The following is a 288,358-nucleotide window of genomic DNA, read 5'->3' as shown; positions in this document are numbered from 1 at the left end:
GTTACAGAGAAAATCAACAGATTTGGGTTCTAACCTGTAACACTATTAACATATTATATTGTTACAGGTTAGAACCCCATCCCTTGATTTTCTTTGTAACGATCCCCTGTCATCATGGGCAGTAAATTTGAAACATACTACTTCCGGGTCAATCTATTTTTAAGGTGCAATATATACTAGTACATGATGGGAGGTAACTCAAGTTGTGCTATTCAATTCAATTCATTAATGAAAAAATGGAAATAAATAGGTAAAAAGGCAATTATTTATTTTGCAGATGAATATTTATCGAATATTTAACATTCAGCAGCATAAATATGCATTTATTTTATTGATATTTGTGGCAAGAGTGCAGAAAAGGACGACGTGCTTCGTGGGCAGATGGAAATCTGCCCACGAACTTTTATCTGCCCACGAAACCGTCTGAGGACGACAAAACTGCCCACGACCCACCTTAAATAATAGTATATATATATATATATATATATATATATATATATATATATATATATATATATATATATATATATATATATATATCTATATATATATGTATATGTATGTATGTATCTGTATCTATGTATGTATATATATGTATGCATGTCTATGTATGTATGTATGTATGTATGTGTGTATGTATGTATGTATGTATGTATATGTATGCATGCATGTGTATGTATGTATGTATATGCATGCATGTATGTGTATGTATATGTATGCATGAGAATGTATGTATAAGTAAGTATGTATGTGTATGTATGTATATATATATGTATGTATGTATGTATGCATGCATGTATGTATGTATGTATGTATGTATGTATGAATGCATGCATGCATGAATGTATGTATGTATGTATGTATGTATGTATCTATGCATGCATGCATGCATGTATGCATGTATGTATGTATGTATGTATGTATGTATGTATGTATGTATGTCTATGTATGTAAGTATGTATGTGCATGCATGTATGTATATGTATGTATGTATGTATGTATGTCTATGTATATGTATGTATGTATGTATGTATGTATGTATGTATGTATGTATATGTATGCATGTATGTATATGTATGCATGTATAAATGTATATGCATGTATATATCTGTATGTTTGTATGTATGTCTATGTATGTATGCATGTATGTGTGTGTGTATGTATGTATGCATGTATGCATGTATGTATGTATGTGTATGTATGTATGTATGTATGTGTGTGTATATATGTATGTGTGGTTATGTATGTGTGTGTATGTATCTATGTATGTATGTATGTATGCATGTATGTATGTAGGTATGTAAGTATGTATGTATGTATGCATGTATGTATGTATGTATGTATGCATCTGTGTATGTATGTGTGTGTATGTATGTGTGTGTATGTATGTATGTATATATGTATGTATGTATGTGTATGTATGTATGTGTGTGTATGTCTGTGTGTATGTATGTAAGTGTGTGGATGTCTGTGTGTGTATGTATGTATGTGTGTGTATGTCTGTGTGCGTATGTATCTATGTGTGTGTATGTCTATGAGTGTAAATATGTATGTGTGTGTATGTCTGTGTGGGTATGCATGTATGTGTGTGCATGTCTGTGTGTGTATGTATGTATGTGTGTGTATGGCTGTGTGAGCAGCAGGGAAGTTCTACAGACCAGACGTTCCAGACCAAATAAACCTTCCTACGAGAACATTTCCCGTAGAAGCCTCAGAAAGCAGAAATAAAGCTTCCTACGAAAAACAATTTGCGTAAATTCAACCCCGAGTGCATTTTTTGTGTGCAAAATCAATGATTCTGGACAAGGAAAAAACAACGATTTTAGGGGGGGGGGGTGGAAATTTATTCTGGTTTCGTGTGTGCTGTCAAAGTTGGGCTGCGGATCCTAATTTTACCTCGCATTAAAACAATATAGTTGAAAATAATATGAGTCCGAAAGCTAGTACAGTTGGAGAGCCTCATTCTGCCAGATTAGCGCGAGAGCAATTAGCTGCACTAAAGAAACTTATCCCGACAAAACAATTATTTAAGAGAAATGTTCGTGGTTACGAAGATGTGCAACATGGAATTGCCGAGGTATCGTCGAAATGGTTGAAGCCAGTGACCGGAACAATCGAACAAGTTGTATTTGGTGACGAAAAAGATCCAGATACGAAGAAAAAGGGAATTTTTCCCATGTTGAAAGGTATTGAGGAACAATCACGAACATTACCCCAGCGATTAGCAATAGCAGCACAACAACAAAGGCAACAAGGGCAACCTGCAATTGCTTATAAAATAGGTAGTAAGGGAAAACCTAGAGTAGGAAAACCGGGAGTAAAAAAAGGGAAGTTTAATATCGATAATTTAAGAGAAAATTTTACCGATGAGGGATGGGAAATAATATCACAACCGCTATCTACGCTGTATAGTTTAGATCAATTTGGTCAATTTGCGGAGGATATGTTTAGTGTTCGAAATGAATATTTGACTGATATAGGAAGGGGAAGATATAAAACCCGTAATAGTTGGTATGGTATGTTATATAAAGTTTATGCGGAAAAAACACAAGCGAGTGAAAGGGATCCGTCTTTTAGAAGACTTTTAGAAGCAGCAGACAGTAGATATAATTATAATAAGCAACTAGCGGAAGAAAGAAAACAGCAAGAGAAAGAAAGAAAACAACAGGAAAGGGAAGAAAAAGCTAAAACACGAAGGAGAAAAGTAATACCACAAGAAGATATTCAACCACAGGAAGAAGTTTTTCAACCACAGGAACCGATAATTCAACCGCAGGAATTAGGAGCTAGACCAAAAGAAAAAATTCCACCTCAGAAAAAAGAGAGAAAATCAAGAAAGAAAAAAGATCAGAGTGACGAACCGATAGTTGTACCCGAATTCGAACCATCTGCGGACAATGGTTCGTCATTAATTAATACTAGAATATCCGCTGATAATTATTTGAACAAGAATATGTTGTATTTACTCAGAAACTATGATTCAAAAATTATGATGACTGCGGATAATTCTCTGGAAAATAAAAGAATATTTTTGAAAAAAGATATTGCTGATAAAGTCGAAGAAGTTGATTGGCGGGCGATAATTTATTTTGGTAGTTTAGGAAAACCAATAGATTATTCTGATGAAAATTTTATAAAATTTTTATCGGATGTTAGTAGATACAAATCACCAAAAAAGCCGACAAGTCCATCATCTACAATGGCGAGTGATACATTAATCCCCCAGTTTCCCCCCCCCCCTCCTTCCACACCCCTTCAGAACCATCACCTGAGGCAAAAAGAACGGTATTAGATGTAGGAACGGAATACTCTCCCCCCCCCCGGTACCAAGTACTTATGGTGATGAGGAAATGCTTCGCGAAGGTAGGCGGCGTCGTTGGAATCTGGGACCTCGTTATTTTCAAGGTGACGAAGGTAGGATGTTTCGCTCCTCCCCCCTCCATTGCCACCGAAATCTCCAGAACCAAAGTCAGGAAGCGGATATACCATTTGCCCTGACAGCGTTGTCAACGACGTATCTCGCCTCGAGGTATTAATCGGAGGAAAACGAGCCGGAAATAACTCCCGTGAAATAATCAACGAGGCCTCAGATATTTGTCAGCGATTATTCCGCGGTGGCGTCATCAACTCTAACATTTATAAGGAGTTCGTTGATGAACTCATCGATTAAAACAACATAATTGAAATAACATGATTGTTCACAAACATCAGCGCAGATCCAGACAGATCCGCGTAGTAAACTCTCGATTGCCCGTATATAAATATATCCACGGCAATGGATTCGGCGATATCATTGGAAGTCTCGTTACGCGAATAATACCTAAAATCGGACCCACGATCAAGCAATTCGCGTCAAAAGCAATAGGAAAGATCGGCGAGACTGCCATTTCTGGTATCGGTAATTTGGCCAGCAAAGGTTTCAATGTTGTCAAAAATAAAATATTAAATTTAACACGTAAAAAACAACCCGTCAAATTACCTAGCACCAGTGAAATGCCACCCGAGATCAGCAAAGCCATAAACGACGCAGCAAATAAAAAGATAAATGATCTCGCAAAGGAAGTTGCTAACGCAAATCTAGCAAATGAAGTTGCAAATACAAGCTTCATTTCAGGCAGCGGTCTTCGTTTTAGATAAGAATCTTATTAATAAATGTTCGCACAAGTGTCAAACGAAGTGTTCGACATGGACGAGCCTGTAGGCAGAGACACATCCGTGCGAGATTTCCAGTATTTCTCGTACGATGCAGTTGAACCAAATACACCTAATCGCTTGGAAATTCAAGTTCACGATACAACAAGATATTTTCTTCCATCTGAGGCATATATCGAAGTTACCGGGGAAATTATTAAAACAGATAATACCCTCTATGGAGCAGATTTTAGAGTCGGATTTGTTAACAACGGTATTATGGCGTTATTCAAGAGCGCAACTTACATGATTGATGGAAGAGAGATTGAGTCAATTACCAATGATGTTGACTTAGCAACGACGATAATAGGCCTAGCTAGATACTCGGATGATTTTACTAGATCAGCTGGTCCCGGCATGATGTTTGCCAAAGATAATTCTGATCGTCCCGATAGTAGGCCGTTTGACATCAGACAACCCAACGATCGCGCCGCTAATCCAGCCCCCTTTGCAAATATCCAAGATCTCCCTGTTGGCGCTAATAATGATTATAATCTTGGATTTGCCACGCGAAAATCTATGCTGCAAGGAGTTCGCAGAAGATTCTCTTGTGCTATTCCGTTATCCCATATATTCGGATTTTGCAGGCATTTCAGAAAAATTATCTACGGAGCGAAACATACCATAACACTTATCAGAAAAGGAAATAGCGATGATGCTATCTGGCGAGAAGGTGCTATCAATTACAATACTAACGTGATAGATGCCAATCTCGATCCCCCAAATGCCGGCCAGGTAAAATTACTCAAATTTACCTTGTGGATGCCAGCGATAACTCCATCAATAATCGAAGAAGAAAAATTATTGTCATTTATGAACCAAGGCGGTAAATCTGTCATGTCATGGCTAACAACAACAACAGATTCCATAACTACCGATATTGATGGTGATTTTACTTGGCGTATTGCATCGCAGCAAGGTACCTCTGCACCTAGGCATATCTTTATCGCTTTTTTGCACACGCGAAGATATCATCAATTATACAGCCATATGATATTCGATAGTATCCACGCAACAAACGTGTCACTGAGAGTAAATGGCCAACAAGAACCATCAGAGGAAATATCAATTAATTTTGAAAATTATTCGACAGCTCGCGCGTATCATCGATTGCTAAGTTTTATGGGTCGCGATCAAAATATCGATACCGGATTGCAAATATCAGAGCTAGATTTTAATACTCGCTATCCTATATACTACTTTTCCCTGGAGCATCTCGACCTGATAAAGCAATCCGTTGTTGATATTCATTTCAAAGCCAGAATTCGCACAGGAAATAATTTATATAGAGCAGTTGCGGTTATTCTCAGCGATAGAACAATGATCTTGGAGGGAATCAGCGGCAGAATGAGAGTCATCGATGCTCCTGTCGAGAAAATGTGACAAAATCGAATATTTCTAAATTTAGATTAAGCGATTATTAATATGCCATACGAACACGTCAGTGTAACTTTGACCCCGGGTCAGATAAAAAAGCTCCAATCAGCGATATCAAAGCGATGCGGTTTGAAATTAACCCTGAAAAACGATCAAATTCAGGGTGGGCCTAACAAACTATCGCTAACTAAAAATCAACATGGACATTTCACCAGAGCAAAATCAGCAAATTCCGGTGTTCATGTGAATCTTAGTATAGGCGCCATCAGAGACATGGTCAAAACGGGCGGCATTTTCCCTCTGTTAGCTGCTCTTCCAGGGCTATTAACTGGGATTCTTCCGGCAGTTGGAAAAGCAGTAGGATTAGGTGCGCTCGGAGGTATAGGTTCCAAATTAGCACAAAAAGTGATGGGAGGAAGATACGGTAAAAAAAAGGGAAACGGCCTTTACCTAAGACGACCCCCGTACGGATCCGGCCTTTACCTAAGACGACCCCCGTACGGATCCGGCCTAAGATTAGCACGGCCTATTCAAATTTAGATCTACTTAGCGAAGCAAAGAATAAAAAAATAAAATTTTTCAGAGGCGTATTTATGCGGGATCAACTACCAGAAAAACCAAACCCTACCGAGACAGGAATAATAAATCTCGACTTAAATACCGGCCCTGGCACACACTGGGTCGCCTACGCGATTAATCCACGCGAAGTCGTTTATTTCGACTCGTATGGATTAGCGCCACCAAACGAATTTATCAACTACGTGTCAAAACTGAAACTTCCGGTTTGGTATTCGACGCTTCCTACTCAGACATTAGCGGATCCACCGATATGCGGCCCTGAATCAATTAACGTCCTCGATGCAATTTCAAAATCATCCGGTCCGTATCATAAAATTATATTTGAATACGCCGTAGATAAATATCACGGTTGACATTTACGGTAGATCGCTCTTTAGGAAGGAAAAAGCAGAAGTGACTGACGTCGATCTATCAAAATTCGCAACCAAGAGCGATATTAACAATCTTCTATCGCTGTCAGAAGTAGATCCTGGCGAAGTTGCTGTTTTTCAGAGCCGCAAAGGAAGATTACAAACAAGCAACGTCAAAATAACTGATATAATCAAGCGAGACGAATATAACGATCGTATCAATCAATTTACTAGCCTGTCAGATTCGGTATCAAAATCCATCGCTGATATCGCCGATATTATAGCGAAGTTAGCCCTGAAGGCCAATATCGCGGATGTGGAAAAATCCGACAAAGAGCTATCAGCAACGTTGCTTCTAAAGGCCGATAGAGCATTACACGACGATCTTCAGGACAGAATGACAAAAAGATTTAACAGGCTAAATAACGATCTTAAAAAACTTGACGATGCCTTAGCTAAATTTAGCAAAAAATTTGACGAGGACATAAAAACATCCAGCGATACTTCCTCCACTACACACAACGATCTCAACGAGAGAATAAGAAAAATCAACGAGGAAATTACCAAAATAAATACCGCGATGGGTCAGAAAACATCAATCGACGATCTCAACAAAAAAAATCAGCGAGGAAATTAATAAACTCAGCGATGTTGTTGCTCCCGAATTTGCCAAGGGGGTTAACGCGATACGTGAATCGATAGATGAGAAAATAAAAAAAATCAACGAGGATATTACTAAAATCAACGATGAAATTAACGTGGTACGTGAATTAGCGCGTCAAAAATTCGATACATCAGTGTACGGCGGAGAAATTCGAGATTTAAACGCGAAACTTCTCGACGCAACTACAAAAATTAGCGATATTAACACAAAAATATCGTCAATGAACCTTGGAAGATTATCGCGTATTTCGATACCAGCGGAGGTAGAAACAAAAAATCTACAATGCCGTGTGCCATTTATGGTAGAGACACAAAAGGGCGCATGGACACCCGAGAATAACATATTTAAATTTACCCCGCCAATTACTGGAGTATATCGAATATTTCTTCAAGCTCCGATAAAATTTAAAATAAAAGCCTCACGTGGCACTTTCGATGAAAATTTTAATTACATTATGGCCGCAGGTTACGAGGTCACATTTGTGCTAGAACCACCAGATAGAACCAACATGGGACCAGTGTATTATGTTATATTTTTCGAATTTTTATCCGAATATACGCAGTAATCCGTAATTGTTATCGTAGATTAATAAATGACCGCATCCGATTACCGATACAATCAGGCGAGGTCATGGCAGGATTCGTTAAAAAAACTCCTCGACGAATATCAAACAAAAATAAAGAAATATCAACGCAGATTAATTGCCATCGATGTCGCCGTGTACGCGGTAAGTGCAATAGTCGCCGGTGCAGGTATAATCTTATCCGCGGTAACAACAATCGCGCCGATCGCAGCAACGATAATAATCTCATCGACAACATCAATCGCTGGTGTTCTCAATATCATCGCGAAAAAAATATCCTCGTGCACAAATGAAAAATTGTCTCTATACACGAGTAAATTATCCCAGGTCAACGGCGCGTATTCAAAATTATCGTCGTTTCTTTCTGAGAGTCTCAACGATGGCGTTATATCCGACCTAGAATTTTCTTCGATGATAAGTATCTACTCCGAGATTGAACAAATGAATATTAATAATGTCCGAACTAGCCCAAATCGTGACAAACACGACTCCGCTGACAACAACGCTGATATCGCTAAGCTCCACCAAGCCAGAATTTAGCATTAACTTTCCAACGCCAATTAGCATCAAGGAAATTGCATTAACGCAGCTGCGTGTCTATAACAGCTGGCCCAATGTTAGATCGACATCATTCGGTAAAATATCATCGAATAATTCGCTCGTTTTTGCCAATAAAAACCGCCCCGATGGAACTCCCGATTGGATCGTCGTTGGCATACCAACAGGCAGTTACGAAATTGAGCAACTAGGTAAGGAATTTACCAGTAGAATATCAAATATAACCGGCGATGCTACTCCAGGAATAAAAATATCCTCGCACGATCCAACGTTGTCGTCGATAATCGAAGTGAAATCACCGTATATCGTTGATATTTACCAGTCATCGATTAGGACAGTTCTAGGTTGGCCCGAAATCGCACCTCTGGCAAAACCAGAAAAATCTGATTTTATTATTCCAGGTTGGCACGAAGAAGCTCCTCCAGAGCAACCGGAACCAAAAAAATCAGATTTTACCACCGACGAAGGATGGTACGGAGATATCAAACACAAGCCTCGGATCGATAGCGCCATCAACCTCATGAATAACCACAAATTTAACCTGGTAATGTTCGCTTTTACTTTTATTAACGAAAGAATTCTCTCGTGGTTGCCTCTTCCTAAAATTCCCCCCGGTGTGAAAATCTTCGACGCTACCTACATTAACAGGATAATAGCCCCCATAGACGGTATCTTGGTAAGAAGAACCATCGACGAATTTATTCAAGAACATACAATACAATTAAATTTATTGCGGGAATCCTTTCATGAATGCATCCTAAATAAATCGGGCTCATGTAGCGAAATTATCAAACGCGTGAAGATTTTAAATCAACTTGCAAATGATGTTGAATATTATCACGACATGTTCATTCGGGCGATAATCGACGATATATCAATTGCCGATTATGTTCTTTCTATTAGCAAATTCGAGTTGATCAAAAATTCAGGAGAAAAACAAAAATTCATGAGAGTATTTGGATTAACCGAGGAAACGCTACTAAATTTCAAATTTCCCAATTCTGATGCTGATGAAATGAGAAAAATCGTCACTGATACCATCGATGAGTTATTTCCGAAATTACATGCCGCGTGGACTAAAAAAATACAATCAGAATCGATTCTCAAACACAATAACGATCCCGCCGGGCAGGGACGGCATATCTCGCCAGGTATCGTTAACATAACGGAAGTTATCGCGATTTATCTTCACGCGGATGTTGTCGAGGGCAGCTACAACGTGGATTCGTCTGTGTCAAATCAAGCACAGCAGGGATTTATCTTGTATTCGTTTTCACCTAGCGCATCTCCGGGTTATTTGATAATAAAAGAGCCAGTAAATCCGTTTTACCTGCGATGCCACAATCGATTATTGTCGAGGATAAATTTCAAACTGACGGATCAAAATGGACATTTGCTTGATATACGCGGAGAAACACTGAGTATCAATTTGTTGGTGAGATCGTGAAAATCGAAGATTCTAAAGATTCTTAAAGATTTTTAAAATCTTTCCGCCAAAGAAAAATGGCCAAAAAAATAAATAAAAACCAGAAAATTTTTCAAAATTAGTAAATTTCTTAATTTTGATGGGGTAAATACCCGTCAAATTGAGTAATTTATATAATTTCGTAAATCCGTTGGGGTAAATACCCGTCAAATTGAGTAATTTATATAATTTCGTGAATCTGCTGGGGTAAATACCCGTCAAAATTAAGAAAATTGCATAATTTCAGTAAAATAATAAAATTAGAATCGGAGATTCTTGAAATTTTTTTTTTTTTGGTGGCAAGAATCTTAAGAATCTTCAGAATCTTTGATTCTGCTTTCATCGACCAGCTTTTTTAGCTGCCTGACACGCGAGCTGGTAATTTTTCTCGACTCATACTCGTCGGATAATCTTAATCTAGCTTTCTCCACTAGCGTCGATAATTTAACAAAATCCTCGATTTGATCATCGCTGACTGTCGCAAGTGATTGATACATGGCGATTTGGATCTTTTTTATTAATTTGTATTCGGACGGCAGTGTGTATTTGTATTCGAGTTTCCCCTGAACAATCGTCTCGAATTCGGATCGAATTTTATTCGCGTCCAACTCCGATGGAAGATTTATTTTTTTCTTTCTCAGATCATCGATGGCTTCGATGATGTCGTTTATATTTTCTTCGTCCATATATAACAATCCTGTAATATTCAATTAATCTTCGATCTCACTTTCTGAGTCTGATATTATCGAAATATAATAAAACTCGATCCAAGCGTCAGAATTATATGAAAATGTCGCGTTGATTATTCTTTCTGCCGCACGATGCACCGATGCTAGACTAATATTATAATATTTTGCAGCGGCTCTCATTGACTCAAATACAAGCTCCTTTCCTGTTTCTTGATTTACCGATTTAACCGCTTTAGCTGGTCGCCGTACGCCACCGGTATTACCAAATCTTGAATTTTCACTCGGAGTCACCGCTCGGAGATTTGACAGTTTGTTGTTAAGCTTATCACCGTCGATATGATCGATGACAAGATCGACTTTGATAGGTCCGTGAAAACACTCGAAAACAAATCTGTGGCATAAATAACTTACTCCACTAAAGTTATGCAATAGATAACCCGAATTGCTAACCCTACCAACATTTTTTTTAATTCTTGCATTTCTGACGATACCATCCGATGACGCCTCGTAACCCTCGATGGTTAGATGTAATCTAAACTCGTGTGTGATTGTTTCAGGAATCGTCGATTTCAGATCCATATATGATATTCTATCTGTCTAAATCATAATTTGCCTTGAATCGATTAATATAATCTTCTTCGCATGTTATTACCGAGGAAGATTTCTTTTCGTAATATCTTCGTAATTCCCGATAATTTTTCCCTCCACAGGATAAACACAACCGTGTCTTTCCTCGGGTGCCAACTTGACAAACTAAACATCGCTGTAGTCCTTTGCTGCCACGTCGAATTGCATATATGTGAGCGCCACAATAATCGCCTCTGCAGGATTTGTCGCATGATTTTGTTGATCCGATTGGTATCCACGAACATTTATTCATTATAATTTAAACATTTGTCTAAAATATAATAATGGATGCATTTGATCTTGATGAGGCAGAATATATTATACCTGAGGTTGATCGAGCCAAGAAGGAATTCTTCGATGATGGAGCGGTTCATACTTGGTCAACTTGGAAAACAAATTCTATTGATGCCACGATGAACCTAGAGCGAGCGAAGAAAATAATCGAGCACATAAAAAACTCGCATAAAGAAGAGCGATTTATCTTCGGAATAAAATTTATCGCACAAATGCCGGACGACACTTGGATTATTCGCGATAAACGAGATCCAGTGCGTGGCGGTAAGAAAAACGTCGTTCTTGATAAAAACTCTAAGCATGGATTGTTATTGGGAATCGATGGTCCTTATTATGCCAGGGCGTATCCATCTAGCGCTGTTGTTTATGGTATTTATCGGCTGAATAATAATCCTGACATGAAAAATCTACCTGCGATGAAAGAATCTCCGATGATAAATTGCGTGGCTGAGCGCGTTATCGAGCATATGAAAAACGCTCGACGTGGATCTGGTCTGACCCAGTTGAGGTTGAGTAAAATTAACACGTGGGCGAAGACAGTTGCTGATGGTGCATCGATTGACGATGTGGCTGCGTTGAGTAAGAAACTTAAGTTTCCTATCACGGTGAAAACGCTATCGGGAGAAATATTATACTCGTCTCCGTACAGATCTCGAGGAGTACCAATCGAAATTGTTGATCATAATTCACATGCGTGGTCGCAGTCGGTAATGATATTCCCGCGGGATCGTGCTGTTAAATTTTATCCTGTAGATGCCGCAAAAGACAATTCCGATGCCATGTTCAGATATATCAAAATATTAGCCGCGTCTGATCCAATATCAGTTTGGTTATTCTCGAGTGAAGAAAAATATGATCAGTTTATATTGCCGCGCGGAGATATTTACCGTGATGAAAAATTACACGAGTCGATGAGAAATCTCGCCGTGAAATATTCGTCAAATCCTGATCAGTTATTAACGAATTGTTTTACGGTTCCGTCTGTTGCTGCTCACGCTGCCAGAGAGAGAAACTCGTGGAAACCTACGAGGAACGAATTTGTCGCTGATATTCAACTTAGCTGTATCGAATACGGCCATGGCGGATTGTGGAATACCAAGTATTATTTCGAAGATATGATATCCGTTGACATGAGCGCGTGCTATCCTGGAAGTTTCCTCGGATATGGCGATTGTGCAGATTATTTTGCTAAATTTGGCCATCCCACCAGCGAGATGACAAGAGTTGCAATTAACGGGCCGTTACCTGAATTTGTCATGACAGGATTCGCTTATGTAACTTCATTCGAGTTTGCTGAAAATTTACATAAGATTTGTTATATTTGGTTCGGTCGGCATTTATCGCAGCGCCGTTGGGTCCCTACGGTGTTGTTGAGATATATGCTGGATTCGTCGATGTTAGTATCGTTGACAGTGAGCGAGGCGATTATATCATACAGGAAACAAACTGAGGTGTGGCTACCGACGGATTGTGACAACGCGAAAGATATAGGAAGAAAAATAATTGGCAAATTTACTCAAGGAGGATCCGTTGATCATAAACATCGCCATGCTAGGTTATTTATCAACGACGCCGAAATGGACTTTATTATCGCCGATACGGTATCGCGTGGAATATTCTGCAACAGAGAGAATATTATCATTGATGGAGTAAAGTTAGGTACCGTAATTAGCTACCTTGATGGAGAATCAGCGCAGTATACGCATTTAAGATCGTCGATGCTCGCTTATGTTAGCATAAATTTACTGTCGATGATAAATAAATTTTCTGATATCGCGGTAAGGGTCGCAACGGATTCGTTTTATATCGATAAGAAATACCAGTGTAGGCTAGAAAATTTAATCACCGATGGCTCTTGGGGAACTTGGAGGATAAAAAACGAGGATATCCTAGATTATTGCGAGGACGCCGATGTCGAAGATTGCGATAAATTTCATCGAGATAAATGTGAAGAATCTTCGACGGCTGCATCTGCATTTGACCCAATTTCACGTAACAAATTTGTCTACATGAATGGTCCTGGTGGTAGCGGTAAAACAACGCGAGCGATAAATTTATTTTCAAACTCTGATATGATCGTGCTGACTCCGACTCACAGATTAGCGCGAGAAATAAGGCAACGTGGCGTTGGTTCTTGCACGTATCATAGTTATTTCAAGTACAGCGGTGGATTATGGGATTCGGCTCGCATGGGAAACAAATACATCAACAAGATTATAATATTTGATGAAATTTGCACAGTAGGTCTTGTCACGTTAAAATCATTCCTGACCTGGCTGGAGGAGAAAAATACCGCCGTGATAATGTGCGGCGATCATGGTCAGCCTGATCCTATTGATGGTGAATCTCCTCATGAGTGGCTCAGGAACTTCGTTGACTATTATGAGGAAATCGACGCCGATTACAGATCCGATGATATTTTACTGACCGAATTTAAGAAAATAATTCGATTACAACCGAATAAGATTCAATGCGATGTGATGAGAAGAATAATCGACGAGACTCCGATGGATATTTTTCTAAATTTGTGGCGTCCCGATCATCTGATTGTTGCTAGCAGGAAAATTGTTCGTGATATTATTCAGGAGATGTTATTCAAGTTGCATTGCGAGAAATTTCCAACGTTGCAGGTGCCGTTGTGTTACAGGCCCGCTGATACCAGGAAACAAAATATTAGTGTTACTTTACCCTGCGGAGAGGAAAAGATCTTGGTCTTGAACGATATTATTCTTGTTGATATTAATCTTGTTAATGACGCGATAAACGCAGAAAGATCGCCATGGAAACTAGGATATGCAACAACGATACATTCATCGCAGGGATTGACGGTTCACGGTCAGGTTTGGATTGTCGATGATAGAATTTCCTGGTCAAATTTAGTGTGTCTGGCCGTGTCAAGAGTAAGAAAATTATCTCAGTTAGGTAGAATTCGAGTAAATCACATTAATGACGCTGGCGGTAGTTGAGTATCTTTCGGTATTATTTGTAATTCTTCTTTGGTAAATCCGCGTTGTGGCGCTAGCGAATCTAGGAAATAAATTGCTGGTCTTCCCGATGATCTTGTTACGGCTGATATTTTGTGTGTTGTTACGCTCCAGTTTGGATCGGTTGCTCTTTTTCTGCCTCCCTCGGCCTCGCCTTCTTTATATAAATACCTGACCGTGACGCTACCTAGCACAGGCGGAATTGTGGAATCTCGCTTTAGGGGTATATTCGATTTTGTAATTGCAATTGCAGGCTTCATTGCTATTGTTCGAGTTACTTCGTTATTTAACGCGTTAATCACATGAGGCAATCTTGATACCCAATCATGAGATCGATTATCTTGAATAAATTCACGCGCGTATTGGTATCCGAATAATCGTTCTGCAAGAGTTTTGTTGAATCTCTCAACGATAGCTTGATTGTGATGAACACCTACAATACCGCGACGGATTTTAACATTATTCTTTTTCATCAGTGAAGTAACCGCGCCAAGAAATTCTCGACCTGGATCAACCTGGAGAAGCTTTGGCCAGGTCAACGGGGATCGTGAATAAATTTCGCTAAACGCCTTAGCGATCTCCGTTGCTGTTTTATTCGATAACGGCTCGGCTTCTTTATACCTGCTGGCGATATCAACGACTGTCAAGACATATTTATATGTGACTCCGTCGACGGTATCGTAAGGAAGAAACATTAAATCAGCCTGATGGACTTCATTAGGGACACTGACGGTGAAACTTGCATATGGTATTTTCTTAGGCGGAGGAAGATATATTTGCCAGACTGCCTGTTTCGATAACCACGATTCAGCGGTGGATTGTTTTACTTTAGCGGCTTTAGCGAGTTTGGCAATTGCTGATTTTCCTCGCCAGAATCCTCGCGGAGAATAATATATCTGCTCCATTATTATTTACCAGCACCGAATACTAATTTACCTTTCATCGCGCCCTTTACCAGCCAAGTTGCTAATTTCTCCTTGAAATTTTTATTAGGAATTGCGTCTATTGCGTGAATTAGCCTAATATCAGCGAGATGTCTTTGTTGTAAATCCCCACTACGATACGCAAGATCGTGGTAGTAACACGCGTTATCGATGGCGTTTATTGGATCTTCGCCGGGATTTGGTTGGTTATTATTGTTGAGTCTCATATCGAGCCTCGTGCCGGGTCCGCAGTAATTGTATCCTGGTAGATGCTTCTCTCCGGGATATTTCGCCCAGGGCAACCCGGGTAGATTTTTCATGGAGGCGGTAATGTCTCCTCCGGTTCTATTTTTTTTTTTACAAATTTAAACTTTCGTGTACTGCAAACTTCGCATTCACCCTTGATTGCGTTTCTGTTGTTGCGTGTGACGATTTCGATTGGATTTATCGTAGCTGTGTGAGTGCGACACTTAACACAATATAGATCCATGTATTCTAGTAACATGAATGTAATTGATTTTTCGGCCACGAAGAAACGCGAGCAAATAAAACACAACGCGGTGTTACCAAATTCGATAAGAATGATAATCATTGGCCCGTCAGGATCTGGAAAGACACAGTTGTTGATAAATTTGATAATGCGATGGCTGAAATGGGACAAATTATATTTGGTTGCACCGTCCGTTGATGATCAGCGTTGTTATCAGGTGCTAAAGGAATTTAGCGACAATACCGACGAAGGCACGATCGAATTTATCACAGACATCAACGAAGCTCCATCAGTGGAAAATTTAGATGGCGATGTTAATAATCTTGTCGTTTTCGATGATGTCATGCTGGATAAGCAGACCAATCCGGCTAGAATATTCTCGCGTGGCCGACACAAGAACACTGATGTGATTTACGTGACGCAGCGATATACGCAAATTCCAAAGGTAATTAGGGACAATTGCAATATCTTATCGGTATTCAACGGCGTCGATACTCACACGCTGAGAAATATTCACCAGACTTGGTGTAACGGCGATATGGACATAAACAAATTTAAAAATTTCTTCAGCCGCGCTCAGGCAACACCGCATGGTTTTATCACGATTAATCTTCATGATCCGCGTAGTAGGTATCGAATCGGTCTCGATCAAATTTATTCATGAAATTTGCAGCCAAATCCTTTGCGCAAAAAAAACACCAGAATAAATTTCCCCCCCCCCCGAAAAGATCTGTTTTTTCCTTGTCCAGAATCATTGATTTTGCATACAAAAATTGCACTCGGGGTCGAATTTACGCAAATTTGTTTTCGTAGGAAGCGTTATTTTTGAAATCTGAGGTTTCTACGGGAAATGTTCTCGTAGGAAGGTTTATTTGGTCTGGAACGTCTGGTCTGTAGAACTTCCCTGCTGCTCTGTGTGTGTCTCTATGTATGTGTGTGTATGTCTGTGTGTGTCTGCATGTATGTGTGTGTATGTCTGTGTGTGTCTGTATGTATGTGTGTGTATGTATGTGTGTGTATCTATGTATGTGTGTGCATGTACGTGTGTGTATGTGTGTGTGTATGTATGTATGTGTGTGCGTATGAATGTATGTGTGTGCATGTATGTGAATGTATGTATGTGTGTATATGTATGTGTGTGTATGTACGTATGCATGTGTGAATGTATGTATGTGTGTGTATGTATGTGTGTATGTATGAATGTGTATGTATGCATATGTATGTACGTATATATATGTATGTGCATGTATGTATATGTATGTATGTATGTATGTATGTGCATGTATGTATGTATATGTATGCATGTATGTGCATATATGTATGTACATGTATGTATGTATGTGCATGTATCTATGTATATGTATGTATGTGCATCTATGTATTTATATGTATGTAAGTATGTGCATGTATGTATGTATATGTATGTATGTGCATGTATGTATGTATGTATATGTATGTATGTGCATGCATGTATGTATGTATGTATATGTATGTATGTATGTATGTGCATGTATGTATGTATATGTATGTATGTCTGTATGTGCATGTATGCACGTATATGTATGTATGTATGTATGTGCATGTATGTATGTATCTGTAGGTATGTATGTGCATGTATGTATGTATCTGTATGTATGTATGTGTATGTTGTATGTATCTGTATGTATGTATGTATGTGTATGCATCTATGTATCTGTATTTATCTATGTGTATGTATGTATGTATGTATGCATGTACGTATGTATCTATGCATATGTATGTTTGCATGCATATGTATTTATGTATGTATGTGTATGTATGCATGTATATATATGTATGTATGTGTATGTTTCCATGTATATGTATGTATGTGTATGTATGCATGTATATGTATGTATGTGTATGTATGCATGTATATCTATGTATGTATGTGTATGTATGCATGTATATGTATGTATGTGTATGTATCCATGTATAGGTATGTATGTATGTGTATATGTATGTATGTATGTGTATGTATGCATGTATATGTATGTATGTGTATGTATGCATGTATATGTATGTATGCATGTATGTATGCATGTATGTATGTATGTATGTATGTGTATGTATGCATGTATATGTATGTATGTGTATGTATGCATGTATATCTATGAATGTAGATGTATGTATCCATGTATATGTATGTATATGTATGTATGCATGTATATGCATGTATGTATATGTATGTATGCAGGTATATGTATGTATGTATGTGTATGTATGCATGAATATGTATGTATATATATGTATGTCTATATATGTATGTATATATATGTATGTAGATATGTATCTGTATATATGTATATATATCTATGTACATATGTATCTGTATATATGTATATATATCGATGTATATATGCATCTTCATATATGTATATATCTCTACGTATATATGTATATATGTCTATGTATATATGTATCTGTGTATATGTATATATATCAATGTATATATGTATCTATCTATATATCTGTATGTGTCTATGTATATATGTATGTATCTATTTACCTGTATGTATCTATCTGTATATATCTATATATCTCTATGTATCTATCTCTATGTATCTATCTGTATGTATCTATACATCTGTATGTATCTATCTGTATGTATCTACATATCTGTATGTATCTGTCTGTATGTATCTATATACCTGTGTGTATCTATACGTATGAATCTATATATCTGTATGTATCTATACGTATATATCTATCTATATGTATATTGCTATTGATATGCATGTATCTATCTATATGTATGTATCTCTATACATGTATATATATATATATATATATATATATATATATATATATATATATATATATATATATATATATATATATATATATATATATATCAATATGTGTATGTATCTATGTTTATCTATGTCTATATGTGTATGTATCTATGTATATCTGTCTATGTCTGTATGTGTATATGTATCTAAATATATCTGTCTATGTATCTACGTATATCTGTCTATGTCAATATGTGTATCTCTATCTATGTATATCTGTCTATGTCATTATGTGTTTATGTATCTATGTATATCTCTCTATGTCTATATGTGTATATGCATCTACATATATCTGTCTATGTCTATATGTGTATATGTATCTATGCATATCTGTCTATGTCTATATGTGTAAATGTATCTATGTATATCTGTCTATGTCTATATGTGTAAATGTATCTATGTATATCAGTCTATGTCAATATGTGTATATGTATCTATGTATATCTGTCTATGTCTATATGTGTTTATGTATCTATGTATATCTGTCTATGTCTATATGTGTTTATGTATCTATGTATATATGTCTATATATAGATATATATATATATATATATATATATATATATATATATATATATATATATATATATATATATATATACATACATATATACATACATATATATACACAAATATGTACACACAGATATACAAAAGTATATACACACAGATAGATACACAGATATATACACAGATACATACACACATATAGATACACAGATAAATACACACACAGATAGATACACAGATATATACACAGATAGATAAACACAGATATATCCACAGATACATGCGCAGATATATACACAGATATAAACACACAGATAGATACACAGATATATACACATATATATACACACAGATAGATACACAGATACATACACAGATATATACAGTTATATACAAACAGATAGATACAGAGATAGATACACATATATATACACAGATATATACACACAGATAGATACACAGATACATACACAGATATATACAGTTATATACAAACAGATAGATACACAGATGTACACACAGATATATACACACAGTTATATACACATATATATGCACAGATATACACACAGATATATGCACACAGATATATACACATATATATGCGCAGATATACACACAGATATATACACACATATACACACAGATATACACACGGATATATACACACATATACACACAGATATATACACACTGATATATACACACAGATATATACACAGATATATACACACAGATAGACACACAGATATTCACACAGTTATACACACATATATATACACACAGATATATACACACAGATATACACACATATATACACACAGATATATACACACAGATATATACACATGTTTATGCACAGATATACACACAGATATATACACATTATGATATATACACATGTATATGCACATATATACACACAGATATACACACATATATTCACAGATATTCACACAGATATAGACACACAGATATATTCACATATATATGCACAGATATACACACAGATATATACACATATATATGCATAGATATACAGACAGATATATACACAGATATATATGCACAGATATACACACAGATATATACACATATATAGGCACAGATATACACAGATATATACACACAGATATATACACATATATATGCACAGATATACGCACAGATATATGCACACAGATATATACACATATATATGCACAGATATACACACAGATATTTACACACAGATATATACAGATATATATACACACATATATTTACACATATATATATATATACACAGATATACACACAGATATATACACATATATACACCGATATACACACACACACACATATATATATATATATATATATATATATATATATATATATATATATATATATATATATATATATATATATATATATATATATATATATATATATATATATATATATATATATATATATATATATATATATATATATAACAATTTTCTATTATGGGACGGAGGCCTCTATTTTTGAAATAAAGCAATTCGGTTTTGATTAATAAGTAAACAGATGGGTGCATATTCTGTAGATTTTTATGTCCTCCAGTAAATGTTAGGAAATTTACACGGAATCCTAAGTTATTACAAAACTTGTCAAGATTGATCCACGAACCATCTTCATTTACGAAGTCGTTTAATTAGAAGATTTCTTTTTCAATCCAGTGTTTATACATTACAGTAGAATTTCAAGTGTTGATATACGGATTCATCCGTATTTGTGTTTGAAGTTGTTCTTTGTATTCAAAAGTAAACTTTTTGTATGATTTTATGTAGGTTGAAAATATATATATCCTAAAATCATTCAAGCAGTAATTAGCTCTTTAAAAAATATCTTTTCCAAAATAGAAAAAAAAGTTTATGTTTGGGAGGGTGAACAGACCAATTGCAGCAGAGAGGGTGAACAGACCATTTGTGGGAAAGTCCATTTACGATAAATAAAGCTTTCTACGAAAATTAAAAATACGTAATAATGTCAAGCCGAATCCTCAAATTGACCTAGATGTTCTCCTACTGGGTTACCTCATTGTGTTACTTTATCTTTGTCATTTGTTTTCAAATTTGTATGTGTGTTTTGTTTACCCGCTGGACACTCATTTGTGGTCGCACCCTCTCTACTGCTGCCTTTTTATCCAAATATTGTAGCAAGACCTATGAGATATCGCGCCTGAGAATCATGATAAATCCATGTGGGTACCTTGCGCTTTCGAAAAGACGTTTTTCAACTTAGTCATATCCATGTGCTCACTACATCAAGTCTGATTATTGTTTCGCATAGTTTGTGTATCAACCCCATTAAACGCAACTAAAATGTTGCAGATACCTCTGATCACTTTTCGTATTTGTGCATATCACTGAGTAACATAAATTAATCTGTCCAGCATCACATCATCATACACTAAGAAATTATTAATAAATCCATCAAGATCTTCAACAGACGGAGCTTCATCAATAGTGATGATTATATCCATAATAACATTACTGTCCTCGTCCAACAATTTTGCATTTTCATTAAAATATTTAAGCACATCGTATCATCTCTGATCATCTACATATGGTGCCACTAAATATAATTTATCCATCTCATTATCAGATTAAGCAACAATTGCGTCTTACCAGACCCAGATGGACATATGATAATTGATCTGATAGAATTTGGTAGCGCTGGATGATACTTGACTAGCTCTTGCTTTTGTGTCGCTGATAAATCAATGATATCCATGTTGTAGAAATATAATGAATAATATGAATTTATATTGAGTTCGATGCATAACACATAATATTACAAATGGATTAACAACAATAGTAATAATTACAAAAAACGCATTCACTTACAGGTAAGTGTGTAAAATTTATCTCCGGAACAAAGTATCTGGTGGTGATATCGCTGCTTCACTGGGAAAATTACGAGGAGCTCCATGGTCTAAGTATCCAGGAGAAAACATCTTCCTGGATATAATTATTGTGGTCCTGGAACCCGACTTGATATCCGACTTGACGAGCTAGATCAACCAAGACCTGGAGAGTATCCAATAAATCCTATTGATCAAGCATGTCACGTTCATGATGTAAGGTATAAAATAAGGATTTACAACAAAGACATATTGCAAATTTGAAGTTGACTCACTCCTTCAATTCCATAAAAAAATCTCTCTGAGACAAATTTTCCGGCTTCCTGGTAAAATCTGCGATGAAAGGTAAACTATTACGAGGGACCGGTAATTAATCAACCGATTATTATTATTATTATTATTATTATTATTATTATTATTATGATGGAATCGATTTATTGTAGCCCAAGAGGATATTGGAAATGCAGTAAATGTCACACGTTCGTTTGATGCAAATTTGTTACCACCACTTAAACAAATTTAGTACTCACATTTTGATGTCAGCACTCCCAATGATGTTCATCAAGCAGATATTTTTACCACGTAGACGTCAATCGCGCACATACAAATACGCGTTGACTGTCGTTGACGTTGCAAGTAGATATAAAGAAGCATAACCGCTATAAAATAAAATAACAGATGAAGTTACGTCTGCGTTTGAATGTGTCTGTGAGGTATTTATATGAACCTGGTGAACTTGAAGAAGATAAAAAAGAGCAACTGATCCTATTTGGAGTATTACAACACATAAAAGTTCCAGCGTGGTAAGATCCACGGGTAGACCATCAATCGAAAGTCAATCTTCAACTGCTCCTCAACATGGATTTGTACGTAAACAATTACAAGTAATTCCTGAAGACACATAATTACACCGCATTCACTTTTGTGAACTAGCGCCTTGACGTCGATTACATTCAAGACAGGTCAACATCACATTTTCGCGTGTGTAACCAACGCTACTATTAATTTTATCTTCGGTAAACTGTCTTGGATTATTATTTGAATATTGTAACAACACTACTGTGTTATAACTTGCACGATAATTATTCTGTCGTTGCTTCAATGTCATGATAAATACAGCGTCGAGATCAAAATCGCGTTTATTTTTTTATCACATAGTTTGTAACTAACTAATTTTGTTTATTACATCATCGCCATTGCTAGCAGTTTGATTATTATTTTCTGTGAGGTCTACGATAACTCTCCGCAAACTAGATCCTCTTCTAATACGAGACACTGCAAGATAAACTAAGTCTTTCCACTTATGATCATCAGTTATTTCTTCGTAATAATCAACAACAAATTTCAGCCAGCCATCCGGAGACGGTCCAACAAAAGGTGGCGGTTGACCATAATCGCCACACATTATCACAGCAGAAATTTTTGTCAACAACCAATCAAGAAATATTTTAACATATCCAAGGATACCGTGCATATTTCATCCCAGATAATAATCTTTGGAATATATTCTCGCCCATTCGTTTAGGAGTCCATGTATCTCCCTTCCACCAAAAGAAACTGCGATAAGTATGAGATTTTACTTCTCGTTTGTTCATTTCTCTGGCGAGTCTATGTGTAGGTGTTAAAACAATCGTGTCAACAGTTCTTCAAACTCTGACGAAATAATTCAACTACACTTGTTGTCTTTCCTCATCCTGTTCATCCTGTTAGATAAACAGTCTTGTGTCTCGTCACAGGATAATATACCTATGGTGCAGATGACAATCCTAATATTTGATTATTTTTGTAATAAATATCATTAATTTCAACGTCGGCAGATTCAGAATAACTAGGTATCTTTTCTTGTTTTATTCTCCATTCGCCCAAGGATGAATCAGCGCCAATATGTAGATGTTCTAGAAATCCTGTATTTTTGTTGATACAAAATGACTCTGTGGCGACTCTAACTGTAGCATCATAAAATTTGTTTATCATCGATGATAAATTTATCGAAACGTACGCAAGCATTGAAGATCTTAAATGAGTAAACTGCGGTGACTCACCATCACTGTAACTCACAATTGTACTTAATTTAGTTCCGTCAGATAAATTAACATTACTTCAATTTATAAATATATTTCTGTTCGTTGTATCAGTAATTGTAAAATCTAGTTCAGCGTCATCTACAATAAATCTTGTATAATGTCGTTTATGATCATATGATCCTGCTTTGGTAAATTTACTAATTATTATTCTTCCAAAATCTTTTGCGATTTTATTTTCAAAATCAGTCGTATCAGGATTTTCATTATCAGAATTTCTTTTGTTGGGGTAATCAAAATTGTTTCTGCGAACTATATGATACAGTTGATTCGTCTATAGTTGCTGATTATAATATTTTTGAATCAAGTATATATCGTATTAATACTGTAGGTGCCCACATTTTTCAGAAAAGTGTTTGCCAAACCAAACATAACAAATCGGATGAAGATTTTTGGCAAACTTAAATGATTTAATTCAGGCAAATCCAGTCAAGTCAAAATCTAGTAATGGTCCGTTTATCGCTACTCTGGTCATCACGTGTGTTGGAAATCCAAATCGCTCAAAATACTTAAAACACTCTCTATTCCAAGAAAAGTTCCAGGATAACATGCAATCATATCAACCGAGATAACATCCTTATTATTGTATTCAGCATTCCATAATATATCGTGTCCGTATTCAACACAGCTGCGCTGGGCATCCAATCCTGTTGGTTTCCATGAATTTTCCTTCTGAACAAAATGAGCAGCAACCGACGGAACGGTAAAGCAATTACTCATTAATTGTTCAGTATCGTCATGGATATATTTCAACGCAATTTTTTTCATTTCTTCGTGAAGAGATTCTGTATGATAAATATCTCCATTAGGCCGTACAAACTGATCAAAGTTTCCATTATCTTAATATTGAAATAGCTACACTGATACAGGAGCGTTTTTACTGATATTTCTGGTAAAATCAAACATATCACCGTTATAGAACTTAACAGTTTTATTTCGTTGAAATATTGTAACCGTATATGTCTACGAATGCGCATTAAGATCAATAATATTTATCGGAGCTCCTTTCGATAAATATTTTGGCTCGTATAATACTTCTCATGTTATTGTTTTACCATTATTGGAAATTTTAGTTTCCTTCCCAGTTCAGCAATGTCGTTGATATACGCTCCGGTTTCCTTTACTGATTCCGCACATTTGTTTATTTTTCCACGTCGTAGATCGGTTAGTTTATTTCCACGTATCGCGTTTCTAAAATGTTCCATTCTTCGTTCGGCGAGACATTTTATTTTCGAAAATTTCATTGGTTTTAGATTATTAACGCTGGGTTTATCATGCATCGGTTATAGTTCATAAATAACTGCGGTCACAGGATACACTAGTTCATAATACGGTTTATCAACACCAGTCAACATTCCTGGTTTGGAATTTTTATTGACCGTAACAATTTTTCCATTGTGAATAACACGTCCTCGCTTGTCACGAATGATCCAGTCATTACATTGTTCAGTCTCTACAAGTGTAATAAATTTCACTCTGAAAAAATATGTTCGATCGTCGAGATAATTTATAAATTTTTCTGCACGTTGATCATTCATCGTGGCATCGATTACACCTTTGGTGTTGTGCATAATTATGAATTTTGACCATACATGAGATGTACCATCGGCGCGAAATTCTTTCTTGATGTCATGAATAAGTGAGTTTTCGTCGGATTAACCAGAGCTCTCGTCGGCAAGTCAGGGGTTCTTCTGTCAAGATCGAATATAGATTTAGAACGTTCGATTGTAGATAATCTCTCAAACTCATCCATATTATGATTAAGACAAATATATATTTAAATTGAATATAATTTAATACAAAATGATTCAAACAAAGAATAACTTTAGCTGGCTAATGATAGGTTCTACATCTCCCTGCGAAAAAGCCTGTGTAAATGAAGTATGTGGACTTCACTTAGAAAGTGTATGAAGAAGGAGTTTAGGACCGAAACCGTGTTTGAAGTGTGGTGTTCGTGTTAGAGGAGAAACGCAGCTGTGTGTGCAATGTGGTGGTAAAAATACAGAAAGCTGAAACGATATTATGATTTTAAAAAATAACATCCATAATAATGACGAGGTCATAAAAACGCTGAAGACTATCGCTCCAGATTTTCAAATCAATTATTTAGACAAACAATATTATTATATAAAATGGAGCGAAATGAGTTCGCAAAACATCCTGTCATCAAGAATTATGAAGCATCTCGTGATGGTATCATCAGGAACTGTCGAACTGTCGACTGAAAAACCCAGTCGGTATTGTTAGTAATACTGGTTATCTCTTATTCAGTACTGGAGGAAATAAAATATATCTTTGTCATAAATTTATCTACAAGTGTTTTCACGGATTAATAAAAATGGAGCCGTTATTGCTCATATCAACGGCAGAAAACTCGATAACTCCTTTGGTATTTTAGGAGCTGCTACACATAGTCAAAATAGCAAGGTCGATGGTACTGGTAAACACTGTAAATTTGCAAAAAGAGCGGTTAAATCCGCAAAGACAGAGACTGGTGAAGAAATAATATTTCAATCAATGAATTCAGCTGGAAAATAATTTGATATTTCAATGCGTTCTGTACAATGTGTTGCAGATAATATTACCAGATCTGCGTTTTCAAAGAAATATAAACAAAATATAACATTTTATTATTGCATATATCAATAAATCATGAAGGGAAATAACTCTGTCAATGACATGTTGTGCGGTTAAAGAGTAACCTCGCTTGTATTTTTACAATATTCTCTTATAAATAAAATATTTGGGGGGGTTCTCCTTCGGTACATCAAACCAAATCGGCGTTACAATCAATTAATATTTTCAGTATTTCACTCCTGAAGTCAAAAAAGGAAACACTCCTATCGTAAGACAGTTGTTGTTGTGATTTGGATTTGCAACGTAGCTTTAAAACATTTTCAGTCATATCGCTACAATGTCTGCAATGTGGCAGTTTCTAGTGATGTCTAGCACTGGGGCATCATGCCGCAAACATGTAGCATGATCTCCCACCCAGTCACATTATCCTGACACCAGGCCGACCAGTCCTAACACTAACCTTTGAATGCTGAGCGCCTAGCGAGGCAGCTGTTTGTACCATTTTTGTAAGTCTTTGGTATGACTCGGCCGGGGATCGAACCCAGGACCTCCCGCATCCGAGACGGACGTTCCAATCACTAGGCCACCGGAGCGATATATCGTAAGACAGATTCATTTAATGTTTTATGACTTCTTCGATGACAAAATCCTGATATGATCCTTGACTAAGTCTTTGATACAACCAGGGGATATAACTCTGTCAGATACGGTAGAACTTGTAATCTTATAAATAATTTTTATTTGCTGATTAATAATTTTAGGTTTTTTTTTAAAGAGACATTATCCCTATTTTTCTGAATATGTCTGGTTTCATCTAAATTTGGCAGCGATAATAATTCAGAAAAACAAACAGCTAATATGCCACGCCCATTGCGTGATGTACTTTTGGATTACTAAGTATTGGTTAGTTTATATAGCATAGAAACAACTGTTTAAATGTTTTTACTTTGGGTATGGATGAATTTGATATATTACAAATTGCAACGATCTGTTTATCAATAAACTCAAGGTCTGATGCAACCTGGTTTAGATGTTGTATCGACTCAATGATCTGTTGCTTTAAATCATCGTTGTAATGTTGTGTGACACTAGAAAACGAATTTTGTAGTTCATTACTTGCTTGTTTATGTTCAGACATTTTAATGACGTCGGAAAATGATTTGATTTTTTGGGTCGATGAAAAATTTATTTTCCTCGTCTATATCTTGTAAATCGTTTGTGTATAAGTATCTAGGATGTCTTGTGCCATCAGAATCAGTAATATAAGCCTATTGATTTGTTAGGTTCCATGGATGAGGTTTTCGATACTCTGGACGTTTTATACATATTTTTTTTTATCCGTCAGGAAATCATCTTGTTTTCGTTCCAACGGTCCTTGATAAACAGGTGATATCTCTGGCCAGCCAAGCACGCTTCGGATTGACGATTGATATATATGTACAGAATAATCTAGCGAATTTATTTCTATTGCCGATGATAATGTTGGTTCGTGAACAGTGATATATATATATATATATATATATATATATATATATATATATATATATATATATATATATATATATATATATATATATATATATATATATATATATATATATATATATATATATATATATATATATTAGATTCTTTTTCCATAATAGATTTAATTCTGCACTGCAATTCATCATTGATTTGTTCTATTTGATAACTATATGTGGAAATACCAACAACTTGCTAATCGTTAGTTCCACCTGGTTTATTTTTATTTGGAAATACCAGTGAATTATTTGCTGGCAATCCACCGAATGATTTTGATCTAATATTTGGCCAACTATGATACACTTGTAATTGTGCTACTGCTATTTCATTCGCGCGAATTGCAGTTGGAAAGTTAACTCAGAATTGGTTGAGCTTGCTGATTTCATTGTGGTTTTTGACGGAGTTGTATTACCGACGATTTGTTGCAGTAATTCTTGCGATGACGACATTATAGGTAGTCCAATGATTTTAAATCAGGATTTTAAATCCATATTTTCTAAATCGGACGTAGATTCTGATACAGTCATTGCTTCATTGATAGCAATACACCGGTTCCAGCAATAACAGCGGTTGCCGAATACACATTTATGTCAACAACAACTACACGTCTGCGATATATTTTTTCTTTTACTGTATACTCGTCAACGCTATTTTTCAGTTTGGATTTCGTTCTTGTGAATCTACTCTGGCATTTTCCTGAAATATGATGTATATGTTGTGATACTGACACTCCCTGATATGATGATATCTGCCATGTTAATAGCCCAGCAGCATTACTTTGAATACTATCTGTGGTCATTGTCAATCATGATAATGTTGATTTACCACCCTGACTCATAAAGTAAAGTAACCGTTGTTCTTCGTCGATCGATAGAGTCATACTGGCATCCACAGCAAAAAAATTTGTTAGTATTACTTTACCAGCATCAACTGCGTTACGTTGCCAGATTTCATCATTATCGGTGGATTTTCTGACCAATACCGCGGTTTATTTAGCTCCAAATATAACTTTTCTGACATTTTTACAGAATAGAAATATATATGATAGTGGAATCACACATGAGAAATTCTCCATTTAACATTGATCTGAGTGCGGCAAATTCTAAGTTGAAATCGTCATTCATCGATGCTAATCTTGGGTTGATCAATGGTATCCTTTGCAAACATCAGTGACGGACCAGCTGACCTCGAGTAATCAACGCTGCATCTTGCCAGACCCAGTATCGTCGTGGCAACGTCGAAGTTTTCCAGGCATGATTCAATATTTTTTCCGTCAATCATGTATATGGCGCTGTTAAATAATGCCATAACACCATTTTAAACAAAATCAGGTCGATCTAAAAGTCCGTACGTTGTATCATCTGCTTTCAAAAGTCTACCTTCGATCTCAATAAACGCCTCAGCGGGTAAGAACTATCTACTTGTATCCTGAACCTCTAATTCGATTCTTCCACGTGCGTCAGGTACACGAGCATCATAAGAACAATATTGATAATCACGCATAGATTCATCTTTGAGAATTGGTGCGTCCATGTCAAATGCTGGGTCAGATATACGTTTGAACATTTTTATTATAATTATTATCGTTTGACACGAATACCACTTCGAGAAATTCCATTTCCTGCTATCAGACTAGCATTTATATTTTTTTTTCTTTTTCTGAAAGCGGTACACCAGCTAACTCTGCTAATTTTTAATTTACAGCCTGATTTATTATTTTACTAACATTTGAAGGCACAGCTTCAGTGCTGGGCAATTGTATTGGCTGTGCTTTTCGTCGTATTAATCGTACTAGTCTGTCCTTGATTGCTGAGAATGCTTTAATAGCAACATCACCAACAGCACCAATACCTTTATCGCGAACATCGTCAATAGCTCTCATTCCCAGCTGCTTTGCAATCGGTATTGCTTTTGTAGCTATATTTCGGAATAAACCCTTAATAACATCACCGAGTCCATCTCCGTAGATCGCTTTGTATGTTGGCAATCGCGAATTTATCACCCTGACCATAATCGGTCCACGTTGAGCATTATGTATGATCATATTATTTTACTGATTGTATTCAATTGTATACACATAATCACTGTGATAATCATCGACGATTTCATCGATGAGAGACCGATAAACATTAATATGCATGATACCACCTGTGAATAATCTTTGAGAAATAGTCTTCCGAAAATCAGAATTTCTAATCGATCAACATCAGCAAGAAGACTGCTGGGACATGGAGTAATAAGACCACTTCCTCGTGTAACAAATCTACTCCCGTCTGCTCCTTTTGCTTCTTTTTTACTTGCTGGACGTAATTCCCTCTTTCGTCTATTTTCTTCAAATTGCAAATCTTCCTCGTCCTCAATAAGAGGTTGTCTGAATGGCGATGTTTTGTGGATTCAATTAATTCGTATCTTGCCCCATTTCAAACAAACGTATAAAACAGAGAGTCTCGTCCTTGGGTACACTATTGCGGTTATTTGGTAAATTCATTAGTAGATAGATACGTTGTGATAATGCAAGAATGTTAATATCTGTAATTTTACAAAAAGGGCTTAGTGATCTTTTTGACCAATGCAGAAGTAAATTTTTAATTTCCCTGATTTTGATATAGCTAAATTAAACATATTGTTTAGCTCGGTGGAGAATCGTATCCCAAGGTTATAAATTCAGATGAATCCCAATGATATTATGAGACTGCTTTAATTTTGTCGATACTTATAATAAGGCCTTAAAACATTAAGTATCGATGAATATGATTCAATGCTAATTTCAGGGACTTTTCATCAAGAGTGAATGCTGAGTCATCTGCATACTGTGAAACAAGACATTACTTAACATCTATTCGTATTCCTTTAATACTTGTTGTCTTTTTAACATGTGGGCTAATATCTCTGCACACAGAAGGAAACATATATGGGGTGAGGTGATCACCTTGTATGCAGCCCCACTTAATGTCTAACTACGATGAATATTGCCCTTACAACAATGCATGATTTAATATTTTGGTTTTTAAATAAAAACATTTATCAAACCTTTGATGTCTCCTCTAAAACGTAAAAAATGTCTTACACTTTACCAATGAAAGATCATGCAAGTTATTTAAGTTAGAAGTACTAGGTATCGGTGCTCTCAGTGGGAGTTCGTGAAGTTAGAAGTACTAGGTATCGGTGCTCTCAGTGGGAGTTCGTGAAGTTAGAAGTACTAGGTATCGGTGCTCTCAGTGGGAGTTCGTGAAGTTAGAAGTACTAGGAATCGGTGCTGTCAGTGGGAGTTCGTGAAGTTAGAAGTACTAGGTATCGGTACTCTCAGTGGGAGTTCGTGAAGTTAGAAGTACTAGGAATCGGTGTTGCCAATGAGAGTGCGTTATGGGAGGAAAGACCGACAGACACACTAACCTTCGGAGACAAGCTTTATCTATTTGTTCGTCCATCCGAGTTGTTGCAGAAGTGCTTTTAGAGGAAATTAGGAAAAACCTATCGCTAAGTGTAGTTGGTAAGGGATTGCGGTGGCAAGTGCGTTTTGTACAAATCTTTGTCTCAGTTTCTGCCAGTTCGAACAGGAGCGAATGTTGCACAGGCCATTGAGTTCTTTTAAGGAGGTATCCTCCGAAATTTGTTTCAACTGGTTTATAGACTTTTGTTGTGCTTTTTTATGGAATGCATACTAAACTCTATGATCTAAAAATGGTCCTAAAATATCACAAAGGCCAAAGATTTAGGAAAATGATGCAGTCAACGATAAAGAACTTGCAAGTAACCGAGATAATGAAATTTGAATAGTGCAATTCCGTTTCATTTATGATCCGTGACAGGTCGCACTGGATGTTGCTTTTCCGATATATGGATATCTGAACTAATGGATTCCAGATCTGGCTTGAAATGTCTTAATATTTGTCATTTTTGTATTTATATATTATAGGCAGGAAGTAGTCAAATAATCAAAAGAGAAATTTAACAGAGAATGCTTGGTCTGTAATGGATTCATAATCGATTAAATTCAGTTCGTGGATCAGTTATCACTATTATCGATCTTCATTCCTTTGAGCAATCCGATGCAGTTTCATTACTTTGTGTTCGCCTATGTCACTCTCACATTGCCGTCTGCTTAGTTTAAATGTCCTTTTTCCCACCAAATCAGATCAAGAAATTGTACTCCACTACAGGATTTGAAGTTAAGTCACTCAGACACGCGCAAGCATTAAAATCTATAATAAGTAATTTTCCCATTGAACAGAGTTCACTTTATAATAAGCCTCGATTTCGTACATAGTATAATCGATTGTGTATTTGAGGTGTTGGATACCTGCCTGTGATTTCTGGTTATTGTATTATCCAACACTGTATTATTATTCCCAAGCCAGTGAATTTTGGAAGGGGATATTTTAGTAAACCTGTTCGACCTCGTGCTCATTCACTGATGCATATGTTCATTTGGTTATCCATTTGTAACCTTCTCTATATTTCGTTACAACCTCAATATTTGAGACCCTGTTTCATATACGCTTATAATAATTTGTATTTCTATGCATCTCAGGAAGAGTAACTCATCCATACCAAAATATGATCATTGAGACCTGATGTGTAGGCTTCATTGACTTTTATTTTAGTCTGCTTGTTCTTTACACGTTCTATACCATAGATTTTATTTCACCTACACTCATGAAAACTGAAGTAGACACATCTGGAAAACAGTAACTGAACCATTCCAAATCTAGGTCATCGTGGCTTTATTGCACGCTTCCACCCATTTTATTTACACTCATTACAAATTGGTACATAGATACTTCTTGACGAAATTAACTGCACCATACCACAACTTGGTCATTGTAAATTTGAAGGCTTCAGTGGCTTTTATATTTTTAGCTTCTGTTTGTTACCTTTCCAACATCCTGGCCATTAGTCACATGCACTCATGAAAACGTTCCTTTGAATACATCTCGACGATTGTATCTCAACCATAAAAACTTGGGTCAAGTTGGGTCAATTTTTAGATGTTCTCGGTATTTTTTGCCCTATTTCAACTACTGTTATAAAAGCGTTTGTGTGAAAACATCTCCTGGAAGTCTAAGATATGCATACAATGTCTTTCTGTAAGCAAGTAAAATGCACCAAATGTTGCAATATATCATATACTTACATAAGACGTATATAAACATTTTAAGTATTCGTAATGGAACCATAACTAACTACTTTAAGTATTCGTAATGGAACCCTAACTATATGTATAAATGGGAAATGGAATATGTTTATTCCCTGAAACAACTCGTCAAATTTGAGGTGGGGTGATATTATTGCAGAAAGCAATGGCGGCCAAAAACATGAGCCCGACTGATGAATCGTGAACATTATAACAAGAAATATTTCATATATTGTAAATCTTATTGTTCAAAACAAGTTTACAGATGGCACTTTAATTAAGCTTTATTACTTTAGCTCTGTTTACAAAAGATCCGATTCATGCCCCTGTGGACCATAATAGGTACCCCTGTAGACCATAATAGGTACCCATGTGGACCATAATAGGTACCCCAGTAGACCATAATAGATACCCCTGTAGACCATAATAAAGTTGCAGAGGAATAATATTCCAAATCTGCAACAATGTCAGGAATTTCTAATAATGTACGGTATCATATCGTGGGCAGAATTTCTGCTGTGTGGGCGGCAGAAAATTGCCAGGGTTGATGCCATAGGCCAGCAGAAGGTGGTATATTCTGCTAATCTGGATGGGATGAAGTGCATACGGGCGCCGAGTCAGGATCCAGCAGAACTCTGAAAGTAAAAGGTCAAAATGATTGCTTCAACCGGAACATATTCAGTCCTTTCCGCTTATGATCGGATGAAACGATGTCTTAGAAAATCATTATAAAGATATGTCTGAATCTGACATATTGATATCAATATATACTGTACGCTCCACGCATTAAACTTCAAACAGCGTAAATTCAGATCTGTCATGATTCATAGTACACTATATAGACGCTGATCCCTCGTATTATTTATGGAAAATTATGACCTACGCGGTTTGCTGTTAATTGCTGTTTGCAAATTATTAATATTTTTTTCAAGAACATCAATAAACAATCGATGTCAACGTTATGAAAAATAAGTTGCCATTCATTTTTACTTGTAAGGGCAATCATTCATGTCACTCAAGCAAAATAAATATTATTGATAAAAAAATTCTATATGTAATTTTATTGTCCCTCGAAAATACTCAGTAGGATTATTATATTTTCATCAACAAAGACAAACTGATAAAAAGAAGTATCAAATGAGCCTTTGATTTGATATTACCGTTTTTAATCTTCTGTTGGGGAGAGTCGGTACAGGAGTAAACAACCGAGAAGGAGTCATAATCTGTGTCTAACACCCAGTAGTCCTGGTACGGGGAAACTGCAACAGATTTTTAAAAAGTATAAAATTTTGCAAGTCGCTTAATTTTGTCATCATTCAATCACATCTCCTTATCCTGCCCCACAGTGGGATAAGTCGTCATGGTTTAGAGTTCAACTTCAAAATAACTTTTAATTTATTTTCATCCAATCGCGAACGTACCAATAACGTTAAGCTTCCGTAGCAATTTAGTTCAGTTTAGTCATGGAAAAAGCACACCGCTCAGGTGGTCTGGTGGTTAGAGCTTCCGCCTCGGATGCGGGAGGTCATGGGTTCGATCCTCGGCCGAGTCATACCAAAGACTTACAAATATGGTACTAACAGGTGCTTCGCTTGGCCTTCAGCATTAAGAGGTTAGTGTAAGGACTGGTCGGCCTGGTGTCAGGATAATGTGACTGGGTTGGACTTCATGATACATGTCTGCGTCATGACTCCCCAGTGCTAAACATCACTATAAACTGCCACACTGCAGACATCGTAGCGATATGACTGAACAATTGTTAAAGCTAGGTTAAAAAAAATCCAGATCACACACACACACACACACACACACACACACACACATGTAAAAAGCATTTCAATTATAGTCTCTAAGAGGCATACAAAATTAGGCCAGTAAAAACGGAGTGGGCTACAGCAACAATGCTTTGAAACTAATATTGGCTATAAATATACAAATATGATGCAAAGCATATTGAAAAAGATTATGTGTGAGATTATGACATATACCATCCCTATAACACAGGTAAAGGGAGGTAATTCTCTGTGAAGGATTATGATGCTTGTCAACTTTAAATTGATTAATACTAATAACCAATTATGAAATTGATTAATACTACATAAATACATACATACACACATAGTATGTACGCTGTATGAATGATATACCACAAGATGTATAAATTTTTCATTTAAAGGAAACGAGGTTAGCCGAGTTCCCTTTGAATGAAACGTGTATGCAAAGAGTGGTATATCACTGATACAGCGTACATATCTTTTATTTATATCCGATACAAATACAGATATTTGCCCTTTGAACGGAGTTAACATATGCTCCGGGCAGCTGTGTATTGACCGAGTAAATGAACTCCTCACATCCCTGCCGAGTGTGTCCACTACAAAATGTAGTTCTATACTTTTCTTGGTGTTCACGATCACTATTGCAAATTGACAAGTTGATTGTTTCTTTTTAAGTTTCTATTTTTATTCACATTGATTAAATTAATATAAGACACACTTTTGATTTAAATATCAAAGATTGTTTTTAAGAAGAAAGTACAGCAGTACAAATACGTTAGCTTCTTGTACCCACTGAACGCTCAGGCATTCACGTACTGGCGTCTGGAAATTAGCGTAGAATGCACACTAAGCAAAATAACAACCCAACAAGAGGTAATTAAACTAATTTAATATATTTACAGTCATTATTTTGTTTTAATTAACATTAATACTGACCATAACGAGAGAGAGAGAGAGAGAGAGAGAGAGAGGTGGGGCGCCGTTTGAACATTTTCATACTTGATTAATAATAATGATTTTTTAAAATATATTCTGGGGATTTTCGCTTGTCATACGATGATGTATATGGACCTATGAATGAAATTAATCATCTCGAGGTATATCACTGATATAGCGTACGTATTATATATATATATATATATATATATATATATATATATATATATATATATATATATATATATATATATATATATATATATATATATAAACATCTGAACGGCTATCGAATGTTCTCGCATTAGGATGAACAAAATTATTTAACACATATAAAAAGCAACTTTTTCTAAATTCTAAACACGGAACCATTATCATAGTTCCATAGAGATTTCAAGATACATCACGTTTTGTCATAATTATTCATCTCTAAATGCATTATAACATAGGAACGTGTTAGAAGCAATGTTCCCTTTTTCAAGGTCTAATAGAAAAAGATTTTTTATATAATAATAACTATTTTTCTTAAAATAAAATAAAATAAAATTGATTTTCTCAAGAAGAAAAAAAAAGAGAAAAATAACAGAGGAAAGTGGACATATTGTGAATTAAGTTGGTGTTAAAGTCATTTTAATATAAATGGAACCACAAAAGTTAATTTCTAAAAATGATGGCATAATGGGAAAAATGTCTCATACATTTATTGGTCTGATTTTCAGAGGAAAAAAATCATATATTTAAATGAGAAATCAATCACATGACTGGCCAATCGATTACCAGTTCATATTGCAGTTATCAGTCAAAAGGCTGGCTAATCGATTACCAGTTGATATGGCAAGAATCACGGTCTGTTATGTATATTTTGTTTAATCATATCTGATTTAATATATATTTATTTCAATTTAATTTTTGTCAGTTTTAATTTTTTTATATTTTTCATTACATGATATTGTAATGTAAATTTATTCACTAGAGATGATACTTTTTTTTAGAAAATAGTTTGACCTTGACTGTTAGTTTATAAATACCAATTGTTGATCTAAAGCTTGACATTGTTTCAGAATTTGTAGCAACCTATGTAAACAAGTTCTATTTTATTTTAAAATGATTGGTTGTTTCCAAGGTCATGATGGGACTTTGTCTTTAAGATATAAACAATTCTTTTAATTTTTTTTATTTCTTTGAGTAAAAATGATTGGTTTTCTTCAGGATCACACTTGGTAAAACGCGATCTGTAACAAGTACTTGTTTCTATATACTTCCAGAAGATGATCACGTGACCCTTGTTTACGTTTTAGAACGCCCATATAACCCATGTTTTGGAGAATTAATCTCAGTAGAAGCTGGGCTGTTAAACTGTTAGTTGTATGCTGTGCTGTTTGGAGCTATTTCAAATCACTTGGTTTGGGGTTATTTCAAATTACTTGGATTCAAAAGGATTAAATCCATTATTGTTCTGGAAAATACGTGTGCTCATGTAATATTGTGGAAAAGGACAGTTTTATATAAAAAAAAAATTATTCAGCTATCAGAAACCGGAGTGATAATTTTTATTTCTACAAGGAACTATAGACTTCAACAATAAGATTTCAGCATACGTCATCGTCTTCCATCTTGAATTCTTCGTCAAGATTCGGACGCGAAATCAGAAGATTTTTTTCTTAAGACTACTAAAATTTTATTCTCGGATGGATTTGGATTATTTTTAATTTAATTATATAAAACCGTAAGTTCATATTTTTTTCATTTTTACAGAATTTTTCCAGGGAAATAAATTACTGCATTTTTAAAAGCTTGTTGTTTTCACTCTTTGTTGTGTTACTGTTTATTCGAGCCTAAACAAGGGAAATAAGAGGTCAAAAGACCGGCCAATCGATTACCAGCTGATATCACACGTATCACAGTCAAAACACCGACTAATCGATTACCAGCTGATATCACAAGCATCACGGTCAAAAGACTGGCCAATCGATTACCATCTCATATTACACGTGTCAGTCAAACAACCGTCTGATCGATTACCAGCTGATATCACTGTTATACCAGTCAGTTCAGTTTGATTAATTGCAATTGTTGCTTCTTACACTTTCCTTTTTAGAAAATGCCATAATCAGACTTGTTTGTTAGATCGGACCATCTTTGAGTTGTTTTTAGTTCTAGAAGTAAAAGAGTATATTCAAATTAGATTGTTTTCCATAACTTCACGCACAAACGGTTGACAATAATCGCGTGTGACGTATCCAGCATATTCGGTGTAAAGAGAAGAGTGTTCACAACAATACATAACTGTCTTTCTCAGATTCGGAAGCAGAAGAACGGTTGAATTAGGCGAGTTAATCGTGTACTCGCCACGTGTAAAGATAACATTTGAAACAGTGGAACTCTGATATCATCTTTGTTGTTGTTGTGGGGTTTAACGCCATTTTTCAGCACGATAGGCTATACATGGCGGCCAGTATTAATGGTGGAGGAAGAACCCGGAAAACCCCGGAAAGAACCACCGACCCACGAGAAGCTACTGGCAAGCTTTCTCACATGCCCACATTGGCTGAATCTTAGACTCGAACCGCCGCAGACAGAGGTGAGATGGCAGTGATCCGTAACGAAGAGCGCTTTAGACCACTCGGCCACTCGGGGCCCCCTGATATCATCTAACCTTCCCATTTCGTATGTATGAGTAGTTTCTTGAAGTGGGTGTAGGGTGGAATGACTGGCATAATCGTAGAAGCCAGTGATTACAAAACAAATCAAAGATTACAGTGACAGTAACTTCTTTTAAATAATTGATCTATCGGCACACTTGGACATCCCTGTCAAGTAAGACATGGATTTTATAGTGTCAGCAGAGAGAGAGAGAGAGAGAGAGAGAGAGAGAGAGAGAGAGTGTAGGGGAAGGGCACTTCAAACACGATTCATGAAACATTGATATGAATATCAATTAAGGGCGATATGTGAGCAACATGTATTTATCACACATATTGTTGATAGATTTGTCTAGCGAACATAACTGTTTTGGCACAGTATGCTAAAAAGTCTTGGGTGTACGTATGTATTTTGACCGTAATTACAGTAGTCGTTGTGTAGTTGTTGTTGTTGCTTTATGTTTAACGCCATTTCACAGCACAAGATTGGATATACATGACGGCCAGTATAACTGGTGGAAGAAGAACCCGAGAATACCCGGTAAGAATCACCGACCCATGACTGGCTAGTTTTCTTACTGGACGTGCCCGCGACTCGAACCAAGTCGGACAGAGTTGAGATGGCAGTGATCGATAAGCGCGAGCGCATTAGACCACTCGTCTATCAGGAGCCACTTAGTAAATGAATACCAAGGTATCATTTTCCTACTTTTGTACAAAAATATACATTAGGCTCGAATACTTCCACATTTTACCTCATTCAGTTAAGCAAAATCATGTATTCGTGTTGGAAAGGTCATGAACGCAGTAGTCAATAGATGTCTGCTTTTGCCATATCTGCTAACCTGTTTTGAACGTAGAATGTGTTGTGTAACCATCTTTCAGCTCCCTGTGATAGGCTGCTTCATTCGCCCTATATTCATCTCCATCTTTTGGAGCCAGGGGTGACTATTGAAGACCATATATTTTTCATAAGCATCTGCAATATCAAGACTATGCGTTCTCTTCTTTTTAGAAAAGAAATACGTTGGGTTTTCTGTGCATTCTAAACATTTCCAATTTTTTCCCCTTATGCTCCATTAGATCAGCAATCTAGTGTGTAAATGTATTGTGATACTCATTTCAATTTTCTACAACTATTAATCATTATAGTGTAAATTATGGAAAATAGTGTCATGGATTATTCAACCTTCAGTAGAAAACTATATTCATTATTGGTTTTGTTTTTATGGGTTTAACACTATTATTTTATAGCACAGATAGAGCTATAAATGGCGGGCAGTAACTTTGTCAGGAGAAAAACCCGACCCCGACCCCCCCCCCCCCCGGGAGAATCACCGACCAATGGGAATATATTTTTTCTGCTGGTTGACTCTTAGCACAGGCCTTTATAATTTTCTCATTGTACGTGCTTTAGGTACGTGTGTCTTTCTTGATGTACATTGTATCTAAACGCAGTAGGTCAATTTATCATATATAATCCTCATGTGTTTATCATTAGAAAGCATTCACACACTTCTGAAATATGCTCTTAAACTTCCACTTATGTCCGGAACATAGTATGTAATAACCATTTTTTCCTAGATAGATTTATGTGCGATAGAATTTGTTACCAGTGTCATAAGGTTTGATCAATAATATCCATCATAAGACAAATAAACTCCTTTGACTTACATGATGAAAACCGAACCTTGATTTTGGCTGCCTGATGTGGATCCGGACTGAAAGCATCACCCACAACAGAAACATACCTGCCTTGACTGAATGTAAAAACGAGAAAAAAATAGTGGTAACTTTATTTTTGGGAAGTATGATTAAACTAAAGCACATGTGTATCAGGCACCACGAATGGCTAGAGTGTGTTCTATTTTGTACTGCTCAAATACTCAATGTATTCTTTTAGGTAGAGTGTGTTCTATTTTGTACTGCTCCACACTCGATGTATTCTTATAGGCAAAGTGTGTTCTATTTTGTACTGCTCAAACACTCAATGTATAGGTAGAATGTGTTCTATTTTGTACAACTTAAACATTCATTGTATTCTTATAGGTAGAGTGTGTTCAATTTTGTACTGCTCACTCATTGCATACCTATAGCTAGAGTGTGTTCCACTTTGCACTGCTCAAACACTTAATACATACATATACCTAAGCGTCTTCTACTTTGTACTGCTCAAACACTTTATCCATACATATACCAAAGTGTGTTCTACTTTGACTGCTCAAACATTTATTGTATATTTATAGCTACAGTGGGTTCTTTTTGTACTGCTCACTCATTGTTTACTTGTAATTATGTATATCTATATTATGTTTGATATTTTCATAATAATAGTTTTTATCAGAGTCACTTAATGACATTTTTAATGCTAATATCCTATTATTGGTTTTGCACGGTAAGATGAATAGTATCAGATGCGTAAAGTGATTAATTCGTAAGTTTCAAAGCTGTGTCGAGCTATATGTACAAGTAAATATAAAGTAATACAAGAAAATAAGTTTCGGATACAAAGTTACCTTGACCTGATGTCTGATTAGCTAGAATTAATAAAAGCTGATCTGTTACTGATGGATTATCGAAATACATTGCGCATTCATTCAAAGCATTATATTGCAATCTCGCTATTGCGTATTATTCTATATAGGATAATTAAAACGTAGAATTAGGCATCCTTAGTAGTACTGTACTATTAGTCTTGTAAGAGTTATCCATTGAGAGAAATGTGTTATTTAATTTAATCATTCGTTGGAATTATAGTGCTCTAATATTCATTTCAAGACTATCTGGATATATGTCTGTACGGAATTACTGTGAAACATTCAAAATAGTTTGATTATAACTGTATTCGAATTGCTATGTGACAGCTTGAAATTATACCATAGTGATTTCTTCTATACTGCTGACATATCAGTACATTAATGATTATATTTCCGAGTACATTTGGAACTTATTTGGATCCTTGGCTTCTACAGTCTATCAATATTATGTATTTATTTTAAAATATTGCTGATGATAAAAAGTGTCATGCGTTTCATTAGATAAACCATGAGATAAATAAGTATAAAATACAGATAGTGAACGGCATCCGTAGCCACTCTAATATACTTTTCGCATGGGTTGCTTGATTGCTTATCCCTTAATCTAGTTGGTTGGTTGTTATGGATTTAACGCCATGTTTTTTTAGCACATAATGAGCTATACATAGCGGCCAGCATAACTGACGTAGGAAGAACCCGGGAATACACCGAGAAGACCCATCGACCCACAGAAGCTACTGGCAAGCTTTCTCACATTCCCCTGTTTGACAAACCAAAGACCCGAACTGAACCCAGGCGGATAGAAGAGATGTCAATGACCTGTCAAGGAAAGCGCCTTTGACTACACTGCCGCCCCATTCCTCACCCCCAAATCCGGAGATTTAGGGTTAGAACATCACGGTGTTGAAAACAAAATTATAACAACACTAAAAATGGAGTTACAAGATCCAGAAGAAAATGAATATTAGTTTTGAAATACCTGCGTGGCGGACGTAGACACGAAAATAATACTTACGATTAGAAGAAAAAAAGCAATAAAGCTAACAAAACTGATAACCAGTCCCATCTTGAGGATTTTCAAACTTCATCAAAATTTATTAAAACCGATACAGTGCAGTGAAGGTACAATCACTTTACTTAGACTTACTTTGGACTGTATCCGCGATTTTCCACTCTTACAGATCCACCCAAGTTCAGAGCGTAGTTTGCAGAAACACAGGTATTGTCGATTTGAAAGGCAGCAAAGAATCTCCTGTCTTCAAACCACGTGCCAAGGTACTGTTAAAATGCAATATTTCTTCAACATGCATGTCCTTTCAGTAAGCACATATGTATTTATATGTATCACAAATATACCCATTTGCCCTTAATCGAGCTGAGAAAGACTGAAAATTAGCTTTTTGATGCTACTAAACTGCCGAATTTTAAGAGGAATGAAATGCAAACATTATATATATATATATATATATATATATATATATATATATATATATATATATATATATATATATATATATATAATTACCGGTTAAAAGCTATGTTTTACTTGGTTGGGCTTGTCATTCACCACTTTGAAAACAACAAAAACTCCTTGAAATTATACATGTGCGTCATAAGTTGCATTATACAAAGAGTAACTAAGGTATATTTGTTGCTGATTTGGTCCTTTTGTGAGTCGAACATTTTACATTCATTATTTATTTTGTATTCTTACCCTATTCAACTGAAACCAAGGTTTGACCGGCACTTTTGGACATCTTCCGGGACTAGAGACTTGACTCCAGCACCCACCGAGCAAAACCAGCCCTACAATCAATACAACTGCTTCCAATGAAGCCATTTGCTGAATGGATAGACCGACATTTGTCTCGTTAGGTTATATATGTGATTTTTAGGTTATATAAGTACTGATAGACTGCTATTAATCAAAGTTTAACCTTAGGGGACACATACTGATCGTCAATCGTCAGTTATCAAACAAGAGAATGACAATGGCTTGAAGCACTTTTTCAGGTTTGATTCTATCATCAAAAAGAGTTCATCGAATTTGACGGGGCATGGAGGGGCATACAACAGATATTCAAATGGATAGCTGACCAGTTCCATCGCTAGGTGTGAATCGTTGCATAATCAGGTGGCTGAGAGGGAAAGAGAGAGGATTTATTGTATAGCATGTACAAGTACAGCTCATGACAACATATAGCATATTCAGTTTTTCAAAGAAGTCTGTTTAGATTTATTCAGTTTGGTGTGCTCATTTATCATAGAAAAAGCTCGCAGAACATGGCCAAGATCACAAAAAACAGGGACTATGACATAGAAACCAGCCAAAGACCTAATTTCGGCGAAAGGAACTGCCCAGGCCCCTTAAATAATGTCGATGAGGTATTCTGATATAGCATTAATGTTTTTCCATATAAATAGAGAGGGGTGTATGTAGGAAAGGGACTATTTCTTATAGTTTGTTTAGCGTATAAAATTACACTTTACTTAGTTAATGTGATATTATACATGTAGAATCTAGAAATCTTGCATATATATTCCATGTATTTTTTTAAAAATGTATCAATGTTTGTTTGTTTGTTGTTTTTTTTTGGCTTGTTGTATTTTTTTTTGTTGGTGTTTTTGATTTTTTTTTTTTGGTATTATGCATTAGTGATTTTATTACCCTTTTCTGATTCTGATGTGTAAATCGGTAACAAAGTTTAGAAAAGAGGAGAGAAAATTTATATGTTTATTTCAATGTCAGTTTAACAAACAAATCATAGATTTGAATGTCAGTTTAGAACATATAAGAATGCATTATGCCGATTAGAGTTATGGTGTTGAAAAGAGTAGATTATATTTATACTACATGCATAATACATTTCCTTAATTAAAAGAAATATACAATTACATTTTGTCAGGAAGTATAACTGTATGCAAGTATTGATGAAACAGTAATACAAAAACTGCTGTGCCTAATGACGACAGTCACCCTCAAAATGATATACATTTTACACACAAAATCTAGTTTTAATGGAAACAAAATAGATATAGAACCTAAATGAATATTATTGCTTCAAACTCTTTCATTTGGGACACACACACACACTACCACTATATATATATATATATATATATATATATATATATATATATATATATATATATATATATATATATTCACTCAACCTAGATATTTGAAAACAATACAACAGGATGACAAAGAAATCAAATGTACAAAATTATTACCGTGTATAATCATATATTATGGGTGATGGTATCAAAATATTACATTGTGCGGTAAGTGCAAATAAAAGCAACGTTATTTTTGCATATATGTTGTGAATTACTACGTGTTAGTAAGCGTCTTTCGGTACTTTGTCTGCAAACAATATGACGGCAGCCGTTCAGTGACATTATGGTCCATTTTTAGCACAAGGTTGATTTCAGTACAAGCGTCATAAGGGAACACCTCAAAGGTCAATATATCTACATAGCTAAATGACGGACAGGTGCCCACATACAATGTTTTACATGATTAAAAAATAGTTGCATTCATACGTGTTATCACAGATATATATGGATCTACAAAGGTTTACCTGGCCTCTCATAAATGAGGCTACATCCAGCCACGTAATGGAGCATGAAGTTTCTTGGCATTTTGATTTCAACAAATTTTATCGTGATTCTAAGTCTGATAATCTTTAAATAGATTAGCCTGACATGTTTTTCAATGAGCTTCTTAAAGAGATTTATTTATTAAAATCATCACCCAAGTCTAATTCGACCACTGCTCGTCCATTTTCGTAGGGCTCCCCAGAATAATATATCATTTTTATTTAGAAAAATGGAGGAGATAAGTAATGTTATTAATGCCATCTTTGGGTCTTGGTTCACGTATCTCCATAAAATATATGTGGTTATGCGGGGGGGGGGGGGGGGAGGTAACGTAGTGGGGGGAGAGGGATCGACAAGGTGACCACACATATTTATAGAAAAATATGTAATTGTATCCGGATTTACGGAAACCAGCCCACAAATGGAGTGAATCACGAAGGATATCAACATAAATATAGAAAGGATTGAGGTATGTATCATTTTGGCATGATTTCTCCATAACTCATTCCTGATTGTGGCAGTTTGTCAAATACCTGATACAGTTTGGTAAGAAAATGAGGCAGTTGTTACATAAATTCTAAAACAAATAGCCATTTTAAGAATATAAATTTTCATCCTTAAAAAAATCCGGTTTCATTATCCGTCTGTATATCTACAACTATGACGAAAAATCCGTTTAATGCAGCAAATAAAAAGTGTTAATCCTTTGTCAGCCTGGGTTTAATTGATTTGTTTTCTTTTCAGTATAATATATGGCTAAAAAAATAGAGTAGTCTTGGAAACACGTCTCACTGAAGTATATATATATATATATATATATATATATATATATATATATATATATATATATATATATATATATATATATAAAATTCCAAATCTAAAGTAATCGAAAGGAAGTTTTTTTTAAGTTGACTAAAAATGGACTGCAAGCCAATTATAACTGTTGAGTTGCAATGTACACTTTGAAAAGACTACGTCCTTGCTGCTTGTAGATACTTTACATAATACATGAAGAAAGAATGAGATGATTTTTTGGCGTGATTTATGTACCGACATACGAGATACGTGCAATTCTTTGATCTAGAGGTGGACAATGTATTCCTACATTCCCATTTTAACATGGTACTTTTTCATCAAATACAGATGTCACTCGGACATGCTTTAGATCATAGAAAAAAAGTCAGTGTGTAATGCCGTGCTTATTTAGTGTAAAGAATTAAGATAAATTACCTCAGGTAACACAGACAAATGTGTTTTCCTTTAAGATAATAATAGTTTGATGGCTCAGGCAGTAGTAAAAACAGTCAACACTGGAGATGTAATTGTAAACAAAAACAAGAAAACAAAAGCAGAAAAGCAGATACTGCTCATTCAAATGAAGGTCGATTGCAGAATGATTAACATGATTTTGTTTATGTATATATTACAAAACTCATAAACAAAGTATTACAAAATACTGGAACCTCATTTACGTGGCGCAGGTTTCTTTCGCAGGTTCGGGCATTTTCAGTCACATGTCATCGAGCTCAATAATTTTCACTACTAGGTAAATAGCCCATACACATGCATCAAGTGTAATAGCAAATCATAACGTCCAAATGATGTCATGCAAATGAAAGGTGTAACAATAGGCATTAGACTGTATTTCAGAGTTATTCGGGTTTGGTAAAATAAAACCAGTATATTCTGACATGCGATAAATATAGTCTAACATTGTTTTCATTAAAAAAAATTAAGAAAACTCGTAAATTATTTTCAATGTTTTGCTGGTCAAGGCAAGAGATAGCAATTATTCGACTAATTTCGTAAACTTAATTTGAAAGAGCCATCCTGCAAGATTCACTATGATATTTATGTTATTATACTTATTCTCATATATCTACACACACTACATATCTTTATTCTTCCAGTTAGTAGCCAGAGATGCTCTTAGCTTGCTTGAATCTAGTGTACATTTTTCAATAAACCTTTCATACAGATTAACGGGATACGATCACCAGAAACGGATGTTCAATGAATTATAAGCTGTTCTTTTTTGGTTATTTGAAATTCGTCTCTTGCGGCTGTTGAAAGTGACGCACGATGCAAGAAATGCTTCGGGAGAGGTTGCTATGATCTCAACCGCCATCCTATGTTAAATGATCATGCCCTTATCAGGAATACCAAAATACACAGTGTCGCTTGAGTACAATTATCATGCCCCTATCCAGAATGCCAACATACAGGATCGCTTAAGTACAATAATCATGTCTCTATCCAGAATGCCAACATACAGTGTCGCTTGACTACAATGATCATGCCTCTATCCGGAATGCTAACACACAGTGTCTCTTGAGTACAATGATCATGCCCCTATCCAGAATGTCAACATACAGTGTTCCTTGAGTACAATGATCATGCCCCCATCCGGAATGCCAACACACAGTGACTCTTGAGTACAATGATCATGCCCCTATCCAGAATGTCAACATACAGTGTCGCTTGACTACAATGATCATGCCCCTATCAGGAATGCCAACACACAGTGTCTCTTGAGTACAATGATCATGCCCCTATCCAGAATGTCAACATACAGTTTTCCTTGAGTACAGTGGTCATACCCCTATCCAGAATACCAACATAGTGTCACTTGAGTACAATGACGAGGCCTCTATCCAGAATACCAACATACATTGTCGCTTGAGTACAATGATCATGCCTCTATCCAGAATGCCAACATAGTGTCGCTTGAGTACAATAAACGTGCCCCGATCCAGATTGCTAACATAGTGTCGGTTGACTACAATGATCATGCCTCCTATCCAGAATACCAACATACAGTGTCCCTTGAGTACAATGAAAATGCCCCTGTCCAGAATTCAATATACAGTGTCGCTTGAATACAATGATCGTGCCCATATCCAAAATGCCAACATACAGTGCCGCTAGAGTACAAATATCATGACCCTATCCAGAATACCAACATACAGTGTCGCTTTATCACAATGATTATGCCCCTATCCAAAATACCAACATACAGTGTCGACTGAGCACAATGATCATGCCTCCTATCCAGAATGCCAACATACAGAGTCGCTTGAGTACAATGATCATGCCCCTATCAAGAATGCCAACAGTCAGTGTCGCTTGAGTACAAAGATTAGGCCCGGATCCAGAATGCCAACATACAGTGTCGCTTGAGTACAAAGATCGTGCCCCTATCCAGAATGTCAACATAAAGTGTCCCTTGAGTACAATGAAAATGCCCCCATCCAGAATGCATTGTACACAGTGTCATTTGAGTAGATCAGTACTTTCAGTATTTTATATTTTTTTCTGGTGGATGAAAGGCTTTTTTTTTTCTCTCAAAGGGTTTACATTGCATGAAATAAGGCCAGTTCTATAAAAGGCTTTTTGAAAGGGTTAACATTGCATAAAGTAAGACCGGGTTTCTTAAAAGACCTTTTATAAAGGGTGATATTGTATGAAATAAAACCCGGTTCTATAGGTTAACGTTGTATGAAATAAGACCTGGTTCTATAAAATGCCTCTTTCAAAGGTTAACATTGCATGAAATAAGACCCGTTCCCATCAAAGGCCTTTTTTAAAGGGTTAACGTTGCATGAAAAAAGACCCGGTACTTTCAAAGGTCTTTTACAAAGAATTAACATTGCATGAAATACGACCCGATTCTATCAAAGGCCTTTTCCTAAAGCTTAACATTGCATAAAATAAGACCTGGTTCTACAAAATGCCTTTTTCAAAGGGTTGACAATGTATGAAATAAGACCACTTGCAAACTAGCAACAGTATCAAAACGTGGATCAGACATATATGAATTTGAAAAACACTGGTAATGGCATTTTCTTTTAGTAGAATCACTTTTTGTAATTGCCACTTGGTACCATTAATGGCAGATACTCATGACGTTCACAGTCTTACCGAATAAAGTACAATTTGAGGTCAAAGGTTAAGTCGATGTGAATCAACAAGAAACTGTTCTGGTCTGAAACATTAAAGTATTTGATCTGATTTGACCTGATATTGCAGTAAATATAAACCTGCGTATAATATAATATTATAATGAAATTGTGCATATTGTCCAGACACACTGTCGTATATCCATACGATAAAGAAGTTAACTGTCACACCCTGGTCCTTTTTTTAAAAAAAAGGGGAAACACGAGTAGTGAATGGGGATACTAGAGCCTCAATGGGAATTAGCATTAAAAACACCCCTGGGAACATATAGCCTCAATGGAAATTTAACATGGAGAAAAATCGTGGGAACATATAGCCTCAATGGGAATTTAACATAGAGAAAAATTTTGGGACGATATAGCCTCAAGAGGAATTGAACATGGGAATTGGGACTGTATAGCGTCAAAGGAATTTAAACAGGGTGGGACTGTATAGCGTCAAGGGAAATGGAACATGGGATATTTTTTTAAAAATTTTTTTAAAAAAAGGGGTAGGCAATTGAAAGGCTATCTCTTTTCGAGAAATATGGCTGGCCCTGAAAAGGGCCTTTGGGTTTTTCTTCTTCTTTTAACTTCTTAACTTTTTCCACCATCCTCTTATTTTATCCATCATTCCTTTCTTCTTTTTCTTTTCTGTTTCTGGTATCCAGTCCGGGTGACCCATGGCTCGGAACTTGGCCTGTATTTTCATCCAGTTGTTATTCAGTTGGTCGAATTCTAATTTCTTCTTCTTATTCTGTTCTTCCTTTCTTTCTTTAGTCCACCTTTCCTTTATGTTCTCTACTTCTTGGGTCAGCACTCGTTTCATAAGTTCCTCGGCTTTTATAAGTTGGTCAACACCCCATTTCACAAAAGACCACTCACTCCAAACTAAGATATCTTGTAGGAAGCATCTTACTAATGTTGTATTATCTAGAGCTTCCTTCAAGCTACCTACTCTTACATAGGGAGGGTTAATTAATCCTCTTATTTTCTTCACTTCTTCTTGTAACATACCGTCAAGGAGATCCATAGCTAGTTTCAGACTCCTCACTTGTCTGGTCACAAAATCCCTTGTAACTGGATATTTCCATTCCTTTTCTACTCTTTCTACAACATATACTCCATCTACTATCCAGTAATAACAGTGTCTCAAGTTGTTGAACAGGTCAGATACAGCTACCATTTTCTTTCCGTTATTCCGTAGAATGGTGCGAACGACCAACACTGTGGGTTCTTATAGTGAAAGTGCGGACGTGATGGAAAACATCCCCTAAAAACATAAAATTGATCTTACCTAGATCATGACCGAACAACGCGCGGACGTGAAGGAAAACATCCCCCTACTTTTTCATTTCATATAATAAAACCCAAACTATACTCTTCACATACGCTTAGAAACAATAAAGAAACCCATAATCTACTATACACACAAACTTACTTCAACATTTACAAACACAAACACACAAACTTACTTCAGCATTTACAAACACAAACACACAAACACATACACTTCCACTATTAATAAAGAGTTAGTGTTTATATTCACACTACTCTACCTACACACATTGGCAAATCGATCGTTATTTCTTTTCTAGAGTATTGGGTAGCCCTGAAAAGGGCTTTTTTGTTTGGAACTTCATGGACACCTGGTTAATGGTGGCACCTTCCAGGCCTGGCGCCACATACACATCTTATCCCCCAGTTACTTTTTACCTTCTGGGGGGAGAGAGCAGAGGCAGGATATGTCGCTTCAGAATCCCAATTTTCGCTCTCTGGGATTCTGAAATTTCTTCTTCTCTCCTTTTCCTCCTCCTCCTCTTCTTTGTTTCTTCTCTCCTCTTTGTATCTTCTTTCCTCTTCTTCTTCTTTATATCTTCTCTCCTCCTCTTCTTTGTTTCTTCTTTCCTCCTCCTCTCTTATCCTTCCCTCCTCGACAATGGCTTCCGCGGCCAGTTCATTTAATATGCGCCTGGCATATTCCAGATGCACATAAAGTTCCAACAGTTTCTCCAGTCTCGTGTTCATTTTTGGTGTTGATCAATCAACAAGGGTAGCTGGACTGCCGAACGAGTTTCAATTTATACTGAAAGCGCGGACGTGATGGAAGACATCCCCTAATAACATAAAATTGATCTTACCTAGATCATGACCAAACAATAACGCGCGGACCTAAAAGAAACACTCACTCACTTTTTATGCTACCCATCACTATTTTAAAATTTTTATAAATCACTTCAATAGACTATCCACATACGCAAATCAATCCAATCTAACCCCAAATATACACCTCAAACACCAAAAAAAAAAGACATCATTTTAATTTACTATCCATACCAACTTACGTTAGCACTTACAAACACAAACACACAAACACATACCCTCACATTTTTTATAAAAGAGTTAGTGTTTATTTTCACACTACTCTACCTACACACATTGGCAAATTAATAGTTATTTTCTTTTCTAGAGTATTGGGTAGCCCTGAAAAGGGCTGTTTTTTGTTTGCTATGGCATTCTTTTTTTTAGTTTCTAAGAATGCGATGTCCTCTGAGGATAGACTTTCTGGCGATAGGTCTGCTTCTTCGGAAAGAGAAGAAGAACTCTTTAGTGTCGATACGGCAATCGACAAAGCCTCTGTCAGCTTCAGGTTGTTGCTGCTGCTGTTGCTGTTGTTGCTGCTGTTGCTGCTGTCTCTGAAGTCTGTACTTCTCTGTCCATTCTTCTTTCTCCCTGTTCATTTCTTCTCTGAAGAGCTCTTCTATCAGGTCTTCAGTGATTTTTAACATTCTCACATTTTCTATTTCTTCTGGCTTCGGTATCAGACTGTGTCTGACCCTATGTAAATTCACGTAGGCTTCGTCGAGCTTAGCTAGTTTGGAGCACATCTTCGTAGGAGGATGAGTCGACAATGGATGGTTAGACTGGAAACAACCCCCGGTTCTTAAAGTCAAAGCGCGGACGTGAAGGAAAACATCCCCCACACGGTTTTCTAGTCGCAACGTTCAGTGAGTGTCATGAGAGGGATAGTAAGAAATGAAAGAGCATCAATCCAACATTCTTATAGCTAAACAAACCACAAAGGCATTTTTTTCAAAAGACAACATTTTTTTATTCAAAAATCACTTAACACTAAACAACAACAACTCTAACATTTTTTAACAATAATCCAACAATATAACATCAAACAATTGTTTCCAAACACAAACATTTTTTCTCAAGTAACAATCTACTTTAAACAGGGCTGACAACGTTGTGAATGAAATTGTGATTTCCACTGTTGGAAATCATTAGGCCATTGATGGACACTACGTTTCCTAGCTTGAGACAAAAGCTAAGCATAATGGTCACAAAACCATCGATCTACTTTCACATCATTTCTTGAAGAAGAACGAGGATCAAAATGAGTCAATAAATGTTCTAAGGAATAGCCCAGGCTGCGATGATGCAGAAAATACACACAGTACTGTCCACACACCAAGGAATCTGTGCCTTGTAATTTCAGGTTATTGAATCGGGTGGTTTGAGCATTTCTTCTCATAAAGTCAATGATATCGTCTTCCAAAGGGGGTAATCCGTACGAATCGAAATATTCCACACATCCTTCTTGAGGAAAGTAGACGGCTACCCAGTGGGTTCCTGGGAGATGACTGTCGTCCGTGTTGATCACGTAAGCTTGATGGTCTTTAGGTTTGCGATGAGGGAGTTCATCTTTAGCACAGACGACAGGATTCCAAGAAGCCGTATACGAACTGTGGTTCAAAAGGTAATAAAGTTCCCAGGTATCCATTGATTTGTGTGTGCTTTTTTTCTTCTTCACAGGTAATAATACGTTGTCAATTCGATCCTGACTTTTTGCTTGAAAATGTCTGACGAATAAACGGTTATTCGTTCTGTTTCCTCACTCTGATTCAGGAGAGCTTCGATACGATGGATCTCTTGAGTGGTTAATGGTGGACAAGAATGTTCACGCAAGTCTTTATACCACTGGTGCAACACGTCTTTGTTCGAGATGAGACTCCAAGCTTCGTCCAGATACTCCTCCAATTTTTCTTCTTGACTCAACATCAGGCATTTATCGTGTTGAATTTGACTGGGATGATCGTTTTGACATCCATAGCAATTTTTCTTGATCATTTCCGTCATTTTATCAACCAAGTGTTTGGCAAAACAGGAGACTAAATGGGCTTCTTGTTCTGGCCATCTCGATTTCATCATGATCACTTCTTCTTTTTCCACGGTCTCCTCACATTCCATCTTTAAAGTTTCTCCACTAGGTAAAGAGGGATAACAGTCTTCCATGGCTTCTAATAATCTAGGATGACTTCTCTCAAACTGTTGATTTCTATCGTATTATCGAATTCTGCATACAGGATGACGTTCACCGTGTCTGGTAGAGCATTAGTAAACTGAAGTTCCACACGAATCTGGCCGGATTTTATAGGGTGGAAATGTCCCTCGTCGCTGCCTTGGTCAGGAGTGAAATCGAAAGCCCACAAAGCATAGCCTCCTGTATAATCCTCGTACGTAATACCGTGACTGGTGTTGGTTCCTAACTGGCCCGTGGCTTCGTACAGGGACAAGTACGATCTCAAGTAATTTTTGTCACCAAACTTAGGCTCAAAGGGTCGGGTACACAAAGTCTTGCCATCGCGACTGACTTCGATCCTGGACACATTGTAATGTTGAAACTCAAAAGGATTTTCATTGTAGGCTCCATTGAAAGCTGAATTCTTGACGATACCAACAATCAAACGTTTGGGTAACTGTCCTTGGAACAGATGATCTTCGATCATGGATCGCTGTCCAGCAGGAATGGTGAAGGTTTTCACTTCCACGCGACGTATCGGATACTTGGCGGTCGTTCTGCTCAACGTCTGACTGATTTCGTTACCTACTTTAGGCAACACTTCCACACGTCGCACGTAGAGTCTGGCTTCTTCGATTTTGGTTTTGTAAGTGGCATCATTAGCAGCCATCAAATGGAAAGCGGCACTGCTGCGATTCAGTCTCAAGCGGATATCCACCCCGTTCAACAAATACTTTTCTTGCAGCCACATGTCCAAATGCAAGCGATCCATCAGTTCTAAACTACGACTTAGATGAGTTTTCGCTCGTCGTTCTACAAATCCCGTTGGATTTGAAGCATCCCCAGCAAGTGTAATGCCGTTGAACTTAGTCGCTTTGTCAGGTTTCCATACGACGCAAGCATCCAGATGAGTGTTCTTGGCTTCTTTTCCGTACGTCAAGAGATTTTCCAGGTACGCTCGGTAAGGGTAAGTATCCATGCTGCTGCTGACCAGTTTGTTATTCAAGTACAAGTCCACTTCGCTAAACAAGGAATGCATGAAATTATTGACGGGAGCTACTACATCATCATTGTCTATGGAACCGTTGTTCGCTTCGGTTACTTTGACTTTCAAGTACAGGTAACTGCTATTCAGATCGATGTAATCTTCGGGTTGTCCTTTGATTTCGAACTCGATGGGAGCAGAATCGGTCAATGAGGAGACAGGATGAAATTCCACCCACTGCGATTCTTGCATCGTCATCATGGTGGAAGGCATGGCAAACATATCCAGTTCCGTCTTGGAACAAGCGCAAGACTCTCGGTGCATCATTTTTTTCTGTGTTTCAATAATCGAAAACGTCTAAGTCTCGAACGGTTCTTCTTTTCTTGGCCTTTCTAGCTTGAAGTCTGGTGAAATGGTGTTTTCTTCGTCGTCTCTTTCTGCCTTGTCCTTGCTGAATGCCTGACTCGGTAGCGTGCAGGGCATTTATAGGTGTGTCTCGTCGGCCCAAAATGTCTTTGCCCGTTTGCAGCAAGACATTTTTGCCTGCCCTCATGAAGGCTTCTTTAGGGTTTTGTTTGTCGATGATGACATTTTGGAGAAATTCTTTGCCTTGCGTCAGTGCCGCATCTTTCAAGGCGTGCAATCCGCGTGTCACCATCGGTTTCAACACCGGGGCCACCGAACGAAAGGCCGATTTTAGCATATCTCCTAAACCGTGTCCTCGCTGTCGAGCAACCCCTCGGTACACTGGATACATGACTTACTTACGAGTCGTGAGAGAACCGTTTTCGAAAATGGAGTTTCACCGTGACTTTTCCTTTGGTGAATGGAATATTTTGTCCCAAATCTCCTTTTATAGCAATGTTGACCGTGTCCAAATAAGACTTGCTGACAGGCAAATAATGAGGATGGACAAATTCGCGGTGAACGTGGTAAGTGTTTCCACCTTCTTCGTCAGCGTTCGTGGCAGAATCCACTTTGAAAGGAATGACACGCAGTAACGGTACGGAGGTGTGTCCCACCACGTTGTACTCCACCACATCGGAGTACACGAACATCAAATTCAGTCCTTGATTCAGTTCTACCGGGGCACGAAATAACTTGCTAAAAGACTCGTTGTCGTAAACGATGGGTAATTCCTTTTTCTTAAGTATGGTCATTCTCATGTCCATGTCTCCGCCCAACATGTCAAACAATTCAGAACAAAATAAAATGGACAGGATTTTACTCCCGTCAAATTTCATCAAGAAGCGACGAGCTGATTTGTGGTATACCATGGTGACACTTTTTTTGACACTCTCCAAAGCTTTCAGAAACACGACATTAAACCTGGAGGTTATGGTGCTGACCAAATGTTGACCACTAAAATAATAGCCTGGAGGAATGAACAAGTGATAGGTGGTGTACTTATGATTTTTTGTGCTAGGGGTTTTCTTGTCATATTTGCCATAGGTATCCAAGTACTGTTGCAATTGTTCGTCAAAAACTTCTACATCAAATGTATTTTGATTGGGAAGGACATTGAGGACTTGGGTCGGGTGAATGATTTCCACTAAAGCCACTTCCCAATGGGCTTCGTGATCTAAGAGGATGCCCTGAGGTAATTTGGCCGTGTAACAGGACAACGTGTTGTTGGGAAACACCTCCATGGAACTGTCACTGGGTAAGGTTAAGTAAAATTGGTTTTGGTGACTCATAATTCCAGAGTTCTGTGGCTGTCCGAGGGGTTACTGGACGTCAGAGGCGTGTCTCCGCCCAAAATGGGGTTCTGGTTGTGGTTGGAGTGGTGACTGGCACTGGCACTGGACACAAGGTTCCCGTGGTTCCCGTTCGAGGTGAATTTCAGGGAGGGATTGGGAAGCAGGTAACCGATGCAACTGCTCAATAAAATGGTCCACAATTGTTTGTCTTCTTGTTGCAAACTCAAATTGGCAATGGCTGCCCCGATGACACAATACACCACGAAGATTTGGCAGAAAAAGACGATTTGCGTTTTAGGCACACGTTCTCCACACCACACCCACAAGGGTTGTTTTTCTAAATCTTGCACAGAAGAACTAGGTGAAGGAGGAGTGGTCGACGTAGCTGCGTCTGCTGTGTGAAAGGGCATGATGGTCACTTCTTCTTTTTATAGTCGATGACTTGCGAAGCGTCGATCCAAGAATCGAAACTGGGTGGATATCCTTTCCAACGTACTTTGACTTCTTTGACACGCCGTTTGCCCACTTTACGGGTTCTGCGTTCGAGAATGCTTTCGATGTCGTACACGTCGTCTTCTTTTTTGGTGACACGTTGTAACTCGGGCAAATAAAACGTTCCTTTGAGCACTTCTCCGTTCATGTCTTCCAATTTATAGACGGCAGGATGACGGCCATGCACTCGTCCAGTGACACGAAACAATTCGGTCGTCCAGTTAGGTAAGTAACCTTTGTCGAAAGTGCGTTTGCTTTTGCCAAAGCGCACCCAATCTCCTACGGCCAACTCTCTACTTTTCTTGGGGACAGCCCTCGTCGGGGACGTACCAAACAGACGCTCAAACACCAGCACTTCGTTCTGGGGAGTCACGTCTTGCGGGGCATGTCCGATGCTTCGATGGTAAGATTGGTTGTACGCTTGTACCAGGTGCGGTAAGATGTCGATGTACTTCAGAGTGTGGTGATGCGTAAAATATTTCCACATGCGTTCTTTCAAAGTGCGTTGAAAACGTTCCACGATGCTGGCTTTGGTTTCGGGATTCTCGGTGGTAAAAAAATGAATGTCACGTTTCTTTAATTCTTTTTGGAAAGCTTGGTTCAGAAATTCGGTGCCTTTGTCCGTTTGCCATCGAAGAGGGTGACGACCGCTTTGTTTCAGCACTCGTTGCAGGGCTCGCACTAACTCGCTGCTCGATTTGGAAGTCAAGGGCACGACCCAGGCAAATTTGGAAAAGACGTCGATGACACAAAACAAATATTTGTAACCACGATTGTAGCTGGCCAAATGAGAGACATCGGCTAAATCGGCTTGCCATTGATGATCAATGCCTTCCACTCGGGTGCGACTTCTGGCAAACTTGCGTCGAATGGGTTTGTGTAAAGTGTAGGTAGCTTGTTCTTGGAACCATCGTTGCACTTGAGGTAAACGCAGACTTTTCAGTCGCGTTTTGGCAGCACGATACAATTTTTGAACTCCTGCGTAACCTGCAGGATGCGAGGGATCGTAGTAAATGCTGGCTAAGACTTTTTCCATTTTTTTTTTGCTGTGTTAATAAGGCACCCACTCTTCGGTGATGCTACTTTGGGTGGGTCGAAAGGGTGGTTTGGAAACGGATTTACGTGTCCGATGGGCTACGGGAGTAGAAGTCGAAGGTAGTGGTGGTGGTGGAGGTGGCAATGGAATGGCTTTGGTTTTCTTTTCTTTTTTCGCTTCTGGTTTCCCTTCTTTCTTTTTCACTTCTGTCGAAGGAGGCGTGGACATCATCTTTTTAACCCAAGCTTTCATTTCTTCTCGTTGGGGTGTGGGGGACGGGGTCAACAAGGATGCTGCAATCTTACTCGAAATGGGAGCTGCTGACGGTGTTTGAAACACTTCGCGCGTCTCTTCTTCCTCAGGTCTTTGTGGGGTAGCATCTCTGGTGACCCTTGGGGATGGTAGTGGTGGTGGTGGTAATGATGACGATGGTGCTGGACTTTTCATCAAGGTCTTAAAATCTTTCAGAGTGGGTAGAGCTGTTTCGTCTAAAGCTTTCTGGTGAAAGAGTTGCAGTCGTTGCAAGAGTTGACCGTACTTTTGCGATTTTTCTGTTTCGGACAAATCTTGGCGATCCATCAAGGACTGCAATTCGTGTTGTAACTGGGACATCTCGCTCAAATTGGGATTGGGAGGTAAATGCGGGGTGCGTTGTTCTTGCCACCGACGGTATTCCATCTATCGTTTGTAAGGCACTAAAGCTAGTTTTCGTCCTTCCATGGGGTTGTCAAGGGTCAATTCTGAGATCTTGGGACTTCCGAGGGCCTTTTTATCTTGCTCCCACCAGTCCTCCCAACATGGTTCCCAAGACTCCTTTCAGTATGGGGCCTAACAAGAGAGGTAAAATGCCTCCACGTTGGACCAACATCTTCTTTTTTTGACGAATGGGAATTTTCTTTTGAACCATTTGGCGAAGAACGTGACGATGTTTGCCTAAGCATTGTTTCTGGTGTTTGGAAAAAGGGATCGTGCCTTTCAAAACGTTCAAACAGCATTCGCACACGGTATCGATGACCTCTTTGGAGGCCGTTTGAATGAGTTTTTTTCGTAGGGGTGGAGAAGCTTTGGACAGGACAGATAACATGTCCCCATGTTTGGCTAAACGTGGTGGCAGTCCTTTCCTTTTCTTTCCTTGGGGTTTTCTGGAGGGTGACATTTTTGCTTGTGGGTTCCGGGACATTCACCGAACAGACACTAACGTCGATGACTTAACGCACACCCTTTTATCTTTTTTTGGGACTATCGCTTTGTCATAAAGGTGACAATGTTTTTCCCAAAATCGCCAAGGAATCCTCCCCTTTGTTGACGCCTCTTTTTCTTGGAACGACTGTGTCTTTTCTTAGGGTAACGTCGATACTTGGCTAAGCGCTTTGTCGGATGACGCGTCTGCCTTTGTCTTTCTTTTGTGGCTTCTTGGAGGTGACATCCTTTACAAGTTCACTGATACCCCGACTTGGTCACAGGTCTTTTTATACTGGAACGCGTCGCCACTGATTGTCTTTACGTCGTATCAGTTTGAGGACAGGCATGACACGTCGTGCAGGGGTACGCAACGGACTAAATCGAGCCAGTTCTTGCTTGGACAAATCCAGTAAACTTTGTAACATACCCGATCTTTCATGGACTTTGATTTTGGGAGAAGGTACTTTGTGAGCAGCAGCTACTGCCGCTAAATTGGAGGGTCCTGCCACTGGGGAAGTTCTTTTTGGGGTCATCAACGGAGAAGTTCTTGGTGTGATCAACGTCTCCAAGTACTCTTCAGTTCTGGGTGTCATTAACGGAGAAGTGGACAAACGTGAGGCTGCCGGAGACGCAGTCACCGCTGTGGCAGGTCGTGGTTTGCGAGTGTAAGGTTGCGTCCTGGCCGAAGTGCCTCTCTTGCGACTAGTTTTCTTCTGTGGACTTTTCTTTTTCTGAGGACTTTTTCTCTGTTTCTTTTTCTGGGGGCTTCTTTTCTTTTTCCGGGGTGGTGTCTGGTAAGAGGAGGGTCCTGCCACTGGAGAAGTTATTCTTCTTGGGGACCTGGTCTTTTTCTTTTTCTTCTTGGGGCTTCGTTGGACTTTTGTCTTGGGGATAACTTTGGGGGCATTAGGATCCCATCTTAAGAGTGAGCGAATGATGACCCCTCCTAGAGTACCGCTCCCTCCAGGTTTCAAAATGATTTGTTTTTTGGTTTGAGTATCGATGCGGGGATCAGCCAGTTGGACCAAAGCAACTTTGTTTCGATCGAAAAAGCGTTGGGTTTGATGAGGAATCTGAATGATTCCTTGGAGTATTTGACGTGCTGTCACCGTGAACCATCGTAAGACTTCTTTGAGACTAGCTTCTAAGACACGAGCTCGTGTTTGTGGATTTTTTTCTCGACTGATGCCATACAAGGCACGAATCAATTTGACGGGAAGATGCGACTGAAGGGACGTCATGTTCACACTGTGTGAGACAGACGAAAAAGGGTCTGAGGTTTTTATAGATTTTTTTATGGGGAGTGAAATGAAGTCGAGGACGGAGACGTGTACAGGACAGGCCCTCCGTCTTGGCACCAGTGGTGAAACAAGTGGGTACGAAATCGCAAATCCTCGGGGGTCGTAGGTTTCAAATCGACGAGTAAATAGGCGTGTGGAGTTTGAGTGGCATCGTCGTACGCCTGAGTCAGCCAAGGCGTTCTTAACTGTTTGGCTAAGACTTGCACTTGCGATTTATCTCGAGGGCTTTTAAACAAGACCACGTAATGCGCATTGAGACTGATGGTGCGATGGGCTTTACTTTGTTGAAACAAATTTTGGGTGATGTAAACGACACTGGCATTACGGTGATGCCCTTTGCGCGTGAACCACAGTTTAATTTCTTCTTCGTCTTCTCCTAACATGTCGTCAAAAATGACCAAATGGGTTTGACGGGAGTCAGAGACGATGCCGTCGTCTTCTTTAGGAATGCCTTCCACAAACACGATGGAATCGCCTTGACTTTCTCGCAAGAGGTTGTACGCCGATTGCCACTCTTTGTAACACCACACGATCCGTTGAGGTGGCCGATCGATCAAATGATGTTTATGTTCGATCAAACGTTTGACGAATTCGGTTTTGCCTGAACCGCTAGGTCCAGCAATGAGCATGTTAAAGGGATGGCGAAGATACAAAGCCTCCCAACTGGCACGATCTAAGTGTTCGTCGATGACTTTGACAGTAGAGGAAGAGGGAGCAGAGACAGTAGAGGTAGCCATAGTGTGAGAAATGTCACTTGTGACACGAAAACAAACAAGACAAGAGTTTATATACTTTTTCAGAACACGTTTATTGAATGTTTTTTTTTATCAAACATGAATACGAAAGACAAAAATACATAAAAGCCAAAGGCTTAAGTACAAGGATAAAAGGCACATGATAACGATGAACGTGGAATAAAAACAAGTGTCTGTACAACATGTTTTGGGTAATGTTCTAACCAGTTCTATAGTAGGGGGTAAGGTCACACAAGTGTCCTCCCGAAAGGGTCTTTCAGGCCTGTCCACGACAGTCCTGTCCTGGGTGACGGGTTCTTCTGGCACCGTCACTAACACGGGTTGAAAAGTAACTTTTTTCCTTGAACAATTCTCGTGCATACTGGGCCACTTCTTGGGTCCAAGCCTCAAAACCCCATTCTTTCCAGGCACGGACATCTGTCCAATGGGGATGTAAGTCACAAGCTACACACACATCGTCATACACGTCTTGGGTAGCTAAAAGTTGACGAATCTTTTTTTCCTGTTGAGGTCGAGAAGTATCCAGATGAAAACGCAAGGCTTTGAGCAAAAGGAGTTTTTCGTGACCATTTAAGGCCATGGGGGTATTGTAAGTACTGATCGTAAAGAGTCCACAAAGAATCGGCTGGTAAACGAAATCCTAGAAAACAAGTCACTAAGACACACACCACTTGTCGTCCAAAATTGAATGGATACAGTTCTTGTAATAATCGATGGTAATGATCCACGGTTTGAATGTGGTCATTGAGTTCCTTCCACGGAATCTGTTGGATGACATGTGACATAAACCGTGGCATGGCAACCTGTTTTTATATTCTCTTTTTTTTGGATGCAATACACGTACTTTCTAGTCAGAGATCTTCGGTCTCCAGTAGGGAATCTAAATCTTGCATACTGTAACCGAAACGTCAGAGTTCGTTTAGAAGTTTCCTCTTCCGCTAAGTTGATTCCACGTAACAAATGTTGGTAATCCTTTACCTTGTCTTCCTCAATGTATTGCTGTAGGTGAATCTCGAAGTAACCATAATTATGAACATGTCGATCATTAGCGACCTCAAAGTGTTGAACAATGTCTGACCACTGAAACAATTTCTGACGAATCAGTTCTCTTATACCATTCAGGTACCAGTGGTTAAAGATCTGGTGACGTAACGGATGCAATTGTTCTTTACGTTTCACTTGTATTTTCACCAGCTCTCGGTAAATCCTTTCTCTCAACTCCACAGGCAAGCCCAAAATGTTCTTTTGTAAAGTATTCATAAGTATATACACTGTTTTTGGAATCGTTGGGTGGTGACCAATAGCCTCGTTTAACTTTGTGCCTAATGTAATATCCACTCATAATCAGTCTTCTTGTACTTTGGAACAGAGCATAATTTAAAACCGGACGAATCACTTTGAGTTTGCGTTTCACTTGTATTTTGATCAGTTCTCGGTAAATGCGTTCTCTCAATTCCACAGGCAAAGCACGAATGTTCTCTTGTAAAGTATTCATGAATAAGTCAGTCCGTACAATTGACAAAAGTAATCCACATAGTGAGTAATTTCTGACCACTGCCATTCAGGGTAACGTCCAAGAATGTCACTGAACTCTTTTGATGTAAACGGCCTAAAGTAATATAATAGGATGAATGCAGCCTTGATCCAAAGAAATCTAACACACTGGTTGACTTTTTTCCCTTTCCTCTTGTGAATTTCTCGACACAAAAGTTCTACAGTGACCCATTGAGATTTCACTCTGGCAAACCCCTGCCAAACTTCCTTGTAAATCTTCTCTTGCAGTTCTTTAGGTAATGATTCAATATCGTTTTTGAAATGCAGTTTAAATACTGGTCTCGGTGATGTCCAACATTTGACTCCTAGCCAATCTGGTTTCTTCATCAACGACATGATAAATTCCTTCAATGTCTCGGTCCCACTAAGGGTAAGTAATGACAATTCGGTGACCATCGAGCATGTTCAACGTAGGCCGAATCTTGCGGTTCCCAGTGGTGAAGTGACACACCGCAACTGAAGCACTTGACTTTATCTCCTTCGCCCAAGTAGAAAAATCCGGCTCTGGCTAATTCTTCGGGGGTCGGTCCTCCCAGATACTTTGGCCATTTTCCTTTGAACGATTGAAGACGATTTTCAAAGTCGCAGTATTCCGACAAACGCACAGGAAACGAATATTCGTCTTTCACAGGTTCGTTTCGATGAGGGTTGAGTGACATAGGCAGGAGTTTGCTCAGGGCTGGATGACATCCGTAGGGAAGTAAACGTGAAGGTCGACATTCCCCTTTAAACCCGGTAAAATGTCTAAGAGGACGAGCGGCATCGCTTTCGCATCCCTCAGGTTTGACACGCACAGCATCACTTTCCATGATAGGGGCAGTGAGAACAAAGTTCCCATGATGCTTTACGCCATCGCTCAGGTCACAAGGTACAGCATCGTATCCATCGCAAGGCTCACAATCGCACTCGTCTGCAAACTCCGTTACGCAATTACAATGGTAACCACATGGACAATCGCAGTTTCCTTCCGGACATTTTCCGTCGCAATGCCTGGGTCTTATCCATCCAGTATTAGTCACACTAGAGGAAGATACAACTTTTTTACAATCCCCAAACTGGAACGATGTCTCTTTCAAAGTATTCATCTTGTTCGCTCGGTCTTGGTAGTCACAATGAACTATCGATCTTGACCATAGCCCCTTTTTTATACTAGTCTCAATGCAGTCTCCAGCTTGTACATCTTTCCTTTTTTACGTTTTTTATGTCTTGTTCTGGAAGGTACCGTCTCTAAGGTACCGTCAACATTGTACCGTAGTGTGATGGGTGGAAAAGCCATAGAAAGGTAAGGGCAGTGCGGAGACCATCGAGTATGTTCCAGAATAGCTGAATCTTTATAGATACATAGATCCATTCGTAACTTCAGTCCGCAAGCGAAACACTGTACCTCGTATCCCAATCCTGACTCAGGTTCCAAGTAGACAAATCCTGTTCTAGCTAAAACATGCGAAGAAGGTAATCCTTCCCTATCCGTAGGCCATTTCTGAAACGTGTCCAATCGACGGGCACAATCACAATAGTCAGGTAAGAAGACTGGAAAATGATAGGGTTTGAACTTGGAGTTCTCATCGGGTTTCTCACTCGATTCTTGCTGTAGCGAAGTCATCTTTCTGGTGGGTAACTATCTTCTTACAACCAATGTTTTATACCAACGTGTCCATACGGTAAGGTGAAATGATTGGGAAGTCTCACTCGCTTCTGGTACACGATTTGATAGACTTTTTCCAAGGGCCGACTGACGATGTGGTGAGTGGGTAAACGTACAATCTTGTTCGGTTGGTAAGTGGTCACTTTAAAGTTTGCATCCTCTCCCGATTGCAAGGCTTCTTTCAATACCCCAAAGTTGACCACTCGACTGGTACGATAATTCAGAGTCAGTCCTTTCACTTTGCACGTCGTGTGCACTTCTCCTTGTTTGTCACGGTATTCGTAGCCGTAATTTTTGGGACCACCACTGACGAAACTTAGAATCTTGTCGTCGGGATGCTCGTCTGTCCAGGCTCCTAAACGGTCTCCTTCGATGTTAGGGTGATGTTGAATCGGGTGATGGATGTAAATGCAACTGTCCGTGTCAAAGAACAGGACGCGTTCCCCTAACAGTTATAAAGCTTCGTACAATTTTAAGCGAGCATGAGCTGTCACGTAAGCCGCAATGATGACATTTCCAAAAGGGTCGTCTTGTACAAAGTCCAGATCTTCTTCGTAATTGACCAAGATTAAATTCTCTCGAACGACGTCCACGTGTTTCATGTATTTGGTTTTGTCGTGAATCATCTGGAAGTAGCGGGAAGGTTCTGTCAAATATTCCGTCTTGGGTAAACACGGTCGTTGTGCCATTTTACCCCACAAGCAATTTAACATCACTTTGGCAAACGATCGCCTGCCTTCGTTTTTCTCGATGTGGTCTAAAGTGATGCCTTCTTGTTCGTAGTATTTCTCTTTGAATTTTATTTGGTCTTCGGGAGTGTGACACCAGGAAGGATAGCCGCTGGCTTCTTGCTTCAGTTTCAAAAAGGCATCCACGTAGTCTGCGAAAATGCCTTTCTGAGTAGGGTCACCCTTGCGGTATTGTTGTGTCTTGGGAAAGTGGCAAATTTCATACACTTCTAACAGTTGGTATCCCATGTCCAGAGCTTTGAACAATTCTACGCTGACCCAGGTTCCCGTCAAGGCCCGTTCTTCCTGGCTGTGCTGACAAGGTTGGTCTTGGTTGCACGTTTCGGCACAAGTACGGCACAAGGGAAACATCAGTTTGCCTTGACAATGGTGAGGTAAGACGGGATGGTATAGGTTCGTGGGAGGCAAAACTTTACACTTGATCAAGCCTTCGTATTGTCGAATGTTGACCAGGTCGATGTGTTCCGTCAGCAATTGCGGGTGCCCTACAGGAAAGCGACAATATTTGCACACGTAGGGATACAGCGAACACACGTCCAAGTATTTGATTTCTTCTCCTTTCTCTTCGTCGGCTTGGTACAGCAAACAGGTGGCATTGGTCCTTCCTCCGTACAAACTATCCCTCGGGTTCAGCGGGTCCATGAACTGGTAACTTTCCACGAGGCGTTTAAACTCGGGATCGGTTTTCATACGGTGATCGTACTCGTCTTCCCACATTTCCACCACTTGGTATCCTTGCTGTTCTAACTTTAGGCGTCGCTGACAAGTGTCCTGGTACAGGTCTTCCATGGTCCGTTGCAAAAACTGATTTTTGGTGCCACGGTCAGGGTAACAGACGGGACATCTGTGAAATAAGCAACCGTTAAACTCGTACACGATCTTGGGGTTTTCTAAGTCCCAGCCATCGACCGAATACGTTCCGATGGTCTTTTCGCCTCCTCCGTTGCGGGCATGCTGAATCCACTTGTCTTCCTTGTCGCACAAGTAATGTAACCAACGTAGGGCTTTGACCGAGTATTGACGTTTGACATAGTGGGTCGTTTGAGGACTGATGACAGCCACGGTGTTTTCAGGCATGAATCGTTGTCGATACACTAAGGAACACGCTTTGGCAATGGTGCAAGCTTCTTTCAAAGGATCGACCCCTCCGTGTTCCATGAACAGTTCTCGAAATTTTCCACAGCAACGCCGTAAAATGTCCACGTCGGAACGACAATACTTTAACATTTCTTCCTGAAAGTCGAAAGGGTCCGAGGCGTGAGCCTGGTACCAAGCGTAGAAAGCTTCTCGTTGTTCGGTACGCATGTTGTCGGGGTCGTAATAGTGAGCCTCGGGTAAATGGGGTAGAATGGCGTGTTGATTGGCTTCCGTATTGAAAAAGTGTGGAAAGTACCCTTTAGCCATTTCTGTCATTCCAAACGTTTTAGGCATTCGACTCAAAGGCATGGCCAAATAGCTCATCGAATCTTTAAACTGTACTTGTCTCACTTGCATGAAAATGATTTTGGCTCCGTTCAAAGTGACTTTAGGACGCTCGGTGCCTTGTTCAGTATAGTATCTGAGAAGAAACTGTCCATCGTATCCGGAGAAATTGTGAGCCATCACCGTGGCATGACGATGACAATCTCCGTAACGTTCGATGTCCTCTTGGCTCCACGTCTTGTCGACGGGGTCTAAGACCCATTGGGCAAAATCGGCTAACGTGTTCGGCCCCCGAAAGATTTTTTCACGCCCTCCGGGAATTTTGCTGCAGTGAGGGCAATGACTGAAGATAGATTCTTGAATCACTTCTCGCACGCTCGATGAGCCACGCAAAAATTAGGAATGTGAATGCCAGTCTCTTGCATGCACTCGAAATCGAAAAAGATGAAATTGCCTTTCTTCTTGTGACCGTCCTCTTTCTCTGGTGGGGGTTGGTATTTTTGCACGTAACATTGGTGTTCCAAGTCCACGATGTGGTGACAAATGTGACATTTTTTCTTTCCTGAACATACGTGTGCCTTGACACTATTGGTACGTATGCCTTGTCCACAGGTAGGGCACAATCTCAGGAGTTGACAAGCACATTTCTGCTGTGAACCTTGCGTTTTCAGATGTTGTTGGTAACAGGTAGGGCTGACAAACGTGCGCAGACAAGTTGAACAAAGCACTGGTTCTTCGCTCAGACAGGGTGAAGAGGCCAAACATCCTGAGCATTTCAATCCACAATGCTTGTGTTGCTCTCGATTATTATAACCATGGTCACATTTCTCACAGTAATAACCGTATCCCAGGAATCCGGTGATACTGGTAATGGTATCGAAATAGTCATCGTGATGATAAACATGAATGTATTTTCCGTCCTTAAAATCTTGCCCTCGAAACAACAGAGGCCCGCGCACTTCTTGAGGGTGCACTTTCAAGGTGTATCGTGGAGCTAGGGCATCTTGCAATTTTTGCATCTCAGGAATGCCACAGGGTGTGTCTTTGGACAGGCCAGCTTGTTGCAACAGGAGTTCTGCTTCGTTTCGTTGTTTGGCTCGGCCCGATTGTCGAATAGTTTTCCAGGTTCTTTTCCATTCTACCGTGTCGTTCTTGTTGGCATAGGTTCGTCCCACCACGATGGCACGGGCTAAACACATCTGGTCATGAGGAATGTGAATTTGAACAAGGTTACGCTTAATGCTGCGAAGGTCGTTCACCAATAACATCTTTTTGCGTCCGGTCCCTTGAGGAAGAGAGACGTGGGTCATGTCCAATGTGGCTTTACCATCGGTGATGTCAAACTGGTCGTTGGATTGTTGCACGTGTTGAATCTTGTCCATGACTTTGGAAGCGGTCAATTCTGCAGGGGTGCTAAACTCGATCCAAACAGGGGATTTCAAACCGTCGTGTTGTATGGAAAGTCTCAAGCGATCGTCTTCTTTGGGTTGACATTGTCGCTTGAGTGAAGTGAGCAGAGAATCCCACACTCCGGTGATGAACCCTTCTGCTTTCTCTAACGGTACTTCGGACTTGAAATCTTTAAACTTCACAGTGTATTTGTAAGCCGTGGTTCTAAATTTTCTAGAGGAGCGCTTTTCCGTCTTTCGAATGGAATAGTATTTTTCAGGGTTGACTAAGGGTGGTGAACTTGGTTTAGAGGTTTCAAATTCTGGTTCACTCATGTCCTCTTCAAAATCACTGGCATGAATTTGTGCCAAGATTTCAGCCCTGGTACGAGGCGATAGATCACGTTTCTGCCTCTTACTTTCTTCTTCTTTCTTCTCGAATGAATGGGATCGTTTCATCTTGAGTGAAAAACGTCAAATGACTCAAGTGTAAACACCATAGACTAATTTATAGTCATGGCAGACCAGCGTATATAAAAGAGTGTGTGTCTTGTTCTTTCACTATTCATTTCACTCTCAAGCCGAGCACAACGATGGAAGAGACTAACCAGATGGAACGTTTCGTCAGAGCTTTGCGAGGGGTCATTAGAAAATTCTCTTCAGACCAGCCTACGGACTACTCTCCTTCCTTTAGAGATAAAAGTCAGGATGCTTGCTATATCTGTCAGAAGAAAGGGCATTGGTCTTCAGAGTGTCCAGACCGTCAAAAAAGAAAGAAAACAGGGGCTAAAAAGACAAAAGTCAAGATACCTGTTATTATTGTAAAGAAAAAGGACATTGGTCTCCAGATTGCCCAAAAAAGAAACAAGAGGAATCAGAAGAAAAGAGGAATTCTTCAGAAGAAGAGAGGGATTCTTCAGAGGAAGAGAGGGATTCTTCTGAGGAAGAAAGAAGACAGGTGAAGAAATAGAAACAGGAGAACAAAAGAAGAAGGGAAGAAAGCGAGGAGGAAGAAGAAGAGGAAAAGAGTGTGACGGTGAAGAAATTCAAAAAACAGAGAGACTAAACAAGGAGAAAAGAAGAAATCAATGAACTTTTAATTAAAGTGTTGTGTTATGAATTGGATTGTAAAAAATGGAGAAAAGAATAAATTAATGATATAAGGTAAGTGTCTTTGAGTTTTGATTTTAAAATAAGAACGTACACTCACGCACTCATACACAGACACGTACTATAAGGGTAAAATGGGCTGTTTAATATTTTCTTTGAGTTATTGGCAAATTGAAATGCTATCTCTTTTCGAGAAATGTCGCTGGCCCTGAAAAGGGCCTTTTTTCTTTATGGTGTAGGGGTGAGTTTAAGCAATCAACTTTAACTGCCTTATGCCTTTGCCACGGCCAAGGCCTACTTCTGAACTGCGTAATGTTGATGATGATTGGGTTGAAATCACTAAGGGTGGTACGGTAGGCTTAGTCACAGGGTTGACGTGTTTAGCTCGTGAAGGTCGTATTCTGTTCGGTCGTAATAAAGAAGTCTGATACATTTGTTTCAGACTTGTTAACTCCACTAAAATGTCCAACAGTACCGTGACCTTTTGATTTTCACCCTCTTGTTTCTTTGCTGCTGCTACATCTTCTTGCTGTTGTTGCTGTTGTTTTTTTCTTACCTCTTCTTCTTGCTGCTGTTGCTGTAGGAGAAAAGCTTGTTCCGCTTCCTTTTACTGTTCTATAAATTTCTCCAATTCTTCTTTCTGTCTCTGTCTAAAATTCTCCACTTGCGGTAATAAAGAAGTAGGTAACGAAGGTTCCGGAACAAATTCTTGCGAGGAGAGAAAATCCACAAAATCCCAATTCACCTCTTCTGAAAGTAAGTCCGGGTTCCCTTGGGCAGTCTCCCCTGTTGGTGCAGCCCAATGGATCGTTTTCTGAGTTTCCGTCATGTTGAATCACTGTCGCATAGATTGACTGCACACAAGCGCTAGCGAATCTATATAGACTACGTCACGTCACAGACTGCTCTCTTCGGATTGGATGCGGGCTGACTGAATTTTGTAACGCGTGTTCGGATTGGTGAATGAACTCAATCCGTTTCAATCCTACCTCTGCCTATAAATAAGCGCAGTTCACTGCATTGATTCACCTGTTCTCGTCGCTTCAAGATGTGGACCACAGTTGAGTCATCCACCCTTGTGTCTTCCATGATGTTCAGGACGGACATGCTCATGTATGTCCGATCCAAGTGGACCGTTGTCCACAGGACAAACACCAGCCTGTGGATATGTAGGATCTACGTTGAAAGACAAGGATGCCTGAAAAGAGTGCTAATTTACGGACCAACAGTAAGACGCAGCCTAAGGACAAGAAGAAGACCAATGCGGTGCCCTTTATGTTAATGAATACATTAACATAAACCCAAAGGCCGTTTTCAGGGCCCCCATATTTCTCGAAAAGAGATAGCCTTTCAATTGCCTACCCCTTTTTTTTTAAAAAAAATTTATAAAAAAAATCCCATGTTCCATTTCCCTTGACGCTATACAGTCCCACCCTGTTTAAATTCCTTTGACGCTATACAGTCCCAATTCCCATGTTCAATTCCTCTTGAGGCTATATCGTCCCACAATTTTTCTCTATGTTAAATTCCCATTGAGGCTATATGTTCCCAAGATTTTTCTCCATGTTAAATTTCCATTGAGGCTATATGTTCCCAGGGGTGTTTTTAATGCTAATTCCCATTGAGGCTCTAGTATCCCCATTCACTACTAACACGTTTAAATGTTTAAAAGAATTCTCTCACGAATGATCTGACCATAATCCGAGTGTATGTCAACTCATTCTTCTTCTTTATATGTTGAAAGGACCTGCATATAATGTCCAATACGGCAGGCCCTGAAAATCATAGAAGTAATTATTATTAGATATGCTTTGTCCAGTCAAGAATACCACTTGAAAACACGTGGTAGTATAACAAAATGGTGGTTAGTACATACAGACATAGTCAATGTACCTACATGCCGAAAAGCGTATCACCTGGTAGTGTTGCAAAAATATCGAACGGTTAATAATAAAAGAAAAACGAAAAACGATATTTTTTAAACATTTGGATTGACATCTGACCACACATATTACATGGATATATCAAAACTGGGTTGATTATTAGATGACTACACAAATTAGATGGGTAGATGAAAACTGGATTGATTACTAGATGACTATAATAATGATTGCCCTTTAAAGTTGAATATAATGATTATATTATATTTACACGGCCATTTCAAGGTCAAATCATGACCTAAAGAGAAGATAATTCAATATAAAGCAAGTACCAATATGTCATACACTGCCAAAACCGAAAGATATATATACAGTTAGGCTTAGAACTGATACTAATACACAGTTTTCATGTTTGACCAGCAATGATTGTCTAAATTTTACACTGAACTTGTCTGATACAAAATTCATCAAATGACTTTCAAGAAAAAAAGCATTATTTTTTCTTCGATTTGACGAGAAACTTTGAACAGTGGGACCCCGCTATAACACGGTAGTTGGGAGCCATAGAATCCGACCGTGTTATGAACCGAACCGTGTTATATGCAACCAAGTCAGTTAGCTGAAGAAAATGTACCCCCCCCCAACAAAAAAAAATTGGGGTGGGGGGATGGGGTAATAAATGCGGGTGGTAAAATACGTGCTTCGTCGGCACAGTTGCTATCTTGAATTAATGCATATTAAATGAGAAATACACCCGTAGTGAAAACAGAGAAGATATCATATAATAGTTTACTTTATTTAGAGAACCATGAATTGGTACATATACGTGAATACTGTTCATATATAAATGTCTAATGTACAGCATGATCAGAGTATCAACGCAGTGTACTCACCTGCGAACCTTTATCATATACATTGAATCCACAATACAAGTGATTCCATCGAAAATATGCATACACAGCTTTAAAATATTCATTAATTTTGTAACAGGTCATATTGGTCTGAATTCAGTGGAAAAACATAGCACAGTCACGTAACGAATGACGAAACACGTTTACTTTGAAGTACGTTCCAAGTCGGTAAAAGTTAGTTTGCGTTTTAAGCCGCCGTTGGCATAAACATTTTCCCTACAAAAAGTAAACTTTCACAGCACAGTTAAAGTGTTCCAGTCATTGTTGGAAAATTCAAAAATCCGTCAGATTCCATCAGTTTTATTTAAGTTTGGTACTGACTTTCTTTGAAGAAAAGTTCTTTGCTGTTATTGAAAGATTGTAGTCGGCTTTCTTTGATGAAGGGTGCATGCGCTTTTGAAGTCGCCGCTAAAGAACAGCTTTGGAGAACCAAACGAATGCCCATTTCTTATTGTGGCGGCAACATCAAATAATTGTATTGCATGACTGAGACGGCGATTTTTTCCATTTGCTGAGTACGTTTTCATAACAGTCGGTGCTTCAAAGGTAATCTGTTTCCTTTGAAATTTCAGCAAACCGTTTTATCTGGATACATTTTTAAAAGGAATTGGCCGTCGTTTAGACTATTCTAGATACTGTCCCTCCATACCTGCTGAATAAACCAATAAGATTATTTTTAATTTTTTTTTTTTTGTTTACATTTGTGGTAGCAACGTGATGCTGTCTTCTACGCATGCGTCTGAAAATTAACAAAGGGTCAACGGACGATAGAGACGCAGGTGTTCTGATGACATGAATTATTACAGAAACGTGAGTGTTCTGAAGGATATAATTCGAAGTGAAAAGAAGAAGAATTTTACTTACCATCCACACACAAATGCCAGTCTTTGTAAATATATTAATTACTAGCGAGCGGCCGAAAATCCGATGAAAGACAGATTACGATAGAATGCCTCGTCCAGTTGATCTCAGTTACCAGAAATGTCAACAACAGATAAGCGGATATTTCACAACATACAGAACTCATGCTTGATGTCAGGATAAGCGGATTATGATATAACAATGCACTGTTTAGACGGTTTGTCAGTATAGACAAAGAATTTGTTTATGTAACAATAGACAAATTTCAGTGCATTTTATATCCAGTTTGCGGGTTCCTTTCATGGGGCCTCTGAATTTCTGTACTCCAAACCAATGGTTGTATATAAAAGTTTAAACAGCCAACAATGTCGCCAACAAATAAAAAAGCCACATGGTATGTTTTGCAGCCAATAAGGAAAAACAATCCAAGTTTGGGACATTGGCGAAGACCTACGCGATCCTAGAATAAACTTTATATGGTTTTTTTTCTTCTTCTTACTTTTAAGAAGAAAAAAAGTACTTTTTCGTGTACGATAAAAATACATATAAAATTTCAGGAGCCAAGCCACGATCGTTTTGCATTTTTCATTCATACGCGATCTCTATCCCAAAATGATAAGCAGCTTTTTACGTTTTTTTTTCGTATTTTTTAAGATTTTTTTGTGCACAAGAAAAATACATGAATGTGAAATTTCGGGAGCCACGCCACGACCGTGTTATATGCGAATTTGCGTTATGCCGCGTCACACTGTACCAGGTAACAGGCGGTAAATCTTAGAAAGGAGCAAGAGTTAAAATATTTCATGATGAAAATTGTTTTCCAACTAATGGCTAATATATTAGTTCTCCCTGACTGAACTCAAAACCAAACACGGTGATAAAATAAGAAAGTAAGTGACTCAATCATTTTGTATCCTTGTTGCTTTTTAAAACGTTGGATAGCATTCTGTTTTATGACACTCAGTACAGTCTAAAGGTCAACAACAGTCTTGGAATCCCATAAATGAAAAAAAAATATACCAGAGATATCACATATAAACTAGCATCTATTATTGTTTAAGAGTTTGTATTTGAGATTCAAACTTTATTCAATGACAACAAACAAAAATGAAAGAAAGTATTGGAATGGATACATGTGTAGTAAAATAATCTAAAGATGTGTACGTACAGAGATTATTCTTTAAACCATAAGGTGAATTACCAGAAGAAAAAACTTTTTTCAGACAATAAAATCAACAGATGAATATCATTATTGTAGACATTGTTATTGTTGTCCTTCTATGACAACAAGCGGTGTGTGTGTGTGTGTGTGTGTGGTGACATCATATTGTCAATATTGTAGAGGGAATATTATCAATAACTCTAGCTTCTTATCTAGTTGATCTTTGGGACCTATGTCAGTTTTGAGTATCTATCGTACATTTAGGCAAATAGAAAAGCTGGACAGATGATAACATTGTAGTCAAAATGTTTTTGTTTTTTAAATTGCTGTTTTTTGTTTTGATTTTTAGAGTGAGAATATTTTCTTTTATAAATAAATTATTATGAGTTTACAAGTACTGTACAGCCAAATATGTGTAAAAAGTAATGTTAATTAGCAATTCAAATCATATACTCGCAACATAGTATAGCCAAATATGTAGTAAAAGTACTGTTGAAATTAACGAATATAGTCACCAATGTGTTAAAATTACTGTTGAAATTAGCAAATTTGATCATACATAATCAACATGATATAGTGAAATATGTGTTTAATGTGATGCTCAGAATAACATATAAAATCCCATGTACTCCGTATCATCTGGCCAAAATGTGTTAAAAGTACTTTTAAAATTACAAATCAAAGCATAAGTACTCGTTAAATCAAGCTAGATCCAATGATTGTCGGCGTAAACTTACTTTGAATAGCTACGTTACAATTTGCAATCTTGTTTGATCATAGAAGAAATACCTTACTACGTATCTTCTATACTCGTGAAGGCTGTTTTCTAATGAGCTGAAATTGTTTTAGATCATTTTCTTCACATTTGCTACACAGTGTCAAAACACTTCCAACACAATGTCAAAACACATTCTACACAGTGTCAAAACACTTTCTATACAGTGTCAAAACGCCTTCTACGCAGCGTCAAAATGCTCTTGAATCTCATTTCAGTAACATCTGACAATTGTTAAGGTTGCATCGACAGCCAAGTCCATTGTTTCTCTATTTTAGTGTAGTCATAACATAAAGCTGTTCATTTTATTTTGTTTTGCCAATTGACCTACTGAGTCAGAAGTAATCATGTCATAGTGCAGACACAAATTTTTAAGCTCTTGGCTACCAATCTTTAGAGTCTCAAAGGCTTTTGCAAGTGTTATGCTACGTATCAAATCATGCGGGAGGGAAGGAAGATGAAGTAGACATTGTTCTGTTTGCATTTGGCGTCAAGTGGTATTCTAGGCTTCTTGCCACACGCCGTAAACTATAACTCTACTGACAGTATTTGGTACATTTCTTGCCCGTTATTGAAACCGTCTTCAATCCTTTTTATTCTAACAGATGCTAGTGACCACGTGATGTTGTATCTGTTCATCTTAAAAAGATCCTTATATAACAGAATCTGGGTATATCGTTTACAAGCATTTTACTTGATCTGTTCCCCGCTGCATCAGTGGCACATTGTTTTGTCTTTTCATAAAATGATACAAAGAAACTAAGAGTACAATTAAGAAACTTTAATTTGGTATTGCTGTCTTTCCTGTTGGTTCTTGGTTCAGGTTGCCTGATGCTTATGCGATACAAAGTCGTGCACTGATGTATTTAACTCCTTGTGGTGTCCAGCTTGCAAAGAGTTGTGTATTTACGTACATTGATATTTATTGTGCTAGCGAGAAGGTCTGTGCTATATATATGCTACAAAAAAAAAAGAATCAATATACACTCCAGCACCCATCACAATAACGTTGATATATGTACTCGTATTTTACATGTTCATTAGAAGGCTGGTAAAAATGATATATTTAGGCTGTCTTGGTTTTTCACAGTTTGCCTTAGTTTCTGTATGAGTAAAGATATCGGGATACGTAAATGAATGAGTATATGCGTAAAGATTGACATACTGAAATACTGAGTTACCTATCCTTGTATTCCAAATCCTTCATTCAAGTAATCAGTTTTTTCTTTCTACTTTTTCTGACTTTATGATGTCTAATTCTACATTTTTCAGCTCAATCAGAATCAAATAAATTTAAGTACGTTAGCTTTTGCCTCATCAATACTTCCTCTGCTGTAAACATTCAAAATAAAGGATGTAGTTTGTAGATGTTTCTTTTGAAGTGTAAAGATTAGGTTCAGATTTTTCCAGTGTTCAATAAGTAAGATTAGATTATTGCCTCACATCAAATGTAAAAATCAGTATAATAGATTAGATTATTGCAGATTCGTTATTCAAGTTTGGTTGCAAAAATGCGTACAAACCTTTTTGTTTTTATTGTAATGACATGCAGATTTAAGCCATTCTGGGTTGTGTGTAAAATTTAATGACGAAAAAAGCGGGAGAGTGAAAAGTTAAAATCATAAGTTTCAACTAATCTTCAAGCTGTAATTTACTACAAAAACATGTCCTGCACCTAAATCTTAAAATTGAAATCAGTAACAGCCACCGACACGGCCATGCTTTTGCTTTAATAATCTAAGCTACGTATCGTATATTACACATTAACCTACTCCTAAACCGATGCCATATTTTCCAGAACATGGCAAAAATAGTAGCAATATGCATCCAGGCACTAGATTTATTTTTTCATCAAACATAATTTTGTAATGTTCCTTTCTAATTCCCAACGAAACATTCTTTATGTTCCGTGCTGTTTAATGAATATCTCTTTTCTGTGTATTTCTGTGTTACCTGTATCAATTCTACAAACGAATGCGAAGGTCATTTTATATATTTAAATTGCGATTGCATGTTTCCGATTTAAAATTTCCTCCAGACATGATACGTCTTTTCCCGCGCCTTCATAATTTGTCTGATTTGTTAATATTACATTGTTCCACGTCGATATTGTTTTTTTTTTAATAAAAAAAATTCTTTCTGTATTATTTCGTATAAATTTTCATTGTAAATCAGCTGTAACAAACGTGTAAAACCCGTAAAGGGGCATTTTTATCGCCTTCTCTTCTCATTTAAATCTGTAATAGATAAATTCTACGTTTTTTCATAGATCTAATAATGCTGCTGTTCACCGTCATTTTGTATTTGACGTTCTCGATCTTTGTGGTTATCTTATTAAATGATTCTTCTTCGGCATCTCTTACATAGTATTAGGGTAACCAGTTATCTAAAGTCTACATGGTGTTAAGGTAACCAGTTATGTAAATTCTACATGGTGTTAGGTTAACCAGTTATCTAAATTCTACATGGTGTGAGGGTAACCAGTCATCTAAATTCTACATAGCATTAGGGTAACCAGTTATCTAAATAAATTCTACACGGTGTTAGGGTAACCAGTTATCTAAATTCTACATGGCGTGAGGGTAACAAGTCATCTAAATTCTAAATAGTATTAGGGTAACCATTTATCTAAATTCTCAACATGGTGTTTGTGTAACCATTTATTAAAATTCTCAACATGGTGTGCGGGTAACCAGTTATCTAAATTCTACATGGTGTTAGGGTAACCAGTTATCTAAATTCTACATGGTGGTAAAGCAACCCGTTATCTAAATTCTACATGTTGTTAAGGTAACTAGTCATCTAAATTCTACATAGTATTAGTGTAACCAGTTATCTAAATTGTACATGGTGCTAGGGTAACAAGTTATCTAAATTCTGCATGGTGCGAGGGTAACCAGTTATCTAAATTTTCAACATGGTATTATTGTAACCAGTTATCTAAATTTTACATGGTGTGAGGGTGACCAGTCATTTAAATTCTACATGGTGTTAGGGTAACCACTTATCTAAATTCTACATGGTGTTAGAATAACCACTTATCTAAATTCTACATGGTGTTAGGGTAACCAGTTATCTAAATTCCACATAGTGTTAGGGTAACCAGTTATCTAAATTCTACATGGTGGTAGGGCAACCCGTTATCTAAATTCTAGATGGTGTTAGGGTAACTAGTCATCTAAATTCTACATAGTATTAGTGTAACCAGTTATCTAAATTGTACATGGTGCTAGGGTAACCAATTATCTAAATTCTGCATGGTGCGAGGGTAACCAGTTATCTAAATTTTCAACATGGTATTATTGTAACCAGTTATCTAAATTTTACATGGTGTGAGGGTGACCAGTCATCTTAATTCTACATAGTGTTAGGGTAACCAGTTATCTAAATTATCAACTTTTTCACTGCTTATCATCTGCTCTTTCCCCATCTGTGTAACATTAGATAAGGTAATGAGTCTCTGACTGAAACGTTATTATGCGTCTAATTTGCCATAAATTGTTGTTTGTTTTTGGTTTTTTTTGTAGATTTTTGTATTTATCTCTTCATAATATTTGGATATCCAAAAAATTGTTATTTCCAATGTCTTGTTTACTTTATTATTAACTTGCTTTTGTACTTAATTTATATAAACTGCATCAGCGTTTTGCACCAATCTGGCCGATTACCATTCAGTAATTGTTGAAGTCTAGAAGTCATTGCTTTTGTTTCACCTATTGATGTTATTATTAAAGTTTCTGAATTTGTCTCAGCGTTTAAGGGTCAAGCGTAGTCACTAGGAATTATTACATATATCACAATTATTTTACCACGATGTTTATCTAACGATTAAAGCTGTGTTTTGCACAAGTTGATAAGTTTGCATAAGAAAAATTTATCAGTCTTACCGTTAAAATCTTTCACACTTCAGTCTTAAACTCTGGTGATTTTTAATTTGTTAAGTTAACCCTCTATAACTTCAGCTGTAAAATAGAATATATAAGTTTGATATAAAGAAGAATTATATACGTTTTTTACCGTCTTCGATGTTACGGTTGAAATGATGTTTCTGTGGTATTGATTTGATTTACGTATTGCGAACCATGTTGACCAGCCACGAAGACCGCCGTGATATGCATAAACTGTCCTACTGCCACTGATAACTCCCAAAAGCCAATTACTTATATGAATTGTGTCACAGAATAAGGCAAGAAATAACCTGGTTTCGCCGCAGAACGATTTCATCATTTTCGTCGTTGATGCGTACAAGGTTACCTAGGGTGGATAATTGTTTGTCTAAGTGACTGAGCTAACAGGCATCACGTCATAAATCGGTGCGGAGAGAGAGACAAAACGCACGGTATGCATGGGTACTTCTACCCTTACTAATACTCATTTACCTGTAGATTTAACGCAAGTTTCTGTTCTAATTGACATATTGGTCTTTTGGGATCTTGTCAAGGAGTGTATGCTCTCCATTTCATTCTACAGCCATAGAGATAAATGTTACATTTTATTTGATTTGCAAATATGTGAAGCATATTCAGTTTTAATGACGGAGCGTGAAATGTTGCCTTTATCACTACGTGGATTTGAAATGTTATGAACTTTTGAACTGTTACAAGTTGCTATTTAGAGTTTAATTTAGTAACATGTGTTTATAGATTTTAATTCCGTTCCTGTTATTACGACTAGTTTGGTTTTGTTTTAGCTGTGTGCGGGTGTATCATGCTGTCGCTCTGGCTGTTTGTATGTCTGTCTGTATGGGGATGGAAACATGTGCGACCATCAAGGTCATACGAGGACGAAAGTGCTGATCTGTAAACTTATACGCTTGGTGGATCCATGAAGGGTGTGTGTGGTCAATAAAAGTGTGGGCTGACCTAAGAATTTAGGAGAAATTAAGTCTGACATTTCACATGTGAACCAGGTCAAAATTCTCGTTTACAAGGTTTACAAGTATTTAGAGACAGCCGTAAAGCTGAGAGGCTTTGGCTTTCCACCAGACTCACTATTCATAAGCAAATCTATGAAGCCGCTAAGAAGAATGTCACAATATATCATGCAGCAAAATCAGCCTACTACACTACTAAGATCATGGAAAGTTCCAGCTACAAAGAGCTCTTCGAGATTACTAACAAGCTAATGTCAAGGAACAAATCTACACCACTTCCAACTACCTTCTCTCCAGTCGACCTTCCAGACACGTTTGCAAATTTCTTCCGTGCCAAAGTACAAGCCATTAGAGATAAGCTTGACACCACAATTTCAACTGACTCGTCGTCACCATACAGTTGGGATACAGAATTTGAGCGGCAACCATTAGCAGCATTTGAACCGGTCTCTATGGATTTTGTACGTACAATCCTGACGAAGAGTGCACCAAAGTCATGTGAACTTGATCCAATTCCAACATCACTGTTGCTTGAGTGCTTAGATCCAGTATTGCCTTCACTAACTGATGTTATTAATACCTCTCTCTCATCCGGGGAATTCCCATCATTTTTCAAAACTGCCATTGTAAAGCCTCTGCTGAAGAAACAAACACTAGACCATAACGATTTAAAGAACTACCGCCCAGTTTCTAATCTCCCATTCATATAAAAAATCTTAGAAAAGGTTGTTCTATCCCAGCTTGTATCTCATCTAAATTCAAACAGTCTTCTTAGCAATGTACAATCTGCATATCACCCTTGCCACAATACTGAAACTACTCTTCTAAAAGTAGTTAATGATATTCTCTCTGCGTTGGATAACGGAAAGATTACAGTCCTCACCCTCCTTGATTTGTCTGCAGCATTTGATACAATAGACCATGATATATTACTTCACCGTCTCCAGCATGTATTTGGCATTGATGATACAGACTTACTGTGGTTCAGTTCCTACTTGGTCAACAGGGCACAAATTGTATCTGCAAATGGAATACACTCCAGCCCAGTTGATCTATGTTGTGGTGTTCCACGGGGGTCTGTTGAACCTGTTCTCTTCACTCTATACACTCAGTCGCTCTCAGGTGGCATAGATCATCATCCAGTGTCTCACCAATTGTACGCTGATGACACCCAAATATACAAATCTAGCCAACCAACTGAAGTTGATGCTATCATCCAAGGTGTAGAGAAGTCATTTCTGATGTGAAATCATGGATAACATGTAACAAGCTGTAGGTGAATGATGATAAAACTGAGGCCATTCTGATCACAACACAAAGACTTTCTCATTCACATACTTTACCTCAAACAATAAATATCAGCAACACCAACATTAAATTCACACAATCAGTACGAAACCTAGGTGTTACTCTGGACAGTACTCTCACATTGCACCAACATGCCATGAACAAATGCAATGCTGCATATTTTGAGCTGAGACGCATCAGCTCAGTTCGCAAATATCTTTCAGTTGATGCCACTAAAACACTTGTGTGTTCATTAGTACTTTCAAGACTGGACCATTGTAACTCAATTATGTCTGGTTCATCTCAGTATCTGCTCCAGAAACTTCAAAAAGTTTAAAACACAGCTGCTCGAATCATACTTAGAGTACCACGATCAGAGCACACTTTCTCACTGCTCTGTACCCTACACTGGCTATCCATTCGATCCAGAATCAAGCACAACATTTGTTCTCTGTGCTACGTTTCACTGTCGGACTCTAGTCCAACATACATATCCGACCTCACCCATGTGTACACACCAGCAAGATACTTATGCTCCTCTTCTGACAATCGTATACTCATTATTCCCACTATGAAAGCAAAGTCATATGGACAGCGTTCTTTTGCATACCAGGGCCCAGCAACGTGGAATGAATTGCCCACTGAACTTAGACACAAAGACACAGTGATCCCGTTCAAGAGTGCTCTCAAAACTCTATTATTTCGACTGCAAGAACAAACTTAAAGACCTAATAATGTTTACTACCTTAAATATTCTCAGCATGTTTTTTTGTTTTCCAATTTCATGGTGTTTGTTTTTGTAATCATATCATTATATGTTTTTTTTTTAATCTTATTGTTGTTGTCTAATGTTGTAAAGCGCTTAGAGCTTCTAAAGATTAGGCGCTATACAAAGTCCACATTATCATTATTATTATTATTTAAATGAGTCATACGTTGTTATGAATCGTACGTGCTGTACAGATGACTACGCGAGTCATGAGTCATATGTTTGATACAATTGTTATGTTTATTACAACTGATCATGTCTGTTTCAATTATGTTGTGTTTCAATTGAGCACATGGAACATAAATCGTGTTTCAATTGAGTACATTTGAGTACAATTGAGTTACACCTATTTGCATGAGATTAGGCCTATATGAATCTTAACTTTATTACATGAGATTATATGAATCACATCTTGGTTTTGCTGTATCATGTGTCTATAATTATGAATATATGAATCACATGTTTGTTTCCCATTTTTGAATGATTGTATGAATTATTTTTGTATGTCATAAGGTTTCTTAAAGTCACAAATGCATTCACATATAATAAATGTTTGTGTGAAGTAATTGAATAAGTCGTATGTTTAGAGCTTGAAAGAATCACACTATAAATGTTGTAGAGAATATACATATATTTATTAATTAATTTCATAAACTTCCATCTTTCATCACATTGTGTTTGTGTTGTCATTTAATCCAGGCATCCATTCAGGTCAAATCCTGTTACAAATGGCAACCAGGGTGATTTTTTTTTTACTGTGACAAAACTGTTTTGTAAGCTGTGACACAACTGCGGTTGAAGCGGTGACACAAGTGCTCCATGACAGACAATACAAAAATATACCCACTATTGTATGATATCTGTCAGTGATACAGTGGGCAAATCCATTGACGACCTTATAAATGCTGCCTTTTTCAACGTCGACATAGCATCAAGTATGACTCTCATATTACTTGATGAGTATGCCCATCTCATAGTCACGTCCATCTTGCGGAATCACGATAACACATTTTGACAATCACGATGTTGACAACTAATACCGTGTCAAAGACAGCACATCAGATGCACGTTCGTCAGTGTTACTGGACCCGCATGTGTTTGGCTAATGTGCTCTGCGAGTGTATGTGATGTTCGAGTGTGTGATATTTGCACGTCGCTGATAAAACACTTTGACGTATATCGACCTGCCTGTGTCTGGTTTAGACTGTAACAGTTCTATACGGTGTCAATTGCGTATTAATATGCAAACACACACTCGGTGCATTCAAATAATTTCGTACAAGTTATTGTGCCGAGATTGAACAAACGACCAAAGTCAATTATTGCAGAGGTGTTACTGTCTCGCGCGAGCCGTGTATCGAATTAAGTTCGAAAGAATAATGTCCCAAACATTTGTGCATGTCTGTTCTTGATGTTACTGATATGGCAAATCGTGCTTAGATTGGCATATTTACATGGAAACATTATCATCGCCAGCGTTATTGATGGCAGGATTGTCTGTCGACATCACGTTGTCGTGGGTGACGTTGCTATTACGGGTTGTGTTTGTTTATACCGCTGACAGCAGCACAAGAAGATAAATAAAACTGAGATTAAATTATGCACGAGGTGCCATGCATACCGTTGCCACGTGTGCGGATAAACAAGCCTGCCGCCTCTCCAACATTTTATGCGGATATTGTACTGCAGGCCTGCCGCTGAATACGATAAAGCACATGCGAGTCCGCGGAATATCATCAAGATGAGATTTTATTATTGGATACTTGCTTTTCATTATCTGGATGTGTCAGCACGCAATTGCCAACAACACGATTACGCAAACGAATATCACAATGGCCGTTCATGTCATGTAATGGTGGCGATGCTCGAAAAAGATATACAGAATTGACAACATCGATTTCCATTGCACCGACGATCACCGGATATTCGACTGACCACCAACTCCATTGATGATTGGCTTAGTATTGCATCGTCAACAACACACCACAACAAACTGTACCACATATCATATGATGCAAAATAAACAATTTACCTGCAGATATAGGAAGACATAATAGTCACAACCGCGATAAAACTGTGCCCGTTCTGCTTGTACGCCTTTACCAAGAATCCACACGGATGTTATCAACGGTTGAGGAAATTCATGAAGTTGCAATGCAATCCCACATTTCCATTCCGTGAAAGACGTGGGCTTTAACAAACGGACACAGCAACATCGGATTACGTGCCTGACCAATCAACGAATTCTTTGCATCGACGCGACTGACTAATTTCAGTGTTTCATGTACCGTCAAGTAATTTTTTAATGAACAGACGATTATGTTGCAATGATGACTGTCCAACGATTGATTTTGTGTTAATCAACTGACAACGCATTGCAGGCCACACTTTCAGCGGTCGCAAGGAGAATAAGAGCAACAATGTTCACGGACCATTGAATCAATGAGCGAATGTTGAATATAATCCAAGTGTGACATAACAAGTGTCAGGCCATATGGATTGACGAAGTCTGCCTGTGTGGCGGATCTTTTTTTCGTGGCCATTGCATACCCCATTGCGTGAAGGCCAAATCAAATGAAATACTATTAGAATCAATTACCAGTCGAATCCAGTTCATTAATAGTAGAATCAAGCTCATTACTGTTTGAATCACGTGCAGCAGAATCAAGTGAATTGCTGGCAGAATCATTTGCGGAGGTCACTCAGTTACTTGCCGATGTCGCACACAGTGACACCGAATGGTTTTGACAGCTATGTTATGATAAGATTTGCACCTGACAGATTGCGGAGTAATCGTTGATGCAAAAAAAAAAAGAAAAAGAAAATCAAGACAGGGACGCGGTCTGGTTTTACGTGCACGGGCACTTGATATCACAAGTACGGGTAAAGAACAAGACGGTTCGATCTTCCCATGAGTTCACCACAACTAATGCAAATGCGCTTTGTCCACCGAACTTTTGTAATCATGATCACCAGTTGCAATTGCAAGTTTATGCTACTTTGTCCGATTGGCGAATAAACGCTTGTATAACATGCAATATCAACGCATTTACGTATCGACGTCTTCCAGTTAATACAATGCTTTTTAGTGACAGTTTAAAACACGATGGAACCACATGTTTATCCTAATTTCTCAGACTGGCGAATATAATACGCCTTTATGGTATGCAGAGCGTGACGACAGCCACCATACAATCGCTTGATAGATAAATTGTTATTGGTCTGATCTAGTACGCACACAAACATATCACAAACAGTATGTCATTACCGGACAATTGATCTAATCCACCAAATGTCACATGTATGTATAAATTTCTGGTCCGATAGATGGTTCAGTGTTTTATTACTCTGGACGTAAATGATTCATACAAGTGAAGATTAAATAGTGGCAGGACCGGCGTTTGGGGGTGGCAAGTGGGGCGACCGCCCTAGGCCCCGCTCTTGAGGGGGCCCCGCGCTTCAGGCCTAAGATCGTCCTTATGAGTTTGTCGACCTATATTCTCCAGTAAATTGGAAACGCTGATATAGGCTGCACGTAATGCATGCAAATCGCGACATTTGATCTAGTCTAGACATAATCCGTGTTTGCAGCAGCATACCAATCGAGATACCGATACTCTGGCTCCACGCGATCATGGTCGGCCCTAGGCTCCGCATACTTCTAACGCCGCCTCTGGATAGTGGACTAACAAAATTTACACCGTTCCGGTGGCCTAGTGGTTACAGCGTCCGCCTCGGAAGCGGGAGGTCGCGGGTTCGATCCCCGGCCAATTCATAACAGAGGCTTAGAAAAAAAGATACTAACAGCTGCCTTGCTAGGCGCTCAGCATTAAGAAGTTAGTGTTAGGACCGGTCGGCCTGGTGTGGTATATCATGCTACATGTCTGTGCCATGATGCCCCAGTGCTAGACATCACTATAAACTGCCACACTGCAGACATCGTAGCGATATGACTGAAAGATTGTTAAAGCTACGTTAAACATCCTAAACACACACACACACACACACACACACACACACACACATAATTTACATGGCAGTTGCACACCAGTGCCGTGAATTGTGTATGACCTTGCTCAAACGCGGTAACTAGCAGTCATAGTCATGGTCTATAGCTTGTTGTTAACATGTCATCAACACCAAACCCTTACGAGTGCCTAACCGCTGTTTATCTCCACTACTGATTGACACGATCATGACAAGCATACTTTCATAAATAACAGTCGTTATTCTAATAAATATACGTCTATGATTAAGAGGTAGTATCCTAATAAATTTATTTCCATGATTGATAGGCATTATCCTGACAAATTTACTTCCTTGATTGATTGGCACGATCATGATTAATTTACTCCACGATATATCATGCTGATTGCAGCACCACACTACTGAACATGCATACAAGACTTTTTGGTTATGATTATTGCGCGGTGTGTGATTCAGCTAATGACACGGCATGGAAACGTTTATAGATAATATATAACAGTGCGATACGCATTTGGGTCGTTGCAATTGCTCACGAATGCGAGACTGGAAAGAAATTGTTTCAGTGACCCTCACGTGGCTTGTATGTACATTAGTATGAAAATGACATAAAATTGAACCGTTTATGAGACAATCAGACAAACGACAGTTAACTTGTGATTGCATCGGTGATCACGATCGCTGTTCTTTTTCTAATCATTGTCCTCGTCACTATCACCGGTTTCGCAAATCCCATAATAAGATTATTCACGGGAAAGCTTCATCGCCCATTCACAAATCTCATCCTCGTAGCAATATTTCTCTGTCACTGTCATGGCTCTTTATATCCCGTTTGACTTTCCATCGCGATTGTGTGATCGTGGGCGCGACTTTATACCGTGTGTTTGTGCAGACGTTGTAAATTTTTCATGGTAGACTTCGCGACGAATGCTTTGATTCTGATTCAGTGTTTGCAGAAACGTCATCGTCATTATCAAGGGAAATATCATCATCAGCGCTTAATGTCACGATGATGTTTTAATCATGTTAAGTCAATCGTGTTGCCTCATCCAGCAGCTTGCTGCGTATTTGTTTTCGCGTATCATATCACGAACACCATGAATTTACTGAAAATCGAATGAATTATTTTGTTTGGTTGGTCATATCAACAAATGTATAATTTATTTGTAATATGCAATCGTGTAGTAGTTGATGGTTATAAAGTCGGCTTTCACTTTTGTAAGAAAAAATATGTAGGACATATGTACAGACATAGTAATGGTAAAATTTACATCAAATCCAAAGCCAGATAGTGATGTAATTGAGCTAAAGATTACACATAAATCTGGTACTCCACGTTTAAAACTTAATTCAATAGAGAGAATAATTTCGAGAATCTAGTTTCTCCACAGAATTAAATACTCGTGTATAAACAACCTAAAACTATTCCTTTCTCCATCATAACTGGTGGATTTCATGATAGGTTAAATAGACGTAGAAATACTGGAGAACATCAGAAATCGAATCTAGTCCAGTGACAAATCCTTCGCAAAGTCATACGACATGGACATAACCTAAATATCCTTTTATTCGTCGAGCTATACAAATTAAGCAAGGGCATATCTCTGGGGGATATTGAGGTGGCCATGAACCGTTAGACCAACAGGAAAAGATAAGCAGAACATTTTACAAACGATTACATGAACCAATTCATTGTGTAGAACTTTTACAAAAGTTAAAAGAGTATTAACTACACAAAAGAAAAAGAATATGTTGCAATGTAATGCTGTAGAAGTAACAGTTTTTAGAAAGAGAATCTATGAAATCTGATACTGAAATACTTGCAAAAGAGATCAAAGGCCTGATAAAATAGAAATTATAGAAGAAACAAACAGAAAGCTATGAAGCAAGACCATCTGGAAAGTTTGTAGTTGTATAACAGAAAACAGTGAGATCTAACATATATGAAAACTTTTTTAAAATAAATTCATAAGGATGGGAAAAATTTAGATAAAATGAGACAGAAAAAAAAATCAACAGAAGAGACAATGGACAGGCCACCAGAGGAACATCAAAGCTTCTAGCGTCGGATTTAATTTCGATTTTCACTAAAGTTTATTTAATCATTATGACTTCTGTATGTAATTCTAGGTTTATTTAGGATTTAATTCACAATACCGGTTACTTTTTTTTTTACATTCTCACTTTGTATTCTAGGGAAATTAATTTTTGAAATTTACAAGGCTGGTTGCTTCTTGCTCTTTTATATCACTCGTTTTAGAACCATAGTCGTAATACTGAATATCGACTATTTCATTAGTGCTAACCCTGTGTATATGACTATTGCACTATTGCTAGCGCTGTGTATATGCCTACATCAACTATTGCACTCTTGCCAACGCTGTGTATATGCCTACATCAACTATTGTACTCTTGCTAACGCTTTGTATATGCCTACATCAACTATTGCACGATTACTAACGCTGTATATATGCCGACATCAACTACTGCACTCTTGCTAACGTTGTTTACATGCCTACATCAACTATTGCACTCTTGCTAACGCTGTGTATATGTCTACATCAACTACTGCACGATTGCTAACGCTGTTTACATACCTACATCAACTATTGCACGATTGCTAACGCTGTGTATATGCCTACATCAACTCCTGTCAACGCTTTGTATATGATTATTCTTGCTAACGCTGTGTATGTCCCTACTCTTGCTAACGCTGTGTATATGACCTCTCTTGCTTACGCTGTGTTTATGACTACTGCTGCTAGCGCTGTGTATATGACTACTCTTGCTAACGCAGTGTATGTCCCTACTCTTGCTAACGCTGTGTATATGATTACTCTTGCTAACGCTGTGTATATGACTGGTTGCTTAGAGTTCATGCCAGAATGATTCTCTTAGCTGCGTTTGTTAATTTAATTGTTTTCACATAAGTAGGTTTGCTATTTACAGTTTTCATCAAAGATGTAAACAATAAATATTGCAGGATTATAGGTGTGTAGTCAGTCTTTATCCGTTTTTCATTAACTGTTTCAAAATACTGACACTATCAGCTTCTCTTAACATTAGTAATGCTTTACATGCTTGGTTTTTCTTTTATTTCATTGTCAGTGTTGTTTGCTGGCGTTTCTGAATCGCGATCCGTCATCTAAACGTCCTAGTATTGGATCGCATTTGCAGATCTGACAGTATGATTATCGTCATAATAATCCTTCTTTTCTTCATAATTTGTACCTACTTTATCTTTATTTTGTTCAACAAAATATTTTGTCATGCTATCTCATATCGATTGCCAGCTTTTGGAACATATTTTTCACTAGGTTGGTATTAATAGTAGGGCTGAAACCAGTTTACACAAGTCACTGGGGTTAAGACTATGGTCTTAAACTAATTAACAAAAAGACGCAAAACAAGCAAGGTTTGTAAAACTTAACTAATAATTTAATTATCTATGTTACGAAATGAAAATTTAAGAGGAATTTAGAGTGTTATGAATTGAATCCAAAATAATCCTGAAAAATTAAATTGATGTCCAAAATAATTAAATGTTCCGCATAAATTTCGAATCCAAGAATATACTGGTCTGCGATCAGCTCTGACGTGTCAAAATGGCTTCGTCCGGAAATCCTTTGAATAAATACCAAAATAGAACCTATGTATGTACGAAATTTTCAATTGAAGATAATCACTACAGTTTAAACCTATGAACAAAATTTACAGAAATTATAGATATACATAACAGTGGTCACCAGTTTATAACGGTCGTATGCAATCGAAACAATACTTAGTCAACAACAATTTAGTACAATTTCACTTTTGGACAGGTCATAATATTTTAATCTTAGTTGTAACCATTTTGTCCTAAACCTAATAAGAAATCGTGGTGTTTAATCAGTGTTTAATACTGTGTAAACAGGCTATGTGATGCTTGTTCTATTTTAACGTTATTTAAAAAAACAAATTCCTTATGAACTTATGTTTTTATTCAATTTTGAGTTTCCCTTAACTGTTCTTGTTCATATCCTGCTACGCCAGAGACAACGTAATCAAAGCACAGGTTGGTTTTTGGTTCTGTTTCCAACACTGACACTGTTCTAATGGTCTTCCAAGGCATCAGACAGGCTTGATCCTTCCAGGTAAGTGTTAAAGAGAGCTGGTGAGAGAAGGCAACCCTGTCTGACTCACACTGTGGTTTACAGCCACAGGTCATATTGGTTCACCTGAACGTTAGAATATTTGATGTTCTAAACTTTAATGCCAGTATAGTTTAATCAAAGTCTATACAGTCCTGATTATTGAATGTTCTGCACCTTAACTGTCATAAAGAAGCTTCCAGACGAAACTTACTGATCACTTTGGACTTTTGCAATGATGGCCCAGTACTAAACTGAAGTCAAGAAAAGAGTATGTCGGTTCTAATCATCACAATATAGGGTAGTATGAATTAGACATCACTATAAACTGTCATAATGCAGACATCATAGCAATATGACTGAATTTTATTTTAAAGCTAGGTTAAAATACAAACCACACACACACATCGTTAAGAGATTAGTGTTATGACTGGTCTGCCAGGTGTCAGGATAATGTAACTGGGTGTGACATGAGGCTATATGTCTTTAGCATGATGCCTTTGTGCTAGACATCAAAATAAATTGCCAAATCGTAGTGATCTGACTGAAAAATTGTTAATGCTAAGTTAAATATAAAATTTTCTGCCTCTGTCTCTCTCCTCATTCTTCATCCGAATGTGAAATATTTAGGACCCACACAATTTTTGTAAAAATGGTTGATGATACTATATTCAGTGTTTTGTTTCTGTAAGCCATTTTTGTGAGGTGGTGTATTTGCAACATGTTCTTCCTTAGCAAATCAATAATAATTATTGAATTTCATTTTTCAAATAAATGACTTGCTAAGTACTAACTTTAAAACTTTTACAAAACTTGCATTTAGAACTTGGCCAGGTCCTAAATAAGTACGATCATAGTATTAACGAGTAAGATGCAATACATTTTAAATTTGATATATTTTTTATACCTGTGAATAAAAATGAAAAACTATGTAAACTTTGTTTGATCTTAATTTACTCTTGCGATTGGATTATAAATGTTCCCAAATATTTTGTTTAAGATGTTCCATGCATGTTCTATGGACCTGTTTTTGTTAGAAATGGTCGATTTAGAGCGGAGTGGTCAAACTATAAGCCAACGGGTAATTTTTTGTGACCTGTGCTCATACAAAATAATCAATTCTATAATTGTAGTATAATTACTATAATACATATCATGTATGTCCCATGAGCTTTACATTTTCGGTCCATGTGGCCAGCCGTATTGACGATGTTGGACCACTCTGATTAGATGATGTGAGGGTACATCAAGTTATGTTCTCCCAGGCTTGGAACAGCTTATAGAAGTAACATCATATGTTTCTGACCAAACACTGCATTGAAAACATTTGCTCATCAGGGTCCATCTTGTTAATACATGTTCTTGATTTCATACTTATTTATATCAAATTGCAGTGTCAAGTAAACATGAGAGAGAGAGAGAGAGAGATGTTCAAAGTAAAGTAGATTTACAATTTAGAGTGAAGGGGGTGTTTTTAACTTTTAACAAAAGCTATCTTTTTTTTTCATTTCCCTTAAAACTAATTTGCAATTTGATCATTGGTATAAAAAAATACACATAGGTAACAATAAAAAAAAAAAAAATGAGCTGTGACTATCCCAGAACTAGTAAGGAATGCTGAATTGTTTCTTCACGTGTAGAGTACTTATTCGAAGAAAGAAGCATTTATTGCGTCTTATATTTCTCCGAGTCTACGTTGCTGATGAGATATGGCAGGCCGAAGTTCACATTGTTACAATGTGATACACACCAGACTTGTGGCCATTGTTTCCATTGTCACAGTCTATTGTCGTAATGGACATTATTTTATTGCAACTTTGTGCCATGCTAATAGCTTATGGTCAGCACAAGACACCCGACAATCTGCAGTACTCATTTAAAATCAAGGAAAGTAGCAGATTGTCGCCAGAGGCTTGTGCAGTTGGCAGCTTACTTGAAACTTGAAACTTAAGAGAAGCTAAATGCTATTATATTTAAGTGTGTTATCAAGTAAAATCTGTCAGTTGTAAATAGATGCTTCCTGATAAGGTTACTAGCAGACAATATTCTGCCCATTTTACCTGGACGATGGGCAACCTGGCAGTTTCTCCTATATGTGACCACCAAAACTGACCATTTTTAACAAGGCACAATGAAGCGAAATCAACTTATAAACTATAAATATAGATACAAACAGAAAGCTTGATTTGCATTCTGTTTATGTATGTTTTGTAACAGTATCTTGAGATTAAATTAATATATTTCAACTTCCAAGCACCATATAAATTCTATGGTAAATCTGCCAGCATACCACAAATATGGCTGCTGATGATGTCATTTGGGAAATTTAGAGTAGGAAGGACGCGAGTTAAGAATGACAATATCTGTGATATTAAAAATATGCACATAACTCGTAGAATCTGAAGACTTGAATTTACAGTACTGTAATAGCACTCAAAAATTTCAGTAGGATACATAGGTAGTGCTAAAGCTGCAGCACAAAGAAAATGATAACAGAATATATATATATATATATATATATATATATATATATATATATATATATAGAATTATGGATGTGTTTTGTCTCCATGTGCTTGTGTAATGTGTAGATTGATTGTTCTCTTTAGCCATTCTTTCAAGTCAACGTAGTTATTTTCTTTTTTTTCCAAACTGTTTTGTCAGATTTCATTTTATATTTGTGAAGACAACTTGACTGTCATTATCGTGGTAAAACTGTTATAACTGATGCTCTATGTCAGTAATTTAAAAACATCTAGATAATACTTTATCTTGACAAATTATCTTTAGGTGTTGTCAACAAGTCAGCATCACATCTGCTGAAAAACAATACTTTTATTTTCAGCAACTGGCAACATTTTTCAATTCTTTCAAATGTATGAATGATTTTAAATGTATGGCAAATTTTTTCGTTCCTAGCAATGATAATAAAACACACTAACAAAGAGTCATTGTGTGCCATTTTAAATTGAACTTTTTTCAATAAATTTAATCTCCACTTCTGTAGAATCTTTGTATATTGATCTTGTAAAACTGGTAAGTTTTACTTTAAATTTTTATATGTAGCACATCTAATAGGCAATTTATTCTTTTTCACATTACACTGTGTTTTAACTATTTTGTAATCAGGGTTGATGTAATTTATTTCAATCTCATCAACCCTGAAGGTACTCTACAAATCTGCATCTTTACTAAAACATTCATGTACATATTTTGACATTTGAAATAAAAATGGAGTTTTATTCTATTGCATGTTATTTTGTAAGACAACTAGCTTTAAGAATTTTTTATCCCATTGAATATTGTAAACAAACTGGTATTTTCTATTTATACCGACATTGTTTCATATTAAACATGCTCAGTATCTATATTTCAGCTCTGAATAATGTTGAATTAAATACACCATACATCTGCGTCATTATCTACTTTCCACCAAAGTATTTGTTATCATTTTTGTGTTTGCTGCCCTTTCATCCTTTGGCTGCACTTTGCTCAGTTTTGCTAAATGACATAGGTTGGCTGGTCTAGTGATGTTCAAAGTAGTGTAGTGCACATTTTTTGAATTCTGAAATTTGAATTTATTTATTTTCTTTATGTATTTATTTATTTATTTTTGTATGTATTTAATATGCACATGATTCACCAAAGCAAATAAAAATGTATCAACAAATTAAATTTCAGTATGATTATGGACTCACTAAATGTACACCTCACACAGATGAATGAAGGAATGAATGAAGGAAAGAAGAATGAAATAATAAATGAATAGGAACGCATTATATAAAGAGCAAATGTTCCAAATATTTAATTACAAACAATACAAATAGGAAAATAACATAAACTGAGATGTATCATGCTCCAACTCTGGAACATTGGTAAAATTCAATATCAGTAAACAGTAATATTGGGACTAAGTGTAATGTGGCTTTAGGGACTGTGTAATGTTAAAATCTCCATTCTGCCCAGTTGTTTAGTTCGGACAATTTGATTGATCAGTCACAGAGAATCGGTTGATGTTGATACCATATGAGGACATGTACTGCAGCAGTTCCTGCATCTTGGCATCACTCAGACCATTCCTGTCTCGGGTCAAAATCCAGCTAAATTCTAAAATAAACAAAATTGGGATTAAATGTAATTTTCTAATCTAATCAGTTTTCCAAAATGTTTGTTTCCTCTTACTTTTAAATTATTTTTCCTTTTTTCATCCATCTATCTAACTGTATTCACTGACGAATTAATTTAATTATTCAGAAGTTTAATGATTACTTATAAATTCATGCAATTCTCAATTACTATTTATTTAAAATTAGATTGATTGGAGATATGGAAATTTTAACTTGAAAGCATTGTTGATACCAAGTACAGTTTACCTGTTTAAGGTACACAGTAGAAATATAAGATCTTTTGACATATGGAGACATTACATCAACAAAATCACACAGCTGGAGATCCCTACTTCATCTGCTGCTGGCAGGGATCTCCAGCTGTGTGATTTTGTTGATGTAATGTCTCCATATGTCAAAAGATCTTATATTTCTACTGTGTACCTTAAACAGGTAAACTGTACTTGGTAAACTGTACTTGGTATCAACAATGCTTTCAAGTTAAAATTGCCATATCTCCAATCAATCTAATTTTAACACTCCTTAACACTAACACCAGGCTTTCAAAAACAAAAAAGTTCATTGTTAGCCTTTAGAGTTAGTGTCCCTCTGCTAATAATAATAATCAGCAGAGATGAACCAGACAGAATTGAATTACAATAGTCCAGTCTTGAAAGTACTAATGAACACACAAGTATTTTAGTGGCATCAACTGAAAAATATTTGCGAATGGAGCTGATGCGTTTCAGCTCAAGATATGCAGCCTTGCATATGTTCATGACATGTTGGTGCAATGTGAGAGTACTGTCCAGAGTAACACCTAGGTTTCGTACTGATTGTGTGAATTTAATGTTGGTGTTGCTGATATTTATTGTTTGAGGTAAAGTATGTGAATGAGAAAGTCTTTGAGTTGTGATCAGAATGGCCTCAGTTTTATCATCATTCATCTGCAGCTTGTTACATGTCATCCATGATTTCACATCAGAAATGCACCTCTCTACACCTTGGATGGTAGCATCAACTTCAGTTGGTTGGCTAGATTTGTATATTTGGGTGTCATCAGCATACAATTTGTGAGACACTGGATGATGATCTATGACACTTGAGAGCAACTGAGTGTATAGAATGAAGAGAACAGGTCCAAGAACACACCCCTGTGGAACACCACAACATAGATCAACTGGGCTATATATACAGGAATCTAAATATTAATCTTAATAAAACTAAAGTTATGGTCTTTAGAAAAGGGGGTCCATTAAGGCAAAACAGAGTACAGAATATAGAAGGGAGTGATACTGATAAAGTGGAAATAATTTATTACCCTAGTCTTGTCTTGTTGAGGATTGGAAGATTCTCTAAAGATTAACAAATACTGCACGAAAAAGCATTAATGGCAATGGATATGTTTATTTGTAATCTGAAAATTCATTAATTAAATTGTAATGAATGTTTGAAACTTTGTTGAATTAAACATCAGAGGTATGGGTTTTTTGCCAAGATGGCACCCTTAAATGGGTACAATGAATGTTCCTAATTTTCTAAATGTAAAAATATATACTGCTGACATTGGTGTATAGGGTGAACTTGGAGGAATGCAATTTTAACATTTAAGGCAGGTTAAGTTGCAAATATTGGTTTAAACACTAAAATTGAATCAAATAACAGTATCAACTGGGTTACATTCCTAAAATAGACTTGAAACAGATTTGGTTTGGTGAAGTGTGGATGTTTCCCCGATTCTGTAAATGTAATTTTATTCCAATTTTTAAGCAAGAAGATAACAATGCTTTTCTATCAGACTGGAATACAAATTATAAAATTCTGACAAACTGTCTATATACAAACATAAAACTGATTTCGGCTTCGAAGATTATTTGAAATGCTTGCCTACCCATAAACACAGATCAGCTTTGACAAAACTCAGTGTCCTCCCACAATCTGTGAATGAAACTGGGAGATATGGAAGCCACAGAATCAATATAAATAAAAAAGATATTGTATGTTCTGTGCCAACCATGATATTTTAGGCAAAAATCTTTTAATTTTACTATGCCCTTTGTATACTTGCTTGCGTGTGTAAAATCTAATTTGAAATAACTTCAGGATTAAACCATCCATGCACAAGTACAATGAATTGTTAACTTCTAGAAATTATAAAATAATATGTTGATTGATAAAATTTGTTTATGAAGCATTAAAAATAAGAGATTAATATTTCTAGAGTAATTAGTTTTACCAAGATTGTGTATATTTGTTTATTTTCTCTTTTCCAGCTCCTGAAAATTACCAATTTGAGTTTCTGTTTAAAGTTGGACATATAGTATTTGATAACCAGAAGTATTAAATTGTAACATGTATTCTATAAGCATGTAAATATTTATGATAATAAACTATTTAACTGAATTGAATTAAACTGAATTGAACTGAACTGAATTGAATTGAACTGTACTGAACTGAACTGAATTGAATTTAACTGAACTGAACTGAACTGAATTGAACTGAATTGAATTGAACTGAACTGAACTGAACTGAATTGAATTGAACTGAACTGATGATGTAACTGACCAATCATCGGTCTTCCCCCATCCGTCACTGGCTCTCAATTATTGTTGTGTAACACATACCAACCTCATGGCGGGCTACGTGTAAATCATTAAGTAACTGCATATGGAGTGGTCTGTCTGAATTTACAACAGCTTGACTGGACCTTTACGAAGTTTTCTTTAGTTCTAACATTGAAAAATATATTGTAATTACTTATCTATATTTAGTCTAACTGTCCAGAAAATGTATGTTTTATTATGTGTTAAGTAATAGTTACCTGTTGAGAAAGAGGTGTGCATTTTACTTCACAACATCCTGTAAATGTGAGATCAAGAGCTCTTAAATGTAGAGGTTTCAAAGCACGTGAATGCATTGTTCAAGTGACTTGCACACCTCTTCCAATATCGTTAGCAAATGTAGTAAGATCAAAGCAGTATCTATCAGCTTTATTCGAACAAAAAATACAAATAATAATAAAAATGCAAAGAAAAAAAAATGGAATCATAACTATTTTGGAAAATGTCATTAGTGTTGTGGATATGACATGAGGGGGAGCAACAATTGCTGTTGCGGTGATGAAACATAACGAAAAGTAAATTCCACAAACATTTATATGCAAGTCTGCTGTAAAACATGCTTATTTCTTATTCTGACAAATTGTTGAATATTTTGTCAGACACACGCTTTTATTTTTATTTTGCAGTCGTGACCTAGATAAGTTCAGTATTTGCTAGGGTGGAGTTTTGACCTAGGTACATTCAGTATTTACTAGGGTGGAAATATGACCAAGTGCGGAGAGACCTAGGTATGTTCAATATCTACTAGGGTGGAGTTGGGACCTAAGTGCCTTAGAAAGAAAAGGTCTTAAAATCAATGCTAGCCAATTAGAAACCATGGTATACTCAAAGATTGAGTAACCCTTAGTAAACACAGACAGCAAAGGAAATGTACTGAAGCAAGTGGAAACATTAAAGTATCTAGGATCAGTTGTAAAAGCTAAGGGAGGATGTGAGGCAGATTTCAAACTGAGAATCAAAGCAGCCTAGCAACCCGTACAGAAATCTCTCATGGATTCTGTATGGAATACTTCAGGAATCCATATGGAAGAGATATGGACTGAAAAACTTATGGAATCGGACAATTTATTCCATATCAATTCCATAAGTACTTCACAGCAAGTGAAAATTCCATATGGAATAAAGTTGCAACTTTAACCCATAAGCACTTTTTTCCATATGGAAAGCAGGCTTACGTATTATAGCATCATGGAAAATACTCTCTGAAGAATTAATAACCTAAACTATCTGATTCAAACACATGCATGTCAGTTTTCTTTAATTTATTTACACAGATGTTTAAAAACAGACAAAGACATGACCAAAAAAGTAGAGAAAATGTAAACATGATAAGAAAATTAATATCTAGTAGTAACAAGCATATATGAATCTTTGGACTTAGAAAATTTGGTGCAAGGTGGATTTTGGGCTTGATCTGATGTTTATTCTGAAAAGTAATATTTTTGGCTTCCTATTAAAATATACTCTACAAAAATCATACCCTAGTGAAAATGTGACTTAAATTTCAGCAAAATCACTGAACATTTCTTGACATTCACTCAAATGTCTTTTTTCACTAAAATTATGGTATTTTAGGAGATTTTACCAACATTTCTGAAAATATCAGTGGGAATTTGTGATTGAAATTTCACTGAAAGTTTGTCAAATATTCTAAAAATATAGTGATATTTTGTGATTGTAATATCACTGACATTTCAGTAAAAAAAATATCAATAAGATATAATAACATTTATTTTTGGTTTCTTGTACAATTTGAATGATTTTCAGCAGCATTTATATTCCATGTTTCTGATAGCTGTAACTGTATTATTTTGGGCAAAGTAACTTCTTTCCACATCTTTCCGTGTTATATTTCTTTATCAAATTTTGTTATTGTTGTTGTTGTATTTTTGTTTAACTTAAACTGGATTTAACTGCCCTCAAACAAGTTTTCTTGTTTTCTGTTTTATATCAGAATTTCGCTTTTCTCCTGACCTGAATCTGATTTTCCTCGATATGGACCCTTTTTTAATATTATTTCCAAAACTTCTTTTTAAATAATGCGCTATCCGGTCCCATTCTGCAATGAGCTTTCTAATAAGTATTTGTTCCGTTTATTATTTAAAGTATGATCGCTGTAAAGAGCTTTCTGATTGGTCAAAATTTTGTACTTGCCCAATGAGTCGTTGCATAACAGAAACTGATGGAAATGCTAAACATGGCGATTCGAGCAGGATACAAAGTTTGAATAACTATTTGAAAAATGTGCGGCAATGAGATGGGAATGTAATTGGCCAGTCTGTATGAAAACTGTGCGCTCTAAAGCAAACTTGGATATAGTTTTGGCACTTTATCCACTAAACTAGCCTGATATTAATGCCGTTAGATCATTACTGAGTCGACTGCTTGGGAATTTCATAGGTCATTGTATCGTAAGCTACGTTTTTCATATTTCATTTATTCTCCATATCATTTTACTCACCTTTATTCTATTTCACATTTTCTATCTCTTTATTTTTTGTTTTTTCTCTCTTCTATCTACGTTTCTATCAATTTATTTCCTCGTATCTTTTTGTATTTTCCTCGTTTCATAGGGGAGAACAATTAGTAGCAACACTATATAACAATTAGCTTGATACATTCATTTGATTTTCTATTGTGACGCAATACATATATACTGTGATTACCTAAATGTGTGAGGTCAATGACTGCTGTTTTTGTTTGTGACTGCATATACAATATCTTGACAGGTATAGTTAGACTATACAGTGACACACTTCATGTGCACTGGATAATTAGTGGTGTGAGACCTGCAAAGTGAACACAATTCAAAACATAGGATTAGAATTAGAATGGCCAGAATCGCTGAAAAAATTGTTGGTGAGCCCCAATGCACCAAACTGAGTGTATATTTCAACACATATACAGAAGAAGGACAATTATACGCTCGACATGCAGAAGGATGTCAAATAATTGACTTTGGAATGGCAAAGGAAATCCCAAGACAAGGGGAGATATTTGCAGCTCTAAACCAACATTAACTGATATTGGGAAAATAGATGCGCTGCAGAATGCGGGCTTCAATAGATTTTGCCTATATCCGAAAGAAAGTGGAAAGAAATTAATAGAAGCTGGCACCCTAGAAGTAAAGGGGATAGTGGCAATGATAGAAGATGCCCCCCCTTTCACAAGACAAATAGAACAACGTGCAGTAGAAGTACATGCAATGGGACTCCCCATGGAAATAGAAACCAAGGAGATAACTAACAAAATCGCCAGAAAATTCAAGGCAAATGTTAAAGCACACAAGATGGCTACTATCTGGGGATTTGGACCCATAAAATCGGGCACTAGAATCCTAGTGATGGAAAGAGAAGAGGCAAAGAAGATACCACCATTTTTCTACGTCATGGGTTTCAGGATAAAAACGTGGTATAGAAGGAGTGAGATGGACAGGGTATGCCCCATATGCAAGCAAGTGGGACATGCACCCAAAAACTGCATCAATGGAAACATAAGACCGGACAACACTGGCACATATGCAAGCAAAGTGGCCACAAATAAAATAATAACACCATTACCGACAGAAATAGAACAAATGATAGAAAAGGCAAGAGAGAATATGGAGGGACTACAAACAGAAAAAGAAAATGTCCAGAAACCGGAAACAGTGCAAATAGAAGAGACAAACCGCCAGTGGGACAAATTTTTAAGCCCCTATAAAACTGGACCAGCCATAATACCAACTAAGGAGGTGATAACTCTGAGCAATAAATATGGTGCTCTACAAGGAATAGAAGAGGGAGAAGAAGAAATAACAAGTGGGGAGGAAGAAGATACAAATATCTCCGGAATGACCCCCTTGGATTGCTCGACACCACTGACACACAAAAGAATTCACAAAAGGAAGGCAAGGACACCCACACCGCCCTCACAAGAAGAGGGAACATTTATAGACACATCACCAGAAAAAAACAGTGAAAAAAAAGAGGGACCAAATGGAACGAGGAAATGAGGAGGAGAGGATAGCGGAGGGGATAATGAAGACGAGGAGACAGAGACTGGGGACTCGACAAAGGACACGAACACAGAGACAAATACGGATACATGGATATACCAGAACACGACGGAAAGCATGGAAACGGAAACGGAGAACACGACAGATGGGTCAGAATTTACGGAAAAGTCACAAACAATAATTGAGAATAGTTCAGGGGGTACCCAGTTTCCCCCAAAATATATTACTATAACTTAAAGAATTAATATAACTATTAATATTATCAATATTAAACGAACATACTTTGAATATTATTAAAAATTACAACCAGCGGCAACCTGGGAAAACAAAAAATGGAGGAAAAGAACTTCCGGATTCTGTCTATTAATACAAATGGGATTAACAAGGAAAAAATTACTAAATTAAGTACAATAACAAATTATGATATCTTGTTTATAAAAGAAACACACAATGGGTTCACTAAAGAATTAACCAAATTATGTGAAGAACAAATGGATGGGATTTTAGTTTTAAATAACTATGTAGAAAATGATATTAGAGGAGGAGTGGCAGTAATTATAAAATTATAAAAGGGGGATACAATGGGAAAGGAAGGAGGAAGGGAATTTTTTTAAAGGCAGATTATTACATATTATGATTGGAGAATTACAACTAATAAACGTATATGCACCAGCAAATAAATATAAGAAACAAGAATTTTTGAATAATCTTAATAAATATATTGAAAAATATAACATGGAAAAACTTATAATAGGAGGGGATTTTAACTGGGTGGGAGATGTAATAGATAGAAAGAGTGGAATTCTAACAACTAATGATTTAAGATTCAAACCAGAAATAGAAACCTTCGTTAATAACCATAAATTGGTAGATATTTATAGACATTTAAATATTTTAAAAACTGAATATACATATGAATACAAAATAAGTGAAGGCAGTAGGATAGATAAATTTTATGGAACAATTTTTAATAAAAACATGTACAAAGAAACAGGAATTGAGGATTTTAAAATATCAGATCACAAATTAATACATTTAGAAATAAAAATAAAAAATTCATCCAGATGGGGCACAGGAAGTTAGGAACATGGAAACTAAATTGTAAAATCCTGGACTCACAAGACCTAACAAAAGAAATTCAGGAAGAATTACTTAATTTTAAAGACAAGGGGAACAATGACATAATCAAGGAATGGGAAGAACTAAGAAAAAACTTTAAAAATATATCGATAAGACATTCACAAATAAGGGCATACAGGAATGAAAAAGGAAAAGGAAGCCATTTTATATACACTTAAAGATAAACATAAAAACAGTATCACGAAAGAAACAGAAGAAACTCTAACAAAAAAACTAAACAAAATAAAGGAAGAAGAAATTAAAGGGAGAGAAATATGGGCAGGTAAATATACAAATATATATAAAAAAGCAGAGGGACTATTCAAAAAAGAGGAAATCACGAGAGGGGGGAGAAAATTTTAGACAGAATTAAAATAGGGAATAAAATAACTACCGATAAAAACGAAATATTAAATCACATACATAATTATTATAGCGATTTATACAACTCACATACAATAGAAGGGAAAATCATTGATGACTATTTGGAAGGAGTAAAATGCGAAACGATAATGCCACATCATAAAATCTTATGTGACGATTTCGTTTCGCTAAATGAAATTAAGACAGCAATACAAAATCTATAACTAGGGAAAGCACCAGGGAGAGACTCACTGAAGAATTCTATCAGAAATTCAGTAGTGAGTTGTTGCCAATTTTAGAATGGTTGTATAACAATATACTATTAAGAAATGACAAAATGACTGAAAGTATGAGGGAGGGCACGATTACATTAATTTATAAGGGAAAGGGAGAAAGGGAAGATATCAAAAACTGGAGGCCCATCTCCCTACTTAACACAGACTATAAAATTCTTAGTAGGATACTAGCCGAGCGGGTAAAACAAGATATGGGGAAAATAATAAATAAAAATCAAACATGCGGAACCAAAGGACGAGACATACAAAATAATATTCTAAATATCAGAACTATCATTGATTATATAAATACTTCGGGTCAGAGGGGTGCTATGGTACTACTCGACCAGGAGAAAGCCTTTGACAGATTAGAACAAAACTATATACAGAAAGTTTTAAAGAAATTTGGATTTGGGAAAAACTTCTGAAATTGGACTAAAATCCTGTATAATGGAATTACTTCAACAGTACAGGTTAACGGAGCCAGCACAGATAAAATTGACATAAAAAGATCGGTGAGGCAAGGATGCCCCTTGTCGATGCTATTATACGTGATAGCAATTCAAATACTAAGTATAAAAATATGTGAGAACAACCAAATTAAAGGAATTCAAGTCCAGAACATAAAAGAAGAAATTAAAATGCTTCAGCACGCAGATGATTGCACTAACTTTATAAGGGATGCCAATTCATTCAAGTACCTTATGAGTGAATATGATAAATTCGGTAAAGCATCAGGTTCCCAAATCAACCACGGAAAGACCGAAATTTTAAAAATAGGCAACTGGAGGGGAGATCACTTTGGGATAACCCCCAATCTAATAAAAGGTATGGTCAAAGCATTAGGAATATACTTTGGCAACAATGAAGATAAAGAAAATTATAACCTTATTAAGAACAAAATAACCAAAAGTGTGAACATCTGGGCTCTAATGCCATTATGTCTCATGGAACGGGCACAAGTAGCAAAGACATATATGTATTCAAATATCAACTATATAACTAAATCAATTGACTTTAAAAATGATAGGCTAAAAATAATAGATAACCAAATTATTGACTATACCTGGGATTTTAAAACTCACTATATTAAAAAAGAAATACTTTACAAAGCAAGGGAAAAGGGGGGTTTAGCACTTACTAGTCCAACTATACTAAAACAGTCAAATATAATAAATAGGTTTAAAGATTTAAAACCCATGCCAGATATGGCATGGGAAGGACTTTACATATATTGGTTTGGTTTTTTAATGAGGCATAGGAAAGACATATACAATAATAATAAACTAAGCAGACTACTGGAAACACCCAAAAAGTTCAGGGAAATCAGAGAAATACTTATGAAATATAGAGACAGAACAGAACAGTGGGAATTAGAAAAAGACAAGACATACAATTGGATTAGGGAAGATATAACCGGGAAAACTAAGAGTAAAGTAGAGTTAGAAAATATATATGTAAACTGGGATAAAGCATGGGGAAACTGGGTGAAATTAGGGTCCTTAAAAATGCAAAGCCTCTGTTTCAAATACATGCATAATGCATGGTTGACTGGAGAAGTCGCAGTGAGGCGGCACATGATCAGAGTATCGCCGAAATGCCCACTGTGCAAAAAATACAATTTTACTAAAATACATACTATAATACAATGTGAAACAAGACAGACTCTAAGACAGAAGATAATTGATGAAATTAAAGAGAAGACTACATACAAGACGCAGAATCTACTATATCTTGACGGTAATTTTGACAAGAAAACCTTGTACACAGTGACAAATTACATAGTAGACACCATGATGAAATGTGGACAAATTATAAAAATTGGAAGAGACTGACGGACAACCCTCTGCAAATTGCAAACCTCCCATTTAGGGGAAGTAGGGGGAGGGACAGGGCCCTTTATGGAGCAAGTACTATCAATGAACCACAGGGCTATATCAAAAGGCGCCACGCAAAGTGAGCAGGTCTGTGGAAGAGAATGGAAAAAGCCCATAAAGGGAATTACAATAATACAACATAACACAAAAACTGACTCTTAACATTTAGTCTTACTTCTTTTTCCTTGCCTACTATATTCTCACTCTTCTATTTCTATACAAAATTTAGAACAAAAATAAACTTTAGAAATTTTGGAAATAAATAACTAGAAGACAACCTGCTCAAGAGGGGAGAAGTACAATAAATAAATAAAATACTGAACCCACCTCGAGCACAGTTGTCTTAATTGAAAAATACGAGAGTGACACCATATAGCAAACATATAAACCACTAGGGTTTTAATTTCACAACAACGCAACGCTATCTCGTCCAAAATCAAAATTATATAGCCTTTCGAGAGAGGTGATAGGACAACTGGGCTGAGATTTGAACACGGCTGAAGTCCCTACATAGAAACAATATATAGCAAACACAACACATAGCACCAACATATAACACACACGGGACGTAACAGACCACTAGCAAAGTCACCAAAAGAACAAAGGGAAGCAAAACCGAAATTAGGTGATGGAAATCTATTTCGGAAAACAACCCTTTAGACACACTATGGTCATTAAGAAAACCCCGACAAAATTCTAAATAAAACTTGCTTTGTAAAATCCTTTTAATAAAAACAACAGATACAACAAATCATTGGGGGAAACATAAAAATATAAAACTACTTTCTCTTTGATTAAGTGGGGGGGGGGGCATCTGTCTGGTGCCTCCCCCCCAAAAAAAAGTATGAAAACTGAACGCCAGGACTAGCATTTTGCTTTCTGTGCCATAAAGAGCTTCATAGTAGCGGCTAACGTGCTAAATAGGACAAGGAATTGAACCAGGATGATTTCGAAGTTATATAACTCAAAACTGATTAACTTCCAGAATGAACTTAAGAAGGACAACGTATAGATCACTGGTGGGAATTGTTGCGAAATACCCATGTCTATCAAAGATCATCATATCTTTGCGGAATTTGCTTGGTCCACACGTAGAATCATCTTCTAATATCATGAGGCATTAATGTGTGTATTATCAAAATATTCAAGGTGTGTTGGAATTCAGTGTAAAATAAGAGTAATTATATCATGATAAATGTTTGTCACGGCTGCTTATGGAACAAGGACTAATTCAAGAGACCACAACAGCATTATAGTTTGTACATTAATCAAAAATCAAGTCTGCAGTACAAGTGACATAAGGCAGGCTCATAGCATTTCTTTTTTTCATGCCTCGAATGGATGCTTTTCTGTAATTTTGCATTATTTTCACAGTTGAATTTTTCAATGCAGATTAATATTTTATATTTTATATATGTTTATGTGTTTACAGATGCCTGTGCATATGTTCCAGGCTTGATAATTTGATTTTTAAAATCACTTAATTATATAGTGTCAAGCCAAATTCTTCACATCATGTATATACTGTATATAATTGTACATAACAGATAGAAGCCCTCAAGGTAGATTAGTTCTGTAACTAATTAAGTTACCTTCTCTAAATAGTCATTATTATTATTATTATTATTAACTCCCATATCTCTTGCCTTGGATGTCATATAAGTACAACATCTGTAAAAAAAAATGCATGCAAACTTAATATCACCTTGGTTAATAAAGTCCTATTTAATTCATATTCATTATTAATTTGAAACCTTTTGAAATGTATGAAAAACTTCTGAAACTTCAGTAAAATACTATATAATGATCAAAATTTTACTGAAATCTCACAAAAGTTTTAGTCAAATATTTGTGAAATCTCACCAGACTTTTCAGTGAAATGAAAAAGACTCAAGTGACGCCATCATGGATTAGGTTTTGTATGCGATAAAGAAAATGAGGACAAGAAAAACCTAAATCTTATTTGATAATGTCTGTCAAAATAAAATTTATGATCCATTTTAAAAATTATTGTGAATATTTATCATTGATTCCCAATAATGTCTAAGAATCATTAGGCAGTTTAATAGAAATCTAATGGTTTAGGCAGAAAGCGCTTAAAAAACCTGTCTAAAATCCGCCTTAAGTATGCCTGGAAAATTTTTTATGGCATGAACTATTACCAAATTCCATATGAACTATTTACATATTCCACATGGACCATTTACAAATTCCATATGGTATATTTGCCAATTCCATATGGACTATTCACAAATTCCATAATGATTATTCACAAATTCCATATGGATTATTGCCAAATTCCATATGGAATTTTAATTTTATTCCATATGGACAACCTACAGATCTCGTGGACTAATTTGCATATTCCATGAGATTTTCCATACGGAGTACATACGGAATCCAAACATTTCCATATGGATACACTGAAATCCATAAGAGTGCTTCAACTACAGAATAAAAATGTCCAAATGGATATTTCTGTAAAAGTATTTATGGATTCCATATCCACGTGAAAAATTTTGTACGGGAAATGTGGAAAGACTTACCAGGTTTAGCCTGTGATCAGAAGATGCCAGTCAGAGTTAAAGGAAAATCATATAAAACAGTGATAAGACCAGTACTGATAAATTGAGCAGACAGATGACCACTAAGGAGGAAAGAAGAACTCCTAGAGAGACCAGTACTGATATATTGAGCAGAAGGATGGCCACTAAGGAGGAAAGATGAGCTCCTAGAGAGACCAGTACTGATATATTGAGCAGAAGGATGGCCACTAAGGAGGAAAGAAGAGCTCCTAGACAGAACAGTACTGACATATAAAGCAGACAGATGGCCACTAAGGAGGAAAGAAGAGCTTCTTGAGAGACCAGTACTGATATATTGAGCAGACGGATGGCCACTAAGGAGGTAAGAGCTCATAGAGAGACCAGTACTGATATATCGAGCAGAAGGATGGCCACTAAGGAGGAAAGACGAGCTCCTAGACAGAACAGTACTGATATATTGAGTAGACGGATGGGCACTAAGGAGGACAGAAGAGCTCCTAGAGAGAGCAGTACTGATATATCGAGCAGAAGGATGGACACTAAGGAGGAAAAAAGAGCTCCCAGAGAGAACAGTACTGATATATTGAGCAGATGGATGGCCACTAAGGAGGAAAAAAGAGCTCCTAGAGAGACCAGTACTGATATATTGAGCAGATGGATAGCCACTAGGGGGTAAAGAAGAGAAAACATAAATGGGAATCCTATGGATCTCACTCAAATAAAATAAAATAAATGAAGATATTGGCCAAATCATTGGAGTAGCTTGTATCATTGACAAGGTTCGGGAAGCCAGACTACGGTGGTATAATAATGGGAATGTGGAACGGAGGGAAGAAAACAGCTGCATCAGAAAAATCATGTAGGCAGAAATGTATGGATAACGGAGCCGAGGACAGCAGAAGAAAAGATGGATGGATGTGGTACAGAAGGACCTTGAGTGAACCTCAGACTTACTGCTAAAGATACTGGTGACACAGATGAATGGAGAAAGAGAACTCGTGTGGCTGACCCCTTTTGAGTGAGGGATTAACAGCTAGAAGAAGAGAGATTTGTGACCTAGGCACATTCAGTATTTTCTAGGTGGAGTTATGACCTAGGTGCATTCAATATTTGCTAGGGTGGATTTGTGACCTAGGTGTGTTCAATATTTACTAGGGTGGATTTGTGACCTAGGTGCATTCACTATTTACTAGGGTGGATTTGTGACACGTGTGTTTCAAATTTACTAGGGTGGATTTATGACACAGGTGTGTTCAGTATTTACCAGGGTGGATTTGTGACATGTCTGTTCCATATTTACTAGGGTGGATTTGTGACCTAGGTGTATTTAATATTTACTAGGGTGGATTTGTGACACATGTGTGTTCCATATTTACTAGGGTGGATTTGTGACACAGGTGTGTTCAGTATTTACTAGGGTGGAGTTGTGACTTTAATGGATTAAATATTTACTAGGGTAGAGTTTGGACCTAGGTACATTCCCTTATTCTTCTCTAAAAACATTCTGCAGGATGCACCATGCCATGTGTAGGTTTACTAAGGCTGTTTGACAACCTTAACACTGAGGAGATGGGGAGGGGGATTTGGCATGGACACACCCCCATAAAGAAGTAGTAATTATTATATTCGGAAATATTGTAATTTTTTGGGGCAAAAACATTAATATATAAGCTATTATGCTAAAATGTTGACATTAATGATGTGGCTCATGCAGTTCGTTAAACCAGATTTTACCTATTTTAAGGAATCCTCCAAGCGAGCTGCAAGAGTATACGATGGAGTAACTGTTATAGTCTGTGTCCAATACCCAGTAATCACCTAATGGTCCTGCGAGTGAAAATAAGAAAAGTGCAAAAATGCAATCAATCTTATAAAGCACACATGTACAGATGCGCAGTCACTCATATTTATTTACCTCAACTCAGACTAGGTGGGCACTGTATTTTATCCATCAAAATTGTGCTTTTGTGTCATACATGAAACAGTACTTGCAGTAAAGGAGCTTCCTAAATCATTGAGGTTTTCATCATGACTCTTCCAGATTAAAAACACTTTTATAAATAAATCTTTGGATGTTAGATGGTTACAACTGGAAATCTGAGGATGGGTGGTCACTATGTCAATTTGTCTCTAAAAGGCATATAAAAGAACTTTGGATTTCTCCATGTCAATTTGTCTGAAAAACAAACAGGCATATAAAAGAATTTTGGATTCCCATGTTAATCTGTCCAAGAAAGGCATATAAAAGAATTCTGGATTTCACCATTTAAGTAACCAACAGCACTGACAATTAGCAGGTTCCCTCAAAAGACAATGGTTTCCTTTTTTTTATTTTTTTCTTCTTCTGTAAAATCATGTATTTTAGGTATGTAGACTGAGTCAAATGTATCAGAGAGTGATTTACAAATGAATGAATATAAATATAATATACATATATATGTATTAATTTCATTAAGACATTTCCTGCATTTACATCAACCACAAGTTCTGTTCCCTCACAAATATTAAAAAATAAATTAAAGGTTCATCTTGAAATACACGTGCACTGTATCCATCGCTACTGGTACGAGCAAAGAATACTGATGATAGAAACATAAGCTTATTACATGGCCTAGCAAACTTAAACAACCTTACATCCAGTCCTACCTGCATGAAATCAATAACAAGATAATATATCCTCTCAAATGTTGAGTACAACATTTGTTGTATTTTTAATTCATTGACAGACATAAATGTCAACATATCTAAAATGGGGTGGGAAAGGTCAAATGAAATCAGACTACATAAATCAGTCGCATAATTGGTACATCAGAGTGAGTTTTTGGCTCAAGCAGATCAGTCACACAATTGGTACATCAGAGTGAGTCTTTGGCTCAAGCTGAGTCACATCATTAGTATATTGGAGTAAGTAGTAGGCTAATGATCAGAGTAAGGTTAAACTTACCACTACCAAATTTTACTTTTAATTTAGCAGGCTCGTTGGCGTCCGGGGCATATGCATCACCTATAGCTACATTGCTCTTCTTTAAGCTGAAATATTAAATAATAATAATAATAATAATAATAGTAATAATGAACAAACAGGACTGCAGAGTGTAACACATAAGCCCGAGCTTCCATATTTTGTACTACCCACGAAGACTAAGATTCTGAAAGATGCAGATTCTTGAGTCAATGTCAATTAGGGCTTTCATGACTGACCTAGCCGATGTCACCACGTTACTGTACCTGGTGGCAAAATATGTGAGCAATAATGGACAGTAATAAAAAAATGCATCATTTCAGAAACGAGGCTGTTGCTGTTTCAGGTTGTAATGACATTTTGCTGTGCTTAACAGGTGATACATAGGACTTGGGTCACAATTATTACTTCCGGTTCAGTACCAACGAATGGAGCATTTTTTCCTCTGATGTGGGTGGTGACAGAAGAGTCAGATTAGAGCATTCATTATATTGATTCAAAGGTAATAATCTTTATCATTATGGTGTGGTTGTTTGCATGTCATTAGGAGACAGTGTAGTGAGCAATCTGGCGTTGACATGATCCGGAAGTGAAATCTGTGACCCACTGCACACTGCTTTGTTTAGTCTCTAAAATCTATGACAAGAACTGCACTGAGCATTCACATTTGAAGTTTAACATGGTTTATCAGGATTTGGACACAAAGGGAAGTTCAGTACCAAGAAACGAGCAAAGAATACTGATGATAGAAACATAAGCTTATTACCTGGCCTAGCAAACTTAAACGACCTTACATCCAGAGATACGATATAGGAAAAACAATTGTAATCGAGTCCACATGGCAGCTAGTATAACTAGTGGAGGAATAACCCTGGAATGTCTCTATCAAGAATAGTGTACAACAGTGTTTGAAGGAGCTAGTTACTCCAAGATTCGAAAGCGCTATTAAGAATAGTCTATGGAGGAGCAAGACACTACACGATTCAATGGCTCTATTAAGATTAAGAAAGTCACTCAATGATTCCAAGTCTCCGTTATGAATAGTGTTTGCATGAGCAAGTCACTCCAAGATTCAAAGACTCTATTAAGAATAGTGTTCAAAGGAGTAAGTCACTGAAAACTCGAAGGCGCTATAAGTCAATTATTAATTATGTTGATCTGTGATCTCAGGCTTGAATATTGGCTGTCCAGTATAGTATTCACACACCTTTGAAAGATAATATATATATATATATATATATATATATATATATATATATATATATATATATATATATATGCCAAGTGACATCAATTTTTTTCCCTTAATCATGTAGATAGAACTCCCTGATGTGAATATTGATGGATGGAAATGTGAATACTTTGTCCATTGCTTTTTCCAGAAAATGTTTTTTTTTAAACTATTGGAAAACAACAACAATACCACACACATACACACACTTGAATGCTTACAATTTGATGTATCCCTGATTGAGGACCCTGATGTGACTGTCATTTTTTAGAGAATAGTTTGCTGACACACAGCTGCTGAATGCCTCGAAAATGGCGAAGAATCGTCTGTTCTCGTACCACTTACCCAAATACTGAAACAGAAGCATGTTCACCATCAGCAATAACAGCAACTGTAGCAATAGTATCGTATCATAAAAGATTAGGAAAAATAAAAGCAACATTAAATAATGATGGAAATGGTGAGTAATCAGTTTGTTTGTTTATAAAGTTGGTCATTAAGTTAGATGTATATACAACGTGACCACGCTATAGCGCGCTCCGTTATAACGCAAATCGGATATAACGCGGTCGTGGCGTGGCTCCCGGAATTTCACATGCATGTACTTTTCTTGTGCACAAAAAATTATTAAAAAGTATAATAAAACGTAAAAAGTTGCTTATCATTTTGGGGAAGAGATCGCGTATGAATAATACAATACGATCGTGGCCTGGATCCTGAAATTTTATATGTATTTTTCTGATACAGGAAAAAGTATTTTTCTCGTACACGAAAAAGTAATTTTTTTTCTTCTTAAAAGTAAGAAGAAGAAAACACGCATAAACAGTTTATTCTGGGATCGCGTAGGTCTTCGCCAATGTCGCAAACTTGGATTGTTTTTCCTTACTAGCTGCAAAACATACCATGTGGCTTTTTTTATTTGTTGGCGACATTGTTGGCTGTTTAAACTTTTATATACAACCATTGGTTTGGAATGCAGAAATTCTGAGGCCCCATGATAGGAAGCCGCAAACTGGATATAAAATGCACTGAAATTTATCTATTGTTACATAAACAAATTCTTTGTACATACTGACAAACCATCTAAACAGTGCATTGTTATATCATAATCCGCTTATTCTGACATCTAGCATGAGTTCTGTATGTTGTGAAATACCCGATTTTTTGTTGTTGACATTTCTGGTAACGGAGATCAACTGGACGAGGCATTGTCTCGTAATCTATCTTTCATCGGATTTTCGGCTGCTCGCTAGTAATTAACATATTTACAAAGACTGACATTTGTATGTGGATGATAAGTAGAATTCCTCTTCGTTTCACTCAGAATTAAATCCTTCAGAACGCTCACGTTTTCTGTAATAATCCCTGTCATCAGAATACCTGCGTCTCTATCGTCCGTTGACCCTTTGTTAATTTTCAGACGCATGCGCGGAAGGCAGCATCACGCTACTACCACAAATGTATAAAAAAAAATACATTTTATTGGTTTATTCAGTAGGCACGGAGGGACAGTAACTAGAATAGTCTAAACGACGGCCAATTCCTTTATAAATATGTACAGAGATAAAGTAGTTTGATGAAATTTCAAAGGAAACAGATTACCTTTGAAGCACCGACTGTTATGAAAACGTACTCAGCAAATGGTAAAAATACCAGTCTCGATCATGCATTACAATTATTTGATGTTGCCGCCACAATAAGAAATGGGCATTCGTTTGGTTCTCCAAAGCTGTCCTTTAGAGGTGACTCCAATAGCGCATGCTCCCTTCATCAAAGAAAGCCGACTACAATCTTTCAATAACAGCAAAGAACTTTTCTTCAGAGGAAGTCAGTACCAAACGTAAATAAAAGTGATGGAATCTGATGGAATTTTGCATTTTCCAACGTGACTGGAACACGTTAACTGTGCTGTGAAAGTTTCCTTTTTGTAGGGAAAAAGTTGATGCCAACGGCGGCTTAAAACGCAAACTAACTTTTACCGACTTGGAACGTACTTTAAAGTAAATGTGCTTCGTCATTCGTTACGTGATTGTGCTATGTTTTTCCACTGAATTCAGACCAATATGACCTGTTACAAAATTAATGAATATTTTAATGCTGTGTGTGCATATTTTAGATGGAATCACGTGTATTGTGGATTCAATGTATATGATGAGGTTCGCAGGTGAGTACACGGTGTTGATATTCTATTCATGCTATACGTTAGACATTTATATATAAACAGGATTCACGTATATGTACCAATCCATGGTTCTGTAAATAAACTAAACTGTTATATTATGTCTTCTCTGTTTTCACTACGGGTGTATTTTTCATTTAATATGCATCAATTCAAAATGGTAATTGTGCCGACGAAGCACTATTTTACCGCCCGCATTTATTACCCCCCCCCCCTCCACATTTTTCGTTGTGGGGGGGTGGGTTACAATTACTTCAGCTTGGTTGCATATAACACGGTTCGGTATATAACGCGGTCGGGTTTTAATGGCTCCCAACTACCGTGTTATTGCGGGGTCACACTATACTTGTTTAATTCACTTCTTGTAATTTGTGCTATTCTCTCACATGTTTACAAAACACCTGTATATAAAATTAAGTTATTGATCGTGTTATGCTCTATGTAGAATAACCACTGAATTCAACTACATTGGGGATTCTTTCTGTTGTTATCTTATCACTTTTAAATATATTTTTGTTATCTTACTGTAAGTTGATGGTGCTGTGATCTCTGCTAAAACAAAAGCTGTTGTTCACGGATTGTTAACTGATCCAGAATAGTGTTGCTATAACTGGAATTTTGACAATTAATCTTAAAAAATATAATTTATGGGGTCCGAGAAAGTTTCAAAGTCAAAACCCGGTCTATATGACGAGGAGGAAATATTATAGTCTTTAAATTATTTGGAAGTGCAAGCAGTAGTGAAGTAAGGGTTTGAAATTTCTTTGATCCATCTGGGTTAACGCCTTCTATGCCATATAACTACTGTTTTCGTACAAGCAAGTGCAACGCTAATGCATCCATCTGTTTCATAAACACCTGTCAAAGTCGCAACCCGCAAGTACCACCTCCATAGAAATCCCCTGCAGCCCCTCTGCTTCCTAGTGTAGTACAGCTATTAATCACAAGTCTGCCTGTGAACGAATTTAAGTCCGTGGCCGATACAAAAATTAAATTGCCCATGCAGTCGGTGTGATTGTGCCGTCACAGAAATGATTATATAGCTGATTAGCCTCAATGCTTCATATCGATCTGTCGAATAGGCCCAAAATGGCTGTAAACTTTTGAAATATATATCCAGAGCTCCATAGCAAATTAACGGAGGTAGAGATTGGTAAGGAGATAACATCTCGGGAAATCGGCGAAGAATAAAGCAAAAAAGCAGAAAAGACATTGTACAATGTCGGACCAGAGAGCTTCTAGTCGCAGACATTGAGAGAGTCGATGGTGCAAGTGAGCACTATTGGTGACCATGATGATAGTGACACACCCAATGAAGACAGTGAAATATTCAAAGAAGGCAGTGAAAAAAGCCGAGATGACAAGGACAGCGAAGATCTTCATTATCACAGCCAATAACAAATTAATTGGAAGAGATGCCTTCAGATATAATATATGGAAGCACCAACGGCATTTGCACGTAATAAGGAGAAATGTCTAACTACAGCAGAATATGAGTGGCAGACACAATGTCAGGAGTTTTATTAAAAAAGATTCCAGTAGAAAGACAAACTATCGAGTCAATATACAACAGAGCATATACGTTTTGAAATCATTGGGGGGGGGGGTCATTTATGAAATGCTGTAATACTTTATACTGGCTAGTGACCAATGATTTAGCCAAATATCAGCTTGAATAAAACCTTGCTTGAGCGATAAAAGCTATTTTGAACGTAGTCCTCGGTTTCTGCACCTTAGTGAAAAGCCTAGTTACTAGACAGTGCCTCAGGTTTGGAAATTAGCATCATGCGTGAAAAATATTTTACAGTTAAAGGCCATACAATCCAATATTATCCACTGCAGTATACTTTGCAACAATATATGCTGTCCGAGTTAAGAAATTGAATACTCACAAGTTACTCTCACCATAGATTCAAAAAACACAAAACAGTTCTATCAAAGAATATATATATATATATATATATATATATATATATATATATATATATATATATATATATATACACACACACACACACAAACAAAGGCCAAAGGCACTGGGATGCAATCGATGGAAAGGTGATAATTGTGGTAATCGTCAACTGTCCAACAAATACCATTACGAATACTGTAAATCACTTACTTGCGTTATGTATTTGCATCAGCGCCAGACTACGAATAAAATGCTGCATCGAGGTCAAGTCTTATATTGAGTTGTGACGGTGTTGCGGATGCATGGTCGAGAATCATTGTGTGCATGGGCGAAGACTCGCCAACACCAATGTAGAACAAATCAATGTTTCTGTCTTTGCTGATGGAGAAAAATCCAACGATGTTGTAAACGTTGACGCCATGAAAAGGCAACGAAATATGTAGTTGTCTCTGACACTGGAGATCGCACTAGCTTTGCTGTGTGTGTTTAAAGTTGGCATCATATTTGATTGCAGCCATTCAAGAGCCTAGACGCAAATAACTAGCTTGTCTTCTTGAATAATGGCTCAACTTGAAGCATCATGGAACTTTACACGGTCGCGTACAAAATTGGAATCCATCAATGCTGATGTTGAATGAAGTGTTTTGATGTTTATTAAAAAGGATCCCAATATCAGCATATGTGTACAAGAACCCACTCTCAGCTCCGTCATCTCGACTGAACCTAAGTATTAATGTTTAACACTGGACGGTCGTCGCCAAGAAGAAATCTCGCTTGGTCCCCAAGATGTTTCAGGAACACAATTCTGTGTACAGGATGCCATATCACGCCAAATACTGTCAAGATCACCACCACGATTCAGGTTGATATAAATGAACTGCAGCTACAGAGCAAACCTTACAGATGTGATGATGATCAGCATAGCTCCCATGCAAGTTTACTTCTTGATTTTAACCAGCATTTCCTCACTCCCATCCCCGTGATCTTCTCTCCACTATTCCCTTAGCGTCCATGTATATTTAATGTAACAATCCATGGTGGATGCATCTTCATTTTCTCCCTGTGAACCAGGATGAACGTGCGTTGGACGGTTTCCAGTTGACAGTGAAGATGTAGCTGTACATTAGAGATCAAACTAACATTTAACAAAATGACAGTCGTACGTGGACATGTGGAACCAGTGCATGTTGTCAACTAAAGAAACCCCGTTTACGCAAAAAATTATGGAAATAGACTTGCTGCAGTCATTGGATTGTTTACGGGAGGCCCAAAGGTGCTTCCATTTGCGAGGGTTTCAAATGAGCTACCGTGGACCGGTTAAAAGTTTGGGATAGCATGTGTTTCAATCGATTAAAAATCGACAACAACAGTTAGTGACATCCAAAACCAAAGCTTCTTCAGGAACAAGCAAAGCCAATGGTACTTAAATCCACAGCCAAAAATTCCGTGCCGATCAGTCAAATCATCAATGAAATTACCCAACAACGTATGGCCGACTTGGCACGAGCCAATACTGATTCGATACTTGCAAACATGGCAGTGGGTTCCGAATTACTTTGTAGACGGGAGCCAATGTGATTAGACGAAACCCACAATGTACATGTGAAAACGTTATATGATCGCTTAATTCCAAGATGTATCCAATCCCGCATTTGATATGGATGCACGTGTTGCGAGATCGAAGCAAAGGAGATTTTCACTATCATTCGTACCCATCTAAGGGTACTATTAAAGTTGGTAAAAGAGATAAACAAACGCATGCCTCGTCTAGATATTTTATCCAGTGTGATGCCTTGCTGGAAATCGATGAAATACTTGTATAGAACGTCAACGGTAACATTTAATACTCCGATACCCATGTTGGATTTGTCAACAACGTCTACGTAGCTACAATGATGCTCAGGCTCGCCAGATACAGACAATTACTTGAGGTCTAGAGGCCCGTATATGTTGTTTCACAAGGAGGCTTATTGGGAGGAATATTAACCAAAGGAGGAGAGGCAACAAAAATGACATGGTAAATGGCCGACTACTTTTCGTCAATGTCGAGAAAGGCTTTGATAAACCTAATCTCGCATCAAAAGTTACTCGAGTCTGAATCATACTTGTTCATCATTACAGAATTTAGAGGCTGGTGGGGTTTAACGAAAATGGTGGTGAATGGTCATCAACGTCATACTTCACGAGTAAAGCATAACCGAAGAGACAATGTTGTTCACTTTTCACATATAGAGTATCATTATCAATAATTGTCAGAGATGAGATTCAGTCTGAATGAATCAGAATCTATCCGCAAGGGTCCTTAACCATCTTTGGTGTTTACGTTTAAGATTTAGCATCACATATACATGATCTATCATGAACAGCCACACGATGATGGTGAAGGGGTGCTGGATCTGCGGTGAGGGCATGCCATCATCGACAGTGTTTCCCTTTACGCACATTTGTGCGTCAGGGACGCACGCTTGAGAAAATTGACAAATACATTTTGTTGCCGTGCGTTTTTTTCTTTTTTGACGCAAAGGATTCGCATAATGCGATCAGGATTTATTTAATAACCAATGCGTTGGACGAAGGTTGGCATCGTGTTAGTCCTAAATGTAAGACACCGCACATGTTGATTTTGTTTAGGTGCTATGTCTTACTATCCAAATAACGGCCTTGTATAATGTGTTCCGATATCGTTGACATCAAAATGAGTAGTCAAAGTTTCAGAAATATCTCACACATCTGGCATCATATATCGACACTCTTCCACTAATTTATGTGTAATTAATATACTTACTGTGCTGTCTTTAACCTGGCGGAATGAAATATGACACTAGCAAATGGACGCTTTTTCATGTTCCGTTGACATACCTTTGAATTTGTTGCAATGCGACGGTAGTCGAGGTATGCCGAAGTATGTTTAAGTAGGTTCATGTGGCGGATATCTTTCTTGAACGAAACGAAACTTTGCTTTACAGTTCCAATATGCATATTATATATTTATTCGTTTCGTTAAAGATTATATTTCCACTTAACCCAATTTCGGCATTGCCGGCTTTCATCGCTTTCCATTCAACTGAAATATAGACCAACGAAACTTGAAAACAGGTCCATTTCTTTTGTGAGAATTTGAATTTATTAGAGAAAAGACAGAGTAAATAAAGTCTGACTAAAACATTATTACCTTACTTTGTAGAAAAGCGCCGTTATTTTAGTTGCCGGTTGTGTGAGATATTCCTGAAAATTTGACTTTCGTTACGATGTTAGTCGACATCAAAACACACTACACAGCGCTGTTAGTTAGGCTGTAAGACCCTGACGCCCAAAACATAAATATCAGCGTCAGGTCTTACATGTAGGACTATAGTCTGATAATACAAACCCGTTTGTTTGTAACCCCCCCCCCCCAGATTTAAATAATGGAAACCTTTAATGTGATAAAAGTGCAAGGAACTAAGTCAATTCATTCACTGATATATAGTTTCTAAATTTGACTCTAGCAGAGTGGCCCTAACACGTCATGTTATGCGCGTTTCGTGCTTAACGGAAGTTTTCAGTGTAATAGACGGACATGCAAGGATCCATTTCCAGCTTCTGGACAAGTCCATTTTCAGCAAAGGGGTGTACCACAACTACATATGTACAGACATAAGTCGTCTGCTTCCAATATTTACAATGTCGAATCAAGCAAAGGAAAATAATGACAACTACAAATTTGCTTTTCATGTGTATTTAACAAGCGGTTTATTTTCTATGTTCATATATGCAGAGGGATATAATTCCAAATTCTCAATGTTATGTAATTTACGCAATTACTCAGCAGTTACCGAAGAGGATGAAATACGTCATTATGTTGTCTGATGGAAATAAACTAGCTTATAGTGTACGCAATTTGGAGCCGTGTTAGTATGGAAAGTCCGTTAAGCATGAAATGGTGCAGGGGATGCCAGCATTAGTCCATTCTGGTCACAGTCAGGTTAGAAATTATAAATCAACGATTCAATTGACTTAGTTCTGTGCACTTTTTATCACATTAAACTTTTCGTTTTTTAAATCGGTAGGGGAGTACAAACAAACGGGGGGATGTAGAGTCAGACTAGAGCATCGTGTATACTTCGAGCATAGACATTGACTGGTTCCCCGCTTTGTTTACCCCCTGTGTTGGGCTCCTCTATTCGTATAACGGAGTGGAACGCATGGGACGTACGAAATAAGGAACCAGACTAACATAGGCAATGTTATGACGGAGTACCTTCCCCTAATCTCGCGAGCTCTCACGCGATTTCCATTGAGCTCAGCAAGATGTCATCTTGCTGTTTAACCTCAGTGCTTGTTGCACTAGAAAGTGATCTCCAGATTAAAACGTCGTGCACTAAAATCATTGGCGAAGAAAGTGAAAGAAGCAGAACACAAAAGAGTAACTGTGGATTTAACTTTAATGAAAAATGGAGAAAATAATTCCCTTGACTGGAATACGGCACATTCATTAGGATCACCGGTGTGACTTCTGATAGCGTGATTGAAAAGACTGCAAAAGTGAATAATCCTTTCGTGACAGGATTTAAGAGTTTTAACAAATCTGCCCTCGTTCGCCACAAGATATCTGGAGAACACATTATAACCCAAGACATTCTTTCACAACAAAAAAAGCAGTAAACTTGCCGAAACAAATGCGTTTATTTGGATTACAGAAGTCAGGGGGTCATTGCAGATTTTGTTGGTTTTTAACTTTGCTGCAATAAAAGAGAGACCTTAAAGTTCAAGTGTAACTTATTAGAAACAAGATGAATGATTTTTGGATAAATTTGTTCTAGGACGAAGTAAAATGAAACCGATGATAGTACACATTTTATGACAGTAAATTGACTGCCATTCGTTTAAAAAGATTTATTAGGCTTTTTGTATTGGCTTGTATGTAATGTGTTGGTCTATAATATTGCTTCAAAAAGATTATAAGGAGACTGTTAAAAGTACGATTTTAAAAGAAAAAATGAACTAATAAAATTATTCTCTGAATGGACAATGCATTTGTTTGTTAATTGTGCATGTTGGTTTATATGTATGTTGAGAGAGAGAGAGAGAGAGAGCGTATGGTGTGCAAGTTGTAATATCATATTTCAAGCTGAAAGAGTACAAGTCGGATGAAAATTTGTCAGTACATTTTTGACTCCCACATTTTTTATTTGATCCCCAGTTCTGACACCAAGGGTATTTTTTAACCCTCAGTTTTGCATCCCTGGGGGATGCACTGAATTGACAATTTTGTTCCACTCCATGGCAAATATCGGGGTTAAGATACCCTCGCGTACAATGAAATATAATTACGGAGATGTCAAATAGAAATCGAAAGCAGGAATCACTGTAATGTACCAATCCCAACTCAAGACCAACTTAGAGTCTTCGAAATATAACACGAAAACGACGTGTCTCTGACTACACTGTCTGGCGTAAAACATTCAGGGATTGTTTCTACAAAGATAAACTAGAATTCCTCGATAAAACCAAAACGATAAATTCCCCATCAATTATATTGAACCACCAATATTTACACCACCGGCTAAAGTAAAACCCATATTCATATTCACCAAAGACTTGCTTCTATGTGTAACAGTTCTTGGAAAAAAATGAAAACGCTCGTTGGCAACACCAAGAACGAGCTTAGTCCATTTAAGTCTAAGTAAACATAAAATCATGCAAGCAATTGCCAGAGACATAAATATTTCCCAGGAAAAAATACTTGGGAGAAAGCGCATTTGCGTGTTACACTTGGCCCCGACGCGTATGGACAAAGTCTGTCTGTCGAGCAATTGTACTTTGCCGTGACGTTATTAATAGAAGAACTACAATGGAACCTAAAAGTTACCAAAGTCAAAAAAATAATTCAAGCGGAACAACATTTGCTAGATTAAATTACCAAAAAGACCGTTGTACTCGCGAAATAAAAACGCCTGTTTGTTGACGAGATGCTATATTCAGAAGGAATTCTAGTCAGTCCTGAAGAAGCTTGACAGTAGTTCCATAAAGAAGGGTAGGAAGGCCAATTGTGGCCACTAGCAGCATTTTACAATGAAGACAATTACAATTCTCCATGCATTTTGTTAATAATAATAATAATAATAATAATAGTGCAGTAATTTTAGTCCCAAACATTGTGATGCTCCCCACAATCGAAAGTCTGGAAGATTCATATCCTCTGCTCATACGTCTTTCTGTACACACTGAACTATATATTGTACCAAAATTGGTAATTCACATACGTAAACTTCGTTAATGAATGAATTTTGCTTTTAAATCTCCAACCACTTTTTTGCTATCCTAATAATGGGTTCAAGGAAAAGTGTAAGAAACATAAGACTTGGCTCTGATGTTGTCCGTTTATGTAGACCACCAGCCACATTTAATGACTCATTGTATCCTGGTTTATGAACCCATGGCTTTACAATTGACAACACTGTACAAAGAAAAAAATAATTTATCCAGTCCAATATACAAATGTCATACAAACAACCAACACAAATAGCTAGTCATCACAAAGGCATAAATATTTCACTAAATCACCAGTACGATGTACATACATAATTGTATATAAGTGTAAACTATTTTCCTATATGTAGTCCATTCGACACACCGTACAATCCAATGTACATGTAAGTGTAAACAATTTTACTATATGTAGTCCATTAAACACACCGTACAATCTACTCTAGAAAAACACATGGATATATATGCAGGAGTACACGCCATATTCATCGTCCTAAAACATGTTGCTCTATTTGCGCTATACGTGATATTTGACTATACCACACCCACCCACCAGTTCAACCATTTCGAATTAAGGCCTATTGGTAATGCACAATTAAATACAGGTGGGTGGGGGATGGTATTCTGATTACGAATTGGCTAAATATTATGGTAATAGTGATGTCTCATTCTTTTCAGTGATGTATTTATTCACCATTTAGCTGTGAGTGCTCGAAATAATAACTTTTGCTGAGGTGCAGTCTGTATGTAGCTAAAATAAAATGTCACTAACACTACTGACTAATCCATTTAGTGGCAAGGATAAGCTGAGTTTGTACTAAAAATCAAACTTGTGCTAAAAATAAAACATGTCACTTTGCCCGGATGCTGCCATATTGTTTTCGGACAAAGCACCGAGAGACACTTAGTAACACGTAGTAATTCACGAAATGTATCTAAAACTTAAGTTGTTTTTATTTGCACTTCCTTCACAATGTAATGTTTGATATAATCAACTATAATATAGTGTGTACAGTAATAATTTTTTATTTGTCATCCTCTTGTATTGCTTTCAAATCTAGGTTGAGTAAAACTATTGTATGTACACATTAAAGGAATATATATATATATATATATATATATATATATATATATATATATATATATATATATATGCAGGCACATGTGTGTATGTCCCAAATGATTGTATTGAAACTAATAATATTCATTTATATTGTTTACGTGTTTAGGCTCTAATAATCAGTAACAAGAAAAAGTAAAGACAACAAGCTTTGCAAAATTTAACAAATATTTTATTTCCTATGAACAACAAGGTAAAAATGAAAAAAGAACTTACGGTTTTAAGAATCAAATCCAAAATGATCCAAGAATAACCCAAGAATTAAAAATAATTAGTCCTAGTAATAAAATGTTCTGATGAATTTGAGTTCTAGTCCCAACGAAGATCCAAAATGGAGGGCGATGACGTATATTATAGCCTTTATAGTACGGATGTGTCTATAGTTCTTTGTTGAATCACAGAAAATATTCTGGCTTTTGAATTCCGAATGAAACTTGAATATATGTCTTTGTCGAAGAATTCTGTGTGAGCACTCAAATATTTCCATGAAAAAGAATTAATAATTCCATAAAACAAAATTTCAACTCAACTGGTCACAACAACAAACCTTTCAGTGTCGAAGGTAAAACGCCCAACTGACTAAAATCTCTAAAGACAACGGTTATACACTAACTTGAGACGCAAAACAAATTCCCGGATGAGGGTCAACCCTCAGGTAAAACCCGAATTTCGAGAACATCGTAGAAGCTATTAACCTCTAAAGCCACCTAATGTATGTGTGTGTGATTTGGATTTTTAACGTAGCTTTTTAACAATTTTTCAATCATATCGCTACGATGTCTGCAATATGACAGTTTATAGTGATGTCTAGCACTGGGGCATCATGTCGCAGGCATGTGGTATGATGTCCCACCCAGTCACATTATCCTAACACCAGGCCGACCAGTCCTAACACTAACCTCTTATTGCTGAGCGCCAAGCGAGGCAGCTGTTAGTACCATTTTTGTAAGTCTTTGGTATGACTCGACCGGGTATCGAACCCACGACCTCCCGCATCACAGGCGGACGCTCTAACCAATAGGCCACCAGAGCGTTTCTAAAGTCGCCTAGTCCCAGTCAGCCTCGATTTTACTCTTATGAATGAGACAGTAAGAATACATATTAAAAAAAGTTGCTTACTTGATTCTCAATCAAGGCCAGGAACTAGGTCAGCTTTTAGATACAAAGTTCTGTTATTAGGTGTTTATAACTAAACAGCAGGTCAAACTAATTTCTGGAAAATCTCAGATTCCAGTAAACAAAATTACATTACTTTAAAATGCAATGAAATTTTAAAAAATTAAAACTTACAAACAGTCAATTACATTAAATCAAATATAAATTAAATCAAATATACATAACAATATCTACTTGGTTTTCTTTTCAGTTAGTTTTTGTGTGTAAAATGTGGATCAATTTAAGGGTGGCTGTCGTCACTAGTGATGGCAGTTTTGTATTGCTGTTGTCATCAATACATTCATACAGTTATAGCTTGGAGAAAATGAATTTGAGCTGGGTTTTTTTTCTGCACATACTGTTTTCAAATGAAGTAGATTCTAATCAGTCCTGAACAACATTGACAGTAGTTCCTAAAAAGGTAGGAAGGCCTGTATTGGCCATACGCAGCATTTTATCATGCAGAAAACAATATAAACAACTAATGAGCACAATACAGTAAATGTCACTAAATTTCCACTTTCATGCACATAACTAATTGTACAAATAGTGTCAACTCATTAAGTGGCCTATTCGAAACGCCATACAATCCAAATTTGAAAAACACGTGGATAAATACGTGAATCTATATCACATTCACCATCGTTGAGTATTTTGCGCTATACTTCGTTAGCATTCACAATTAGTGACAATTGTAATATCCACCAAAACTGTATGAGGTACCGTCTTCTAAAGAATGCAACTGCTCGTAAAACTTACTTGATCCGTTTGTAAGTTTGTTAAAATTTGTCTTTTTCTTAATTTGATTCACTCTCTTGTATTGCGGTAAGTGCTTTGTCACACACTAGCGGAAATGCACTATACATGATATTTGAATATACCACACCCACCCACCAGTTAGGCCTATTCGTATTACAAATAGCCCTTAAGAACGACTATCGCTGTTTGCTTGTGCATCAGTGTTAGAGGGATTTTAGACTAAATTATATTATTCTAGGTCGAATAAGGAAACTCTAACCATCATTATGTTAGAAAGTTCCTTCAACATTTTGGATTCATAAACATTTATATATTCTGCAAGTCAAAAACGTTACAATAGATTACCACTTTCTTGAAATACACGATTTGTATTTGTAATAGTTACATCAACATTCTCTGTAAACTTAAAAATTTTTCCCCTATTTACACTTGCAGTTTAAACTATTTGTATCTTTTTGTTTAAATTTAGTCCGATGACGAGAAATGTATTTAGTAATGTAGGCCACTGGCACTCGTTACACAAACAAAATAAAACCCATACGAATACTAAATAAAGTGGACATAAACAAATAATAAACTATAGTTATAGGTTACTGCATTTGTTTGGGAAAATATGAACGAGTTTTTCTCAAAAATACTGCACGACTATGCGGAGTACAGTATTTATCAGAAAAACGAGTTCATATTTCCCATATAAATGCAGTAAACTTTTTATTATATACTCATTTTGTTTAACTACATAAGGCTTAAAAATAAAAGACATTACAAGAAACAGTGTAATTGAATTTATGCTTCATTCCAAAATAAATTTGCAAACGTAGATTCATCAATACACAATAACAATATTCGTGCGCACATAGCTCCGCCCAGCGACTTTTTAACTTAGTCGCGCGCACTACAGCAGTTTAAAGAAATAATTGCCGTTTTGGTCTACTTAAAACTGAAATTTATAGTTATAATGTGAATGAGTGCAAGTGAATTTTGTTTCTGTCTTGATCCAACTCAACTGTGTGTGGGTTTTTTATTTTATTTTTTTTATTATGAGGGACTGGATTATTGGGTCGATTCAGTGCAGTAAGGTGAATGGATTTCAGCTGAAATATAGGCTACTCGAAATTTCAGTACAGCTTCTATGTGTACCAGGTTTTGCAGGACATATCGTTCGGACTTAAAGAACAAAGTCAGAAAGAACAATTTGAGGAAATTCAAGATGCAGAAATGTAAGTATATTTATTAGCATTGTTATTACCAGCTTTAAAAAAAACAAACCAAAAAACGATGTTCATGCTCTGTCCCATGCATTTCGTTGATGGAGGGACCGCTATGACCTGATTCAGACAGTGTGACTTATATCGCTATCATAGTTACACGGGGGAAATTGAAAAGCAGCTGCTGTATGATACTTACCCAGCGGAAATAATACGCTTTCGTCGTCTTGGATTATTAGCTCTGAGACTCTTAGTTTCTTACTAAAAAAACTTCAGTTGTATTTTTTTGTGCCTCGAATCTAGTATTTTGACAGATTTGTAAAATGGTTCGTCTCAGATAGATAGGCGATAGCTCTTGGCCTCAACATGCTTTTTCTATGCTTTATTTGTAAACCCTAGGCAGCACTCGTCATAGTCCTAACCATTCTATTTGCGAAAACAAATAAATAGTCTCCTAAGTAACGTTTTCAATGGTCAGAACGTTATTTTCAATTACTGCGTCTCTCACGTTTGTTACGGACATTGCGAATATCACGTTCATTTGTTTGCTTCTCTGAAAGTTTCGTTTCTGACTCAGTGAACTCGTCCACGTCGTTACCTGTATCATCTTTACTTTCAAATGGACGAAACAGATGCTTTACTTCATTCACTAATAAATGTAATCAACCGAAACCTAACGCGTCTACTGCACTTGGGTCTATAATTTGTAATGTACGTTGTTGTTGCTTTGCCTTTTTGCGGTTTAACGCCATTTTTCAGCACATGATAAGCTATACATCAGCGGTTCTCAAACTTTTTTAGGCCACCGCCCCCTTAGTTATCCTCAGCGCCCCCATGCCTTACCCCGTAAAAAGCATTATTCAGCATTAGCGTCTCCTCTATAATCCCACCGCCCTTCAGGGGGTGGAAGCGCCCACTTTGGGAACCACTGCTGTACATAAATGTCAAGCATATCTTGTGGAGGAAGAACCTGGAAAATTCCCGAACAGAACCAACTACCCACGAAAAGCTGCTGGCTAGCTTTCTCTCATACCCATGCATGTCTAGCATGAGCTTTGAAAGCTTTTATGTCGGTGATCTGTAAAGATGAGTAACTTAAAGCACTAGGCCACCCGGAACCACTGTAATGTAGATTTTAATACTGTTAACTTACTATTGTCTTGTTTTTCTTTTCAGTGTTGGTAGGAAATGCTGCATAAATCAAACTCTTGCATAAAAATCACCAAATTGTTGATTAGAAAAGACTCTAGAGCGATTTCAATGGTCGAAACACCCTGAAAATAATTTTTTTATTTTTATAAAAACACCGGGAGATTGAAAAAAGCCTAATTACAAAACAAAGTTACGCCCCCATCCCTAAGAATAAGAAACAAACAAAAAAAAAAAAAGAAAAGAAAAAAGGAAAGTAAAATAAAGGAAAAATACGATGGTGCATACCGATTCAAGTTGGAAGTTCTGTTTCACCTGGACATTCGGACATTTTCCAAAGCTCAAAACCTGGGCCAGTGCACCAGTCACAAGTACCAGCGCCACGATCAAAAAGATCTGTTGTTTGCAAACCTCCATGTTTTCCTTGTGGTAATCGAGAGTGCTTTCCGGTTAGGTTTGATCAGGCATATATAGATCGTTACAGAGGCCAAATTTAGGGTCGTTGACTCCTTCTATACTTACATTAAGGTAGGGACTTCAAAAATGACAGTTGTCACATTATATATTATATTCCTACAAAATTAAAATGAGATTAATCCACCTTTTAAGTTTAAACAAGAACAGGTTGGAGATTTTAAGATAAACTGTATTATTTAACTACTTTCCCCCTTCCTTTACCCCATAAGTTTTGTTTTGGTAACTGCACATGACATTATCCACATCAGATCACGTTTTAGAACGCATGAGTAGGCTGGTGACAAATAAGTGTCTGTCAAGATCAGGTCAATTCTACAAAACTCAGAAAGGTCACCAGTCGCAGGAGTACAAATAAAATTTAAGTGCGAGGAATGGCGTAAAATGACAACAACAAAAAAAAAAAAACAAAAAAAAAAAAACGATGAAATGTGTTCTTTACTGAAAAAAATTGTTTTCATTCCATGGAAAAAGAAGAAAAAGGAAAATATAAAATATTTATTTGAAGCTTACTTTATAACTACACGTTTAATTAACTCAAAATACCAAAGTTGAGACAAAGATTGTATTCGCTGATATGATCCTATTCCTCTCATCATGAAAAGACATACTTCACTGCCCATTGGCAAGCCTCTAAATTACAGAATGAAAAATGCAGGATCATTTTTATTTGTAAAAATAAACATTCTCGAAACGGTGCTCATGACCTGATGGAATGTGTTTTTGCGCGACCACCCTTGAGTATTTGAGTATCCATCCGATTACTTTAATGTGAAGTGAGTTTATTTATTTATTTTTTTTTTTTTGGCTTTTTATTTTAGCATTATTGTCTATATCGCGCTGAGGAAATGGGAGCTCAGTACCTTTCCCAAGCACACACATATTCTGCCAACTCGGGCTGTCCTGGGCGAGTATTGAACTGACAACACTTGGTTTTGGGTCTGACGCTTTACCAACTAACTATCGCTGATCCCCAACTTTAATAATAATAATAATAATAATAATAATAATAATAATAAATATTATTATTATTATTATTATTATTGTTATTATTATTATTATTATTATTATTGTGCTTAGACATCACAATAAACTGCCGCACTGCAGATATCGTAGCGATATGACTGATTTGTTTTTAAAGCTACATTAAAAATCCAAATCACGCACAGTATTAGTATTACTATTAGTGGTAGTATCAGTAATAATAATAATAATAATAATAATAATAATTAAAGCTATTAGTAATAGTATTATTATTATTGCAGCCGCAATAGTGAAATATAGTCCCTATGTTTTTTTTTTTTTTTTTGGTTTGTTATGGTTGTTGTTGTTTTTGTTTTTTTTTTTTTTGGTTCTTTTTAAAGATGAATAGTGTCCGAGTCTGTTATATAGGTGTAAATTTTTTACATGGTTCCTGATAATATCCATCTTTAATTATACCAACAACGTCATCTCATGTATCAACCAATCGGAATTATCTATATATTTATTCTACAAGGTGATTGGCTCAGCATTTCCGGCAACAGAGTCTTTAACTTTGACAGAATATATAAACACTAAACTGCCTTTTGTCTTTTTTGAATTGTGTGTTTTTGTGGGGGTGGGAGTACCTCGCGACCTTCACCACTTCGTAGTTCGACAAAATCCAGCTGTTGGTTCACGACTATAGTTTGATGTTACATACTGTTCAGTTGACTAAATTCGGATCTCAACTGTCCTGCGTGAAGATCTGACAGCGACCTCTTAATGGTCATGTTGTGCTGACCTTTGACTTAGCCAATGGAAATGCAGCTTTCGGAAATTTTAAAGTGAATCAAATCGTTCGACACACATTGATACTCTTCAGTCATACTGCTCAGTCTTCCAGAATGAGAAGATAACATATTTCATCTAATTGGCTGATAGAATTATCGATTATGGTAATAACGTTGCTCACTGGAACATGACCTTAAGCGGATGCTATCTGTTTTTATACGTAAGACAGTTTAGATCTGATTTTAATCAGATAGCATATCGTCGGGCTTTTCTTTATTTTGATGAGGTCTTGGTCCCATTTGATCTGAGCAATCAGGATGATGCGACAGTCCGATTGTTTTTTTTGTTTTTTGTACCACGGTTGGAAATAGATGTGTTGGAGGGTGACCGAATGCATACAAGCCGTTCCAAGCTATGGAAATAGTGTTGACTGCCCAGGCCTTCGAATCCGCGGCTGGTTAGACAAAGGTTATGAGTTTCGCGTTTCCCTTGTCGCCATTAGATCCGCCGGTGGTTGATCGCAGCGGATACATATGCGAACGAAAACCGAGGGATGAAGAGTCATTTTTGTTGTATTACTTGATTCTTCCGGTACAGTGAGTCGCTAATACATGTAGTCGACTCGGAGCATGATAACCGTTTACATGGATTTGTCGTTGAAGACTTAGATATTCGCAAAGACGCAATGTTCTGGGGACATCGTTCCCCCTTGCCTTCTAAGATAATTCACGAGTGGAGTTGTTGGACAGAATGAGAATCCACTTTCCGTGAAGATTCTCCTGCCACCAATGGAAAACTTTCCGTATGGCGTTCGTCTATAGACAATTCTGTGTGAGCCACTGTCCACTAGTCTCCTCCTGGAATGATGATTGTACTTGCCTGGGACCACCTGACGCAAGCTACGTAATGGTTTTACATAATCCTGAGATGGGACCACGTATGCAATGTTTGCTCCAAAGAAGAGAGTTTCTGCCGCCGTTATGATAACAGTATCATTTGTAGTGGATTTACGATAATCGACTTATAACCGGAAAGCTTCGTTGAAATTAGTTCCTGCGGGAGACATACTCTGTTCCGGAGGAACTGTTAGGCTGAAATACGATTCTTGCAAGAACTGAAGTTAGCTTTGAAATGAACGGCACTTAGATAGAGTGGCCCTTTACTGGCGATAGCCCGATATGCGTCCAGTACGGGGTAGAGATCTTCTGACTGGGATAAGGAAGCCCATGTTAAGGTGCACGGGAGGGATACGGGACATTTAATCTCTGTAAATGCCCTTAGGCGTAGGAAAATATCGCACCAGAATATGTAATGGTCGTACGCGATCCCCATACGATTTTAAAGTTCAGTCTTGATGAAATATATCTATGGGTTCTTTTTCTATGACGAGGTTCCTAGTACTTACCGGCAACTGTCTGTCTTGGTCCCGGTGTCCAGGACTAAATTTCGACGCAATACGTAAACCTGTAGCCGTCCGGCCTTTGTTTGTGACGACACTAGATGGACACGGATCTGTAAGGTAATGGGCCTAAATATTGTTAATCAATAGGGGACTATCATGTCCATCGGCTGCCCTGGACCCGTAATAGCAACCGGGCACAAAGGCACTAACTGGCGATAGAGTGGCATGGAACCATCGTGATACTTGCTATACAGTATGTTTCCACTAAGTGGATGTCTCTTCCCAGTGAGGGGACCGCTCCGGTCGCTTAGTGGGTCGAGTGTCCGCCTCGGATGCGGAAGGTCGCGGGTTCGAACCCGGTCGAGTCATACCAAAGACAAAATAAAATGGTACTAGCAGCTGCCTCTCGTGGCATTCAGCATTAATAGGTTAGTGTTAGGACTGGTAGGCGTGGTGTCAAGATAATATGACTGGGTGGAACATGATACTACATGTCTGCGGCATGATGCCCCAGTGCTATACATCACCTTAAACTATCGTAGCGATATGAATTAAAAATTTTAAAGCTACGTTAAAACACACACACACACACACACACACACACACACACACTTCCTAGTGAGGGTCCATGTGCAGATGCGGGGACGGTATACGTGATATTAAATCATCGTAAGCAGTCCTCACGAGCATATTTGAAGGCTAGATTGGGTTTGGTATTGACCGTGAGCGATGTATATCTAATGGCTCTGAGAGGAATGAGACGATCCCCTTGTCTTAGATTTTATCCAGATTCTCGAAAACCGTGGCTTTGAACTTATATCGGATCTTTGGGGCTGTTTCCCCCAAAAGAAGAGTCCATATTAACGAGGTAAGGTGACACAACTGGCCATGGAGCAAGCTTTGTGAATTGTTGCACTATAAGAGATACTGGACAGCGTAGTCGGACCCATCATTCCACTTCAAAGGAGTAGTTATATATAAGGGGATTTCTCAGCCAAAACCTTTTTATTTTTGTATTAGAACGACATCATGATTACCCCGCCAGACCCCCATGTTAGTCTAAATAAATCTGAAAGCAACTTGTTGAGGCAACAGCGTTGAATTCATTATTGATTACCTGTCTAGGACCTATCATTGAATCAGCATCGTCGTCATACAAAATAGGGTTGGCTTAGAAATGCCCCCTTATATCACACTACTGCGGTTTTTACTTGATTACCTAGCTCGAGGATCTTATCATTGAATCATCCATCGTCGTCGGATAAAATAGAGTTTTGGCTTAGAAACGCCTACTTATACTAACTACTATCCATGCTGACCTTAATGGAAAATTACTATCACGTGTACACTGCGTGATTTTCCACATCAAGTCACACGTCTGACTGATATTAATGCGCATTAATAATTCGCTATGACATGCAGTAATAAAAAAAATCGATAATTTACACAGCCACTTGCCGAGATATTTTTAGAATCTCAGCTTTTGCTATTACATAATTATTATCGTCATGACAAAACAAGATAAGATTAAGCTTACTTGTGATAGGAGAGCCATGATCTAGCATCTTAATAACATTTCCATGTGAGACCATTGATTTATCGACATAACACTTTTTCAGTTCGTCATCAACTGTGGTGTTTGTGTATTTATTCTGAGATATTGGGTTGTAAAGATTATCAGTAACATCAGAAAATGAATCTGTAACCCAGGTAAGCTTACTAAAATAATCTGAATTCTCATGCAAATCAGAGACAATTTTATCGTATTTCTGTTTTTGAAATACGTGCTTTACTTTTCATTGTCAAGCATAATCGTCATCTGCTTACCTCGGAAAAAATTATTTTTATATTTAACGTGGTATCTTCAAATGTAATATCTTCCATTATTATATGCTTATTTTTTTATCCGTTAACTTTACATTGTCAGAATCTTTCAGTATTTTACCATATTGCACACCTTCATATTGCATTCACGTGCATAAAGGAACTACTTTCTAATGTAAGCAAACAATGGACGGGACGCCAGCACTTTTGATTTAAACAAATCATATACACTCGCGTAGTAACCGTTTTACGTTTTGGTTGATTAAATTTGTTTCTGAATGAAATAAAGCCGATGTTTCGTGGACTGCCACATACCAGCTGCTTTGGCACATTCCGCGTTAACTTTTTGATACAATGTTTCGGATTTAGGCTAGCTATACAGTAGACGCAAAAAAAGGGTCCTTACAAATAACTTACAAGTGACAAGGCATAAACTGTCTTCTTTGACTGCTAATAAGAATGGCAAAAAAATATACTTACAGTTTTACATCCTGAATATCCTCAAAATGTATTTTCTTAGTTCTGCGAATCCGAATTACATCAGCCATGTTATAAGTTCTCAATCTTGATTACACATTTCGAAATTGTACTGTAATTTCGAATATAAGTGTAACTACATCCTCCTTACTGCACTCAAAATAAAATAAGCATTAAATTCCATAGCGTCGTTTTGATAATTGCAATAGAAAGACTTCATCTATTTCCCCCATTATGATTTCTAACATTCAACGACAGAAACAGAAACACATTTGCAGATGTCAACACGCTTCTCCCTCGTTTCTTCAATCCGATGTATTTCATGTGGAATTGTCACATGTAAATCCAGTCCATAATCAAAAAATTTTGTAGAATCGAAAAATAAAATACCAAAATATATTCATTCCAGATCAGATGGAAAAGTTATTGCAATGCGCATTCAGTCTTAATATGACTCCAAATTTCAACTAGACACGCCATTTTCTTTCGAAAGTTATGTCGAGTGCTCGACGAAATTCAGATTTATCTGGGCGGAGGATTACGCGTAGCAATAATGATTTTTTTGTGTAATGATGAATCTGCACTTGTGTATTTAGTTTGGAATACGGCATACATTCAGTTACTTTGTTTCTTGTGGTATATTTTGTTAATATACTTAAGTAATATGTAGAAAAAGAAAATGAGCATATAATAACAAGGTTACTGCATTTGTATGGGAAAATATGAACTCGTTTTGTCGAATGGATATACTGTAGTCACTAGGTCTTGCAGTATTTACATCCGAAACACTCGTTCATATTTTCCCATACAAATGAAGTAATCTATAATTATTTTTCATATTTCACACAAAATTTTACTATCCTTAGTTTCAGACAGAATTGTACTATCTTAATTTTTAAATTCACACAAAATTTACTGAGTATCGTTTTACATATTTCACAACTCTGTTCGGTATCATATCAACGTCCAAATCGTCTCTGACTCGCAGTTCCTGTATCAGATCTAATATGTTAAACTTTTAACTACGCAGATAAGCTCGAAGTTGATTAAAATTTTTATCATAAGTCGCTGCTGCTATTTTACAAGACGTATTTTTGTTATCGTATTTTGGTCCAATCATTTTATTCACCGCTGATTTCACAGTACCTACCCATGTCACTATCAACAATAATGGATTTAATGTTCTTCCTATGGAAATAATACCACTGGTTATTAGTATCTTACGAATCTAGTTTAGCGTGCTTATTATTTTACTATAAAATTTTCTAGCTTGTCTGACACAGTAAAGTTTTGTATGATAATATTTATAGTATTTGATCACCTGGTCTCTGCCGTTGTCCTGGAGACCATCTGATATGTGGTTGAAGTCGATTATTTCTTTTTAGTCACTATGAAACTGTCTCAGTTATTATTTCAATTGCCGTAGTGAAAGTATTTTCAGCGGAATATTTATTGATTAGAGCACTAACTTTTATATTGACAGGATCGGCAAGAAACTCTCCGTATCTATCATACACTTCAGATGAGACATCATCATATCTGATATTTGTTAAAAGTGAGGATAAAAATGGGGGATCAAAATTTGTTTGTATTTTAGCAATATCATATTAAATATCTTCTGTTTCATCGATGTAACTAACAACATAACTGTCCCAGCTTAAAATTTTTAAGTACTAGATGTTGCCTGAGAATTGCATATGCTGTTGCAAAACTCAAAAGACTGCAAATATCTGCTTGATCGATATGTATGGTGTACAGGTGTAGCTATCCAGCAATCAGCTCTTTTATGGTTTTGCATTTTGCTTCTGTCAATAACTTTCCAGCATCATGTTTGCGTTTTTCAACCCAATTTTGTAAAAATTATTATGTATTTCATAATCTTCATCCATACTAGGTTTTACTGTTGTAATTTCATCAAGCTCCTGATAAAATATATCTCGTTCGACATCATCGTATAACTCAATTTAATTCTCAATTTCTGTTAATGTTACTGTATTTAGCGCAGCATTAATGTGATACACGTTATACTTTTCTTTAGCGCCGGTGATAGAGTCTACTAGAAATAGATATGTTAATGTTAGCAGGTTAGTGTCAGGACTGTTATCTACTATTTCTAACAGCATCTTTTTATAAGAGTTATCCAGGCCTAACACACGAAATACTCGACGTTTAGCAAATAAGTCGTTGAGATTACGATTTTTAAGCGAGTAGCGAAATCCGATGATACGATGACAGGTATGTTAAGCATGGGCTCAAAAATAAAACGCCTTATAATACAATCGCCCCATTTGATCTTACAAATAAATTGCATGTTGACTCTTAAATAAGTGCATCATCAGCGAGTACATTAAATAAGTGCAGCATAATTACTCCTAAAGATGCCAATTATCTTAAAAAATCCGGAGGGATAATTTTGGGGTTTGTAATTTCCGGTGTCGTTTGGATTGTAAAGATATTGTGCATGATATCTCTCCCTTTGTTTTCATCATTTTATTATTAAAGTAAAATACCTCATTTTTCACTATTTCAATGAGCTCATCTTTACTATTCATTCTTTTCGTCTTGTGAGATTAATGTGAATCATTCACTTTGTCCTTATGCTGTGTAAGGTCATTTATTTGTATTTTCATTTGTTGCATTATTAGGTTCGTGCGGATTATTTTAATTTGTCCAATATTTGGTTCTTCTGCACGCAAGTTTTAGTCGTGGGTTTTTTCTCATTCAAGTCATTCACCATTAAACATTGTATTCGTATCACCATCGAACGTGTTATGTTGTGAATCCGAAAATCCAACCGGGTTATCAAAACAACATCCTGATGTAATATTTCCTGCTATCATATGGTCGACGTAATTTCTATTTGTTAAATCTGATGTTGCTGATGGAATTGCCGTAGTTGTTATCTTGCTCAATCCCATGTCCAGATTCCCCATCATTGTACCACCGGACTTTATTACAAAGTTATCCTTGACAAACTTGACATTTTTTACGGAATCGTTACTGGTCAAATTTGTGTTATCAAGTTGAGTATTAAATATTAATTTCCCTCCCATATCTGTATTTCCAGCCATCGTCCCGCTAGAGAATAGCAACTTGCTATTGTCAACCGCGCTAAGTTGTGCGTAACTTACCACTTCTGAGTTATTTACGTTAGCGGGGGGTATTCAGTCTCAAGATGCACAATTTTATTTGTACTCATATTGACAATTCCAGTCATCTTTCCACCAGTTATTGCTGGCTTACTATTGCTGACCGCACTAAGTTGGGAAAAACTTACAGTATGTGAGTTATCTGCATCGATTGGTGGATATGTTGTTTCAAGGTCGAGCATTCGCTGACCTGACACACTTAAGTTACCTGTCATTATAGCTCCAGATTTTTTGAGATAGATTGTTAAATATATGCCATTTGTAGTGGCTGTAGTTTCTTTTTCTGTTGAGCTGTCGATTAACGTACCGAATTTTGTGTAATAGCTCATTCTTATTACTTACTGCACGATAAAATTTAACTTTGACCTCCTGATACAGTTTATTGACTACCTGATACAAGATGAGCATCATTAACTCTGACACGGAGCGATTAATAGAACATCAACATAACCACGACCTACCGGATTTCCATTATCTGATAGTGGGACGAACTGGGTCGGGCAAAACAAATCTTCTGATGAATCTGTTACTTAATCTCTTCTTCTACGATCGAGTTTATATATACAAGATCAATCAATGTCAGGATAAATACGAGCTGCTTAGCTAATACAATGAAAAACTGAAAAATGAACTTGGCGTAGGCGATGATATATTTATAGTAAAACAACCCGGAGATTAAATTCCTAAGCAATGCAGAGACGATTAAGATAACATCTTATTTTTCCCTATTTCGCAACAGAAAATGTAATGCAGTCTATTGGGCACAGGGGTTTTATAACGTGGATCAATTTATCAGGCGAAATACAGGTTATTTCATATTATATACTGGACTAGACAGTACCGACGTACAAAATATAGCCCGAGAACAGTGCGGGGTGTATTTAAAGACAAATCTGCCGAACTTTATCATAAAGCTACTAGTGATGACAGACACAACTTTTTCTTGTTTGATAAGCTAACAAGAGATCGAAATCGTATGTTCAGATGTGGAATAGATAAGTTTTTAGACTGTGAAAATTAATCTAACGGTAAACATCTGAAAATTAGTCTGACGGCCACAATCTGAAATTAGTCTAACAGAAATAAATAAAACGAAAAAATGGATGCGAAACAAATAGAGGTTCTAAAGAAATTTGTTGCAACAAGAGCCGCGTTCAAGAGGAAGTTTGAGCGGGAACGTCAAGTTGTACAGCAGACATCAGAAGAATCTGCTTGACTTTTCACATCAGTGACCGAGGCTGTACTTGACAAACAGCCAGATATTTCTACGGTGTCACCAGAAGACCGTTAAAAGTTACCAGAGAAAGAATTACTTGGCTTAGTTGAAGAAGGACAGAAAAAAGCTGCAGCAAAATTATTGAAAATATTGGAGATCCAAAAGAACTAAAAAAACTCTTGTATCTGAGTCAATGAGGCGACAGGAGGAGTTAGCAAGGGATAGAAAAGCTTTGCTGATATTATGGTCACAAATATGTTAAGGGAGGATCAGACAATGTTTCATAGAAAATATGCCAGAGAAGGAATATCACAAGATTATAATAATTTTTTAAAGATTATATTTCTGGGAACAACATGACGTTTATCAAGTTTGCGAATGGTCAGCAGATAAATACAATACATTTATTCAAACTCTTAAAAGAAATTGAAAATGCAGCATTACAAGCTAAACAAAAATATTAACGAAGAACAAACTGAAGCAGAATTTTTACATTCGTAAAAAAAAATGCGTGCTAGATTCATTGCTGGTATGTTTTATACTGCTAACAATTATGGAACCAGAATTTCCATACAAAGGGACATTTTATCAGCTATTTAATGACACTGTTAAAAGGCGTGATAAACGTGTTCCAGAGGAAATACCTGAATAAATAGGTGATGGTCTGAAGTTCTATAAATCCCAGGCTGAAATAGTTGATCGACTGATGTAATTAATAGCATCAAACGAAGCTGGAAATACGAGCACAAAAATCGATAATGAAAATGTTGAAATTTTAGATAATTTGCGACCAAACGGTTATCTAACATCCAATGAATATTATATTTTACACAACGATCTTGTTACGATTTGATTCGCTAACAGTAAAACAGAAACTGCTAGCAGTTCAGCTTTATCTATCAAATAAAATAGGAATCTTATCAGCAATATTACTGCTTGATTCATCGCAGACGATATCGGACACTGCAAACGTCTCTGGTTTTTATAATCCACCAATCGAACTTGACCCAGGAACGCAAACGACCCCTAAACAATACGAAACAGGACTAGTATCAGCTACTGCTTGGCATGCTATGGCAAATATCAGAACTAACTTGAATGACGATTTTACATTTCAAACTATTGAGCCAGTTGGCGGGCTTAGGCTTCTGTTAAGATAACCACAAGGTGCTTATAACGTTACAGGTCTAAATAAAGCAATAAAGTTATTGATTGCAGCTAAAGTTTAATTTGCATCAGACAGTTTTGAGCTCATTCCAAACTATAACACACTGCGTGCCAGAATAACTTGAAAAACAATTTTCTTATTCATTTTAGTACTGCCAATAGCATCCGGCCATTGTTAGGTTTTGCTCGAAAACAATACGGTTCTGAATCGCAGAGTGCTTTAGTTTCATTCGAGGGTGAATCACAAGTGGATATAACACAAGTAAATTCGATTTTAATAAGCTGCTCAATTGCTAGCGGGACGTATACAGCACGTGGTAGCCAAGGTCAAACTATCTAAAGGTTTTCTCTTGATGTACGACCTGGATCGTTAATGCAAGTAAATACAAGACAGGTAATGTACTATCATGCTAGTGTTGAAATCAAATATCTTCTATCACGATGACAATGACTGACCAATCGCCCGGCAGTTGAATCCCAATAAAGAAATTATAACATATTATCTGCACTTGACGTCGGTCAGCAAGCACACTAGAGCTAGTTCACCACAGCTATTCTGACCAGGATACATTTTATCAGGCAGTTTTGTATAACAAAATGAAACAACTAAACCTTTATCACAGAAATATCGTAGAAAGGCTTCTTTGGCAATATATTCTCTAAAATAATTGAAAATGTACCTGGAATTGCAAAGAAACTAGCTCATGTTGCGTTAGACGCATCAACAGCTGTTTCCACAGCAGTCTCCCTTGAGGTGGGTACAGCTGTTGGACAGAAGATTGTTGATAAAACTAAGGACCAACCACAAAATGATCTGCCAACGGCGTCGGTGCCAAGCTTTAGGAATATAAAACAAGTAATTTCTGAAATATCACCAACATCAGAAACTACTAAAGCGTTGATAAAAACGAAAAGAAAAATTGCGACATCCGCCCGGCTATGAAATTATTAGAAAATTAGTAATAAAAAAGAGACCTCGAAGTGTTAGTCTTCGACCATATTTTGCGGCGTTCTAGTGGGTGCTTTTACAACCTCAAACCACAGAGCGATTGACGATTTTGTCTAACAATTACTAATTAAAAAAATGTGTATCAAAAACTACCTTGACCTGACTGAAGAAATACAAACAGATAACTCAACAACAGAATTTGAATATGTTAAGTATGTCGACGAAAATTCAAACAAACCTAACAAAACAGGTATACGAACTTTTAATAGAAGAGACGAAACGTGTTTTTGTTGCCGCACAAAGCCGTACTTGAAGTACAGGGACAAATAATGATATATGCTGATTCTCTAGTTGCGATTAGTGCCAATATTGAAGTAGCGTTAGTCAACAATGGTTTGAGTTTATTCAAAAGTGCCAGATATCAGCTCGCCAATCAAAGAGTAGAAGATATTTCAATACACCTACCAGCTGCATATAATATTCTTAACGTAATTTCGTTCAGCGACGACTACTCTAGATCTGTTGTAACAAATATTTTTTAATTTAAAGATACAGGACTCGGAGAGGTTGTTTCAAATGAATTTATTCCACTTTACAATCCGATTGATAATGGAGCTGATGCTGCAGCAGATCTAGTTTTAGTAAGAAATTGTTTGATTGGTATCACCCCACAAATAGGAATAGCCACACCAGATTTAGCTGCTAATGCTGCCACTGTAAGGGGTACACTTAGACAATTTTTGTAAGAGCTCGTAGCATTGCTGCACCAGGTGTAATGTTAGCTGCTGTTAATCAAATAATACCAATATGGCGCGTTAAAAACATCTTACGTAATGATGGCTATGCTAAATGACGAAAATTCACAAACAGCTCCAAAAACATAACAATGATGCTTCCACTTAGCATAATATTCCGGTTTTGCAGAGATTATAATAAAGTATTTCGTGGTATCAAACATACGCTTATACTTAATCAAGCTGAAAAAATGATTGTCTGATGCGAGCTGGTGCTGATGCCAATCCAAATTACCAGTTTGTAATTTCACGACTAGTACTGTGGATTCCACGAATCGTTCCATCTATCGATAAAGCAATCGAACTTGAAGCGATGTTGACAACATTTATGAAAAATATATACTTTGAACAAAACAAAATTTATCAATTGCAATACCAAATTCGACTGATAACACGAAGAGAATAACAACAACACCATGTAAAAATATCCGGATGCTGATAGTGGATCTAAAATTTCAATCGAAGAGTTAAGAACACTTTATCTGATATTTCACTTTGATAAGCAGTAAGCATAGCAAACGAGCTATTGAATCATATTGTGATGTTGAAGTTACATTGACACGTATTGTATCTGATAGATTCTACAAAGGACAGGATGACCGTCCAAGTCTGAAGTGCTCTACACAATACATTTGGTATGTGCGGTACAACATTATCAAACAAGCGGCGGAATGTATTGATTTTCTTGCTAGCAAGAGATTGACTACCAGGTGTAAGGTCCTCTGCACTTGAAATGTACAGCATTTTACAGCAGACGTGGATTGATCCACTAACAAGCGGCGGAATGACCGCGGTATAAATTGTATCAGACGAAAGGAAAAAATTGAAATGAAATAAAATATACATGAAGTGAATTTATCGCCGAGACAAGTTAAAACATTTACACAAGCTATTGTTAAACGACAGTCTGTTTCGCTGAGGATAGATTTTGGAACTCCGAGTGCTGGCCAAACTAATGCTAACACAGCGGCAAATCAATAAAATACGACTGGAAACACCTTTAATCATAAAGTATCAGTAGCGCAAGTTGCTGAAATATCCAGATCGCAGGCGATCCTTGGAGGATTTCTGGGAGCTGTATTAGCAATTGTTGCAAAAACGGTACAACCCCAATTATTAGCAGCACTAGGCACCCTGTGGATAGCTGCTGCCTGGGGGAGGCGATATCCGGGGCGACCAAAAGGATGCTTCCGGTGACGGTATGAAACAGTTAGTAATCTAGTTATTTTTTTCTAACGATTAAAAATAAAATATGCCCAAAACACAAAGCGTTTAGAAACGTAAAACAGCAGCAGAAAACGTGAAACAACTAAAGCAAACAGAGAACCGCAAAGACGAACCGGAAAGCAGTCCAAGGTGGATTCATAGCGGGAAGTCTACTCCCCAGTCTGCTTGGGATAGGATGTGGGAGAGGATTAATGCTACCTGGTACCAGACGTTGAAAGCGTCCCCGTTGAACAACTTTGAGATTCTAGATAAACTTAACGATGTTAGCGGATTTCAAGGAATAATTTTAAAACATGAATTCGCAATTCGAAGAATCCTACAGCTGGCGATCCATTCACCACCTAGAGCTCTCTACAGACAAATCAAAATTATGTTATAAATATTCGAACTTTCAACGAAGGATCTGGCACTCACTGCATAGCTCTTTATAAAAAGAACTATTTTGATTCGTTTGGATTGCCGCGAAGTGATATTATCGAACAGTACGTGCTATCGTCCAAGTATATATAAACAAAATTACTCTGATCATTTTCAGCCAGTTGGAACTGCAGTTTGTGGATATTATTGTGCTATTTTTATAAAACAAATGCAAACCACTCCGATAGTGATTTTCTGAAAATTATATTACAATTTACACCTAAACCGGGCTTGGAAAACGAGAAAATTGCAATTTTATCTAACAAGCAAATATAAAAATTGCCACGTATTGCTTGAAATGCAGACGTTAAACGGAAATACAGAGGAAACCATGTAACTACTAGCAATAACAGACTAATGCTGTAAAGTATATGTGCTGCCTGTGGCAAGAAAAAGAGTATGTTTCTCAAACGTGACTCACTATTACCTGGAGATCAGGGAATGCCAAGAATTACTAATACTGTTTTAGTCGACAATTAAATTATAACAAAATGCAAATCCATTTTGCATGCAAATTGTGTACATGTAAAGCTGACCCCGATCTCTGTATAGAGCAGGATAAAATAGTAACTTATTGCCAGTGTTATAATCACCGAGCTGTAATCGGATCTGGCTTCGATATTGACAAGTTAATTGGTAAATTACCGAAACCCAGCAATGGATTGACCCTGCAATTTCACAAGTACACTGGACCCTGGAATCCGTTCTATAAGCAACTTGATGAATATGGTAATTCATTAAAAGGTCAAGAGTCATACAATCAGGTCGACGAAATTGCAATGCGTCTTGACATATGTTACCGTGACAACGAAAACGATAAATCTGGTTGCGACCGTATTATGCTTGACGGGCTAAGTAATATGAAACCTAGTGGAATAAGAGAACGAACTGATCGTAAGCTAGTACGAAGTGAAATATAAACTTGGGCTTGGAAAAAATGAAATTTATGACAATGGAGTGCGTGCGGTGCGCTCTAACACATGAACTTCACAAACAAAACAAAAATGTTTCCTCGACGAACGGTTGTCGCAAATTCATTTGATGACATATGGGCAATAGATCTCTGTGATATGTCGAACATTGCTAAGTACAATGATAATAAAGGGTACATGATGAATGTAGTTTACATTTTTAGTAAATACGCGTTTAGCATTCCTGTCACAGATAAAACAGGACAAACCGTAACTGATGCGTTGAGAGAGGTTATAATCAGCAAAGAAAGAAAGCCTAATAAGACGTGAACCGATCAAGGAGCAGATTTTTTTAAATAAGCAATTCAAGCAGTTTCTGGAACAAAATGACATAACCAAATATATAACCGAAAATGAAGGGAAACGTGTCAATGTCTAGATATTTGATCGCACGCTAAAAGAAAAGATCTACAAGCAACTCACTGTCAAAGCTATTAACTTGTACACAAAACATCAAACACTAGGAATGTCTCCCAACGAAGCAATAATCCAGTACTAGCGAATGAGGATACGTACCAAAGACACAGGTTTAGTGTGGATGATAGAGTTGTAATATCACTAGCGAAAAAAAAAAAACGTTTGAAAAAGGATTCACTCCGAAATGGTCCGAGGAAGTATTCTTTGTGGATAAAATTTTAACAAAAATACCTGTGACGTTTAAGCTGAAACACTCAGCAGGGGAGGAAATTACTGGAAGTTTCTACAAACAGTAACTACAAAAGACGGATCAAGATATATTTGTCATCGAGCGAGTATTAGCAAGGAAAGGTAAGAAAAGTTTGGTCAAATGGAGAGGCTACGGCGACAGTTTTAATAGCTGGATACCAGCAAGTGAAATAAAAGCTCTTTGATCAGATCGCTAGCGATCCAATCGTGTGATACATAACATCCGACGATCAAATCCAGTCACAGCAAATTTTCTCGTATTTGAAAATGACAAACTTACATTTCACTGGCCTGTATAATGACATTAAATATTCTCATCGTATTGTTGCTAGTGCGCTCTCTCCCATCAAGCTAAAAATCTTAACAAACAGAAAATCAAATTGTATCTTTTTCGACGGCCATAAACTTCTAAATGTCCACGATTCATAAATGGCTTTAACAAACTCCAAGAATATTTGATGTTCAGGGACAGTAAAATTAAACATTTTAATCCTTTTTAGCGAGGTATATTTTACATTATACTATTGACTTCGCTGCGATATAAATTTGTCCATCTTCTATACCTGGCTCATCTGCATATTTGTCCTCAATAACAGGGAGCAAATACATTTTTAGATCAAATTCGAGATGTTTTGCGTGCTGACTGTTAATAGTATTGGAATCATTCGAATTCTGATGCGCTGCAGTATTTGGATTTCTAGCAACACGGCGATGTTTTTCATGACTATCAGTATTGGAATTCGAAGAATTCTGATACGCTGGCTGATGCATTGTATCACGATCGATATCACAGTAAACCTCTTACATTCTTATCGTGAAATTTGTATGAGACATCTTATACATAAGACGTTTATCTAATTTACTGTAATAAAATGCCGGACAAAATAAGAAGAATCGTCAGACCTAAAATCTTAAACATGAACTTCTTATTCGACGCTGTCACACTGTTTATGAGCTATCAAACAGAAGAAAAAAGTATGTGAATGTTGTCTTGGAATACGATCCTTACTCTGAGTTTGTGTGTTACTGACAGATTCTGAGGTATCAAAACTTGAAGAAAATATATATATATATATATATATATATATATATATATATATATATATATATATATATATATATATATATATATATATATATATATATATAGTTAGTTAGTTAGTTAGTTAGATATGATAGGGACACCATCATGAAATGGGTTCACTGCTGTTTGACAAGGGGAAGATCTAACAAATATTCTGAAAATGGATCTGTAAGCTACAGTTTTGTGTTAATTATGAAATATGGATATTTTTGTTACTCGTGCTAATGTTATAAATGCTCATCCGCTGGAAGAGGCTGTAAGAAATATGTTCCGTGGTGACAACAACGTGTCAGTCTGCTTTCGAAGTAGAAAGAGAAAAACATAATTTGATCTTACGCAGCAGCATAGACCTTGATCACATACTTCGATATGGAAAATCCTAGTCGAATGCGACAAGGAAACCTGAAACAAATATCTCAATTTCTGCTTGACAAATAGTGAAGTCGCTAATATTTTAAATAGCTGGTGATTCATATTGAAAGAAGATTCTATCAAAGGTAATAATGAGAACGGCGGATTTTGTAACGCCGTCTGTAACACGTTTGACAGATTTGTAACGCGTCTGTAACACGTTTGACAGATGCTGCACAAATATCAAAATATTTTGCAGCTGCTGAAATACAAGGAAATATTTTTTCTTCTTTTGTCTCCAAGCTAGTTGGTATCACTGGAGAAGCTTATTTAAAATTAATCCTAACTCCCTTACCTCGTCATACGTTTCCATTCTGTGAAATAAGATTAAGTTTCCGAAGTCTGTTATCAGTTTTGATTCCGTTTCTGTGATCAATCACAAATCCATTAGGAATCTGACCATGAAATATCTCAAGCAAAAGACGATGAGATAGTTAATATAACCGGTGTTAGAATCTCTGACCATAACCATTAAATAATCAAATTTATTATATGCTCATTTTTTCCCCGTTAACTTTACATTTTCAGAATCGTGCAATATTACCCGATACTGAACTCGCGCATCAATACACATATAACATTCACGTGCGTAAAGGAACTACTTTCTATTGTAAACAAACAATGGACGCAGACGCCAGCACTTTTAATTTATTTTATTTGTCTGTGGATGAAGTAAACCAGCCGTTTGAGCCATTTGAAAGTAGAGATGCCAAAGTTGACAATGTAGATGAATTCATGGAATCACAAAACAAAATTTCAACAAAGCAGGAGACTGAACGTGATATCCGAAATGTGCATCGATGGCTGTATGACAACAAACGTGAGACACGCTGCATTGAAAATATAATTCCGGATCATTTAAATACGTATTTAGCCGATACGTTTATAAGGATTTGCAAAGCCAGTGGTTCTGAGTATGAGCCATGCTCTTTAGATTCCATAAGAAATAGGACAGAATGACATGTTAAGGCTAAAGGGTACCCAGTATCTCTTAGAGACCGTCCATTTCAGAAATCAAACGAAGCACTAAATTCTAACAAAAATGCAACTGAAGAAGGCTGTTTTTGGAAGAAAAGCAAGAGCATCAGAGCCGATAAGCCATAATGACAAAGAAGTTTTATTTTCAGCCGGTGAAATGGGCTCTCACACGCCAGCTGCTTTGCAATTATCCCTCGTCTACTTTTTTGCAAATATATTTGGATTTAGAGGCCGAGACGAGCACAGAAAACTTTGTTCAATTTCGCAGTCATTCATAATATGACTTTAAATTTCAATTTCAGATAGAGCAAAATGGTATTTATTTTTCAAATGAGTGACTGAGCGCACGGAGCGCTATGAAGTTAAAAGGTCGGTGGGCGGACCTATGTGCTCATGAATACTGTTATTGTGTATTGAAGAATCTACGGTTGTGAATTTATTTTGGAATAAAGCATAAATCAGATACACTGTTTCTTGTAATGTATGCTATTATTAAGCCTTAGGTAGTTAAACAAAAACGAGCATATAATAAAATGGTTACTGCATTTGTATGGGAAAATATGAACTCGTTTTGTCGGATGGATATACTCCCAAGGTTGTGCAGTATTTCCATCCAAAAAACTCGTTCATATTTTCCCATACAAATACAGTAACCTATAATTATTATATGCTCATTTTTTCTCCGTTAACTTTACATTGTCAAAATCGTTCAGTATTTCACGAGACTGCCCCCGCGCTCACTTCATTTTGCACTCACTTTGCCCAGAAGTGTATTAGGAACTATTTTATAAACAAATCATGTGTACTCACGTAGTATGCGCTTTACATTTTGGTTGATTAAATTTGTTTCTGAATGAACAAAAGCAAATGTTTCGTGGGCTGCCACATACCAGCTGCTTTGACACATTCCGTGTTAACTTTCTCGTTACAATGTTTCGTATTTAGGAGAGATAGACGCCATAATTAATTTAATTACTGGGTCCCTACAAAAAACATGCAAGTGAAAAGGCATATACTGTCTTCTTTAGCTAGTAATAAGAATGGCAAAACTATACTTACAGTTTTACATCCTGAATTTCCTCGAAAAATCCTTTTTTAGTTCTGCAAATCCGAATGAAATGAGCCATGTCATGGGTTCTCAAGCTTGATTACACATTTCGAAATTGTACTGTAATTTCGACTATATCCCAAGTGCAATTAAATCATCCTTACTGCACTGAAAATGAAATAAACATTATATTCCATAGCGTCTTTTTTAAACTTGCAATTAAAAGACCTCATATTTTTCCCACATTATGATTTCGAACATTGACTGACAGAACAGAAACACACTTGCAGATGTCAACACGCTGCTGAAATCCGAGGTACTTTATTGACACAGATAAATCCAGTCCATAATCACGTCATTTTGTAGAATCGACAAAAATACCTAAATTTATTCATTCCAGATCAAATGGAAAAGTTGTTTTAATGCGCATTTATTCACAATATGACTCCAAATTTAAATTTTAAGTAGACCAAGCCGCCATTTTCTTACAAAGTTGTGTCTAGCGCGTGACTAAGTTCAAATGTATCTGGGCGGAGTTATCTGCGCATTAATAATGTTGTTGTGTAATAATGAATCTGCGCTTGTGTATTTAGTTTGGAATACGTCATACATTCAGTTACTTTGTTTCTTGTAGTGTATTTTTGTTTATATAATTAAGCCTTAGTTAGAATAAGAAAATGATCATATAATAACAAGGTTACTGCATTTGTATGGGAAAATATGAACTCATTTCGTCGGATAGATATACTGCATTCCCAAGGCCGTTCAATATCTCCATCCGAAAAACTCGTTCATATTTTCCCATACAAATGCAGTAACCTATCATTTGCCTCGTAAAAATCATAGACCGAATGTGGATGAAATTCATCTTGCAAAGATAAGTTTGGGATGTTATTATGAGTTACCTGATCATTTACCTGATACACTCTCATCCCCGTTGGAATCTCATCACAAAACAACGAATAAATGAAGTCCTTGATTAACATTTCAGTATATTTATCATCATTCTCCGATTTTACTTTTATCTTATAACCATCCGGAATTCTAATCCCAAACGAAGATTTAATTTTAAGATTAGTCACCGCTCCAAGCATATTTCCTGCATAAAAGTTGTACTTCTGATGAATGTAGAATATCTCCTGCTCACTAACCGTTGTTTCAAGTTCACTAAGCATAGATCTGCTAATGTTCTAATAATTGCAGTTTTGTTTCTCTAATTAATATTTTCGTATCGTACTATTAGAGAAATGTAAAAGAGTAGATATAGCGATGTTGAATCTTGCCGATATAGCAAAGAAAATTCTATTCTCGACGGAATGATTCATCTTAGAAAAATTGCAACCGCATTTGCTGGGTTTGATAACAGTTGGCGATTTTATAAGTGTTTACTAGCAAATTTCTCTGCCAAAAAGTTATATCATCTGCTTCTGCCAACAATTAAATCCAAACTTGCCACGCACAAGGGTCTAAAGATTATAGTTCAGTTTTTTATTAAGCTTTCTAAGCTAAATATATCTCTGGAATCCCAACAGCAAGCCAATGATATGATTATCTATCAAGCTGCTCAGCAACGTGAGGAATTTTTCGATCCTTATATTACATCAAAATCTAGTCGAATTCTAACAGGGACAGATTTAATATCGTTGTCAGATAATGTATTTCAGGAGATATGGAAGAAAATCGATGAGTACACTGCATCTGGTTCTGGTTGGAAATTTGATGAAATAACAGAAAGAGTTTCACACTATGAATTATAATCCACTGCGAGGTAACTCGTATGTCGAATTGCCAATTAAAATATAAAAAATTCGGAATGTTGTATTAATGTCAAATATTATGGCGATAAAAAATGTTTCCAATTGGCAGTATTATCAGCGTTATTTCCTGCACGAGATCATCCATATCGAGTATCGACTAAATTTGTCATGTTAACAATCTAAACTTTAGCGGGATTGTCTTTCCTGTTTCTGAATATCAAATTCCAAACTTCGAAAAGCAAAATAAACAGCTGTTGCCTGCAGGTGTTAATGTATCTGGTGGTGATGATTAACAAAAGATATATCCAAGATACATGAACAATCGAACATCACAAACAACAGTAAATTTATTGTTTTATCAAAATCATTACGTGTGAGTGAAAACCTTAACGGGCTGGTCGGAGGTCAATATAACAAGCATAAGGAAAAAGGCCTGGTGAGACAAAAAGATATTTCAATTTACAAATTACAGCAATAAGATGAACGTGCCTTTTATAATATATGCAGATTTCGAGTCTATTTTACTTCCAGTGCAAGGAGCAGAAAAATAACCCTGATAAATCATCGATATGAAAAATACAAGAGTATATTTCTTGCGGAGTAGAGTATAAAGTCGTTTGTGCTGTTGGTAGATCTTTATCAAAACCAATAAATATTTATAGAGGTAAAGATCCTGCTGGCTGGTTGATAAGAAACCGTATCAACGAAATTGATCTCATCATGATGTTACTCACTAAGACAAAAAAAATGAAACCTCTAACAGTAAAACAGGAAGCTTAATTTAATACAGCAGAAATATGTCATATTTGTGAGGGGGCGCTTTTGCCTCAAGATCGTGTAAAAGATCACTGTCATATTATTGGAAAGTATCGAGGTCCATCACATGATAAATGTAATTTAAAATATACCACACCGGATTACGTTCCTTTTGTCTTTCACAGGGTAATCTGACGGGGTAATCATGCTGACGTCCTAATACAAAATAGGGTTTTGGCTGAGAAACCCCATTACATCAAACTACTCATGGGGAAGATTTTCGGTATTGACCTGGTGCGATATGATACGTATGGTCGATTCCGATCGCGTCTGAACAGGGACATTTTGTATCCTCCAAACTGTTATTCATTATGTCACTGTCATGTCTAGAGTGAGCTCCGAGAGTGCATGTACACTGATATTGGGTCGGCTTGCGAGATATGTTGATCAACCTAAGCGGGCCAATAATTCAACATTAAAGGTTTTGTTATTGACCTCGCGCAGTTAGATTTCGATGACAGAGTCCGACAGTAACGTATCAAGACCATCGTATCCTCAATAACTGCGTCAAATAACCTTATGTTGGATCGGTGATGGAATATTAAAACTACAAAGCCAGCCCATACTTGCACCGTGCAGGACGGCATCTGCTACGTTTACTGACGTGGGCTTTGCTATTAACATGGCCGCTATCTCACTACGATGCTCTCCGAGTCAGCCACTGTACTCGACAGCGATGATAATTGAACACCAGTTGTTTTTGTTGATGAGCATGTCGATAAGTGTTGTAAGTCTGGACCAAGCTGTTGACGAAGAAGGAGAAGAACAACTTTGTGGCAACAAGTGAAAGACTTTTTCGAGTCGACTATTGTCATAGTGAATTCTAGCACAGAAGATGGGGCTTGTGAGCATACTTTGTTATCTGTAGGTGAACGGAGTGACGCTGCTGACGCCTCCTGTTTAGTCTGAGATGAAGCTAGAGAACATTATCCAAGGAGGTGGCAAACCATGCTCGCAGAACGCCCTGATTGGGATATTTATTACTGACTGTATTCTCTCTGGAAAGTTGTAATCCAGTTTAATATTTAATTTATGGTGCCATGTCCAGTTTATAAAGTAGTATCAAAAGCGTTATTGAAGTCAAGACGTATTATAACAGATTAATGGCCGTGTGGAAGGTTTCTTGCTAATTCTCCAACAAATTATATATACTGACCTTAATTTTTCACGAAACCCATGCTTTAAGAAAAATACAGTAAATTATGCTTCCTTAACTCATTCGGCCTCAGAGATTTTTGTCGTTTTCGCCTGAATTGTGGGTAGGAAAGTCATTTGGAGGGCTATTTCAGAATACATCGTAATACATCGGCTTTCAACAGATTTTCCATGAGACTAATGCCTAGTTGTATAAGAAACATCATTATCCATTGGTTATTTTGCTTGCGCATGAAAAGAAGGGTAAAAGTTGGATATTTTTTTTTTTTTTTTTTTTTTTTTTGCTTAATGAACCCATCATTTTTGTATGGAGACCGCTCTTTATTCCAAATGCCCACCTTATCCTAGTTTTTGCAAAGGATCACCTGTCTCTGTGCAGTTCAGACCGGTCTGCCTGAGACCAAAAGGTCTAAAATCCGGATACAAAATCGCATTCCGACCACGAGCGAATTTTGGATGAAAAAAAAAAAAACCGGGTCCAATTTTGTAGTGCAACTAGAACTTCCAGATTATCTGGTATCATTTTAGAGATATATCTGTCTGCTTTTTGTAATACCACCCACGTTGGTGTATCTTCAATGACCTTGATGCTGCAGAGCTCGGAAATAGGGTACAACCTCATCACGCCTACAGACGGGATCGGGGCCGAATCGGTTAAATGCTTTGTTAATTTATTCGTTAGATATAACTACATTATCCAAATCTTCACATAAAATGCATATGAGTCAAATAGGTATGTAGTTTGATGTATCACTTTTATTACTTTTTATCGTTATTAAGTTAGCAAAACACATTTGTTCTAAACCAATTTGTAGACATTTGAGTTAAGTTAAGGATTTGTGGTAGATAATCCTTAGAATATATAATATTTCATCATGAAGTAACTTGGCTCATGAAGAGTGTAATTGGTGTGAAGGCTGATAGAAACGTTTTGTTCAAAATTTCTATTTTTTCTGATTTTCTGTTATGTAATTTTCTCTTTGTGCCTTTTTTTTCAGAGGAACAACACCATGAGAGTACTGGCCAGCATTATTTATGAGAAAATAAGTTTCTTTACTGGAAATTTTAATATTTTTCTCCTTAATGAAAGCATCTCCACTGGAAATTTTTGTATTTCTTCTCCTGAAAGGATGTTTTCATATTAGTTCTTTAAAAAATAACTATTTGAAGTGGATGTTCTTTGTTCATATCATTACCCTCATCTGATACGAGTTAACAACCTGTATGATTTTAGGCCTAAAACTGTTGGCAATAAGCATATCAATAATGGGCCAACGAACAATGTGTATACGAGACAACAGTCTAGGGATACATTTTATGTTTGTAATGAACGAATTAAAACATCGGACGGAATAACTTAAAAGAACAGCAACTAAATATAGCCTGTCAATGATATGTCCGGAGGAGAAAGAGATGCTGACGGTCGTTATCCTAATCTTGTAAGAATAGCAAATTTACAGTCCACAGGCGGGGTTTGGGAAGAAAAGACACCACCACCACCCCAATCCGGGCCTGCAACAAAAGACAACATATTAATATTTAGGTATCAGTCAAAGATGGTTTCTTTACACGAATAGTTTGTTCTAGTTACCTCGAACACTTCAATTATTTAAAGAAAATTAATTTCTCAAAGTGTCGTAGACACTAACTAAACAAACTCGTGCACAAAAGCGGAAATTCGGAGCGTGAACATAACGACAATATTAACGTTAGGAAATGCATGACAATTTCATCCTCACCATTTATCAAAACTAGCCATTGATGGATTTAATGGAAAGTCCAAAGCTAGCCATATACGGATTTAAGTGAAAATCCAAAGCTAGCCATAATGGATTTAACAGAGGGTCCAATCTAGTGGTGATGAATTTAAAGGAAAGTCCAAAGCTAGCCAGTGATCGCTCTCTCTCCCTCTCTCTCATATATATATATATGACAGGTTATCTCAAGACATGAATACCGGAATAGTATACACCCTCCGTGTGGTCAATATTATTAATATACATTTTATTATGTACAACTCACTTTCATTGGTCATATAGTTGACCTTTTGAATATGTATATATATATATATATATATATATATATATATATATATATATATATATATATATATATATATTAATGCAGGGAATCACGCGGCACAGGGCGAAAGGAACAGCCACTTGACATATGAACTTCACACTTAAATTGAAGGAAATTTGTATTCAAGATCAAGGTCGCAAAAATGTATTAGTGGCTGTGCAGCCTCAACTTCAGGCCTCATTCAAAACGTTTCCTAACTGTGAATTCGATGTACTTTATTACGTCCTGGTTATTGTCGAACTCGCTTTGGAGGACAGCTATCTCTTTATCCGTTTGCGCGTCCGACCGTACGTACGACTAAAGACTTGATTAATCTCAGTGTCAGAGAGTTTGAACATTCCTTTTAATTTGAACAAAATGTATTGCACCCTCTTTGGATTTCGAATATCGGTTCAGTATGCATTTACCGCTATCAAACTATGTAAATACCGTCATTATCGAAGCTCTGGAGGGCTAGACGTACATCCCCTCATATATACATATCTTAATAATTAAATTCAATTGAGAAGTCTAGAAGAATCAAGCGCGTCGACCATGATAGAGTGTAAAACAGTAAAATCATCGGACTATGACAATGACTATCTGGATTATATTGTTTTGTTCTTGTATTTGTTTTCTATTTAAAGCAATCAAAGACCGCAATGCTCTCCTTGTCTTGACTGCAAACAGAATATTACATAAGGCACGATTTGAGTTTTAATTGATTAATCGATTTAGATGAAATATTCAATCGTCACTTTGGTTTTGTCACACGTATGGAATGAAATAAATCAATATGTGGGAATAAGAAAAAAAATTTTTATTGAGCAAAGATGATATTTATAAGTTACTGGATTTGTATGGGAAAATATGAACAAGTTTTTTCGGATTAATACTGCATGACCTGTGGGAGTGGAGTATTTATATGAGAAAACTACTTCATATTTTCCCATACAAATGCAGTAATATTTTTGTTATATACTCATTTTCTTATTCTACCTAAGGCTTAATAATAAAAAATACACAACAAGAAACAAAGTAATTTAATCTATGCTGTATTCGAAAATATAAACACAATCATAGATTCGTCAATACACAATAGCAATGTTAATGCGTGCATAGCACCGCCCAGTGACCTTTGAATACAGTCTCGAGCTCGACATCAGTTTAAAACAAAAAGAGAATTGTCGTTTTGGTCTACGTACAATTGATATTTAGAGTCAACAGGCCCGGCCCTAGGATGTGCGGGGCCCAAGGAAGCAAGCGATGAGCAGGGCCCCAAGCAAAAAATCGGTTCAATCTTACCACAATGATAAAAAGTGTATAGCCAGCAGCGCGGGGCCCCTGAAAGCGCAGGGCCCAGGGCGGTTGCCTCGTTCGCGTTGGCCTAGGGCCGGGCCTGAGAGTCAAATTGTAAATGAATATGCATTGCAACAGCTTTTCCAGTTCGTCTGAAATTAACAGATTGTTTTTTCTCGATTATGTTGGAAAACTATGAAGTCTTTCAATTGAAATGATCAAAACACACGCAATGGAATATCACATTTATTTCATTTTGATGCAGTAAGGTGAAAGTTATTGCACTTGGAATGTAGTCGAAATTACAGTACAATTTCGAAATGTGTATTCAAGGATTAGAACCTTGACATCGCTCATCTAATTCGGATGTGCAGAGCTAAGAAAGTACATTTTGAGAAAATTCAAGACGCCAAAATATAAGCATGTTTTTTATAATTCTTCTTACCAGGTAAAGAAGACATGTTTATGCCTTTTCACTTCCATGCTATTTGTACTAACCCCAGCTATGTTATCACCTAGAAGGCATCTATCGCTAGCCTAAATCCGAAACATCGTATCAACAGAGTTAACTCAGAAAATTGCAAAGCAGCTGGTATGTGACAGTCCATTGAGCCAGCAGAAATAAGAATTCTTCGTTATTTTGGCTTAATGACTCTGAGGCCCTTACTTTTCTACTAAATCCTTCAGTTACAATTTTTCCCCATGACTTTAGTACTTTCACTTATAAAACAGTAAGTCTCTGATAGATATAATATAGCCTTTGCCCTCAGTATACTTTTCTATGCTATTTTTATATGCCCCAGAGAGCACTGTTCATAATTTGAACAATCCCGTTAACGAAAAATTACGAACATTTCTCCTAAGTAACTGTTTAAATACTCAGAATGGTATTTCAATACTGCGTCTCTCATGTTTGTTGTGGACATTGCGAATATCACGTTCATTCATTTGCTTGTTTGAAAGTTTCATTTGTGACTCAGTAAACTGAACCACATGATTCACTTTATCATCTCTACTTTCAAATAAACGAATGAGCTGTTTTAGTTCTCTACCCACAAACAAATCTAATAAACTAAAACCTAAATCATCTGCTACATGAGTGTATATGGTTTGTTTACAAAGTAGTTCCTAACATAATATAGTATACTATTTTTAGATACATGTGTCGTGTACGTGTGTGCAATAATCAGGGTGTTCAGTATACTAAAATAATGCAAGAGTCTGACAATATAAAATTAACAGAGAAAAAGGAGTATATAATAATAAGCGATATGAATAAATTCCAGCTTCATGTCCGTCACTGAATAAAGGAAAAGTCTATCACAATTTTCAATCTATTATGTGATATAAAATAACTATATACAGAAAATATAAATGAAGTTCAGATATACTATTGCTCATGAAAATTTTTTATATCAAACTATTTTTAATTGCAGCGAGTATACCGTGTGTTTGTTACATCCATATTGCAGAGGACAGTATATGAATGGCAATAAAAACATTAGCGGTTGTATGCATCAAAGTTAAGAAAGTTGTTAGAGTTTAAAATTGAAATAAAAAACACTACACTCAACCGAGAGTTTCGGTTACTGTTAAATCGACTGTGCCTGTTTTTCCAACTAGGACTTGAACATTTGTGATGATCCCCGAGTTAAAGTAAAAAAAGATGATGTTGTGATCGCTAGAACTGTGACAATAGATCAATCATGTGATCGCTAGAACTGTGAAAATAGATCAATCATGTGATCGTTAGATCTGTGACAATATATCAATCATGTGATCGCTTGAACTATGACAACAATTACATTGTGTGATCGCTAGATCTGTAACAATAGATAAATCATGTGATCGCTAGATCTGTAACAATAGATAAATCGTGTGATCGCTAGAGCTGTAACAATAGATAAATCATGTGATCGCTAGATCTGTAACAATAGATAAATCATGTGATAGCTAGATTTGTAACAATAGATAAATCATGTGATCGCTAGATCTGTAACAATAGATAAATCATGTGATCGCTAGAACTGTAACAATAGATAAATCATGTGATCGCTAGAGCTGTAACAATAGATAAATCATGTGATCGCTAGATCTGTAACAATAGATAAATCGTGTGATCGCTAGAGCTGTAACAATAGATAAATCATGTGATCGCTAGATCTGTAACAATAGATAAATCATGTGATCGCTAGATCTGTAACAATATATAAATCATGTGATCGCTAGATCTGTAACAATAGATAAATCATGTGATCGCTAGAACTGTAACAATAGATAAATCATGTGATCGCTAGAGCTGTAACAATAGATAAATCATGTGATCGCTAGATCTGTAACAATAGATAAATCATGTGATCGCTAGAGCTGTAACAATAGATAAATCATGTGATCGCTAGATCTGTGGCAATATATAAATCATGTGAATGCAATAATTTTGATAACATATACATCATGTGATTGATAGAACTATAACAATAGATAAATAATCTCTTACAAAGGCAGAACATTAAAACATCAGTTCCTTTTTTAGCTTCAGCATCATGAATGCCTGACTATCATGTGTTTGATATGTTAGGCATGGAAGTTATATAACCACAGCTGTGTAGTACATGTAGCCATTGTAAAGCACAAACCAATTTTGAGACATGTCTCTAATGGTGACCGATATTTTATTTCGCAGAAATGCAAACAAAGTAATTCCTTCTGGTGTAAAGATTATTTAAACGATATCGCATACAGACTATATGTAATAAATAAAATGCAGCATGTACTTTCCTTTTAAGACCTTGATGATGTGGTGTGCTCTGATACCATATCATGATAAAACATAAAAATTCACACATGCGGATTACGCTGGCAGGAACCCTATACATCAGGCATGCGCATCCTACGACCGACAGGCCCGCGACCTGGTTTTATCCGCTTATTTGCATCATTAGTTTTGGCTTTACAAAATAAAAAGCTTTTCAGGCCAGCGTCTTAGAGGAAGTTGCACATGTCTGCTTTGCACTTTGACAGGTTATCTCAAGACATGAATACCGGAATAGTATACACCCTCCGTGTGGTCAATATTATTAATATACATTTTATTATGTACAACTCACTTTCATTGGTCATATAGTTGACCTTTTGAATCCAGAATCAACAGGTGTCGTCCTCGTCTTAAACGTAAGCAATCCACAAAAATTAGTAAAAGACATATAACTCAAGTGATTTTGCGGAACCCACATTACTTCTTTCATTTTATTGGCCATGATCATTCAACTTCTGAACCCCGAACCTATAAATCGATGCGATTTTTATTTCAGATTTAAACCATCCGCAGAATTTGGTAATGGTTTCTGGCATATGACTTAAGTTATTTTGTTCAAATCTTTTAATCTTCTTGGAGTCCTTCTGACCATGACCTTTAACCCTGTCTCTAATGCAAGCCGTCTACATAGTGGCCTCAATACACGTGGTACAGAACTAACGTAGGTTTTGTCGAAATTTTATTTCCTTTTTCTATGGTCTGGAAACTTATGTTTTTATTAGAGTAACTGTGACCTTAATATTTGATCTTTGATCACAAAATCAATAGATATCTTTCTTACCTTAATTGCAAGCTACTCACAAGGTTTGGTCAAGAAAATTACTAATCAAGTCATTTTGTAGAAATCGTTTTCCTTATTTCAGTCCTGGACATAAACCTTTGAGACTAACATCAGCAGATTTCTTCCTTGCCCCAAAACGCAAACCCTTTACAACATTTAATAACAGCAGATGGTAAGGAAATCTAGTTTTTATTGTGCGGAATCCAAATTGGGAACAGACATACGGACAAACAGATGGTCGGACAACATTATAACGTGATACTCTTCGTCTGGTGGTATTCACATCATTAATTTCCAATTTCGTCAATGGTTATTTGTTTGTAAATAGTTAAGGAACAGGATGGATAAATTGTCTTGAATCTGTGGGTCTTCACCAAGCTATATTCTCCCTAACACCTCCGTTCCTGCAATTGTGAATTGCCCTTCCATGACGTTAGAAGGAACCGACCGCTTTTGATTGGGTTGCTGTCCGCCCACGTACACGTTGATGTTACCTATAAAACATAAGAATCGGTTAGTACACTTAATACCTGGACAATGGAGCACTTAAAAGCAATTTTTGTAGCGAAAAGTTTCATACATGTTGTATCTCTTAGGAATAACATAATGTGTCGCTAACAAAAGTTTCAGAATTACGTAAATAATAGAATCAGACATTGAAGAATTAGACTGTTTGCATTCCCAAATATTCTAATGTATATCGGGATATTTAGTGAGTGTGCAGGAATCTGACCAAGTGGCCGCGAGAATGTGCAAATAAAGGTTTTAAGTACGAACAGTTTTGGTCAGGTGGATCATAGACCTTTCGTATTCATGTATGTTCAAGTGATAACCGCTCCATACCTCAACTAAGAATACTGCCTACACTAAAATTGGGACAGAAAGCCAGTCTAGTTTGAATGAAATTATTTTTGCATAGCTCTGGTGCCCGGCCTAAATTGGCAATAGTCCCGTAACTAGTAAAACCTGTCTCCTGCTTTAGTTATTTAGTTATACGAAACAGGGAAGCAGACTAATGGGCGCAGTGCATAATGGGGAAAAAAGTACAGAGATTCAGTATTTTTACTAAGATGGAGGATGCAGATTCCATGTGGTCTCAGTCACCGAAAATGTAACGCAGTTGTCGGGGAAGTTTCAGTGCGGTTAATAATATGCGCCTGATTATGTAAGAAGATTAAACAATGAAACGAACAAAGTAACCATAGCAACAGTGGTTAGGACGAAACTAGACACCTGATGCATAAATAGTGAATATGTAGAAAACTTTTACAAATAAAAGGTTTATCGAAACTTAATTAAGGTACCTGGGCCTACAATAAATCCCTTATCATCTGTCCACACAGCCATAGAATGAGGTTGTACGACAAACTTGAACTCGATGGAACTCTTCTTCGGAACGTAAATTCTCTGATAGCCCGCCAGTTGAAGTCTGGGCATCACCTCTTTTGTGTCTGCCCAGGAGATATACAGTTGTACCACCTGCAATCATTGATATATAAAATTGCATGGATGTCAAGAACTTAAATAGACAACCACCGCCCCTACAACAACAACAAAAACAGCGAAACATTATGTACGAATTATAGCTACTGCTTCAGCGAGAAAAGGAAAAATTATGATTAATGTAAACTTGTTAAGCAACAACTCCAGCGTAATCGAATTTGCAACAAAGGTTTTGCTCTTTTGTTTTGATTTTTAAACTTTGCTCGTTGTTTGGAAAGCTGTACAAATGTACTTTGTACTGGCCTGCTGAAACAACTATTGTTGTCCGGTATGTATGTTACTGTCAACGCTGTATGCTGTGTTTATGGAAAGTATCTTTTGTTGTATACTTTCTATAGGTACTAATAACAATTTTCATCAGGACTCTAGTTTCTTCTTTATTGTAAGTTTTCAACAGGACTCTAGTTTCTTCTTTAATATATTTTCCACAGGACCCTAGTTTATTCTTTAATATAAGTTTCTCATTTCTTTCCTCTGGTTTATCAGATGTGTTTCGTAAGAAAAGTGCTGGAAAGTATGTACATTTCATGCCCAGTGCAGCTAAATGTGCAATCTATTCTGTTGATTTATTAATTCAAGGCTAATAATCCACTTCCTTACAACCAAAAGGCTTGAGATTTATTGATTTAAAGTTAATATTCCAGGTCCTTACAACTAAAAGGCTTGAGATTTATTGATCTAAAGTTAATATTCCAAGTCCTTGCAACCAAAAGGCTTGAGATTTATTGATCTAAAGTTAATATTCCAGGTCCTTACAACTAAAAGGCTTGAGATTTATTGATTTAAAGTTAATATTCCAGGTCCTTACAACTAAAAGGCTTGAGATTTATTGATTTAAAGTTAATATTCCAGGTCCTTACAACCAAAAGGCTTGAGATTTATTGATTTAAAGTTAATATTCCAAGTCCTTACAACTAAAAGGCTTGAGATTTATTGATTTAAAGTTAATATTCCAGGTCCTTACAACTAAAAGGCTTGAGATTTATTGATTTAAAGTTAATATTCCAGGTCCTTGCAACCAAAAGGCTTGAGATTTATTGATTTAAAGTTAATATTCCAGGTCCTTACAACCAAAAGGCTTGAGATTTATTGATTTAAAGTTAATATTCCAAGTCCTTACAACCAAAAGGCTTGAGATTTATTGATTTAAAGTTAATATTCCAAGTCCTTACAACTAAAAGGCTTGAGATTTATTGATTTAAAGTTAATATTTCAAGTCCTTACAACCAAAAGGCTTGAGATTTATTGATTTAAAGTTAATATTCCAAGTCCTTGCAACCAAAAGGCTTGAGAGTTATTGAATTAAAGATAATATTCCAGGTCCTTACAACCAAAAGGCTTGAGATTTATTGATCTAAAGTTAATATTCCGGGTACTTACAACTAAAAGGCTTGAGATTTATTGATTTAAAGTTAATATTCCAAGTCCTTACAACCAAAAGGCTTGAGATTTATTGATTTAAAGTTAATATTCCAAGTCCTTACAACTAAAAGGCTTGAGATTTATTGATTTAAAGTTAATATTTCAAGTCCTTACAACCAAAAGGCTTGAGATTTATTGATTTAAAGTTAATATTCCAAGTCCTTGCAACCAAAAGGCTTGAGAGTTATTGAATTAAAGATAATATTCCAGGTCCTTACAACCAAAAGGCTTGAGATTTATTGATCTAAAGTTAATATTCCGGGTCCTTACAACTAAAAGGCTTGAGATTTATTGATTTAAAGTTAATATTCCAGGTCCTTGCAACCAAAAGGCTTGAGATTTATTGATTTAAAGTTAATATTCCAAGTCCTTACAAACCAAAAGGCTTGAGATTTATTGATTTAAAGTTAATATTCCAAGTCCTTACAAACCAAAAGGCTTGAGATTTATTGATTTAAAGTTAATATTCCAAGTCCTTACAACTATAAGGCTTGAGATTTATTGATTTAAAGTTAATATTCCAAGTCCTTACAACCAAAAGGCTTGAGATTTATTGATTTAAAGTTAATATTCCAAGTCCTTACAACCAAACGGCTTGAGATTTATTGATTTAAAGTTAATATTCCAAGTCCTTACAACTAAAAGGCTTGAGATTTATTGATTTAAAGTTTATATTCCAGGTCCTTCCAACCAAAAGGCTTGAGATTTATTGATTTAAAGTTAATATTCCAAGTCCTTCCAACTAAAAGGCTTGAGATTTATTGATTTAAAGTTAATATTTCAAGTCCTTACAACTATAAGGCTTGAGATTTATTGATTTAAAGTTAATATTCCAAGTCCTTACAACCAAACGGCTTGAGATTTATTGATTTAAAGTTAATATTCCAAGTCCTTACAACCAAAAGGCTTGAGATTTATTGATTTAAAGTTAATATTCCAAGTCCTTACAACCAAAAGGCTTGAGATTTATTGATTTAAAGTTAATATTCCAAGTCCTTGCAACCAAAAGGCTTGAGATTTATTGATTTAAAGTTAATCTTCCAAGTCCTTACAACTAAAAGGCTTGAGATTTATTGATTTAAAGTTAATATTCCAAGTCCTTACAACCAAACGGCTTGAGATTTATTGATTTAAAGTTAATATTCCAAGTCCTTACAACCAAAAGGCTTGAGATTTATTGATTTAAAGTTAATATTCCAAGTCCTTACAACCAAAAGGCTTGAGATTTATTGATTTAAAGTTAATATTCCAAGTCCTTGCAACCAAAAGGCTTGAGATTTATTGATTTAAAGTTAATATTCCAAGTCCTTACAACCAAAAGGCTTGAGATTTATTGATTTAAAGTTAATATTCCAAGTCCTTACAACCAAACGGCTTGAGATTGATTGATTTAAAGTTAATATTCCAGGTCCTTACAACCAAAAGGCTTGAGATTTATTGATTTAAAGTTAATATTTCAAGTCCTTACAACTAAAAGGCTTGAGATTTATTGATTTAAAGTTAATATTCCATGTCCTTGCAACCAAAAGGCTTGAGATTTATTGATTTAAAGTTAATATTCCAAGTCCTTGCAACCAAAAGGCTTGAGATTTATTGATTTAAAGTTAATATTCCAAGTCCTTACAACTATAAGGCTTGAGATTTATTGATTTAAAGTTAATATTCCAAGTCCTTACAACCAAACGGCTTGAGATTTATTGATTTAAAGTTAATATTCCAAGTCCTTACAACTAAAAGGCTTGAGATTTATTGATTTAAAGTTAATATTCCAGGTCTTTACAACCAAAAGGCTTGAGATTTATTGATTTAAAGTTAATATTCCAAGTCCTTACAACTAAAAGGCTTGAGATTTATTGATTTAAAGTTAATATTCCAGGTCCTTACAACCAAAAGGCTTGAGATTTATTGAATTAAAGTTAATATTCCAGGTCCTTGCAAGCAAAAGGCTTGAGATTTATTGATTTAAAGTTAATATTCCAAGTCCTTGCAACCAAAAGGCTTGAGATTTATTGAATTAAAGTCAATATTCCAGGTCCTTACAACCAAAAGGCTTGAGATTTATTGATTTAAAGTTAATATTTCAAGTCCTTACAACTAAAAGGCTTGAGATTTATTGATTTAAAGTTAATATTTCAAGTCCTTACAACTAAAAGGCTTGAGATTTATTGATTTAAAGTTAATATTCCAGGTCCTTACAACCAAAAGGCTTGAGATTTATTGATTTAAAGTTAATATTCCAGGTCCTTACAACCAAAAGGCTTGAGATTTATTGATTTAAAGTTAATATTTCAAGTCCTTACAACTAAAAGGCTTGAGATTTATTGATTTAAAGTTAATATTCCAAGTCCTTACAACTAAAAGGCTTGAGATTTATTGATTTAAAGTTAATATTCCAAGTCCTTACAACTAAAAGGCTTGAGATTTATTGATTTAAAGTTAATATTCCAGGTCCTTACAACCAAAAGGCTTGAGATTTATTGATTTAAAGTTAATATTCCAAGTCCTTACAACTAAAAGGCTTGAGATTTATTGATTTAAAGTTAATATTCCAGGTCCTTACAACCAAAAGGCTTGAGATTTATTGATTTAAAGTTAATATTTCAAGTCCTTACAACTAAAAGGCTTGAGATTTATTGATTTAAAGTTAATATTTCAAGTCCTTACAACTAAAAGGCTTGAGATTTATTGATTTAAAGTTAATATTCCAGGTCCTTACAACCAAAAAGCTTGAGATTTATTGATTTAAAGTTAATATTCCAGGTCCTTACAACCAAAAGGCTTGAGATTTATTGATTTAAAGTTAATATTTCAAGTCCTTACAACTAAAAGGCTTGAGATTTATTGATTTAAAGTTAATATTTCAAGTCCTTACAACTAAAAGGCTTGAGATTTATTGATTTAAAGTTAATATTCCAAGTCCTTACAACTAAAAGGCTTGAGATTTATTGATTTAAAGTTAATATTCCAGGTCCTTACAACCAAAAGGCTTGAGATTTATTGATTTAAAGTTAATATTTCAAGTCCTTACAACTAAAAGGCTTGAGATTTATTGATTTAAAGTGCAAAAGGCTTGAGATTTATTGAATTAAAGTCAATATTCCAGGTCCTTACAACCAAAAGGCTTGAGATTTATTGATTTAAAGTTAATATTCCGGGTCCTTACAACTAAAAGGTTTGAGATTTATTGAATTAAAGTTAATATTCCAGGTCCTTACAACTAAAAGGATTGAGATTTATTGATTTAAAGTTAATATTCCAAGTCCTTACAACTAAAAGGATTGAGATTTATTGATTTAAAGTTAATATTCCGGGTCCTTACAACTAAAAGGCTTGAGATTTATTAATTTACAGTTAATATTCCAGGTCCTTACAACCAAAAGGCTTGACAATTTATTGATTTAAAGTTAATATTCCAGGTCCTTGCAACCAAAAGGCTTGATATTTATTGATTTACAGTTAATATTCCAGGTCCTTACAACCAAAAGGCTCGGGGTTTGCTTGGTACATCCACTTACCTCCTCTCCGTCCACATCTCCCATGTTCTCTACTTGACCGAACAAAAAGAGAGGATCTCCGGCCACAATCACCGAGTCGAATGTCATCTTGAGGTACTGGAATGTACTATACGACAACCCGTAGCCAAACGGATACAGCGCATCGCCCTGAAAATAACGGTATGTTCGTCCTTCCATCGAGTAACTTGTCATTGACGGAATCTGTAACGATAAGATAAGTCAAAAGTCTTTCAGCGATTGTTGTATTTAAAACTCTCATTATTTCAAGAAGAAAAAAATCATTAGGCTTTTAGCAGCTGTGGGTGGATAAAAATCGAATGTCAATTCTCCCATTGCAGTTGTAAAATGGGCATACTATTGATTATGCATAGGACATACTTTTGTCTGCCATGAGCATGGCAAAAGGTTTTCCTTTCGCTCAAATACAATTATAAATTTATAGTAAAGCGGACTGATCAGTGGCTAACATTCCGTTTTCAAGAAGATATACACACTGATGGTAACGGGGCGGAAGCTATATGCCACTTAATGTTGCAATTATAATAAATTTTATATTCTAATGTTTGTTTGATTTTTGATAATAAGTCAAACTTTTGCTATTCATTTCAATTGTCAAGTGACAAATTTTTCTCATTTCATATGCGGATTCATTTTTTACAGCTCCTATAATACTCCTAATACGATACACACATACACCCCCCCCACACACACACACGAATAAAGTGAACTCAGCATATACAATGACGTTTCAAGTTTAAATAACGTTTTTTCTATTAGTATTTGCTCTAAATGCTCTATTTTTGATACTGGGCCAATAAGAAGCAATAGTTTTTTAATAACTCTTGCAATATTATTGTCAAATCACACCAAAACTGTTAAATTATATGGCCGTCTACAAACAGCATGACATGATGTGACCCTTCCTCCCGACGATATGAGTTACTGTCACATCTCACGTTCTATGCGAATACCGTGGTCTTGAAGATAGTATTTCCTCAATTCTTACACCACTTAAAATTCAGCATCCTTTGTTGTCAAGTGGTCAGTCTGGGGCATATGAATGGTGATTCACGCTGACAGGAAACTGTGTTATTTTCAATAACAAAAATTCGTGTCAGAAACTAAAACTATCATGGGTTAGAGTCCAATCAAGGTCAAATAATTCTGAAACTTAAACATAAGCACAGCAGATGGGTATTCCAATAAAATCCCCAATATGACGTTAAGAAATTTTGGAGGGTCCATTGTACGAAACTAATCCATGCTTCAACAAATTGGATATTCTGCATTATAACACACCCTCCTAGCAATTGGCTAACTACTCCGCTTGATACCTATCTACCAAAGAGCGACTTCCCATAATCAAACAAATAAACGGTAATAAAGTTATGAGTGGAGACAAAAATATAAATTGCACATACCGCAGGTATGTTACAATATTTATACATCTTTATAAGACAGCCATCTTTTACAATATGCCATATATATATAGGCTGCCTTTTGAAATGTCGGCCATATTTGGCTTTGCTTTTAGAATGGGGCCCCGAGTGGCCGAGTGGTCTAAAGCGCTCTCCGTTACGGATCACTGCCATCTCACCTCTGTCTGCGTGGGTTCGAGTCTAGGATTCGGCCAATGTGGGTATTGCCAGTAGCTTCTTGTGGGTCAGTGGTTCTTCCCAGAGTTTTCCCGGGTTCTTCCTCCACCATCAATACTGGCCGCCATGTATAGTCTATCGTGTGCTGAAAAATAGCGTTAAACCCCACAACATAAACAACAATAACTTTTAGAATGTCATACTGTCTTAATTGTGGAGTTTATTTTCATTTCCTATACTTTTTCTATTGCTAAACTGGACAAATGTAAAGCTGAATAATTCGTGTTAAAATATTTCTTAAATTTCTATTCTATCATAAAATGCTGTTATCTTGATACTTTTGTAAGCATGCTATACGTGCACTTTATTTATTCTGTATTACACTTTTCAAATTTAGTTTCTACTTGGTTTATAATTATATTCTACTTACAAAGCAATTTTATGAGATAATGAAGAGGTACTTTGTAAGACTTCACTTCCTCTCAGTGGCGTCACTAGGGGGGTGCGGACCGCACCGGGTGACACCATCAGAGGGGTTGACACCAAAACGACTGTCCATAACATTTTTGAATGTTTGTGTAGGAAGGAGGTCCATGGGGGTGACATCACGAGTTGCCGCACTCGATGGCACCAACCCTAGTGACACCACTGCTTCATATCTTTGTTGTTGTTATTGTTGTTGTTGTAGGGTTTAACGCCCTTTTTCAGCACAAGATAGGCTATACATGGCGGCCAGTATTAATGGTGGAGGAAGACCCCGGGAAAACTCCGGAAAGAACCACCGACCCACGACAAGCTACTGGCAAGCTTTCTCACATACCCACATTGGCCGAACCCGTCCTATCTTTGTACAAATATATTACTTTATGTCACTAACTCAGGAAAGCATATAAACTCCCGATTCAGTGGAATTCATTATGTTCGAAGTTCCTCACAATGTATTGAAATTTTGATTTCTGACGAAAGAATCCTCGATTTGCCTTAGAATGCCTCTAACCCATTTCATATTTACCACTTAGCACGGACATCTTCTTAAGATGTAAAATAGCACCCGTACGGTCACGTTTTGTATAGAGTTCTTGCGGCCATTAAGTCACAGTTCGGTTACCGGAAGAAAAAGAAACGTCTGCAAGGAATTGACATTGTATCGATATGATCTCTTATTGCTAATGGTATTTCCTTAATTAGCATTTTACCTGATCTGCAGTGCGGTACCAAGTATACGGAAGTCGTCCTGCAGGATTAGATCCTGGTACCGACATTGTCAGGACATTATATAGGGCTTCACCTGTAGCCTGGGCGGGATAAAAACACTCCAAGATGGCGGGAACTCTTGGCTCAGCATCAAACATTGTGATATTCACCGGACCCGCATTGAATAACAGTAGTATAACTGGAGCCCCATTACCTGTGTAAGTGGTAAAATTAAGTTAAACTATGCAAAAAGTGTTATAATTTGTGAAAATGTCACTCGTTTCTTCAAGCAACATTTCTTAAAAATAAAATCGTTATGCGTGATAACGACATGACAAGATTGCGTATCTCAAATGAAGAATATGTGAGAGAAAAAAAATAGTTTCCAAATGTGTATCGGGCTAGGGTAGTGCTCAATACATTCTCGTCACACATCCCAATGTAAGCAAACTGTCCAAAAAAATATCAGAGTGACATGTGCAACACAGAACATTTAAACCATACTTAACTTGAGGGTTGGCAAAGTAAAGTGCTGTATACTTTTCTCACTGTCCCTGTGTTGCTCTCAGACGATTAATACAGGTCTAAAACCTGTTCTACCTTTAAAAAATGCAATAATGAAACTACTCATCTAAAAACATCACATGTGCGAGGGAATGCTCGTTTTGTTTACATGGTCTCCACGCACGTACGAGGGAATGCCAGTCTCGTTTACATAGTATGCTAGTCTCATTTACATGGTCTCCACGCATGTGCGAAGGAATACTATTCTCATTTACATGTTTTCCACACATGTGTGTCGGAATGCTAGTCTCATATAGAAGGTCTCCATGCATGTGCAATGAATGTAGGTCTCGTTTACACAGTCTCCACGCATTTGCGAAGAATGCTAGTCTTGTTTACATGGTATCCACGCATGTGCGAAGGAATGCTAGTCTCCTTTACATGGTCTCCACGCATGTACGAAGGAGTACTTATATTGTTTACATGGTCTCCTCTCGTGCGAAGGAATGCAAGTATCTTTTCACGGTCTGTACAACGCATGTACGAAGGTATGCTAGTATCATTTTCACGGTCTGTACAACGCATGTACGAAGGAATGCAAGTATCGTTTTCACGGTCTGTACAACGCATGTACGAAGGAATGCAAGTATCGTTTTCACGGTCTGTACAACGCATGTACGAAGGAATGCAAGTATCGTTTTCACGGTCTGTACAACGCATGTACGAAGGAATGCAAGTATCGTTTTCACGGTCTGTACAACGCATGTACGAAGGAATGCAAGTATCGTTTTCACGGTCTGTACAACGCATGTACGAAGGAATGCTAGTATCGTTTACATGGTCTTATGTCATTTATTGTGATTAATAATTTATATTTATTTATATTTATTTTATCCCGCACAGTGGGTGCCTCAAGTGTTTCAAAAAACCCACAGAATTAGACAATCTGATAAGGTTTTTGCGGTAAGACAGTTGTTTTAAACGAGCTACGAAGAACATATTTTCAGTTTAAAGCTGGTTCTGGAAGGAAACTGAGGTTTAAGGATGGCCGCTGTTGCAAAATCAACACTTATTACACAACTAGAATCAACTTCATTATTCGATTTTAACGCCATCGAAATGATGTCACTTTTTCCTAGGTATATCACAACGCAGTGAACTCTGAGATAGTACATACAATTACTTTTTGCGACTTCTTTTTCTCATTAAGTAATAAAACGAAAACTGCTCATACGATTTTACTAATCGCAATGACAGTCATGCGAATGAAACTGATAAAGTCATCGAACATAGACGAGACCATGGGAAATATTTATCACTATATTACTAGACATAACTTGGTTGCGCAGGCAATGCGCATGCATTTGGTTGCGGAAAATCGATATGATGCCAATAATTGTCTCATAGGTACATCCGTTGCTTATGTATTTTATAAGAATATATAGTTTTGAACCTGTGCAAATTTGATACATTTTTAAATGCTTCTTCGGCATTTTATGTTATGAACCATAAGTGACAGCGTACTTTTTTCTCGTATTTTTCCGTGTAGTGTCCCTTACATGGAGATAGTCATCCAACTAAGTACGGTACAATAAATAAAATGCACACCAACATGTATACTTTGTATTGGCTTTGGATCTATTGGATCTTATATATATAAAGATATCAGCTTTTCACAAACGATCTGCCTTAAATCAACAACCAATGAAGTCAAGTAAATCGGCAATGTTCACCGGCCTTGCTATTGCTGGTACAAATACTAAAAAGGTAAAGTAAATCGGCAATGCTCACCGGCCTTGCTATTGTCGATATAAATACTAACAATATCAAGTAAATCGGCAATGCTCACCGGCCTTGCTATTGTCGGTACAAATACTAAAAAGGTAAACTAAATCGGCAATGCTCAACGGCCTTGCTATTGTCGGTACAAATACTAAAAAGGTAAACTTAATCAGCAATGCTCACCGGCCTTGCTATTGTCGATACAAATACTAAAAATATCAAGTAAATCGGCAATGCTGACAATCCTTGCTTTTGCCTGATGTAAAAACTACATATGTTAGGTAATCGACAATGTTCATCGGCTTTGCTATTGCCGATATAAAAGCTAAAGATGCCAGGTAAATTGGCAATGCTCACCAACTTTTATATTACCAATGTAAATATTAAAATGCCTGTTAAATCGGCATTGCTCACGGGTCTTGCTATTGCCTGATGTAAAAACTAAAGATGCCAGGTAAATCGGCATTGCTTATCGGCCTTGCTGTTGCCGATGAGCATTGCCGATGTAAAAACTAAAAATGCCAGGTAAATTGGCAGTGCTAACCAACCTTCCTACTGCCGATGTAAAAGTAAGTCGTAGCGTTTTTCAATTATGACATGTAGAGTCATACCAAATTGGAGTTGGATGCGTGTGGCAATCTACACTACAATGCGATTATCTGGACTAGATTTGGGGGATGCGCCCCAGTTAGAAATAAGGTGCAAGCTGCTGCCTATCAGGTGCATGACGGTGGTTTTTGGAATCCTTTCCAGTTCAACTTTTGAATAAACTGAGTTTTGTTGTTTTAAATGTCTATGATATCTATTTTAATTATATGTACTTAAAATGTTTCAAAATAAAAAAAATGGTCGAAAATGTACACCTGTCTTGAGCAATCCCCTAACAAATTCCGTTTCGGCAGCACCTTTGAGAAAGCAATTCGTAATCAGTAAAGGCAGTGATCTTACTGTGTATAGCAAGTTAGCATATATCTAAAATATATCCTATTAGTTTTTCTACTTTGAATTTTCAAGGACCATAGTGTGTCAGTGAGACTTTCGAACCTGTTTCATTTCTATTGGGATATGCTGCAATTTTTAGCTGTACCCCACGATGTTTACGATATCACGATCCAGTTTGATATATATTGGGATATGCTGCACTTTTTTAGCTGTATCCCACGATCATTATAATATCACGACCCTATCTGATTTCTATCGGGATATGCATCACTTTTGTAACTGTACCCCACGATGTTTAAAATATCAAGGTATGAGCGATTCAAAGTCATGCTATTTATGAAAGGATATGCCTAAGAAAAGCAAACATTACATTTTCTAAGGGTTATATTCCCAGATATATAAAGGATATACCTAAAAATGCGAGCATTTTATATTTACAGTTTCTAAGGTTTATATATCCAAATTTATAAATGAAATGTTTAGTAGAAGGACACAGTACTAGTACTGATTTCCAATACTAGGTTCTATGTCGTCTAATAACTTTCTTTTTGCTGAAACAAATTGTATTTTTTTCTAAAATATTGTGAATTTGGTCCAATCATATGGAACTATGTACCTAATTGTGTGACTTTGGTCCACTCATGTGAAACTATGTACCTAATTGTGTGACTTTAGTTCAATCATATTGAAATGTACCCAATTGTGTGACTTTGTCTGTTTCAATGATTTGGAATGATGTATCTAAATGTGTGATTTTCTGGTCCAGTGATAAGAAAATATATGCCTAATTGTGTGACTTTGTCTGGTAATGTCATATGTAAATGTGTACATAATAGTGTGACTTTGGTCCACTTATATGAAACTATGTACCTAACTGTGTGACTTTGGTTCAATCATATTGAAATATGTACCTAACTGTGTGGCTTTGGTTCAGTCATATTGAAATATATATCTAATTGTGTGATTGTCTGGTCCAATCATATGAAAATGTATGCATAATTGTGTCACTTTGTCTGGTAATGTCATATGGAAATGTATAGCTAATAATGACTTTGTCTGGTCCAGTCATATGAAATTATGTACCTAAGAGTTTAATCTGTCTGATGCATTCATATTGAAATATGCACCTAATAGTGTGACCTTTCTGGTGCAATCCTATTAAAATACATACCTAATACTGTAACTTTCTCTAGCCCAATATTATAGAAATAGGTACTTAATTGTTTGACCTAGTCCGGTCCAGTCATGTGGAAATATGTACCTAAACGTGTGACTCGTCTGGACCACCCATATTTAAATATGTACATAATAGTGTGGCCTGTCTGGTCCAATCATATAAAAATAGGTACGTAAATGTGTGACTTTGTCTGACCTAGTCATATAGAAATATGTACCAAACTGTGTGACTTTGTCTGGTCCCATCGTATGGAAATATGTGCCTAATAGTTTGACCCGTCTGATCCAATCATATAGAAATATGTACCTAAGAGCATGACCTGTCTGGTCTAATCATATAAAAATATGTACCTAATGGTGTGAATTTATGTGGTCAAATCATATGGAAATATGTACCTAACAGTGTCACCTGTCTGGTCAAATCATATAAAAATATGTATCTTACAGTATGACTTTGTCTGGTCCAATGATGTGAAAAGATATACCTAATAATGTGACTTCGGATTAATCATACAGAAATATGTACCTAACAATGTGATTTCGGTCTAATCATATAGAAATATATACCTAACAGTGTGACTTATGTCAAATTATATCGACATATGCACCTATTAGTGTGATTTTCTGATCTAATCATATATAGATATGCATCTAACCATGTAAATTTGGTCTAATCATATGGAAATATGTACATAAAAGTGTGACTTTTTCTGGTCTGTGATGTAGAAATATGTACCTTGTCATGTGACTTGTCTGGTCTAATCTTATAGAAATATGTACCTAATTGTGTGACTTGTCTGATCTAATCATATAGAAATATGTACCTAACTGTATGATTTGTCTGGTCTAATCTTACAGAAAAGTGTATCTAACTGTGTGTCTTTCTCTGGTTCAATCATATAGAAATATGTACATAACACTGTGACTTTGTCTGGTCTAATCTCATAGAAATATGTACCTAGTTGTGTGACTTTGCCTGGTACAATCATATAGAAATAGGTACCTAACATTGTGACTTTTTCTGGTCTAATCTTATTGAAATATGTACCTAATTGTGTGACTTTGTCTGGTTCGATCATATAGAAATATGTACCTAACATTGTGACTTTTTCTGGTCTAATCTTATTGAAATATGTACCTAATTGTGTGACTTTGTCTGGTTCAATCATATAGAAATATGTACCTAACATTGTGACTTTTTCTGGTCTAATCTTATTGAAATATGTACCTAATTGTGTGACTTTGTCTGGTTCAATCATATAGAAATATGTATCTAACATTGTGACTTTTTCTGGTCTAATCTTATTGAAATATGTACCTAATTGTGTGACTTTGTCTGGTTCAATCATATAGAAATATGTACCTAACATTGTGACTTTTTCTGGTCTAATTTTTTTGTATCGAATCCATAAATGCAGCATCTTACACGAGAGCTCCTTTGAAATGAAATGTATGAAATGAGTTGAATGTTATATTTAACCAAGGCGATCAAAGATTACAATTATTCAATGGTTTCATAGATTCTATTTGAAAGGAGCACAAGTGTAGGATTCTATTTATCGCATTCCAAAAATACTGAGTTTATGTAACTAAATTGTTAAATAGTGTAGCGAACTGATTTTGAAATGCACTGGGATACATAGGTGCACATATGACGTCATTTGCATTTGATATATTTGTTTACACAATGGGAAATTAATATTGGTACTAATTGTGTAACGACCCTAAAATAAGGACTTTATTATTATTATTATTATTATTATTATTAAGTTATACATTTTTTCTAACACTGAGAGTGCTATAATCTTACCGAAATTAAAGGCATCCTGAAGTAGTTGTGATTGGTTACCAGGTAACTCCATGCTGGATCTATCGTTGTCCTCAGACTCCAGTTCAAGACCTTCAATTGTATTTAATAGTGTCACTTTCACTTTGTAGAGTGAGGATTCATTCTTTGTGAACGAAATATATATTTTTAAAACAATAAATCAGAATTAACTTGAAGTGAAAATCTTGCAATCCCGCTATACGTCTTGTTTCATGTATCAACATATAATCAGTAGTTTGGAATATATATATATATATATATATATATATATATATATATATATATATATATATATATATATGTATCAGACAACAATGAAATCATAAGAATCATGCATGCTAATACAAGAATTGCTTAATAACTGTTTCGCTTGTTCTTTGGAGCATAAGAATAGCATGAACCAAAAGAAAAGAGAAGCCAATAAGACCAACATTTTTTCATTCTTTGCTATAAATGACCTTTTATACTGGCAATGGATAGTAATAAATAAAATAAATAAATAAATAAAAAAATAAATAAATAAAACGATTTCCAAGGCAGGGAAATTCGGTCTCGGAATGATTTCGGGATTCCCACTGGACTGAAAATGAGGTTAATTTTTTATTCATGTTTCTAAACATTTTTGAGTGAACATCATCTTGACTAGAAATTATATATTTACACAGTCGTTCGAGGTAAATATGACTTGATACTTGCTGACAAGTAGCATACTATTGGTATAATAATAGTAACCTAGGATAGACTTGAAATACTATTGACCTATTCCCAGGCATACGATCACGAGCTGTGTCCCTTGCACGGCCTTCTTGATGGCATCAGTTGAGTAATTGGTGCACCTGTTGTCAGGGCAACCAGCCGCATAGTTTACCTGGCCTGCCAGCTTCCGCAGACCTTGTAATGGGGTCATAGAATACTTTGGGTCAGGGTCTGGATTGTAGTTTCCAAACAACTGCACGAGATTGTCTGCCATTGGCCCAACGATCTAGTTGAGAAAACGTAAATAGAGATACAGAAATCGCCTAGTCCTCAAAACCAAAAACAAAAGAACTGATATTTAGATGACAACCTAAAATTACTATGAATTCAAGCATACTAGAAAAGATTAATAACATGCCTCAGCCATAAAAAAAAGTCAGAAAAGACAAGTGTTATTTGGACCTGAAAAAAAATGCCTCTTTCCGAGAGATACACCCCAACGACAGAGGTGTTGCTTGGAACAGCTTGATTCATTTATGCTCACAGTACATATAATTCAAGCACTGAAATACAAAAACTGTTCGGATTTTAATCGACGTCGTCACAATTCTTGATACGAATTGAGAACAAAAATAGAAAACAAGATTACATGGTTAGAAGAAAAGAATGGGCAAAGGTAAATGAACATACTTCTATCCAATATATTTTGCAGACAGTGCTTCTGTCCGCGAATTCTTGGTAGTAGCAGTCTTTACATACAAACATCGCTTCTATTTGAAACTTCATGATAATAACAAGTCCATACTTACATACACGTGTTTCTATTTGAAACTTCATGATTATAGCAAGTCCATGCTTAGATACACGTATTTCTATATGAAAATTCATGATAATAGCAAGTTCATACTTACATACACGTGTTTCTATTTGAAACTTCATGATTATAGCAAGTCCATGCTTAGATACACGTGTTTCTATATGAAAATTCATGATAATAGCAAGTCCATACTTACATACACGTGTTTCTATATGAAAATTCATGATAACAGAATAGAAAATCCATTCTTACATACATGTGTTTCTATACGAAAATTCGTTGTCGTAGCGAGTCCTAATTTAAAGACAGTTTTTCCATCTCAATATTCATGGTAGTAGCGAGTCCTCACTTACAGACAATGCTTCCATCTCAAAATCCATGGTTGTAGCGAGTCCTTACATACAGACAATGCTTCCATCTCAAAATCCATGGTAGAAGCGAGTCCTTACTTACAGACAATGCTTCCATCTCACAACCCACGGTAGTTGCGAGTCCTCACTTACAGACAATGCTTCCATCTCAAAACCCATGGTAATAGCGAGTCCTTACTTACAGACAATGTTTATATTTTGAAAAATTGGTGGCAGTAACTAGTCCTTATTTTTAGACAATGCTTCTTTCTACAAAATTCATGATAATAGCAAGTTCATACTTACAGCAATATTGCTAAAATTCTTCCTGAGTGGCAAGAGGTTATTATCGTTCTTGAGAAGGACGAATGTCTGCATGGCGGCTTTAATGGCCAGCTCACGATGTGCGGGGCTCTGGATGTAGGACAGGTTGTACTGTGTGTATGGATTCATGGCGGAAGGGTCGAACTCCCCAAGCCTCATTCTGGTATAAAAGAGGGGCTTGGCACGCTCTCTGACTGTGTCCTCGCTCAGTACACCTTTATTCACTGCATCCACTAGAGAGAAAGAAAAAAACAAAAACAAAATAACATTCTTGATGCAAACTGGTTTTCGACACAGTGATTGGGCCTGAAATCTCCCGTTTCACCCACATCAAAAACGAATTTGCGCTACTAGCAGCATTTTCAACAGAATTGATCATAGGCAGCATAAATTTCCTTTAGAAACTTCGTAAGTTAGATACATTTAAACAGAAGTAAACTTTGCTTATGTGAAACTAACATTATGTCCACTACCCGATACTTTCTGTCTCTACTAAATCTATTGATGAGGGCTTAGGTCATGTTGTTCCTAGGAAGATTTTTGTATTTCACGGATTCTATAAGAACAGTATTCTACTTAAATAAAAAAATATAAAATGAGATACACCAAATATTCGTATGGTCAAGCTAGCAAGGCTTCATAATTATAGAAGAAACTCCACTGTTAAACGACACAGTTAAAACCTTTATACACAAGACTGAGTCTGCCAGTTAATACAGTACTCCATCACCATTAGAACCTTCGCTATAACACAGTTGCTGCAATAAAGCAAGTATGGTCAAGGAAGCCAATTTATTAAATTGTAGCAAAATGAATGGCATATTATTAGGATAGAATTTGTCAGTAAAATTATTAGAATTACAATTTTCTCAAAATTGTATTAAAAGTAATCTTTCATATAATTGTATTGAGAGTAATTTTTCACTAAATTATATTGAAATTATAATAAAATTAATTTTAATTATTTCTGTACTACAACTGTACAACTGTATATTATTTTAATAAAGATTGTGCTTTTACGCGAAATTGCCAAACCCGTTTGTACTATAAAACTTATTTCCTTTCTTTTCTAAAAGTTAAACAATTTTAGACTAGTTTGTAAGTTGTGCTGAACAAGCAAAATTCGTTTTTGCTGAGTATACGAGAATGATTCCACGTGTTTCTTAAACAAATAAGCTGATGTAGCAGATTGTTTGTCTGATGACGTATTCAGACACAGATAATATTAGTGAGGACGACGTGAGCATCGTTCTGACTCGAAATGAATGAATACAAAAAGTAGCTAGACGAATGTCCATATTTGACCCTGAGGCTACGTCCAACATTGCATATAAACTGAGAACAAGCTTTGCACAAAATCAGTTAATTCATCGAGAATCAGACAGCTCTGTCTTCCTTACAGGTAATCATTGTCTGTGTTCATAAACTTCTTTAAGCTGTGGGGCCTTTTTAATGTCTGAGATTTTAACGGTAAAAATTCAGTCTAGACTAGACATTTTTGCAACATTTGTGTGTGTTCTTTTCTATTTTATATTATAATATATCGGAATGTTTAATTGTTTAAAGAATATTCGTTTGCATTTATAGTATTGATTATTGTATTTTTTAAAAAAAACGAATTTGCTGCCAACTTCATGTTTAGTAAAATGTAATTTGGAAATAAAATATTCTCTAAGTAACAAAGAATAATGTTTTAGTATCCTATTCCAAATTAGTATTCTATTTTAAATTCAGTAAAATGCATTTCTTCAAAATGATTAGTACACTAATCGCAACTGTTGAATTTTATACTCATTGGCTATCATTAATTTAGGCGATATTTAATTATATGTATTATATATATATATATATATATATATATATATATATATATATATATATATATATATATATATATATATATATATATATATATATATATAAAGTTAGTTCATTCATCGACAATCCGAAAGCTTTGTCTTCCTTCCACTCGTTCACGCTTCCTCTCGTTCAGCCTCCCCAAGACTGAAGACGTATATACACAGTTACAAATGACACATCTTGTTAAGGGGGCCTGAACTCTCTCTCTCTCTCTTTCCATGAACAAAGACATTTCTTAAGTTTTGAGTATTTCATTCTCATAGCAGTAAGTGAGAAGAAGGTCATGATAAAAATCTCATCATAACAAAAGTATGCTCCACTATAAGATGGCCTCACTTTACGACAGCATACTCTTCCCTTACAATGGAGAACGTTATAATGAGGGAGTAATGTAATGTACAATTTGATGACAACTTCACAACCGCAACAAAAATAAATTGGGGGGCAGGGGTGTTGGGTGGGGAGATCGGCACATTCTTTTAAACAAAAATAGCTTTATTAGATTATTTTGGCCTGGATATCACCGATAGAACTTGACGTTGGATTTCATAAATCAAGCACTCTGCTAACGTGAATCAAAGGTCAGATTTAAGTTTCCAAAAAAAATATCTGTAGTAAAAATCTCAGTTGGAGAACATTTTTTTGTGAAATTGGTGCCTGGTTTACATACATCACCAACAAAACGAACCTAGGACCATGTATTCCATAGAGTGATTGACTGGCGAAACTTAAAGTAACTGTAATACATCTCAGAAGATGTGCAAAATCACCAGGAAAAAAGGAAGGCACTCAAGTTTCTCACTAAAAGCAGAATCTGGATTGAGCAGACTCTGATGGGATCTAATTTATCAGTTGGAGGGATCGGTGGTCTGAGTCAACGGGTTACACGTTTAATATTGCACCTAGTCCTTACCACCGGTTGAATCCAAATGAACCCTGTTAGAGGCAACGAGATTTTACATCATTTTATTGAATACCATGTGAACCACTGTTACTACAGTTCAACATACCCATGGAGAAGTATGCCGGAGTCGGGTTGCTTGTCGTCACTTCTAGATTACATCCCGCCTTCACACAGGCTGCAACAGCATCTATGGAATTGTTGAAATATTTGTGGTAAGTTATCATGTTCTCTATGGCGTCTTCGTCGCTGATCACGTAACCTTGGAAACCCCATTCCTGTCTGAGAATATTCCACAGGAGCTTATCATTAACACAGGCGGGGACTCCATTTATTCTGAAAAGGCAATAAGACTTGAGGAAAAGAAACTGAATTGCAAAATCAACATACAAGAAATACAGATCGTGTCGAAAACTCATTAAGGACAAACTGTAGTTGCACTTTTATACAGAGACACTAAGAGGTGTGATTTTTTGCAGACAGTCCATGCAGAGCAAACTGTCAGTGTTTGAACGCTGATTGTTTTACTTCAGTACTGGAAAATCGGATTTCTTAACATTTCCACGCGTAAAGTTGTCATTTGCAAACACTGCCATCGAGATCAAATATGTCACCAAACCTTTCAGGAGAAACTGTGTTGTAATTTATCAGAAGGTAATTAATGACGATAGTTTCAAAACACAGAAGTTGATTTTAAACATTGAAATACCATAATCGGAACTACTCAATACTATTTCAAGCTATCGAATGTTAATAGGAAATAGTGTATAAATTTAATATTAAATGTTCTTTTATTTTCGAGATGACCTGGATACCACGTTTGTGTGTGTCTGGAAATATTATGTCTGATCTGTTCTTTTAAAGATGCTGAGTGAAACACTGTTTCATTTGTTTTAAATAAAAGAAACCATTAGACGGTGGAGACATAATAATGGTATTTTTTATATATATAAAATAACAAAGTTTATGTTTCACTGAATCATGCCAAAAGGCCTTTGAAAGAGTTTTTGAATAAAGATGGCACTAACCACCTTTTGAATCCATGTACAGTGTGATCATACCATTAATTCTAAATTCTCTAACTTCATTGCCATGAGATTTATAGAATTCGTTGTACATGTGATTTAGAGCATTCAGGATGACGTTTTACAGATTCCTACATGTGAATTACAGCATTCAGCGTAATGTCCTCCCGATTCCTACATGAGAATTATATCATTCGGTGTGATGTCATACGGATTCCTACATGAGAATTATAGCATTCCTTGTGATGTCCTACTCATTCCTACTTGGGAATTATAGCATTCGGTGTGATGTCCTACTGATTCCTACATGAGAATTATAGCATTCGGTGTGATGTCCTACTGATTCCTACATGAGAATTATAGCATTCGGTGTGATGTCCTACTGATTCCTACATGAGAATTATAGCATTCGGTGTGATGTCCTACTGATTCCTACATGTGAATTACAGCATTCGGTGTGATGTCCTACTGATTCCTACATGAGAATTATAGCATTCGGTGTTATGTACTCATTCTTACTTGAGAATTATAGCATTTGGTGTGATGTACTCATTCCTATTTGAGAATTATATCATTCGGTGTTGATGTACTCATTCCTATTTGAGAATTATAGCATTCGTTGTGATGTACTCATTCCTATTTGAGAATTATAGCATTCGGTGTGATGTCCTACTGATTTATACATGAGAGTTATATCATTCTGTGTGATGCCATACTGTTTCCTACTTGAGAATTGTAGCATTCAGTGTGATGTCATATTGCTTCCTCCAAGTGAATTATTGTATTCTGTGTGAGAATTATAGCAATCGGTGTAATGTCCTGCTGATTCCTACATGAAAAATAGCATTCGGTGCGATTTTATACTGATTCCTACATGTGAATTATAGCATTCGGTGTTATGTACTCATTCTTACTTGAGAATTATAGCATTTGGTGTGATGTACTCATTCCTATTTGAGAATTATAGCATTCGGTGTTGATGTACTCATTCCTATTTGAGAATTAAAGCATTCGGTGTGATGTCCTACTGATTTATACATGAGAGTTATATCATTCTGAGTGAAGTCATACTGTTTCCTACTTGAGAATTGTAGCATTCAGTGTGATGTCGTATTGCTTCCTCCAAGTGAATTATTGTATTCTGTGTGAGAATTATAGCAATCGGTGTAATGTCCTGCTGATTCCTATATGAAAAATAGCATTCGGTGCGATTTTATACAGATTCCTACATGAAAAAATAGCATTTGGTGTGATATCGTACTGATTCCTATACGAGATTTACTGGATTGGGTGTGATGTCCTACTGATTCCTACATAAGAATTACATGATTCAGTGTGATGTCGTGCTGATTGTTATATGAGATTTAATGGATTCGGTGTAATGTCGTACCGATTCCTACGAGATAGCATTCGTTGTGACATCGTACTGATTCCTATACGAAATTTAATGGATTCGTTGTTATGTCTTATTCGTACATGAGATTTATAGAATTCGTTATGATGTCGTACTGATTCCTACAAGAGAGTTACAGCATTCGTTGTGATGTCGTACTGATTCCTACAAGAGAGTTACAGCATTTTTTGTGATGTCGTACTGATTGCTCTATGAGATTTAATGGATTATATGTGATTTACTGATTCTTTTGGAGTTTGTCATTTAAGTCACACGTTTCAAACCTATATTTTATCGATGATACAGTTCATATTTATGTAATGTTGACATGAGGACTGGTACATGCTAAATTAATCGCGTGATTGACATGGATTTCAAGGTCTTCTCAGTAGAATGGGAATGTCAAAAGAGCAGTTGAATTAGGACTTATTTATTGAAGCTAAAGGGCAGTTAAATTAGTACTTACTTATTGAAACTGCACATGAGACTGTAAGATCCGGCCATTACACACTCCTTAAAGGCGGGAAGGAACGTTAGTCTCCAATCTCGCTCGCTTACCTACAAAAGAGCCGAATAGAAAGTGTAAACCAGCAATCAAGGTCTTTAAATCAATATTCAAGGCCAGAAGTTGAACTCATTGGACATCTCAGCAGGAAGTAAATAATAAAATATGTATCTGGCCTCATCAAGGTCTTTAAGTCAATACCCAAGGCCAGAATTTTAACTCATTGGAAGAAAGTGAATAATAAAAATGTATATGGCCTAATAGTCACGAAAATGTCCGAGCATACAAACTGAACTCAGACTCCGAACTCCAAGGTTTAAAACCATACTCGTAACACTGCATTCAAATTGACTATGTATGAAATGACGCAAACAAAAAGATAAACCTGACTTAAAGCCTCGCTGAACGATACTAAAACTGAGCGTGAATATAGAGGTACAACCAAATAGACAAAACTGACTTAGAGTCTGACAGTACCGTTGAAACTGGGCATGTTTGCATAACACAAACAACACGATAAAATTGACATAAGAATCTTGTAATGCAATATTCATACTGAGCATGCGGGTAACGATACAAGCAAAAGAGATAATACTGGCTTAGAGTAGAGTCTCCCAATACTACTGAAGAAGCATGTCTGCAGACACACAGACGAAAAGGAATAAACCTGACTCCCAATATTACTGAAAAAAGCATGGATGTACACACACAAACAAAAGAGCATAAAACTGACTCTCAATACTACTGAATAAACGTGTCTGTAGGCATGCAGAAAAAAGGGAATAAACATTACACCCAATATAAAATTATTGAAGACCAAACGTCTATGAAATAGTTTTACGCCACTTCAGCACAATAGTAACTGTAAGGTGATAGCTAAACTTAAAGTTTGAAACTTGAAAAAATAGATTGCACAAATATTTTGGAATAGATACCCTCCCTTATAAATGTAAACTTGATATACAAGATAAAATAACATAAGTGTCAAAATTCTATAAAAGGTATATAAAATAAAAGATATCGGTAATAAACATATAATCTTTTTTTTAGACCAACCCCAAAATACTAGGTATTTACGTTTAGAGGCTCAGAAATGCAATATTGTAACGTTCAGGAGGCCAAGAAATGATACGTTTGTAGCTGAATGCACCTCCCCAATTATATATTTTAACATTTTCGAGGGCCTATGATTTACTTTTTATATCACTTAAAAGCTTACAAATTAAATGTTGTTTTAGCTGAGCGCACTTCTACAATAGTATGTTTATAGTTTTCGTCGCCCGTATACCACCAGTCCTATTTCTGTGAGTAGGGCATTGTGTCAGTGCGGCGTCATGGTGCCAATATAGATATTAACTCCCTATTAATATACTGGTAAAATTGTATTGGCAACAATAAATTATAGGGTTACAAGATGTATTTAGAAATTTTGTAGCATTAAATGTATCTTTTAAAATAGCATTGATAACAAGACATTAACGGAGATCAACCACTTGGCTCGTTGGGGTCTTCTTAGTCTAGACTCTCCTACAGACGCAGCATCTGCGCGTCCTATTCCTGCAAGACATAGCGGCGTCTGGATTTATCAGTTTATGTGCTAGTTTTGTAAGAGAGAGATGGAATCGTGGTTTATTTATAATTTGTGCGTTGCAATATCGGAGTGAAAAACATGCATTCTACAACTTAAAGTACTTTGTGGATTATGCGAAGTCATTCAAGGTCTTGAACTTTTAAACAGTTATGTCGGATTACGTGAAAATTTCAAGGACTTTATAGTGATATTCTACTTTCATGAAATTTACTTTGAACTCAAAACGTTTAGATAACAGAATTGTTGCTTCAGTACTGCTATCACATAAGCAAACCATAACTTTCATTCGGAATACATTTTGGATAGTTTCCGGATTAATGTGAAACTGATAGCCCATTTAGGATAATATTCTTCATATTCATATACTTTAAGTTAGTTTTAATTCTTTCACTTTGGTTGATTTTTTTTTTATTTTAGCGGAATAAATTTATATTTTGGAAAAGTAATGCTTGTTGGGTTTTACCTTGTCTTGTTACATAGATTAACATGCTAAAAGCAACGTTTCAGTGGACACGTGGCGCTTTTAAATAACCTCGCGAAGAATGAATAAAGTGCTCGATAACTATTACAACACAGAAAATAAAACGCTGATCTAGGTGGAAAATTATACAAACCTGAACAAAAACGAAATAAAAGAGATGAGCCATGAAATATTAGTTTGCATTATTAAAAAAATATATGACTAGAACGCAAACCACGGCTAGAGGCTGACAGCATTAAGAGAGTGGGCCTCAGTATGAAAAATCGAGGATTCTGGATACAGTCAATTGTACATTCAAACAATCAGATCTCACGGCGCTGAGGTTTATCATTAGCACCATTATGTTCGCCGTCACAATCAAAACCACCGTCTCTGAGTCATATCCCTGACATCGGCCCTTTTGGTTTCCAAGAGCGCAATAGAATGGGTAAAAAAGCAGCGGGAGCGATTGAACAGGGTGATAGAAACGCTTGAACAAAAGTCTTTGGCGGTACTTTCTGATTACATTGGTACTGTTGTGTCATTCTTTCTAAAAACAGGTGCAGTATCATTGGCTGGCTGGCTGGCCTAGAATCTGGTGATTTGTCCTTTCACTAACGGTGCGTTTTTGTTTTTTTTTTTTTTTTTTTTGCCGTTCTACGTTTTCACAAGAGCACCCGCAGATAGCAGAATGAACGGAAAGACCAGAGAGCTACAAGCCAGCCACGACTGCTGTCGTTTTGGTGGCAGAGTGACATTCGGTGCTACCTGCAAGTTTTGCACTTTGCACTTGTACCACTCTTGAAACAGATAAGTGTTTATGTGGGAGGCTCGAAGCCGATCTCTACACGTTTTGTTCACTGCGGCCGTTGTGGTGTGCTTTCCACATGTGCGGACAACCTTATCAAATTAACATCAACGTTAGCACCTTAATCCGACTTAAAACTCCATATCGTCTGGTATCATGTAGAAGCGGCTCCAAAGAAAGAAATCTAGCTTGCTTCAGTGGTATTTGGGCAATTTCTTGTACTTTTTATATTTTTTTGTTTATTTTTTTTATTTATTTTTTTTTTCCTGACATTAGGGCGTCTTCTTTGTTGGATGCTATATCTCCAACACTGGAAAAAACCCGATATTTTTTACACCAAACGCCTTCTCGATTTCACTATCATATTGAGCGTCCTAGTTTGCGCACCCAGAATTTCCCAGAATGTACGTGCGAACGCTATCAGTGACACGCTCTACCCGGTCTGAGTAAAGCATGTCTAGTTGACCAGCATGAAATATACAATGTCGTTTTTAGCCCTATTGTCCTTTGCAATATGTCCAACGTACCATGCTTCGTCGGTTGTTGGTGAAGAACACGTTTAATGAATTGCGTCTCACGTAGCGGTGATAAGTTCATACAAGCCCATATTGCTGCCATAACCATACATCGTGCCTAGACCTTTGTTTTGACCGTACTTCTCTCGCCAGTCCATCTTTTTATCCTATTAAACTCCTTGTAAACATGCTCATGACCATGATGATGTAGTTTTCAAATGCGTTCCACCCTCTTTGCACTGGAATAGGACATCTAATATGAATGAGGAACATTTTACCTACTAGTGAAAATGGAACTAGTAAAAGCTGCGTACCATCTCTCACATCCCTGTCCCTGCTGTTTCCGTAAGCAACGGATGTTTGCGGAAGCTGGCGCTACAACCGGTGGTCTCGCACTAGAAAGCAAAGATTATGTGATATTGCAGAAACTTCGTATTAATGTATGCCATTCCAGAGTTCCAATTATTCACGGCGTCTTCGGACTTCACTAATGGTAGCACGAAAATATCGGCTATGATATTAAATCTGGTCCGGAATGAACTGCCATCCTCAACGTACACATCAAAAATGAGCAACAGCTCTTCTCCCCCTCTCGTTAAATATGCCACACACACTATATTAAAGCGATGTCCTTGTGTAAATACTGTCGCATCCGCACTATAGTCTAAATATACCTCCCCGTTTGTTTGTAATCCCCTATCGATTTAAAATACGAAAAGCATAAATGAGATAAAAGATGCACTGAACTTAGTTCATTTATTGATTATAATTTCAAACTGATTATGCCCAGGTGGGATCAAAACACCTTATCGTCTGCGCGTTTCATTCCAAACGGACGTTTTCAGTGTAAAAGACGACCTGTTCGCCAGTCATTTCCAATTGCCAGACAAGTCCATTTTCAGCAAAGGGGTGTATTCACAATTATACATGTATGTCCATAGAAGGAAAATACTAAGTCGTCTGCTTCCGATATTTACGATGTCGAATCAAGCAAAGGACAAGAATGCCCATTACAAATTTGCCTTTCACATTGATTTAACAAGCGGTGTACTTTATATGTGCATGTGTGCAAAGGATGTAACTCTAAATCCTCAACATAATGGTAATTTACGGAATTATCCGGCAGTTACCGAATAAGATGAACTACGTCACAATGTTGTCGGAGGAAATCAATTTGCCCATAGTGCACGCAACATGGCGCCGTGTTAGTATGGAAAATCCGTTATGCATGAGAGGCGCAGAGGATGCCAGTGTTAGGCCCACTCTGGTCAAATTCAGGTTAGAAATTATACGTCAGTGAATGAATTGACTATGTTCTGTGCACTTTTATGACATTAAAGATAGCCGTTAATGGAATCGGCAGAGGGGTAAAAGCAAACATGGAGGTATGGTCAGACTATAGTGTTGGTTCTGACAATCATCAAAGTTTTATTGCCTAATAGTTTAGTTGGACCTTTGCAAAATTACATTCGGCCCAAGGTAGTACGACGTTTCGGCTACGTTTGGTAACAAAAACTTTGACGTGAGTAGTGAATGGGGTCACCCTACGTACAATGGGAATTAGCATTACAGGGACCCCTGGGTCAATCTACGTACAATGGAAATTTAACATGGCGAAAAATCGTGGGTCAATCTACGTACAAGGGGAATTTAACATGGGAATAAATCGTGGGTCACTCTACGTACAAGGGGAATTTAACATGGGATTTTTTTTTAAATTTTAAAAAAAATTTTTTTTAAAAAAAGGGGTAGGCAATGGAAAGGCTATCTCTTTTCGAGAAATATGGCTGGCCCTGAAAAGGGCCTTTGGGTTTTTTCTTCTTCTTCTTTTAACTTCTTAACTTCTTCCACCATCCTCTTATTTTGTCCATCATTCCTTTCTTCTTTTTCTTTTCTGTTTCCGGCAACCAGTCCGGGTGGCCCATGGCCCGGAACTTCTCTTGGATTTTCATCCAGTTTGTGTTCAGTTTTTCGAATTCATCCCTTTTTTTTCTATTTTCTTCTTCTTTTCTTTCCTTTAACCACTTTTCTTTGATCTTCTTGACCTCTTCGGTCAGCACATTCCTCATTAGTTCTTCAGCTTTCTTAAGTTTTTCTAACCCCCACTTCGCGAAACACCAATCTGTCCATTCTACAATGTCTTCTAGAAAGCACCTTGCACTCGTCACATGATCTATCGCTTCTTTTAACTTACCCACTTTGACATACGTTGGGTTAATTAAACCTCTGATTCTCTTCTCCTCATCCTGTATCATTTCTTTTACAATATTTACGGATAAGTGGAGGCTGGTTACTTGTCTTGAGACGAAGTCTTTTGTCACTGCATACCTCCATTCCTGTTCAACCCTTTCTACTACACTCAATCCATCTACCATCCAATACCAACTTCCCATAAGATCGTTATATAAAGCTGAAGCTGCTGGCATCTTCTTGTTTGCTTATTCCGTAGAATGGGTTCCAATGGCCAACACTGTTAGTTTTATACTCAAAGCGCGAACGTGAAGGAAAACATCCCCTAAAAACATAAAAGTGATCTTACCTAGATCATGACCCAACAACGCGCGGACGTGAAGGAAAACATCCCCCCTACTTTCTCATTTCATATAATAAAACCCTAACTTTACTCTTCACATACGCTAAGAAACCCATAATCTACTATTCACGCAGTCATACCTGAGCTCTTACAAACACAAACACACAAACACACAAACTCATACCCTCACACTATCTTAAAAAAGAGTTAGTGTTTATTTTCACACTACTCTACCTACTCACATTGGCAAATTAATAGTTATTTCTTTTCTAGACTATTGGGTAGCCCTGAAAAGGGCTGTTTTTTAAACTCCAGATGCACCTATCTAATGGTTGCACCTTCCTGGCCTGGCGCCGCACACGCATCTTCTTCCCCAGTCTTCTTTCACCTTTCTTCTGGGGAGCGCAGAGGGAGGATGATTCGCTTCAGCACCCCAATCCTCTGTTTCAGGAATATTAAACGACATCATCTCTTCTCTTTTCTTTTCCTCCTCTTCCCTCTGTCTTCTCTCCTCTTCTTCCTTCTTTATTCTTGCTTCTTCTACTATAGCCTCCGCTGATAGTTCGTTTACTATCCGCCTGGCATATTCCAGGTGCATCTGGAGTTCTAACAGTTTCACTATTCTGCTAGTCATTCTTCTGGCTGTGTTGATCAATCAACAAGGGTAGCTGGACTGCCGAACGAGTTTCAATTTATACTGAAAGCGCGTACGTGAAGGAAAACATCCCCTAAAAACATAAAATTCATCTTACCTAGATCATGACCAAAAAAAACAACAACAACGCGCGGACCTAAAAGAAACACTCGCTCACTTTTTTATGCTACCCATCACTTCAATAGACTATCCACATACTCAAAGCAATCCAATCTAACCCCAAATATACACCTCAAGCAGCCCAAAAAAATAAACTAACATCATTTTAATCTACTATCCACACCAACCTACTTTATCACTTACAAACACAAACACACCAACACATACCCTCAAAATTTTTAAGAAAGAGTTAGTGTTTATTTTCACACTACTCTACCTACACACATTGGCAAATGGATCATTACTTCTTTTCTAGAGTATTGGGGTAGCCCTGAAAAGGGCTGTTTTTTTTGCTATGGCATTCTTTTTTAGTTTCTAAGAATGCGATGTCCTCTGAGGATAGACTTTCTGGCGATAGGTCTGCTTCTTCGGAAAGAGAAGAAGAACTCTTTGGTGTCGATACGACAATCGACAAAGCCTCTGTCAGCTTCAGGTTGTTGCTGCTGTTGCTGTTGTTGCTGCTGTTGCTGCTGTCTCTGAAGTCTGTACTTCTCCGTCCATTCTTCTTTTTCCCTGTTCACTTCTTCTCTGAAGAGCTCTTCTATCAGGTCTTCAGTGATTTTTAACATTCTCACATTCTCTATTTCTTCTGGCTTCGGTATCAGACTGTGTCTGACCCTATGCAAATTCACGTAGGCTTCGTTGAGCTTAGCTAGTTTGGAGCACATCTTCTTAGGAGGATGAGTCGACAATGGATGGCTAGACTGGAAACAACCCCGGTTATTATAGTGAAAGCGCGGACGTGAAGGAAAACATCCCCACACGATTTTCGATTCGCAACGTTCAGTGATTGTCATGAGAGGGATAGTAAGAAATGAAAGAGCATCAATTCAACATTCTTATAGCTAAACAAAAGACAAAAGCATTTTTTCAAAACACAACATTTTTTATTCAAAAATCACTTAACACTAAACAACAACATTTCTAACATTTTTAACAATAATCCAACACTATAACATCAAACAATTTTTTTTCAAATCACAAACATTTTTTTTCTTCAAATACAATCTACTTTAAACAAGGCTGACAACGTTGTGAATGAAATTGTGATTTCCACTGTTGGAAATCATTAGGCCATTGATGGACACTACGTTTCCTAGCTTGAGACAAAAGATAAGCATAATGGTCACAAAACCATCGATCTACTTTCACATCATTTCTAGCAGAAGAACGAGGATCGAAATGAGTCACTAAATGTTCTAAGGAATAGCCCAGGCTGCGATGATGCAGAAAATACACACAGTACTGTCCACACACCAAGGAATCTGTGCCTTGTAATTTCACGTTATTGAATCGGGTGGTTTGAGCATTTCTTCTCATAAAGTCGATGATATCGTCTTCCAAAGGGGGCAATCCGTACGAATCGAAATATTCCACACATCCTTCTTGAGGAAAGTAGACGGCTACCCAGTGGGTTCCTGGGAGATGACTTTCGTCCGTGTTGATCACGTAAGCTTGATGGTCTTTAGGTTTGCGATGAGGGAGTTCATCTTTAGCACAGACGACAGGATTCCAAGAAGCCGTATACGAACTATGGTTCAAAAGGTAATAAAGTTCCCAGGTATCCATTGATTTGTGTTTTTTTCTTCTTCACAGGTAATAATAAGTCGTCAATTCGATCCTGACTTTTTGCTTGAAAATGTCTGACGAATAAACGGTTATTCGTTCTGTTTCCTCACTCTGATTCAGGAGAGCTTCGATACGATGGATCTCTTGAGTGGTTAATGGTGGACAAGAATGTTCACGCAAGTCTTTATACCACTGGTGCAACACGTCTTTGTTTGAGATGAGACTCCAAGCTTCGTCCAGATACTCGTCCAATTTTTCTTCTTGACTCAACATCAGGCATTTATCGTGTTGAATTTGACTGGGATGATCGTTTTGACATCCATAACAATTTTTCTTGATCAATTCCGTCATTTTGTCGACCAAGTGTTTGGCAAAACAGGAGACTAAATGGGCTTCTTGTTCTGGCCATCTCGACTTCATCATGACAATTTCTTCGTCTTTGTCTTGGGATTCTCCTTCCACGGTCTCCTCACATTTCATGTCCAAAGTTTCTTCACTAGGTAAAGAGGGATAACAGTCTTCCATGGCTTCTAGTAATCTAGAATGACTTCTCTCAAACTGTTGATTTCTATCGTATTGTCAAATTCTGCATACAGGATCACGTTCAACGTTGGATCAGCAGGGTCTCGATTTGCAAACTGAATTTCCACACGAATCTGGCCAGATTTTATAGGGTGGAAATGTCCCTCGTCGCTGCCTTGGTCTGGAGTGAAATCAAAGGCCCACAAAGCATAGCCTCCTGCATAATCTTCGTACGTAATACCGTGACTGGTATTGGTTCCTAACTGTCCGGTGGCTTCGTACAGGGACAAGTACGATCTCAAGTAATTGTTCTGGGCAAAGTTAGGCTCAAAGGGTCGTGTACACAAGGTCTTGCCGTCACGACTGACTTCGATTTTGGACACGCTAGAGTGTCGAAACTCAAAAGGATTTTCGTTATGAAGTCCATTGAAAGCTGAATTCCTGACGATACCAACGATCAAACGCTTGGGTAACTGTCCTTGGAACAGATGATCTTCGATCATGGATCGCTGTCCAACAGGAATGGTGAACGTTTTCACTTCCACACGTCTTATGGGATACTTGGCGGTCGTTCTGCTCAACGTCTGACTGATGTCGTTTCCCACTTTAGGTAACACTTCCACACGGCGTACGTAAAGTCTGGCTTCTTGGATAACAGTTTTGTATTCGTTGGCATGGGCCATCAAATGGAAAGCGGCAGTGCTACGATTCAGTCTCAGGCGAATATCAACTCCGTTCAGTAAATACTTTTCTTGTAACCACATGTCCAAATGCAAACGATCCATCAGTTCTAAACTACGTCCTTGCAAAATTTTAGTTCTACGTGTGTTAAACCCCACATTGTGAGGATTGTCATCTTCTGTCAGGGCTGTGTCGCTAAACGTGCCTGCACCTGCCGTGTCAGGTTTCCATACCACGCAAGCATCCAGATGAGTATTCTTGGCTTCTTTTCCGTACGTCAAGAGATTTTCCAAGTAGGCACGATATGGGTAAGTATCCATGCTGCTGCTGACCAGTTTGTTATTCAAGTACAAATCCACTTCGCTGAACAAGGAATGCATGAAATTGTTGACGGGCGCTACCCTATCATTGGCTCCAGGATTGGTGTTGTCAGTTTTGATCACTTTGACTTTCAAATACAGGTAACTGCTATTCAGATCGATGTAATCTTCGGGTTGTCCTTTGATTTCGAACTCGATGGGAGCGGAATCCGTCAAAGAGGAGACGGGATGAAATTCCACCCACTGGGATTCTTGCATCGTCATCATGGTGGGGGGCATGGCAAACATATCCAGTTCCGTCTTGGAACAAGCACATGACTCTCGGTGCATCATTTTTTCTGTGTCTCAATAATCGAAAACGTCTAAGTCTCGAACGGTTCTTCTTTTCTTGGCTTTTCTAGCTTGAAGTCTGGTGAAAGGGTGTTTTCTTCGTCGTCTCTTTCTGCCTTGTCCTTGCTGAATGCCTGACTCGGTAGCGTGCAGGGCATTTATAGGTGTGTCTCGTCGGCCTAAAATGTCTTTACCCGTTTGCAGCAGGACATTTTTGCCTGCCCTCATGAAGGCTTCTTTAGGGTTTTGTTTGTCGATGATGACATTTTGGAGAAATTCTTTGCCTTGCGTCAGTGCCGCATCTTTCAAGGCGTGCAATCCGCGTGTCACCATCGGTTTCAACACCGGGGCCACCGAACGAAAGGCCGATTTTAACATATCTCCTAAACCGTGTCCTCGCTGTCGTGCAACCCCTTGGTACACTGGATACATGACTTGCTTACGAATCGTGAGAGAACCGTTTTCGAAAATGGAGTTTCACCGTGACTTTTCCTTTGGTGAATGGAATATTTTGTCCCAAATCTCCTTTTATAGTAATGTTGACCGTGTCCAAATACGACTTGCTGACCGGCAAATAATGAGGATGGACAAATTCGCGGTGAACGTGGTAAGTGTTTCCACCTTCCTCGTCAGCGTTTGCGGCAGAATCCACTTTGAAAGGAATGACACGCAGTAACGGCACGGAGGTGTGTCCCACCACGTTGTATTCCACCACATCGGAGTACACGAACATCAAATTCAGTCCTTGGTTCAGTTCTACTGGGGTACGAAATAACTTGCTAAAAGACTCGTTGTCGTAAACGATGGGTAATTCGTTGTTCTTGAGTATGCTCATTCTCAGGTTCATGTCTCCGCCCAACATGTCAAACAATTCAGGACAAAATAAAATGGACATGATTTTACTCCGCTCAAATCTCATCGAGAAGCGACGAGCTACTTTGTGGTACTCCATGGTGACACTTATTTTGGCATGCTCCAAAGCTTTCCCAAACACGCCATTAAACTTGGCAGCTATGACGTTGACCAAATGTTGACCACTGAAATAATAACCTGGGGGAATTAAAAAGTGGTAGGTCCATTTTTGAGTTTTCTCATTATAGATTTTATTGTCATACGTGACTTTCTTATTCAACTCCTGTTGCAATGACTCGTCATGAACTTCCACATTAAAAAAATTTTGATTGGGAATGACATTGAGGACTTGGGTCGGGTGAATGATTTCCACTAAAGCCACTTCCCAATGGGCTTCGTGATCTAAGGGGATGGCCTGAGGTAATTTGGCCGTGTAACAGCACAACGTGTTGTGGGGAAACACCTCCATGGAACTGTCACTGGGTAAGGTTAAGTAAAATTGGTTTTGGGGACTCATAATTCCAGAGTTCTGTGGCTGTCCGAGGGAATATTAGTGGATGTCAGAGGTGTGTCTCCGCCCAAAATGGGGTTCTGGTTGTGGTTGTTGGAGTGGTGACTGGCACTGGCACTGGACACAACGTTCCCGTTCGAGGAGAATTTCAGGGAGGGATTGGGAAGTAGGTAACCGATGCAACTGCTCAATAAAATGGTCCACAATTGTTTGTCTCCTTGCTGCAAACTCAAATTGGCGATGGCTGCCCCGATGACACAATACACCACGAAGATTTGGCAGAAAAAGACGATTTGCGTTTTAGGCACACGTTCTCCACACCACACCCACAAGGGTTGTTTTTGTAAATCTTGCACAGAAGAACTAGGGGAAGAAGGACTGGTCGACGTAGCTGCGTCTGCTGCTGTGTGAAAGGGCATGATGGTCACTTCTTCTTTTTATAGTCGATGACTTGCGAAGCGTCGATCCAAGAATCGAAACTGGGTGGATATCCTTTCCAACGTACTTTGACTTCTTTGACACGTCGTTTGCCCACTTTACCGGTTCTGCGTTCGAGAATGCTTTCGATGTCGTACACGTCGTCTTCTTTTTTGGTGACACGTTGTAACTCGGGCAAATAAAACGTTCCTTTGAGTACATCTCCGTTCATGTCTTCCAATTTATAGACGGCAGGATGACGGCCATGTACTCGTCCAGTGACGCGAAACAGTTCGGTCGTCCAGTTAGGTAAGTAACCTTTGTCGAAAGTGCGTTTGGTTTTGCCAATGCGCACCCAATCTCCCACGGTCAACTCTCCACTTTTCTTGGGGACAGCCCTCGTCGGGGACGTACCGAACAGGCGCTCGAACACCAGCACTTCGTTGTCCGGAGTCACGTCTTGCGGGGCACGTCCGATGCTTCGATGGTAAGATTGGTTGTACGCTTGCACCAGGTGCGGTAAGATGTCGATGTACTTCAGAGTGTGGTGATGCGTAAAATATTTCCACATGCGTTCTTTCAAAGTACGTTGAAAACGTTCCACGATACTGGCTTTGGTTTCGGGATTCTCGGTGGTAAAAAAATGAATGTCACGTTTCTTTAATTCTTTTTGGAAAGCTTGGTTCAGAAATTCGGTGCCTTTGTCCGTTTGCCATCGAAGAGGGCGACGACCGCTTTGTTTCAACACCCGTTGCAGGGCTCGCACTAACTCGCTGCTCGATTTGGAAGTCAAGGGCACGACCCAGGCAAATTTGGAAAAGACGTCGATGACACAAAACAAATATTTGTAGCCGCGATTGTAGCTGGCCAAATGAGAGACATCGGCTAAATCGGCTTGCCATTGATGATCGATGCCTTCCACTCGGGTGCGACTTCTGGCAAACTTGCGTCGAATGGGTTTGTGTAAAGTGTAGGTAGCTTGTTCTTGTAACCATCGTTGCACTTGAGGTAAACGGAGACTTTTCAGTCGAGTTTTGGCAGCACGATACAATTTTTGAACTCCTGCGTAACCTGCAGGATGGGAGGGATCGTAGTAAATGCTGGCTAAGACTTTTTCCATTTTTTGTGTTGGTTGATGTGTTAATAAGGCACCCACTCTTGGAAGAGGCTACTCTTTTTCTCTTGGGGTATTTTCTTGGATTGCAAGGCTTTGCGTGTGCGACCAGCAATAGGTGTCGAAGAGGAGGAGGATGTCTGTGCAGGGGATATCTGTTCTTGTTTCACTTCTGTCTTCACTTTCTTTTTCTCTTGTGATGAAGAAGGGGTGGCCATCATCTTTTTAATCCATCCAATTCTGGAGGTAGGTGGTGTTGTTAACTTGCGTACTTTTTCTAGTGGAGTTAGAAACCCTTCCTCTTCTTCTTCTCCTTTTTCTGTCTTGACCACTGGTACTGGTACTGGTACTGGTACTGGTGATGGTGCTGGACTTTTCATCAAGGTCTTAAAATCTTTCAGAGTGGGTAGAGCTGTTTCGTCTAAAGCTTTCTGGTGAAAGAGTTGCAATCGTTGCAAGAGTTGACCGTACTTTTGCGATTTTTCTGTTTCGGACAAATCTTGGCGATCCATCAAGGACTGCAATTCGTGTTGTAACTGGGACATTTCGCTCAAATTGGGATTGGGAGGTAAATGCGGGGTGCGTTGTTCTTGCCACCGATGGTATTCCATCCATCGTTTGTAAGGCACTAAAGCTAGTTTTCGTCCTTCCATGGGGTTGTCAGGGATGAATTCTGAGATCTTGGGACTTCCGAAGGCCTTTTTATCTTGCTCCCATCAGTCCTCCCAACATGGTTCCCAAGACTCCTTTTAGTATGGGGCCTAACAAGAGAGGTAAAATGCCTCCACGTTGGACCAACATCTTCTTTTTTTGACGAATGGGAATTTTCTTTTGAACCATTTTCCGAAGAACGTGACGATGTTTGCCTAAGCATTGTTTCTGGTGTTTGGACAAAGGGATCGTGCCTTTCAAAACGTTCAAACAACATTCGCACACGGTATCGATGACCTCTTTGGAGGCCGTTTGAATGAGTTTTTTTCGTAGGGGTGGAGAAGCTTTGGACAGGACAGATAACAGGTCCCCATGTTTGGCTAAACGTGGTGGCAGTCCTTTCCTTTTTTTTCCTTGGGGTTTTCTGGAGGGTGACATTTTTGCTTGTGGGTTCCGGGACATTCACCGAACAGACACTAACGTCGATGACTTAACGCACACCCTTTTATCTTTTTTTTCTGGGACTATCGCTTTGTCATAAAGGTGACAATGTTTTTCCGAAAATCGCCAAGGAATCCTCCCCTTTGTTGACGCCTCTTTTTCTTGGAACGACTGTGTCTTTTTTTAGGGTAACGTCGATGCTTGGCTAAGCGCTTTGTCGGATGACGCGTCTGCCTTTGTCTCTTTCTTTTGTGGCTTCTTGGAGGTGACATCTTTTACAAGTTCACTGATACCCCCGACTTGGTCACAGGTCTTTTTATACTGGAACTCGTCGCCACTGATTGTCTTTACGTTTTATCAGTTTGAGGACAGGCATGACACGTCGTGCAGGGGTACGTAACGGACTAAATCGAGCCAGTTCTTGCTTGGACAAATCCAGTAAACTTTGTAACATGCCCGATCTTTCATGGACTTTGATTTTGGGAGAAGGTACTTTGTGAGCAGCAGCCACTGCCGCTAAATTGGAAGGTCCTGCCACTGGGGAAGTTCTTTTGGGGGTCATCAACGGAGAAGTTCTTGGTGTGATCAACGTCTCCAAGTACTCTTCATTTCCTGGTGACATCAACGGAGAAGTGGACAAACGTGAGGCTGCCGGAGACGCTGTGGCAGGTCGTGGCTTGCGAGTGTAAGGTTGCGTCCTGGCCGAAGTGCCTCTCTTGCGACTAGTTTTCTTCTTCTTCTGTGGACTTTTCTTTTTCTGGGGACTTTTTCTCTGTTTCTTTTTCTGGGGGCTTCTTTTCTTTTTCCGGGGTGATGGTGGTGGTGTCTGGTAAGAGGAGGGTCCTGCCACTGGAGAAGTTATTCTTCTTGGGGACCTGGTCTTTTTCTTTTTCTTCTTGGGGCTTCGTTGGACTTTTGTCTTGGGGATAACTTTGGGGGCATTAGGATCCCATCTTAAGAGTGAGCGAATGATGACCCCTCCTAGAGTACCGCTCCCTCCAGGTTTCAAAATGATTTGTTTTTTGGTTTGAGTATCGATGCGGGGATCAGCCAGTTGGACCAAAGCGACTTTGTTTCGATCGAAAAAGCGTTGGGTTTGATGAGGAATCTGAATGATTCCTTGGAGTAATTGACGTGCCGTCACCGTGAACCATCGTAAGACTTCTTTGAGACTAGCTTCTAAGACACGGGCTCGTGTTTGTGGATCTTTTTCTCGGCTGATGCCATACAAGGCACGAATCAATTTGACGGGAAGATGCGACTGAAGGGACGTCATGTTCACACTGTGTGAGACAGACGAAAAAGGGTCTGAGGTTTTTATAGATTTTTTTCATGGGGAGTGAAATGAAGTCGAGGACGGAGACGTGTACAGGACAGGCCCTCCGTCTTGGCACCAGTGGTGAAACAAGTGGGTACGAAATCGCAAATCCTCGGGGGTCGTAGGTTTCAAATCGACGAGTAAATAGGCGTGTGGCGTTTGAGTGGCATCGTCGTACGCCTGAGTCAGCCAAGGCGTTCCTAACTGTTTGGCTAAGACTTGCACTTGCGATTTATCTCGAGGGCTTTTAAACAAGACCACGTAATGCGCATTGAGACTGATGGTGCGATGGGCTTTACTTTGTTGAAACAAATTTTGGGTGATGTAAACGACACTGGCATTACGGTGATGCCCTTTGCGCGTAAACCACAATTTAATTTCTTCTTCGTCTTCTCCTAACATGTCGTCGAAAATGACCAAATGGGTTAGACGGGAGTCAGAGACGATGCCGTCGTCTTCTTTAGGAATGCCTTCCACAAACACGATGGAATCGCCTTGACTTTCTCGCAAGAGGCTGTAGGCCGATTGCCACTCTTTGTAACACCACACGATCCGTTGAGGGGGCCGATCGATCAAATGATGTTTATGTTCGATCAAACGTTTGACGAATTCGGTTTTGCCTGAACCGCTAGGTCCAGCAATGAGCATGTTAAAGGGATGGCGAAGATACAAAGCCTCCCAACTGGCACGATCTAAGTGTTCGTCGATGACTTTGACAGTAGAGGAAGAGGGAGCAGAGACAGCAGAGGTAGCCATGGTATGAGAAATGTCACTTGTGACACGAAAAAACAAACAAGACAAGAGTTTATATACTTTTTCAGAACACGTTTATTGAATGTTTCAAATATGAACACGAAAGACAAAAATACATACAACCCAAATAGTGATGTACAGGAATATAAAACACAGCAAAGCGATCAAAGTGGAATATAAACAAGTGTCTGTACAACATGTTTTGGTTAACCAAGATGTCCTAGGGACAGTGTGTAATGTTCTTACAGTCTCTACATGAGGTATTGTCACACAAGTGTCCTCCCGGAATGACCTTTCAGGCATGTCCATGACAGTCCTGTCCTGAAGCGAGTGGTTGTTCTCGGTGACGGGTTCTTCTGGCACCGTCACTAACACAGGTTGAAAAGTAACTTTTTTCCTTGAACAACTCTTGTGCATACTGGGCCACTTCTTGGGTCCAAGCCTCAAAACCCCCCTTTTTCCAATCACGAACATCTGTCCAATGAGGGTGTAAGTCACAAGCTACACACACATCGTCATACACGTCTTGGGTCGCTAAAAGTTGACGAATCTTTTTTTCCTGTTGAGGTCGAGAAGTATCCAGATGAAAACGCAAGGCTTTGAGCAAAAGGAGTTTTTCGTGACCATTTAAGGCCATGGAGGTGGTAAGTACTGATCGTAAAGAGTCCACAAAGAATCGGCTGGTAAACGAAATCCCAGAAAACAAGTCACTAAGACACACACCACTTGTCGTCCAAAATTGAATGGATACAGTTCTTGTAATAATTGATGGTAATGATCCACGGTTTGAATATGGTCATTGAGTTCCTTCCACGGAATCTGTTGGATGACATGTGACATAAACCGTGGCATGGCAGCCTGTTTTTATATTCTCTTTTTTTCGGATGCAATAGACGTACTTTCTAGCCAGAGATCTTCGTTCTCCAGTAGGGAATCTAAATCTTGCATACTGTAACCGAAACGTCAGAGTTCGTTTAGGTGTTTCCTCTTCCTCTAAGTAGATTCCACGTAAAATATGTTGGTAATCCTTTAACTTGTCTTCCTCAATGTATTGCTGTAGGTGAATCTCGAAGTAACCATAATTATGAACATGTCGATCATTAGCGACCTCAAAGTTTTGAACAATGTCTGACCATTGAAAGAATTTCTGACGAATCAGTTCTCTTATACCATTCAAGTACCAGTGGTTAAAGATCTGGTGACGTATCGGATGCAATTGTTCTTTACGTTTCACTTGTATTTTCACCAGCTCTCGGTAAATGCGTTCTCTCAACTCCACAGGCAAAGCACGAATGTTCTCTTGTAAAGTATCCATGAATAGGTCATACTAAATCCTCTTTGGTCTGACACAAGAAATGTACTCTTTGCACAAACATGGTTTCATTTCAGTGTCGAATTTAAATCGTTGAGTCACTAATCTACACATTACAATTCGTTCAGAAGTTTCCTCTTTCACCAAGTTGACATTGTGTGAAAGATGTTGGTAATTCGTTAACTCTTCCTCTGGAATTCGATGCAATACGTTTACAATGTAGTAGATAGAATCGTCAATACCAAACCATTCCTTTTTATAACCAGGAGGTCGTTGATCAATGTCTGTCCAATGGAACACTTTCAATTGAATCAGTCCTTGTATAGCCTTCAGGTACCAGTGGTTCAAACACCGGTGACGTATCGGATGCAATTGTTCTTTACGTTTCACTTGTATTTTGACCAGCTCTCGGTAAATGCGTTCTCTCAACTCCACAGGCAAAGCACAAATGTTCTCTTGTAAAGTATCCATGAACAGATGATTATGGTAAGAAGTTACTTCAATGTCTCGGTCCCACTAAAGGTAAGTAATGACAATTCGGTGACCATCGAGCATGTTCTACGTAGGCCGAATCTTGCGGTTCCCAGTGGTGAAGTGACACACCGCAACTGAAGCACTTGACTTTATCTCCTTCGCCCAAGTAGAAAAATCCGGCTCTGGCTAATTCTTCGGGGGTCGGTCCTCCCAGATACTTTGGCCATTTTCCTTTGAACGATTGAAGACGATTTTCAAAGTCGCAGTATTCCGACGAACGCACAGGAAACGAATATTCGTTTTTCACAGGTTCGTTTCGATGAGGGTTGAGTGACATGGGTAGGAGTTTGCTCAGGGCTGGATGACATCCGTAGGGAGGTAAACGTGAAGGTCGACATTCCCCTTTAAAACGAAACCCAGTAAAATGTCCAAGAGGACGAGCAGCATCGCTTTCGCATCCCACAGGTTTGACACGCACAGCATCACTTTCCATGACAGGGGTAGGGGCACTAAAGTTCCCATGATGCTTTACGGCATCGCTCAGGTCACAAGGTACAGCATCGGTCCCATCGCAAGGCTCACAATCGCACTCGTCTGCAAACTCCGTTACGCAATTACAATGGTAACCACATGGACAATCGCAGTTTCCTTCCGGACATTTTCCGTCGCAATGCATGGGTCTTATCCATCCAATATTAGTCACACTAGAGGAAGATACAACTTTTTTACAATCCCCAAACTGAAACGATGTCTTTTTCAAAGTATTCATCTTGTTCGCTCGGTCTTGGTAGTCACAATGAACTATCGATCTTGCCTAGGGTTCCTTTTTTATATACAGACCAATACCGACGTGACCGTACGGTAAGGTGAAATGATTGGGAAGTCGAACTCGCTTCTGGTATACAATTTGATAGACTTTTTCCAAGGGCCGACTGACGATGTGGTGAGTGGGTAAACGTACAATTTTGTTCGGTTGGTAGGTGGTCACTTTAAAGTTTCCATCCTCTCCCGATTGCAAGGCTTCTTTCAATACCCCAAAGTTGACCACTCGACTGGTACGATAATTCAGAGTCAGTCCTTTCACTTTGCACGTCGTGTGCACTTCTCCTTTTTTGTCACGGTATTCGTAGCCGTAATTTTTGGGACCGCCACTGACGAAACTTAGAATCTTGTCGTCGGGATGTTCGTCTGTCCAGGCTCCTAAACGGTCTCCTTCGATGTTAGGGTGATGTTGAATCGGGTGATGGATGTAAATGCAACTGTCCGTGTCAAAGTACAGGACGCGTTCCCCTAACAGTTCTAAAGCTTCGTACAATTTTAAGCGAGCATGGGTTGTCACGTAAGCCGCAATGATGACATTTCCAAAAGGGTCGTCTTGTACAAAGTCCAGATCTTCTTCGTAATTGACCAAGATTAAATTCTCTCGAACGACGTCCACGTGTTTCATGTATTTGGTTTTATCGTGAATCATCTGGAAGTAGCGGGAAGGTTCTGTCAAATATTCCGTCTTGGGTAAACACGGTCGTTGTGCCATTTTACCCCACAAGCAATTTAACATCACTTTGGCAAACGATCGCCTGCCTTCGTTTTTCTCGATGTGGTCTAAAGTGATGCCTTCTTGTTCCCGGTATTTCTCTTTGAATTGTATTTGGTCTTCGGGAGTGTGACACCAGGAAGGATAGCCGCTGGCTTCTTGCTTCAGTTTCAAAAAGGCATCCACGTAGTCGGCGAAAATGCCTTTCTGAGTAGGGTCACCCTTGTGGTATTGTTGTGTCTTGGGAAAGTGGCAAATTTCGTACACTTCTAACAGTTGGTATCCCATGTCCAGAGCTTTGAACAATTCTACGCTGACCCAGGTTCCCGTCAAGGCACGTTCTTCCTGGGTGTGCTGACAAGGTTGGTCTTGGTTGCACGTTTCGGCACAAGTACGGCACAAGGGAAACATCAGTTTGCCTTGACAATGGTGAGGTAAGACGGGATGGTAGAGGTTGGTGGGAGGCAAAACTTTGCACTTGATCAAGCCTTCGTATTGTCGAATGTTTTTCAGGTCGATGTGTTCCGTCAGCAATTGTGGGTGCCCTACGGGAAAACGACAATATTTGCACACGTAGGGATACAGCGAACACACGTCCAAGTATTTGATTTCTTCTCCTTTCTCTTCGTCGGCTTGGTACAGCAAACAGGTGGCATTGGTCCTTCCTCCGTACAAACTATCCCTCGGGTTCAGCGGGTCCATGAACTGGTAACTTTCCACGAGGCGTTTAAACTCGGGATCGGTTTTCATACGGTGATCGTACTCGTGTTCCCACATTTCCACCACTTGGTATCCTTCCTGTTCTAACTTTAGGCGTCGCTGACAAGTGTCCTGGTACAAGTCTTCCATGGTTCGTTGCAAAAACTGATTTTTAGTACCACGGTCAGGGTAACAGACGGGACATCCGTGAAATAAGCAACCGTTAAACTCGTACACGATCTTGGGGTTTTCTAAGTCCCAGCCATCTACCGAATACGTTCCGATGGTCTTTTCGCCCCCTCCGTTGCGGGCATGCTGAATCCACTTGTCTTCCTTGTCGCACAAGTAATGTAACCAACGTAGGGCTTTGACCGAGTATTGACGTTTGACATAGTGGGTCGTTTGAGGACTGATGACAGCCACGGTCTTTTCAGGCATGAATCGTTGGCGGTACACTAAGGAACACGCTTTGGCAATGGTGCAAGCTTCTTTCAAAGGATCGACCCCTCCGTGTTCCATGAACAGTTCTCGAAATTTTCCACAGCAACGTCGTAAAATGTCCACGTCGGAACGACAATACTTTAACATTTCTTCCTGAAAATCGAAGGGGTCAGAGGCATGAGCCTGGTACCAAGCGTAGAAAGCTTCTCGTTGTTCGGTACGCATGTTGTCGGGGTCGTAATAGTGAGCCTCAGGTAAATGGGGTAGAACGGCATGTTGATTGGCTTCCGTATTGAAAAAGTGTGGAAAGTACCCTTTAGCCATTTCTGTCATTCCAAACGTTTTAGGCATTCGACTCAAAGGCATGGCCAAGTAACTCATCGAATCTTTAAACTGTACTTGTCCCACTTGCATGAAAATGATTTTGGCTCCGTTCAAAGTCACTTTAGGACGCTCGGTGCCTTGTTCCGTATAGTACCTCAAAAGAAACTGTCCATCGTATCCGGAGAAATTGTGAGCCATCACCGTGGCATGACGATGACAATCTCCGTAACGTTCGATGTCCTCTTGGCTCCACGTCTTGTCGATGGGGTCTAAGACCCATTGTGCAAAATCGGCTAACGTGTTTGGTCCCAGAAAGATTTTTTCACGTCCTCCAGGAATCTTGCTGCAGTGAGGGCAATGACTGAAGATAGGTTCTTGAATGCACTTCTCGCACGCTCGATGAGCCACGCAGAAATTAGGAATGTGAATGCCAGTCTCTTGCATGCATTCGAAATCGAAAAAGATGAAATTGCCTTTCTTCTTGTGACCGTCCTCTTTCTCTGGTGGGGGTTGGTATTTTTGCACGTAGCATTCGTGTTCCAAGTCCACGATGTGGTGACAAATGTGACATTTTTTCTTTCCTCGACATACGTGTGCCTTGGTACTATTGGTACGTATGCCTTGTCCACACGTAGGGCACAATCTCAGCAGTTGACAAGCGCATTTCTTCTGTGAACCTTGCGTCTTCAGATGTTGTTGGTAACAGGTAGGGCTGACAAACGTGCGCAGACAAGTTGAACAAGGCACTGGTTCTTCGCTCAGACAGGGTGGAGAGGCCAAACATCCTGAGCATTTCCATCCACAATGTTTGTGTTGCTCTCGATTATTATAACCATAGTCACATTTCTCACAATAATAAACATATCCCAGGAATCCAGTGATACTGGTAATGGTATCGAAATGGTCATCGTGATGATAAAGGTGAATGTATTTTCCGTCCTTAAAATCTTGGCCTCGAAACAATAGAGGCCCGCGCATTTCTTGAGGGTGCACTTTCAAGGTGTATCGTGGAGCTAGGACATCTTGCAATTTTTGCATCTCGGGAATGCCACAAGGTGTGTCTTTGGGCAGTCCGGCTTGTTGTAACAGGAGTTCTGCTTCGTTTCGTTGTTTGGCTCGGTCGGAACGTTGAATAGTGTTCCAGGTTCTTTTCCATTCTACCGTGTCGTTCTTGTTGGCATAGGTTCGTCCCACCACGATGGCACGGGCTAAACACATCTGGTCATGAGGGTTGTTAATTCGGACGAGACTCGTTTTGGTGTTGCGAAGGTCGTCCACCAATAACATCTTTTTGCGTCCAGTCCCTTGAGGAGGAGAGACGTGGGTCATGTCCAGTGTGGCTTTACCATCGGTGATGTCAAACTGATCATTAGATTGTTGTACGTGTTGAATCTTGTCCATGACTTTGGAAGCAGTTAATTCTGCAGGGGTGCTAAACTCGATCCAAACAGGGGATTTCAAACCGTCGTGTTGTATGGAAAGTCTCAAGCGATCGTCTTCTTTGGGTTGACATTGTCGCTTGAGTGCAGTGAGCAAAGAATCCCACACCTCAGTGATGAACCCTTCTGCTTTCTCTAACGGCACTTCAGCCTTGAAATCTTTAAACTTCACCGTGTATTTGTAAGCCGTGGTTCTAAATTTTCTAGAGGAGCGCTTTTCCGTCTCTCGAATGGAATAGTAATTTTCAGGGTTAACTAAGGGTGATGAACTTGGTTTAGAGGGTTCGGATTCTGGTTCACTCATGTCCTCTTCAAAATCACTGGCATGAATTTGTGCCAAGATCTCAGCCCTGGTACGAGGCGATAGATCACGTTTCTGCCTCTTACTTTCTTCTTCTTTCTTCTCGAATGAATGGGATCGTTTCATCTTGAAAGCAAAAAGTCAAATGACTCAAGTTCAAACACCATAAACTACTTTATAGTCATAGCAGACCAGCGTATATAAAAGGGTGTGTGTCTTGTCCTTTCACTATTCATTTCACTCTCGAGCCGAGCACAACGATGGAAGAGACTGACCAGATGGAACGTTTCGTCAGAGCTTTGCGAGGGGTCATTAGAAAATTCTCTTCAGACCAGCCTACGGACTACTCTCCTTCCTTTAGAGATAAAAGTCAAGATACTTGCTATATCTGTCAGAAGAAAGGGCATTGGTCTTCAGAGTGTCCAGACCGTCAAAAAAGAAAAAAAACAGGGGATAAAAGAGACAAAAGTCAAGATACCTGTTATTATTGTAAAGAAAAAGGACATTGGTCTCCAGATTGCCCAAAAAAGAAACAAGAGGAGTCAGAAGAAGAGAGGAATTCTTCAGAAGAAGAGAGGGATTCTTCAGAGGAAGAGAGGGATTCTTCTGAGGAAGAAAGAAGACAGGTGAAGAAAAAGAAACAGGAGAAAAAAAGAAGAAGGGAAGAAAGCGAGGAGGAAGAAGAGGAAAAGAGTGTGACGGTGAAGAAATTAAAAAAACAGAGAGACTAAAAAAGGAGAAAAGAAGAAATTAATGAACTTTTTATTAAAGTGTTGTGTTATAAATTGTGAATTGGATTGTAAAAAATGGAGAAAAGAATAAATGAATGATATAAGGTAAGTGTCTTTGAGTTGTGATTTTAAAATAAGAAGCTACACTCACGCACTCATACACAGACACGTATTAAAAGGGTAACATGGGTGAGTTTTTTTTTTTTTGAGTTATTGGCAAATTGAAATTGTATTTCTTTTCGAGAAATGTGGGTGGCCCTGAAAAGGGCCTTTTTTCTTCATGGTGTAGGGGTGAGTTTAAGCAATCAATTTTAACTGCCTTAAGCCTTTGCCACGGCCAAGGCCTACTTCTGGACTGCGTAATGTTGATGATGATAATGATTGGGTTGAAATCACTAAGGGTGGTACGGTAGGCTTAGTCACAGGGTTGACATGTTTGGCTCGGGAAGGTCGTATTCTCTTCGGTCGTGATAAAGAAGTCTGATACATTTGTTTCAGACTTCTTAACTCCGCTAAAATGTCCAACAGTACCGTGACCGTTTGATTTTCACCCTCTTGTTTCTTTGCTGCTACTTCTTCTTGCTGTTGTTGCTGTTGTTTTTTTCTTACCTCTTCTTCTTGTTGCTGTTGCTGTAGGAGAAAAGTCTGTTCCGCTTCCTTTTGTCGTTGTATAAATTTCTCCAATTCTTCTTTCTGTCTCTGTCTAAAATTCTCCACTTGCGGTAATGAAGAAAGTAACGAAGGTTCCGGAACAAATTCTTGCGAGGAGAGAAAATCCACAAAATCCCAATTCACCTCTTCTGAAAGTAAGTCCGGGTTCCCTTGGGCAGTCTCCCCTGCTGGTGCACCCCACTGGATCGTTTTCTGAGTTTCCGTCATGTTGAATCACTGTCGCATAGATTGACTGCACACAAGCGCTAGCGAATCTATATTGACTACGTGACGTCACAGACTGCTCTCTTCGGATTGGATGCGAGCTGACTGAATTCTGTAACGCGTGTTCGGATTGGTAAATGAACTCAATCCGTTTCAATCCTTCCTCCGCCTATAAATAAGCGCCGTTCAATGCATTGATTCACCTGTTCTCGTCGCTTCAAGATGTGGACTACAGTTGAGTCATCCACCCTTGTGTCTTCCATGATGTTTCGGACAGACTTGCTCATGTATGTCCGATCGAAGTGGACCGTTGTCCACAGGACAAACACCAGCCTGTGGATACGTAGGATCTACGTCGAAAGACAAGGATGCCTGAAAAGAGTGCTGATGTACGGACCAACAGTAAGACGCAGCCTAAGGACAAGAAGAAGACCAATGCGGTGCCATTTATGTTAATGAATACATTAACATAAAACCCAAAGGCCCTTTTCAGGGCCAGCCATATTTCTCGAAAAGAGATAGCCTTTCCATTGCCTACCCCTTTTTTTAAAAAAAATTTTTTTTAAAATTTAAAAAAAAATCCCATGTTAAATTCCCCTTGTACGTAGAGTGACCCACGATTTATTCCCATGTTAAATTCCCCTTGTACGTAGATTGACCCACGATTTTTCGCCATGTTAAATTTCCATTGTACGTAGATTGACCCAGGGGTCCCTGTAATGCTAATTCCCATTGTACGTAGGGTGACCCCATTCACTACTGACGTGTTCGATTTCCAAGCTCATAAGATCAGGATAGCTATCACCTTTCCTGATGGGTATAGCAACATAAATATGCTCAATAAAGTAATATATACTGTGGATTATAAGGTGGTGACCGGGTGGGTAAACATCATACTTATTGAACCAAACTGGACACTCCATCTCGAACCGCTCACCTCCATCTTTTTTGACTACCCAAAATGAGATTTTCGGAGTTGGCACACACACATTAGCTAATCCCCTATCGTTTTTCAACATCCCGCGGTATTATGTCCATCTCGAACACAAAACTCAGGTCGGAATAGTGACGATAGAAAAACAGCACCTGCTACTAGTTATTTGTGTGGGTGGTTAGTCTTTTATGGAAACACATATTGTGTCTATGGTATGCCACGTTGCTGTATATTGCGTAACGGCGGTATCCAGGCGTGTATCATCACCCATGATATTAAATAAAAGTACCTGACAATTACTAATACACTAGGAGTCTACCTGGCCCTGGCTACATTAGTAACAACACTGCAAGCACCTTCAGACCATATCCCCTTTAATGTCGTTCCAGATGCTGAAAATCTCGGCCACGGGGCAGACTGTGCTACCAAGGCCAGCAAAAGCGTAGCCTTTCTGTCGCGTACTTAAAAGTCTGACGTATCACGTCGGTTAGAAGAATTACCGTAATAAATGTGTCTGGCTACTATTAAAGGGATTCAACGCAAAAAGTAAAACGTCGGTTGTCTCACCCTCGGCAATAGCAAAGACATTATCAATATCCACAGAGTCGACTTTTACTTTGTTAAATTCATATGGACATCGTGGTAACGGAAACTAGGCAACCCTTTTCATTCATGTAAATGTAGTCGTACAGGGACAACACGAAAACAGTAATCAGTCTGTCATTCTCGCAACGTCTCACACGAAAGCTTTACCAGTATCCTTGCTTCTACGTTTGCCACTGGAGACACCATCGGGTGCGAAGGTGTCAACGTCAACGCACCAGCTTCGGGATGTTTAGTAATAGAAAAGAGTGAGAGCTACAAGCTTTCTAAAATTCAACAAATAATCTATTTCTCGAGAATGCAAAGTGAAAAATGTAAAACGAACTTACGGTATTGTGAATTAAATCCCAAATAATAATTGAATTTCTAAAACGAATTCTAATATTTAAAGTTCTGAATAAACTTTATTGGCATTCCAAAAATAAGTAATTTAATGCTGAAAATGATGTGTTTGTGGCGTGTTGTGGTGATATGCCAAGAGTCTTTGTTGGATCACAATAATACAATCAAGAATATATCCTTATTTGAAATTTCACTATAAATCCAAGTCTCTATTTCCAAGAATGCTATTTTTGAGCACTTTGTATTTGAAGAGACTAATCACTCGAATTAAATAATTTGAATAAATTAATCCCAAGCCAAATGAAACACTGAACGCAACAATAATGCAACTGATTTCTGCTCAAATCTTACACCGCGAAGAAATAATTCCTAGATAAACAAGATTGTTTAGTACCCTACTTGACCCCTGGACACAATTAATATTTTCTACACAAAACTATTAAATAATGAAATATTTCACTCTGGTAGGTTCCAAATGTTAACTAGATAATAAAAAAAATCATAGTTAGAAGGTCTGTTTCTAACGTTATATCATAAAATGTCCTAAACAACAGGCAGACCCGGCATTTCATGTAGAATTTCTAATATTCTTGACTCAGATTGAGATAAAAATATTGTTTACTAAACCAAAATCGCTGATTCAGGTCAGGTAGAAAAAGAACTTGATTTGGATAAGGTCAGATCTAAAATACAATTATCCATAGCGTATAGTGACAGAAGAAAACTAACAAACAATGCAAATTAAATATAGATAACAAGCCACTCTCTCTTCGACTTTCCCAAAAGGAATTCGCGCTATGCTTAAAGTCATAGTAATATCACCATAGAGGAGCAACAATACATAGGCAATGCAAACGAATCATTGTTGTCCCCTACCAATCCTGCGGTTGAGGAAGAGGACGGGGTAGTGGTGCAGCTCACACGTATATCTTCGCCTCCTAGGGATTCACAGGCAACAGTTGAGATTGGAGGATGCAAGCAGATGAACATCAATCACTGGAGTTACCCTGTGCATCCTAACACAACCTAAGAACACTGAAGGTTAATTGATATGTCTGCGTTGGAACAATAGCCAAAAGTATTGCCCTAGGGGGTGGGATTCAATGGCTCAATCGCTATCGCAATGACAAGGTGGTATTCAGCGAAACGTCCTCAGCGATGACTTTTCGTTTGCTATGTAAGGCCTTGTATCACTTGTCTCGCCGGTAGAAGAAACAGAATTATATTCGAAAGATATGCATTCTTCTGCATCACTGTTATCGACCAGAAACAGATATAGAACCTGCGAACAAATGATTTGGCATGTGTGACACTTGGTGGGTTTGCTTGCTGATGTGTTGAGGACCTTGTTATTCCCAGATCTGGTGACATCAGATAAACGAACGCCTTCTTTTGACATCACCTCCATCTTACCAGTACACCACGATAACATGTTAGATGTGCATCTTCACATGGGAGCCAACCCACCCAATCCTCTAGGTCAATTAAAGCTTCATATCACGCTGTTTAAAGCGGAATTATAACCTCGCCTTACACAAAAATCCAACACAAACAAGAATTTCGCCTGAAATAGATCTGCGAGGCGGAAGCCAACTTACTGTCAGAGGTTGAATAGCGGTGCAAGCGCGCAGTAAACACGGTGGATAGTGTTGACACCACACTGACGGTTGTTCCTCTGGGCACCAGTGTGACGGGGATTGAAATATTTTCAACTATCACATCCACTCCCAATGTGATTACTCTTGAGAATCACCGTTTTAAGCTTTCCTTGAGGCGTTGCAGCTGGTATTGTTTTCATCTAGTGACTATCCACGAAAGCCAACAACCATGATGAAATCTTCATCTTGCCCGAAACAAAGCTAACCGCAATCAGAGACCACATATCTTTAGTGCTACGCGACAAAACCATCTCCATTTGTGTCTTTTTTAAAATTAGGAAGAATGATAGCGCCTCACACACCATCCCCTCATCCGATATGACCTGCAGATCTGCAATTGCAATTCGTAATCAACCAATGCCACTATCGACATTTGATGGAACAGCCATTTGATGAGCTAATTCCGAACACTACCACAACCAAAGCCATGGTCAAAGTCGCCAAATGCATAAAAGGTATTTAGAAAAACGCAATGACGGCCTTTCTATATCCTTGTCTATACTCTTAGCAAAGTGAATAAAATACACCGAGCTCTTGCATAGCTATGCAGTGTGCTCACGTCAGGAAGAATTAGCAAAATCAATCTCGGATTGCTTGCTTGCTTGAATCAGGCCCTACCGAGCCCATTGCGTATATGCCTTGAGAAACGTGCGAGAATCTGGCACAACTTTGTACCGCGCCCTACCTATGAAACTAGACGAGTGCTTTTAATCAGTTTTAATGATTTGTTAAACTCCCTCTCCTAACACATGTTTGTGGAGCCTAAATAGGTTGAATGATATGCTAAGACAACCTCTTCAATGACATGTTCATGGTGTTTTTAATAGGTTTGAATGATATGCTTAAATAACTTCTCTGGTGATATATTTACAGTGTTTAAATGGGTTTTAATGACACGCTTAAACAGACTCCCGGTGATACGTTTACAATATTTAAATGGGTTTTAATGACATTCTTAAACAGACTTTCGTGATATGATTACAATATGAAAATGGGATTTTAATATATGCTAAAACAGCCTCTCCAACGAGACCATCTAGTACTTTAATGGTGTTTTAATGACATGTTTTAATAGCCTCTCCAAATATATGTTGATACAAATGGATTCAAAATATAGCTAATATAAATAGATTCAAAATATAGTTCAAATAAAAGATTTAATGTATAGATAATTTAAATTATATAATATAGTAATTGAAATTGCTTATAATAATATAATTAAATTCATATATATATATATATATATATATATATATATATATATATATATATATATATATATATATATATATATTTATTTATATATATATAAGAATTTTAAGTTCTATAATATTGTAATTGAAATTGTCCATGTTAGCTATGATCAAAGTTCAATTTAACGGAATAGGTACCCTTTAGTAGATAATTAAATATTATTAATACAAAATACAACAAAGCAGCCATTTCTTTATTAATCAAACTCTAATTTAAATATAATGTATTATAGAAAGACATTCAAATAATATTTATAAAATGTAGATGTCAATTGGTCTTCTATAGCACTGATTTTCTAAATTTAATTTAAGATTTGCTTTTATTACATTTTATTTAATTCCTCTTACTTCTATGGTAAGCAAAATAATCGTAGAAGATAAATGTGTATTAGATTATCATTTATTGCCATAGCCATCTTTTCTGATGTATTTTTTGTATTCGGAGGTGACATATGCTTAATCATTTTACAAAAATGCATAATCATTCTTTGTAAATGCATACTTTGTTAATCATTCTTTGTAAATGCAAACTTTGTTCATCATTTTACTTAAATGCATACTTTGTTCATGATTTTTGTAAATGCATATTTTGTTCATCATTTTATATAAATCCATACTTTGTGAATCATTTTATATAAATGCATACTTTGTTAATCATTTTATATCCATACTTTGCTAATCATTTTATATAAATGCATACTTTGTTAAACATGTATTAGAAATGCATACTTTGTTAATCATTTTATATAAATGCATACTTTGTTAATGATTTTATATAAATTCATACTTTGTAAATCATTTTATATAAATGCATACTTTGTTAATCACTGTTTATAAATCCATACTTTGTTAATCATTTTATATAAATCGATACTTTGTTAATCATTTTATATAAATCCATACTTTGTTAATCATTTTATATCCATACTTTGCTAATCATTTTTATAAATGCATACTTTGTTAATCATGTAATAGAAATGCATACTTTGTTAATCATTTTATATAAATGCATACTTTGTTAATCATTTTATATAAATGCATACTTTGTTAATCATTTTATATAAATGCATACTTTGTTAATCATTCTTTGTAAATGCAAACTTTGTTCATCATTTTACTTAAAAGCATACTTTGTTCATCTTCTTTTGTAAATGCAAACTTTGTTCATCATTTTACATCAATGCATACTTTGTTCATGATTTTTGTAAATGCATATTTTGTTAATCATTTTATATAAATCCGTACTTTGTTAATCATTTTATCTAAATCCATACTTTGCTAATCATTTTATATCCATACTTTGTTATTCATTTTATATCCATACTTTATTAATCATTTTATATAAATGTATACCTTGTTAATGATTTTATATAAATTCATACTTTGTAAATCATTTTATATCCATACTTTGCTAATCATTTTATATAAATGCATACTTTGTTAATCATGTAATAGAAATGCATACTTTGTTAATCATTTTATATAAATGCATACTTTGTTAATCATTTTATATAAATGCATACTTTGTTAATCATTTTATATAAATGCATATTTTGTTAATCATTCTTTGTAAATGCAAACTTTGTTCATCATTTTACTTAAATGCATACTTTGTTCATCTTCTTTTGTAAATGCAAACTTTGTTTATCATTTTACATAAATGTATACTTTGTTCATAATTTTTGTAAATGCATATTTTGTTAATCATTATATAGAAATCCATACTTTGTTAATCATTTTATATAAATCCATACTTTGCTAATCATTTTATATCCATACTTTGTTATTCATTTTTTATCCATACTTTGTTAATAATTTTATATAAATGTATACTTTGTTAATCATTTTATATAAATGTATACTTTGTTAATCATTTTATATAAATGCATACTTTGTTAATCATTTTATATATATTCATACTTTGTTAATCATTTTATATAGATGCATACTTTGTTAATCATTTTATATAAATGCATACTTTGTTAATCATTTTATATCATTTTATACTTTGCTAATCATTCTATATAAATGCATACTTTGTTAATCGTTTTATATATAAGTTCATACTTTGCTAATCATTTTATATAAATCCATACTTTGTTAATCATTTTATATAAATCCATACTTTGTTAATCATTTTATATTAATGCATACTTTGTTAGTCATTTTATATAAATTCATACTTTGTTAATCATTTCATATAAAATCATACTTTGTTAATTATTTTATATCCATACTTTGCTAATCATTTTATATAAATTCATACTTTTTAATCATTTTATATAAATCCATACTTTGTTAATTATTTTATAGAAATCCATACTTTGCTAATCATTTTATATCCATACTTTGTTATTCATTTTATATCCATACTTTGTTAATCAATTTATATAAATGAATACTTTGTTAATCATTTTATATAAGTTCATACTTTGTTAATCATTTTATATAAATGCATACTTTGTTAACCATTTTTTATAAATCTATACTTTGTTAATCATTTTATATAAATGCATACTTTGTGAATCATTTTATATCAATGTATACTTTTTTAATCATTTTATATAAATTCATACTTCGCTAATCATTTGATACAAATGCATACTTTGTTAATCATTTTATATAAATATATACTTTGTTCATCATTTTATATAAATCCATACCTTTTTAATCATTTTATATAAATCAATACTTTGTTAATCATTTCATATAAATGCATACTTTGTTAATCATTTTATATAAATATATACTTTGTTCATTTTATATAAATCCATACTTTTTTAATCATTTTATATAAATGCATACTTTGTTAATCATTTTATATCTATACTTTGCTAATCATTTTTTATAAATTCATATTTTGTTAATCATCTTATATAAATTCATACTTTGTTAATCATTTTATATAAATATATACTTTGTTAATCATTTTATATAAATTCATGCTTTGCTAATCATTTTATATAAATTCATACTTTGTTAATCATTTTATATAAATCCATACTTTGATCATTTTATATAAATCCATACTTTGTTAATCATTTAATATAAATGCATTCTTTGTTAATCATTTTTTATAAATCCATACTTTGTTAATCATTTTATATAAATGCATACTTTGTGAATCATTTTATATCAATCCATACTTTTTTAATCATTTTATATAAATTCATACTTTGCTAATCATTTTATACAAATGCATACTTTGTTAATCATTTTATATAAATACATACTTTGTTCATCATTTTATATAAATCCATGCTTTTTAAGTCATTTTATATAAATGTATACTTTGTTCATCATTTTATATAAGTCCATACTTTGTTAATCATTTTACATAAATGTATACTTTGCAAATCATTTTATATAAATGCATACTTTGTTAATCATTTTATATAAAGTCATACATTGCTAATCATTTTATATAAAACCATACTTTGTTAATCATTTTATATCAATCCATACTTTGTTAATCATTTTATATCCATACTGTGCTAATCATTTTATATAAATGCATACTTTGTTAATCATTTTATATAAATGCATACTTTGTTAATCATTTTATATCCATACTTTGCTAATCATTTTATATAAATTCATATTTTGTTAATCATTTTATATAAATTCATACTTTGTTAATCATTTTTATAAAGATATACTTTGTTTATCATTTTATATAAATTCATACTTTGTTAATCATTTTTATAAATATATACTTTGTTAATCATGTTATATAAATTCATACTTTGTTAATCATTTTTATAAATATGTACTTTGTTAATAATTTTATATAAATTCATACTTTGATCATTTTATTTAAATCCATACTTTGTTAATCATTTAATATAAATGCATTCTTTGTTAGTCATTTTATATAAAATCCATACTTTGTTAATCATTTTATATAAATCCATACTTTGTTAATCATTTTATATAAATGCATACTTTGTTAATCATTTTATATAAATGCATACTTTGTTAATCATTTTATATAAATTCATCCTTTGTTAATCATTTTATATAAATTCATACTTTGTTAATCATTTTATATAAATTCATACTTTGCTAATCATTCTATATAAATGCATACTTTGTTAATCATTTTATATATAAGTTCATACTTTGCTAATCGTTTTATATAAATTCATACATTTTTAATCATTTTATATAAATCCATACTTTTTAATCATTTTATATTAATGCATAATTTGTTAATCATTTTATATAAATTCATACTTTGTTAATCATTTTTTTAAATTCATACTTTGTTAATTATTTTATATCCATACTTTGATAATCATTTTATATAAATGCATACTTTGTTAATCATTTTTTATAAATATATACTTTGTTCATCATTTTATATAAATCCATACGTTTTTAATCATTTTATATAAATCCATACTTTGTTAATTATTTTATATATATCCATACTTTGCTAATAATTTTATATCCATACCTTGTTATTCATTTTATATCCATACTCTGTTAATCATTTTATATAAATGCATACTTTGTTAATCATTTTATATTAGTTCATACTTTGTTAATCATTTTATATAAATGCATACTTTATTAACCATTTTTTAAAAATCTATACTTTGTTAATAATTTTATATAAATGCATACTTTGTGAATCATTTTATATCAATCCATACTTTTTTAACCATTTTATATAAATTCATACTTTGCTAATCATTTTATACAAATGCATATTTTGTTAATTATTTTATATAAATATATACTTTGTTCATCATTTTATATAAATCCATACTTTTTTAATCATTTTATATAAATCCATACTTTGTTAAACATTTCATATAAAGGCATACTTTGTTAATCATTTTATATAAATTGATACTTTGTTTATCATTATATATAAGTGCATACTTTGTTAATCATTTTATATAAATATATACATTGTTCATCATTTTATATAAATCCTTACTTTTTTAATCATTTTATATCAATACATACTTTGTTAATCATTTTATATAAATCCGTACTTTGTTAATCATTTTATATAGATCCATACTTTGTTAATCATTTTATATCCATACTTTGTTATTCATTTTATATCCATACTTTGTTAGTCATTTTATATAAATGCATACTTTGCTAATCATTTTATATAAACGCATACTTTGTTAATCATTTTATATAAATTCATACATTGCTAATCATTTTATATAAATCCATACTTTGTTAATCATTTTACATAATCCATATTGTGTTAATCATTTTATATCCATACTTTGCTTATCATTTTAAATAAATGCAGACTTTGTTAATCATTTTATATAAATGCATACTTTGTTAATCATTTTATATCCATACTTTGCTAATCATTTTATATAAATTCATAGTTTGTTAATCATTTTATATAAATTCATTCTTTGCTAATCATTTTGTATAAATAGATAATTTGTTAATCATTTTATATAAATCCATACTTTGATCATTTTATATAAATCCATACTTTGTTAATCATTTAATATAAATGCATTCTTTGTTAATCATTTTATATAAATCCATACCTTGTTAATCATTTTATATAAAAGCATACTTTGTTAATCATTTTATGTAAATCCATACTTTGTTAATCATTTTATATAAATTCATACTTTGTTAATCATTTTTTTAAATTCATACTTTGTTAATTATTTTATATCCATACTTTGATAATCATTTTATATAAATGCATACTTTGTTAATCATTTGATATAAATATATACTTTGTTCATCATTTTATATAAATCCATACTTTTTTAATCATTTTATATAAATCCATACTTTGTTAATTATTTTATATATATCCATACTTTGCTAATAATTTTATATCCATACCTTGTTATTCATTTTATATCCATACTCTGTTAATCATTTTATATAAATGCATCCTTTGTTAATCATTTTATATAAGTTCATGCTTTGTTAATCATTTTATATAAATGCATACTTTATTAACCATTTTTTAAAAATCTATACTTTGTTAATCATTTTATATAAATGCATACATTGTGAATCATTTTATATCAATCCATACTTTTTGAACCATTTTATATAAATTCATACTTTGCTAATAATTTTATACAAATGCATATTTTGTTAGTCATTTTATATAAATCCATACCTTGTTAATCATTTTATATAAAAGCATACTTTGTTAATCATTTTATGTAAATCCATACTTTGTTAATCATTTTATATAAATGCATACTTTGTTAATCATTTTATATAAATGCATACTTTGTGAATCATTTTATATAAATCCATACTTTGTTAATCATTTTATATAAATTCATACTTTGTTAATCATTTTATATAAATGCATACTTTGTTAATCATTTTATATAAATATATACTTTGTTAATCATTTTATATAAATTCATACTTTGCTAATCATTTTATATAAATACATACTTTGTTAATCATTTTATATAAATCCATACTTTGATCATTTTGTATAAATCCATACTTTGTTAATCTTTTTATATAAATGCATACTTTGTTAATCATTTTATATAAATTCATACTTTGTTAATCAATTTATATAAATATATACTTTGCTAATCATTTTATATAAATCCATACTTTGTTAATCATTTTATATAAATTCATACTTTGTTAATCATTTTATATAGATGCATACTTTGTTAATCATTTTATATAAATGCATACTTTGTTAATCATTTTATATAAATTCATACTTTGTGTATCATTTTATATAAATGCATACTTTGTGTATCATTTTATATAAATCCATACTTAGTTAATCATTTTATATAAATCCATACTTTGTGAATCATTTTATGTAAATGCATACTTTGTTCATCATTTTATGTAAATGCATATTTTGTTCAGCCTTTTTGATAAATGTATATTTTGTTCATACTTTTTTATAAATGTATATTTTGTTGATCATTTTATATAAATACATACTTTGTTAATCATTTTATATAAATTCATACTTTGTTAATTTTTTTATATAAATTCGTACTTTGTTAATCTTTTTATGTAAATGCATAATTTGTTAATATTTCGTTGTAAATATATACTTTGTTATTCTTTCGATGTAAATCCACACTATGGTGTTTGCTTATTATATTGCATTTCTAGTTGTTAAAATAATGATTTAGCACATGATTTAATTCCTCTTCAGCAACTGAATTTTTTTTGGAGTTACGTACCTTTATAACGCTTGCTCTTTTAAGTTTCTTCAATTATTTTAAAAAGTATTAAAACTAAACATGGCAAATATTGAACGCACACGCGGTTTTTCGTTACCTTCTACGTATGTGTAGAGCAAGGAACCTCGCTCATTCAAGGAAAAAATGAATTTTCCAAGAACCGGAAAAGGACAGTGTGCATGCAGTTCTTCTTTTTTTTATTCGTTTCCTTCACATTGAAAAAGTTAGAGACTCCTTGTCGATAATCAGTTTAGAAATTATAAGTTGATGCAATGACTATGTGTTGTGCATTGTTTACACCCTTCAAACCTTTCTTTTTAAAATTGGCAGGGGGTGGGTCGGCGGGATACATGCTACCTGGAGGGTAAGCAAATACTATAAAGAAATTGTAGCAGGTCGATCCTAAATGTCATATATTTGTTACACGGTAATTGGTATGCATATTATTTAGCCATCAAAGCTAAGAACTTTAGTTACATATGTGATCATGTTACGAGATACAGAACAGAATCTGTTTTTAAAAAAAAGACACATCTAGATTCGCCAGTAATATGCAATTATCTCCACGTACTGACCTCTAGATTGACCAGTATTGTGGCAATTATCTATATGACAAAACTCTAGATTCATCGGTAATATGCAATTATCTCTACGTACAGACCTCTAGATTCAACGTATTATGGCAATTATCTGTATGTACAGACCTCTGCATTCGCCAGTATTATGGCAATTATCTGTATGTACAGCACATCTTGGTTCATCAATAACATGGCAGTTGTCTCTATGCACAGCACATTTAGACTCATCAGCATTATGGCAATCGTCTGTATGTACAGTACCCCTAGATTCACCAATAATATGGCCATCATCTATATTTACAGAAAGTAGAGTACTAACCGGGGGTGGATTTGCGCCAGAGATCTTGGGGCGTTAAAACAGCTGATAAAGAGCGGGAAACACCACCAAATGGCATTAAATTGCAGGACAATCGGGGTGGGGTGGGGGCTAAAGAGAGAGAGTACTAATCCCCTCCATGAACCTACCCCCGGATTCGGCCCTTCGGGTCTCGTATTCTGGTCCTTTGGGACCTCATAGTCGCCCTGGGCACCATTTACTCTAGTGGCCCAGGTGCCATTTATTCTTGGTAAGCCACTGTACAGAGACTTCTAGATTTTCCAGTAATATGCAATTATTTATATGCACAGCACCTCTAGATTTATCCACAGCACCTCTAGACTCACCAGTAATATGACAATTATTGCTACGTACAACGCTTCTAGATTCACCAGTAATATGGCAATTATCTATATGTACAGCACCTGTATACTCACCAGTAATATGGCAATTATCTCTATGTATACCACTTGTAGACTCACCAGTAATACGGCAATTATCTCTATTTACAACACTAGTAGTGAATAGGGGCACTTTACGTACAATGGGAATTAGCATTACAGACCCCCCCCCCGGGTCAGATTACCGACAATGGAAATTTAACATGGCGAAAAATCGTGGGTCAGATTACCGACAAGGGGAATTAACATGGGAATAAATCGTGGGTCACTTTACCGACAAGGGGAATTTAACATGGAACTATAGTGTGGGTCTGTCTAGCGACAAGGGAAATTAACATGGGGGAATAGAGTTTGGGCTTGTCTAGGGACAAGGGGAATTGAATATGGGATTTATTTTTATTTTTTTACAATTTTTTTAAAATTTAAATTTAAATTTAAATTTAAAAAAGGGGTAGGCAATTGAAAAGTCATTCTCTTTTCGAGAAATATGCGTGGCCCTGAAAAGGGCTTTTTGTTTTTCTTCTTCTTCTTCTGCTTCTAATTTCTTCTTTTTTTCCACCAACTTCTTATTTTCTCACCTACACTCTTTCTCTTCTTTTTTTCTCCTCCTCTTCTTTCTTCTCTTCCTCCTCCTCTTCTTTCTTCCTCTTCTCATTTTCTTCTTCTTTTTCAATTTTTTCATTCCATTTTCGTATTCTTATCCTTTCCTCTTCATCCTCCTTCTCCTCCTTTATTTCTTTCATCACACCACTTATCATGTCCTTTGCTTTTCTTAAGTTGTTAATCTCCATTTTTACTCTATGCGGACTATAAGAATAGTGGTCTTCATTGAGTCGTACTAGCATTTGTTCTATCATGCCCAAATTGTCAAGGACGTCTTGCAATGTTTGAAATTTATCGAGGTGGTTCGAAGCCATCTTCTCTGTAGAATGGTTTGAACGACGAATACTGTGGGTTCTTATACTTAAAGCGCGTACGTGAAGGAAAACATCCCCCTAAAACATAAAATTGATCTTACCTAGATCATGACCAAACAACGCGCGGACGTGAAGGAAAACATCCCCACTTTTCTCATTTCATATAATAAAACCCAAACTATACTCTCCACATACGCTAAGAAACAATAAAGAAACCACTATTCACACAAACTTTACTTGAGCAGTTACAAACACAAACACAAACACTCGTACTATTAATAAAGAGTTAGTGTTTATATTCACACTACTCTACCTACACACATTGGCAAATTGATAGTTATTTCTTTTCTTGAGTATTGTGTAGCCCTGAAAAGGGCTGTTTTTTTGGAACTTCATGGACACCTGGTTAATGGTGGCACCTTCCAGGCCTGGCGCCACATACACATCTTGTTCCCCAGTTACTTTTTACTTTTTTGGGGGAGAGAGCAGAGGCAGGATATGTGGCTTCAGAATCCCAATTTTCGGTTTCTGGGATTCTGAAATTTCTTCTTCTTCTCTCCTTTTCCTCCTCCTCTTCTTTGTTTCTTCTCTCCTCCTCTTCTTTGTATCTTCTCTCCGCCTCTTCTTTGTATCTTCTCTCCTCCTCTTCTTTGTTTCTTCTTTCCTCCTCCTCTCTTATCCTTCCCTCTTCCACAATGGCTTCCGCGGCCAGTTCATTTAATATGCGCCTGGCATATTCCAGATGCACATGAAGTTCCAACAGTTTCGCCAGTCTCGTGATCATTTTTGGTGTTGATCAATCAACAAGGGTAGCTAGACTGCCGAACGAGTTTCAATTTATAGTGAAAGCGCGGACGTGAAGGAAAACATCCCCATGAAAAACATAAAATTGATCTTACCTAGATCATGACCAAAACAAGAACGCGCGGACCTAAAAGAAACACTCACTCACCTTTTTATGCTACCCATCACTATTTTAAAATTTTTTTATAAATCACTTCAATTGACTATTTACATACGCAAAGCAATCCAATCTAACCCCAGATCTACACCTCAAACACCAAAAAACATTATTTTAATCTACTATCCTCACCAACTTACGTGAGCACTTACAAACACACAATCCTATACACAAACACATACCCTCACATTTTTTAAAAAAGAGTTAGTGTTTATTTTCACACTACTCTACCTACACATTGGCAAATTGATGGTTATTTCTTTTCTAGAGTATTGGGGTAGCCCTGAAAAGGGCTGTTTTTTTTTGTTTTTTTGTTTGCTATGGCAATCCTTTTTAGTTTCTAAGAATGCGATGTCCTCTGAGGATAGACTTTCTGGCGATAGGTCTGCTTCTTCGGAAAGAGAAGAAGAACTATTTGGTGTCGATACGACAATCGACAAAGCCTCTGTCAGCTTCAGGTTGCTGCTGCTGCTGTTGTTGTTGTTGCTGCTGCTGCTGTTGCTGTCTCTGAAGTCTGTAATTCTCTGTCCATTCTTTTTTCTCCCTGTTCACTTCTTCTCTGAAGAGCTCTTCTATTAGGTCTTCAGTGACTTTTAACATTCTCACATTCTCTATTTCTTCTGGCTTCGGTATCAGACTGTGTCTGACCCTATGCAAATTCACGTAGGCTTCGTTGAGCTTAGCTAGTTTGGAGCACATCTTCGTAGGAGGATGAGTCGACAATGGATGGTTAGACTGGAAACAACCCCCGGTTCTTAAAGTCAAAGCGCGGACGTCAAGGAAAACATCCCCCACACGGTTTTCGAGTCGCAACGTTCAATGAGTGTCATGAGAGGGATAGTAAGAAATTAAAGAGCATCAATCCAACATTCTTATAGCTAAACAAAAGACAAAGGCATTTTTTTTCAAAACACAACATTTTTTATTCAAAAATCACTTAACACTAAACAACAACATTTCTAACATTTTTAACAATAATCCAACATGATAACATCAAACATTTTTTTCTTAAAAAAAATGACAAACATTTTTCTCAGTTCACACTCTATTTTAAACAGGGCTGACAACGTTGTGATTTCCACTGTTGGAAATCATTAGGCCATTGATGGACACTACGTTTCCTAGCTTGAGACAAAAGATAAGCATAATGGTCACAAAACCATCGATCTACTTTCACATCGTTTCTAGAAGAAGAACGAGGATCAAAATGAGTCACTAAATGTTCTAAGGAATAGCCCAGGCTGCGATGATGCAGAAAATACACACAGTACTGTCCACACACCAAGGAATCTGTGCCTTGTAATTTCACATTATTGAATCGGGTGGTCTGAGCATTTCTTCTCATAAAGTCAATGATATCGTCTTCCAAATGGGGCAATCCGTACGAATCGAAATATTCCACACATCCTTCTTGAGGAAAGTAAACGGCTACCCAGTGGGTTCCTGGGAGATGACTGTCGTACGTGTTGATCACGTAAGCTTGATGGTCTTTAGGTTTGCGATGAGGGAGTTCATCTTTAGCACAGACGACAGGATTCCAAGAAGCCGTATACGAACTGTGGTTCAAAAGGTAATAAAGTTCCCAGGTATCCATTGTTTTGTGTTTTTTTCTTCTTCTTCACAGGTAATAATAAGTCGTCAATTCGATCCTGACTTTTTGCTTGAAAATGTCTGACAAATAACCGTTTCTTCGTTTCGTCTCCTCACTCTGATTCAGGAGAGCTTCGATACGATGGATCTCTTGAGTGGTTAATGGTGGACAAGAATGTTCACGCAAGTCTTTATACCACTGATGCAACACGACTTCGTCCGAGATGAGACTCCAAGCTTCGTCCAGATACTCGTCCAATTTTTCTTCTTGACTCAGCATCAGACATTTATCGTGTTGAATTTGACTGGGATGATCGTTTTGACATCCATAGCAATCTTTTTTGATCAATTCCGTCATTTTTTCGCAAAACAGGAGACTAAATGGGCTTCTTGTTCTGGTCATCTTGACTTCATCATAACTTCATCGTCTTTGTCTTGGGATTCTCCTTCCATGGTCTCCTTACATTCCATGTCCAAAGTTTCTCCACTAAGTAAAGAGGGATAACAGTCTTCCATGGTTTCTAGTAATCTAGAATGACTTCTCTCAAACTGTTAATTTCTATCGTATTATCGAATTCTGCATACAGGATGACGTTCGCTGTCTCGTCCAGTGGCTCTGTAAACTGAAGTTCCACACGAATCTGGCCGGATTTTATAGGGTGGAAATGTCCCTCGTCGCTGCCTTGGTCTGGAGTGAAATCGAAAGCCCACAAAGCATAGCCTCGTACATAATCGTCGTACGTAATGCCGTGACTGGTGTTGGTTCCTAACTGTCCAGTGGCTTCGTACAGGGACAAGTACGACCTCAAATAATTCCCGTCACCAAATTTAGGTTCGAAAGGTCGGGTACACAAGGTCTTGCCATCGCGACTGACTTTGATCTTGGACACGTCAAAGTGTTTAAAGTAGAAAGGATTTTTAGCGATAGCTCCGTTGAAGGCTGTATTCTCGACCATACCAACAATTAAACGTTTGGGGAGCTGTCATTGGAACAAATGATCTTCGATCATGGATCGCTGTCCCCTAGGAATGGTGAAGGTTTTCACTTCCACGCGTCGTATGGGATACTTGGCGGTCGTTCTGCTCAACGTCTGACTGATGTCGTTTCCCACTTTAGGTAACACTTCCACACGGCGTACGTAGAGTCTAGCTTCTTGGATTTTGGTTTTGTAATTATCGTCAGTATCAGCCAATAAATGGAAAGCGGTACTGCTCCGATTCAGTCTCAGGCGAACATCCACCCCGTTCAGCAAATACTTTTCTTGCAACCACATGTCCAAATGCAAACGATCCATTAGTTCTAAACTCTTTCCATCTTTGATTCTGTCTCTTCGTTCTACAAATCCATCATTGTTGTCTTTGGTTGTATTAGTTTCGAATGTTTCAAATTTGCCTGCTTCGTCAGCTTCCCATACCACACAGGCATTGAGATGAGTGTTCTTGGCGTCTATTCCGTACGTGAAGAGATTTTCCAGGTACGCTCGATAAGGGTAAGTATCCATGCTGCTACTGACTAGTTTCTTATTCAAGTACAAGTCCAGTCCGCTGAACAAGGAATGCATGAAATTGTTGACGGGAGCTACTGGCTCAGTGTCTATAGCATTTCCATCCTTATCTTGAACTTTGACTTTCAAGTACAAGTAACTGCTATTCAGATCGATGTAATCTTCGGGCTGTCCTTTGATTTCAAACTCGATAGGAGCGGAATCGGTCAATGAGGAGACGGGATGAAATTCCACCCATTGGGATTCTTGCATGGTCATCATGGTGGGTGGCATGGCAAACAGATCCAGTTCCGTCTTGGAACAGGCGCAAGACTCTCGGTGCATCATTTTTTTGTTGCTGTGTCTCAATAATCGAAAACGTCTAAGTCTCGAACGGTTCTTCTTTTCTTGGTCTTTCTAGCTTGAAGTCTGGTGAAAGGATGTTTTCTTCGTCGTCTCTTTCTGCCTTGTCCTTGCTGAATGCCTGACTCGGTAGCGTGCAGGGCATTTATAGGTGTTTCTCGGCTACCCAAAAGGTCTTTGCCCGTTTGCAGCAAGACATTTTTGCCTGCCCTCATGAAGGCTTCTTCAGGGTTTTGTTTGTCGATGATGACATTTTGGAGAAATTCTTTGTCTTGTGTCAGTGCTGCATCTTTCAAGGCGTGCAATCCGCGTGTCACCATCGGTTTCAACACCGGGGCCACCGAACGAAAGGCCGATTTTAACATATCTCCTAAACCGTGTCCTCGCTGTCGAGCAACCCCTCGATACACTGGATACATGACTTACGAGTCGTGAGAGAACCGTTTTCGAAAATGGAGTTTCACCGTGACTTTTCCTTTGGTGAATGAAATATTTTGTCCCAAATCTCCTTTTATAGCAATGTTGACCGTGTCCAAATAAGACTTGCTGACAGACAAATAGTGAGGATGGACAAATTCGCGGTGAACGTGATAAGTGTTTCCACCTTCCTGGTCACTCGTCGCGGTACTATCCACTTTGAAAGGAATGACACGCAGTAACGGCACAGAGGTGTGTCCCACCACGTTGTACTCCACCACATCGGAGTACACAAACATCAAATTCAGTCCTTGGTTCAGTTCTACAGGGAATCGAAAAAACTTGTAAAATTCCGTATTGCTGTTGATCTTCGGTTTAAAATTTGGAGCCATTTTTGTGTCTCCACCTAAAATATCAAACAAGTCACGATTAAAACTGATGGACAACGTTTGGGTGTCCTGAAATTTCATCAGTAAGCGACGAGCCACTTTATGGTATTCCAGGGTGACACTTTTTTTATTCTGTTCAGGGCTTTGCCAAAGGCTAGCTCGAACCTGGAAGCAATGGTGTCCACCAAATGTTGGCCACTAAAATAAAACCCTGCCAGAATTTTCAAGGTGTAGATATTGAAGGGTGAATTGTTGGATGGTCTTGTGTCCCCTGAAAACCCGATTTCATTTATGGTTTCTTGCAATTGTTGGTTCAGGATTTCGACCTCAAAAGTGTTTTGCTTTTCAGTGATGTTTTGGATTTGTGTAGAGTGAATCATTTCTACCAAAGCCACTTCCCAATGGGCTTCATGATCTAACTGGATGGCCTGAGGTAATTTGGCCGTGTAACAGCACAACATGTTGTTGGGAAACACCTCCATGGAACTGTCACTGGGTAAGTTAAGTAAAATTTGTTTTGGTGACTCATAATTCCAGAGTTCTGTGGCTGTCCGAGGGATTACTGGACGTCAGAGGCGTGTCTCCGCCCAAAATGGGGTTGTTGTTGTTATTGGAGTGGTGACTGGCACTGGCACTGGACACAAGGTTCCCGTGGTTCCCGTTGGAAGAGAATTTCAGGGAGGGATTGGGAAGCAGGTAACCGATGCAACTGCTCAATAAAATGGTCCACAATTGTTTGTCTCCTTGTTGCAAACTCAAATTGGCAATGGCTGCTCCGATGACACAATACACCACGAAGATTTGGCAGAAAAAGACGATTTGCGTTTTAGGCACACGTTCTCCGCACCACACCCACAAGGGTTGTTTTTGTAAATCTTGCACAGAAGAACTAGGTGAAGGAGGAGTGGTCGACGTAGCTGCGTCTGTGTGAAAGGGCATGATGGTCACTTCTTTTCATAGTCGATGACTTGCGAAGCGTCGATCCAAGAATCAAAACTGGGTGGATATCCTTTCCAACGTACTTTGACTTCTTTGACACGTCGTTTGCCCACTTTACGGGTTCTGCGTTCGAGAATGCTTTCGATGTCGTACACGTCGTCTTCTTTTTTGGTGACACGTTGTAACTCGGGCAAATAAAACGTTCCCTTGAGCACTTCTCCGTTCATGTCTTCCAATTTATAGACGGTAGGATGACGGCCATGCACTCGTCCAGTGACACGAAACAATTCGGTCGTCCAGTTAGGTAAGTAACCTTTGTCGAAAGTGCGTTTGGTTTTGCCAATGCGCACCCAATCTCCTACGGCCAACTCTCCACTTTTCTTGGAGACAGCCCTCGTCGGGGACGTACCAAACAGGTGCTCAAACACCAGCACTTCGTTGTCGGGAGTCACGTTATGCGGGGCACGTCCGATGCTTCGATGGTAAGAATGGTTGTACGCTTGCACCAGGTGCGGTAAGATGTCGATGTACTTCAGAGTGTGGTGATGCGTAAAATATTTCCACATGCGTTCTTTCAAAGTGCGTTGAAAACGTTCCACGATGCTGGCTTTGGTTTCGGGATTCTCGGTGGTAAAAAAATGAATGTCACGTTTCTTTAATTCTTTTTGGAAAGCTTGGTTCAGAAATTCGGTGCCTTTGTCCGTTTGCCATCGAAGACGGTGACGACCGCTTTGTTTCAACACCCGTTGCAGGGCTCGCACTAACTCGCTGCTCGATTTGGAAGTCAAGGGCACGACCCAGGCAAATTTGGAAAAGACGTCGATGACACAAAACAAATATTTGTAGCCACGATTGTAGCTGGCCAAATGAGAGACATCGGCTAAATCGGCTTGCCATTGATGATCGATGCCTTCCAGTCGGGTGCGACTTCTGGCAAACTTGCGTCGAATGGGTTTGTGTAAAGTGTAGGTAGCTTGTTCTTGTAACCATCGTTGCACTTGAGGTAAACGGAGACTTTTCAATCGCGTTTTGGCAGCACGATACAATTTTTGAACTCCTGCGTAACCTGCAGGATGGGAGGGATCGTAGTAAATGCTGGCTAAGACTTTTTCCATTTTTTGTGTTTTTGTGTTAATAAGTCACCCACTCTTCGGTGATGCTACTTTGGGTGGGACGAAAGGGTGGTTTGGAAACGGATTTACGTGTCCGATGGGCTACGGGAGTAGAAGTCTAAGGTAGTGGTGGAGGTGGCAATGGAATGGCTTTGGTCTTCTTTTCTTTTTTCACTTCTGGTTTCACTTCTTTCTTTTTCACTTCTGTCGAAGGAGGAGTGGACATCATCTTTTTAACCCAAGCTTTCATTTCTTCTCGTTGGGGTGTGGGGGACGGGGTCAACAAGGATGCTGCAATCTTACTCGAAATGGGAGCTGCTGACGGTGTTTGAAACACTTCACGCATCTCTTCTTCCTCAGGTCTTCGTGGGGTAGCATCTCTGGTGACCCCTGGGGATGGTATTAGTGGTGGTGGTGGTGGTGGAGGTGGTAGTGATGACGGAGCTGGACTTTTCATCAAGGTCTTAAAATCTTTCAAAGTGGGTAGAGCTGTTTCGTCTAAAGCTTTCTGGTGAAAGAGTTGCAGTCGTTGCAAGAGTTGACCGTACTTTTGCGATTTTTCTGTTTCGGACAAATCTTGGCGATCCATCAAGGACTGCAATTCGTGTTGTAACTGGGACATCCCGCTCAAATTGGGATTGGGAGGTAAATGCGGGGTGCGTTGTTCTTGCCAACGATGGTATTCCATCCATCGTTTGTAAGGCACTAAAGCTAGTTTTCGTCCTTCCATGGGGTTGTCAGGGGTCGATTCTGAGATCTTGGGACTTCCGAGGGCCTTTTTATCTTGCTCCCACCAGTCCTCCCAACATGCTTCCCAAGACTCCTTTCAGTATGGGACCTAACAAGAGAGGCAAAATGCCTCCACGTTGGACCAACATCTTCTTCTTTTGACGAATGGGAATTTTCTTTTGAACCATTTGGCGAAGAACGTGACGATGTTTGCTTAAGCATTGTTTCTGGTGTTTGGACAAAGGGATCGTGCCTTTCAAGACGTTCAAACAACATTCGCACACGGTATCGATGACCTCTTTGGAGGCCGATTGAATGAGTTTTTTTCGTAGAGGTGGAGAAGCTTTGGACAGGATAGATAACATGTCCCCATATTTGACTAAACGTGGTGGTAGTCCTTTCCTTTTCTTTCCTTGGGGTTTTCTGGAGGGTGATATCTTTGAGTCTTCAGGAGCACCAAAAAACACTGATACCCCCGACTTGGTCACACACCTTTTTTATACTGGAACGCGTCGCCACTGATTGTCTTTACGTCGTATTAGTTTGAGGACAGGCATGACACGTCGTGCAGGGGTACGTAACGGACTAAATCGAGCCAGTTCTTGCTTGGACAAATCTAGTAAACTTTGTAACATGCCCGATCTTTCTTGGACTTTGATTTTGGGAGAAGGTACTTTGTGAGCAGCAGCCACTGCCACTAAATTGGAGGGTCCTGCCACTGGGGAAGTTCTATTTGGGGTCATTAACGGAGAAGTTCTTGGTGTAATCAACGTCTCCAAGTACTCTTCAGTTCTTGGTGTCATCAACGGAGAAGTGGATGAACGTGAGGCTGCCGGAGACGTAGTCACCGCCGTGGCAGGTCGTGGTTTGCGAGTGTAAGGTTGCGTCCTGGCCGAAGTGCCTCTCTTGCGACTAGTTTTCTTCTGTGGGCTTTTCTTTTTCTGGGGACTTTTTCTCTGTTTCTTTTTCTGGGGGCTTCTTTTCTTTTTCTGGGGTGGTGTCTGGTCAGAGGAGGGTCCCGCCACTGGAGAAGTTCTTCGTGGGGACCTGGTCTTTTTCTTTTTCTTCTTGGGGCTTCGTTGGACTTTTTTCTTGGGTAGAACTTTGGGGGCATTAGGATCCCATCTTAAGAGAGAGCGAATGATGACCCCTCCTAGAGTACCGCTCCCTCCAGGTTTCAAAATGATTTGTTTTTTGGTTTGAGTGTCGATGCGTGGATCGGCCAGTTGGACCAAAGCGACTTTGTTTCGATCGAAAAAGCGTTTGGTTTGATGAGGAATCTGAATGATTCCTTGGAGTAATTGACGTGCCGTCACCGTGAACCATCGTAAGACTTCTTTGAGACTAGCTTCTAAGACACGAGCTCGTGTTTGTGGATTTTTTCTCGACTGATGCCATACAAGGCACGAATCAATTTGACGGGAAGATGCGACTGAAGGGACGACATGTTCAAACTGTGTGAGACAGACGAAAAAGGGTCTGAGGTTTTTATAGATTTTTTATGTGGAGTGAAATTAAGTCGAGGACGGAGACGTGTACAGGACAGGCCCTCCGTCTTGGCACCAGTGGTGAAACAAGTGGGTACGAAATCGCAAATCCTCGGGGGTTGTAGGTTTCAAATCGACGAGTAAATAGGCGTGTGGAGTTTGAGTGGCATCGTCGTACGCCTGAGTCAGCCAAGGCGTTCCTAACTGTTTGGCTAAGACTTGCACTTGCGATTTATCTCGAGGGCTTTTAAACAAGACCACGTAATGCGCATTGAGACTGATGGTGCGATGGGCTTTACTTTGTTGAAACAAATTTTGGGTGATGTAAACGACACTGGCATTACGGTGATGCCCTTTGCGCGTGAACCACAGTTTAATTTCTTCTTCGTCTTCTCCTAACATGTCGTCGAAAATGACCAAATGGGTTTGACGGGAGTCAGAGACGATGCCGTCGTCTTCTTTAGGAATGCCTTCCACAAACACGATGGAATCGCCTTGACTTTCTCGCAAGAGACTGTACGCCGATTGCCACTCTTTGTAACACCACACGATCCGCTGAGGTGACCGATCGATCAAATGATGTTTATGTTCGATCAAACGTTTGACGAATTCGGTTTTGCCTGAACCGCTAGGTCCAGCAATGAGCATGTTAAAGGGATGGCGAAGATACAAAGCCTCCCAACTGGCACGATCTAAGTGTTCGTCGATGACTTTGACAGTAGAGGAAGAGGGAGCAGAGACAGCAGAGGTAGCCATAGTGTGAGAAATGTCACTTGTGACACGAAAACAAACAAGACAAGAGTTTATATACTTTTTCAGAACACGTTTATTGAATGTTTCAAACATGAATACGAAAGACAAAAATACATAAAAGCCAAAGGCTTAAGTACAAGGATAAAGGCACATGATAACCATTAACGTGGAATAAACACAAGTGTCTGTACAACAACATGTTTTGGGTAATGTTCTAACCAGTTCTATAGTAGGGGGTAGTAAGGTCACACAAGTGTCCTCCTGAAAGGGTCTTTCAGGCCTGTCCACGACAGTCCCGTCGTGGGTGACGGGTTCTTCTGGCACCGTCACTAACACGGGTTGAAAAGTAACTTTTTTCCTTGAACAACTCTCGTGCATACTGGGCCACTTCTTGGGTCCAAGCCTCAAAATCCCATTCTTTCCAGGCACGGACATCTGTCCAATGGGGATGTAAGTCACAAGCTACACACACATCGTCATACACGTCTTGGGTAGCTAAAAGTTGACGAATCTTTTTTTCCCGTAGAGGTCGAGAAGTATCCAGATGAAACCGCAAGGCTTTGAGCAAAAGGAGTTTTTCGTGACCATTTAAGGCCATTGAGGTGGTAAGTACTGATCGTAAAGAGTCCACAAAGAATCGGCTGGTAAACGAAATCCCAGAAAACAAGTCACTAAGACACACACCACTTGTCGACCCAAATTGAATGGATACAGTTCTTGTAATAATCGATGGTAATGATCCACGGTTTGAATATGGTCACTGAGTTCCTTCCACGGAATCTGTTCAATGACATGTGACATAAGTCGTGGCATGGCAGCCTGTTTTTATATTCTCTTTTTTTCGGATGCAATACACGTACTTTCTAGCCAGAGATCTTCGTTCTCCAGTAGGGAATTTAAATGTTACATACTGTAACCGAAACGTCAGAGTTCGTTTAGGAGTTTCGTCTTCCGCTAAGCAGATTCCACGTAACAAATGTTGGTAATCCTTTAACTCGTCTTCCTCAATACGTTGCAGTAAGTGAATGTCGAAGTAACCAAAATTATGAACATGTACATCATTGGCGACCTCAAAGTTTTGAACAATGTCTGACCACTGAAACAATTTCTGACGAATCAGTTTTCTTATACCATTCAGGTACCAGTGGTTAAAGATCTGGTGACGTAACGGATGCAATTGTTCTTTACGTTTGACTTGTATTTTCACCAGCTCTCGGTAAATCCTTTCTCTCAACTCCTCAGGCAAGCCCAAAATGTTTTCTTGTAAAGTATCCATAAGTATATACACTGTTTTTGGAATCGTTGGGTGGTGGCCAATAGCGTCGTTTAACTTTGTGCCTAATGTAATATCCACTCATAATCAGTCTTCTTGTACTTTGGAACAGAGCATAATTTAAAAACGGTTGAATAACTTTGCGTTTGCGTTTCACTTGTATTTTGATCAGTTCTCGGTAAATGCGTTCTCTCAACTCCACAGGCAAAGCACGAATGTTCTCTTGGAAAGTATCCATGAATAGGTCATACTAAATCCTCTTTGGTCTGACACAAGAAATATACTATTTGCACAGACATGGTTTCAATTCATTGTCGAATCTAAATCGTTTAGTCACTAATTTACACGTTACAATTCGTTCAGAAGTTTCCTCTTTCACCAAGTTGACATTGTGTACAAGATGTTGGTAATTCGTTAACTCTTCCTCTGGAATTCGATGCAGTACGTTTACAATGTAGTAGATAGAATCGTCCATACCAAACCATTCCTTTTTAAAACCAGGGGGTCGTTGATCAATGTCTGTCCAATGGAACACTTTCAACTCAATCAGTCCTTGTATAGCATTCAGGTACCAGTGGTTCAAACACCGGTGACGTAACGGATGCAATTGTTCTTTACGTTTCACTTGTATTTTGACCAGCTCTCGGTAAATGCGTTCTCTCAACTCCACAGGCAAAGCACGAATGTTCTCTTGTAAAGTATCCATGAATAGATTATGGTAAGTTACTTCAATGTCTCGGTCCCACTAAGGGTAAGTAATGACAATTCGGTGACCATCGAGCATGTTCTACGTAGGCCGAATCTTGCGGTTCCCAGTGGTGAAGTGACACACCGCAACTGAAGCACTTGACTTTATCTCCTTCGCCCAAGTAAAAAAATCCGGCTCTGGCTAATTCTTCAGGGGTCGGTCCTCCCAGATACTTAGGCCATTTTCCTTTGAACGATTGAAGACGATTTTCAAAGTCGCAGTATTCCGACAAACGCACAGGGAACGAATATTCGTTTTTCACAGGTTCGTTTCGATGAGGGTTGAGTGACATGGGCAGGAGTTTGCTCAGGGCTGGATGACATCCGTAGGTGGGTAGACGTGAAGGTGAACATTCCCCTTTAAAACGAAACCCAGTAAAATGTCCAAGAGGACAAGCGGCATCACTTTCGCATCCCTCAGGTTTGACACGCACAGCATCGCTTTCCATGATAGAGGTCGTAAGAACAAAGTTCCCATGATGTTTTACGGCATCGCTCAGGTCACAACGTACAGCATCCTACCCATCGCAAGGCTCACAATCGCATTCCACTTCAGAAGCCTCACACTTGAATTGTACCTTTCTAAACAACTTGTTTTGTGTTTCTCTGAAAGTATTCATCTTGTTCACTCGGTCTTGGTAGTCACAATGAACTATCGATCTTGCCTAGGGTTCCTTTTTATATACAGACCAACACCAACGTGTCCATACGGTAAGGTGAAATGATTGGGAAGTCGGACTCGCTTCTGGTACACGATTTGATATACTTTTTCCAAGGGCCGACTGACGATGTGGTGAGTGGGTAAACGTACAATCTTGTTCGGTTGATAGGTGGTCACTTTAAAGTTTCCATCCTCTCCCGATTGCAAGGCTTCTTTCAATACCCCAAAGTTGACCACTCGACTGGTACGATGATTCAGAGTCAGTCCTTTCACTTTGCACGTCGTGTGCACTTCTCCTTGTTTGTCCCGGTATTCGTAGCCGTAATTTTTGGGACCACCACTGACGAAACTTAGAATCTTGTCGTCGGGATACTCGTCTGTCCAGGCTCCTAAATGGTCTCCTTCGATGTCAGGGTGCTGTTGAATCGGGTGATGGATGTAAATCCAACTGTCCGTGTCAAAGTACAGGACGCGTTCCCCTAACAGTTCTAAAGCTTCGTACAATTTTAAGCGAGCATGAGCTGTGACGTAAGCCGCAATGATGACATTTCCAAAAGGGTCGTCTTGTACAAAGTCCAGATCTTCTTCGTAATTGACCAAGATCAAATCCTCTCGAACGACGTCCACGTGTTTCATGTATTTGGTTTTGTCGTGAATCATCTGGAAGTAGCGGGAAGGTTCTGTCAAATATTCCGTCTTGGGTAAACACGGTCGTTGTGCCATTTTACCCTACAAGCAATTTAACATCACTTTGGCAAACGATCGCCTGCCTTCGTTTTTCTCGATGTGGTCTAAACAGATGCCTTCTTGTTCATAGTATTTCTCTTTGAATTGTATTTGGTCTTCGGGAGTGTGACGCCAGGACGGATAGCCGCTGGCTTCTTGTTTCAGTTTCAAAAAGGCATCCACGTAGTCGGCGAAAATGCCTTTCTGACTGGGGTCACCCTTGTGGTATTGTTGTGTCTTGGGAAAGTGGCAAATTTCGTACACTTCTAACAGTTGGTATCCCATGTCCAGAGCTTTGAACAATTCTACGCTGACCCAGGTTCCCGTCAAGGCTCGTTCTTCCTGGGTGTGATGGCAAGGCTGGTCTTGGTTGCATGTTTCGGCACAAGTACGACACAAGGGAAACATCAGTTTGCCTTGACAATGGTGAGGTAAGACGGGATGGTATAGGTTCGTGGGAGGCAAAACTTTACACTTGATCAAGCCTTCCTATTGTCGAATGTTTTTCAGGTCGATGTGTTCCGTCAGCAATTGTGGGTGCCCTACAGGAAAGCGACAATATTTGCACACGTAGGGATACAGCGAACACACGTCCAAGTATCTGATTTCTTCTCCTTTCTCTTCGTCGGCTTGGTACAGCAAACAGGTGGCATTGGTCCTTCCTCCGTACAAACTATCCCTCGGGTTCAGCGGGTCCATGAACTGGTAACTTTCCACGAGACGTTTAAACTCGGGATCGGTTTTCATACGGTGATCGTACTCGTGTTCCCACATTTTCACCACTTGGTATCCTTCCTGTTCCAACTTTAGACGCCGCTGACATGTGTCCTGGTACAAGTCTTCCATGGTTCGTTGTAAAAACTGATTTTTAGTGGTACGGTCAGGGTAACAGACGGGACATCCGTGAAATAAGCAACCGTTAAACTCGTACACGATCTTGGGGTTTTCTAAGTCCCAGCCATCGACCGAATACGTTCCGATGGTCTTTTCACCCCCTCCGTTGCGGACATGCTGAATCCACTTGTCTTCCTTGTCGCACAAGTAATGTAACCAACGTAGGGCTTTGACCGAGTATTGACGTTTGACAAAGTTGTTCGTTTGAGGGCTGATGACAGCCACGGTGTTTTCAGGCATGAATCGTTGTCGATACACTAAGGAACACGCTTTGGCAATGGTGCAAGCTTCTTTCAAAGGATCGACCCCTCCGTGTTCCATGAACAGTTCTCGAAATTTTCCACAGCAACATCGCAAAATGTCCACGTCGGAACGACAATACTTTAACATTTCTTCCTGAAAGTCGAAAGGGTCCGAGGCTTGAGCCTGGTACCAAGCGTAGAAAGCTTCTCGTTGTTCGGTACGCATGTTGTCGGGGTCGTAATAGTGAGCCTCAGGCAAATGGGGTAGAACGGCGTGTTGATTGGCTTCCGTATTGAAAAAGTGTGGAAAGTACCCTTTAGCCATTTCTGTCATTCCAAACGTTTTAGGCATTCGACTCAAAGGCATGGTCAAATAGCTCATCGAATCTTTAAACTGCACTTGTCCCACTTGCATGAAAATGATTTTGGCTCCGTTCAAAGTCACTTTAGGACGCTCGGTGCCTTGTTCCGTATAGTATTTCAAAAGAAACTGTCCATCGTATCCGGAGAAATTGTGAGCCATCAGCGTGGCATGACGATGACAATCTCCGTAACGTTCGATGTCCTCTTGGCTCCACGTCTTGTCGACGGGGTCTAAGACCCATTGTGCAAAATCGGCTAGCGTGTTCGGTCCCCGAAAGATTTTTTCACGCCCTCCGGGAATCTTGCTGCAATGAGGGCAATGACTGAAAATAGGTTCTTGATTGCACTTCTCGCACGCTCGATGAGCCACGCAAAAATTAGGAATGTGAATGCCGGTCTCTTGCATGCATTCGAAATCGAAAAAGATGAAATTGCCTTTCTTCTTGTGACCGTCCTCTTTCTCTGGTGGGGGTTGGTATTTTTGCACGTAGCATTGGTGTTCCAAGTCCACGATGTGGTGACAAATGTGACATTTTTTCTTTCCTCGACATACGTGTGCCTTGGCAGTATTAGTACATATGCCTTGTCCACACGTAGGGCACAATCTCAGGAGTTGACAAGCACATTTCTTCTGTGAACCTTGCGTCTTCAAATGTTGTTGGTAACAGGTAGGGCTGACAAACGTGCGCAGACAAGTTGAACAAGGCACTGGTTCTTCGCTCAGACAGGGTGAAGAGGCCAAACATCCTGGGCATTTCATTCCACAATGCTTGTGTTGCTCTCGATTGTTATAACCATAATCACATTTCTCACAATAATAAGCATATCCCAGGAATCCGGTGATGGTGGTAATGGTATCGAAATGGTCATCGTGATAATAAACATGAATGTATTTTCCGTCCTTAAAATCTTGGCCTCGAAACAACAGAGGTCCGCGCATTTCTTGAGGGTGCACTTTCAAGGTGTATCGTGGAGCTAGGACATCTTGCAATTTTTGCATCTCAGGAATGCCACAGGGTGTGTCTTTGGACAGGTCAGCTTGTTGCAACAGGAGTTCTGCTTCGTTTCGTTGTTTGGCTCGATCAGAACGTTGAATAGTGTTCCAGGTTCTTTTCCATTCTACCGTGTCGTTCTTGTTGGCATAGGTTCATCCCACCACGATGGCACGGGCTAAACACATCTGGTCATGAGTGTTGTTAATTCGGACGAGACTCTTTTTGGTGTTGCGAAGGTCGTCCACCAATAACATCTTTTTGCGTCCAGTCCCTTGAGGAGGAGAGACGTCGGTCATGTCCAGTGTGGCTTTACCATCGGTGATGTCAAACTGATCATTAGATTGTTGTACGTGTTGAATCTTGTCCATGACTTTGGAAGAGGTCAATTCTGCAGGGGTGCTAAACTCGATCCAAACAGGGGATTTCAAACCGTCGTGTTGTATGGAAAGTCTCAAGCGATCGTCTTCTTTGGGTTGACATTGTCGCTTGAGTGCAGTGAGCAAAGAATCCCACACCCCAGTGATGAACACTTCTGCTTTCTCTAACGGCACTTCAGCCTTGAAATCTTTAAAGTTCACCGTGTATTTGTAAGCCGTGGTTCTAAATTTTCTAGAGGAGCGCTTTTCCGTCTCTCGAATGGAATATTATTTTTCAGGGTTGACTAAGGGTGGTGAACTTGGTTTAGAGGGTTCGGATTCTGGTTCACTCATGTCCTCTTCAAAATCACTGGCATGAATTTGTGCCAAGATTTCAGCCCTGGTACGAGGCGATAGATCACGTTTCTGCCTCTTACTTTCTTCTTCTTTCTTCTCGAATGAATAGGATCGTTTCATCTTGGGTGAAAAACGTCAAATGACTCAAGTTTAAACACCATGGACTAATTTATAGTCATGGCAGACCAGCGTATATAAAAGGGTGTGTGTCTTGTCCTTTCACTATTCATTTCACTCTCAAGCCGAGCACAACGATTGAACAGACTAGCCAAATCGAACGTTTCGTCAGAGCTTTGCGAGGGGTCATTAGAAAATTCTCTTCAGACCAGCCCACGGACTACTCTCCTTCCTTTCGAGATAAAAGTCAAGATACTTGCTATATCTGTCAGAAGAAAGGGCATTGGTCTTCAGAGTGTCCAGACCGTCAAAAAAGAAAAAAAGGCCTAAAAAAGACAAAAGTCAAGATACCTGTTATTATTGTAAAGAAAAAGGACATTGGTCTCCAGATTGCCCAAAATAGAAACAAGAGGAGTCAGAAGAAAACAGGAATTCTTCAGAAGAAGAGAGGGATTCTTCAGAGGAAGAGAGGGATTCTTCAGAGGAAGAAGAGGAAGAAAGAAGACAATTCTATTTACAAGAGGCAAAGAAACAGGAGAAGAAAAGAAGAAGAAGGGAAGAAAATGAGGAGAAAGAAGAGGAAAAGACGGTGAAGAAATTCAAAAAAACAGAGAGACTAAACAAGGAGAAAGAAGAGGTGAATGAACTTTTTTTAAAGTGTTGTGTTGTGAATTGTGAATTGGATTGTAAAAATGGATAAAAGAATAAATTAATGATATAAGGTAAGTGTCTTTGAGTTTTGATTTTAAAATAAGAAACTACACTCACGCACTCATACAAAGACACGTACTATAGGGGGTAAAATGGGTTGGTTTATTTTTTTTCTGAGTTATTGGCAAATTGAAAGGCTATCTCTTTTCGAGAAATGTGGGTGGCCCTGAAAAGGGCCTTTTTATTTTGGTGTAGGGGTGAGTTTAAGCAATCAACTTTAACTGCCTTAAGCCTTTGCCACGGCCAAGGCCTACTTCTGGACTGTGTAACGTTGATGATGATGATTGGGTTGAAATCACTAAGGGTGGTACGGTAGGCTTAGTCACAGGGTTGACGTGTTTAGCTCGGGAAGGTCGTATTCTCTTCGGTCGTAATAAAGAAGTCTGATACATTTGTTTCAGACTTCTTAACTCCGCTAAAATGTCCAACAATACCGTGACCATTTGATTTTCACCCTCTTGTTTCTTTGCTGCTACTTCTTCTTGCTGTTGTTGCTGTTGTTTTTTTCTTACCTCTTCTTCTTGCTGCTGTTGCTGTAGGAGAAAAGCTTGTTCCGCTTCCTTTTGTCGTTGTATAAATTTCTCCAATTCTTCTTTCTGTCTCTGTCTAAAATTCTCCACTTGCGGTAATGAAGAAGGTAACGAAGGTTCCGGAACAAATTCTTGCGAGGAGAGAAAATCCACAAAATCCCAATTCACCTCTTCTGAAAGTAAGTCCGGGTTCCCTTGGGCAGTCTCCCCTGTTGGTGCACCCCAATGGATCGTTTTCTGAATTTCCGTCATGTTGAATCACTGTCGTATAGATTGACTGTACACAAGCGCTAGCGAATCTATATAGACCAACTGACGTCACAGACTGCTCTCTTCGGATTGGATGCGGGCTGACTGAATTTTGTAACGCGTGTTCGGATTGGTGAATGAACTCAATCCGTTTCAATCCTTCGTCTACCTATAAATAAGCGCAGTTCACTGCATTGATTCACCTGTTCTCGTCGCTTCAAGATGTGGACCACAGTCGAATCATCCACCCTTGTGTCTTCCATGATGTATAGAACGGACATGCTCATGTAAGTCCGATCCAAGTGGACCGTTGTCCACAGGACAAACACCAGTCTGTGGATACGTAGGATCTACGTAGAAAGACAAGGATGCCTCAAAAGAGTGCTGATTTAAGGGCCAACAGTGAGACGAAGCCTAAGGACAAGAAGAAGACCAATGCGGTGCCCTTTATGTTAATGGATACATTAACATAAACCCAAAGGCCCTTTTCAGGGCCACACATATTTCTCGAAAAGAGAATGACTTTTCAATTGCCTACCCCTTTTTTAAATTTAAATTTAAATTTAAATTTAAAAAATTTTTTTTTAAAAAAAAAAAAAAAATCCCTTATTCAATTCCCCTTGTCCCTAGACAAGCCCAAACTCTATTCCCCCATGTTAATTTCCCTTGTCGCTAGACAGACCCACACTATAGTTCCATGTTAAATTCCCCTTGTCGGTAAAGTGACCCACGATTTATTCCCATGTTAATTCCCCTTGCCGGTAATCTGACCCACGATTTTTCGCCATGTTAAATTTCCATTGTCGGTAATCTGACCCGGGGGGGGGGGGGTCTGTAATGCTAATTCCCATTGTACGTAAAGTGCCCGTATTCACTACTAACACTTATAGATTCACCAATTATATGACAGTTATCTCTATGTACAACACTTCTCGATTCACCAGTAATATGGCAATTATCTCTAAGTACAGCACCTGTAGATTCACCAGTAATATGCGGATATCTCTAGCGTTATCACAAATATGGCAAAAGATGCATTTTTAAATTTAGTTTTATCATAATCAGTGATTATCGTTCTTGTTAGCTGTCTTGAAAATATCCCTGATATTTGTTTTCCATTTCTACGCTTAAACTAATAATAAATATTTTATTTACTCCATTCTAACCCTACTTACTTTACCAAATGGCCATCACATCTGATAAGAAAATATTAAGAACTACATGTGAGCTGCTCAGCAATTTGTTTTGTAATTTTACGGCTTTTAAAAACTGGTTTAGTAGCATTAAATCGGTCGTATTATTTCCATAAAATATGAAGAAATAATTTCTACTTTATCAACTTTCTTATTTAATGTTTCAAAATCAGCATATATTAAAAATTAGAATTGCGCAGTATTATCCGTATACTGGTTTACCGCTGTATTTTATCCGGTGGTGGATACCACGGTACTTCCTCACTGCGCCGGTACTTCGCTAATTGCGGTCAATAAGGAATGTACGAAAATTCCAGAGCAATCTTGTTAAAAATTTAATGATAGTAGCAGCATGTTTTCATTTGATTGAAGTAACAAAACAATTAAAACAGTTATTTTTTTAAAAAAAAATAATTATATTTGGCACAATGAAATTTGAATATTACAAATATAATTATATTTATGAACCTTTAATCACATATTGGACACGTGTTATATTAATTGAGTAGTTAGTACATTGTAATCTTCAGTGTCAACACTTCCTATTTTTATCAACAAACTCTCCAATATCAGTACAATGACTTTCCTAGGATGTCTGCTATAGCGTAAGCTTAATCATTCTACTTAAGTTACAGTTTTTAGATCACAACTTACACAACACTTAAAATAATATGAAATATATTTACTGTAAGGTACTGAAAATGTAATTTTCGGGGTGGGTGGGTGGGTGCGATTTTCTTTTGACCTGAGATATTTATTTATTTTTTAATCTTAATATAGTTTTCTTCAAAATGATACAATATATACGGTCTGGTGGGTTTGGGGGCTGTAAATCAAAGAAAGCTTTTTCTTAAAGCTATTGATAGCTGGATTTTTCTTTTGAAGTGTCTGGCCCATCTCTCAGGACATTAAATTGTTGATCACTAATACAATTTAAGTATACGTTAGTACGTAACACGGTATGTTCACAAATATCGCTGTATACCGCGCTACAAAATTATTCTTGGCACCCATCTGTATTACAAATGGCACCTTAATCTTCATTTTATAATTGTTGTACATTAAAATAGTTTTGCCTTTCACATGTCATACACTTTGTACTTCTAAGTCAAGCGCGTGGCAATCTGTGCCAAGCCTCTGGCTATCAATACACTTTTTTTTCTAAGAGTTAGCCACTATAAAACTATGCAGGTATCTTCTACATGCATATTTATATGCTCATATTTACTGTAATTATATACAACTTTCGAAATAGTTTTCATTCATTCCTAATGATGGTGCTCATTTGCATTTATTAATAACAGATGACGTTATAATAAAAATGTGATCAATGAACATAGTCTCAAGCGATACGTTACGTTATATAGCAAGCACGAAAAAGATTTAACTTTTGTAAACTTGGGTAATGAATAATCTATAGATACAATTACCTGAGCATCAAAAGTGACGCGTGATGCCGGTATGTTCTCTGGTCCCCCGTGAACATCAAAGTGTTTACATCCAGCATTTGCCCGCAGGTAGCGTGGGTGATCCCCTTGTAACCCTTGAACAAAACTGGCGGCGTAAGTTCCACTTAGGTAAGGATCCTCTCCGTATGTTTCCTGAATTAGAACACAGAAAGGCAAAACCAAACTATGTTGACAAAACATCATTGTCTGTCATCCTTTAACTTCTTTTTAGCGAGCGTAATTAACGTGATTAGTCATTTCTCATGTACATACCAGTCGTGAACGGTTTACTGTGTATCAACAATTCCCGGAGATGCTTGGTAATATAAAACACTTAAACTTTGCCATGAAGCTCTGACTTTTCTTCCATATTTCGGACAAGATTAGCGTGTACAGTAAATCGTGTGTGATTTATATGTAGTTATAAAATTATACGCACATATTTTGTTTTCAGATATTTCAAGCCAGCGCTAAGAAACCTTTCCCTGACAAAAATGAGGTAATTCGGAAAAGTTGAACTCTTAAACATTTGCCATTTGTTTTACCCAGTTTCTATACAAAAGAAAATGGTGTCTCGTGATGTTTTACCTGGTGTGTGCCCCAAAGAGGGTGTCTCGTAGTGTTTTACCTGGTTTCTGCCCCAAAGAGGGTGTCTTGTAATGTTTTACCGGGTTTCTACCCTAAAGAAGGTGTCTCATGATTTTGTACCTGGTTTCTGCCCCAAAGAGGGTGTCTCATAATGTTTTACCTGGTTTCTACCCCAAAGAGGGTGTCTCATGATGTTTTACCTTGTGTGCCCCAAAGAGGGCGTCTCACAATGTTTTACCTGGTGTCTGCCCTAAAGTTGATGTCTCATAATGTTTTATCTGGTGTCTGTTCCAAAGAGGGTCTTATAATGTTACCTGATGACTGTTGTCACAAAGAGGGTGTCTAGTAATATTTTACCTGATTTCTGCCCCAAAGAGGGTGTCTGATGATGTTTTACCTGGTGTACCCCAAAGAATGAGTCTCACGATGTTTTACCTCGTGTGCCCCAAAGAAGGTGTCTCATGATGTTTTACTTCTTGTGCCCCAAAGACGGTGTCTCATGATGTTTTAGTTGGTGTGCCCCACAGAGGGAGGCTCATATTTTACCTGGTGTGCCCCAAAGAGGGTGTCTCTTGAATGTTTTACCTGGTGTCCTCCCCAAAGAGGGTCTCATGATGTTTTACCTGGTGTGTCCCTAAGAGGGTGTATCATGGTGTTTTACCTGGTGTCTATCCCAAAGAGGGTCTCATAATATTACCTGGTGTCTGCACGAAAGAGTGTGTCTCATAATGTTTTACCTGGTGTCTGTCCCAAAGAGGGTCTCATAATATTACCTGGTGCCTGCCCCAAAGAGGGTGTCTCGTAATGGTTTACCTGGTTTTTGCCTCAAAGAGGGTGTCTTGTGATATTTTACCTGGTGTCTGTCCCAAAGAAGGTGGCTCGTGATGTTTTACCTGGTTCTTACCCTAAAGATGGTGTCTCATGATGTTTTACCTGGTTTCTGCCCCAAAGAGGGTGTCTCATGATGTTTATAACGGGGCTGAAGCAACTGATGCCTTTATGATCACCATAGATGCCATGCCTAGAGAAGTCTGTGTATTTAGCTCGGACCTCTATACCTGTAGCCTGGGCGACCTCAAATATAATTGATGGACTGAAGGAAAAAAAAATTCGTGTCATCGTAGAGGAAATACGAGGTTTTATGATGATAATGTATGTATGAGCAATAAGGGAAACTCAGTAAAAAGGATGATAGCGTTCGTGAGGCATTATGTTGTTTTCAAGTTCAATTTTTATTTAAAATTCTCCACAATATGGACAAATTTCCATTCAGAGTGAAACTGAGATATGTATCAATATGACTTTATGTTTCTGAAAAGTTATCAAATAACATGTACCCTATAGTTACGACGATAGACTGATTAAAGCCACTGCCCTGGCAAACGGGTATGCGTTTTAAAAAATGTCAAGTTATACGAGCTTTTTTTAATAATGCCCTGAGCCTCCCTTCCACCAATCCCCGTTCCCCCCCCCCCCCCCCCGTTGCATTGGATAAAATTACATGTTGAAGTAAACTATATATCGATGTAAACTGTCTAATACTTAGTCTTATATAGTCTGTAATAATTATACACATATCAAGGGCATTTTACGGGCTGCTCTCAGGGTGTATTTGTACATCTAAAAGCTCCCCACCCCAATAGTAAGTGCCCAGTACCCCACCACCACCCCGCCAGTCCTTAATCTAGCGCTGCATGTGACACTGGTGTTTAGTCACCAGAAACACGCGCAACTCTTAGAAAAGAAAAACGCAAATACACTAGTGTCCGTATAAAAAAAAGAAAATTAAACAAACAATCTGATAACTATACATAATGAAAGGGAATAAGCATTGCTAGCAGTGCATGTAAACAATCACACACCACCGTCATAGTTCAGATCCATTTTCTGCACAAATTACATGCGAGGTATTTTTATATGGATAATATTGTGATTTATGTGTTTAATGCTTGTACGTGATATTGGTAACTAAATACCAATATCATATTGTCCAAAATAATTTGTAAAGGAGTACAAAAGCGGTGTTAAAAGAAAGACCATGTCAATAATATATTTTTTTTATATATTTCTTTATATTTAGATATGTTCGAATGTCCGTCCATCCTTTCTGACAAGTTTATTGACACTGTTGTACAAACCGTACTTTATTTGCACATTAAATTGGTGGAAAATTTCATTGCTCTACTTGTAAATGACCTGATTAGGTGTTCGTGCCACAAAAACAACTTCATCATTGTAATATTTTTTATTTTTTAAAAAAAACGGGTTTGAACATATACATTTTGTTGAAAACTTTGCTAACACTATCGCACAAAAACCACTTGACGTTGACAAATTACATTTTGGTAGGCATGTTTGTAATCATGTGTAAAGTGTCTGTTTCGATTATTGTGCAAAAATAACATTACTTTTTTAAGTTGCCGTTTGATAATTTCATAACTTGGACCTTCTTGGTGAAAAATGTTAGCACATTTACACAAAACCCACTTGACACGGACCACTGAAATTAGGTAGGAATGTTTGCATGCACATGTAGATGACATTGCAAACCATTAAAATAAATCTTTTAATTTATTACACATTTTCAGCTCTTTTGGATGGACTTCGACCATTCCTTTGCTACACTGGGGACATACGTAACATAAGCCTAGTTTGACTGTTTGAAGTTTGAAGATCACAAGTACGTAGCCGTGCGGGGCCCCGACTGGCCCAGTGGTCTAAAGCGCTCTCCGTCACGGATAACTGCCATCTCACCTCTGTCTGCGTGGGTTCGAGTCTCGGGCTCGGCCAATGCTGATATGTGAGAAAGCTTGCCGGTAGCTTCTCGTGGGTCGGTGGTTCTTTCCGAGGTTTTCCCGGGTTTTTCTTTTACCATTAATACTGGCCGCCATGTATAGCCTATATTGTGCTGAATAAATGGCGTTAAACCCTATAATAACAATAACAACGTAGCCGTGCCAAGTATCTATTTACACTATTGAGCCTCATAAAATTTTTCAGGTAATAGACGTACTGCAATGAAGTTTCTTTAGCTTATGCTCATCACACTCAATATCTGAGAGGTGTAGTTTTGCATGAGTGAACCAAACCACATAAAATAGATCATCATATGAAAATAACAAAATAACAGTGGAGAATTAGACATTTTCGTATTCAATTCACTGGGGGAAACCCTGAATAGTAAATATAGAGGACTATGTTCAAAAACAACTTTACGTAAGCATGTACCATGTAAGTAGGGATGTGTATATATCAGCATGTACTATGTAAGTAGGGACGAGTATCTCTGTATGATAATATATTTGCTACAAGTTCGGTAGTGTATGTCTTGATAGGAAAACTGAATGTACAGTTGATGCAATCTGTATCCGTATGCGTCACGATATTAACACAATATAAAACCCTTGTTTTCACAGTTTTGAGAAAACCATTTGATGTATGTATGTGCATAAGCAAGTGCGTACATAATGCGTTAATGATTGTCTGTTTGTTTGTTTGTCTGTCTGTATTAATGTATGTTTACCTGAACGACGCCGCCAGCCCCAAAGACTGGGGAAATGACGTAGCAGGCCCGGCCGAGGCGTCGCCCCTCAGACACTCCGTATTCCAAGAGTATGGTTTGATTCCTAATCTATTAATGGCTGGTGCAGGGCCACCCTGAGGTCCGGCCCCACCCTTAGACATCTGTACCATCAGCTCCTCCAGTGTGAGTCTTTTTACCAGGTCATCCACTCTGACATCCCAGGGGAGGGAGACATTCAGGAAGGGATAGTCACCCAGTATTCCCGGTAAAGAGCTAAACATCAACGCTATAGCTACTGAACACATGCTCCACATTTCTCTTGTTGTCACTTTGATCTACACTTAGAATCATAAATAGTACATTGTATATGCATAAATGAACTAGATTTCAAAAAAAAATATAATGCTTTGTTTATAATTGCAACTGCAGTAAATCATAAGCGTTCATGTTACGAAAGCATTACACGTGACACTTTTACAAATACAGACGCTTCTTACGCCGAAGGTAGCCTTCTGTGCTCATATGTATGTTATTTGACGTGTACGTTTTTATCAGGCAAGTCAATGCAGTGGAACCTATGTTTTCTTTAGACTGCTTTCATCGGAGCTGTTAAACTGTTTGCAATCATTTTTAAGGCAACATGAAATTGAAAAGCATGATTTATGGGCAGTAACCCGATTATCATTTAGACACGTTAATAACGTTACACTTCGGTCAGAAAAAATACATAGAAGCTCACGGAAAATTAACAAGCACATAAATCAATATTTCGACATATGCATTACCTTATACATAAAACTTTATAAAACTCACAAGACGTGAATAATAATTAAGTTTCTAGGTCGCTAATTAGTGGCACGAACATGTAAAATGATTTTCTTTTTCTTACCTATATGTGTCCTGGCCGGTGATCCTAAATAGTACTATCAACTATCAAAGAGGTTGTGGTTTTATAGTCATAAAGTCACGTGATCTAAGGCTAATTGTCACATGAAAAGTCGGAATGTATGCAAATTTTAAGACAACATATTGCAAGTAAAATGACAAGCATTAGAGTATTAGCAATTCAAATCAAAATAATAGAGATCAGACATGGTAATACATTTGCATTTTCTATTTACACATCACTCAATTTTGTAAAATTTAAAAAAATAGTTTTATCATTTATGTCTCCGACATTTCGTTTGTTTAAAAATGGTAATACTTTACAAATTATTTAGACATGACCCTTGGTAAAATTTAGTATGAGAAGTCAAATAGCGAAGGTCACATAAACAGGATTTAGGTCATGACCTTAGATAGCAACTCTACATACCTACAAACACGATTTCTGAGTTACACAGATCCCCCGAAACAGTCGTGTTTTACAAAAAAAGATTTTCAGAAATCTTTACAGAGAAAAAGAGGGACAGAGGTCTTACCATACACCAGGATATATACCCGTAATATATGGCCTGTATTATACAGAGGCGGCGTTAGGAGTACGCGGGGTCTAGGGCCGACCATGACCGCGCGGACTAGAGTACCGGTATCTCGATTTGTATGCTACTGCAAACACTGATTATGTCTAGGCTAGATCAGCTTTCGCGATTTGCGTGCATTACGTGCGGCTTGCATCAGCGTTTCCAATTTACCGGAGAATATAGTTTGACAAACTCATGAGGACGACCTTAGGCCTGAAGCACGGGGCCCCCTCAAGAGCGGGGCCTGGAGCGGTCGCCCCATTTGCCAACCCCAAACACCGGTCCTGCCTGTATAAGAGTTAGACAGTCGTGTATAATGCTCATCAAAAATTATCACCTCGGGGCATAAGATACATTTGAGTGTCACAGAGGTGATATAAAGGGAAGCGGTCAGATGGAAACCATCTTCACGAGCCCAGGGTAGTCGATCCACTTTTAAACCTAGATTAAATGACGTAATTTGAAATTGTTCCATGAAGGAATCGAGTAAATTATTCCTCTCTAATGGGTATCATCCTCCATTGCACATATTACTTAATTCACTTGACTGAATAAAACAAAATCTTAATTTGGTATCTCAGATCATACATAGGCGGCATAGGAGAACAACGTAATGCTTATATATATATATATATATATATATATATATATATATATATATATATATATATATATCTGTGTGTGTGTGTGTGTGTGTATGTGTGTGGCAGTGAGCGTGAGAGTAATTAAGCGTTTTCTGGTAGGTACCAACATACACATGAGAAAATGGGGTGTCGTATCCATTACTACCGAATGGTGTACAACAACGTAAAGCTGTACATTATGAAAAACAATTTTTGTATCGTATAAGACACAAATATACAATCACAGGTACATACACATACTGTATACTGTAAGCAGCATGATATCATGAATACGTACACCAGTACTTACATGCATACATATACCTATTTATACTTACATACATACACAAATATACGAATCCGAATACATGCATACATGTATATGCACATACACATACATACACAGTGATGTATTTATGTATTCGTACATACAAGTGCATACATCTATAAACATGTGTATCCAGACGATGATGCTTTGCTGGACATTACGTAATTATGTCCATAATTTAGCAAGACATGTAAATGATGAACAATTTCTTAAGGAAAAGAGTTTACCAAACATTGAATATACTAATAAGATTATACGAATTTATATCCTTTTCTTGAGAAAATAGGGACAGTCAAGTTGTGAAATTCGTCACCAATGTCATCCCTATCACATACAGTGCATGTTCTGTCTTGGTGTGATATGATGTGATTTGGATTTTTAACGTAGCTTTAACGATTTTTCACTCATGTCGCTACGATGTCTGCAATGTGGCAGTTTATAGTGATGTCTAGCACTGGGGTATCATGCCGCAGATATGTAGCATGATGTCCCACCCAGTCACATTATCCTGACACCAGGCCGACCAGTCATAACACTAACTTCTTAATGCTGAGTGCCAAGCAAGGCAGCTGTTAGTACCATTTTTGTAAGTCTTTGGTATGACTCGGCCGGTGATCGAACCCACGACCTCCCACATCCGAGGCGGACGCTCTAAACCACTAGGCCACCGGAGCGGTCTATGTTCTGTCTTGGAATGTGCAGATTGTTTATTCTCCTATAGAGAAGATGCGTGGCTTTTTGCTCATGCAACACAGAGTTACAGATTTTAAAATGGTCGATTTTTAGAAAAGATAATACCTAGGTATTTAAATTCACTTCAAGTAGTAATGATATTTCCACCCAGTACTCAGTTTTAATTCAAAATTGAATACCATTCCTTTATCTAAAAATGAATATTTTTGTTTTTGTTAAATGGGATTTTTTTTTAAATTGTAGCGTACTCAAAGAAAATATTAGAGCTTGTGTTCCTTTTCGCACTTCACTGGAAGAGCCCATTCGCTTAATTTACATAAATGTAAAGTATTCAAAATGGAAAACCAACTTCACTTTATGAAAGGAAAGTCAAAAGGTGCGTTTTAGCAGAACAAAATCTACTACTTCGTTGCATTCAATGATAATATTCAAGTTATCGTAAATTAAAAGATTATGCCTACTTCGTGAACAGTAGCAACGTTCCTTTGAAGCCTGAGCTGATTCCATGTTGAAGAATGGTTCAATTTTTAAGGTAAAAAGTCAAAACGCCGCTGTGATTCATGGAAGGGGGAGCCATCGGCAAAGCGAGCAAAGATAAATTTGAGAACTCTTGATTGAAGGAGCATCAAAACATTGCACGAATGCAGAGCTCAAATCAATACAGTTTAACTATTTTAGCTAGTGTAGCCATTGCATGTTTGACAATCCGTCAGAGAAACGCAGATGCATTAAGATCATTATCTGTACTGAGAAAAATATAACAAGATCTTCAGTGAAAGTTTTAACAAGACAACCATTTAATCTATGATGAGAAAAAAAGTTGAACTCTATTGACAATTGCATCTCTTTTACATCTCCCAATTTCAGAACCATTGTGAGCAAAGTTAGCATCAAGTTAAAACTGTAATTCAATGCCCAATAGCCATACATCTGGTGCATTTTATTTATTTGTGTTGTGATCATGTAAGAGTGCACATGTGTGTGTATGTGTGTGTGTGTGTGTGTGTTTTCTTGTTTGAAAGAATAGTACTAAATTTGCAAAGAAAACATTTTCTTTTATACGAGTAGATAACTTATTTTCTTTGTACGTTTTCGCTTTATTGAGTCGCACCCAATGACCTTTCTGCCACCTCAAAACACTTTCTATGAAACTAACACACACACCCTACACACGCGCGCACGGAAATTATGCCACACTTATAACTCACCAGGTCGTAAAATAGTGGGAGGAAAATCTAGGATTATTTCCTCCTAATATACTTAAGCGCCAATATCAATGAAGAAACAAAATGCTTTATTTTCAATGAACAAACAGGTTATTTGTTTTTTTATTCATAAAGTCACAGGAGCTTATTAGAATAATGGCAATTAAAGTCAAAATACTTGGAGTTTGTACGTAGTAATACATCTACTTTTCTATCTTCGCATCTAAATATTTGAATAGTTAGATTTTTTTAAACTAGTTTTATTCTTATGACTCGGACAGTTCTTATTGTTACAGAAACTATTAAATTAAAAGTTATTTTCTTATTGTATATCCTCGCGTATAAGCTGATTACTCTGGGAAAAATAAAAATAGAAGAATGGAGGTCGGTTTATCCGTGGGACAAGGTCTATATTGTTATTGCAGCTCCCCGAAGACGAGATCACCTGTTTAACCAGACACCCCACCCCACCCCCAACCTCCTGTACTGAAACCCTACGTGAAGATGACCATCCATTCAGAAGGAGTTGCAATAACAAGATTTATAAATAAGGCTGTACTTATGGGTCGTCTTAAGCGCGGGACATGCAAGTTTTAAAATTTTACCTTTTCGTTTTCGTGGGTTCGGCTTATACACCAACGAGCTTATACGCAAGTACATAAGGTATAGTGTGAGATCTTTCTTAAGTATTCTGTCTCCGAATTTGAAAATAAGTTGAGACCATGCAGACAGGATACTTACAAAAAATATGGCTTGAAAAAAGTGAAGAAAGGTCGTGCTCTGACTTTTGGAAGCATCATTGTTACAATGTCGTGTCAGTTTTTGCTAATCTTTATAATCATGTCGGAACCTATCTCGGATGTTTTTTTAATCTCCAAGAAATACGTCGTAGAGATGAAAAATAGAATTGCAGACTAAAAACGTTCATATATACATGTCTTCTGAAGACAAGGCTGACATTTCTACGGGGAATGTGGTTTGGGTGCAGTCACAAATATTAACCTATCATGAGGAAAGGATTGTAATGTTGTTGTTGTGCGTAACGCCATTTATCAGCACATGACTGGTATGCCGGCCAGTGTAACTGGTGGGGGAAACTACTGGCAAGCTTTCTCACATACCCAAATTAGCCGAGCCTGAGATTCGAACCCACGCAGACAGAGGTGAGATGGCAGTGATCGGCAAAGGCGAGTGCTTTAGACCACTCGGCCACCCGATGCGAAAGGTATGAAGAATTCAGCAACCATAACTGATTTTAAAAAATATTAACACATTAATTTTAGCGTGAAAAAAGAATCGTTTATCTGAACCACTCTCACATTAGGTACTGATCATTTGAAACATCTATTTTGAACATTTATAAATGGGTCATTTTTAGTTGAACATTTTAATTCTTGTGCCACTCGATGAAAGTGCACACAAAACAACAACTAAAGTTTATTTCACTTCTTCTTGCAAAAGGGATAGTAACTATAGTGTAATCAAAGATTAATCCTTGCAAAGGCGATGGTAACTATAGTATAATCAAAGATTACTCCTTGCAAAGGGGATAGTGTAATCAAACATTACTCTTTGGAAATGATATAGTAACCATAGTGTAATCAACTAATCAACGATTATTCCTTGCAAAGGGGATAGGAACCATAGTGTATTCAAGGATTATTCCTTGCAAAGAGGGCAGTAACCATAGCGTAATCAACGATTACTCCTTGCAATGGGGATAGTACCATGGTGTAATCAACTAATCAACGATTACTTCTTGCAAAGGGAACAGGAACTATAGTGTACTAAAAATGACTCAAAGAGGACAGGAACAATAGTGTAGTCAAAGATTACTCCTTACAAAGGGGATAGTGTAATCAAAGGTTACTCTTTCAAATGATATAATAACCATAGCGTAATAAAAGTTTTCTCATTGCAAAGGCGAATGGTAATCATAATGTAATCAAAGATTGCTCCTTGCAAAAGCGATGGTAACCACAGTGTAATCAACTTATCAACGATTATTCATTGCAAAGGAATAGTAACCATAGTGTAACCAAAGAGTATTCCTTGCAAAGAGGACAGTAACCATAGTGTAATCAAAGATTACTCCTTGCAAAGGAGATAGTAGCCATAGTGTAATCAACCAATCAACTATTAGTCTTTGCAAAGGGGAAAAGAACCATAGTGTAATCAAGGGGATAGTAACCATAATGTAATCAAAGATTACTCCTTGCAAAGGAGATAGTAGACATAGTGTGGTCGACTAATCAACGATTACTCTTTGCAGAAGGGAAAATAACCATAGTGTAATCAAGGGTATAGTCACCATAATGTAATCAAATAATCAAAGATTACTCATACTGTAATCAACGATTACATATTAGACTTTCACTCGTCTCAGGGAGCCCCGATAGTTCAAGGGTTAGCGTGTCGGATTCACTACCCAAAAGATGCGGATGGGGAATTCTACCTTCGGACTAGCCTGGGTCAGCTACTGTGGTGTGTCCTGTTGGTTTTGCTATGCCGTAAAGCACCAAACCAAACCATGGCTAGTCTCCAGTAGCCATTTGAATTATTATCGTGCAGAAATACTTGCCGACTACGGTGATCTTAGCAACTTTTCTAGCAAGATTGTATTGCAGCCTTATGTCTTTACATTTGAACTTCTAATAATTTTAATATTTAAAATTTTAACTTTTAATTGGCGCTATATAGCCAGCATTGTGTTGACATATAGTGAAACCATCTATCTACCCACCAATCCAACTACCCATCTACTTACCTACCTACCCATCCAACTATACATATATATATATATATATATATATATATATATATATATATATATATATATATATATATATATATATATACATACATACATACATACATACCGTGATAGGGCACAAAGACATAGAATATTTTTAAAGAATATTCTCTATCATAATAAGACGTCACAAAACAAAACATTGTCTTGTTTTTGTATTTATTTTTAAAAATCATTATTCTTAAAATTTTAAAATATGTATGGAAAGATATCACCAGTGTCCACCCCTAGAAGCCAGATTAAACCCATAGAAGAATGTTTTTAACCCAAGAACGATTTTAACCCTAGACGCCATACTTTACCAGGAGAAAGAGATATCATCATTGTCCATCCCTAGAAACCCGATTTTACCCCTAGAAGCCATATTATTCTGGGTGAAAGATATTATCATTGTCCACCCCTAGAAGCCAGATTTTACCAAGTGGAAGTCGCAGGCTTTGAGTAACCCTGGAGTGACAACCCAGTACAGTCAACCTCAATAATTACCTTGATTAAACGTTACACGTGAAGCATCACATGAAAAACACTAAGTTCATACACCTAATTCCTACATCTAATCCCATAAACAATACAAACTTAACCTGATGAGGGCAACACATCAGTATATACAAAGCATAGTCATTAATATGGAAAGTTTACCGTCGAATAAACATATTTATTTCTACTTCCAACTTTACTTTTCAGAAAGAACGTTCTGTGTAGGCTAAAATGAACCAAGAACTATTAGTAATGTTAGACAATTACAATAACAATTTTTTTTATCACACTCAGATTTTAATGCGCAACATATGAGGTAAAATATTTGTATCTCACATGTATTTGTGTACATCAGCCATAGACGATATTTTACATTGCATGCGTGTACATCAGCCATGGACGATATCTCACATTGCGTGCGTGTACAACAGGCATGGACGATATCATTTTTTGACATTAATTGCTTAGATAAATAGCAATATCACAGTCAATATTCCAGTGGAATACGAGCATGTACAAACTTAAACATATGGATGTTGACAGAAATAGAAAGCCAGGATAAAAATTACGATAAATAAAACACAAACTGATCTGTAATATACTGGTGACTTTTACGATGATGAACCGATGGTAGTTTTCTCTTTCTGAAATAAAATGGAAAGAAAAACATGCACATCGACTAAAGACAACTACAAATGAATGAAAACGAGATACAATAATATCCATAATGTTACACAGTGTTATTAAAACATAAACTTTCTCATAGTATAATAGTTTAAACTTGGGAACATTTTGTCTCATGGAGGAGTGTTTGAGTAGTAGTTGCTTTCTTCTTGTTTCTCTGAAATAGCTGCATTCAATAAGGTAATGAAATTCATCACCCACACAGTTTACACGCCAAGTTGCAGATATTTCATGTCTAGGCAATTTTTCACATCATCCCTTCTTTATAGGTCAAAGGTGATTGCATGTTCGAAATTTTATTATATTTTCCCTATATTTATTGGATGGATCTTTTAATAAATAATGTTCTAATTTTGATATTGTTTTAATAATTATATATGTATGGGCTTGTGTCGAGTTAGTAATGAATGATTCCCATGTCTGTATAAATATCGTTTCATAAAGATTGCATCTAACCAGGATCGATTGGGAATATTTTGATTAAACAAAGTAAAGTGAAACATGGTTTACGATGAGATCTTATCAATGATCCCATTCTACTTACTTCTATCTGGGCTATTATTATAACCCTGCAATAGCCTCAGATCAAAGGATAGGAGATAGGTTAGTTTTCTCTATCATTAATGATGTTTACCCAATAGCCATTGTACATTTTATTTGTAAATGTAGACGAATTATATCCATCTCACAATAAATCATATAAGCGGGGGGTGGGGTGGATTTTCAACTTCTAGCACAGATTTCAGAAAGTCTAAATGAACCCGTTCGATAATCATTGATTTTTCAGATCCCCAGATCTCAGCTGCATGTGTAACAATTTGAATCATTGTAGTACCGAAAAGTTTAAGCTGAAATTCAACATAAAAACTAAGACTTGATATTCTTTTAGTAAAAAGGGTTCAGAGCTTTCTTGGCTTGACCAATTAGAGCCTTAATTCCAAACAAATATCTATCATTCTTCTCAAGGATAATTTCTGACAATTTCAAGTTCTGAATCTTCTAACTTGAATTTCACATTTTGTCTATTTTTATATTTGGCAAAATAAAATCACAACGTTTTTGTTATGCTTGTGTTAATTGCAAGTTCATATCAATCTGGCTGATATGGCTAGCTCCTCATTCATGGGCTGTTTTACCATCAGCATCAAGTCCAAACGGCTGGCTCCTCATTCATGGGCTGTTTTACCGCCATTATCTAGCCCGTATAGGTGGCTCCTCGTTAATGGGCTGTTTTACCGCCAGTATCTAGCCCGTATAGGTGGCTCCTCATTCATGGGCTGTTTTACCATCAGCATCAAGTCCATATGGCTGGCTCCTCATTCATGGGTTGTTTTACCATCAGCGTCAAGTCCATATGGCTGGCTCCTCATTTATGGGCTGTTTTACCATCAGCATCAAGTCCATATGCCTGGCTCCTCATTCATGGGTTGTTTTACCGTCAGTATCAAGCCCATGCGGCTGGCTCCTCATTTATGGGCTGTTTTACCATCAGCATCAAGTCCATATGCCTGGCTCCTCATTCATGGGTTGTTTTACCGTCAGTATCTAGCCCATGCGGCTGGCTCCTCATTTATGGGCTGTTTTACTGTCAATATCAAGCCCATACGACTGGCTCCACATTCATGGGCTGTTTTACCGTCAGTATCTAGCCCATACGGTTGGCTCCTTATTCATGGACTGTATTACAGTTAGTATCTAGCCCATATAGCTGACTCCTTATTCGTGAGCAGTCACCGATTTGATTTTACAAGCTCTTCTGAAGGTGATAGACTTATTAGTTTAGCACACCACTTATTTTTGTCTTGCACAAGTCATCTATTTTCCCTTTTCTATAAAATATGATTTCTACAAATATTTGTTCTGAAATTATATCAAATGTACACTGGTGTATGTGCATATCAATGATGGAGACGTGCTTAAAATTTTAATAGTAGACATGGTTAACAATTCATGCACAATTAGTGATGATTGTTGTAAATTTTGTTTAAAGTACTTACAAGTATTGTTTTACACTGGATTGAGATTAAAAATTTCTTAAAGTATCTAAAACTTTCAAAATACAATATTTCAATATATTTTAATGTTATATATTCCTCAAAATCAGCCTTCGTAAGCTTACTCAATAAACACTATAACATTGAAATGGATGATTGTTGTAATATACAATTATCTTTCATTTGCATTTTCACTTTGATTTTTGCACTGAATAATTTTCCTTGCTTCAGATGAGACACTGGAAAATTAAGATTATTAATGTCTTAATTGTTTTCAATACACACTCCACCAACACAATTTTTTCTTTTTTAGTCCAATTTGCACACTTTGTTTTTTTTTCCTCCATTTCTTATAACACACACACATTACACACTTCTATTTCTTATAACACACACAATGCAAACTTTCTTCTATTTCTTATATAACACACAACACACTTTCATCCATTTCTTTTTCAACACACAATACACTTTCATCCATTGCTTTTTCAACATGCAATATACGTTCATCCATTGCTTATATAATACACAATACACTTTCATCCACTGTTTATACAACACACAATACACTTTCATCCATTTCTTATTCAACACACAATACACTTTCATCCATTTCTTTTTCAACACACAATATACTTTCATACATTTCTTATTCAACACACAACAAACTTTCATCCATTTCTTTTACAACACGCAATACACTTTCATCCATTTCGTATTCAACACACAATACACTTTCATCCATTGCTTATGGAACACACAACACACTTTCATCCATTTCTTATTTAACACACAATACACTTTCATCCATTTCTTATGGAACACACAATACACTTTCATCCATTTCTTTCTCAACACACAATACACTTTCATCCATTTCTTTTTCAACACACAATATACTTTCATACATTTCTTATTCAACACACAATACACTTTCATCCATTTCTTTTTCAACACAATACACTTTCATCCATTGCTTATATAACACTAAATACACTTTCATCCATTTCTTATTTAACACACAATACACTTTCATCCATTTCTTATTTAACACACAATACACTTTCATCCATTTCTTATGGAACACAAAATACTTTCATCCATTTGTTGTACAATGCAACAACACTTTCATTCATTGCTCATATAACACACAATACACTTTTGTCCATTGCTTATATAACATAAAATACTTTCATCCATTTCTTATTTAACACACAACATACTTTCATCCATTTCTTTTTTAACACACAGTACACTTTCATCCATTTCTTGTACAACACACACTTCACTTTCATCCATTTCTTATTTAACACACAATACACTTTCATCCATTTCTTATGGAACACACAATACACCTTCATCCATTTTTTGTACAACACACAATACACTTTCATCCATTTCTTATTTAACACAAAATACTTTCATCCATTTGTTGTACAACGCACAATACACTTTCATTCACTGCTTATATAACACACAATACACTTTCATCCATTGCTTATATAACATAAAATACTTTCATCCATTTTTTATTTAACGCACAACATACTTTCATCCATTTCTTATTTAACAAACAATACATTTTCATCCATTACTTGTACAACAAACAATACACTTTCATCCATTTCTTATGGAACACACAATACATTTTCATCCATTGCTTGTACAACACACAGTACACTTTCATCCATTTCTTATACAACACACAATACGCTTTTCCATTTCTTATAAAACACAAATTCGGAAATGGCCCTAGGATGTGCAGGGCCCAAGGCAGCAAGCGATGAGTGGGGCCCCCAGCAAAAAAATTGCATTCCAGAGTTAATTTAAGTCAGCAGCACAGGGCCCCTGAAAGCGCAGATCCCAAGGCGGTTGCCTCGTTCGTCTTGTTCTAGGGCCGGGCCTGCACACAACACACACTATTCAAAAGCATATTCAGATTATAGTTGCTATGGAAGCTTGTGAGGTTCTCCTTAGCAATAAGCATCTTTCAAACTCTCATTATTGAAGATCTTGATAAACAACTTAATAATTTGAGTATTACACCATCCCCATTGAAATTAACTCAGATCTGATTATAATAGTGTTCATAAAAAATACATTGATTGGACACTCACATGAAGGATAAACTTAAACTTGGGTATTTGGAATCAAGTTTCTCACTCAGCTTGAGAAGTTTCATAAATATAGATCCTGGTCTTAGAGAAATCACAGCTGAGAAGGAATTCCTGTGTGGTCTCCAGTTAGCAAAAAGGAGAAACCAGAGAGGGCATAAGTATAGTCTTCTTTCGGGAACCAAGCTGCCATGGAGTTCAAGGACCCTATGAGAGGTAAAGGCAATCCACCAAGGTCTTGGCTGGAGGAGCTGCAAAAGAGCCAGGATCCAGGTTTAATATCCTGTCCAGTGAAACATGAACTTGCCCTGAAACATAAACTTGCCCTGAATTGGTGAGGAAGTTCATCCCCACATAAATGAAATCCTGGATAAGGATTAGCTCAATTTCTTTTCATTGGAATAAGTCCTAGCTGGGTAACTATGGACCAGCAGCAGGACAGAATTTGCAAAAGGGACTCTTTGAGGTTCTTGTGTAAAAAGCAGTCACTGAAATACTGGAGGATGAGGAATTCCATAACCTCCAGTTGAGTGGCAACTACAACATCCACTCTGAGAGTGCAGGCTAGACAGAACAACTGGGTTTTAAATAAGAAAACCTCATCCAAACAAAACTTGACCTACCTACAGACAGGCACTGAGTACTTGCGTCACACATCAAGGGAGAAATGTGGTACACTTTTTTATCAAAAGACCAGAACTCTTCCTCATCTGCCACCTGAAATGACAAGTGGCAGGAGGAAGGGAACCTGAATGGAGAGGATCCTGTTCTTTGGCAAACTCACTCGAGTCCATCAAGACTGACAGGACATACTCATCCTGGTCTCATTCATGAGAAGCAGGACTATCAAACCCCATGTCTGTCTCTTGAAGGGGATACCTGTATGAAAAGGTATGATCTTGCTACTTTTTCTGAAGAGTGATGGTAACCAAGTTTGCAGGTGGGGTATGTATCCATGGGTCCTTTGGCGCCCACAATAACATTAATTCTTGCAAGGGAAATTGTTAAAACACAAAGTAATAAAAAAAAGTACTGATGTTCATAACAAATGCTCCAAGATCTCCATTAAAGAAAATGATCATGAGGGGTGTGAAACCTCTTGGGTGTATTTTATAGATTCATCACATCATATCTGTCAGGGAGTGGTGTGAGACCTACAAAACACAATTTTATGATAATGAATTGTGTGATACCTCCCATAATCATTGTATAGATTTATCATGTATTAGTTAATGAGTGGTGTGAGACCTCCAAAATACACTACTGATGATAAATAATGATGTGAGACCTCCCATAAGCATTCATTTATATTAGTGAATGAGTGGTGTGAGACCTAAAAAAACCCCCAACAACTATTGATAATTATGAATGGTGAGACCTCCTAGGACTATCTAATAGATTCATAGTATAATATTTGTTATTGTTGTTGCTGTGGCGTTTAACGCCATTTTGCAGCACACACTAGGCTATGCATTGCGGCCAGTATTAATGGCAGAGGAAGAACCCAGGAAAACCCCGCGAAGAACCACTGACCCACGAGAAGCTACTGGCAAGCTTTCTCACATACCCACAGTGGCCGAATCCTAGACTCGAACCCACACAGACAGAGGTGAGATGGCAATGATCCATAACGGAGAGCACTTTAGACCACTCGGCCACTCGGGGCCCCTTTATATTTGTCAAAGTACCACTTCAATGTATAGAGTCAAAATATATAGGTAAAAAAAGATTTAGCACATGAATGAGAAAATTACCCTAGAATTCTGGTATTACAGATGCCTTAGAAGGGTCCTAAGACCCTGATTAGGTTCTAGTGACCTTGAACAAATTTTTAAGATCACAAGATGACAATTTATGCTAGAAGAGGATATTCACTTATAAGCAAGACTTGTTGGAATTCCTTGATCAAACGTGACTGAATTTGACATGACAATTTGCCAAGATGGTTTCTGGACCTGATTAGGTGACTTTGACCTAAGATGTCTAATCTGATATTAACAATAATTTGCTCATCAGCTGATGTCCTTCATTAAAAGTCACCCATATCCTTGAAAACTGGATCAATTTCACTATAACCTACAACATTTGCATATTATATTAAGTCAGGTTTGTTGCTATGATACAGATACTATCTTGCTTTAAAAGCTCACATTCTTTTCTTGACATATAATGTCACCATTTGACCTTGAAACGTTTTGTGGTCATCTCAAGGCATACACATATCCAATTAGGTTTGTTTTGGCTGAATAGCAACAGACAGAAAAATTGACATACAGCATGAAAACATGTCTCCTGCCCTTATATGGGGATTACAAACTTATGATTACAATCTACCAACATACATGTACCATCTACATGTATACAGTGACCATACATATCTCTGAGGGGTAAATATAGACCAAAAAGGACTCACTGTCTCTTAATGTTTTAATACAAAAGCCACACAAAGGTAATCAAAAAATACATGTATAAAAATGTAAATACATGTACATAATATAAAAAAATCTATAGTAATAAGATCTGAGAGAAGATACATCATTTTAAAACACATCAGAGTAATTTCAATAGCATTATGCTGGAAAGAAAAAGTACAAGACTTCTTCAACTCTCTCTGTATAACTCTATCTCTTTCTCTGTCTTTCATTCAAAGTGATTTCTGTACATGGATTTTAGAGTGCAAATTCACTAGAAATTCATGCACTATTAAGCTTCTCATCAAAGTATTGCAACTGATGACTAAAATACATACAAATGACTTGTAAATAAAGACCTATTGAAGACGGAACACTGTCCAAAGACCTACTGAAGACAAACCACTGTCCAAAGACCTACTGAAGACAAACCACTGTCCAAAGACCTACTGAAGACAAACCACTGTCCAAAGACCTATTGAAGACAAACCACTGTCTGAAGACCTACTGAAGACAAACCACTGTCTAAAGACCTATTGAAGACAAACTACTGACCGAAGACCTATTGAAGACAAACCACTGTCCAAAGACCTACTAAAGACAAACCACTGACAAGACCTATTGAAGACAAACCACTGTCCAAAGACCTACTGAAGACAAACCACTGTCCAAAGACCTTCTGAAGACAAACCACTGTCCAAAGACCTAATGAAGACAAACCACTGACTGAACATTTATTGAAGACAAACCACTGACCAAAGACCTATTGAAGACAAACCACTGTCCAAAGAGTTCCAAAGACCAATACATCATTAAGAGCAATTAAAATCAACTACACGCAATTAAAAAACCAATTAAAATCAACTACAAGCAACTAAAAAACCAATTAAAATCAACTACATGCAACTAGAAAACCAACTAAAATCAACTACATACAACTACCAACCAATTAAAATCAACTACATGCAACTACCAAACCAATTAAACTCAACTACATCCAACTACAAAACCAATTAAAATTAACCAACTACCAAACGATTAAAATCAACTACATGCAACTACCAAACCAATTAAAATCAGCTACATGCAACCACCAAACCAATTAATCTCAAGTACATGCAACTACCAAACCAATTAAACTCAACTACATGCAACTAGAAAACCAATCAAAATCAACTACATGCAACTACAAAACCAACCAAAATCAACTACTTGCAACTACAAAACCAACTAAACTCAACTAAAAAACCAATTAAAATCAACTAGATATGTGTCTGTAAGACAAATATGCCTTAAATGCAGACCAAAGACAAAAAGTGCAAAAACTTAAATAATCTTTTAGAACAATTTGAAAAATAGATATAATGGCCTAAAAATTTACATAGGTAACATCAACATACAAACATGCATACCAAATTTCATTTGTCTGCCTCAGTTAGTTTGGTCTAATCTTACTAACATGATATTTTAGCTCACCTCTATTAAATAAAGGATGTAAATGCCCCACTATCAGTGTTGAAATCTGCTTCGGTGTCCGCTCACTTCCAAATAAGTCTTTTGTACCCTGTGGACAGTTATGTCTAGAATCATGAAACTCGGTTAAGGGATACATTTTGATTAGTACCAGCTCATCACAAAAATAGGTAAATGTGACCCATACATTTGAAACTTCAATGACACTGGTTGAAGTGTGTGTTTTAAGTTTATTTCTCATGAGTTATTCATCTTCTGATCATCAACCCAGATGATTCTATGTATCTCTATTGGAACCACACCTATACAACAAAAGACTAATGTGACCTACAGTTTACATTTTAGTAATTCAAATGATGCTTTTGTGCTTAGCTCATTACCAAATAGATTTTTGTGCATCCTGAATACGTATATTAAGGTCATTACGAAACAGATTTGTGCGCATCTTGAATACATGTATTAAAGTCATGACCAAATAGATTTGTGTGCATCCTGAATACATGTATTAAGGTCATGACCAAATAGATTTGTGTGCATCCTGAATACATGTATTAAGGTCATGACCAAATAGATTTGTGTGCATCCTGAATACATGTATTAAGGTCATGACCAAATAGATTTGTGTGCATCTTGAATACATGTAGTAAGATCATGACCAAATAGATTTGTGTGCATCTTGAATACATGTAGTAAGATCATGACCAAATAGATTTGTGTGCATCTTGAATACATGTAGTAAGATCATGACCAAATAGATTTGTGTGCATCCTGAATACATTTATTAAGATCATGACCACATACACATTTTGTATCCTGTAAAACTTGGTTAAAGAATGCATCTAGTTGAGTAATATACCTTATTCACAAAAATAGGTCAATGTGAGCCATATTTCATGCTTCACAAGCTTGGGTTCAATTTTGTGTTTTAACTTTTCATGATTCAGTCTTTAAAATGGTTCATACAATATTGTAAAAGCCTTGAATGTGATGGGTTGTCTTGAAAATTCTTGTAAAACTGAATTTTGCCATAAAAGCCTAGAATTTATTTGTGGGAATACAAAATGTTTAGATGTTTTATTTTATCTATTGTCAACAATATTAAATAAACAAAATAAAACAGGGAGTAACATCTGACAGATCAAAGACAAGACTAGCAGATTACAATGTAATTTATGGAGAAAAGTCAAAACACTAATTGAAAACTTCAAAATTCTAATAGAAAACTTGAAAAATCCTTAAAAATGGCTTGACAAAAATTCTCCCTGACTGTGTGAACCATGATCAAATTAGATAACTATATACATCTCTATTAGTACAACTCCATTGCCAAAAAATGTCATGGTGTCTTAAATTTCATAATTTTACATCATTAGGTCAAGATTTTGTTATTATCTGATGACCAAACCAGATTTCTATTTGCTTAGGTGGAATTTTTATATATTATATCTTGACCTTAGGACTTTTACACGCTATGTATACTGCACAGAGTACATTTTAATATGCACGACTTTTAACTAATTTTTGGGGGTTCTTGTGCACTATAGCTTTCCAAGTCTGTGTAATCAGAGGTCATTGTAGTCAATACTGTACACTTCATTTTACTGGGTTTGAAACACTACTGAAATGGCATGAAAATCTACTCAGCTCATCTACATAACAAAAATAAGCTAATGAAATTTCATTTCTGTATTCTGAGTGGTCTTGCCGCAATCTAAACAGCAAGCTGCTTGGGGTTGATAGCTGAATGGACGGAAGCAAATTAAGATGAATGAGTGGGAACATAAACACAAAGACAAGCAACCAAAAACATGCATAATACACAACTTAGGTATAATAGAGATATTAATTATTACATCTATTTACATACAAAAGTTATACACTTTTGCCAAGTGTCATATTGTTATAAAGACAACAATAGTTAGCAAAGAGTTTATAAATTAGTGAATCAAAAATATACCTGTAAACTCATCTATTTTCACTAACTTCTAACAACCGTTACTGTGAATGTTAAAGCAATATACACAAATTAGCCAAAATTGGCCAAAAGATCACAAGTGAAAGATGAATGATAAAAGTCATGCCATTCATTGCCAATGTAGGTGATATGTACATTACAGGTGTAAACGGGAATGTTACACAAAAAATGTTTTTAAAAAAACTCTAAATAGGAATGTTACAAAAAAGTTGTTTAATCCAAGCTGTAGATGTAAAAAGGAATGTTACAGAAGATATGTTTAATAAAAGCTTCACTGCAACATTACATGACGCATAGGATGTCAATTCTCTTCTTGACTGCACTCACAAATATCTAACATTTTGAATGGCTTTCTTGATTTGCAATTTGGTATTCTTGACTTGCAATTTGGTTTTCTTGATCTGCAATTATACAGTTAAACATATTGCTTGAAAACCAATCATACTTTTGAATCAGCAGCCATAAAATGATCCCAACATGTGTAACAGGCAGCCAAATACAACAGCAGCAATTCAGATCTGATGTAGGATAATGCGGCAGCATCTGGGTACCTGCTATCCATGTGAAATCGGCAGCAGACTAAACAGTGTGTATTTTGATTTACCAGAGCATTATGCAATTGTAGCCTTGTTCTCTGTTTGAAGTTGGATGTAAGGTAAATACAACATATGTCAGATTAACAATAATGTCTGCAAGATCAGCTAATACCAGCATTTAATTTTTTCTATTTTTATCAAAAACCATAATTATCGTTTGAAAATAAAATTGTACTAATCATCAATTTTAATATTTTCCAATATAATCATTGCTATAAGAGATCATATCCATACTCTGAATAAATCCATTCTGCAAACTATTGGGGCATTTGAAATTTCCAGCATGAAAATGCCAACCAGTTCAGAGAATAACTTCCACCTGCATGGGTAGTCCCTGTAGGTAGCAAGACCAAGAACATAACACATGCATGCAACCAGTACACCCGTTACAGTGAAGCATGAATGAAATTCATCATCATTTTTCTCGCAGACTCTAAGAAATATTATGTAGCTTGACCAAGCCTAGCATTTCCAAATTATTATTTGAGAGTAGATTCTATAAGTGATGTTATTTAGGTATGCCATCTTTATTACTAAAATACCATCTTATATACATGATTACTGCATAACAACACAGTATCAGACTACTTTCTACCAACTAAGGATTGTACATTTGCTCTTGATAATCAGGTCTCTCCTCAAAACCTGCTCAGCACTTTCGAACCTCTGATGACAAACTCGCCTGTGATGACATTAGATGGGACTGTTTTCTTCTGTCCAGGTTGTTGACCACCTACAGACAAACCTATCCTACCTGTGGAGATAAGAAACAAATAATTCACGTATAAAGGTGATAACATTAAAACTTTTTATAGATGAAGTCAAGCACCATTTACCAAGCATTTGCTGATCTAAGGCTATAATATGATACCATGGGTGATGATCTAAGGCTATGATATGATGCAATGGGTGGTGATCTAAGGCTATAATATGACACAGTGGGTGATGATCCAAAGTATGATATGATACAGTGGGTGATGATCTAAGGCTATGATACAATGCAATGGGTTATGATCTAAGGCTATGATAAAATGCAATGGGTTATGATCTAAGGCTATGATATAATGCAATGGGTGGTGATCTAAGGCTATGAAATGATGCAATGGGTAGTGATCCAAAGCTATAATATGATGCAATGGGTAGTGATCCACAGCTATGACATCATGTGATGGGTGATGATCTAAGGCTATATGATGTGATGGGTGATGATCAAAGGCTACGATACAATGCAATGGGTTATGATCTAATACTATGATACAATGCAATGGGTTATGATCTATGGCTATGATATGATGTGATGGGTGATGATCTAAGGCTATCATACAATGTAATGGGTTATGATCTAATACTATGATACAATGCAATGGGTTATGATCTATGGCTATGATATGATCTGATGGGTGATGATCTAAGGCTATGATACAATGCAATGGGTGATGATCTAAGGCTATGATATTGTTGTTGTTGTTGTTGTGGGGTTTAATGCCATTTTTCAGCACACAATAGGCTATACATGGCAGCCAGTATTAATGGTGGAGGAAGAACCAGGGAAAACCCCGGAAAGAACCACTGACCCATGAGAAGCTACTGGCAAGCTTTCTCACATACCCACATTCGCTGAATCCGAGACTCGAACCGGCACAGACAGAGGTGAGATGGCAGTGATCCGTAACAGACAGCGCTTTAGACCACTCGGGGCCCCCCTATGATATTGTAATATCTAACTCAACATACCAGAATACTAGGCACAATCAAGAACTAAATTCATGTTCCAATGATTATAATAATAATAATAATAATAATAATAATAATAATAATAATGCAAAAACATGAAACAAAGTCAGAAAAACATGATGCAGTTCTCTATATAGTGTAATTCTTTAATGGTATTGCAAATGGAGTTTTGCATGCACAAACATTTTCCACTTAATGTGCCAAGATTATTTGATGTTGAATGTTGAGATGTGAGATGAAGTTTGACCTAAATGACTGGCATATTTGATCACGTCATGTTTATCCATCGCTGAAAACATCTACCACATGTGCATTGTTTCTTCCATTCCTGAACATATGCCACCCACCCACTGTTCTTTAGATTGCTGTCTGCATCTCATATAAATGTGTACTCTGTGTTTTATACTAAATGTGAGTATAACACCTTGCTCTGGTCCTCTTAATGTCATGATGTTGTCATGAGTATTAATGAATTCATCAAGGAATTCATCTAAAGACATTGACAGTTCTACAAGCCCTGGAACATCAGCATTAAGTGGAAAGAAGTTTGCATGTTAGTGGTTATTGTGCCCTATTCATTTCCATGTTGGCCCATGCGTGTGCTGTGCTGGAAATTCTCATCAATAGTTTAGGAAGTGAATTAACTTACCTTTCTGAAACTTGGAATATCAGAGCCGGAAATATGAGTACAGTCCATAAATTAGTGACTTCAACCATCCAGTGGAGTTTGTTACCAAAACAGCGGAGACGCAGGATAGTGACTGAATCAATGTGCCCAGCCGAAGAATCACATTTCTCTTGTCAGACTTTTGTTGAACAATAAGTTAGAACTAATGTAAATGTTCATTATTGTAATTTCTTGGCTATGTAGAACATATTTTACTTTAATGTGCACAATAGTATGCATTTGATAGATAGCCCGGCTATTTCTAACTGTATTACGACTCATTGCATCATTGGTACATTGCACTCTTGCTCGATTTGCATTGAAATTCACTTGTCCATTTTGTTCAGTTCTACGTAATCATAGGTATGAATATATAGATCAGATTACAAGTAAGAACACACGCCACAGACACAGAGAGGAAAACTTAATTCTGTCTAAATTTTGTGTTCAGAGTGATTTTCCCATACAGTCTGAACTGTTGACTTGGTTATCACCATGGCTAGCCCTGAGAAGGATAAACAATGACTGGCTAACTAAGGTCATGTGATGTGAATAGGAGTCTATAAATATGAGTGCAGACAGTGCACCAGCAGATAGCTGTCAGAGTGGCAAAGTATGAACATATAAGTAGAAAAGAATTTGGCCATAAATTCTAAATCCAATCAAAAAACATAAATTATATTTTTTTTTTACATAACGAACATTAACTTTGATACTATAGAATCTCAAAATTGAATCAAACTGTTCTATAAAATTTTAAGTAGATTTATTATATGATTGCTATAGAGTTTAAATGCTTTATAATTATCATATAATTCTTTATAAAGCCACTGTTATCTCCCACCACACTGCTCAAGTACACAAGTACTAAAATTATCTTTTTCATTGAGATACCTTGTCAGAAAGTGCTACAGTCAATCTAATAAATTTAGCTGTTAATATGCACAGGAATTTTTGGTATTTAGACAAACCAGACTGCTCTATATTATCACACGTTGATAGTGTTGTGAGAAACACTGTGTTGATGTAAAGCCACTATGCAATATTGAAAGGCATGTTCTTTCTCACCTTTATTATTTATAAAAAGTATTTTTAAGTCCTGAACTCTGGTCTATTCGATATATAACACATGGGGTGTTACAATATAATGCAATGGGTAATGATCCATGGCTATGATCTAATGCAATGTGTGGTGATCCAAGGCTATGATATAATGTGATGGGTGGTGATTAAAAGCTATGATATAATGCAATCAATAGGCAATAATCTAGGGCTATGATATGATGTGATGGGTAATGATCTAAGGCTAATGATACAATGCAATCGGTTATGATCTAAGGCTAATGGTACAATGCAATCAGTTATGATCTAAGGCAATGCAATGGGTGGTGATCCAAGGCTATGACATGATGCAATGGGTGGTGATTAAAAGCTATGATATAATGCAATAGGCAATAATCTAGGGATATGATGTGATGGGTAATGATCTAAGGCTATGATACAATGCAATGGGTTATGATCTATGGCTATGATACAAAGCAATGGGTAATTATCTAAGGCTATGATACAATACAATGGGTAATGATCTAAGGCTATGATATGATGCAATGGGTTATGATCTAAGGCTATGATACAATGCAATGGGTTATGATCTAAGGCTATGATACAATGCAATGGGTTATGATCTAAGGCTATGATACAATGCAATGGGTGATGATCTAAGGCTATGATACAATACAATAGGTGATGATCTAAGGCTATGATACAATGCAATGGGTGATGATCTAAGGCTATGATACAATGCAATGGGTTATGATCTAATACTATGATACAATGCAATGGGTTATGATCTATGGCTATGATATGATGTGATGGGTGATGATCTAAGGCTATCATACAATTCAATGGGTGATGATCTAAGGCTATGTTACAATACAATGGGTGATGATCTAAGGCTATGATACAATGGAAATGCAATAATTTTGAGTTGGATTAATAAGAGTACTGATATTTGTGTGAATTGTGGACTAGTACTGAAGACACATGTATGTAAATTTGAACTGTATACCTGGTTGAATTACAAATCCCTTGTCATCTGTCCAGACAGCCATAGTTTCTGGTTGAATGGTAAATTTAAACTGTAGTGAGGAGAATCTAGGGATAAAAAATCTGTCAAACGCAGCCAGTTGTCTTTGAGGCATCTGCTCTCGAGTGTCTGGCCACCAAATGTACACCTGTACCACCTGGTGAGAAGAAATAAAAATACAGCCATCTGCTTACTCCCTCCATCAATAATTAATGTCTTAAATTTCCAATCTCTAACCTCTAAGTCATATAATGTATGCTAAGCAATATTTGTCCTTTTGGGAATACTCAATGAAAAATTGCCATGGCCATTATTCAATCAAATTACAGTAGCATACACAATATATTCTAAGTAAATCTGAGTTCAGATGTTATCATTTGCATTACCTGGAAATACCCAAATCGGCCTGGTTTTAAGATAAAAATTTGTCAGAAATCTGGAGTAAGAGAGAGAAATTATATAAGCTGGATGAAAACCTTGAAACTGAACTTACACCAAGTAACCTACAAGAATATGGTTTTTTGTAATGGTATGTGTACACTTTCCTTGGGATTTACCTAGTGTTTACATAATCAATAATACAAAGTTGCAATAGCCTGTTGACAACATATGGTAAATTTCTTGGTCACAAGGCACACATACTGAAATGTATTTGGTGCTTTATTGTTGTTATTGCTGTTGTTCCTTAAACCTATTAAAATGTTCTAAAATCAATTATTATCAATTAAATATGAAAATGTTGCAAGGCCAACTCTCTTTCTATCTCTTTTTGTTAGTTTGTCATTTCGCTTATTTTCATGCCCTGGTATGTGAATGGCTGAATGTTCAGTTTCTGTAGAGCTCTAACCATATTTCATGTTTAAATCATAAATGTGTCTTATATTATCACTTAAAAACAGCAAAGCAGCTCTCACCAACACAATATAGTGTTAATAAAAATTCATACTGTTTCATATTGTTAATGAGGAGAGTTACTACAAAGATAAAACTCTAAGAAGAAAACATACATCATTGGAGCCTGAATCCATTATACAAATTATTATATCCCTTGCAGTATATATTATGACTTTTTTATTGTATGCTAGTCTGTCAATTAGTGAATTTTCCAAGAGAAATAATTCTTTACTAGAGTAAATTTTTTATTTCTTTTTTCACTCCAGTCAATAGACATTCATATAAATTGCATCTATGTGTGACTAATCCTCGTTGAAAGTACCTTCCCTGGGTCCAAAACATGGTTACTGGAATAACCATTTGTTTGAACAAAAGAGAAGAAAATCGGAGTTTTATATGTGAATAATGGATATATTTCCTCAAGTGGGTGAAAAACTCGAGTATTTTCACCCATTCAATGAAATTTGTTATTCACTCGATACAAGTAATATTCTCTATATAATTCAATACAATATCAATATTTTAGTCATCTCCAAAGTGAAGATACTAATATGTTTTGATAGGTACCTGATGTGGTCAACTTCAATCAAACAATTAAAAATCAATCAATTTCACAGACCTCCTCCCCATCAATTCCTGCTAAATTGGTAATTTCTCCATTCACTACTAGGGATTCTCCAGCCTGTATAGAACCCACAAAGCTGATGGAATCATAGTGGAATTCTGTGTAGGACAGTCCATAGCCAAAAGGATAGAGTGGGTCTCCTTTGAAGTACCTATATGTTCGGCCTGTCATGGAGTAATCAGTCATGTTGGGAATCTAAAACAAATTTTAGGACAAAATAAAGTTGATGAAATGTTCTCAACTGATAGATTATTAATATTAAATGATGATGATGATCGCTATTATTATTATTATTATTATTATTATTATTATTATTATTAAATACAATTATATCTTTGAGTACATGGTCAGTTGGTCATTAGGATAACAAAATATCCTAACTTAGTGCAAGTCTGATATTGTGATGGGTTCTTTTGTGTTTTTTCCTAATCTCGCTACAGACCCTAAATGAAAGGTCACATGATAACTGATTTTTTTTCTGATTAAATACCAAAAAAACATAACTTTCCCCCAAACCATGAGAATTCAAACCCATAAAAAACCATAAATTCACATTAATAAATATATAAGTATATATTACTGCTGTGCTCTGACATCTTAAATAAAGCCACTGTGAGATTAAAATTAAAAAAGCCATACAAATACATGTATGTACAAACACTCACATGATCACAACCATACTGACATCAAAAACATACACAACGTTTCTATCCTTGAAAATGATTGGATGGCAAAATATAGGCTTAATAAGATGCTGTCTTTGCTGCTGTCAATAGCTCAATAAGGGGTTTGATGGTAAAGAAAGTGTCATTTGAGTTCATCACTACACTCACTAGAGACTGGATGAATGATGTTGAAACTTCTCTGCTGGATTCTCTGAATCATGGTCAGAACAGAGTTGTTTTGCATGAACATAATTTTTGCAATGTGAAAACTATCTGATGCAGTCTGATCACAGATATGCTTGTCTTTACAGAAAAATGAATAGACATCACATAATCCAAGTGTTTAATTCAGCATGTCAAATATATTACATGCAGGTGGTACTCCTATTTCAACAGATATGTTACACACATGAATGATATATGTTGATATTTTGTTCTGCAGGATGTGCAAAGAATGAAATACCTCCTCTTACTGGTGTGCTTCATAAAGTAAAACTCCATGATAGCAAACAGCTAATTGCTTCCTGAATCGCCTTCAAAACTGAATCACATTTGAACACTATTCTGTCTTCTGAAATAATCATGCTTTGTACTTTATATGGAGTAAAATCTGACTTCAATGAAATGTTGCCACTGTTCACAAGCTTGTCAATAATATTTAATAAAAATGGCTTAAAAATTCTCATTTAAGGCAATGATATGTAACAACTTGTGTTCTTCAACACACACCTAGCGTCTCTTTGATTTACCTATACTGACTTGTTTCACTTTGTGAACTTTACCTATGCAAATTAGCAAAATGGGCTCAACCACACAAGTCTTCAAAGTACTTAATAAATCACACTAGCTATTGTCAGCCAATTAAGTAATACATGAAATGTTGTTTCATACCAGACCTCTTTGCCTTTTAATTGCTGCTATTTAAACTGTCCCAATGATAGTTTTACTTCAGCTCCAATCATGACTGCTGTTTATGACTGCTGTTTATATATGCTATCGGTACTTACTGAAGTTTATATATGCTATCGGTACTTACTGAAGTTTATATATGCTATCGGTACTTACTGAAGTGGTGGCTTTTTTCTTTTACTGAAGATTAATGACAATCATGTGTTTAGCATGACAAGTGTTATGGCAATCATGTTTTTAGCATGACAAGTGTTATGACAATCATGTTTTTAGCATGACAAGTGTTATGACAATCATGTTTTTAGCATAACAAGTGTTATGGCAGGTAAGTAATTCATAACGTGGAGTTTCACTCATACAACACACATGCTACAGTTCAGAAAATAAGTATGTATTAAAACACGATATGAACGTTAGAACATCTTGAAATAAGAGGGGGTATTATAAATACTGACCTAATTATTATGGCAGTCATGTGATAAACATACTTTCTTTAATGGCATGTGAAACTCAGTTCCAATTTACAATTAAACAATTTTGAAATTTAAATCATATAAAAATTATACAAAAATGTTGAGAAGCCAATTATAGCATTAAGATCCCTTTTATCTAAATTATTTGCTATTTGATTTGCCGATCACTATTTCCTAGCTGGCATGGAATGATAACTAATTATCATATATACACAGGTATGATGTATAGAAAAATCTTACTTGAGTGCTTAATTCCATCTAAAATTTTGAAACTCTCAAAATTATTTCATTCTTATTTGAGTCTTTGCGAGCTAAGACTGCAAATATTCAATGAGTGCTATATATATATATATATATATATATATATATATATATATATATATATATATATATATATATATATATATATATATATATATATATATATATATATATATATATATATATAATAAGACTGCAATTATTTAATAAGTACTATACATGTCATAGGAATGCAATTATTCAATGAGTGCTATACATGTCAGAGGACTGCGATTATTCAATGTGTGCTATACATGTCACAGGACTGTAGTTATTCAATGAGTGCTATACATGTATTATAAGACAGCAATTATTCAATTAGTGCTATAAATGTCATAGGAATGCAATTATCCAATGTAATGGTGGAGGAAGAACCCGGGAAAACACCAGAAAGAACCACTGACCCACAAAAAGCTACTGGCAAGCTTTCTCATGTACCCACATTGGCTGAATCCGAGACTCGAACCCATGCAGACAGAGGTGAGATGGCAGTGATCCATAGCGGAGAGTGCTTTAAACCACTCGGCCACTCGGGGCCTCCCAGGTTATTCAATGAGTGCTATACATGTGTTATAAGACAGCAATTATTCAATTAGTGGTATATATGTCATAGGACTGCAATTATTCAATGAGTACTGTAAATGTCATAGGACTGCAAATATTCAGTGAGTATTGTAAATGTCATAGGACTGCAATTATTCAGTGAGTGCTATAAATATCACAGGACTGCAATTATGAAATGAGTACTGTAAATGTCATAGGACTGCAATTATTTAGTGAGTGCTATAAATATCACAGGACTGCAAATATTCAGTGAGTACTGTAAATGTCATAGGACTGCAATTATTCAATAAGTGCTGTAAATATCATAGGACTGAAATTATTCAGTGAGTGCTATAAATGGCATAGGACTGAAATTATTCACTAACTGCAATAAATATCATAGGACATTTATTATGCTGGTTGTGTTGTCATCATTACTGCTAGAGGAATAAATACATCTACACTGATCTGAAAATGACATGTTTAGATATAATTCTTGGAATACTTGATGGTAATAACCGGCAATTGTCTCATCATGTAAATTATATTTCAAAGAAAATAAACACTTATCTTTGGCTCCTTAATTCTATTATATTACAGAGTAACATTTTACAAAAGTTACATTCAACCACATCTTGACTACTGTAATATAATTTGGGGGAACAGAACTGCTAGAAATATGAGAAAAATTTCCAGACTCCAGGAAAGGGCATGTAAAAATCTTGCAAATATTCAAAGTGTTACCAATACATGAACAAATATATTTTTGAAAAAGGCCAAAATAATGTACAAGGGTTTTACAAATCTGTCCCTACTTACCTAAACACCATTTTCCAGGAAAGAGATCTACTGGCACCCCAAATCTAAGGTCATTAAAAGAGCAAAATTTCAAAATACTGAAGCCAAAAAAGAAGCTATTCAAAAAGGGTTTTCAATTTTCAAAAGTAAAAATAACTTGCTGGAAAACTCCAGACATAAAATTTGACCCTTGATCAGAATGGACAGATTGAGAAGGCCAAACTGAGTGAAAAACGTTATCAAAGCTTTTACAATTGTTTTAGTTTTAATATTCCTCAGAGGAATTGCCTCTGGGAATCTTGTTGATGCACACATTATAGTCAACAAGTATTGGTTATCTGACTTGGTCTTAGGTAAGGGACCAACACAATCTACAGATGAGCCTTAGGTATCTTCTGAATGGGTTCTCCTACCATTTGACAAGTATGACAAGATCTACTATATTTACAAACATCACCTTTAATTTCTGGCCAATAGAAGTTATTCAAGATCTTGTGATCAGTCTTATTAATCCCTAAATGACCAGCCAAATGAGTTTCATGGTCGAGACTAAGTATTTCCTGTCTGTATGACTTTGGAACTACAATTTGATAGTTCACTGACCACTCATCACCAGCTGGTATCTCGGCACGTCTCCATTTTCACATAAGAATCCCATTTTTAATGAAATAACAAACAGGTACTTATGTGGCTTCAGTTTCACTAATTGCCCTTTGAAACAAACAGGTGGTCTCAGGATCTTTGTCTTGTTCAATGACAAGTGATTGTTGTTTGTCACCCTGATTAGAATAAAGAGGATGAGTAGTTAAAAGAGGATCCCTGTGATCAATACCCTTTGACTGATCTAGACAAGGAGTGAAAATTACCTCATCAAAAGTCTGACCAATACATGTGTCAGCTAAAGGAATACTTTTCTTATCAACATCACTGTCAAGAGCTTTCTTTGCCATAGCTCTAGCAACTGCACAAGCTGAGTATAAATCAGGGAATTCTTTTTCAATAGGATCGACTTCTTTCTGATCCAAGCAAATCTTGTCAGTTACAAGTGGATTAACCACAACCTTATCTCCAGCTAGGTCATTGCCTAGTAATAAATGAATTGCCATCCATGGGTACAGAAGGCACTGTTCCGACTGTCATGGGTCCTGAGACTAAGTCTGATGATAAATTTTCACAATGGAGAGGAACATTATCAAAGCCACACTCTACTCCCTGAATAAAAACACTCTCATTAGAAGAAGACTTCTCATAAAAAGACAAAGTACCTGATAATAAAAGACTCTAAGAAGCTCCTGTGTCCCTTAAAATTTTAATAGGGATGGGAATGGCTGAATCATCCAAGAGTGATATAGAACCCTTCCACATAAATGGTTAAGAATTCTCCATAATAAAATCAGACTGGGACTTATTAGACCCAACAAATGTATTGCTTTCAATACATGACGGTGACCTTGACCTCTTAGAAATAAGAGCATTAGGAATAGGTCTGTCTTGATTCTGTTGCTTATTTTTCAATTTGTAGCAATCAGAAATAATGTGTCCTTTCTTCGTACAATAAGTACACATAGGAAGAAATAAGGATTTCTGATCATTGTTATCAGAAACTTGATTTACAAAAATTGTACCAGATTAAAATTTAGAAGGGCTAGTATTTGGCTGAAATTTTTCTTTACCAGAAGACTGCTGAGTGGAAGACTTGCTTACAAAAGAAACTTTATGAGCTAAGGAATACTCATCAGCAGCACAAGCAGGATTTTCCAAGGTTTCGACCTTATGCTCATTAAGATAAGTCTAAATGTAACTCACTATGGACACATTTATTGAACTCTTCAAGTTATACAAGTTGTCTTAGATTTTTGTAATCTTGATCAACTTTCTTGGCTAAGCACCACCTATCACATAGCTGCTCTTTTTCTCTTGCAAATTTGACACGAGTTTGTCAAGTTTCTTTTTCATAGTTCCTGAATTTTTGCTGATAAGAATCTGGGACTAACTCATAACCCATTAAGATGCCTTTCTTAACCAGATCATAGTCAGCACTCTGCTGTACTGACAGCGATGCATAAATGTCTCAGGCTTTGCCAAAAAGTGCGCTCTGTAATAATTGAGTCCAATGTTCCCTTGGCCATTTTGAATTTTCAGCAATTTTTTCAAAATGAGGAAAATATTTGTCTAATTTATTTTCTCTAAAAAGGGGCACTAACCTAATATTCTTTGTAACATCAAAATTTGAATTGTATGTAAAGTGGGAGTGTGCTTTTCACTTGCCATCTCTAATTCTCTTAATCTAAATTGATATTCCCTTTCTTCCTTCTCTCTTTCTCTCTGCAATTCTAGTTGCATTTGCATTTGTTCCTCTTCTTTCTGTAACTGCATTTATTTCTCTATCTCCTCTTTCTCCAATAGCATTTGTTTTTCTTCTTTCTGTAACTGCATTTGTTTCTCTCTCTCTCCTTTCTTCAACAGCATTTTCCTCTCTCTTTCCTCCTTATTTAATTGCATTTGCATTTGTTTCTCCTCTTTCTCCAGTTGCATTTTTTTCCTCTTTATCTTTCTAAAGTTCAAGCTTTCTTAACTCTAATTCCATCTTGTATCTTAATTTTAATTCCTTTACTGTTATGTTAGAGTCTGATACAGACTTACTGAACAAAACCAAAGCACTTTTATCCAAAAAAATTTTTTTCCACCAAAATGTTTTTTATTTCTTGCTTTGTTAAAGAAGCATTAGCCTCAGAAAGATCATATTTTCTGGCAAGCTGAATTAATTCATCTTTTTTCAAGAAGTCTAACTGTCCCTGGGTAGGAATTGAAATAATGATCTCCACTTTTGATGGCACTGTAAAAAGCTTCCTGATTTCACTAAAGATTTCTAAAATGTGAAATAATATTGTGGATTTTAAATTTCTGAAACTAGAGGCATTTAAATTTCAAAAGCAAAGTTTTCTGAAATATTTTAGCAAAATTTGTATCCCAAGGATGAGCGCCCAATTTTCTGTTATGAGGATATGCTCCTAATATAAGAAACAGAAAAGAGTGAAGACAACAAGCTTTGTAAAATTTAACAAATAATTTATTTCCCTACAATAGAAAGTGAAAAATGAGAAGAAAAAAAAAATTATGGTATTGCAAATTAAATCACAAAAAAAATCCAAGAATTAAAAACACAAGACCTAGTAATAAAAAGTCCTGAATGAAACTCAGTTCAAGTCCCGAATAGATCTGAAATTGAAGGTGATGATGTCTGTAATAATTTACGAAGTGCAGATGTGTCAACAGTCTCTTGTTGAATCACAGAAAATATTATTCCACTTATGACTTCAGTATAAATTCCAGTGAATGTCTTTGTCCAAGAATTTTGTCAGAACACTTGTATTTCCAGGGAAGAAAACAAAACCTGAATTCAATAATCTGAATAAAATAAAATTCAGCCCAAACTGGTCCCAACATAATACAACTTAATGTGTCAAGTGTTTTAAGCCCAACAAAATGTATCAAAATATCAGTTATACAACTAAGATGCAAAACAGATTCCTGGATGAGGTTCAAAAGTTCATTCTTCTGGAAAAAATAGAAGTTTGTTACCAATTTGCACACAATAAATATCATGTAGTCCTGATATGACCTTGACTCAACTTAATGATTCTTACTCTGAGAAAGATTAAATGAATATTTAAAAAAAGTTGTTTATGAAAACTGTCACTAATTTTGGAACAATTCAGCAAATAGATACAATGTTTCATTACCCATAGTACACTACTCCCTCGATAACTCGCGTACATCGGGGTCCAGAAACATCGACCGCACTATAAGTGAGGCGCGAGTTATCGAGGGACCTATAACATAAGCCCAAAACCAATAAAGTGATTGACGACATAACGGAGAAATAAGGCGGGTGGGTAGGCAGATTATACTGTTGAATACTCACTTTATAATCGTTCTGAGATTAACTGTTAATAAATATCTCTTCATAACGGTGAACTTTATTATTTCCTCATAGGACAACATTAATTTCAGGATGAATTACAGTATATTGAGGCGATCATCGAAAACATTATTACACGTGGTTACCGTTCGCTTAACATATGTACCACTTCACACATTGTGTACTACGTCACTAATTTTTATGCTGAATTGGATACATTCTAGTTTTATTGTTTGATCCAAATTAGACGTTTTTTATATACAAAAGATCGACTCTTTTCGAGAAACAGTGTCGATCGAACGATATATAAATAGATAGATTTGAATGTGATAGAAGTAAAATGAAAAAAAAAACAAAAAAAAAACAAGGGTTAATCAGTACTAACATATTTAATTGGTCTACAAATTTAAAACAATGTAAATTAGAACAAGTTAATACTTGCCGTTTGTACCAAGCTTGACAAATATCAATTCACTTTTTGAAAAAAATCAGTTATTTTTTTTGTGTGTGTTACTCCTTGGTTTCTCTGCCGCCGAGCAAAATCCCTCAGATTTCTCAACTGCATAAGCTTTACGTAGTCAACATTTTGGGTCTCCAGCCACCTTATGGCAATATCAAAATATTTGATTACTTCCTTTGCAGAGGGGTGGGGGGTGCAACATCTGTGTCTGCATCACTTTCAACACTTGTGTTACTCCAGTTAGAATCGTCTTCTGCTGCAAATTTGTTCGCTATAGAAATAATTATAGTTTCATCTGACATGTATTCGGCTGTGGGGCAATCATTGTCAGCACAAATTCACTCCTCCATATCATCAAGAGAAACGCCCATCTCAGGACCATGAGTATGTACGAATTTCTCCCAAACAGCCTTGGCACTAATGACATCAGTTTCACTGAAACATTCGAAGTCACTATCATCGTCATTGTCTCTGTTACTGTTTTGCTTTATGTCAAAGGCAGCTCCAAGACCCTTAATCCAGCACCTGAGGTCTCTTGTAGTCGATTTTTTTTTAATGCAACAAACACTTCCCCAAGTTGTTGATCAAAACAAAGCTGGCATGTACATGTAATTAGGTTCTCACAGAAGTACTCACAGGTTTCGATGTGACGGTCAATTGACTTTTTTCATGTTTTCAATGAACAGAATATGTTGTGATTATAATGTTTACACTGAAACGGAATTAAAGGATTAGAACGTGACTTTCACACAGGAAGACGTTTAATTGGTGTTTATTTCATTCTCTGCTGCCACCTGTTAGTATTTACCAGAAGTTTTCATTGATCGCTATTTCACCAGACTGTTTATTTACAGTATACTGACAACTATTTATCATAAAAACTTACATAATATATCATATCTTTAAACAGAGGTCTCGCTAGGTTTTAAAACTGGGTCTTTCTGCCTCTGAATTCAATTACTAAATATCAGTACATTTTCTCACTCGGCCGCCAGTCAAAGCCTTTGAACTAGCCGCCTAGCTGTTGCATCATGTTCTTTTTTCTTTTTTAATGTACTCTTATAAAATGGCAACAGTACATCAAAGAGTCTTTCAGTCACTGAATTTTGTCATTGTAAATATCAGCACATTTAACTGGTCAACACATTTTCCCACAAAGCAGGTGGCTGAAACAGGACCGGCAAATCTTTGAATTTTCCGGCGCACCTATTACATGCGTACGGAGGACTCCCGTCTCAGTGATTTTCTGCGTCCCAGATCAAACATTGGCGTCCAAATACGCGTAATTAAGCGTTTTCGAGATCTCTGAAATTAATTCTTCTTTAGAACTTGCAAATTTCAAAATATGGATTATATTTTTACGGGCGTTAATCACCATTTTCGATGATAAAACGAGCAATGTATCAAGGTTTAATTTATCAATTCTTATCGTAATTTTTTCATGTTCAGCATATTTTAAAGATATTTTAAATACATTTTCTCTGGAAAAAATTGGGAGCCAAGACGGACACCGCGTTATAAGCGGGATCGCGAGTTATCCGGGTGCGAGTTATCCAGGTAGCGGTGTATATAACAAAAAAAAATATTAAAAACAAATTAAATTAAATTAAATATTCATAATATGTATCATATGTATATTTGACTAATATGCAAAACAGAGCTTTTATTTTATGAAATCTTTTTCTTTATAAGGGTAGGTAGGTGTTATGTAAATTTATTTATATTGTATGCTTGACCTTTTCCATGACTGAGGATAGCTTTTTTGTGTATCTGAGTTGTCAAGTTTGTACATTATAAGTAAGTTGTTTACTGACATCTGAGTTCAAAGTCTTCTTTTTAAAATTAGAATGTTCCGGAAGTGCATTTGCAACTGACATCATGCGCATTGTATTGTCTTAGGTCAAATCAAATTATTATATACAGGATAAGGTAAGCAAAATTATTCATTCTGTTTCAAGTTCATTTTATGGAATCAGTTACTGTTGCATTCAGATATAAATTGAGAGGAATCATTTATTTAAATTATCGACTGGAATTAGAAAGTGCTCATTGACTTTGAGGACTAAAACATTATTTGGGATAATTGTGAATTCATTCAAAGACATTCTGGATTATATCATCATGATACATCAAGACTATTGGTGCTTTTGTTTGTCATCACATTATGTTGAGCACTGTATAATAAATCAACTGTAGGTCACTGTGACATCCATTCCATGCATTAATGAATTTGATTAAGTTATTCTATCAGGTTGGTTTCTCGTGCACTGTTACTTATTGGGTTATGAACTTATGTGTGTATGACATCATCTTTCCAAAAATAGGTAACTGTGATCATTATTTCACACTACATTAGTTTCACTCAGTTTTTTTAAATCAGTGTCTTGTGCACTATTGTATGTATGTATGTATGTATGTATGTATGTATGTATGTATGTATGTATGTATGTATGTATGTATGTCTGTCTGTCTGTCTGTCTGTCTGTCTGTATGTCTGTATGTATGTATGTATGTATGTATGTATGTATGTATGTATGTATGTGTGTGTGTGTATGTGTATGTATGTATGTATTCATTTCTTCCTCACTCAAATTGTCTTCATGGTATCCATATCAAATGTGTCACCTTATAAATAAGGTTGTCATATGCTGAAGTATTTTGTACATAAATTTTATTATTGAATATCATAGTATGATCCATGCCTTATAAAGGGTTCACCTTGCATTGAGATGTCTTATAGTGAGTAAGTATTGTACTGTACAGTGAGTTACACTAGGGTACATCGTACATAGTATTAATATTACCTGATTTAAGGTATCCGTGACTACCTACCTTATAATGGGTTTGCTTTATACTGAGGTACTTTTAGTGAATGAGTACTGTACTGTACAATGAGTTATCTAGAATATATTGTACACAGTATTACTATTACCTGATATAGTGGGATTAATACCTTTACCTGCCTTATTACAGTTCATGTCATGCTGAGGTATCTTATATCGATGGAGTATTTTCTCAGAGGAAATGAGCTAGGTTGGTATTTTTTAGGTCAGTGTAACAGTTTTTATTGATGTTCATGATTTACATTACATGCACTTTGAAACTACACTGTCATAAAAAAATGACTGAGTTCAAAATTTTTGCAATCTATATTCAGAGCCTCTCTTTAGCATAAATGATCTCTGAACTTACTGATGCATTTGGATTGCATGTAATATCCAATATGCAATGAAAATATTGTATGCTAGATGATTTTTAACAATATTCATATTATTTATTTGTGTGTATCAGTTGCAAACTAGAACAAAATCATACACTACCAGAAGAAAAAGTAGAGTAACTCCTGAGACAAGTGGCTTTTTAACACAAATAATTTCCTGCAATACACTCAAGCCTCATGTTTCAGCATGTTTATGGGAATGGGAATGATTTTATTTACAGGTCATTCAAAATTTGATTCTTGTATCAAACAAGCAGGAGTTAACTACAAATTAAATACAACCAGTGATGTATGTTTGACCAATGATGGGAATTTTGGCAGATGTTGTGATATAATAAAACTATACCTTTGATTTTTTTAATATTGTGATTGGGGCCCATTTACTTTAGGATTATGGTGTATATTTTGCCTCTGAGGACCCTTGAAATATCCCAGAAGAGTGCTGTGGTTTTTGTTTTGTCTGATGGAAATTAATATTCCCAGCTTTGATTGAATGCACTATTACTTTGTTCAGTAACCTTTGCCTTCATTTTGTATGGATTGTTTTAATACATTTTGCATTTCTGGATTGTTGAAGTACATAGTGTTACAAGTCAATGCTCTTACAATAAGTAACAGAAAAGAATGAAAGACAACAAGCTTTGTACAGTTTAACAAATGATTTATTTCCTTAGAATACAAAGTGAAAATGAGAAAAAAGAACTTATAATATGGTATTGCAAATTAAATCCCCAAATAATCCAAGAAACACAGACACAAGTCCTAGTAATATTAATTTCTGAATATAATTCACTAAAAGTCCCGAATAAATAAAAAAACTGATGGTGATGACATGTCTGTTATAGCCCCTTGTGTGTTGATGTGCCTGCAGTCTTTTGTGGAATCACATAAATATAATTACAGGTTTGAATACACTATAAATTTCAGTGAATGTCTCTATCCAATAATTTTATCAGAGCACTTTTGTATTTCCAGAGAAAATAATCACTTGATTTCAATCATTTGAACAAAAAAGATTCCAGCCCAAAACTACTGGTCACAACATATAATATACAACTTGAAATTGATAGATGTTAAAGCACTAATGATAAAATCCTTTCAGTTACAATATTCATATATAGTTCTCTACTTGACCTCAGGTCACAATTAGCATTATCTAAAAAATCATTACCTAATGGAACATAACCTTCTAGAATGATCCTGATGTTTACAAAACAATAGCCTCAGTTATATATAATTCACTTAGGAAATTCCAAATAAACATATTTACTTCTATTAATATTAATACTTATTTTAAACCCATACATATAGAAACTAATTTAGCTATGTATTAGCTGTTTACAATGAATAAAATAAAAATAAATCAACTTGGGTCAAGCAGAAATAAACAAAATTTTGGACAAGGTCAAGTCCAACAGACAATGTTTCATTATAATAGCATGTAATAAATAAAATTAGAATATAACTAACTAACAAACAATTAAATAAAATATACATAACAACAGTAAGAATTCCATTCCAAAATATGTTCTCAAACTTTGTCATTACTTTAGGGGACATTGAATTTTAACATTAGTTCACTGATGGATTATAATTTGATAATACTTAGATTTAATTATCTGCCTTTTGTTCATTCAGAAGGTGCATGGTGAGGACCCCTGCATGTTTTTAGATTTAATTACCTGCCTCTTGTTCATTCAGGAGTTGTATGGTGAGGACTTCTACATGTACTTAGATTTAATTACCACCCTCTTGTTCATTCAGGATGTGTATGGTGGGGACCACTACATGTACTTAGATTTAATTACCTGCCTCTTGTTCATTCAGGAGGTGTATGGTGAGGACCCCTACATGACAGTGTGATTGCAACTAGCCATGTCCAGGGTCTTCAGGGAAATCATTCCCGGTACCTGCTGACCAGCTCTGGATGTAAAGTCATTGCTGTCCATGGTGGCCCTGATACCATTCCTGTCTCCAGATTCACCTTTGATGCCAAAGTAATTGTTTAACTTTTTGCATGTCCACCAAAATGTGAACCATACTGTATATTATGTTATGATGTTTGTCCTTCCTTCTGCCAATTACTAATTTTGTTTTCACACAATAACTCAATTTGTCCAATATTTACAAGTATCAAATTTTGTGGCTGGCTTACACTTGGAGTATGGAAGAACCCTATCTATTTCAGGGTCAAAAGATCAACTGTCATAACTTTGTAATCCACTATGTACCTTCATGCCTGTTTGCTCATGACTTACACATTTGGTAGAAAAGAAACCTATTGATTTTGAGTCAAAAACTAAAAGTCATTGTGACTGAAAGGGGAAAAAATGATGTTTTGCATTGTAACTTTAATTGTAGACCATACATTGACCACGGTTTGTGGAGGGCTTGAACATAAAATATGGATGAAGCTTGCTGATTTTGGAGTCAAAAGGTGAAGGTCATTGTGCCAAACAATGGGTTTAGCAGAATAAATTTTGTTCTAGAGTAATTTCCTTGACCAAACTCTGTGGCTGGCTTGTACTTATGGTAGTAATGTATTCAAAAGGTTTCAGAATCTGAAGGATAGAGATCAGTGTGATGGTAAGTTTGTTAAGTAAATAATAGTTTCAGAACATTAAGTTTATTTCAAAACCCATACCTTTACTGAATTCATTTAATTGATAGTAGACCCAATGCAGTATTAGACTTGTGGCTCAGTCAAATATTGCGGGGGCCCCGAGTGGCCGAGTGGTCTAAAGCGCTCTCCGTTACGGATCACTGCCATCTCACTAATGTCTGTGTGGGTTCGAGTCTAAGATTCAGCTAACATGGGTATGTGAGAAAGCTCGCCAGTAGCTTCTCGTGGGTCTGTGGTTCTTCCCGGGGTTTTCCCTGGTTCTTCCTCCACCAATAATACTGGCCGCCATGCATAGCCTGTCGTGTGCTGAAATATGGCATTAAACCCCACAACAACAACAACATTCATATATTGTAATAAGATTTTCATCCTCAGTTACTCATTCAAATGCAGTAAACTATCCTTGGTCATGTGGATACTGTCCTGGTCTCATTCAGTAGAGCTATTACTGCCATTGTTAAAGACAAATAATGTTCAATTTAGTACAAAGTTCATTTTTGATGTAAATTGCTTTTATGATCAATTTTGGAATATTTTCAACTATTTTTCTGAGGAATAATTTGAAGAAATATAACATTACTAAAGTACAAAAATATTTTAATATTACTCTTCTCAAGGTAACAGAGAGAGACCTCAGACTGACTTACCTACCTGCTCATCGAGCATGTGTTAAAGCAGGAACGTACAGCTTCATGTGCAGTTATAACAGGTAAGAGCTAAGATGTATCAGAATACAGGACATCAGATCATATGTTATGTTTTTAACTCATCAAAACCACAGAATTCTGATGTATTTTACATTTGATCTTGCCTCCCATTAGTATTATGTGCTTTCTGTATAAGACCCCGCCCTCCAATATTTGTGTTTCCTATTGCACTGCTTTTATATTATAATAATTAGCACATATAATGTGCTAAGCACCTCAACTTGAGTCAAGTACTGGGCTAAACCAGCTCAATTAGATGCACAAGTCAATTTTAGGAAATTGTTTTGTAAATTTTCTTTTTAACCCCAAGGAAGGGCAGGGGGAGTGATAGGGTCAGTAACAAAAAACAAGGACAGTCAGCTGACCGGGAACACACATTTTTGTTTCGGTCTTATTATGTTGGCTCATGTATAACGTCAAACAAACTGCAAACGTTATTGACCTAGATCTGTAGTAACATAATGTGGTGGCTAGTTTGGGTCTATGTTATTGTTTAATGAATTATTTTAAGTGACTTCCAGTACTTGATGTGGAAATTGTACTATTTTGGCAAAATCCTCGTTTAGGACACTTTTGCCAAAAACACAAAAAAAATTTGAGGTATAAATCCTTATACATTGTGTATAGGCATATCAGCACACTCCTGGTTATTTAGTGGCAAATAAAGTTTAGTAAGCAAAAATGGTATAGACAAAAACTGTAGCAAAATGCTATTTTTGACTTATAGATTTAACGACAAAACCTTGTTTTCAGTTTTGAGAAAACCATTTGAGGTATGTATTTATGTGTGTGTGTGTGTGTGTGTTGTTATGACTCTATGGTCTTAAACTAACTAATAGAAAAAGCAAAACAAGTTTAAGTAAAATTCTATAAATATTTTTTTCTTCCTTTAATACAAAGTGAACATTTACAAGGAACTTACAGTATTGCGAATCAAAATAAAATATCCTAAAAGTTCTATTATCACAAGTCCAAAGTATTGAGTGTTCAGAATTAATTCCAGGCCTTGAAAGTCCTGACTTACCAATAGTTTTGAATATGCTGATATACTAATAGTCTTTATTATCACAGTGATATAATCCAGAATGTCTTGGAATAAATACACAATAATCCCCAAATAGTATTTTAGTCCAAAATGTCAATGAGCACTTTGTAATTACAATGAATAATGTAAATAAATAATTCCTCTCAAATTACATAAAGAGCACATCTAAAATTGATTCTAGAAGGACTGATATTAAAATAGAAATGAATAATTGTCGCTTGGTCTTCTTCATAAACAGACTGTCACCTGACTTATGACACAACACTTAAGTCATTTCTAGTGGAAATCTCCATCAATTTCATATGGTCAGGTCTGTTTACTTACATTTTAGCAATCAACCTAACAAACATCTTGTGCACCAGGGGTTTTACAAGGGAACTCGGATCCAAGTAAATATGTTGTTTACAAAGATCATGTTAAATTATAATCTACAATCATGGATAAAAGTTGACTACATAATATGCTGTTTACAAATGACCCATATAGTCTGTAATCGTGGATGAAATTTAAATACAATATATATATATATATATATATATATATATATATATATATATATATATATATATATATATATATATATATATATATATATATATACATATACATAACAATGTATGTATGTGTAGATGTGTAGGCACATCACCAGTCTTGGCTATTTAGTGCCAAACAAAAGCTAGGTGAGTAAAAACCTTGCCAAAATCCTTAGGAAGTTAAACCCATCCAACCAGGACTAAATATGTACCATAAGGCAAAAGACAAAGTATGAAAGTCTGCAAATACTCTCAAAAAGGCACCAAAAAAAATGAAAATAAAGACAAAAAACACAAACAAAATGCTTAAAATACAGTCACATTTTTTGGTATATTCACCACACTTTAAAAAGTCTAAGATCTCAGACCGAAAATTATCGGAGGACACATTGCATCGTAAATAGGTTGCCATCATTATAGTTGCCTCTTGCCAGTTCTGTATCTCTGTACCTCCATTTGAGATAGACAAATGCACATTAAAACTTGTAGGATGACTTGGTTAGTTTTTCATGCCGTTTTGGTAATAAGGCCATGTGAGCTTATGGTATGACAACGTGTTCAACAAACATCCATGAACAACTGCTTGTTAGCACTTTGGAAGGGATGTTTTTCAAACTTGAAAAATGAGCCTGGTTCATAAGATCTTGTACAAGTTCAATAATGAGCAAAGTCTGTGCATATTAAGGATGTGATCTTGCATCTGATTAACTGAGTTTGTTACAATCCTGGAAGCTGTGTTTTTCATCTGATTTGGATCAAACTTGAAATATTGGCTTATGTCATCAAGATCATGGTCTAGCTCGATAATATGTAAGATTTATGCATATTAATGAGATAATCTTCCAGCGGATATGCAGGGTTTGCCACCACTGGCTTCATTGCTTGAATTTTGTGGAGTTGGATTATACTGCATGTGAACAGTAAAAATTTGAAAGAATTAAAGACCTTAATTGATTATGGTTGGTTACTAAAGAGCTCTATCAGCATAACAATTAGCATTAGTTTGATTCTGTCTGTGAGGTATGTTCTGCTTCGGTACTTAAAGTTGTCAAGATGGGTAAGCGTCTATACGATGCATGATCAAAAGTAATTTGAACAGGATTAAAGATGTCAATTGATTTTAGTTGGATTACTCATGGTCTAAAGTGGCATAGGACCGGGTCAGTTTGATTTAATTGTTTAAAGTTTGGCAAGATGTTGAGCATAACAATGTCAAAATAACAAAAACCAAGCAACCAAAATATCACAAAATCAAATAATAGTTGGAAATGGGAATTTCAGTGGTTGCAATCACATTCAAAGGGACATGAATATGCAATCTGCTCTTCATATTAAAAAGATTGTAAAGTCTGTTATGGTGACAAGAATGACATCAAACATGTTGCAGAATTTGAATTGCTTTTAATCACATAAAAGTAAATTAAGTGCAACAAATATACCATCGCTGAAATCTTTGTTATGGAATCTGCATCAACTGTGGATAACATAAGACATGCAAAGACATGCCAATTTTATAGCCAAATGTATTACCTTATGAGTGGCCATCTTCTGAATGCAATCAGCAATCACGATTTTTAGGCAAATCTGAGTTTGACACTATTATGAATGACCACATTGCAAAAACTGATATAAACATCACTGAACCTAGTTAAATCCTTCATAAACAGGAATCTAAACCAAGCTAAAGTAGGTGTCACTAACTGCCATTGTAATATGTAATGCCTGGGATAACAAAGGTGTCTGCAAATTAGGCTTAAAGTTACAAATAGTGTGATGATATAATGTTTTGTGCTTCATGTGGAGAATCTTACTGATATTAAAACAGCATTAGACCCAGAGAGTACCAGTCTTGAGCAGTTCTGGCTGGCAGTCAGCAATCTGAATCTACCCATATGCACAAAGAGGTTGAAACTTCTTGGTGCAAACAGTAAAGTTGTCTTGATATTGCCACATTCCAATGCAGACACTGAAAGGACATTTTCCATTCTGAGGAAAATTCAGACTAACTCCAGAGGAAACCTGAATCCAGTAACGGTGTATCATCTCCTAAGTGTTAAGATTAACGTTGATGAAGTCTACCACCTTTATAATCCATTAATATTCCAAGGAATGCTAAAACTGCTTGTGATACATGCAGGGAGAGTATGAATGACAACAAGTTACTGTGAAAGGACTTACTTGATGAGATGATGTGTGTATTTTAATATTATAAATGTAAATTTGTATAATAGATGCAATTTTTGTCCATTGGCAATGCTAAATATTGGGTCAATGAAAATCCTCCTTCTTTTGAGGTAAAAACTCCTGACTTGACCTGTCTTTTGTAATACATGACTTATGAGTGGTATCAATTTCTCAGACAGGTTTGATAATAGGTAATGTCCATACATGTGACTGAAATAATGCTACATATGATTGGCAGAAATTTTTATTGCTGTGGAGACCATATTTTTTTCTTGGATCAGCTTAGTGATGAGCAAGATTATTATCTTGCACACGATTGACTGACTCTCTGGAAGCCATATAGTATGATTCAGTTTTTATCAAACTTGGAGCAGCAGGGAAGTTGTACAGACCAGCCGTTCCAGACCAAATAAACCTTCCTACGAGAACTTTCTCCGTAGAAGCCTCAGAAAGCAGAAATAAAGCCTTCTACGAAAATTAATTTGCGTAAATCTCCCGCCGAGTGCAATTTTTGTGTGCATCCAGGACAGGAAAAAAGGAAGATTTTTCAGGGGGGTCTTGGATAAATTTTTTGTGTAATTTTTTTATTGCATGGTTGGGCTGCTTTGGCCAATTTTACGTCGCATTAAAATAATATACTTGAAAATAATATGAGTCGGAAAACTAGCACAGTTGGAGAGCCTCATTCTGCTAGATTAGCGCGAGAACAATTAGCTGCAGTAAAGAAACTTATCCCGGCAAAACAATTATTTAAGAAAAATGTTCGTGATTACGAAGACGCGAAATATCATTTTACTGATTTATCGTCGAGATTGTTAAGTCCAGTCACTGGAACAATCGAGCAGGTCGCATACGGTGACAAAAAAGACGATAAGGAACTTAGGAAGCGTGGACTTGTTCCCATGACGAGAGACATTGAGGAACACACTCGAGTAGTGCCGGGTCGGCTTGAGCAAATTCACCAAGGACAAGAACAAGTACGAGCAATGCAAACACAAGAACAAGTACGAGCACAAACAAAAAAGCTACAAGAACAATTGAGGAAAGCACAAACACAAGCACAAGTACGAGCACAAACACGAAGGCTAGAAGAACAATTGCAGCAAGCACAAACAGAAACGCAGCAAAAACAATCGCAGCAAGCACAAACACAAACAGAATCGAGGTCGGAGCAGCTTCTGAAAGAATTAACGGATCTAGTGGGTCAAAAAAAATCACAGCAAGAACAAGAACAAGCACAAAAGAAAGAAGAAGAAAAGGAAGAAGATGAATAAGATGAAGAAGAAGAACTACAGAAAGCGTTAAGGGGCGAACACGAAGATTTGGAAAAATATTTTACCACCGGAACTTGGAATTCGATGACTGCGGAGATAGATTCAATTAGGAGCAATAAGGAACTTGGAGAATTTGCGGAAGATTCTTTCAACAGAAGAGACACAAAATATTTTTTAACGGAAGCGGGAAAAAAAAGATATACCGGACGAAAACATTGGCGCAATGCAATATATCGAATCAAATATCAACTACCTAGAGCGGATCCTGTTGGAAC

At 36.9% G+C, this 288,358-nt stretch overlaps 4 protein-coding genes across 5 annotated transcripts; all 4 read right to left on the bottom strand.

Moving 5' to 3' along the window:
- Positions 1 to 33,780: 33,780 nt before the first annotated feature.
- LOC149786181 (apolipoprotein D-like) lies at positions 33,781 to 43,036 on the bottom strand. The gene is made up of 4 exons (XM_089975903.1): positions 42,911 to 43,036; positions 39,505 to 39,607; positions 34,464 to 34,562; positions 33,781 to 33,938 (listed from the first exon to the last, which is right to left on the bottom strand). The coding sequence occupies exons 1-4, from the start codon at positions 43,034 to 43,036 to the stop codon at positions 33,781 to 33,783; spliced, it is 486 nt and encodes a 161-aa protein (XP_089832029.1).
- A 49,740-nt stretch (positions 43,037 to 92,776) lies between these two features.
- Positions 92,777 to 126,308, bottom strand: LOC149786180 (apolipoprotein D-like). The gene is made up of 5 exons (XM_089976537.1): positions 126,117 to 126,308; positions 110,319 to 110,449; positions 108,849 to 108,934; positions 107,639 to 107,731; positions 92,777 to 93,107 (listed from the first exon to the last, which is right to left on the bottom strand). The coding sequence occupies exons 1-5, from the start codon at positions 126,243 to 126,245 to the stop codon at positions 92,971 to 92,973; spliced, it is 576 nt and encodes a 191-aa protein (XP_089832663.1). The 5' UTR covers positions 126,246 to 126,308; the 3' UTR covers positions 92,777 to 92,970.
- A 26,357-nt stretch (positions 126,309 to 152,665) lies between these two features.
- Positions 152,666 to 244,525, bottom strand: LOC149786179 (uncharacterized). Of its 2 annotated transcripts, none has more exons than XM_089976535.1 (13): positions 244,463 to 244,525; positions 243,574 to 243,913; positions 240,984 to 241,143; positions 239,445 to 239,615; positions 179,815 to 179,906; positions 177,040 to 177,266; positions 174,152 to 174,402; positions 172,742 to 172,964; positions 171,965 to 172,054; positions 165,753 to 165,964; positions 162,962 to 163,162; positions 157,826 to 158,000; positions 152,666 to 157,015 (listed from the first exon to the last, which is right to left on the bottom strand). In XM_089976535.1, the coding sequence occupies exons 2-13, from the start codon at positions 243,885 to 243,887 to the stop codon at positions 156,900 to 156,902; spliced, it is 2,232 nt and encodes a 743-aa protein (XP_089832661.1). In that variant the 5' UTR covers positions 243,888 to 243,913; positions 244,463 to 244,525; the 3' UTR covers positions 152,666 to 156,899. The 2 variants fall into 2 exon arrangements, with proteins under 2 accessions (XP_089832661.1, XP_089832662.1); XM_089976536.1 differs by having other exon boundaries at positions 243,574 to 243,908; positions 244,463 to 244,518.
- Positions 244,526 to 263,039: 18,514 nt separating this feature from the next.
- Positions 263,040 to 268,613, bottom strand: LOC149786178 (uncharacterized). Its single transcript, XM_089975902.1, has 3 exons — positions 268,422 to 268,613; positions 266,891 to 267,065; positions 263,040 to 263,175 (listed from the first exon to the last, which is right to left on the bottom strand). The coding sequence occupies exons 1-3, from the start codon at positions 268,611 to 268,613 to the stop codon at positions 263,060 to 263,062; spliced, it is 483 nt and encodes a 160-aa protein (XP_089832028.1). The 3' UTR covers positions 263,040 to 263,059.
- Positions 268,614 to 288,358: the final 19,745 nt, after the last annotated feature.

Source organism: Sinohyriopsis cumingii, chromosome 12 (genome assembly GCF_028554795.1).
Source record: "Sinohyriopsis cumingii isolate HCF-2022 chromosome 12, ASM2855479v2, whole genome shotgun sequence".
Classification (NCBI taxonomy): domain Eukaryota; kingdom Metazoa; phylum Mollusca; class Bivalvia; order Unionida; family Unionidae; genus Sinohyriopsis; species Sinohyriopsis cumingii.
Note: the sequence above shows the minus strand (reverse complement) of the source record. Positions and strands in the feature narration are given on the sequence as shown.

Bases quoted from the DNA above. Each gene is read 5' to 3' on its own strand.
- LOC149786180 (XM_089976537.1), bottom strand. From the start codon at position 126,245: ATGGAGGTTTGCAAACAACAGATCTTTTTGATCGTGGCGCTGGTACTT. The intron at 108,935-110,318 runs GTAAGCATTCAA...TTAATATTTCAG, and splicing joins AATCAGGGATACATCAAATT to CTTAAAGAAGAGCAATGTAG. The intron at 93,108-107,638 runs GTAAAATCTGGT...TGTTTATTTTAG, and splicing joins TGGAGGATTCCTTAAAATAG to AATTTAGCTGGATTTTGACC.
- LOC149786179 (XM_089976535.1), bottom strand. From the start codon at position 243,887: ATGTGGAGCATGTGTTCAGTAGCTATAGCGTTGATGTTTAGCTCTTTA. The intron at 241,144-243,573 runs GTAAACATACAT...TTTTTCCTTCAG, and splicing joins GGGCTGGCGGCGTCGTTCAG to TCCATCAATTATATTTGAGG. The intron at 179,907-239,444 runs GTAATTGTATCT...GCTCTTTTGTAG, and splicing joins GCGTCACTTTTGATGCTCAG to GTAAGCGAGCGAGATTGGAG.
- LOC149786181 (XM_089975903.1), bottom strand. From the start codon at position 43,036: ATGGCTTCATTGGAAGCAGTTGTATTGATTGTAGGGCTGGTTTTGCTC. The intron at 34,563-39,504 runs GTTAGCAGATAT...AATCTGTTGCAG, and splicing joins ACATTCTACGTTCAAAACAG to TTTCCCCGTACCAGGACTAC. The intron at 33,939-34,463 runs GTAATATCAAAT...TTTTACTTTCAG, and splicing joins CCAACAGAAGATTAAAAACG to AGTTCTGCTGGATCCTGACT.
- LOC149786178 (XM_089975902.1), bottom strand. From the start codon at position 268,613: ATGACTGATTACTCCATGACAGGCCGAACATATAGGTACTTCAAAGGA. The intron at 267,066-268,421 runs GTCTGTGAAATT...TCTTCTCACCAG, and splicing joins CAGGAATTGATGGGGAGGAG to GTGGTACAGGTGTACATTTG. The intron at 263,176-266,890 runs GTATACAGTTCA...TTATCTCCACAG, and splicing joins GGGATTTGTAATTCAACCAG to GTAGGATAGGTTTGTCTGTA.